The sequence below is a fragment of the Caretta caretta genome, chromosome 10 (assembly GCF_965140235.1).
Source record: "Caretta caretta isolate rCarCar2 chromosome 10, rCarCar1.hap1, whole genome shotgun sequence".
Classification (NCBI taxonomy): domain Eukaryota; kingdom Metazoa; phylum Chordata; order Testudines; family Cheloniidae; genus Caretta; species Caretta caretta.
In genome coordinates this window covers 3181379-3388411 of record NC_134215.1, presented here as the reverse complement: position 1 = coordinate 3388411, position 207033 = coordinate 3181379, and the positions used below count along the sequence as shown (strand labels likewise).

General features: G+C 47.0%; 8 protein-coding genes across 25 annotated transcripts; 4 read left to right on the top strand and 4 right to left on the bottom strand.

Moving 5' to 3' along the window:
• Positions 1–1708: 1708 nt before the first annotated feature.
• On the bottom strand, positions 1709–41771 carry LOC125643773 (hexosaminidase D). Of its 3 annotated transcripts, none has more exons than XM_048866930.2 (15): positions 41750–41771; positions 36283–36400; positions 20411–20507; positions 19348–19585; positions 18594–18703; positions 17253–17340; positions 15584–15748; positions 13961–14144; positions 13241–13312; positions 12374–12578; positions 11084–11166; positions 8883–8961; positions 6948–7049; positions 5681–5770; positions 1709–4363 (listed from the first exon to the last, which is right to left on the bottom strand). In XM_048866930.2, the coding sequence occupies exons 3-15, from the start codon at positions 20503–20505 to the stop codon at positions 4180–4182; spliced, it is 1695 nt and encodes a 564-aa protein (XP_048722887.2). In that variant the 5' UTR covers positions 20506–20507; positions 36283–36400; positions 41750–41771; the 3' UTR covers positions 1709–4179. The 3 variants fall into 3 exon arrangements, with proteins under 3 accessions (XP_048722887.2, XP_048722885.2, XP_048722886.2); XM_048866928.2 differs by lacking the exon at positions 41750–41771 and adding an exon at positions 37236–37388; XM_048866929.2 differs by lacking the exon at positions 41750–41771 and adding an exon at positions 36671–36958.
• On the top strand, positions 23114–34562 carry LOC142073470 (uncharacterized). Its single transcript, XM_075133310.1, has 3 exons — positions 23114–23846; positions 24235–24694; positions 34511–34562. Exons 1-3 carry the CDS (start codon positions 23267–23269, stop codon positions 34560–34562), a joined length of 1092 nt encoding a protein of 363 aa, XP_074989411.1. The 5' UTR covers positions 23114–23266.
• Positions 41772–43118: 1347 nt separating the features above from the next.
• On the top strand, positions 43119–55081 carry MLST8 (MTOR associated protein MLST8). Of its 2 annotated transcripts, XM_048867714.2 has the most exons (9): positions 43119–43244; positions 43523–43660; positions 45507–45558; positions 45956–46118; positions 47855–47930; positions 51365–51517; positions 51750–51874; positions 52409–52572; positions 53375–55081. In XM_048867714.2, the coding sequence occupies exons 2-9, from the start codon at positions 43532–43534 to the stop codon at positions 53491–53493; spliced, it is 981 nt and encodes a 326-aa protein (XP_048723671.1). In that variant the 5' UTR covers positions 43119–43244; positions 43523–43531; the 3' UTR covers positions 53494–55081. The 2 variants fall into 2 exon arrangements, with proteins under 2 accessions (XP_048723671.1, XP_074989471.1); XM_075133370.1 differs by lacking the exons at positions 43119–43244; positions 43523–43660 and adding an exon at positions 43912–44024 and having other exon boundaries at positions 45498–45558.
• On the bottom strand, positions 54854–63923 carry BRICD5 (BRICHOS domain containing 5). Its single transcript, XM_048867715.2, has 6 exons — positions 63129–63923; positions 61303–61434; positions 59056–59208; positions 57871–57978; positions 56187–56340; positions 54854–55387 (listed from the first exon to the last, which is right to left on the bottom strand). Exons 1-6 carry the CDS (start codon positions 63168–63170, stop codon positions 55293–55295), a joined length of 684 nt encoding a protein of 227 aa, XP_048723672.1. The 5' UTR covers positions 63171–63923; the 3' UTR covers positions 54854–55292.
• A 1513-nt stretch (positions 63924–65436) lies between these two features.
• On the bottom strand, positions 65437–70811 carry PGP (phosphoglycolate phosphatase). The gene is made up of 2 exons (XM_048867709.2): positions 70147–70811; positions 65437–67866 (listed from the first exon to the last, which is right to left on the bottom strand). The coding sequence occupies exons 1-2, from the start codon at positions 70760–70762 to the stop codon at positions 67541–67543; spliced, it is 942 nt and encodes a 313-aa protein (XP_048723666.2). The 5' UTR covers positions 70763–70811; the 3' UTR covers positions 65437–67540.
• Positions 70812–71324: 513 nt separating this feature from the next.
• Positions 71325–87078, top strand: E4F1 (E4F transcription factor 1). Of its 3 annotated transcripts, none has more exons than XM_048867703.2 (14): positions 71325–71496; positions 73330–73481; positions 73583–73679; positions 75143–75348; positions 75994–76114; positions 76473–76625; positions 77179–77342; positions 78791–79018; positions 79349–79451; positions 80450–80667; positions 81485–81683; positions 83618–83778; positions 84173–84235; positions 85748–87078. In XM_048867703.2, the coding sequence occupies exons 1-14, from the start codon at positions 71340–71342 to the stop codon at positions 86093–86095; spliced, it is 2370 nt and encodes a 789-aa protein (XP_048723660.1). In that variant the 5' UTR covers positions 71325–71339; the 3' UTR covers positions 86096–87078. The 3 variants fall into 3 exon arrangements, with proteins under 3 accessions (XP_048723660.1, XP_048723659.1, XP_048723663.1); XM_048867702.2 differs by having other exon boundaries at positions 73580–73679; XM_048867706.2 differs by lacking the exon at positions 71325–71496 and adding an exon at positions 71675–71933 and having other exon boundaries at positions 73580–73679.
• Positions 87079–89314: 2236 nt separating this feature from the next.
• On the bottom strand, positions 89315–100317 carry ZDHHC4 (zDHHC palmitoyltransferase 4). Of its 5 annotated transcripts, none has more exons than XM_075133369.1 (8): positions 100223–100317; positions 99170–99304; positions 98559–98689; positions 94984–95057; positions 93581–93759; positions 92360–92485; positions 91104–91348; positions 89315–89787 (listed from the first exon to the last, which is right to left on the bottom strand). In XM_075133369.1, the coding sequence occupies exons 3-8, from the start codon at positions 98679–98681 to the stop codon at positions 89503–89505; spliced, it is 1032 nt and encodes a 343-aa protein (XP_074989470.1). In that variant the 5' UTR covers positions 98682–98689; positions 99170–99304; positions 100223–100317; the 3' UTR covers positions 89315–89502. The 5 variants fall into 5 exon arrangements, with proteins under 5 accessions (XP_074989470.1, XP_048723668.1, XP_048723667.1 ...); XM_048867711.2 differs by lacking the exon at positions 100223–100317 and adding an exon at positions 99525–100155; XM_048867710.2 differs by lacking the exon at positions 100223–100317 and adding an exon at positions 99557–100155.
• GRID2IP (Grid2 interacting protein) lies at positions 95308–204364 on the top strand. 9 transcript variants are annotated; one of them, XM_048867698.2, is made up of 23 exons: positions 95308–96405; positions 117577–118169; positions 124001–124155; positions 165800–166054; positions 168453–168538; positions 168862–168931; positions 170895–170989; positions 173893–174076; positions 177226–177380; positions 179962–180069; positions 183715–183812; positions 184381–184498; positions 185535–185860; positions 186460–186873; positions 188330–188417; positions 190241–190318; positions 191590–191786; positions 193215–193370; positions 196888–196974; positions 198372–198501; positions 200520–200638; positions 201118–201282; positions 202111–204364. In XM_048867698.2, the coding sequence occupies exons 1-23, from the start codon at positions 96285–96287 to the stop codon at positions 202180–202182; spliced, it is 3870 nt and encodes a 1289-aa protein (XP_048723655.1). In that variant the 5' UTR covers positions 95308–96284; the 3' UTR covers positions 202183–204364. The 9 variants fall into 9 exon arrangements, with proteins under 9 accessions (XP_048723655.1, XP_048723652.1, XP_048723653.1 ...); XM_048867695.2 differs by having other exon boundaries at positions 190229–190318; XM_048867696.2 differs by having other exon boundaries at positions 183712–183812.
• Positions 204365–207033: the final 2669 nt, after the last annotated feature.

Here is a 207033-nt window from a genome sequence, read left to right as displayed (position 1 = left end):
CCCAGGCCTTTAAACAAGGGTACATCTACCTCTGGCCCTTCGACTAACCAGGGCTCAGGCTTCACGAGGAGGAGACCGAGCTAAACCCCACAGGCCGGCAGAGAGAGGCTGGGTCTCGTTTCCTATGCCCCGACGTGCCGCCAGCCAGGACAGCGAGCGCCGCAGGGAGCCTAGAGACGCCGATCGGCTGCTGTCCCCCCCTTTAAGTAGGGGCTTTTCTGCACCACCCCCCCCGGCCCCAAGATGAAACCCCTCCACCCATTTCCGCTGATGGTGTTTGCACACGGAGGGCTTTGCAAACAGCCTCGTGGCTCAGCAGTGGTGCCCACGCAGGCCCGGTGTCCCCGCCTGCAGGTCACACCTCCGCTCTGGGGCACCACAGGCATCCCCAGAGCAGCGCCGGAGGCTGGCCCAGGGCGGGCACCCTGCCAGGAGCACCCCCGGGTTACCACGGCGCGGGCAGGAGGCAGCTCCCGAGCAGCCAGGCCGTCAGGCTCCGAGGAGACGGCTCCCAAGCGCCCGGTCCAGCCAGGAGAGCAGTGGCTGCGTGTCGGCTCCGACGCTTCCCCCTGCCCTGCCGGGCGGCCGCACCGCAGCCTTTCCAAGCGCCCATTGCCCCGCGGGCGCTTGGCAGAGCAGCCCAAAGCGCCTTGCTGGCGTCCATGGAGAGAGAACGGCGCCACCTCCTGGCTGAAAAATCCCTCCAGCTCATCACACCCAAGAGTTGCAGCTTCGGGGGGGGGGGGGGGTCAGAAGCAGTGGGGCTGCAGCCACCCCCCCCCCCCCAGCTTCATGTTGTAACAAAACACCCAATAGATGGTTTCCGTCCGCAGGACCCCGGACCTGAGCTGCGTGAAGCACTTCAGCGGGGAACAGCTCCAGCTGTACATGGGCTGAGCAGGCAGCCTTGGGGGAGCATCCCCCGTTCACATTTAGAGGGGGCTCCTGAAAGCAATGAACAAATATGTGCTGGGTCAGAGACAGGCAAGGCCTAGGCCGGTGCCGGGCAAGTGTATCATAGTTCTAACACCCCTCAATCCTGGCCTGCAACTCCCCTGCTATCCCAGCCCTGGGCTCCCCCCACAGCTCTGCCAGTGCCCCTCAGTCCTGACCCACAGCCTCCTGCTTTCCCAGCCTCCCCGTAACTCTGCTGCTGACGCACCTTTCGCTGTTCCAGGATCCTTGTGCACAGCTCCCATCCATGACAGCAGCATCCAGGGACAGTCTGATCCTGGGCCTGGAGACTGCCACCCCTGGCCAACAGCATGGTAGTTTTCTGGTGGAACAGATCCGTATCCAGCCAGGGCTAAGTCTGTGTCTGTCGATGCTGCAATCAGAGGGGTGATTGCAGCACATGGGGGGGGGGGGGGGGGGAAGAGACACTAACTCAATTACAAATGGCTTAGGTGACTACCATAGCTGCAAAGCCTCAGCAGCACAAGGTCAAGCCCACCCGGGACCCTGTGTACCCACTCGGACAGCTAGGCTGAAGTCCACACTGTTGCGGTTTCCCACCCTTTCAGCCTGCAACCAAACTGGGATTTGAACCTAGGCTCTCCTGGGAGAAACGCCCATTTAGCACTAGTCCGCTGCGCTGCAGAACCCTGTCCTCAGCCCAGGGACTGTTCCCAGAAAGAAGGAAGAGGCCTGGGGGGGGGGCAGGAGAATCGGTAAGAGGGACTCTAGCCACAAGTGACCATTTGCTGCATTTCTTAGGAAAATACTTTATTGTGGAAGTCGGTATTACATGAGCTTTCTATACAGTATAAAAACAAATTAGGCTCAATATATTAAACCAAATAGATCCACTGGCAAACAGGTGTCCTCTCCATACAGTCATGCAGGCATCGGACCCAAGTTTCACTCACTGTATTACAGCAACATCAGCTAGTGCAGAGACAGTGGCAATGTGTGAGAAGCCTGGGTTATTGCACAGTGTCTGCCACGTTCCCTGGGGAAATGAAACACCCCACTGTACTACAGCCCACAGCGAGAACCTGCGAGGGACCCTAGCCCTGTGACTGGGAGGGCGGGATGCCATACATTGCACAATTCACTTTTGATTGTAACCGCATTGTTTGCGATAAGTTTAGATGTTTGGATCAGGGTCTCCCACCCTGGACTTTCCCTTTACTCCACAGATCAGAAGCCACCAGAGTCCCCCGCCCTCTCAAATGGAACCAATATGAATACAGCTGCTTGCAGAGATTGCTGCTACACCGAGTTACTACACAGTAATTAGGCCAAGATGTTGGTTCTTGCACCGGCATCAGTGAAGGGAGTTATCAGTCTGGGGAAGCGTCTGGATCCGGCGCTGATGAGGAACCAGCAGGGGGAGCTCACACACTGGGTTTTTGTCAGTCCCACCAATGCAGGGAGAACTCCCAGCTCCAGGGGGATTTAGTGCCCCCAGGCCAACCCCCAGCAGGTTCTGAGCTCTCCAATACTTGTTAGTGTCTCTAATTTGTGTTCCGCTGTAAGGCCCAGGGTCTGTCACCATCCCCAGTAGAAAGAAGGCTCCTGCTCTGGGGCATTTATTTGCCAAAACAAGACCCTCTCCCTGCAAACCCAGCAAGCCTGTCTGGCAGCATTGTCCCTGGAGGAGCCTCCCAAAGCAGGAATTGTTCAGCATTTGCCTAACCCTTCCCCAGACCGCAGTGGACAACACCACTCAACATTTCCCAGGCTCCTGCAGGGGGGAGCCTTGGTGCAGAAGAGCAGCGGCTCTCCCAAGGGACTCGCCCAGCCCGTGAAGATCCACATCTCCAGAAGGAAACAGATCGTGGGCATCAGATCTCAACGTTCAAAATAGATACCAGCAGCTAGGAGCCACTGCAGCTCAGGCAGGCTTACGGGAGGTAGTTTTGACCTCGCTCGTGCAGCTAAAACAGCTGAGAGGCCACAGCGGCATGGCTTCAATACAGGCTGGACACGCCGGTCCAGACTGCTGGCTACGTACTCACATTGCTAGCCCACCGCACTGCGGCTTTCCCGCTACTTTTAGCCACGCTAGCGAGATTAGCGCCTGAGTGCCCGTGACACCTGGGACTGCAGTGCCCACATAGGGTCAGGGTGCAGTGTTCAATGGCGCTCAGCATGACTCTGCACCCGCTGCAGGATGTTTTACCAGGGACGTGGCCAGCAGGAGCGAGGCCAGCTCCAAGACCTTTGGAAAGCCCCGCTCCAAACAGCCCGAAGCCTAAGCAAGTCGTCTTCAGATTCACTATTGCTACTGGGCCAGTGTGAGCACTAGACAGCGGCCCAGTCACCTCACTGGCACGGAGGGCACAGATACACCTATTTTCTGTGGGTCACCAATCTGCGACTAGTGCAAAGAGCACGAGACCTTGTGTGACCCCCCCGACAGCCTACACTCAGGGAACTGCTCTTCCCTGAGTGGCCAGAGTGTCGGCAGAGACCCAGCTCCCCCTAAGGAGAGGCTCCCTCTCATGACTTTGGGTCACCAGGAAGTAGATGGGGGTCTCCGTCCCCAATGAGCTGGTCACTGCCGGGAGAGCTTTCCCACGAAGGGCCAAACAGCTCCCATTGTTACGGCTTCACGGAGCGCCAGGCTGGGGACAGACCCACCCCTGGGCCCCTCGAAGAAGGTGGGCATGGCTTTCCTACCTGGTCCCACAAAGAAGGGGGATCCACGGAGCAGGTCTGCGCTGCCAGAGCCATGGGCTCCCGGACAAGCGTGAATGGGGGCTGAAAGGCAAGCCAGCCCCATCCCCCCTCTCCTGGGGGAGCCGCAGTGACAGCACGATCCTGGGCACGCAGGGAAAAGGGTACTGCTCTGAGGTTGGAGAACGCATCGCAGCCACAAGGCTCAGAGCGCAGATGGCCAGCGACTCGCGGGCGGGCGCTGCAGTGGCTCTGAGCAGGCAAGCCCAAGACATTAACAGCTGCCCAATCCCAGAGCCCCGCTCCCCAGGGCCTCGCTCATGCTTTTCAAGATTATTTTAGGGACTAGTGTGAAGAGGGGTTGGAACAGAGAAGTCCAGTGGCCACCTCTGCAGAGAGAGAGAGCCAGGAAACTAGACTGGCCTGGGGGTTGCTAATGGACTACGACAAGGGGAAATAAGCTCCGGCCAGAGTCACCACATTCCTGGCAGCTCAACTCCACTGTGCAGTGACATTGGGCTCCTCGCTGCAGCAAGCCAGCCTGGGCTCCTGCCCCTACAAGGCCTTGGGCTTGGCATTCAGGCGGATGATCTCCCTGTAGTCCCGGACAAACTCCCGCAGCCGGTCCATGTAGGGATTCACGTTTTCCTCCATCCACTCCTCCACCGTGTCGGGGAAGTAGATGCTTTCCAGCTGGGAGCGGAAGTTCTGGATGAAGTTCTCCCAGTCCTCATGGACCCTGGTGGCAGAAGGCGGCAGCGTGTCAGAGCCAGGAGCCTGCGGCATTTGCAGGGGTGCAGGCTGATTAACCACCATTGCCATAGGGCTCTGAGCGAGTCAGATGGGCACCATCGACCAGACAAACCCCACAGCATCACACCTGCTATCACCAGCCTAGCTCCTGCCACGGACAGATCTCCCCATGGACCTAGGATTTGCTCCACGCAGCGCTCCAGGTACAGGTGAAAGGCCCTGTTCTGTGAGCTCCTCCTGCACCCCCCCAGCCATGGGGGCAGAGTCCTTTCAACATAGCAGGGGGCAACTGCATTGCCATGGTGACCAGCGGGGGCTCCGGGTCAGGCCCAGGCCCCCACGCTCTTTTGGAAGTTGATGATGCCCCGTGAAGGCCCCCAAGACCCCTGGGTGGAAGGCCCTCCTCCCCCTCCCTGCTTTACAGAGGGGCAGCCGAGCCCAGGGAGGGGCAGGGGTTGGTCCAAAGTCACTTGGGAAGCTTAGGCCAGAGCCAAGCCTCAGGCCCTGGTCTCCCAGCTCCCGGCCCAGCCCTCCTCCTGTCATTTTAGAACTAACTGCCCGGTACATAACCGGCTCCCACCCCTCCGGCCCCAGGAAGGCAGGATTGGGCTTTATGGGAGTGTCCCCTGCTGGCACGCCATCGCCATGTCAAGAGACCCGGGGGCCCGGTGACCTCTTGCAGCTGGAAAGAGGCCACCAGTTCTCCGAGGAGAGCAGCAGGCCATTGCTGTGAGCACTGCACTAGGAACCCCAGCCCTGGGCCACACCCAGCGGCCAGGACTCCGCTCGAGTTAGGGCTGTCGCTTTGGATGCGACATCCCCAAAGGGGACAAGGGAAGCTGCCCCCTCCACCCCTCAGACAGGGAGAGGGGTTGGGTGGGGATCAAGGTTCAGGCTTGTGAGAGACCAGCCCCGGCTCTCAGCAACACGGGCAACTTGGTTTGGGCACTGCCTTTGCAGGGCACATGGTACTCCCTCCCTGCGTGCCCTCCCCAGGGCTGCGACAGGGCAGGCCCATACTGCCCCTCTCAGCCCCATGCCCATTCAGACAGGGCGGAGTTCAGATTCCTGCTCAGTGGGGACCTCGAGTGCAGAGGCCTCGCTCGTGGCGCAAGGCCTTCACCCCGCCTCGGAGAAGAGCCCCGGGAAGGCGAGCGCTTGCTTCTGTTCCCCTTCCCTGACGGGAAGCAGGGTGAAAGCCTGGCCAGGAGCCCATCATCGCACAGAGACTCCACCAGGCTCACACAGCGGTACGAGTCCCATCTACCCGCCCCCAAGAGTGGGCCAAGGGAGCCCCACGTACTTCAACACCTTGCTGCCGAAGTTCTCCAGGTTGCGCGGGTTACCGAACCGGTGCTTCCTGTGGTACGGGCTGAACCAGCCCTTGATGGCGCTGATGTGAGAGACAAACGGACCCCACCACAGAAACACCGGATTAGTTGTTTTGTAACTACGCCTCTCACTCTAGCAGGTCTCGCCAGCTAAAGCTAACCCTGGTGGGGGAGCCCCGTAACAAATCGCCAGAAAACTGGACTACAGGCAGGCCTGGCAGCAACATCTCTACTTGAGGGTTGTCCAACACTTTCCACTTGCTTATAACTTTGCCAAAAAGACTAGCTGTTTGGGCTGAAGTTTTCCAAGCCAGGCATCTGCCTCAGGCCGAGTTTTTATGTTAAAGTTTTAGCAAAAAGGGTTCAGCTGTTTGTAGTACGTGATTAGGGGAAAATACGTTAAGCCGGGTTATATATAAAAAAAGAAATCTGACCACCTTTTTCCTTGAGACGCTCCAGCACCCTCATGCTTTGGGGCAGGGATTTGAAATATGGCAGGGGTGTTGCCCTGGTGTCAGGGAGGTGCCTTTTGCCATTCCTGTGAAAAACTACCCAAATTTGGCCAAGTTATAAGCCTACGAGAAAATAAAATCTCTGTTTGCACGTGCTCAGTAGAGACTTGTTAAGAGTTGGGCAGCTAAATTCTCTAAAGCTTCCATGTGTACTGAGCATGCTCCATCCCCACACAGCTCCTGGTGCAATTGGACTGTGCATGCACTATCCCCATAGCGCACCTGAGCATGCCTCATCTTGAGGCTGCAGGGGCTTAGCAGGACTTTCCTTGAAACTGCTCCCCACAGCAGCTGAGGGAGGCTGTAGTGCTGGGCACAGGAACAGAGCAAGAAGCATGTCTCCCCCAAGCACTTAATGCACCTGCTGCTGGCACCCAGGAGGAATAAGGCTGACTTGAATGCAGAGGGGACCAGAGCTGGAGTGGGGCATGCAGTGGAAAGGGGAGATTAGGACAAGGGCCCTGAAGGGTGGAGGCTGGGCAGGGAAAGAGACTGAAATCAGCCAAGGAGCTAGGCAAGGAGCCTGGGAGGAGTCACTGATTCTGCACACCTCTGAACGAAAGCTAGACGTAGCAGAGACCAGAAAGGAGCTCCAGTAAACACCCCCTCCCCCTCACAACAACCCAGCCCTTTGGGTTCAGCACCCAGACTCCAGCACGCCTCGACATGAGCTGGGAGACTAGGGTAGGGTACAGAGCCCAGCTTCCAGCCCCATAGCACCCTTTACCTTTCTTCCTCCAGGACTTTCGCAGTGCTCTCTTTTAACTGGCCATTGATTTGCTCGACCATGCGATAGATTTCAGAGCCTGGAAATGCGCCATTCCCTTCACTAGGAGAAACACACAGCAGGAGCAGATGTGAGCCACGGGATAGTTCCTGATACCACCAAGGAAGCAGATCCCCAAATCCCCATTTGCTCTCAGAGCTGATACAGGGGACTTTCCATTTCATCCAATTGCTGGTTAATGCGACCAACCTTTCTGGAACCAAAGGACACCCAGCTTCCGACTTCACACTTGCTGGACACCCAAGAATTCATCCCCACCAAGCCTTTTTGGTTTGGGCCAATGGCAATAGAAAGTTGGAATTTAATTAATAAGGATGTGGACACGTTTCCAAGCAAGACAGGAAAGACGAGAGACCCCCAAAGACCACCCATGACTTCACCTAAGCTCTGTGTCAGACACAGCAGGTCCAGTTCTGTGCCAGGGACTCGGTCATTATGTAGAGACTAGGCTCAAATAGATGGGGAGAGACTAGATCACACTAAGAGGACAGCCCTGTGCATGGACTGATAGACGATAGGGATATTGGTTACACAGTTCTTACTGCAGATGTTTTAGGTACGTAAAACAAAGGTGCTTGCCATATTATGGAGATATTTCCTTTCTGGATGCTGTCTGAGTTACTCAGCTGCCCCCCGCCCATCACCACAGTGTCTGAGCACCTCAATATCGGATGTGTTTACTCACACAGCACCCCGTGAGGCAGGCAGGGCTGTTGTCCCCATGGCATAAATGGGAATGGCAGCACAGAGAGGCTAAGTGACTTGCCCAAGGTCACACAGGCGTCTATGGCAGAGCAGGGGAAAGAAGCAGAATCTCCCAAATCCCAGGCTACTTAACGACCGCACCCTCTGAATGCAAGAGAGTTCCTCCTGCCCCCGGCATTTTACCCGCTAGAGCATCACAAGTGGCATGCTGGACTGATCCAGTCCCGGATGAGAAGCCTTTTGCCATCAGCTGGAGTTGCAGTCACATCAGTGAAGGAAGGATCCTAAGAGCCAGACGACTCCTTGGAACTCAGAATTTGGGTGTTAGAACATCAGCACCAGGGCAAGACACTTGATTATCTTGCCGTTGAGGAGCCTTGAGAGACTCTAAACACAGGAGCTTGGATCCACCTCTCAGGAACATTTTGCCAGAGCTTTAGAGGGCTACAGAGGCTGCTAGAAATGAACTGAACCACTAGCCCGCTAGCCAGCAGCCACCACAAGACAAGCACTAAATTCAGGAGAGTAGCACTCTAGTGCAAGGAGGTGCTAACCGCAGGGTGCCTGGAGACCAGGTTCAAAGTGATGCCGGGACGCCTGCCCGCAGGACCGAGGCACCAAGCGGGTCACAGGAGAGGGGCAGGGGGAGATACATAGAGGCTGTTGGTGCATAGGCATGAGATGCCTGCACGCTAAGCGCCTGCTGCCGATGAGTCCAATGGGCATGGAACCTGGATGCTTCGGAGGAAGGGTCACCACTATGGAAGCAGCAGCTAAAACAGAGGATTGGTGGGTTAGACAGAGAAGAAAGGCCTAGTGGGTTAGGGCACTAGTTTGAGATGCAGGAGACCCACACTCCCCGTGACTCAGCTGGAGCGGATCACTTAGTCTCTCTGTGCAACCTGGCCCGTACAATGGGGATATGGCCCTGCCCTGCCTCAGGGGGGTCAGACAAATGTTACAGACACACACATAGGAGGTGCAGCAGGCTCCTGGGATGCGCTGGTAACACCCCACAAACAAGAGTTAACGGGAGGACTAGGGGACACAGCAGGCCAGCTGGGCTCCGTGACGGCTCAGCACAGCCCAGGATAAGCACTTGGAGCCACAGCTGACGGGCAGCAGCCCCGGGAACCAGCCAGCTGGAACACACTGGCCTGAGCAACGTACCACGTGCTCTTCTCTAGATGGATGTTCTGGAAGCCCAACACGTCCAGGATTTTCTTGTTAGTTGCTTCAGTAAATCCACCTGGGGGGGGGGGGGGGAAGATGACACACGGGTTAGCTGAAGGGGAGAGGACAGGCCAGGCCAGGCCAGAGCAGGCAGGAGAAGCCCTGAGAGGGAGTCTAAACTTTACCCAGATGGGGGCTGTACTGGCAGCTTGCTCGGAGCTCAAGGGGGGGGCACCTTCATCTTTAGGTCATGTCTGCACGTGGCGCTGGGGACATGGTCCCCATCTGAGGGGACACACCCGCGGTAGCACCCAGCCAGCCAGCGTGGCGAGGACCGTAGCGTAGCCATAGGAGCACAGGCAGCTGCGGGAGGAACCTGTCTGGAAGCCCTGGGTACGTGCTCGGGGTGGCCAGCCCCACTGACCGCCGCCCATGCTACCATGGGTCCACTAGGTGTGGCATGTGCCAGTTGAATGAGAGCTACATGGGCACATCGCCACAGGCTGGGAGCTGCCCACACACTAGGGAAATGGGAGGCACGTGGGAGGATGCACTGCGGCTGTCCCCTGTTATCAAGGGAAAAACAAAATACCCAGGAAAGCACTGTGAGCATCAAGCCACAAACAGGCTGAATGCACAGGACGGATATTGTATGTCCTATGGAGGAACACCAGCTACTAGCCAACCCCAGCGCCTGCCGGGCATACCGACTTCCAGCCCTAGGCGTCGGAGAGCCTTTGGAACACTAGACACTGCTAGCTTGTACAAGGGGCTGTGTCTGGGGAACCCCTTGGCCAAATGACCTCACGTTTCCCTCACCAGCCCTCTCCCTGTTCCTGATGCGGCACCGGGATTCTGGAAGCAGTCAGAGAATGCGTGGGGATGGTACAGCATTCTGAAACACCCGCTCTTGGACAGAAAGCTCCGCTCAGCCCGATCTGTATAACAGTGCGCATGTGCGTGCACACCCCCCCCACACACACACACCCCTGCCCCGTAGGAAGAACATCTTAATAGTGATCACTGAATAAAAATAGCATGAAGGACCAAAATGCCCCCAAAAAGCTCAATACTATTTTACAGGCAACCTTTACTCTCCTGGCTGTCAACATGCAGGTTCAAGGCCAAACCAGTTGCTTTTCCAGGACAAAATATTCACCCATCAGGGAAACAAACAGCACAACTGCATTGCTCAGCTAGTGAGCAACACTCCTGGAGGGAGCAGCGCTGCATGTATTTAGCAGGCAGGCTGGGTTGAGGCCACAGAAACAGAGTATCTTGCCAGAGAATTGCATAATTCTGGTATTCCTCTTCTCACCACAGGAACTCCAAGCTTGGTGGGCTAGGAGTTGTGACACTGTTGTTTTAATCCCAGCCTTCCCACTGATGCACTGGGTGCTCCTGGGCAAGTCACTAAGGGCTGGTCTACACACACTATTGGTACAGCTTTACCTACATCGGTTTGAAACCTGGATAGCTAAAGCTGCACAACCCCCTAGTGTGGACAGATTGAGTTACACTGGTATGAAGGGTGCACATACCCGTAGAGCTCATTCCTGTAAATTACGGGCGATAAGTGATTATATATATATATATGTATAAAAAGTGTATAGCTCCCTATAATGATAGGGGCCGAGTGATACCGCATTGATGCTGGTGGGTAGGACAGCTGCCTTTCATTCAGGATAAGCGTGAGAAGCTGCCAGAAAAGCACTGGGAACATGGTCCCAAGAGAGTGCTTTTAAAGCAGAGTGCTGGCTGGAAAGAGGCTGGGAGTGTGAGTAAAGACACTGCCTCCTGTTTGATTCCTCCTGTGTCCAGGGATGCAGAACTTTGTAAATCTTGCCGAGAAACACCTGACTCCTTCATCAATTTGGCTTCCTAACAAAAACAACCCACAAGACCTTGAACACTGGCTAACTGCTTGGGTCAAAAGGGGTAACTATAGATCTCATACACGTAGAGGAAACTGTTAAAAATTGGTCTAAACACAGTTTTTTGTACGAAGTCTTAGAGGAAGCCAGAGATTAAACTGCACAAGGGGTCAGTGGTAGACCCAGGAATAGAACCCAGGAGTCCTGACTCCTAGTCACCTGGTCTAATTGCTAGGCCATGCTGATTCTCACATTAGAGAGCTGAGGTAATTCAGGCTTGGTGACACCAGCCCGCACTGTATGCCCTGGCAGCGAGCCCCTCACCGTTCACTAGTGTCTGCAGACACATGGCCAGGGACGGGATCCCCACCGGCAGCAGCTCACACAGCACGGAGTAGTGGTCGTACCTGCGGGGAAAGGAGAGCAACAGCACGTGGTCACGCTGCAGAACCCCCTGCCCATCAGTGGCCTGCTATCAGGACAGCAGCAGCAGAATGGTATCCCCAGCCCATCACCCTCTGCCAGCTGTTGTACTGTCTCACCGCAGTCCCTTGGCATCGCACTGGGAGGCAGACGCACACACAGCCGCGGTGGACAGCCCCAGATCCTGCCACTGATGATCTGTAGGGTCCCTAAGCTGCCCTGAGCCCCAGCAGGAATCCCCAACTCCCACTGCCCTGAGGGACTTCTGCCAGCCCCGCAGCTATCCCTGCCTCTTTCTCGCCGGAGCTCCACACCAGCTTCTGCTTGTCCATGCTGCAGGCAGCCCCTTTGAGAGCCGTTCCAGCAGGCTGGTGCACTGGTGCTGCGGGGCATGGCCACGGGCCAGAAGAGGAACATTGTGCAACAGTTGGGGACTCCGCAGGGGACTTCTCCTGCTGCACAGCCTAGGATTCCAGGTGCATTTCTATCTAACCAGGGCAGGAGATTTGGTCAGGAAAAGCGGTAACAGCAGGAGAAGCAAAGGAAAGTGTGCGGGGGGCGGCAGTTAGCGAAGTATAGGGCTGGAGCTGAGATGGACCCGGGAGGTCCCCAGCTGCCTGTCAGGGCAGGGCTGCTCCCTATTAGAGTTCTCTCCAGTCCCCAGCATGGCAGCTTTCACCCTTCCCCTCAGGAAAAGGATCCGCAGGTGAAGGGATCCTCCCGCAGGCTCAGTCCGTTTTGCCCCATCTCTCTGGATGCCGTTGCCCCTAGTTACCTCCCCCTCTCCCCTGCCTTGTATCACCTGCTGTGACATGACCCCTCGCTTATTTCCAGACTGATGGATCCTCCCCTCAGCCACCCAGCCAAGCTGGACGATTTTGGTTTCACTCCCCCATAACCCCGCCCCCCAGCTCACTAATCCTGTCTGATGCTCTTCTCCGAGCTCCTGGCAGGTCATCGGGATCTTCCCACTCAAGGGTCGCCCCGGCTGAAGGCAGCGTTCCAGCTGCGGCCATGGCACAGCAAAGCGAGCAAAGCCTGGGACTGCTCTCGTCTCGCCCGCCATCCATCCCTCCCCCCCAGGGGAGAGGTCACGTTCTCTGCAAGCAGCGTGTTAGACTGGCGCTCGCTCAGAGGCGGAGGGACAGTCGTTCCCCCTGCCGCCCTCCGGTCCCTAGTGCAGGGCCTCACCTTTGCCACCCCGTGAGGGCAATTCCCTGGAACTTGATGAGTGGGAACTTGGACATGGCCTGGATCACCTTCAGCCAGCTCAGGTGGTTTTTCAGGTGGTAATTTAAAGGGGTCCAGGCCTGCGCGGGGCCGGTGGTGCCTTTGAAGGCACTCGCGAACCACACCGATTTGAAGCCACTGTCTGCGTACTTTGAAATAAACTTTCCTAAGAGAGATGGAGATACCATGATCAGCAAACAGCTGGAAAACATCTGCCAGTGCCAACAGGCTGAGCTTCAACACAGCACTCCCGAAGTGCTACCGCAGAGTGCCCCTGGAGAGCGCCAGCCCTGGGCCCCACACAGACCCACCAGCACCGCTGAGTGGCTGACAAGCAGAGGCAGAGACACACTGCTCCTGTTGCAAGCCATAGGCATGGGCCCACGCACCAGCCGGAGAACTAACACCATTACCCACCTATCCGTTCCTCTTGTCTGGGGCTGGCAACAGGATGCTGGCGGGTGGCTCAGAAGTTTATTAGGCTCCATCCTAGATCCTACGCTACCTTTAAGTAACCAGTTCAAATGTGACCCAGACTAGCAAAGAGTAAGAGGGTCACCAGCTGGCAGCCCCATGGCAGTGAAATGGGGGGACTCTGCCGACCTCCTAGGCACCAGGGGTCCACGGCACAAAAAAGTCACAGTCACAACCGGGACAAAGCAAAGGACATCAGCAGGGCAGGACACAAAGGAAACGTGATCCTGATTTCCATGGCGCCGTCCCCAGCTTACACCAGGGCTCAACTTGGCCTTTAACCTCCCAACATGCAATCTGGCAAGTCTCCCAAAGCAGCTCATGGATGAAACCGTCACAGGCTCTGCCCCTTACCTATCTGCTCAGTGTCAAAGTCTGGGGCGTAAAACCACAGCACTGGGGAGGCATGCTTCGGTATGCCAGACTCTGCAGGACAAAAAAAAAAAAAAAAACCCGGAGGGGAGAGAATGCAACAGCATCTCTGCCAATAGCTCCAGGGGAGGAGAGAGAAGGCTGGTGGGGAAACCCTCCCCACAACCGCATTCCACCAGCCCAGACCCCCCTTGCTCCCTACACGAAGAGTTGGGGTGACTGTGAGCAGGATACACAACTCCAAACTGCACAGATATAAGTGAGTCCAGAAGCATTCCACACTATGGGCAGGGACCAGGGGTGCTGGCGGGGGAGGGGGGGAGACCCCGCCCCTGAGAGAAGCAAGCGGGGGCACGGCCTTAGGCGAAGGGGCAGCCTGAAGGGCAGGGCCATGGTTCTGGCACCTGTGGCCCCCCCCACACTTTTTAGGGACCTTCCACCGCTCCTGGTGGAGACACCACCAAACCCCCAGGAGACACTCTAGTGTCCGTGCTACACTTTCTCCCCTGCCCCGCCCCATCCCAGACGACACTGGGGGAGGGGGGGGAAGGGGGCACTACAGGTACCCTCCAGGCAGCTGCATTGCCAGAGCAGTGTGAGGGTGCAACTGGGATGCTGCTCTGGAGAGACATACGCAAGGGTCACCCTAGGGAATCCCCTACAACTAACTGCTCCTGGAGAAGAGCACAAAGCCACCCTGACCTTGGATGGCTCCCATACTGATCTTCCTCAGCATGTCATCCCACATGAGGACTTGGAGTCCCTTGTACTGGTTCACGATGAAGTTCACGACCTCCTTGATGTGATTCAGGTACATCTTCCCCACATCTCCATTGTTGAGGCTGATCCAGTTCTTGGAATCCATCCCTTCCCCTAGATGAAAGACCTGGATTTACCGGAAGGGAAACTATTGTTAAGATCAGAAGCTTAATAGCCTCTATAAACAGGCACAGAGTGAAGAGTGTGCAAGGTTTACGTCCTTCCTAGAGGGATGCACCCAGGGAGCAATGATGGGAAACGGCACCCCTGCACCAGACCCCTCCCCAGTGCAGCCCCACAGTGATCAGGCCTCTCCTCAGTCCTAGTCAACAGCTACACGCAGCAACTAGGCAAAGCAATCAGACAAGACGGACCCAAGTGCCAGCAACATGCGGATGATACACACAACTATACCAGTGTCACCAAGCTGGCCCAGCGTGAGCAGCTGGTTGAGCCTGACTCCAGACAGACAGAGGTGATGACTGTGGCAGAGGCAAGCTCTCCGAAGAGCTTGCAGGCACAGTTCAGTCTCCTCTGTGTGAAGGATCACCCCCACATTGGAGCTCTCCCCCACAAGGCCAACGCTTGTCTGAGCAGCAGACAGACCTTTCTCAGGGCTGGTTCGAGACTGTTTAAACTAGCTCCCCAGGAGCGACGGTGCGCACCTCCAACTGGCCTTCGCTGATGTAAACACGGATGTAAACACGGATGTAAACATGTACATTTAAAAATAAAATAAATAAATAAAATTAACCCCCCCCCCCACCAGAACATCTAGACAGTCAAGAGTCAGTACAGCACAGCTTACATTAGCTCTTCACTGGGGCAACCCTGGATGGCAAAAGTACCAGCTGGGTTGGAACGCAGCTTGACTCTCCCCCACTAACCCAGAGTTCACACCCAGGCTGGGTCAACTCAGACCTTCACCCCTGCAGGGTGGGCAGACGAGTCATAGGCACTTTACTGCTCACGGGACCTTTGCAGGATACTTTGAAACACCAGGCCCCATCTGCTCTGCAGAGTCGTTAGAGAACCCAGGGGACACTGCGTAACATGCAAGAGTTTGTCCCCGTGTACTTTGGCCAAAAAGGTCACCTCCTCCCAACCCAGTGTCGGGCACCAAAGAGCTGCTACCCTGCACTCCACAGGGGGCTACATTTCACTGGTACTGTATGCAGAGTTGGAAATACTTTGGGGTCTGTAAACAGAAGCCAGATCGCTACAGGACCTGCAAGGAAGCCACTAAAAGCTGTGCTCGGTGTGCTGGAAGGCGGAGTAGCTCTGCAAGCCTCTTCTCCAGACGTTTTGTTCCTCTTCCCTTCCCTCTACCCAGAGGGGCTGTCGTAAGCTGTAGAGGACTTTGCACCTAGAATTGGGGACAGTCTACTGTGTCCCTCCTTAGACAGTAAGCTTGTCAAGGCAGGGGCAGCCATTGTGTTAGAACAGCAGGGTTCCAATCTACAGCTGGGGCTACTGCAATACAAATGACACACACCCCCCATAACTCCCTGAGCCGGCAGAGGGGAGAGCATGGGACGCCTTCCACAGGAACTCCCCAGCACTTACCTCGTCGGCTCCGATGTGGATCCAGCTCGAGTGCTTGTGTTTGTCCATCACCTGTGACAGGATGCTCTTCAGCAGGGACAGGGTGTCTGGGACGTGGGGGTTGAGGCTGTTGGGGAAGCGCTCGACTTCCCGCAGGTATCGGTACTTGTCGTGCTTCAGGATAAACTGTCACAAGGAAGCGTGTGAACCCAACGTAGCACCAAACCACACCGTACACAAACCAACCCCACTGGACCCCTGGCAGATGGTGCTGTGCTTTGGAAAGAGAGCAGTTTGACTGCAAGGGAAAGGAGTAACTGGGAGGCAAGTCACGGGTCTGCTTTAAAGGGGCTCTGTCCAGCTAGAGTCATGCTGCGCAATGGGGACACGTGGGCCAGTAAGAGGGGGACCCCCCGTCTACGTGCCCGGGGGGTTGATCAGCACGGTCTGTGGGAGGTGTACCTGCTCCCTGTGGAATGCCCCGGGCTGAGCGCACCAGTTCACAGGAGCCTCCACCAGGCTCACTGTCAAGACCTGTGCAAATATCAGTTGTTTACGAATGAGTGATGTGGCGGTGGAGCCAAGCTGGACCCATGGCTGGCATCCTTGCCAGCTCCCTCCTTGCCCCAGGGGGGCACAAGACAGAGAGGAAGCTGCCTCCTTGCCTTGGAGGAAAGCCAGCATACAGCTACCTCCCAGTTTGGGGGCAGAGACCAATGCCACCTTGTTGGGATGAGGAGACTGAGGTGGCAGGGTGAGGAGAGAGACTGAGACACCCTCAGGAGAAGCAGATTCCTCACTCAGCAACAGAGAGGGGAGTCAGACACTCGTGAGGGAAACCCAGCAGTCACAGAAACAGCCCCTGGCTCAGTGCCTAAGCTCAGCCAACGGGCATTGCATGGGAGACCGGACCACTCGGTGTCTCTCAGACCCTGGTCCTCACAGGAGGTCACTCTGGTGTGACGCTGGCTTGAGTGGCTCTGTTCTACAAGTGGGTTCCTAGCCCCACAGGTGGGCATGGTGCTTCAGACTTAGAATGACACCCGGTCCCTGCGGTCAGGGAGACGTTTGCCTGTTCAGAGCCCAAAAAAACCCAATCTATATCTAGCGCCCTTTAAATGCTTCCAATCAAGAAGGGCAATGGACTGTCACCCTGCCTCCCCCTGACAAAGGGAGAGTAACCACTAGTCTGCGAGCACCAAGAACTCGCCTGGCTCCCTGAAAGACGGAGGGCTGCAAACACCATAAACAAAACCCTGCACGAACAATCCCGAGGAGAGTGCCCTCCTAAGCAGGTCCCATCACAGGCCTTCCCCACCCTCATCTACTGCTGGAACAGGTCTACATCCAGAGCTAAGCCATTCAGGGTGTGCAGTAATTGTTAAAGCCACACAGTAACACCTGGGTGAGCCTGGTTTAAGCCAGAAAAGAACAGAGCTTTTCTGGGGAGAGCTCCAGGATGGGGCCATGTCTGTGCACCACCAGGCCTGCTTGATGGGGAGAGAAGAGAGAGATTCAGCTCTATGCAGTGTTTGGTACCAGCCATGTCGGCACCTGGATCCACCCCGCTTCTGGGAGGCGGTTGGAGCCATCTGGATGGCAGGACATGCCTTTCACCCTCCGGGCCAGGAGCAGCTGCTCTCAGCCCGCCCCTACGGAAGGGCCGACTCGCGCAGAGATCGACGCCTACCTCCACATGCCCAAAGGTCTGCACCAGGGGAACCACCTCCAGCTTATTGAGCGCCGCTAGCCGCTGGATCTTCTCGATGTCATCTTCGCTGCAGGGCGACAGGGACAATCGGCAGGTCAGAGGGCTTTGCGTTTTGCAGGTGCTGGTTGGCAAACTCAGGCCATTCGCAGGCTCCCAGACACGCCGACGCCCGAGTGTTAAATCTGGCTCAGGGCACTGGCGGTGTTAACGGCTGTGTGACAGACAGGAGGAGCCTGGTACTCCCTGTAGCAGAGCGACGACTCACCGCCGCGGCGCTTCCTGCTGGTCGTCTTGGGAATTAGCTCAGCTCCGGAGCGCTCTCTGCTGGCTAGTGTCTCTCCTGCCTCAGGCCCCGTGTCCCTCCCGGACCCCAGTGCCCCATGCCTTGGGATGCTGCCCCACCACCGTGCCCTGACGCTCTGGGTCTCCCCTCCCAGGGGAACCCCCAACCCTCTAAGCCCACCTTGCCTCAGTGGCTACTGCCAGTCAAGATCTAGCCCCCTTTCACTGGGGCAGACCGCACTGTCATGGCCACTCATCATTGACAAGGGGGTTGGACCAGTTGCCTCTGCCTATCCCCAGGCTGCACCGCTGTAGGCCCAGTACCTTCACCAAGGCCTGCAGCCTGAGTCCACCAGGCTGGAGATCCCAACTTCCTTTGCCCTTCCCCAGCACTGTTCTGCTCTGCTTCAGGTACCTTGCTCCCAGGCAGCCAGCCCTTCCCACTCCAGGGCTAGCGTGAGACTCCTTCAGCTCCTGGCCCCCAGCCCTCTTACCAGGGCCAGCTGTGGTCAGCCACTCCCTCAGCTGCTCCCACTCCTTTTATCCTAGCCGCAGCCCTCTCCAGGGCTGCTTGTAACCCGTTCTGCCAGAGCGGGCGGCTGCCCCACTACACCCCCACATTCAGAGCGCTGCACATTAGCGCAGGAAACCCATGCGCGTCCCCAGAGTGGCACAGTTACAGTGGTGCAGCTCAGAGTCACTCCCTGCTCATTGGCTCACTGCTTTTCCATGTGGAGAGACACTGGGAATGCAAATTGGGATCCAAACACGGACACTGTAAGAACAGACATGGAGGCTGCTCCAATGGCGGGCACAGCCAGAGGGCTCAGAACTGCGGCAGGCAGCGGGCTCTTATCGAGGGCTGTTCCAGCAGGGCCATGCCCAGACTTGCAGACCCTCCGGCATCGAGTGGGTCACGTTACTTTTGGATACCTAGCCAACACACACAGCCAAATGCTTCCTCCTTTGTCACCTCCAGCCCCCCCCCGCCATGTGGAAAAGCGCTGCGGTTCACTCGTGCCCATTGCAACACCTTACCTATAAGCGTATGAAGACTTGAGGGTTTCAAGCTCACCCTTAAAGGGAAACATGTCTTCGTACTCGACCAGGATTCCATTTGCACCAAGTTTGGAAAGAAGCGGAAACACCTGCAAGGAGAGCAAACGCTCAAGGCAATGAGCCAACCTGCTGGGGCTGGAGAGCATAGCGGCGGTCGGGGTGGGGGAAAAACGGAAAGCTTGCCAATCAGTCTCCTGGCCAGAGACCACAGGTCAGACTGAGCCTGGGTGTCTATGGGTGCAATTCCCCTGGCTTTCATTGAGCCAGGCTCAATAGCACCAGAAGAGCCCATGGCCTTGCCTGGCTAGAAACCCGCCTCAGCAGGGCTCCTTGCCAGGCTGCATGGGTTCCAGGCAAGCACAAGGGCAGCAAAAGGAGTCAGAGCTCCCGGGCTACCATAGGCGTGTCTCACTCTGAACTGCGGCCACGGGATTCTGTTACGTCCCTCTGAGGGGAGTGTGTGAGATCCCTGGCCAGTGGGCAACATCCCACACTCAGGCAGTTCCAAAGCCAGCTCCTCCTTTCCCTTCCCACCACGGAGCCGAGAGTGGCTCGCGCGACCAGGGCAGCAAGGTGCCCCGTGCTCTCTGCGAGCACTGGAAGCCAGTGGCTGAACTCTGGCGCCCCACAGGACCTGCTTGTAACAAGTGGGATGTCCACCTGCAGCCCAGCAGGACAGGGACAGGGCAGGAGAGAGGGGACAAGTGTCATCCCAGAACCCTCTGCTGCTCACCTGTTCCAAGTAGGAGACCTTGGGCGCAGCTCCTTTCAGGTCCAGGTGGACAAGCCTCATCTCTGTGGTGCTGAAGTCCTTGGAGAGCTGCTTTTTGGTGTCTTCCTTTGGACCCATTGTCTTCACCACCGAGATCTCTAAGGCCTGGTTGTGGGGGTTGGCCTCCTCCTTCTCCTCTCCAGCCTTTCCCCAGAAGTCATTGTCCTTGCTGATGTGCTTGTGCAGATCCGGGGTAACACTGCACGTGCAGAACATAGCCGCTGGAAACTTTCAGCGTCCTGACGCACCAGCTCCCTTGTGGGCAGTTTCAGCAGAGTGGCCCCAGGCACTGACTTCCCCTCCCAACCCCCGGGGGCTCTGCCAGGACAGAAGGTGTGGGGGAAAGCCCACCAGCATCTGCTCTGGAGACAGGCAGGGACATCAGCCTCCAGGGCTGTGAGCGCAGCTTCCACCTGCTCCTGGAGTCACACAGTTCCCCATGCCTAAGCCAAAGGGGGTGTGCCCTGCTCCAGCCCCACCTCCCCCAAGAACAGCTGCTGGCCCTGGAGGGTATCTGAGCTGAACAGTCCAACCCACTGCCCTGCGGCTGTGCCCTCCAGCGTGTGCTCTGCAGGAGAGTCCCACAGAGGCCACCTGGGAATGGGTCACAGTCTCCAGTGCCTGCTGTCGCCGGCAGACTGGGACGTTGGCTGGGGGCAGAGCGGGGAAGACGCAGCTCTCTGTCACTGGGACCCGCCTCCCCATCTACAGGTCTGTACGCTCTGGGGAGAGCTGGCCCAGGAATGGGAACCCAGGACACTCCAGCACCCAGCGAGAGAAGCCGGGGAGCAGCAGTAAGATCCCAGTCCCCACCGTTTGGTTACAAATCCAGAGGCGTGTGGCAGGCTCAGCTGGCCATGCCAGTGCAGCGCTCGAGAGAGACGGGGTGAGGGCATACCAATGCTAGCTCAGCTAAGGAGCTGCCTTGGGGCCGGACAGACAGAACTCAGCTCCAAGCACCAGGGGACTGGCCCCAGCACTCCCCGGGCTCCGTGGGCAGCCTGGCTGTGGACAAGCGTCTTACCTGTCTCGGAAGATAAATTTGATACCAGCTAAAGCCACAATCAAGAGCACGGTGAGGCGCAGGAGGTTCAGTTTCTGGTTCCGTGGGAAGGCCATGTCTGCAAGGCAAAGGGGGGCGGGAGGCGCTGCAGAACAGGATGTGGAGCAGGCAGCTGATAAACGCTGATAAAACCTCCACCTGCGGCCAGGACCTGCTTTTCACACCCGGGGAGGAGGCAGAGCTCAGGCCACGGAAGCCAACGCACAGCTGTGAAGTGGTGCTGCGAGCGAGCAGGACAGAAGCGTGTCCAGCCGAACAGACCCTAACCACCGACTCACGGCGTTACTCCAGGGGTGGGATGGAAGAGACACCCAGGTACACGCTATACGCACGAGAGAGACACCTTCACAAGGGACCCTGCTGGCTGGCCGGCTCCTACCTGGCAAGGCTACCTCAGCCGATGCACGGACATCCCAAGTGTGGTTCTGCTCCACCTGTGCAATGCAGAGGGAGGACGGCCTTATGGTTTGGGCACCAGCCTGGGGCTCAGGAGAGCTGGGTTCCATTCCCAGCTCGGGCGTGTCGGATCACCTCTCCGAGCCTCAGTTCCCACTCTGGAAACTGGGGAGAATAATCCCCCCCCATCTCTTGCGCTCAGGCCCATATGACATGAGCTGGGACCTGGGGAGTCACTTCATCCCTCCACACACCATTCCCCTGCTCATCTTTGTGGCTGTTGTCAGCAAACTCTCTGGAGCACGGACAGTCTCTCACCACGCAGCTGCAGAGCAGCCTGCACAACAGGGGGGGGGGGGGGGGGAGACGACTCCCGGTGCTATTGCAAGGCAAGAAAGACCAAGCCTTGCCCACAGGAGCTCACCAACTGCCGGCAAGACCCTCCCCAGCCTGCCCGGGGGTGGTGGTGGTGTTGGAGCTGGGTCGCCAGCTCCTTCAGGCAGGGACCTGGCTCTGTTCTGAGATAGCACCTGTGTCTTGGCTGCAGTACAAAGCAAACGTTTGAGGCCAACGTTCCTGGCTGTTACTCAGCAACGGCCCTGAGACACTGTGGAGGAGACGGGTCCCCCCCCCCGAGGGGCAGGCGAGGTCCAATACCATGCAGTCATTAAACTAGTGCTATTGGGGTGCAAATCAGAGTCCAGGCAAACAGAATGGTACCACCGCTGACCCGAGGGGTTGCAACCTAAATTAGGCAAGGACTTGACCGGAGTGACAAGTGGGTGGGGAAGCAGTGAGATAGCTGCAGATGCTGGGAGTTGAATACTGTTTGTTTTTTGGGTTTTTTTTGGGGGGGGGGGGGGGACTCAAGGCAATGTTTCCTACTGGGTAGAGCTCTGGCCTGCTGGATGGCCTTGGGCAAGTTATGTCCCGGCCCTGTGCCTCAATTTCCCTATCTGTACAGCGGGGATAAGGATTTTGGGAAGCAGGCTGAGGTCTGTGAAACAAGAGCTAGGTTATGCTCTTATAAGATCATTATTGGGATGGAGGGAGCAAAGCACCTGCTGCTGGGAGCAGATCAGAGCAGCAGTTTCATTTTGCACCCCTGCTGTCCCATGCCCGGAGCCGGCCAGCTCCACAGGACACACGAGGGACAGTCCACCAGGTTCTCTGGTGCTCCTGGGTTTAACCCAGACACACGGCATTGTTAGAGGAGCGCGTTAGTTAGCAGAAGATTTACTGCAAACCACAAGGCCGGGGTGGCCAACCTGGGGCTCCGGAGCCACACGCGGCTCTTCAGAAGTTAATCTGCGGCTCCTTGTCTAGGCCCCGACTCCGGGGCTGGGGCTACAGGCGCCAACTTTCCAATGTGCTGGGGGGTACTCACTGCTCAACCCCTGGCTCTGCCACAGACCCTTCCCCCACTCCACCCCTTCCCACCCCCTCCCCTGAGCCTGCCATGCCTTCGCTCCTCCCCCTCTCCCTCCCAGAGCCTCCTGCACGCCACGAAACAGCTGACTGGGAGGCATGGGGAGCTAATGGGGGGCTGCTGACGTATTACTGGGGCTCTTTGGCAACGTACATTGGTAAATTCTGGCTCCTTCTCAGGGTCGGGTTGGCCACCCTTGCACAAGGCGATGGATTTTACCTGGACAACACAGGTGGCAACTGGCAGGAAAAGCTGCGTCTGAGCTTGGGGGAGGCCAACAGCGCCAGGGCAGGTTTAAAAAGCAGCCATCCTGGCATAGGGAGCACATTTCATTGGATTAACCTGTCCAGGGACTGAGGGAGCCAGCGTGAGGGAGAACGTCCCTGCACCGGCGAAAGAGAGGCCAGTTAGAAAACACAAGCAAAGGTTCTCAGACACACGAGAAGCTTGAACAGTGCCAAACGAGGCTGGGACCGGAGACAGGGAGAGGTGTGCAGAGAAGTTTAGCTCCAGCCACAGAGGAGGAAACAGGAGGACCACAAAACAGAAGCAAAGAGCAGACCACCTGCCTTCACTGGCACATCGGTTATTTCAGACCCCTCGCCCCAGCTCAGATTTCCCCCTTTTACAAGCTAAGCCCTGGTCTACACTAGGACTTTAGATCGAATTTAGCAGCGTTAAATCGATTTAAACCTGCACCCGTCCACACAATGAAGCCCTTTATTTCGACTTAAAGGGCTCTTAAAATCGATTTCCTTACTCCACCCCTGACAAGTGGATTAGCGCTTAAATCGACCTTGCCGGCTCGAATTTGGGGTACTGTGGACACAATTCGATGGTATTGGCCTCCGGGAGCTATCCCAGAGTGCTCCATTCTGACCGCTCTGGACAGCGCTCTCAACTCAGATGCACTGGCCAGGTAGACAGGAAAAGAACCGCGAACTTTTGAATCTCATTTCCTGTTTGGCCAGCGTGGCAAGCTGCAGGTGACCATGCAGAGCTCATCAGCAGAGGTGACCATGATGGAGTCCCAGAATCGCAAAAGAGCTCCAGCATGGACTGAACGGGAGGTACGGGATCTGATCGCTGTTTGGGGAGAGGAATCCGTGCTATCAGAACTCCGTTCCAGTTTTCGAAATGCCAAAACCTTTCTGAAAATCTCCCAGGGCATGAAGGACAGAGGCCATAACAGGGACCCGAAGCAGTGCCGCGTGAAACTGAAGGAGCTGAGGCAAGCCTACCAGAAAACCAGAGAGGCGAACGGCCGCTCTGGGTCAGAGCCCCAAACATGCCGCTTCTATGATGAGCTGCATGCCATTTTAGGGGGTTCAGCCACCACTACCCCAGCCGTGTTGTTTGACTCCTTCAATGGAGATGGAGGCAATACAGAAGTAGGTTTTGGGGACGAAGAAGATGATGAGGAGGAGGTTGTAGATAGCTCACAGCAAGCAAGCGGAGAAACCGGTTTTCCCGACAGCCAGGAACTGTTTCTCACCCTAGACCTGGAGCCAGTACCCCCCGAACCCACCCAAGGCTGCCTCCTGGACTCAGCAGGCGGAGAAGGGACCTCTGGTGAGTGTACCTTTTAAAATGCTATACATGGTTTAAAAGCAAGCATGTGAAAGGATTACTTTGCCCTGGCATTTGCGGTTCTGCCTTTGCAAAAGGTTTCTGGGGAGGGCAGCCTTATTTCGTCCTTCATGGTAGGACACTTTACCACTCCAGGCCAGCAACACGTACTGGGGAATCACTGTAGAACAAAGCATTGCAGTGTATGTTTGCTGGCATTCAACCAAAATCCGTTCACGCGGTGGGAGGAGGCAAAATGCGACCTTGTAACGAAAGCACATGTGCTATGTATGTAATGTTAACTTTCAAGGTTTACCCTGAAAGAGTGTAGCCACTGTTTTATAAAATGTGTCTTTTTAAATACCGCTGTCCCTTTTTTTTTCTCCACCAGCTGCATGTGTTTCAATGATCACAGGATCTTCTCCTTCCCAGAGGCTAGTGAAGCTTAGAAAGAAAAAAAAACGCACTCGCGATGAAATGTTCTCCGAGCTCATGCTGTCCTCCCACACTGACAGAGCACAGACGAATGCGTGGAGGCAAATAATGTCAGAGTGCAGGAAAGCACAAAATGACCGGGAGGAGAGGTGGAGGGCTGAAGAGAGTAAGTGGCGGGCTGAAGAGAGTAAGTGGCGGGCTGAAGACAGGGCTGAAGCTCAAAGGTGGCGGCAGCGTGATGAGAGGAGGCAGGATTCAATGCTGAGGCTGCTGCAGGACCAAACCAGTATGCTCCAGTGTATGGTTGAGCTGCAGCAAAGGCAGCTGGAGCACAGACTGCCACTGCAGCCCCTCTGTAACCAACCGCCCTCCTCCCCAAGTTCCATAGCCTCCACACCCAGACGCCCAAGAACACGGTGGGGAGGCCTCCGGCCAACCAGCCACTCCCCCACAGAGGATTGCCCAAAAAAAAGAAGGCTGTCATTCAATAAATTTTAAAGTTGTAAACTTTTAAAGTGCTGTGCTTAAAGTGCTGTGTGGCATTTTCCTTCCCTCCTCCACCACCCCTCCTGGGATACCTTGGTAGTCATCCCCCTGTTTGTGTGATGAATGAATAACGAATGCATGACTGTGAAGCAGCAATGACTTTATTGGCTCTGCAAGCAATGATTAAAGGGAGGAGGGGAGGGTGGTTAGCTTACAGGGAAGTAGAGTGAACCAAGGGGCGGGGGGGTTCATCAAGGAGAAACAAACAGAACTTTTACACCGTAGCCTGGCCAGTCATGAAACTGTTTTTCAAAGCTTCTCTGATGCGTACCGCGCCCTCCTGTGCTCTTCTAACCGCCCTGGTGTCTGGCTGCGCGTAACCAGCAGCCAGGCGATTTGCCTCAACCTCCCACCCCGCCATAAACGTCTCCCCCTTACTCTCACAGATATTGTGGAGCACACAGCAAGCAGTAATAACAGTGGGAATATTGGTTTCGCTGAGGTCTAAGCGAGTCAATAAACTGCGCCAGCGCGCCTTTAAACGTCCAAATGCACATTCTACCACCATTCTGCACTTGCTCAGCCTGTAGTTGAACAGCTCCTGACCACTGTCCAGGCTGCCTGTGTACGGCTTCATGAGCCATGGCATTAAGGGGTAGGCTGGGTCCCCAAGGATACATATAGGCATTTCAACATCCCCAACAGTTATTTTCTGGTCTGGGAATAAAGTCCCTTCCTGCAGCTTTTGAAACAGACCAGAGTTCCTGAAGATGCGAGCATCATGCACCTTTCCCGGCCATCCCACGTTGATGTTGGTGAAACGTCCCTTGTGATCCACCAGAGCTTGCAGCACTATTGAAAAGTACCCCTTGCGGTTTATGTACTCGGCGGCTTGGTGCTCCGGTGCCAAGATAGGGATATGGGTTCCATCTATAGCCCCACCACAGTTAGGGAATCCCATTGCAGCAAAGCCATCCACTATGACCTGCACATTTCCCAGGGTCACTACCCTTGATATCAGCAGATCTTTGATTGCGTGGGCTACTTGCATCACAGCAGCCCCCACAGTAGATTTGCCCACTCCAAATTGATTCCCAACTGACCGGTAGCTGTCTGGCGTTGCAAGCTTCCACAGGGCTATCGCCACTCGCTTCTCAACTGTGAGGGCTGCTCTCATCTTGGTATTCATGCGCTTCAGGACAGGGGAAAGCAAGTCACAAAGTTCCATGAAAGTGCCCTTACGCATGCGAAAGTTTCGTAGCCACTGGGAATCGTCCCAGACCTGCAACACTATGCGGTCCCACCAGTCTGTGCTTGTTTCCCGAGCCCAGAATCGGCGTTCCACAGCATGAACCTGCCCCATTAGCACCATGATGCATGCATTGGCAGGGCCCATGCTTTCAGAGAAATCTGTGTCCATGTCCTGATCACTCACGGGACCGCGCTGACGTCGCCTCCTCGCCCGGTATCGCGTTGCCAGGTTCTGGTGCTGCATATACTGCTGAATAATGCGTGTGGTGGTTAATGTGCTCCTAATTGCCAAAGTGAGCTGAGCGGGCTCCATGCTTGCCGTGGTATGGCGTCCGCACAGAAAAAAGGCGCGGAACGATTGTCTGCCGTTGCTCTGACGGAGGGAGGGGCGACTGACGACACGGCTTACAGGGTTGGCTTCAGGGAGCTAAAATCAACAAAGGGGGTGCCTGTACATCAAGGAGTATTTCAGGCAGGACTGCACGGAGGGTTCCAATAAGAAATGGTGCACCTAAGTTATCGTTGTTATTGGAACAAGGAGGTTAGCCTGGCCTCTGATTGATACATGGCTAGATTTACCTCGCTGCACCTTCTCTGTGAGTGACTGCAGTGTGACCTAGAGGAATGAGTCCCCTAGACAGGGGAGGAGGCAAATGAGTACAAAACAAATCTGGTCTATTTCTTGTTTTGACCCACTCCATCTATCTTTTACATCTTTGGCTGGCAGCAGACGGTGCAGAAGGACTGCATGCCATCCACATCTCATGGCTGCTTGGCAGAAGATGGTACAGTACGCCTGCTAGCCATCCCCATCTCTTGCCTGCCTGGCAGAAGATGGTGCAATACGACTGCTAGCAATCCTCATCTCTTGCCTGCCTGGCAGAAGATGGTACAGTACGACTGCTAGCAGTCCGTATCGCCTGCCTGCTCACCATAAGATGGTTCAATAGGACTGACTGCAGGACTAAAGAGAATGACCTGGTCAAGTCACTCCAAATTTAGTCCCTGCGCCCATGTCTGCCCAGGCGCTCCCAGCCGACGCGGCCAGGAGCACCTCGGACACGATGAGGACGACTACCAGTCGTATTGCACCGTCTGCTGCCAGAAGGCAAGGGGTTGCTGCTACTGTGCAGCAAAGCCGTACCGCGTCTGCCAGCACCCAGGAGACATAGGGTGACGGTTACCTGAGCGGGCTCCATGCTTGCTGTGGTATGGCGTCTGCACAGGTAACTCAGGAAAAAAGGCGCGAAATGATTGTCTGCCCTTGCTTTCACGGAGGGAGGGAGGGAACGGGGGCCTGACGACACGTACCCAGAACCACCCGCGACAATGTTTTAGCCCCATCAGAGCGCTCCATTGTGACTGCTCTGGACAGCACTCTCAGATGCCCGATTGTTTGCCATTGCTCTGACGCTGGGAGGGGCGCTTACAGGGTTGGCTTCAGGGAGCTAAAATCAACAAAGGGGGTGGCTTTACATCAAGGAGTATTTCAGGCAGGACTTCACAGAGGGTTCCAATAAGAAATGGTGCACCTAAGTTATTGTCCTTATTGGAGCAAGAAGGTTAGCCTGGCCTCTGATTGATACATGGCTAGATTTACCTCGCTGCACCTTGACTGCAGTGTGATCTAGAAGAATGAGTCCCCTAGACAGGGGAGGGGGGGGAAGCAAATGAGTACAAAACAAATCTGGTCTATTTCTTGTTTTGACCCACTCCATCTATCTTTTACATCTTTGGCTGGCAGCAGACGGACTGCATGCCATCCACATCTCATGACTGCTCGGCAGAAGATGGTACAGCACGACTGCTAGCAGTCCGTATCGCCTGCCCGCTCACCATAAGACGGTTCAATAGGACTGACTGCAGGACTAAAGAGAATGACCTGGTCAAGTCACTCCAAATTTAGTCCCTGTGCCCATGTCTGCCCAGGCGCTCCTGATCGACCTCACAGAGGCGACCAGGAGCACCTCAGACATGACGATGACGGCTACCAGTCGTACTGTACCGTCTGCTGCCACAAGGCAAGGGGTTGCTGCTACTGTGTAGCAATGCCGTACCGCGTCTGCCAGCACCCAGGAGACATAGGGTGACGGTTACCTGAGCGGGCTCCATGCTTGCCATGGTATGGCGTCTGCACAGGTAACTCAGGAAAAAAGGCGCGAAATGATTGTCTGCCCTTGCTTTCACGGGGGGAGGGAGGGAACGGGAGGCTGACGATATGTACCCAGAACCACCCGCGACAATGTTTTAGCCCCATCAGGCATTGGGATCTCAACCCAGAATTCCAATGGGCAGCGGAGACTGCGGGAACTGTGGGATAGCTACCCACAGTGCAACGCTCCGGAAGTCGACGCTTGCCTCGGTACTGTGGAAGCGCTCCGCCGAGTTAATGCACTTAATGCACTTAGAGCATTTACTGTGGGGACACACACACTCGAATTTATAAAACCGATTTCTAAAAAACCGACTTCTATAAATTCGACCTTATTCCGTAGTGTAGACATACCCTAAGAGACCAACTGTGCAGTCCCGTACTCATGGAGCAGCCCTAACGATTTCACCCTGACCTATCGCCTGAGGAAAGCTTCACCGGATCAGGCCAGAAATAATCCCACTTGTGTTAATCTCTCCTTGTACAGGAGCTTGCTCATCATACGTGGCAGTGTTTCATAAATCCCTTATCCTGCCTTGCTTCCAGGCAGGCTGTGCTTTTCTGCTAGCCCCAGAAACAGACCAGACAGACGGCTTTTGCTCTCGTGGTGGCCCAGTGCGGCTCCGTGGCTACGTTTCTTTAGGCAGAGGGTGTGTCAATTCCTTCTGCTTTGTCAAAACCTCAGCTTGTCGCCAATATGCAATCAACCTTTGAGCAGGTACCGCGTGTATTGTGCCACTTCTAGGCGTAGCACCCAGAACTGGCTTTCTGAATTGCTGAAGCCAAGGGTTAGGCATTCTCTCTGCATAGCTGAGGTCATGCCCCGTACAAGGAAGGAGCACCTCTTCATTGCAGCTAGAAGCTGCTGTGGATTAGCACTGTGCAGACAGGGATTTGTAACACACGCTGAGAGAAATGGCTCTCCGCTCTAGGTCTGTGTGCGCGACACGATGGGGCACACAGCGTAAAACCCAGACGGGGATTCAGAGAAAACAGCCCCTCACGGTGTATTTCTTTCTAGGTGTGTGACAAGAGATGAGCTACAAGATGTACCAGGAACCTGCAGGATGCTCAGCTCAATAAACCCAAGTCTGTGGTGAAGCAATTAGGGCTGCTACACACAATGTGCCCAGCACGGACACACAACTGCACTGGGTTTCACACTGGGGGGCATGCTCCCCTAGGGAGCAATGAGGTTATCAGGGGGTGCAGGATGGAATGTGGGCTGGCCACCGTGCAGGGACGCCTCCCCCGAGCCCACCCTCAGATCAGAGTGCACCTGGCGTGGGCACCCAACACCCTGCCCTTCGCTGGAGAACCTGGACCCACTCCACCTAGGCCTACAGCCTAACAGGAAACACACCTCCCTGACTCAGCCTCTGCTTGGAGGATGTTTAAACAAGCTGGCCCAGCCCTGGAACTGAGTACACAGTCCTGGCATCACACCACTGAGCCACGCCAGCCATGCGCTGCTGGGGCCCTCCCAGCCTGCACCCCCAACACCGACTCCAGGGCCGTGTTCTAAAATACGCTCTGCAGCAACTAGGGCGGGCGAGCGCATTTGCACCTGCACATCCCCCAAATTAATACCACTGCCCGGACATGGGGCCAGATTCTCAAAGGTATTTAGGCTTCTACAGATGCAGCTAGCGCCCTACTGGGATTTTCAAAAATACCTACTTGCATCTTTAGGGGCCTAAATACCTTTGAGAATCTGGCCGATAGAGAACAGACAGGAGAGTGATCAGAAACACTTCCTTGGTTTAATCAAAAAGAAAAGGAGTACTTGTGGCACCTTAGAGACTAACCAATTTATTTGAAAGCTCATGCTCAAATAAATTGGTTAGTCTCTAAGGTGCCACAAGTACTCCTTTTCTTTTTGCGAATACAGACTAACACGGCTGTTCCTCTGAAACTTGGTTTAATCAGTCAGTTTAAAATGCAAAAGCAGTTTTCAAGAAGCCTTTTTCTTATGTATGCAGCACATTTAAGGAAGTTTCATTTAACTAATAAAGACTATTTCAAAATGCTGTTGTTTTATATTTGTAATTTAATTCTGGTTACCATCCTAAGGCATCTTAACATAAATCCCAAATAAAAACAAACACCCCAATCCAGTAAAATAATTATTTGTCATTTTCTAACACACTAAAAAAAACCAAAACAAAACACAGAAGTTAAAAATCTGAATAAGTGTACGCTGAGCTATAGAATAGCTTAAATAATTGTGTACAGACAGTGCTGTGGATTTCAACCTGGGGTCTGCCGATCCCTGAGGCTCCACAGACCCTGCCTAAGGTTTCTAAAGGGGTCTATGCCGCCATTTTTGAAATTTTCACCGCAAATGAAAAAAAAAAAAGAAAAAAAAAAAGAGGTTGAAAACCATTGAGTGTATCTGCCTAGTTAGCAAAAAGAACCACTTTTAGTGTAAAGACTATATTTGGTTGCAAGTCAATGTTTTAATTGTTATACCAATCACTAAGAATTAATTTTTCTTTAGGAATAACTAAAGTACAAATGCAAAACAAGATTAAATTCAATTATTTAAAAAAAAAATAAAAATCAAGGTTTCTGGCTCGCTCATTTCAGTCATGATTAAAGTCAGTGACTGAAATCATGACTGAAATTAGTGAGCCAGAAACAAGCCCCACAATAATCCCAAGATCCTTCTCAAAATTGTTCTCTTCAGTCTTGAAAATCCTCCTGGACTTGCCCCAATCCCACCCCACTCATGAAACAGCAGTCTCTCGGCTGCTCCTCATGTAACCTACTGCTCTTGGTAAGAGAGCCTTCTCCAGTCCAACTCCTGACCTTCTCTTCTTTTCTTCCTCATTTCTGTCTGGGTTCTTGTACAGCAGCCATTGCTACAGCATGCGAGCGCTTACCAAAATTCAGTATAACTGGATGTGCTCACTCCTTTTCTCCAGTCACAAGGAAACAGAAGTGAGCTGTAGCTCACAAAAGCTTATGCTCAAATAAATTGGTTAGTCTCTAAGGTGCCACAAGTCCTCCTTTTCTTTTTGCGAATACAGACTAACACGGCTGCTACTCTGAAACCAGGCTTCTCTTTGTTATTCATCTCTCTTTCCTCCTCTCCCTCTATGAGCTGTTCTTTAACTTAGGGCCTTACCTGCAGAGATGCAAATCACTTGCCTGCAACCCTCCTCAAAAAAAACAAAAACCAAAACCCCCCAAAGGGAGATGGACACTCAGCGTGGGGCCCTTAGAGCTATTTCACTCTAGAGCACTTGGAGATACAGGCTGCAGGAGCCACAGGAGAAACTGGAACTGGGTTGTGCTAGGTTACGTCAACAACAGTCTTGTCAATAAGGGAGGACACGGTAAAAGCCTTTGTAGCCATTATTGCCTCAGCTGCCCAAATCCCTTCCCTTCTCAGATCAGAGACGTGGCAAAGGAAACAGCCCAGCGGAGTGAAGAAAGAAATCTAGGTGACAAACGGCTGGGCTGGGTCTACAGTAGGATGGTTAGGAGCCGTGTGAAGTGGCTGTAGGGCCAACATAACTCATGTGTTTTTATCCCCACTACTTAATAGAACTTAGTAGTTCTAGTGCCTAGAAGCCCCGGAGGGGGGTCAGGGCCCCATTGTGCTAGGGGCTCTCCATTTACGGTGAGACAGTCCCTGCCCCAAAGAACTCAAAGATCCAACAGATCAGACAAACGGGGTGGGGGGGGAGGGAAATAGAACCACGGAGAGCGTCACGGGGCTGGGAACAAGCTGCTCAGTACATCAGGCCAAATCCTGCCATCCTCACACAGGCAAAGTTCCCGTTCAGCTCAGCAGGATGAAGGGCTGCAGGTCCGGTCACACACAGACCAACACTCAGAGGCGCTGAGCAACAGGAGCTATGGTTCCTCAGCACAGCACGATTAGCCTGCAGCTCATTCACCCCTCTAATGCCATCCGTCCTGATCCACGAGTGCCACCACACTGCTGGGCCTGGCACGGACACCGTCCTAGACAACATGCTCACCGCTTAGGCTTTTACACTGTGCTCGTCACCACAGTGCACAGGTGCCCATTAACAGCCTAGTCACTAGCCTCAAGCTGTCCTGAGACAAGAGATTTATTGGCAGATGCTCTCCAGTTCTTGGAACAGCGACTCTCTCTGGGCGGGAAGGGCAGTGATGCCAATGAACCCCGATGGGTACCACTTTCCTCTCATGCAGCCACCTGCTCTTGGGGATACTGTGCTTTCCTGCAGCACTAGCAAGGAGACAAGCAGCTAAGAGATAGGAAAGAGATTAGAGCACCCGGCTGGCTGAGGACATGGCTATTCCCCGGCGCCCCTGGAGAGTTACCGAGTTAATTGGCTGTTTGGGGAGCTAGTCAGCACAGCTACAGTCTGCAGAACCAAGAGAGCTCCATTGAGAGGAGGGGAGGCAGGTTGGAAGGAGGAGAGAGAGATTCTTCCTGGATTCAGAGTAACAGCCGTGTTAGTCTGTATTTGCAAAAAGAAAAGGAGTACTTGTGGCACCTTAGAGACTAACCAATTTATTTGAGCATAAGCTTTCGTGAGCTACCTGGAGCTTTCATGAGCTTCCTGGATTGATTCCCTGGCACAAGGGTGGAGCTTAATCCGTCTCCAGTACCTCTCAGCAGGAAGGTCTTTCACACTCTGTACAGACAGCCCGGATCAGGATTTCAGTGGAAACCACCCTGCAGAAGCCACCGAGAGAAGGCATTTGCCTTGGAAAGGTCCTGAGGTCTGTTAAGTGTTAACACTTCTGTTAGTCATCAAAGCAAGTGCTGTGCTAATGGCAACAGGAATAGTGATTGCTAGGTCCACATCCTGCAGTGGGAATAACGGGCCTGGGGCTAGATGTTGTGGCTGAGCTAAAAATATTGCCCTAAGAAAGTTAAAAAAGAAACCAAGGCTTCTTTGCTGAAGTCTGTCACCATTCCTATTCTGAGGAGCTTGTTTTGTCCTATTGCTGTTGCCACGTGATAATAGGGCTCAGCTGGTAGCGTTGGCCTAGACACACGGGAAGCACGTGTAATTCTGAAGGCTCACAGCATGGAAGATGGTTCTAGCCAGCGTGCAGCTCAGTTGCTTTATTTCTTAGAGAAGCAAAAACTTAAAAATCATCCAGCCTTCCATAGCTACTGACTGTACCTGCCGTTATTATAAGCACCTCTAAACAGGACTCACCGAAAGAAAGTGAAGAAAATATTGTTGTCGATTCTTGTCCACTTGTTCACGTTGTGCAGCTGGCAGCCCTGTGCCTATACGCAGGCCCCTGCTCTGCTGGCAGTGCATGCCCCTCCAAGTCCTGCCAGTGTTCACCAGGAACACTGGAAGTGAAAGTGAACAGGCAGCAAGCAGAAAACAGCAGCGTGCATAGAGACTCTGGGAAGAGGGATGGACCTCACTACGTTTGGTCAGGTTACCAATACAGACTAAAGCGGCTGCTACTCTGAAACTAAACATACTGGTGATTAAAACATAGCTTTAAGCATAAGTAGTTAACACATAGTTCAAGGGACCACTCAAGGTGAAGTGGCCCATTAACATCCCTCCAGTGAGATCTGAGGAAGAGCTCTGTGTAATCTCAAAATCTCGTCTCTCAGAGTAGCAGCCCTGTTAGTCTGTATTCGCAAAAGGAAAAGGAGTACTTGTGGCACCTTAGAGACTAGCTCACTTCATCGGAGCTGTAGCTCACGAAAGCTTATGCTCAAATAAATTGGTTAGTCTCTAAGGTGCCATAAGTCCTCCTTTTCTTTTTGTTTCTCAGACTTCACCAACAGAAGCTGGCCCAGTAAAAGATATCATCTCACCTATCTTGTCTCTCAGATACCAAGTACGTTAGCAGGAAGTCTAGGGCCCTGATCTAAACAGATGTAATTAGACACCAAGGCTCTTCATCTGATCAAGTCCTCAACCAGACATTAGGAATTTCTCCAGGGATCTCTGGTCACAGTGTTTTTCTGCAAGCTACGCAAACTCCCTTGTGAGAAGCCAGGTTGGTTACAATTAAAAAAAAGAAAAGCAAATACAAAGTTAAGTTAATTCCTCTCATAGCCATGCACCCACTGCTCTTATTTAATGTGTCTCTTATGGTGGTGCCAAGAGGCCCCAACCGAGATTGGGTCTCTGCTAGGCACTGATATACACATAGTGAGAGTCCCTTCCCCACACAGCTTACAGCAGAGACAAGATGAGGGTGGGAGGCGAAAGAAGCAGAGAAAGAGGAAGTGATTTACCCAGGGGACACAGCAGGTGAGTGGCAGAGGAGGGACTAGACCGTGCTGTGAAGCTCAGAACTAGCGCCCCATCCCCTAGAGGCCACCCTACCCCTCAAGCCTCTTCGTTTTCCTCCACAGTCAAGACGACTACCAGGAAGGATTCTTGTGCTGTGTAAAGAACGTGTGGTAATTCACGCTCAGACCACAAACAGAATCGTACCACATGAAACACATCAAGTGAAAATAAAAGAAATGCCCAAAAAACTAAAATGGGAAATGAACTAACATAGACAAGGTGCAGAGCATTCTGAAGCACTGAGAAACAGACTCCACCTGACTTCAGAAAGTCCATAAATACGTACCATACTAGTCGCACCGTCATGGGACCACCATGCCTCACCAGAATAACTATAAACATTTAGACAGGTGCTATCAGATCACTGAGATTTGGCTTTCATTTTATTTGGTTTTAAATTTTGTTTTTAATTTTACTGAAAAATAATTTGCTTGGATTTGAACTTTCATCTCCATCTGCAGCCATGCTATGGTAGATAGACAGTAGGGTAATGGGGCCATATAAGTACCTAAGTTAGTGCGAGCAATGGAGACTCTCAAAACAGATCATCTTGTTGGTTTTCATTTTGCTTTTCAGTCAGCTTGGACAGAGAGCTTAAATGGTAACACGCATCTTCACAACTGCACCCCAGTTCCCACACCAAGCACGAGGACAGAGAATCAGACCTTTAAAGTCCCCAGTACCTGGTCTGGATGCTTAACTTGAATTAAAAAGACAAGCGGTATGCATCCGATGAAGTGAGATGTAGCTCACAAAAGCTTATGAGCAAATAAATTGGTTAGTCTCTAAGGTGCCACAAGTCCTCCTGTTCTTTTTGCGAATACAGACTAACACGGCTGTTACTCTGAAACCAGAAATACTTCACCCATCTTTAGCACCTTCCAAATGTGACTGCAGAAGTGCTTTATATACATTAAAAGGGCACTGGCAACTTAAATGTGGCCCAGCATTTCAACAGCCTTCTCCGTCCAATAGAAACGTTTCCACAATTTTAAAACATTCCACTGAAAACTGCTATTTACAATCACTTGGCCACATGCAACTGAACCTGCTCAGCAGAAAGGAAACTGGGTTTTATTGTCCTAGCAGAGACACACAAAGAAGAAGCAATGAGCTTAAACAGCAACAAATGAATGTTTTTATTTTTCACTTTCAACTATCAAAAGTGTTATTAGTAACACAGGGAAAGAAATTCATTTCCAGCAGCAAGTCAGTCAATGTCCCCGTCTCTTTCACTAGGCATGAGAACACTAGGGATGCATTATGTTTATTAAAGGGACATGGTCTGCTCACAGAAGTACTTTTAGGAGAGTATTAGGCAGACTACTGAAGCCAAATCCTCAGAGTTCAAGAGCAAGCCCCAGGGCCTCTGAAGATAGAAGGTCAGACTAGCTTTAATGTTCCCCCTTCTCAAATTTGAGAGCTAAATTCTAAAACAGCCTAAAAAGTACACAGCACTTCCAGCCACTCCAGTTTTACACATTAATTTAAATGTTGTTCTTTGGAAACAATACGACAAAGCTGCAGGATAGAGTTGGCGAGAGTTTAAATGTAGAAAATTAATTACACCCAAGAAAATAATAAACTGAGCTTCTAATTTTGTTTTTGTGCAAGTGTCTAGGCATAGCAAGCTGTGCTCTGGATAGATACCATGGCTTTACACATAGCTAGATACATGGCTTGCTATCCAGCCGGGGGTAATTGTCTGAGATGGCAGTAAATGATGCATTAATCCTCCCTCCCCAATTCAAGCCCCCCCCGCGCTCTGCAAACAGAAAAGAGTTTGTTTTATAATTTCCTTTTGGGGAGCTGGGATTTATGTACAACGACCTACCTTTCTAGCTCAGATGAGAGGAACCCTGAAAAACACAGTGGAGTGGGACAAGGGCTGGCTGGATCATCGGTGTTCTGGCCCTGCCACCCAGGATTCGGTGTAGCCAGAGGAGGGTGCCCTGCACAGAAGAAAAGCAACAGGAGACAGATGGATTTGAAAATGCAGCTTCTCCAGAAAGCACTCTGGACTCAGAGAACGACCATTTTATTCTTGTGAATTCTGCTGCCTCATACAGCAGCACATCCATTTGAGAGGTCTGTCTGCAGTTCCATTTTAAATAAATTCTTCAGCCATTATTGGCATGTACAATTCTTCTCCCGCAAGTGTGAGAGTATGTGAAACCACACATCCCCACACCCACAGCCCCACAGAGTCCAATAAATGTCACCTTAGCAGAGGCAGACAGTAGTCCCATCCCTGCAATGAACTGCAATCTAGCCAAAGTGGTTTTGCACTCAGCTGGAAGCAGCCTCACAAGGTCAGGGTACACTGGCACCAGAATTGAGTTTAATAATTAAAAGACCTGACAGAGCTCCCTCCTGCCAGCTTGCACCTCCATAATTTGGCAATGGGGACGAACCCTCCGCCAGCAGAGGCGGACACCAGCAGCCCAGCCCTGGGAGGAGATCAGGCATGGGGGGATGCTAGGTGCCGGGTTTGATCAGTTATAGAATATTTTTGTGCTAGGTGCTCAGACGCCATGGTGATGGTGGCAGGATGACCCCCCAGTGCCCCACCCCTCTGCCCCCTAGCCCCATCTCCCCAGTAGCCCCTGCCCCATCTCCCCTCCAGGTCCTTGCCCAGTACCCCCCAGGGCCCCATCTCCCCAGTGCCCCATCCCTCTGCCCCCCATTGACCCATCTCCCCTCCGGGCCCTTGCCCCCTGCCCGGTACCCCCCCGGGCCCGCCAGGCGGTCGGCGCCGGGTCCTGCCCTCATGCAACCCGCCCCTACCGTGCTGGTGCAGGGGGGGCCCGGCCGGGGGGAGCTGCGGGCTCAGCGCCTGGCTAGAGCCGCAGCAAAGCCCCGCCCGGAGCTGGTGCAGGAAACGAGCGGGGCTCTCAGCCCAGGCTCCGGCATCAGCCTGCAGCGGAGCCTCCCCCGTGCCGGCTCAGCCCAGCCCCGCTCCGCTCTTAAAGGGGCACGGACCCAGCCCGGCTGCTGCGGGCAGCCCCGCAGATCGGCCCGGCATGCAGATGCAGGGGGTGGTGCCTATGGGGGTAGCGGGGTGCATGCAGGGGGTGGTGCCTAGGGGGCTAGCGGGGTGCATGCAGGGGGTGGTGCCTAGGGGGCTAGCGGGGTGCATGCAGGGGTGGTGCATACAGGGGTAGCGGGGTGCATGCAGGGGGTGGTGCCTAGGGGGGTAGCGGGGTGCATGCAGGGGGTGGTGCATGGGGGGTAGCGGGGTGCATGTAGGGGGTGGTGCATACAGGGCTAGCGGGGTGAATGCAGGGGGTGGTACATGGGGGGTAGCGGGGTGCATGCAGGGGGTGATGCATACAGGGGTAGCGGGGTGCATGCAGGGGGTGGTGCATACAGGGGTAGCGGGGTGCATGCAGGGGGTGGTTCCTAGGGGGGTAGCGGGGTGAATGCAGGGGGTGGTACATGGGGGGTAGCGGGGTGCATGCAGGGGATGGTGCCTAGGGGGGTAGCGGGGTGCATGCAGGGGGTGGTGCATACAGGGGTAGCGGGGTGCATGCAGGGGGTGGTGCCTAGGGGGGTAGTGGGGTGCATGCAGGGGATGGTGCATATAGAGGTATCAGGGGGCATGCAGGGGGGCACCCAGGAGCATCATAGGGTTGTGGGGCACCCGGGTACCTGCAGGGCACTGGAAATAGATGGGTATGGGGAGGGGATCAGGTGAATGCAGACAGGGTGGGTTACATGGGGTATCCATGAGGGTAGGTATATGGGAGTATCATGGTGCATGCCGGGGGGAGGGAATGGAGGAATTGGGGTGCATGCAGGGGGCTTTGGGGCACAAGTGCCTCCAGCACTGTGGCACACTGGTGCAGGTGGGGCGCTGCACGGCTCTGTTTAACGTGCCCAGCGCTGAGTTCCCTTTGCTGGTGCAGATCTTGGGTGGGGTGGGGGCAGCCATGTGTAGCCCATCACTAGCCTCCCCATCCCCCATGTGCTACACATGAGACCTGCTCATCTACCGCCTGACTGGCAAAGGCAGGGGTGGAGCTGGGCCTTGCAGGACTTTGTGCAACCTGACATGAGGAAGGACCCAGCCATCTCCCTCCCCAGGACCACCTTCTCCCCGCCCCAATCTGCCTGAGACCCCCTTTGGCACCCCTCATCCACCACCAGTTTGTGAAGCGCCATAGGCTCCGGTGTGGGAAGCTAGAGGAGGTGACGCTGACAAGCAAGGGCAGATGGGGAGCTCAGTCTCTGCCCCATCCCGATGGCCTGAGAGAGGGAGGCGGATGAGGAATTAGGGGTGGCTGGGTGTGAGTATTTGTGAGGGGACTGCCAAAGTGCAGGACTCTAAAGTCACCCTGTGCAAAGAAATGCAAGAGAGGGAGGGTAGGCGCATCAGTGAGCATGAGGAGCCAGGACTGCTGAGGGAGAGAGTCACCCATGGGCCATAACACAGGAGAGACAGCATAAACCTGCTATGGGCACCCTGGATTAGTGCTGACAGCACCTGCTGCTTTGCCATACAAATAAAGTTCCTGAAACGGAAATGGATGGTTAAATCGGGTCTGGCCAGCAGGATGGTGCACAAACGTTTTCCACCAGGAGACGTAAGTTCCAGTTCTAGTCTACCCCACAGGTGAAAATGCATTGGCGGAGTCCAGTCCTAGTTCCTACACACCACAAAACCACTGCAGTGCTCACCATGAACTGATCAACAAATCTCTTTTCTGGAGAGCAGAGGATGCGCAGGGCAGGGCTGAAGCGTATCAGCAGAGCTGTGTAAGGAAAGTTTACATAACAATTGCCACATGAACTTTCTCCCTAGCTGGTGCTATTAAACTCTCCCTTTTTTGAGCATTCTGTGATTCCAGTATGAATGAATATGTGCAATACTGCGAGCTGAGTGAATAATTCTTAACATACAACATATATGATGATGAATTAGCCTCCTTTTCTGTGCATGAAGTATCTGTGAGGAGTTCACAAGATCCTCAAACGAAAGAGACTTACTTTTCTTGTTTTTACTCTACGTGCAGATTGCTATGATTATTTTATTGTATACTATTTTTTGCTATTTGAGCTATGCTGGTTAGCTGCGACTAGTGAGATAATTTACATGCTGCTTTGCTTTGATAGGATGAGTGTGGAAGCAGTTCCAGCTAAGATATTTTATATAGCCCCCCCAGTAGCAAACCATCTCACAAGTTGAAGGTACTTACTCTTACAACCCCCTGTGGGGCACAGCAGTAACATAAAGCTCATTTTCCAGAGAGGGGAGTGATGCATAGGGAGACCAAGGCCCAGATCCTCAAACGTATTTAGATGCTTAACTCCCATTGAAATAAATGTGAAAGCTAAGTGACTTGCCCAAGGCCACACAGGACATCTGTGGCAGCAAAGGAAATTGAACTGAGGTTTCCTGAGTCCAAGGCTAGCAGCATGCCCTAACACTGAACCACCCTCCCTCTGTTCTAGCACAGATACTTGTGTGTGTGAATGTAAAATGACAGGTTTCAGAGTAGCAGCCGTGTTAGTCTGTATTCGCAAAAAGAAAAGGAGGACTTGTGGCACCTTAGAGACTAACAAATTTATCAGAGCATAAGCTTTCATGAATGCCTCCGATGAAGTGAGCTGTAGCTCACGAAAGCTTATGCTTAAATAAATTTGATAGTCTCTAAGGTGCCACAAGTCCTCCTTTTCTTTTTGTGAATGTAAAATGTAATTTCTACCAATCTTTGCACAAATGATTTTGAAATGTGCTTTCGACACACATTTGTGCTAGTAAAACTCAACCACGTGAGTATCTGCAGAAAGCAAATCCCAAAGGGCGTGAGCCTGGCCAGAATGAAATCATTAAAAATATTAAAGTGGACATGTGTTGGCACTATTAGCCCACCTCTCATAAACCCTCTGTGACCTTTGTGTTATTAACTAAATGTATTTTATCCAAATATAGTTTTAATTTTCAGTTAATGTTGTACTGCCTGTATCGTGGTTTTGTATAGACGGTTTAAACACTAAAGTCAACAAGAAACCTTCAATATTTTGTCACCCTCGAGATAAATTAATGTTTCCCTTGGGCTTTGCCCAAGTTGAAATATCTCCTCTCTGATTTAAAAGAAAAGAGCTGTTAATCATAACACTGCCTGCGCTATCAATTCTTTGCTCCCATTTAAAGCATGCTCTAAATTTCAGCAGTGCGTATATGCCAATGGAAAATAAAGAACTGGAGCAATACAAGGTTTATGGGGAACTCTCACCCTGGTGGATGAATGATGGTAGCACGCAGAGATTGAAAGCTCTCCCACAAACCTCCCTTTACTGTCTTCTTAGTGGAGAATATTAAAAGCACATCTGTGCAGTCAGCATCTGCCAAGGCATTGCAAGAAAAGCAGTTCGGGTTAATACATTTACGAGCCTGGATTCAAACCATCAAGGTAAATTAAGGGTTTTGATCAGAGAAGGTGTAAGGCATTATACAAGGGTGCGAGTGTTTAAGAGAGAGTTAAACAGGGGCTTTTATTTCAACACCTGCAGTGAAGGGGAAATGTTCTGCTACTACAAAAAGGAAATGGAACCAGCAGGGGAAAGGCCAAGTCTTCCTATAAATTATGCACCATCTCATGAACTTGCAGCTCGGCTTTGCATTGAACTAAGAAGTACTCACAAGCAAGAAGCGCTAAAAGCATTGCAGCTGCCAAGGGACACAAGAAAACAATAGCGTGGCAAGAAGGTTTAAGTCACAGGATTCATTCTCTTCACTTAATTTCTCCCTTGAAATCTTGGGGCTATGGAACACCCTGTAGTGGACTCCGCTGCAAGGTGTCCCCCACGATGGGAGTTGTGATGCACCAGTCCCCTCTAGGTGTCTGTCACCGTGCTTGGTCGTAGGCACCCCACGCACAAGGCTCACCAGACTCTCGATGAAAAGAAAAGGAGGACTAGTGGCACCTTAGAGACGAACCAATTTATTTGAGCATAAGCTTTCGTGAGCCACAGCTCACTTCATCAGATGCATCCTCAAATAAATTGGTTCGTCTCTAAGGTGCCACTAGTCCTCCTTTTCTTTTTGCGAATACAGACTAACACAGCTGCTACCCTCAGACCCTTGATGGGTCACTATTAACACTCACACATTTCAAATACACCAAATATTTCAATAGGGCTGCAAGAAATAACAGATGCAAATACCCTAGACACAAGGACTTAAACACTTGTACAACAGAATTACTTCCAACACTTCCTAATGCAACCCCTTGGGGGCTGCTCAGTAGGGGGTATAAAGGTTACAGCTCCCTGTAGCATTCCCCCATGCTTCATACCTGGGCTACTCCTTCCACTCTGTATCACCCTCCCAGAGCAATCAAGCCCTGGCCTCCAGGCCCGGCTATCCAGAGTCCACTTCTTCTGTCCATGGTCTCCTTGGAGCTCCTCTGCACAATGCTGTCCCATATGTCCTGTGTGCTGGCTGCTGCCCTGTATCCTGCTGCTATTGCTGATCCCTACCAGCCACTGGCTGCTTCCCTGCCTGACTCTCAGCTGTTGCCTGCTGCCCTTGTCCTTGCTCATTCACCACCAGCCTGGTCTCATCTGATGTCTGGAAAAACTCCCTTGTCCTGTTCTCTAGGCATTATGAAGCCCTCAGCTGAACTGACACCAGGGCCAGTTGGAGGGGAAGGTGAGCAGGGCCGTTGCTCTGAGCCCCATCTTCTGAGGGCTTCTGAGGGGTGCTGGGCCACTTCGGTTCTTTTTTTCTTTTCTTTCTTTCCTCTTCAAAAATATTTTTTGACCTGGCCAGCAGAATAGACAGGGCTGCTCCAGCGTGACCCAGTGCCCTTTGCTGGCTAGATCCTCTCCCTCCAGCTCTTTTGGGTTGAGGAAACAGCACCTAGAGTGAAGAGCCAGCAGGTGCAACGCACCCCTTTGCTTTGGGCCTTCAGCAGGAACGCAGAACTAGTGGTGATAACCTGGCTGTGCACCATTGCCCGCTGCTGGACTGAATCTGAACTATGCCACTCTCCTGCCTAGGGCCGGCGGTGGCAAAGGTGGCACGTGCCAATTCCCACAAATTTATCATAAGTCTTCAAATATCTGGACGTTTCTGAAAGCCCCAACTCCAGAAGGCAGGTGACTAGCCAAGAGACCACAGCCTCGCATGCGGACCATTCCTGTCTCCTTGTCCTCCCTGCCTGTCTCCGTCTCTTGTCTTACGCGTAGATTGGAAACGCTTTGGGGCAGGGACCGTCTTTTCGTTCCCTGTCTGACAGCACCTTGCACAGTTGGGACCTGGTGCAGGGCTGGGGCTCCGAGGTGCTCAGGGGATGCCGATAATTAGTATTAATAATAGCCCGCGCTTCCATTTAGGAAAGGGGCGTTTGCAGCCCCTCTGGGGGTGGAGAAAAGCTGGAGCATGGACCCCGAAAGGGGCACCCCCCTGAGCAGGGAGGAGCCCCGCCGGGGCCGCGCACTGAGCCTGAGTCTCTCTCTAGCGCCCCCTCTTGGGGACACGTGGGCCAGCTCACCTCCCCCCCCCGGCCCGTTGCCTCCCATGGTCTCGCCCCAGCTCCCTCACGTGGTACCGCCCCGTTGAGGCCTTGACAGGCAATTGCAGTCTGCGCATGCGCCCCCAAGGACTCGGGGACTGCCTGTGCGCGTGCGCACCGCGCCTCTTGCCCCTTCCCCGACGAGCGACGCTACTCTGCGCGTGCGCATTCCCTCCTGCGAGTGTGTGTGTGTGTGGGGGGCGTTGCTCGCTGTGCGCGTGCGCCGCGGCACGGCTTTCTTTCTCGAGCCTGGTCCTCCTGCCGGGCCTTGCAGGTAACGGGGCGCCCGCCCGGGGTTCGGCCCCTCCCCCGGCCTCCGCCCCACGCTGGGGGCCGCGGGCGCCCCGACGCGCCGGTGATGGGCACGCCGCGGCCGCAGTGCAGGGCAGCCCGCGCCGGGCCAGGGCAGGTGTCCCCAGACTGCGCCCCCGTGCGGCCGGGATGGGGCAGGCAGGGCCGGGGGGACCGGACCGGACCTCGGACCGGGCTGGGTCTCGGACCGGACGGGGGCGGCCTGGGTCTCACCGCCCTCTCTGCTCCGTCCCCGCACAGGTGTCGGCCATGAACGCGGCGCAGGGCACGGTGGGCAGCGACCCGGTGATCCTGGCGACGGCTGGCTACGACCACACGGTCCGGTTCTGGCAGGCGCACAGCGGCATTTGCACCCGGACCGTCCAGCACCAGGACTCTGTATCCTTCTCCCACGGAGGGTGCCCCCGGCCGGCCCGCCTTGGCCCGCGAGGTGGGGTTCCCTTCGCTAGCCTGGCACCCCGCAGCGCTGCGCCCGCCAGGCCTGAGCCCTGCTTCAGCCCTGAGGAGCAGGGACAAGGGTCACGGGACGCTTTCCTGGCAGCGCCTTGGCAAGACCCTCCCCGCTTCCCTCAGCAAACCTGTGTATGTCTCATCCCATCTCTTTAGAGCGCTCCTCCACCCGTGTGGCATGGGCTGACCCTGAAATGGTCCCCACATCAGACACGTGACCCAACCTTCCACCCCGGCTTCAGTCGGTCGTTGGACGCCCTTTAAAGCTGGGAAACCACCGATGGCCTTTCCAGTTAGTAAATGGCTTTGCTGTCTTCTATCTGTGTGTCTTTCTGCGCGCTCAGCACACATTCGCAGAGTGCTATCTGAAATGCTAGGGTGTGGCCATACCAGAGGCAGGCTTCGTGAGAGACACTTTCTAAAAGCGCAGTCGGATTTGGTGGGGGTGTGGTGGAACTCTTCCGTCCTCTGTCCACGACCCAGAAATTGCTACATGGGATGCCAAAATATGAGAGACGGTGGCTTGTCTAACACTGTTATGCTTCAGTTTGGTGGGGAGGGGATTCGGGGGGAACACAGATAATTTTTTCAAAAAGAAAAGGAGGACTTGTGGCACCTTAGAGACTAACCAATTTATTTGAGCATGAGCTTTCGTGAGCTACAGCTCACTTCATCAGATCTGATGAACATCTGATGAAGTGAGCTGTAGCTCACGAAAGCTCATGCTCAAATAAATTGGTTAGTCTCTAAGGTGCCACAAGTCCTCCTTTTCTTTTTGCGAATACAGACTAACACGGCTGTTCCTCTGAAACAGATAATTTTTTCTTATCTGTTTGCATACTTGCTTTATGAAAAGAAAAAAAAATTGTTCGCCCTACAGAATCTAGCCACCGTTCTCACCCTCATGACCAGGCAAAGTCAGTAAGCTAAAACTCCATGGTTCCTAGAATAGTGCAAATGCCTGATGGCATCATGCATTATGTCACTCCCCAGATGAGAAAGTAAGTAAACAAAACCCAACTTCAGTAGAAACAGCGAAGGGTAAATAAATAGTGTTTGACAAAGGGCAAAAATGAGGCAGGAAAAGCATGAATATATAACGTCTTGGGAAAAGGGCTTTGCAATCAATGAAGAGTAGCCTCCTGGATCCCACCGCCTATACAAATATATTTAATAAGCAGGAATTGGTCTGTGCCTGTAAGAAAACAGCCCCACTGATGCTCTCCATGTTTGGCCTCCCCTACAAATCTTTCTAACTCCTCAACACTGGGTACACTTTCTGACAGATTTTTGGGGCAAAAAGAAGAGCTAGTTTATTGGTTCTGTATTTGATCTCAACTGTCAACATTAAATGAAAATCCAGAATTTGAAAAGACAACGTGTCCAAAGTAGAACATAGTGGTCAAGGGTACTGTGCTGTTTTTAAACGGTGGAGCATGTTGAGCTTAAATCGAGTTGCACTAACATCTAACTATGCTATGTCCGAGGAGCTGACTTTTTTATGTCCCACTTTTTAAATAAACATGTTTGAAACAGAGTCAGTGTGAGACTAAAGGTCTAAACAGGAGAATTCTTTTGATTTGAAAATCTCCTGACACATCATAGTGTGTTAAAGTGCCCCTTTTCCAAAATGGATAATCCCTAAAGAAAGGCCTCCTGGTCAGAAAGTCTTTGTTAACCGTACTTTTCTAAGGGCAGTGTGAATTTGAGATGACCCTTTTTTTCTGCTTGAGAGCTAATTGTTCTCTTTGTTAACCTTAACCAGTGCTGCTAGCAAGTAAATGCTCTGGAGATCACCCCAGACCGCAGCATGATTGCTGCTGCAGGTGAGTCTTGCTGTTGGGCTTCTCCCCACCTTTTCTCATGCATGCAGAGTTGAAACTGTTCTACAACCTCTGATATAGGTGATCCCCACTACCCTTGTTGTAATTTAGCCCTAGTGCACATGATGCAATTTTAATTTCCAGTTGGCCACCAGCAATAGGCTCAGAATGCCAATTGTCATTTATTTCATGAGCATGTCTCACTATAATCCCTGTGAGAAGCGCTTCTGCAGTTTTTGAGTTGCAGACTGCTGAGGTGAGTGAAATGGTGAAATTTCCCTTTACCATGTTTTAGTGGCCCCAAAGCAAGGCGGTTGTGGAATAGGGCTTTGGCAGTTTTCTGACAGAAGCCAAACATGCAGAGTGTCTGACTATTAGCGTTCATATTTCTGTCGCCCAGGTTACCAGCACATTCGAATGTATGATCTGAACTCTAATAACCCCAACCCTGTCATTAATTATGATGGCGTCAGTAAGAACATCACTTCTGTTGGATTCCACGAAGATGGTCGTTGGATGTACACGGGAGGAGAAGACTGTATGGCTAGGATATGGGACCTGAGGTAACTGCTGATGCCAGCCCACCTCCCTGTGCTGGGCCACTTGGGACAAAACTCCTAAGAGAGTTGAGGTTTCCATAAATGTCCTTGGGCTTTGAGCTTATGAAATCTCCAAGGCTAAGCAAGGCTGACACTGGTCAGTACTTGGATGGGAGGTCTCCAAGGAAATGCCAGGTGCCACGTGAAGTTGCACTGGGGATTCAGGAGGTAGCAGTCTTTCCCCAGAATCGATATTGAACCAGTAATGATGCCATGGGGCTCCTGGGGGTGCCTTATTTGGAAGAGATGTAAAACCAAGGTCCTGGCCAGTTTTGATCATTAGAGATTCCAAAGTACCTTTAACAAGAGAGGACTGTTAACCCCAGTGTTCTGGGCTAATTCCAGTTTGAGTAACTGTGACAGTTCTTGGGGTGCCCAGATTGTGAATTACTCTGTTACCTTCTTCCCCAGTGTCAGGGAATCTTACCTGTGCCTGGGTTGGGATCAGCTCCCTCACACCACCAGCCTTTCAGTGACTTGAGCACTCTCCTCTGGGCTGTCTTGCAAGTTAACCATGAGTGTACCCCAGTCACTGAATTCCTTTGAATTGTTTTCTGTGCTCTCCAGCTCTTGACGCTCGCTACTCAAGAAATCCTAGATCCCCTGCCCCCAAAAAAGCAGTGTGTCCCAGTTTTACTTTAAACCTCTCCTCCTGTAAACTACACAGCACTTACATAAACCTACCTTTGTTTTACTGTAAGAAAGAATACAGATTTTAACTAGAAACAAGAGAGAGTGGTGGAAACAAATGGTTTACAAAAGAAAAGAAAAGCATAAAGTGTGAGCCTGGGTCTATACTTATGAATAGGTCCCTTTCCTAGCTAATAAAGTAGGCTTTGTCCCCTAAGTATAGTCTGTGGCAGAGCTAGTTGGCTTCACAAAGAACTAAGGTCCAATTTTTCATGAGAACATCCCTGTCCCCCAAGATGTCTCTTCAGTGAAAGGATACAGAGGACCTCCCCCTTCTCTGGGTTATACTGATATAGTCTTTTGTTTCTGTTCATAGTCAGGGAAAATCTCGTGTTATAATGTTCCTTTTTTACCTTCCAGAGGGTTTGATTGATTGCAGTTGTCTTTGATGTTTGTCCATTGAAAGGCTTGGTATTAGCAAGGTTAAGCAGTTGAGCCTTGCATTGCATCACCAGCTAAACGGCTGGGTGACAACTCGCTCCTGCCTGAATGTTCCATCCCTGATACCTGTTACCCCAGTGGCTACGTTTTGCTCCAAGTCCATTAAGCATATTTTCAATATTCTTCCTTAAACATTACCTATATATACATCTCACCGCGATTATGACTCTAGACAAGTTATGAGCTTTCGGTAGGTACCTTACATGTTACTATGGATAAATATCCTGTATGACATGTTTGGTGTAATAAGTTGGTTAGGTGAGAGTTGTTTACAAAGAATAGGGGACCTTTTGTCAAAGGGTCTCTGTGTCACAGTAATTACATTCTGTCTCCCTAAAATCCCTTCTGAAGTTTCAGTTGGAAATGGAATTCTTCACATCCTGCAATTGTGTAGTGGTGGTATGTGCTGTCAAACAGCTGCTCTGGGTAAACACCGCTGCAGTGTTAGGTGTAAACAACCCTAAGATCCAGAAGTAAGGTGACTTGTTCAAGGCCACAAGAAATGGAAGATCTTACTGTAAACTCTCATCTCATCTGACTTCCCTTGTTTGTGTTCATTTTGTTGCCAGATCACGTAACCTTCAGTGCCAACGCATTTTCCAAGTGAATGCTCCTATTAATTGTGTCTGCTTGCATCCCAACCAGGTAAACACAGTCTCTTTTGCACTTACCGGACTTATTCTTGATTGAGGAAGGTTTTACGGATGTTCTCGTTAAAAATCTGATGTGCTACATCATTTTATGTTGGCAGTTATTACAGCAAATGCTCTTGTATATGACAATATTTTCTCCTCTGTTTATAACGTTGAGGGCTTCCTGGCTGTGTGAGTCAGGTAATTAGTGTCAGCAAGATCTGAGTTCCCCAACTGTTGTAATTCATGTAATACCTTCCACTCTTTCTGTTGAAGGATAATAGAGTGCTTTACAAACCATGCAGCCTCCCAGCACCTGAGATAGAAACTGTGGCCTGGTCTATACTAGAAAATTAGATTGGTTTAACTATGGCAGTCAGAAGTGTGAACAATCCACACCCCTGAGTGGCATTAAGCTGACCTAAATCCCTGGGTAGATAGTGCTAGGTTGACAGAAGAATTTTTCCATAGACCTAGCTACCGTTTCTCTGTGGAGTACCTCCATGGATGAGAGAATCCCTCCTGTTGGTTCAGAGTAGCAGCTGTGTTAGTCTCTATTCACAAAAAGAAAAGGAGGACTTGTGGCACCTTAGAGATTAACAAATGTATTTGAGCATAAGCTTTCGTGAGCTACAGCCCGCTTCATCGGATGCATTCCCTGTTGGTGTAGGTAACGTCTGCCCTGAAGTGCTGCAGCGGCACAGCTGTGCCATTATAGCGTGTTTAGTGTAGGCAAGTCCTGAGGCACAGGAGTAAGGTGATTTGTTGAAGGCTACAAAGCAAATCAAAGGCAGAGACCGGATTAGAACCCACTAGTCTTGATTTTCAACCCCTGCTTTAACTACTAGATGCTGTGGTTGCTACAAAGGGTGGTCAGAGTCAAAGATATTATAATACTTTTGAGCCAGATAATGACCCGGCTCCACGAAGAGTGAATTTGTGCGAGTATGGTAGATGAGTTACTTCTATGATTGTCCAGTGCCTCTCTGAGCACTAGATGGCATTACTGGATAAGCATCATAGTGCGTGATTGTTACGTAAGCAATGCGGCCATTTGTTGCTGCAGATCCACTTGGTGTAGTGTGCACAGTGTCTATCTGTTAATTATGATCTCCTGCTGAACTGAGACACAGGCGCCCTGCTCCATGGAAATATTCTTCACTCTCTGTGTTGTGAAAGCAAAACCTCCCTTGTGCAGTAAATAAAAAAAGCGCTGGGAGCTTTTTCATTGTTTCATTCTTACTCAGATCGCCTATTGGATTCTTTCAAGGACATTGTGGTGGCTGATTTTGAATTTTAATCCTATTTTAAAATTACATATTTCTGCTAGCGGAGGCTTAAAACTTTTGATTTGCACATTAAACATGTTTTAAACTGTAGCTGTTATTGGGCTGATTTCCCCCTAAATTCTTCCTGCAATAAGACGAAAATGTGTGTGGGCTTCTTCTTAAAATTTTGCAGTTCGCTCGGCTGAGACAATGCAAATAGACCATTTGACTTCACTTCTATTTTGATAATCCACGTTAAATTAATTTCATATTTACAAGCTCAATGTTCCAATGTTTGAGTTGCAAACATTGCAATGAAAGGTTTATTTGTCTTGAAAAACAAACCATTGTCATTTTAGAGAGGAAAATCACAAACACTTCCATGGCCTCCTTATGTTTATGCCTCTGTATTCCACATGGAACATAGGGCCTTCATCGCTGTCTTCCTTTGTTGCTGGTCTCCTTCTTCAGTCTTAGCTTCTTCCCATGTCATTTTGATAGCTTTCAGTTCAGCTTCTGTTGTATGTTTTCCTGTTATCCTTGGTCCCTACCTTGTCGCCTCTTGCCCAAGGGCTCCAATCCAATGCCTGTCTTATGTTGTTCAGATATTTCTCCATGGATGTACAAGTAATCTCCATTTTTGTTCTGTATTTTCTTGTTCTGTTTCTGTTTCATCCTTCTCCAGAGTTCTTGGCTTGTAATTTTTTCTGCCCATCTGATATTGAGGATTTATCTAAGGCCACTAACTGTGAAAACTTGGGAGTTTAGATCTTAAGGAGATCTTAAGAAGTCTCCAAGTTTCAGCCCCATATAGTAAGATCAACTTTACAATGATGATGAAATATATAAGTTTAGTTTGGAGCGCAAGGTTTCAGTTTCTCCAGATGGGCTTTAGGTTTACAAAGGCATGTTTGGTTTTTGCTGTTCTAGCTTTAATGTCTTCATCTGCTCCACCTTTAATACTTACAATGCTGCCAAGATATGTGAAATATCAGACCTCTTCTGTGTCAGTCCCAGGACGTGTTATTGGTACTGTGTGTTGATTCTTAATGGTTTTAGATTTCTCTCTGTTGATTGTTCAGCTCTATTAATTGTGCATAAGCCTGAAAATGTTTGGCTTTGTAAAAGCTTAATTTTGCAAGAGCTGAATTTTGGATTAGATCAGTGATGACCTTCACCTAATTAATACTGTTCGTACAGTGACAGTGCTTGAAAATGGAAAGTTTTATATTAGTGTCCAATATTGTACACAATTTTTGCATTTGAAAACATGGCTAAGCAGAACACTACAGTGCTGTAAGAAGGACATTAGTTCAAGAGCAAATCAGAGTAAATAGCACAAAGAGAAGGCAATACTTATTCATATAGTGTCATCAACCTGTGTAACTCGCTGCTGTAGGACATCATTGACTCAGGGTCTGCAGCTAGATTGATTGATTTTATAGAGGCCTAAATAATGTAATGTCCTGTTCTAACATTTGGGGCAGTCAAATGTCATGGTTAAGGGTGGAAGCTGATCACTGCAGATATCCGGGAGAAATTATTGCACTGCCCCATTGGCTAATTACATTATGGATGGTGGCCATCTTTCTCAGAAGCAATAATTGTTGCTCGCTGTTGGACACATAATAGAGGGGATTAGATTGACCCGTGATCTGATCCAGCAGAACAAATCCTACAGTGACTTGTGACCCTGAGAAAAGCATTTAGGCCCACGATTTGCAAAGTCTTCACTAATTTTGAGTGCTTCAATTTTCGGTGCCCACTGGACCTCTAGAGTTTGATTTTTTAGAGGTGCTGAAGTGGACTTCAGCTAGAGTTGTAGGCGCTCAGTGCTTCTGAAAACCAGGCTCTCGTTGTCTGTAGGTGGGTGCAGAAAATTAATGGACGCTTGTGAAAATGTAGGCCTTAACCTTTCTGCCTCAGTTTCCCATCTGTATTATGAGGATAATATTTCTCTAGCTTGCAGCGAGGATTAACTAGTTAACGTTTGTACAGTGAGATGGAGATCCAAAGGATTGCCGTATTAATGAGTAAGTGAATAGAATAGGAAAGTCTAGACTTCTTAAACAAGAGTGGCAGCTGCATTTGATGCACTTTTCCTCGGGTGTGCCACACACAGATATTTACCCCAGTTGGTGTTTCTGAGCACTATGGAGAATTTGTTTGTTTCTTGCAGGCTGAGCTAATTGTAGGTGATCAGAGTGGTGCCATTCACATCTGGGACCTGAAAACAGACCACAATGAACAACTGATTCCAGAGCCTGAAGTTTCTGTCAATTCAGTTCATATTGACCCAGATGCCAGTTACATGGCAGCTGTCAATAGTTCGGTAGGTACAGCTGGAGAAAGGGAATACGAATTGTCACTGCTGCAGCGACACATTAGAAGTCGGCCTGCCTTTGCACATCAACACTTTGCTGCTGCTGCACGTGTGTCTGATGTGCAAAGTTCGCTGTATCGTGGAGCAGGAGGTGGTGAGTACTTGGGTATAAAGACCAAAAGGGGTGGTGCTCAAATCTCTCCTGATCTTTTGCAGCAATAATGTCTCTCTCTCTTCGTAGGGCAATTGTTATGTTTGGAATTTAACAGGTGGCATTGGAGAGGAGGTAACTCAGCTAATCCCCAAGACCAAAATTCCAGCACACAACCGCTATGCCCTTCAGTGCAAGTTCAGCCCTGATTCCACGTGAGTGACTTGCCAGCTTAGTTATTTACTGGTGGTTCAAACAAAAGTGTCCTTTCAAGTCAGATGCCAGGGGACTGGCTGTGCCCCCAGCTGTTGACATAATGCTGGCTCCGTAGCAGCATTCCAGCTGCACAAGAGAGAGAGAGGATCAGGAGGCAGCTCAGGTATCGGTTGGACCACTGTCACTTATTTCCCTGTTTTTGCTTAATGATCTCAGAAGTGCTCTGGGAAGCTTCAACCCTTTTTATGATTGTGAGAACCGGTGCTGCATTGACACCAGAGATCTGATTTACTGACCTCTCTGAGTGAAAGTCTCTCTCTCTCTCTACCCCATTTACCTTGCATTAAGGAGGGCAGATTGCGACCATTGTCCTCTAATACTGGGTTGGGGAAACAGCCTGTGAAGACTGCCAGCCGCAGCATGCTGTGTTTCATCAGTTTATTGCCATTCCAGAACCAGCTTAGTGAGTCATTTAGAAGCATAGCACCAAGTCGTAAACATGTACACGTCTCCCTCCCCTCTTTCCCTTCCAGGCTCTTAGCTACCTGTTCTGCAGACCAGACGTGTAAGATCTGGAGGACTTCAAACTTCTCTCTAATGACGGAGCTAAGCATTAAGAGTAACAACCCTGGAGAAACCTCCCGTGGCTGGATGTGGGACTGTGCGTTTTCTGGGGACTCTCAGTATATTGTCACTGGTAAGATATGCATCACTGGCCAGATATCCCAAAAATCCCTTGGAGGGAGGGAGGCCTGTATAGCATCACAGGATTTGTTGACCTCTCTAGCTCGAGGTGCTGCCAATTCACAATGCTTCAAAGACCGCAGACTTCCCCCATTCATGCCAAATGCATCTGGTACAAGGGAAAGGAGGATCCCTTCCTCTTCCCCCCCCACCTCCCGAAAGCATGTGATCCATCCCTCATACACTCTTCCACTATACCATATAGTTGACTAATTCTCTTAGCTATTTTTACCTGTTTGTTATTTAAACATAAAACCTATTGCATCTTGTTTTAATCAGACATAAGCCTCATGTTTGCTCTGGTGGTGGTGCTGTGTTGGTCCCAGGACATTAGAGAGACAAGGTGGGTGAGGCAATATCTGTTACTGGACCGACTTCTGTTGGTGAAAGAGACAAGCTTTCTAGCTTATACAGAGCTCCTCTTCAAGTCTGGACCTGACCTCCTTTAGACCTGAAGAAGAGCTCTGTGTAAGCTTGAAAGCATCTCTCTCCCCAACAGAAGTTGGTCCATTAAAGGATACTACCTCCCCCACCTTGTCTCTTTAATATAAGCCCAATGTGTGTTGTGTTTTTCCATGTGGTAAGGAGGTAGCCTGAAATGCGTATGACCATTTTAGTATTTTCAAAGCACTCCCTGTGACTATTCCATGCTGTATGGAGCACTGCAGTACATATCCCCGAGGATGTTTGCAAGAAAAAACAGGCACAAGTGTGAAATTTCCTTATGGTCAATATCTCTTCACTTCCCCTTTCAGCCTCCTCGGATAACTTGGCCAGGCTTTGGTGTGTGGAGACTGGTGAGATCAAGAGGGAATACAGTGGCCACCAGAAAGCAGTCGTCTGCCTCGCTTTCAATGATAGCGTGTTGGGATAACGTGCACGTGTTGGAGAGAAGGGACCTCTGCTCATTCAGTTGTCTTCTCGTGACAAGTATCCTAGTGAGAGTATGTGTAACATACATTTGTAACCAACCCCCCTTTCTGATAGGAGACGGCTGAATCTTCAGCAGAAACAGCCTTCAACCGGAATGAGAACAGCCTTCAGTTTTAAGCAAAGCAAAACTGAAGTAATCTTAAATTGAGAGGGGTCCTGGGTGGCTCAGGTGGGTGGGAGTGGGACACAGCACCTTTCACCTCCACTTTGCCCATTCACATCCAGCTCCGGTAGTTAGCAGCTGGAAGTGGTTCTGTGCAGATGGGTGTTCAGGGCCTGTGTGAAATAGGCTGATGTGCACAGTCCAAATCCTAGTGGATGCACAGCCAAACCCACAAACATCCATCACATTTGGCACTACGTGGTGGTCTTGTTCAATTTCAGCAGCAAGGCAAAGGACAGAATGGGCCCTGGAGACTGAATTCCTCTTACTGCTATAGAGCATCCCTGCAGCTCAGGGTTGAGGCAGGTTGTGAGGGAAGCTGGTCCTGCAATGCCTTTGAGGACAGAGAGAGGCCTTCACTCTCCAGGGCTGTTGGTCAGTCAGCAGCATGACATCTCCCATTACTGTTTCAAAATGAAATGGAAGCAGCTGGAGATTGCCCTTGTGACACTGTATCGTGTTCAAGTCAAAGAGGACCAGTAAACATCATCTGGCAGCTTGTACTTCATTTTTACATCATAGTTGGGGGAGGGAGGCACTGTCTTGAATGGAGACTTCTGCAGTATAGAATAAGCCCTCCTGCTGTTGGGGTTGCATGCAAATTGTCTATTCGTTGTAGCAGTGCTACCCCTGATGGATGTCTGCTCTTAAAGGGTCCTTCCCTCAGATAGGTGGTTTGGAACTTGCCGTGGAGTGACTAGAGCAGGGTTAGAGGAGAGAGTGAGAAGAAATAAAGGAGCTTTGGGTAGGCACTGCTCTGTAAGCGCCTGATCGTTTAATGCACCAAGTACCCTGACTAATGGACTTAGCCTTGGGTGCCCGGTTTTTTGTTAGAATAAAACATTGTGTGTAACGTTTCCTTAGAGTAAAAGGACACTGCCCCTTTTCCTCACCCCAGCACTTCTCCCTGGGAACAGACCAGAACCGTAATTGAATAGAGTGCCCAGCCCCTTTCAGTGCAGGGAAGGTGGAGACAGTGCAGCTCAAGCGAGCCCCTGCACGGCCTCTGCAGCACGACGGTGCAGCGAAAGCCTTTGGAAGTTCCTCTACGCGGAGGGGAAGAAGCCAGCAGCCTCTCTCGGGCGGAAGCTGGAATGAATCATTTTGAAAAGGTAGCAGAGGAGCAACAACCACTTCCTCATTTTGGAGTCACTTTATTAAATCAATTGCACAGACCTAGCAGGGGAATTTTAGACAATCAGTTTTAACTGATCAACAAAAATTTTTTTTTCTTTGTTGAACACTAGTACATGCAGCCCCGAGCCTAGCCTGTCCCCTCCCTATGTGATGTAATTACTCTACATGCGTGTCTACAGGTCCCAGCCCAGGCATAGGGTTGTAAATAAAATGTGTATATATATTGCAACATGCTTTTGGAAATAGTCCTGTTTAATTTGATCCCTTCTATCACTTTCCCAACCTCTCGAATTGCATCATGAAATCAGGGTTGGAGCCTTTCATATGGAAGTTATCTGAATAACCTTAGACATTAGCTTATTTAAGTCAGAGGCTTTTCAGGATTTAAATTCAAGTACAAAGAGAAGTAGCAGGGGGAGTCAGTCCCCTTGAAGCAGGGCTTAATCAGGAAGGTAATAAAAGCAGACAGACAAGCAAATGTTGCTTGGAAAACAGATGTCAATGCATAGGTAAATGAGCCGCTTCTTCCCAGGGCCTGCAAAAAAAATGAGATAAAATGCACAGAAAGAGCATGGCCTGTTGCAAATCCTTCACATGTAGGAATGCTGCCCCTCTGGAGAATGAAACATGGGAAACCTGTGGTAAGAGTCTTCCCAGCTCTCTGTCCTTGAAGAGCTCAGTTAAAACAGAACAAGCTCTTCAGTGGATCACTTTCGGAGGGGGGAGAGGAGATGGTGAATATTTAGCTGCCAAAGCCATTGAGGTGGGGCAGTGGCTCCCTGAGATGGTCATTATTGATTTTTATTCCACTCTTCTACCTGGGGCATGTGGAGTGGCTCAAGCCAGGGGAAATAGGATGCAGCCTTTCCTCACTAATTCAATACCAAGCCAGCTTGATGTGGCTGGAAGTTGTTAGCATCTAACAGCCATGCAGTGACTAGTGAAATGAGTCGTTTGATCTTAGGACAGTGCTTTGTCCATGTTACAGAAGCCATCGCTGCTGGCCCCACTGTTAAAAGTCTGAGCAAAGTTGCCAATATCAAATGGTCCTGGAGACTGAGCTCAGCAGAGTTAATGCTCATTATCACGCTAGGATGGGGAAGTTTGCATTAGCACAGCTCCATGTCTGTCTGGGGAGGCGGAGACCACTTCATGTGCCTGGACTGTCAAGCCAGCAGCAGTGATAACCTGCACTCATGTCACTTACAGCATCTCTTGTCTCCACATATGACATATCTGAACCCCCCTTTGCCCATTATTTCTCCAGGTCCATGATCCTCACTTCAGAAGCAATGACTGCTCCCCTCCTTTGAAGGGTAGTTCCTCTAACTTACCATCCCCTTTCCTGACCCAGTAGATGGAAGTCTGCTCACACAGGGTTTGGATAGCTTCCCCCAGGCTTCCGGCATTTGCTTGTCTCCCCGGCAAGATCCCCAGGAACTCTCTGTAGTACTTGGTTTGATTATTCTGAAGCAGCAGCTGATTGATCTGAAAGGAATATCACAGTATGGCTTATCACAGGAAAGAAAGTGTCCCCAAGGGACTTCTTGTCTCTGGTTTCATTTCACAGACTCTCTAAGAGCAATCCCTAACCTAGTGGCAAGAACAGGGACCCCTCTATGGAATCTCCCCTCTCACAGGAACTTTCCTTGTGGCTAGGAAGGACAGGATGAGCGATGGGTGGAACCCTTCTGAGGGGGGTAGGAGGGCTAGTCCTCCTCTCAGGACACTACTTCACGGGAGAGGAGCTTGGATGCAGGTCTCCCATGTTGACTCTGAGGCCTCCTGTGGGAAAAAGTCACTTTAACAGCAAAGACCACATGAGAATGTCCCTTTGCCCTTCCACCCAAGGATCTGCCAGTGCCTCACAGACAATAATTAAGTCTCTTACTATCCCTACTTACAGGTGGGGAACCTGACACACACAGGTGTGAATCTCTCCTTCACCAGAGTATCCAGATAAGACCTTGAGGTCCCACACTGAGTGACTGGCAGAGACAGGACTAAAACCAAGACAGACTTGCTGTTTTCCTGCTGTGACCACCAGAGGTGCTGCCTCTGGGGCTGTCATTCTTTCTTTAGTTTCATTTAACAACCCTGCAGAGGCCTCGAACCCAGAACACTGCTTCCGCTGAAGGGTTCTCTTTCCTGGGTGCATTTTGTTGACATTCTCAGGGGTCTCTCATTCCTCTGTTAGTTTATTCTAAATGGTCCTTATCCAGCAAGGGAGTGGGGTGAGGAAAGTAAAGGATGAGTCTGCATTAAGCAGCCCTCATTATCAAGGCAGTAAGGAAATCCAGCACAGCCTGGCCCAGAGCTTGGCATCCCTTTTCTGACATTCAAAAAATAGGGCCCTCTGTCTTCTTGAAATAGAAGCTGGCTTTCCCCTCTATTAAATCCATTAACATTTTGTTCAGAGGGTTGTTATACATCATTACTCAAAACTTATTTCCACTGTTGATTTGCTAACAAAACCACCTTTGTGTCTTCTTCCCCAGAATTATTATTAGCAGGTAACAGAATCTGCCAAGCCAGTACAGTGCGACTGGGGTTTGTTAAAGTCCAGTTATTCACATCCCATGGCACACCACTGTCTTGCCCTTCCATCCCCCTTCTTATGTTTTGTACAAAAAATATTAAATCACTATAAACCCGGTCAGCCATTTCCTCCCAGTGTCATTTGAACTGTTCTGTCACAATCCAACCTGGCTACTGGTGCAAGGCAGAATCGAGTGGCACTATTCTCCGAAGGAAAATAGCTCTCTGCTCTCATCTTAGAAGTACAAATAATACAAAATGAGGAAATACCAAAAAGTTCCTTTACAGCTGGAAGAGCTGGTGGTTCTGTTTAGCTTCACTTGCATCACCTTGGTTCAATGTATAAAAACGTTCACTAGGAAAACAAATCCACCCAGCAACGGGGATTTAACAAGATTCTAGAGAGCCTTTGGGAAGCTGGTGTCCGTTCCTCCCCCAGCGGTTCAGCTGCCCCTGTGCAGAAATCATGTAACTGCTCACCCTGTGCTCAGACAGATTGAAAGATATCTGCACGTTCTCAAGATCCCAATCATCCATCTTCCGCAGGTAACACGCATTTTGATCTGCGAGTTTATAGCAGACATAGCCCTGTGCAAAACATAACACAGAACAGCGTATGTTTCATTGACACAGCATGTGTGTATGCAGTGCTTATCTAAGCTAACACTTAATAGAAAGTCTTCCCTTGGTCCTGCATTGTTTTTCAAAGCAGCAGCCAGAGTGGCTGCCTTTCGACAGGAATGAGCATAGCCCTGGAAATGGGGTGGGGGAGATTTATTAGCCGCTGACTGTGGATCAGCGGTGGGAATTTGCAGTGGTATATACAACAGTAGTTCTCCAACTGTGGTCCAAGGAGCAGTTGGAAGCTGCCTGTAGAGAGCTAGCTGGTGACAGTGTGCAAGCTGTTCTCATTTCACCTGCTAAATTGCATTAGAAGAAAGGAAAGTACTAAATGGGCTTTGATACTTTTGCAAGCAAGTAATTCCTGCAGTTGCCATAGGGGTGCTATGTGATCACAGTTGGGAAGGGAGGTGGGACTGGGCAATGATGAACAGGAAAGGAGGTGGGGTCCCTGGGATTGTGAATGGGAATCTGCGTAGGTTGGCATTAGAACTCATGAGTTCCAAAGTCCTGGTCCCCTACTCAGACCGCTTTGTCTCCATCATTCAAGGATCTGTTGCAGAGTCCTTTCCCTGTTGCATGGTCAGTGATGCGGGGAAGATAGGGGATAAAATGGGGTCATTAAAATGACATTGGACAGCTCCCCATCTTGGACAGAGTCTCGCATTTAATGGCTTTCCAGTATAGCACAGCAGCCATCTCCAAAGCCACCTCAGCTCTAGGATTTGTGTAAAAGCAGTTGATGTGCAGGGAGGAACAGCGCATCCCAGAGTCAGTGCTCTAAACGGTATGTATTCCTGCCTCAGGCTGCCTGGACGAAGGGCCAACACGTGCCTCCCTGAAGCTTCTGAAAAGGATCATTAGAAAAAAACAGCTGATCACTACCACCCCCTTATCTGCACCTAGCTCTCAAACCAACGACGATCAGGCACGAATTAGTTGAAACTTTTCTCCGAGACATTTACTCTTATAATTGCAAAGTCACCCATTTCACTCAAAGAGATGGTAACACCAAGCAAAGCCCTCCTGCTCTGTTGCACTCACATTCTTGCTGTCGAACAAGACCACCGTTGTGTGGTTACTTGGCGAAGTTACATGATAAGTAACAGTATTCTTGGACTTGTCAACAAAGGCCGACTGATTCGTCTGGGAGCCCTGGTGATTCTGAAACGTTAGCCGTACAATCTGCAAAACAGGCTGAGCACACACACACACACACACAATGAGAGCAGAGGCTGCGCTCCCAGCCCCAAGGAGTGACGGGTTGGGATTGTGGCTACAGAGCCTGTGGGGGGGGGGGGGGATCAGCCGGCCCAAGGGAGGCACCTTTTCCTCTCTAATCGTTCTCAGCCACTTGGCTTCAGGGAACGTGCATGTGCTTTTCACTCGTTATGAGAATAACCTCCCAGGACCTTCGCTTCCGCACGTTCTTAGTCTGAGCTATTTAACAATGAACAGAGCCAAATGCAGACTCTGTCAGAGCAAGCAGATTCCAGAGGGCAGATTCAAACCGAGGGCATGTGAGCAGGAGCACGTGCTGGGCGCTATCTGGGGTGGGCGAGAGCTGGTCTCCGGCAGGGGCCCCCAACCATGCAGCTGGAGGCAAACATGGAGCCAGCGTGGGAGTGCTGAGCAGAGGCCAGGCCAGCTCCATGACAGCCAATGCAGGGGATAGTTACAGCAGGGCTGCTCCCGGCACCCATGCAGACATTCGCCCTAATAGAGGGCAGCGTATTCGCTGGCAGAGAGGAAGCGCTGGATCCCAGCGAGGCTCCCAAGGAGCTCCGTCAAATGGAGGATGCCGAAGGGAGGAGCCTCACTGCTCACCTGTTCCCCGCCAGCACTGCTCGCTGTGTGGGCGCACCGACCCTCTACGGCTACCCTAGTGGCAGGAGGTTATAATCACACATGTAATCTGTTTGCTTAGAAGAGAACAGCACCTGCCTTTACTAACAAACGGGATATTCAGACTCCTTTGATTTAGCCGTCCCCTGCAGATGAGTTCTCCCCAAGATGTAAATAGCCCACCAGGCTGCGTGCATCATTCCTTGAAACACCCTCCTCCCCCCCACTTGGGCACTACTGTGATACTGTGGCTTCTCAAATGCATTTATTGAGGGCTGCTGTTGGCAGGTCACCTTAAAAGGGACAATGGGGCAGATTAATCCCTGATCTCATCTTACTGACTGCAGCAGAGTTACATGAGGGGCAAGGGCAGAGTAGGCAAACCAGGGCCCTCGGAACAAGGACATGCTTCAGCCCCCCACCTCCTCCCAGAGAAGCAGGGGCCATGGCACGGGACCCTTTTTTCCTTCCCAGGAGTAACAACAAGAGCGCTGCTCTCTCCCAGAGTGGGGCAGCAGGCACTCCCTATTACTTAAACCCTTTAGCTGGGGTGCATTTGCTTGGGTGGGTGGGGCTGTTGCCCTCCTCCTGTCACACAAGGGCACCTTAGCTGGGAAGGCCTCCAGAGCAAAGGGTCTTGGAGTTAACACCTCCATGAGCTAAGTGGTGCAGTTCATACCTCAGAGTTATTGTTTCAGGCTCTCTGCAGACTCAAGCACAGACGACTTGGGACAGTCATGCTTGGATCATGTTTTCAACACTTATTAGTAAGCATATAGGGCTTGAAATGTACTTTAAAAAAAAACCAAAGAAAGAAAAGAACAAAAAGAAAACAGATTCTGATGTAGTCACATGAATCCAAAAGATGGGCTCTTGGCACAGGCCTATGGCACCGGTTCCTTAATCTGGTCCTGACCAGGGGGAATTGGCCACGCTTGTTTTTATTTGATTTCTTAACTAGGAGCAAAGATCAATATTTTTCTTTTTTTACCCTTGACCATTTGGCTGTCAGATTCTTGACAAGAAAGAAAAATTGTATTCCCCTCCATCCAGACTCTCCCTGGAATTACAGAGAGTGATGTTGTTATTGCTGAGAGGCAGCATTTATTATGAGAGATTAAAATATCAGGAACAGTTAAGAAAAATTGGATGTCTGCTCTCAGCAAGGTAAAAGGCATCCTTTGGACAAAATTCTGACCCATGTAATCCTACTGACTCCAAGGGTAATTGAGGGCAGAATTTGACAACATGAGGTCAAGCAACTGGCAAAACTTTCTGGATATTTATAAGTAGCTGTGTATTTGATCTACTGTAAAAAGAGGAAGAAAAAATTTGTGGAAGGTTTCCTCTGTGCTCCCCCTTCCCCTGCCCGCAAGATCAATTTCAAGATATTCCAATAGGAAATTGAACTATGTATATGGAACCATAAATGAATTAATTCCTTACCTTGGTAGTCCTACGGGTAAAGCTGAAAATTACCACCACACTGATGCCAACAATGGCGAAAAACAAGATTACAGACAAGATGACCCAAAGTATTCTGGAAGGAGTTTTGGATTCTGCCAGAGGTCTTCTCTCCTAGGAGCCAAGACACAGATCAATAAATAAGAAAGCAAATGGAGTTAAACATTTATTCGTTTAAATTGCAGAAGTAAATTATTGCTCATGAAAGGTGCTGGATGGGCAGCCCTGTGGATTAAAGGCAAAGTGTAAGGGCTTGTCTATATGGGAGAAACTGGCCAGCAGAACTTCCAAAGCAGAGTAATGATACTGGAACAGAGTCACTTTTATTCTGGAATAGAGCGTGTCTACACGAGACATTATACAAACATAGCCATAGTGGTATAATCATACCACTATAGTTCTGTCAGTAATTTCCCCATGTAGATAGGAAGCCCTTAAAATGTTTGTACAGTTACTTGAACCAACCAGGCTTCCTGGGTGGAAAAGCTGCTACCTTACTTTTTACCATGGGGAAGATTTAGAAGAAAGATATTTTAGTATTAAATGCCATTATCTTGTTTTGAAATAGAAAAAAAAATCTTTTTTTAAAATTCCCTGTACACTGCAACGATGGTCCATTGCCCCTCTTTTACAAAAGATAATTGCTTATATCTTATTTTCCTGTGACAGTTTTTACTTAAAGCAAAAAAACTTAAAGTCAGATGGGTTTCAGAGTAGCAGCCGTGTTAGTCTGTATTCGCAAAAAGAAAAGGAGGACTTGTGGCACCTTAGAGACTAAGTCAGATGGGTATTTGTAATGTTTCCACAGTACGTTTTGATACACAGAGCATTTTCATTACTACATGGAAAAGGTTCAGTTTCACTTTTATGTTTGTGTTTGAAACATTTTTGTAGTAATTTCATAACAGATTGTAAACAAAGCATGTTACACCAAGAAAATACAATAGCAAAATGCAGATTTAACAACAAAATAACCTGTTTCTTGGGCTCTGAAGCACAGGGATAAATCAAATAATTTCAGGCAAGTAGATGTTAGAATCAAATAGTAAATGAACTTCTAAAAGTTCATCAAGTTGTTAGAATTTATATTTTTAAACACATACTTTACAGTTGTTGATCTACTGTATATTCTAGAAAAATGCATTAAATATTAAATCACCCACTGGATGTAACAGATAAAAAAATGAAAGATACTTACATTCAAAAGCCTGTTTGTTTGAATATAAATTTGCACAAGACTTATCAATATGAGATTTTCAATTGCAAGTGAAATTCCCCTGGATTGCAGGGGCAGATTTACACAGACACATGGACAAGGGAACCCTTGTATAATGAAGGTCTAATGAAGTCCTATCTTTCACAGAGCTCTTTCCTCTGTGAAAGGTCCTCTGTAACTCTGCAAATTCCCATTGACTTGCAATATGCACTTTATGATGGATTGGTATCACTTCCATTTGATTTCACTACAAACATGTCCCTGGATGCTAGTTCATCTTACGTGTATTCCATGCTACGTACATAGGGGCATCTGCAACATATCAGCAGATGATATGATTCCAACAGGTTTACAGGAGCAAAGATTTTAGTCCAACTAGTTGAGTCAGTGATAGGCACTTTGGAAATGCTGAGCCCTCACAAATATCACGTCAATCTGTGTGAGTTGCAGGGGCTCAGCACCTTGGAAAGTCTGGTAACTCCCATTCCAACAACCTGTGAAAATACAGAACTAAGGGCTTGGTGGAGGCAGCTGGTACTGGGGTCCTTGGTCGGGGTGCTGCAGGCTGTGCCCCGACAGAAGGGATACTTACTGCAGGGGTGGCGTTGGCAGCACTGCTCCTTTCTTCCTCCATCCTCCCAATCTAGCGGCAGCCCTTGCTCCTGCGCCTCCTGCTAACGTACAGCTTGTGCATGATCAGAACCCTCTGAATGCAGCTGGAAATGAAGGATGTGTCCATCACAGCCAAATAAAGTCCCTACCCCAGCCTCTCAGCTCAGAGAAACCCACGTGGAGGCTGAAACTTTAGATCTAGGACATGGGGGCAAAACAGATACTGTGGAGAGATACTGTCACTGGTGTAAAGATGCTCTTCCTGCCTCCCCTTGTGAGTCAGCTGAAGGTATTCAGTTGGAACACAATCACGGGCTTTGTGCAGGGCCTTCTGTGTTATCCAGCCACACTTATGGCAGATGCCAAGTCTCATTTATTAGGAAAAATTGAAAATGAATAGGGGGGAGCAGCCGTTTGCCCTTGTTATCTAATTACTTTTACATTTCAAAGTGAATGTAATGCTGGTCAGATAGCTCTGGGAGGCTGAAGTCAAACTGTTTTATCTCTAGGACCGATCAGAGTGAATTGATTTAAATAAAAGCTATTTTAATCATCAGTTTTAATCATGTTTTGTGTTTGTATTTTTTAGTTATTTTCCTTAGGAAAGGTTGATTCCCATTGGTTGGTAATCCTTGAAACAAGTTGATCTGCAACTAAATATAGCCTGTACACTAAACTGGTGCTTCTTTTTGTTAACTAGGAGAATACAATAGATCTAAGATATTATAAACTTAATGTACATTTATTCAGATTCTTAATTTTAACGTTTAAGAAGTTAGATTATGAATTCCTTTCTTTCTCGTGGTTTGTATGAATATTCAAATTCAATTTAAAATGGACAAAACAGCATTTTTTAAAAAAAATGAATAAAACTACTTCAAGTGTGCCGGATACATAAGAAAAATGTTTATCAAAACATTGTTTAATAAATGAGTTAAGAGCAAAAGAAGTATCTGTAATCAGTGAATTGAAATGATGGTTTCTGTCATCACATCCTTCAAGATTTTAGATCTCATCCTCTTATATCTAGTTTTTTCCCCATAGATTGGAAGAGAACTGGTTGTCAGTTTTATAGGTTGACTGATACCAGGTACCCTGTGTATTCCTGTAGGGTTAGCTAGAGCTCAGAAATGTGGCCACATCAAGCCCAACCTCTATTATAATAAATGCTATGGGCTTCATCATGGCCCTATAGAGGACCCTCTTTAAAGCAGATCTTATACAAGTAAGACTTTTGTAAGTCCTACAACCACCAGTTTACCCAGAGGAGATCTAGAAGAGTAATGAAGCAGTTTCCTAATACTAACAACCCTGAGCAGGCTGTCTTGAAGAATTTTCATAACAAGCTTGGGATAAAGCTAAATCTTACTGCAGGAGCAAGCCCAAAATGGCTGGTCATTGGTTTTTCATTCCTTTTGAAGCACCTGGCCTGCCCTCCACATTGCCTCTCAACTGTGCAGAGGACCAAAGAGGGCTCCACCCTTGTTATCTGGAACCCACTGGTTTATATTAGAAAGATATAAAAAGGGAAACTGACAGTGGAGAAAGTTGTGCTTCTTCTCATTCTATTGTTACTTCTGTAGGACTTGAAAATTCAGGGAAGACAGTGTGAAGTTAACGTATTAGAAATCAACCATACAGTGCTCATGACACAATTAGGAAAGCATGCCTACGTTCTGCTAGGGCCAGAGGGTTACCCTGCCACTTTTCTCATTCCTTTCAAGTTGTAAAAGTAGTACAAGGAAATAACTCTTCAGCACATGCTGGCATTGTGAAATACTGCGGCACAACATGTTCCTTAAAGGAAGTAGCTTCAGCTCCGATGAAGAATGCGTCACTGCCTACTCTATTTAACCACACTGGTTAGTTCTGCAAGAGTAACTCCTGACCAGCATTTTAACGTTCACTCTACCCTTCTTCCAAACAAGTTCACACCACATATATGCTCTCAGAGACAGAAAAGTGAAATCTTTCACAAACTATTCTAATTTATCTGAACAAAAAGGGGCAGGAATCTGCTTAGCCATGCTGAGTAAGATATTTTGTTTGAAAATGCAAGAATGTGAAAATGCTATCCAGGTCATAGGCTTCCGCAACTCACTCATTGCTGGATCTAGGTATTGAAAATGGAGAATAAGATATTGAGTGAATATTAGTTCTAAAAATTAGAGTTAGCAATATAATAGCATGTGTATTTCACCCGTTTAGATGTAATAGTTACAACAACATGAAATATTGCATGTAAACACAGAACAGACCACAGAAACAATGAGAAAAGCCAGAGGAAAAACAGGTTTGTAAGTTTAATGTAAATTCAAGTATAGGACTAACAACTCCAACAAAATTTATATGGAGATTCTTTAAGCATAATAAATGCTTTCACCAATACAATTCCACAATACTTACGGAAAGACCGAATGAATAGAGGTAATGGTACCATTGTATAGGTGTAGTTCTCAACAGGGATTATGTGCAGCTGTTATATGGTTTAATACCACACTGATATTTACTCCTTTACTTAATATATTTTCCTGAATCTCTATAGAATTTGATAAGCACAAGTATAGAAAATAAATCAAGGAACATATTGTATCTGAAGTCTTCCTTAACAGCAATAAACCCACTATGTCCAATTCTACATTAACTAGTGTCAAGAACAAATTCTACATGACACATAGGCATTTCAGCTAGAAGCCTTTTAAGGCTTACAGAGGACACATAATACAGGGTAGAGATATGACTCATGCCTCTTAAACACTTCCAGAGTTACAGATGAATGCGGACATCAACTTATAACTAACCTTTTGTAAGAGTTTTTTCAGCTCATATCCTGGTAACACTGAAAGATATTATGAACTGCACAATTATTGCTGTATGAACAAGATGATACATTTACATTTCAAGTGTTTAAGTACGAGGAAATGGCACTAATATACACTGCCAGACTAGTTCAAACTGAACAATGAGAGAGAAATTAACACATGCTCTCCTTCAGTTGCCAATAGAACTTCTGTGGAATAACGGAACACGCAATTTGCATATCTGATTACTTGAGTTATTTTTTTAAACACACAAGCTTAAAATATTCATTGTGGCTGTTAGTGCAGCAAGAACAAAAGCTATCTGGAGGCCTATTTTAAAGTTGCGAAGCAAAATAACCTGAGCATTCATTCTTACCTAGGCAAGTAGCTGGTGTCAGGCCCTCACACCAGCTCTGCAAGGAAGGTATTAAAATCAGAAATGTAAAGGAAGCCCTGTGCTGTTCCAGTACTTACTCACTATTCCACCCACAATAAGCCTAGGGAGGAAGAAAGATTTATCATGTGTACTACCCAGATTCTTCAAAGGAGGAGCAGATTTAGAGTTTGCCGCTGAAGTCCAGGCAAACGTTTGTTTTGCTATTGAGGGACTAGGGAGTTCTAAGGATGATCAGAATGGACTTTTTTTTAAATATCCGTTGATATAATTCTTTCTTGCAAATGGTATTAATGTAGGACAGTTCTCTGTGATTACACTTACTGCATTATCTCATTAAGATGCAAGTGCCTTTAAACATTAATCCTTAATAAAGAGTGAAGAAAATTCCTCAATATCCTTCCTTTTGGGAAACAAGATACATTCTCAATATATTATGTTTAATGTATACTTTAAATACATTTCTGATATATATTTTAGTGTCAATCAGGGTAATTACTTTATATACCACACATACTTTACATATACATCCAATATTTGGACAAATACAACATAGAGAAGATACCATTAATATCCTTTGCACGTAGAACCAGTCTAGTTTGCATCACAACTGCAATTTATACGATCAAATACAGGACAGATATTTGAACAGCTCTCCCTTCAAGTTACACCTGCAACAGGATGCATGTCTAGAACAGGACCTGAGTAAGCATCAAGAACCCAGCATGGGACCAAATTCTAACTGAAGCAGCCTGTGCAAGCATAGGAGAAGAGAGCCATTGGACAGCTATATACCCAAAGAGTTAATTCCCTGAATAATCAAGTCTGAGCTATGGTTTGTCCATCAAAACATACTGCAAGGTTGGTTTGTTTTTTTAAATCTATTCTATTTTCCTTAACCCAGTCCAGAAAAACAATACCCTGACACCTAATATTGCAAACATTTGGATGTACTTGTCGACTTTAAAAAACACAAGACTGGGTGACACTATAATGCCCTCTTCATTTCAAAGTGCATTTTGAAAATAAGATTTGTAAACAAAATTATCGTAGGACTCAAATTGAAGGTTAAAAGCTAACAGTTTGCAATTGCAAGTGGTGTCACACTGTGTGTGTTAAAGTAATCAGAGGTGATATTAACTACTGCCCTTCACTAACATGGGTACCGTTTCAGGAGTTGGAGAGATTTTTGCTATTTTAATCCTCAAGTGCAGGAAGAAGGTCAGCTATGCTATCAACATAGTAATCAGGAACCAGGCTTTTCCTGGAAGGGCAGTCACTCTCCTGGTGACCTTTTACTTCTTCCAGAGTAGTGACTCCAGTGAGAGTCAAGAGGGTGGTGAGGCCGCAGTTATTGCCCATAAGGATGTCTGTGTCCAGTCGATCTCCCACCATGATGGTACGAGCAGGTTCGATCTTGAACTCACTAGAGACACAGTCGAAAATGTATCGGCTGGGCTTGCCTATGATGAATGCCTCACGTTCTGCTGCCATCTCCACTGCTTTCACAAGACAGCCAGTCCCTGAAGGCAGAAGAGAAAAGCTAAGTGAAATATAGGCAAGGACTTGTGCTACCCAGATGAGTCAGTGCTGCACTGCATGGTATTTCAGAAGTGTAACCCCACAGTATTAAAGACCTAATAATGGGCAAGAGGCAGCTTGCCTGGTGCAGATTAAGGCAGAGTGGGAAGTCCAATCCCTTCCTCTCATTTTGTAAAATACTGTAATTCGCAATAACTAAGAGAGGGTTGCTGAGCTACCCTGCCAGCAAAGCCATGCAGAGTGATTGCTGCCATATAGACCTCACTGCTGTGCCTGCATTCCACCAGATTCCCAGTCGGTTGCAAAGGGTGGGGTGCTTGCATATTACTGCAACAGAAGAGGGTTTAGAGTACAGGTTTTTCTAGAAAATCCAGTTCTGTGACTGAACAGGTAAAATGGGGGCCAAAGGCAGTGTTCCCTCAAATTTTTTACATCCATGTGCGGAATGAATTTTGGTATGTGCACCAATATGGAAGTGATGTGTGACACATCACCTTCATACTGGTGCACATAATAAAATTCACGTGGGAGGGGTGGGGGGCGAGGGGCTCGGAGTGCGGGAGGCTGGGGCAGGGGTGCGGGTGTGTGTGTGAGGGCTCTGACTGGGGTTGCGGGCTCTGGGGTGGGGCCGGGGATGAGGGGTTCAGGGTGCAGGCTGCCCTGGGGCTGTGGTGGGGAGAGAGGACTCCCCTCACCCCTCTCTCGCCACGGCAGGCCCGTGCTGGGAGCTTAGAGGGAACTTAGGCCACAGCTCAGCCATAGTCAAACCCCTCAAGCTTCTCACAATCCAGAGTACTCCAGATTTAGACTGCCATTGGGAAGTTTCTACCTGTATGTTCAACCATAGAGATCAGCCTGCTAGGGACCACTGGCCCCAACAAATCCAGGCTCCACTAGGGAACAGGGCAGCCCTGAAGCATGGCGCCAGGAGACAGCATGGTCCCCAACCACCCAGCATCAGAGTGCTGGTTTCTACACAGCTGTGGTCAGTGGACTGTACCCAGGAAAGACACCTGTCTCCAAAACTTATAGTGGGACCCAGAGGCCCATATACAAGCAGCATAGGTGCCCCCCCATATTCTCTAACAAAATACAGTAGAGGAGACTCAAATGAAGGATAAAGTCATAAAAGCTGTAGGTACTGCCATCACATTCATACCTCTTGCAACAAAGAGAGAAGGGTTAAGAAACTAAATAAGAAGCTACAGGATGCTAATAAAGGATGCATGCTGTTCAGGAAAGCACTTTTCATTCACTATAACTTAGGGATGGGCAGGAGAGCAAAGGAGCTGATGCCAGGGCAAAGGGACAGTTAAAGTAGTGGCCACAAAGGGTTCTCCGAGGGAAGAACATGGAGAATAACTGAATGGCCCTTTCCTCATTCCAGCGTTGGAGTGAAGTAGGCTGGATGTGCCATGGAGCTGTGTGACAGTTCTGCGCGTCAGCACATGACCTGGTCGAGGGGGTTATGGATGGAGCACAGAACCGTAACAGATGTGACATCAGATACCACCACACTGCCTGCCCAAGGGGGCTGCGGACAGGGCACGGAGCCGCGTGACAGCCGCGACCCAAGGGGGCAAGCCCGTCGCCTGCCCAAGGGGGCTGCGGACAGGGCACGGAGCCGTGTGACAGCTGCGACCCAAGGGGGCAAGCCCATCGCCTGCCCAAGGGGGCTGCGGATGGGGCACGGAGCCGCGTGACAGCCGCGACCCAAGGGGGCAAGCCCGTCGCCTGCCCAAGGGGGCTGCGGACAGGGCACGGAGCCGTGTGACAGCTGCGACCCAAGGGGGCAAGCCCATCGCCTGCCCAAGGGGGCTGCGGATGGGGCACGGAGCCGCGTGACAGCCGCGACCCAAGGGGGCAAGCCCGTCGCCTGCCCAAGGGGGCTGCGGACGGGGCACGGAGCCGCGTGACAGCCGCGACCCACGGTGCCAGGGCACCAGCCGGCTGCGGGGGCTGCGGAGGGGGCGCGGGCAGCCGCGACCCCACAGACCAGCGCGCTGCCCGGCCGAGGGGGCTGCCGACGTGGCGCTCGGCCCCGAAGGGGACTCGCTTTTGGCGATATTTCCAGCCCCCCCCCCCGTAAGGCGGAAACGCGCACGCAAAAGCCAGCGGTGCCCCGCAGGGCGGGGTCTCGGGAGGGCAGCGGCGGCAGGCCGAGGCCAGGGCCGGGCCGCCCCGGGGAGCGGCCCCATCGCGGCCCGCCCCACCCCCCGCCCGCCGCCTCAGGGGGAGCGGGGCAGGGTCCGGCCACGCACCGGGGATGGCGGCGCCGCCCTCCAGCGGCAGGCGGTGGTCGCGGTTGGTGCCCAGCAGCAGGCAGCCGGGGCCGCCCCGCTGCAGGTAGCGCAGCGCCTGGCACAGCTTGGCGTAGCAGAAGTGCTCGTCGAAGCCCACCAGCACGGCGCGCACGGCCGGGTCCAGCGGCGCGCGGGCCCAGTCGGCCGGGCCCGGGCCGGGCAGGCCGGCGGGGCCGGGCCCCAGGTGCGGGACGCCGGCGGCCCGCAGCTCGGCGCCGAGGGCGGGGCCGCCCAGCACGTAGGCGGCGGCGCCGGGCGGCAGGGCCTGGCGGAGGTAGCGGGCGGCGCAGTGGGCCGAGCCGAAGACCTGGCGGGGCTCGGCCGGCGGGAAGCCCAGGCGCCGCAGCTTCTCGGCGTAGGCGTCCCGCGTGCGGCTGCTGTTGTTGGTCACGTAGCAGAGGCGCTTGCCCCGGGCCTGCAGGCGGCTCAGCGCGGCCGGCGCGCCCGCCACCGCCGCGTCGCCCCGCCACAGCACGCCGTCGCAGTCGAACAGCAGCGTGTCGGCCGCGCCCAGCACCTCGCGGGCCGCGCCCGGCTCCAGCCGCAGGCACCGGCGCGCCGAGCCCTGCGCCATGGTGCGACCGAAGGGCCCGCTCCGCTCCGCCGGCCGCCTGCGCCTGCGCGCTCGCTCGCTCGCTCGGCGCGGGAGCCCGCCCAGGCGGCGGGCAGGTGGGCGGCCGCCCCGCCCCGCGCCCCAAATGGGGGAAGGGAGCCCCGCCCACGCCGTTGCTCGTTGGGGGAAGCGGGCGCGGAGCCCCGCCCACTCTGTGGCCCAGTGGGTGACGGATGCATAGCCTTGGGGCCGTCGGGCGGGGACCCTCAGCCCCGCCCCTACCATCTCATTGGGCAACCGGTTTTGGCGCACACCCTCCTCTCAGCTCATTGGCTAAGCGAGCCGGGAGCCCCGCCCCCAAGGAGCATCTGGCGGTAACTGGTCACCTGAGAGCTCAGGTTCGTGAAGGGCACGGAAGGTCAGGGGTCAGGGTGGGATCATAGGCGTGGTTGTCAGAGTGAGGCCCCTGCGCGGGGGCTCCTCGGTGCCCCACCCACTGCCGGCCGCGCCCCTGCTCCGCCCCCCCCGCCGCATGCGGCCCGTTGTTATGACGACACGGCCGTAAAGCCGCCATCTTGGTGGTGCGGCGCGTTGCGACATGGAGGCCGTGATGGCAACGAGCGCAGGGCCGGCGGGGCTTACGGCAGCCGCGGCCGGGGAGCAGGAGGGGGCGGCGGCGGCTGCCTCCAGCCCGGCCCCGGCGCCCGCCGGCCCCGCCACCGTCCTCAGCCTCCCGGCGCCCTTCAGCGAGGAAGGTAACGGGCCTGGGGCGGGCCCGCTCCCCCGGCCGGGGCCTGAGCGGAGCGCGGCCTGCTGAGGGGGGGGGGCCCGCCGGGAGCAGCGGGGGGCTCCCGCCGGGCCCCTCAGCGGGGCTGGGCCCCCAGAGCGCTCCTGGCCCGCCCCGGCCTCTCGCCTCCCCGCGCGTCCCGCCCGCCCGCCCCGTGCTCCTGCCGCCGGGTCAGGCGAGCGGGGAGCCGCGAGGGACCGCCGTCTGCGGAGGAGCCCGGGTTGTGCCGGTTCGCCGGCGCCGGAGAGGGCGGCGAGGGGCCCCGGCAGCAGGCGGGCAAGCGGAGCGCGTTGCGGATGGAGGCACAGCCGTGCCCGGGAAAGGGGAGCGCGGCGGAGGCCGAATTCACCGTATCCCCCCAGGGGAGGGACTGGGGGTCACCAGCGCGGAGGCGGCCTTTGCCCGGTGGGCAGCGCGGCCAAAAAAAGGCAAACGGTGTTACGCGGCATAAGGCCTGGGATGGGGACTAAGCCAAAGACCAGTGGAATAGCTTTCCCCGCTGCGGCGCTGGCGTCTCCTGGGGACCATCGCCTGCAGTGCTGGTCGCCCATCTCCAAGAGGATGTTGCAGAATTAGAGGGGATGCAGGGAAGGGTGATGGAAATGATTAGGCGCCTGGGGAAACTCATTGGCAGAGCGTGGGGAAAAAATTTGGGGTAATTTCCCTTAGAAAGGAGATAAGAGGAGACCTGATGAAATGAGAAATGTTCTAGTGGGGCAGATCGGGAGCTTCAGTTCTCCCTGTCATACAACACAACAAGAGAATAGTCCATTAAATTTTTAAAAAATAGCTAATTCAAAACTGAAAAAGGAAGTATCTTTCAGGAAATGCATATTCATTGCAACAGGAAATTGTTGAGGCCAAGAATTTAGCAAGATCCAAAAAAAGGACTGGACATTTGTATGAATGACAGTATCCAGAGTTATGTGAGTTAATGCTAACAACAAATTTGGAAGGGATATTAAACCTCATGCTTCACCGTGTAAACTAATCTCTTAACTAGTAGAAATCCAGTTGAGACCTAATGTGGGGTGGGGGGGGTTCTTACACCTTCCTCTGAAGGATCTGATGCTGGCCACAGTTGGGGATGAGATACTGAAGTAGATGGATCTCAGGTCTGATCCAGTATGGCTGTTGTTATGTTCCTAGAAAGCAGCTCTCTAGACACTAGAAGTCCTCTTCCAAAGGCTGTCTCTTTTTGGTTTTATTTCCTGATTAAGGCTTCCTATCCCTTTCCAGGTTTCTTAGGCAGATAGTGAGGGTTAGTGCTGATTGAGGGAGATGCTGTAATGGGCTATGTAGTAAGGCAGCTTTGTAAATTTTCACTCTCTTGGGATGAGTAACCCCACTTTTTTGGGGGGGGGGGCAAGGAACATGTCACTAGATTTCTTTTTTAATATCCTCTGCTCTGTTCTGTGTGTTGGTAAATGTTCATGATCCTTTTGCAAGACTGCACAAAGTGTTTATGTAACTTGGCTTCAAAAACTTGGAGCCCCTTATCTTGTTGCTGTGACCTGTCCAGCCCGTGTCCCTGTGATGCATAAATGCCATAGTGTTGCCCTGTAAGCAAATTAACATCACAAACCTCTACAGACCCCGAAAGAAAATACTGCTGTAGGAGCAAAAATGTATTTAATGGGGTAGAAATAGTCCTAATTCTTACACGCTCCAATTCCAACTTTCTCTCTTCATATTGTGGGAGATTTAGTAGACTGGATGGCAAAGGGCTGTTGTCATACAGTCTTAAACATCGTATACGTTAACTTCCAAATCTAATAATTTCTTACATATTAAATTGCAGATGAAGATGATGTTCACAAGTGTGGTCGTTGCCATTCTGAGTTCACCTCTTTGGAAGAATTTGTACAACACAAATTACAAAAGATCTGTCAGCGAACTCAAGAAGCCATTACTGCCCCATCAACAAGTCTTCCTAGCCAAGAAGTACAGAAGGTGACAGCCATGTCTCAAAATAATTAGAACAATAATCTATCATAAGTGAACGTAAGATGTGATTTTAACTTTTCTTACTAAAACGTTATCTGTTACAGCAGGTTGTTCCTTCTGTTGAGGAGTCCATAACTGTTGCTCATATAGTTGTTGAAGCATCTTCAATAGCAGAAGAAATCAGTAATGCATCTTCTATAGTAGGTAAGTTGCAAGGTTTTTATGTAACAGATGTTACTTTAGTAATCTGTTATCATTTAGTCTATTGCCTTACTCTAAAGGTTAGTCCGATGGAGTTGCATTGTAAATTTGAGTGGTGCCCTCACCAGGTCTGTAAGAATTTGATTTCATAGTCAATACTGTATACTGCCAGAGTTGATTTAGCTTCACTCCATTGTGTATATGGGGAGAAACCGATTTTAGGTGCTTTTTTAAGCAATGAAAACATATACTAGTTTTCAGTTAATGGCTTCTTTTGCAAATTCCAGTTTTTAGGGAGTTATAACTTTAATACACACATCTTCTGGTCTGAAAATTGCTGTGCCACTTCCTAAGAAAGTTTTGTGGATAGGAGTTCTCTGTTACATCACAAGGGTGACCTTGACTGTTTTAGAAATAACTTGGATCTTCTGGAGTGAATTCTAAACTGGAGGCAAAAATTGTAATTAAATAAACTTTTGTGTATGTAGGTCCTTGTGTGGCAATGTTAACTCTGCAACTGAAGATGGTTTCTCAATAGAATTTTAGATTTTTAGTTCAAGTGAAGTCACATTAAATTATTAATCAATGCCCATAATAATTAGTAATGGAAATATTTTCTCTTCTTAAAATAAAGACATTAAGGTTTCTGAAACCTTACATCCATTATTCATTTCTGCATGTATTCATTTTAGTAAATTGATAGGTCCTCTAGAAGAAACGTAATTACAGAATACTTTTTTCTGTTGAAGCTGTACACAGTTAGAAAGTTTGACTCTTTCCCTGTCAGTTTTCCATTTGGTCCATAATCACTGCATCCCTGTCTAATGCAGTTTGGCAGAAGTACAACTTTTTGTTTTAGTGTCTCCGCAGTGCAGTTGATTTTGGCTTGCACCGTATTGCCTATTTTCTGTACAAAATAAATCCATGCTGCAGACCACTTAGTTACAGGTCCCTTCCAACTCAAATGATTGTGGCATTTACTCTCTAAGGTTATGTGAGATGACATCCCTGTCATAGTTCTGATTAAAAAAGGCCTTGTTGACTAGTCTGGTGGTTGAGACAATGTGTTAAACTGTCACATAGGAATCTGTGTGCGGCTCCTGAGCTTTGGGGTTGGTAGAACTAAGGAGGTAGCATACTAAATCTCTGCAGCTACCACGATGAATGGAAATCCTGCAAGGCACCTTTCCAACTCTAACTTAAGTAAAATACACAATAAATATACTCAGATTTAAAACTCCACTTCAAAGAACATCCATCCTGAGCTCTAACACCTTTTAGAATGACTTTGAAAACGCAATAAAGAGTTCCATAATCAGTCAATATTGACTCTGGCATATACCATTCGTGTGTAGTCACCTGCTTCTCTTTTCTTTCCACTACTTGATATCCTAAAAGATTGAATCCATTGAGTCACGTGAACCTGTTATGTAAAGAACGTAGCTGTCTTCATATCATTTTCCCAGGTAGTGGGCACATCAAAGAAGTCATTGTCACAGGAGAACATGTTTTTGAAAACCCAAATGGCCAGATTGATGGTGAGATCACTGAAGGGCAGGGCAGCCCCGATGACCTGGAACAAGATGGCTCCACAGAGCTGATCAGGGTTAAGCTGCTGGTTAATAAAGAAGGTCGATATGTGTGTGAGTTATGCCACAAGACGTTTAAAACAGTAAGTTATGGAGCTGGTAGCTTTACAGTCTACTTTTGTAATGTTCATATGCTCAAATCTTTTAGGACAGTTGTGCATCATGATCTCTTCAGACTTGATAGAGAACTCATTTCCTACTACATAATCTTATTTGGAGATTGACCTCCTTTCAAAACTAGTGCCAGTCAGTCAAATTTGACATTCATGATAAAGCTTTAATTACTGTCTACAAAGGAATTGCCATACTAGATCACACAGTGGACCATTATCTTTGTCTACTACACTGTCTCTGATAGTGGCCAGTGAGGAAAGTGTGAAACCTCTATAATGGACAATCATGGAATAATCTGCAGGTGAAGCTGCTTCTTAACTGTAGTAATTGGCTTAAGCCCTGAAGCAGGAAGGCTTATATAACTGATGTAGTTTTGCATTAGGCTGCATTCCAACATGTCCATTATCTTCACTTGTAAATTTAATGATACAAGCACTTCTTTAATCCTGGTAATGGCTGGAACTTTGTGTTTTTTCTCAACATTCTAGCAGTTCTGCAGTTGCATTTTTTATTAGTAGTGTGAGTGTTCTTGAATGTCTTTGATTTGTTCAAATGTAAAACAACTAATAAAGGAGCATTGCTACCCATTTTTTTAAAATCAACTCATTTTCTAGGCCAGTATCCTTAAAGCTCATATGATCACTCATAGTAGCAGGAAGGACTATGAATGTAAATTATGTGGAACATCATTTAGGACAAAGGGGTCTCTCATTCGACACCACCGGCGTCACACAGGTAAGATACTGTCTGTTTTAGTATAGTGGTTCCTAATTGTTGGACTGGGCTGTACTTGGCTCCTCCATCTTGCCTTAAATGATGAGCTGAAATACTCCACTGTTTTCCACCTTGCATTGAGCTGAGTGCAGTCTAAATCCCATGGTGTTGGGGCTACTCAGAAGCCCAGTTTTAAAAACTCTTGCCATTGCAGATAGTGCATGTAATTGGATGGAAGGTAGTGGGCACAGGCAACTACACTTGCCCCAAAAGGTTGGGAAATGCTGTATTAGACGTATGTTTGATCAAGTGAAAATTCTTGGATGGAGTTAATAAAATTTATTTGGTAATGATTCATGCTTTCTCTTACTTTGTCAAGATGAGCGACCTTACAAATGCAAGAAGTGTGGGAAAAGCTTCAGGGAATCAGGAGCTTTGACACGGCATCTGAAATCTTTGACACCTTGCACTGAAAAAATCCGTTTCAACGTGAGCAAAGAAATAGTTGTTAGCAAAGATGACCTGCCAACAGGTCAGTGAAATAGCAAATGCATGTCCTGCATCAAACAAAGTGTAGGTCACGTGACATTCCTGGCATTCAAATAACATTATTTTCCTTCATTTTTTTTTTTTATATTTTGTGTGCACGTTGGGGACGGGGGTGGGCAGGCAATCTGGCTCCCATTTTTTTAGAAAGAAACAACTACCTCTGGACAGGTAGCGAACCTATCAATCCAGAGTGCACATGGACAGAGTCGTACCATGGATGAATAAATACGGATCATAGATTGGAAGATTTATTTGAGAATCTGGCACTAAGACCATTATAATCACAAAATTGACATGGAAATCCGTGTTGAAATGTATCCATCTGCAAAATGCTGTATTTCATTGTATGGAACAATGCTTGAAAAGGATTATACAGGGTAAATGCAAAAAAGCAGTCCTTCAGCCAGAGGTTAATATTTCTAGATACACTGAGTAAGATACACTGAAGTAGAATTAGGTCAAGTGGCTGTAAATAGGGTTTAGCTTCACACTCAGAATTAGAGTGGTTGTTTAATCCTGTGCTTCTTTTCTTGAAGAATCCTGTAGTTCAAACACAGAGACGGTTTCACCTATAGCAAGTGAATCCATTGAGACTCCTGTGATTCACCTATTAACAGATGCAAAAGGCAATGTCCTTCATGAAGTCCATGTCCAAATGCAGGAGCTTCCTGTTGTTGATGCAAAATCCTTGGATCAAGAGGTGAGTGTTTGTTTTTGTTGGATACCCTTCGCATATTTTATGCAAAGAAGCAGAATTGCTATTCCTTGGCCAGGGCTTTTGAGTTGGAAGGTAGCATTACTCACATAAATTCACCTTCCCATCAGTTCCAAGGACACACTCAAAAGGAGAGGAATCTAAAGAGGACTTACTCAGGAAGGTCCGCACAGGGCTTGTATAGGCTAATTTTAATTCTGTTACGTTCAGTAGCTTCCTTTCCTGTAGAACTTCAGTTCCAACACTAGATGGCAAATATTCTGAACTCCTTTGAAAATAATGACATAGCTCATGCTGCTGACTGGTTCTTTATAGCAGTGGTCTCCAACTTTTTGGATCATGCACCTCCCCAGGGCCAGCTCTAGGGATGTGCAAAAAAAAAAAAAAAGCCCCCGCCAGTGTGCCGCCGAAGACAGAGCGGGGAGAGCCGAGCTGCTGCCGTGCCAGCAGCGCTCCTTCGGTGGTGCTCCTCCTGCCGCGCACCCCACTTTGGAGACCACTGCTTTATAGGACCTGAGAGTGGTAGGGCATCTGGTTGTCAATATAACCTCTTGCTTGGGGAGAAACAAAAGTCTGTGGTGCTACTAATGTCTTATTTACTAACATCTTAACTGATGTGAATATGAAACTTAAAAGAAGCTAATAAGCCAGGTGTAAATAAGGGTAAGGATGCTTTTCCTGCTCATGCTGTGAAACTGATCTCAAAAGCATATAGGAAAGGGGTCGGCAGCCTTTCAGAAGTGGTGCCAAGTCTTCATTTATTCACTCTAATTTAAGGTTTTGCGTGCCAGTAATACATTTTTAATGTTTTTAGAAGGTCTCCTTCTATAAGTCTTTAATATACAACTAAACTATTGTTGTATTTAAAGTATATAAGGTTTTGAAAATGTTTAAGAAGCTTCATTTAAAATTAAATTAAAATGCAGAGCCCCCTGGACTGGCGGCCAGGACCCGGGCAGTGTGAGTGCCATTGAAAATCAGCTCGCCGTAGGTTGCTTACCCCCGATATAGGAAAACAGCCTGCATGTTAAGAGAAAAAAAAATGGCTGTGTAGGTTACCTGAAAAGACCATACTAGAGCATCTGGTCGTGGAGTTTACAGTCTCTATTATAAAATCAAAAAAGTGATCTGTCATGTATCTGTATGGGATCAGTGATGTCTGGTATACTACTTGGGTGACCTAAAATGGCCATATTTTATGGCCACTCCCTGAGGTTAGACTCCAAGTGAAAGGCTGGAAAGTATCCTTTCAACTGGAGTTTCTCAAGCTCTCGGACTTCTCCAAAGCAGACACATCTCTTTTGCTTTCTGGTATCTGAGATCACAGAACCGGTCACCCTGGTGACAAGCACTGGAATACCCAGAGTTCTTTTGTCTAAAAGGCTGACTTCACATCTGCTGTTCTTATCATCTGAGTATTTTATTTTCTTTAGCCATCAAATCCTGAGGAACTACCATGTGAATGGGAAGTGAACAATGAGAACTTGCTGAGGCAGGCCATGAGGAATTCTGGGATTGTGATAGAAAAAGTTACTGTGGAGGAGATGCAAAAATCAGATGAACCTGGTGTGGCTGCTACAGAAGAACTAGAAAATGAAGAGATGGAAGCAGAAGAAGAGCAGTGTGGGGAACAGTGTGTTGAAGTAGAGCAAGTAGAGACTGTATGTTTGCATCATGTGCTTTTATCAATTAGCTTGTTTTCTTTTTCTACAGGAAATACATGTGATTCCTAACAGCCCATGTGAGCACCTTAGGCATTAGCTTCATTGTATCTACACTTTTAATATTTATGCACTATGTATCAGCATAGTGACCAGCAGAGTGTAATATTTTTTGTGCGTTAGAACTTGCAGTGTTAGCACCATCTGCTTCTTTGATAACTTGATTTTTCTTTAAATCAAAGGGCATTTAGCTTAGAATTTCGATTAGGAATATTGATTCCACATAATGTATGGAAAAGGCACTTATATTATGATATTTAATTTCAATAGACCGATACAGAAACAAACGGATACAAAAGTTATGTTTGCCCTCACTGTAGTGAAGTCTTCAGTGGGTCTGTTTCCCTTGAAATACACATCAAAGGACATCTAGGTAAGCCTACTGCAAATGCTGTTCTCTCAAATGTACATATCTGAACGGTTTGTATAGCATTTGTTGTGCAAACTTTATCCCACAACTGCATGCAGACTCAATTAGCGTTTAAAACACTAATGGAGAAATGGAGGTCAGAACAATTGAGAAGAGACTTCCCCTGAGATCTGAAAGTGATGTAAAGTCTAGGTTAAAAAATGCAAAAGCAGCTCCATATTTCAGGAGGTGCAGAGGTGACGGCTCTTCCACACAAACTTCCCCCCACTAGCGTAAGGAACATGAGAGCTGGATTCTAGATGAACAGGGAAAAGATTGACGAGAGACCAGATCTGTGAGTGGCTGGAACAGCTCCTTGACTTGCTTTAAAAGCAAACAAGTACAATTTTTGAGCTGTATCCTGTAATGAATAGGCAGCTACTAGAATTAAGAGAATGGAGAAGACCCCATATTTATTATCCATTGTTAATGCTTATGGAAAAATCATTCCCCCTCTTGCCCACTGCACTCCAAGGCGGGTACAAGAATGGCCTTCTGCAGAAAGTCTTTCATTGTAGCCACATAAAAGGTACGGCACAGTTAGCAGCAGGACAAATGTTCCCGCTACATGCATGCACATTGCCTTGCTGTGGAGGGAGCGCTATTAAAATGCAGGGACAGATGGACTTCAGTCTTCTTGGCTCTGATACTGCTGACGAGTGCGAACTGGGTGATCTCTGATGTGGGCAAAAATACTGGGAACTGGTTTGAGACCAGATCTGCTTCATGTAAGACACAAAATAGTCATTAGATAGTACCAACGGAACCATTATCAACCTGATCTTGATTTGAACCAGGGCTCTGAAGGGGAGAAGCACCCCATCATCTTACATTAACTCCCCTGTGCCATCTAGTCCTTCTGGTCAGACATGCTATAACCACGTTATTACTTTGGTGCAGTAACGATTTCAGAATTCCCTTGTGCTGCTGTTGCTTGTGGTCTAAGGTGCGTCTCCCTTTAGGTTACAAAGTGTTTAAATGCGAGGAGTGTGGTAAGGAGTTCATGAAAGGCTACCTGTTGAAAAAGCACCAAGAAGTGCATGTCAATGAGCGGCGCTTCCGTTGTGGTGAGTGTGGCAAGCTCTACAAGACCATCGCGCATGTGAAGGGACACAAGAGGGTGCACTCAGATGAGCGGCCATATTCCTGTCCAAAGTGTGGCAAGAGATACAAAACAAAGGTAGGTGCCTCTTTCCAAAACACTCTTGTCTGCAGATCTTTGCTCCCCAAAGTCATGCTCTGTGGAAAGTTAACAGGCTTTGTCTAACAGAGAACTGAAACGCTTTAAAAAAAGTTTTAAATTGTTTTGAGATCCAAGAATGAGGGACTTAAAGTGAGGGGTAAGAATCAAACAAGTTTTGGAGAAAATTCCCTCCTGTTCTGGATGGACAGCCTGTGCTGCAGGGGATTGGTACGGCAAATAGCAGATTTGTTAGAAAAAAAAGACTTGCTATGTGAACTGACTTTTTTTCTTTGCCAGTTAAGAGTTAGTTAAGATTAGTTAAGAGATCAGTTGCTATGTACAAGCATAAGTTAATCACCTCTGGGGAATGAAGTTTGCCTTCAGAAACAGTACGATGCAGTTACCTCTGAAGTGCTAGGTATAGGCTGCGGTTAGCACACTGGACCAATGTCAGCCTCCTTATAGACATTCTGTAATTGACTCCTAATGCAGTGGAGGGAATGCAGTTTTTGTCTGTTTTATTTTAGTTAGCGATCTTGAGCTGTTCCAGGAGAACTAAAGGATCCTGGACTCTACTATTAGATACAATGGCCTTGCAGTTCATCTCTCAGTAGAGAAATAGTGGGAGCTGTTTCCTCATTCAAGAATAATGTGTGTCGTACCTGTGGCAGAGGCATATTCCTGCCTTGGCAGAGAGGAAAACCTCAAAGGGGTGTCTGTTCCAAAGTCAGAACTAGAATACTCCTTGTAAGAGGCTGTTTAAGTGGTTTGTTCCTATCAGTCATTCTTCCATCGTATCCACTTTATGCTGCAGAATGCCCAGCAGGTTCATTTCCGCACTCACTTGGAAGAGAAGCCCTACACTTGCCAGTTCTGCAACCGGGGCTTTCGGGAGAAGGGCTCGTTGGTTCGTCACATCCGTCACCACACAGGCGAAAAGCCATACAAATGTTACAAGTGTGGACGTGGGTTCGCAGAGCATGGTACTCTTAACAGGCACTTAAAAACCAAAGGTGAGATAGGGAGTCATCTGTCTATGGTGGGATTCTCTTGTGGCTTGATTTGGGCCACCTGCCCTGCTATGGCTGAATCTTAGTGATCATTTTGTATGACTCCATGTAACAGTAAACCTCTCTGATTAATGTGACGACAAGGCCTGCTCAAGTCACACTAAGCTAATTCAGTGGCTGATAGACCAGTCTTGTTTGAATGGGCTCTAGCTACCTTTCCTATAAGCTGTTGATTGTTTACCTGCTGTTGAGTGGCATCAAAAGGTGCAACATTTATTCTTTAAACTACTAAATAAAGCCCTTCTACATTCACCCTTCCACCCAAAAGCAACCCTGATCAGTAAGAGAACTGGTTTATGGGTAACAACTGGTCCATTCATCTAGTACAACAGTAACTAAAAGTGGAAATCAGTGAAATCAAATTCATTGTGTTAAGTCTGACAGAGGCAAAAACACTGAGCTATCTGTGTTTCAAACTCTAGCTTCCATGATCCGTAAATGCAGCATTTGAAAGGGGAGAGATCCTCTCTTCCGCACAGCTTCCACTCTGAATCTCACAATATGGATTTGGCTATTTTATCCTGTAATTATTACATTCTCCAAGGCTTCAGGTGAGGCCAGAAGAAACAGGTGTCTTCATAAACTAATGCAAGTTCACCTGTCTCCCAACATCAAAGGGATTAAAACACAATAGAAGTGCCAGGTGCCAACAGCTGCTTACATTTTGTGTTCTGCAAAATTAAACGTGAAATCTACCTCTACATTTTGTTTTTGGTTTCTTGACAAGTGAAATTGCCCATTATCTTACTACCTTTTTCTGTGAAATGCCATAAAGGGGTGTGCTGTGTCTAGTTGAAGCTGCTATGGTCTGCTGGGCAAATAATAATATTCAGAACACTTGCAAATATTTACGTGGTTGACTGGATCAGCACCCATTGAGTCACACTACTTGTTCTTCTTATATATACTAAATATGTTCTAAAATCACGTTGGCATATAATGCTTCTAGAGAATAGTTACAGCTTTGCTAGGAACATAAATATGCTGAATTGTATACTGGTACAAGGGCCTGGCTGCTTATGAGGGATATCAAGGAATCTTGGGATCTATTCTCAGGGGTGAAAGTAACATTAAGCATTTACATGTACAGGGGCCCAGCTAGGGGGTCAGCCTCCCCCAGCCAGCCCATCCACACTGTCTGGCCCATGCTGCCCAGGACTCCGGTGGCGATTTAAAGGGCCCAGGGTTCTGGCCTCCGCTTGTGGTAGCAGCAGCAGCTGGGAGCCCCAGGCCTGTTTCAGTGGCCAGCCCTGGGGCAGCTGCCCCTTCCCCCTGTTGGCAGTGACCTGGGAGGGGGTAAATGGGGCAACTACACAGTGCTGCCATGGCAAAGTACCCTCCTTAGACATCACTGTCTCTTTCCCCCACTCCCCATCGGGGGCCCTGCCTGCAGGGTCCCTAGGGGCAGGGCTGCAGATTTGGAGGGGGAAATGGACAAAAGGGGCAGCAACGTTAAAATGCTGCCACAGCAGCACTTTATAGTCGGCTGCGTACAGGCCAGCATCAGCGGCCACTTCTTACCAGCGCCCTGTACCGCCTGCTTTTGCCCCCTCTGTTCTTATTGGGCAAGACTTTTGAAGTCCAATCTGATTTAAGCACTCAAACTCTTGTATGGTCCTAGTAATTCCATTGTATTAGTTGTTGAGGCTGGATTCTAGTTTCCAAGGTAGCATGTCTTTGGAGCCTAAAATTTGGGCCAGAATGTTTGGTGGGGGTAGGGAGAAAGACTACATAACTGCTGCTAGCTTCCACCTAGCAGTAGCCCATAAAATGTGTCATTAGGTGGGACCTAGCATTTGATTTTGGGTGTGAAAATCCTGTTTCTCTTGTTTCATAGTAGACTAACATTCTCTTGACATTCCTGAAATATCATTCAGGTGGCTGCCTTCTTGCATTGAAAGAGGTTGAAGAAGTGATGGTTTCTGAGGAAAGTCAATCAGCTGACAACTTAGCGGCAACAGTTATTTCTGAAGATCCTCATACTGTTCTAGTAGAATTTTCTTCAGTGGTGGCAGATACTCAGGAATACATCATTGAGGTAATAAGCCACTATCCCAGGCTGCTAGTAACAAGTGGATAAGGAAGGGCAGATAGGAAGAAGGGCTTGTGTTCCACTGAAACCATGCTGTAACTAAATGCCTGCACAGTTCTGTGCATTGCTCACCTGTAATGCAATAAATAGGGGAGAAGAGTCCATCAGTCCACAGGGTGCTATGGCGAAAGGATGCTGTGCCTCTAAGAGGGGCGCACCCTGCATCACTTCTGAGAAACTTGTGTTAATAAGGCCTGGAGGGAACTACATACAGCTGCCTCCTTGAGAAAGACAGGTCATAGCAGCAGAGGGAGAACAGGAAGAATGTTGAGAAGGATCCCACATTCCAGTTGCAAAGTTATAGCATTCTTTAGCAATCTTTTGCTTTGTCTCTTTCCAGACTGCTACTGAAGAAATGGAGACCAGTGAAGCTACTGAAATAATAGAGGGAACAAGACACGAGGTAGGCTGCCAATTATGATGCTCCTTTCGGATCTTGTTGTCCATTACCCACTGTTAAGATGAACATACAGTGCCTGAAAGCCACACTAAGTATACTAAAACCCAGCTAGCTCCCCCCCCCCCCAAATATGTAGTTTTGCAGACTGGGCTTTATAGCCAGTGTACATACTGAATAAGTGAGGACTTCACATTAACACCATAAGATCTTTGTGAAACTTACTGTTCTCTTAATTTCACCAAGTGTACTAAAACCAAAAAAATCATAGTTGGAATGAAGGAGTTTAATTTGATTCAATTCTGGTTGGAATTATCAATATTTCTTAACTCTGCGGTTGAGTTAGCATTTGAATTGGAATCTAAAATGATGGTTCAGTAACCAGTTCAGCTACGTTTCCTGTAGGTTAATGTCTCACACTCATGCTTGCACTAACTCCTAGCAAAAGAATACAATGAAGTATTTTTCACTGTAGAAAAATTTACAAGTTATTTGCATTCACTAGTACAACATCCTCCAGACCTCTGTCAGTCATAATTGACTGTTAAGGTGACAGAAGCTGGGAATGAGTGACAGGGAATGGATTACTTGATTCCCTGTTCTGTTCATTCCCTTTGGGGCACCTGGCATTGGCCACTGTTGGAAGTCAGGATACTGGGCTAGATGGATCTTTGGTCTGACCCAGTGTGGCCGCTCTTATGTCATGTACAAAGTGAATTTCAGGCCAGAAAACATCCTTTCTATGCTGACTTGCATAGGAGGGACAAGCACTCAGCAGGAGGCGATCGAGGTGTTCTGGAAGTTGTAGTAGTTTCCCCTGATTAGTCCTATCAATACCTGAAACCTTCTCTCCCATTCTCCTCTTCCAGTGGCTTCCTTGGAAGTGTAGTGTCTCTGCCCCCCCGGGTTGGAGCAGAGAGACATACCCTTCCTCAGCACTCCCAAAAGACTACAGAGATGTCCCTTAGCATTGGATTACTCAACCTGTTTGGAACAAGTTACCAGTTCAGGGGTTTTTTGGATTCAGTTCATTCAAAAAAAAACCTCTCTGAACCAGTGTTCAGGTTTGGTTCAACTTCCTGGTTGGAACTGCAAAGCTAAAGTGAGGCTGGCTAGTCTCTTGCTGGACACATTGTAACAAATTATGGTTCATCTTTAAGTTCTTACACTGAGGCCATCACTCTGGTATTTGAGAACCTGGATGTGTGACATCCCTCATGCTAGTTTTAAACAGTTTTTTAAAAAAACTTGTCTTGACTTCATTATACAAACTGTTTCTTCCTCAAATACCAGCTGTTCTCTAGTGAGATGAGATGTAAAGTATTCCAGCTATCTCACTCTCACTAAGATGCCATACCTTCAATAAACATTTGAATTCATCTGAACCTATTTAATTGTTTGTATTACCTCACTAAAAAGCTACCAGGCTGCAGTTAGTTGTAGCTGGGCAGCAGTAAGCACAATACACTGAATAAGAGGAATTGTCTGGATTATTAATAAACTTTTTTCTTAACTTAGGTTGACAGTCACATTATGAAGGTTGTGCAGCAAATAGTAAATCAAGCAAACTCTGGCCACCAGATCATTGTGCAGAACGTTACAGTGGCAGAAAACTCTGAAGTAACTACTGACACTGCAGACACTATCACCATAGCAACACCAGAAAGTCTTACAGAGCAGGTTGCCATGACACTGGCTTCGGCTATTGGAGAAGGAGCTGTGCTGACAACAGAGGGTAGCATTGAGACAGAAGAAGCAACTGTGACAATGGTTGCATCAGAGGATATTGAAATAATGGAGCACGTAGGAGAGTTTGTGATAGCCTCCCAGGAAGGAGAGGTGGAAGTTCAGACAGTGATTGTCTAGGGGCTAACATCTAGTGAATGGCAGACCTTAGAGCAGTGGTGGACATCTGGTAGGCCGCGAGACAGTTTGTTTACATTGACTGTCCGCAGACATAGCCACCCGCAGCTCCCAGTGGCTGCGATTCACCAATCCCAGCCAATGGGTGCTGCAGGAAGCAGCAGCGTGTCCCTGCGGCTTCCCACAGCTCCCATTGGCCAGGAACAGCAAACCACTGACAGTAATGTAAACAAACTGTTTCACGGCCTGCCAGTGGATTACCCTGACAGGTTGCAGGTTGCCCACCACTGCCTTAGTCAAGTGTTTTTTCACCAGGGCAGGCACCAGGCTCAATCAGCACTAAAGCTTGCTGTTCCAGGTGCTTGGGGAGCAGGAGAGAAACTCTTCTTAAAATATATAAGGCAACACTTTATAAACTGCAAGTGGTATAAACTAGGACATTATACATTTTCCTGTTTTAAAATGGAAATGCCAGTACCATAAAGACCTCTGCCTAGCTTTAAGGTGCAATAAGTGACTGATAGTCTTAATTCACACACCTAATTTTTTGTACAGCTGCCTCCAATAAAGGAATATCCTTTGCAAAGCATTTACCTCAGACCATTGGACAGTAGTGTTCTGGTATTTAAGTCGCAACTTAAATGGAAGATATGTCTTGCTCTGAGAGAATCAGATTAATAAATAACTGAAGAGTTTCTGGGCAAATTTACCACTGATGAAAGGCCATGGTTTCATGCCTTCCAACCACACTACTTTAATTCTCATAAGGCATAGTAATATAGGTTTATCTCACAGATAATAGCCTTTTATAGAGAGATCTGACAGAATGCATCATATCCTTGCAATGCTCCATAAGTGGCTACTCAAAGTTAACTTTTTCATGTATGAAGCCATACTGTACATGATTCTTTTTTAACTGTATACAGATTTTTACTTGCAGAGTGTAAATAGAATACATTTTTTAAAAAATAAAATATTTAAAGTTCTTTATGGTTTTAGTATTTCTCCTCTAGTGCATTGATCACTAGAACCACCATGAAGAATCTCTGAAAGGAGAAGGGGACATTCTTCTCCCTTCCCCCCCAAAAGTGTACAACTTTAAAAAATCCTCACTGAGGGTGATTTGTACTTGTCTTCAACTTAGTGCCTGAAGTCTGTGTGGCACAATCCCTCATGGGCTGTGAGGCTTCAAACAGAACTAGGGCTTCAGAAGGCCACCTCCTGTTTTATTCATTCCTCCTCACAAGCATTAGCTTAACATTCTGGCCCCTACAGCCCAGATCCATGATGGTATTTAGACTCCTAACTTCCATTGAAACCACTGTGTTTGGGTCAACAACTGCATTGGAGTTGACTTTGTAGAGCTGGGCCTGGATTCCTTTGTATAACCCTAGCACAGTTAAGGGCAGTGCAATCTTCCCCCTACCACTAAGCACCAATTCTGACCAACTGTAATTTGACCTATTATGGCTCCAGGGATAAAAAAGGAAAAACTGGGTTAATGTACCTCACCCCTGTCATCTTCACTGCCACACATGGTGAGCTTGGGATGAAGACAAGTGATTCAGGAATAATTAAATATAAGCCCATCCACTCAGCTTACATCATGTATCAACTCTGCCAGAATTCAGGTTTAAGTTTTACAACACAAATCCCATACTGATTGTGGGACTCTGCAATAGTAAGGGTGGCTACGCAACCACAATTTCAAAGACTCAGAAGATTTAAAAAAAAAAAGCATGCACTTTTCTATAAGAAAGTCCTACCTTTACATATGCAAAGCAACCATACCTAAATTTTATCTCCACAGTTTTCAAAAGTGACTAGTAATTTTCAATGTGCAACTTAAGATACCTATAATTGGGTTTGATTTGCAGAGGATGGAAACTCAGCAGTTTCTGAAAATCAGGGCATAGTGTCAAACTGAGGCACTGAAACATCAAGTCTCAGCCTGTGTCACCTCCTACGTACACATGCGCTTCCATTGCAAAGAGCATTGAAGGGAAGATCCAAAATAGCACTGTTTCCTGGATGAAATGATGCATCTTTGTTTTTTCCATAAAGCAGTAGCTTAAAAAAAATAGGTAGTTTCACTCTATATGTTTACAGGCAGATTACATAGCCAGCATTTATACTTTTTCATTCATGCAAATGTAACTTTTTCCTGACAAGAAGAGATTAATAGTTTTCACAAGACTGTTTTAGCAAGCATACTCTTCATCATGAGGTAAGGCTCTGTCACCCATTTAGTATTTCTTTTGCTGTGGCACCTAGGAGCCCTAGTTATGAGTTAGGTACCTCGTACATGCACAAAGATGGCCCCCCCACTCTAAAGAACTTCCATGATAAGCCAGCACGCCTCTTAGGAAAATTTATCAATGTTACAGGGACACGTTCTACTTTCTACAAATTACAGATCCATCACAAGTACAGCCAGGGAAACATTTGGCTTAGTAAGCCAAAGGAGACCATTCTCACAGCTTCTTATTGCTTCTAAAACCCACACTGGTGATGTGTAAAGAGAATTAATTTCCAGTTCATTAAATCAAATGAAATTAAATAATTGTCATGGATAGCATCTAAGCAAATACAGAATACAATAATTTCTTAGCCCTCTCAAAGATGAGGTAGAAACAGTAGTAGTGCGATCCCAGCCTAAATTTCTGCTCTCAACAATTACATAATGCAGCCCTACAAAAGCCACTGCCTTCCCAGAGAAGCAAGACCTAGATAATATGTAAATCCAAAAAGAGCTGTACAGTGTGGTGTAATATTGGATACGTTTGCATAGGTGTGATGAAGCCAAACAGTAAGATTTAAGACTAGGAGAGTCATGATCTGTTCACCTTAAGATTCCTTAAGAAGCCATTTCAAGGTCTTATACATTCATTTGAAAAAACACTTCCATGCAGTTCCTCAAAGACTTCATTTTCATAGTTACAACAAAAACATTAGATATCAGATGTGGACGTTCCTGCTGAATACGCTTACTATACTTAGTCCTTAACACACATGGAAGTTGGTCAGCCAATTCAAGTACAGTATATTTGCTTTAATACTGTCACCCAAATAATGTACTGATAGAAGACCTTTTAAGAAATTTTGAGCTACGACATCCAAAGAAGCTATTTTCTAAAGAGGCCTACAAGCCACGGCCTTAGTCCCCACTGTTAATAACTACCACATTCATTCTAGAAGTTTGGCAAACACCACAGACAATGATCAGCTTTATAAAAATATATTTTACAATCGAGTCATTTAGGAAAATAACTCTTTAGCTACAGCACTTAATGAAAAGCACAGTATCATTTCAAGAGTCCTTGGTGCTGGCAAAAAGCTCTTCTTGGAGTTAAATCCTTCAGGAAAAGTTTAAAAAGTAAATATAGATTAAAAAATACGTAACTATTTCCTCATGTTTTTTTCTTTTTTTCTGAACTTGTAGGAGGTTTAAAGATTTCCTTTAAATTGACCCAAACTCCTTGAGAATAAACATTTCTGTAAACAATATGCCTGTCATGGGGCTGCAACGCCTTACAGCAAGAACATTCATATCTTCTAGATTTATACCATTCATTGGATGTTTGGTTAGTCAGGACCAGATACAGAGTGAAACAGCAATATGCCCCCAGCACCAGAGAGAGGACAATAACAAAACCAAGCATGAAGACAATTCTAGGAAACGTCAGGAACAGGTGCTGCAAAGACAGATAAAATAGTAACTTATTTTAAAGTCATAGTGTATAAAGTCCCATTTTAAAACATTTTGATTTCACTCTATTAACTACAGTATAACCAGCTCAGAGATGGTGAATCCCATATGAAGCCTTTAGTAATTCAAAGATTTTCAAGAACTTATTTTCCTCACAGAATATGTTTATGAAAGGACACTCAAGCTTCTGAATTTGCAGACTGAACACAAGACTGTGTGGGTGACCTGCACCATAAAGATAAAAAATACCGATATAGAAGAACTTAATGGTGACACCTGGTTCACTTTTGAATTTATTGGATTTTGGTGATTTATGGTCACAGCTTTAGTATTAGTTAAAAGAAAAGAAGTACTTGTGGCACCTTAGAGACTAACAAATTTATTTAAGCATAAGCTTTCGTGAGCTACAGCTCACTTCATCGGATGCATTCAGTGTTAGTTAAGACATTTTCCAGATTAAAATCCCACATAGAGCGGTTGTGAAGATACTACACAAAGATGAATTAATATATCTGAATTCTAGGGTGATGGGTTCCATTTTAGACAGAGAAATTAACTTGGGATTTGAGAGTTGGCTGACAGAGCTGTTGGCTGGCTCAGGGCATGGAAGATAGAGATGGATTGCTCCCTATCACTCAGCCATGCTTAAGCAGGCTCCAAAGGTGAGTCTTCCTTTCTCAGCCAGAAGTATGGTGACATTAACAGAGTATGAACATCGCAGTAGTTGGTGGTGTCAAATGAAAAGAAAATGCCAGGGTAAGGTTTCCAGAGCGAGGCACGAGACCCACCAGAAAAAAATTATAGAGACTCAAAAACTCACCTAAAAAAAACCTCACCTTTGTTTAAGTGTGAGCAAAAATACTGGTCAGGACGTGTGTGCGCGCGCACACCCAGAGATCTTAAACCAAGACCTCTCTGGGCCGATAAAAGTTAAACATCTCTTGCAAAGGACATCTCAAAACAGTAAAGAAGGTTGTGAACTACTTTAAAACATGTTAGTAGTGTATACTGTAACTGATGTTTATAAGGTTATTTCTAGAGAGATCAAAAATTTATATTGGATATAACTGGTTTGGAAACTGAAGAAATTGCCGTTCTAAAATATTTTTAAGTTCCTTGGAAATGATTATGCCTCTAATTAGAACAGAAAAGTGGGTTCACTATAATGGCTAGCTCCCCCCACAAAACAACAGAACTGCTGGACCTACTGCAAGATTCTTAAGAGATGAGACTTAAACAACCCCTTTTTTCAGGCTACAAACCCAGAAGTAGGTTAAAACTCAGACATTACAGTGAGCTTACCTGAATAAGAAAGAGAATCTCAACTGCATGCTCTTGTCCCTGATCATCAATGTAACTTCCAAGCATCATATTTGATAGCAGCACTACCTTGGTTAGAAATGCTGCTGTTATGATTGCAAGGTTTGCAGCCATGGCAGTCAGAGTGAAGAGGTAAACAAGAAAATATCTTATATTGAAGGCACCAATGCAGTTGTTGACCCAAACACAGTGGTGATCAAAACGATGTACACAGTTGTTACATACACCTGATCAAAAATTAAACACAAGACAACACAATTATTTGGGTTTTAAATGACCAATGAGATTTTTTATGGAGCTTAGTTTATTTTTTTCCACTAAGGAAATACAGAAACATGGACCAGGATTTGCCATTAAGATATGAGAATAGCCATGTGCGTGCCTGATGACATTTGATTAGTAGAAGAGTGCACAGGAGCATACAGTGTGGTTTGTAGGAATATATCCAGACTTCTGATTCCTTCTTAAGGAATCTTTTATGGCCAGAAGACTCATAGGAGAGGAGCCAAGGAACATTTGTCAAAGACCTTTGTTACCATTAATGGTAAATGAAATGTTTCATCCTCTTTTCGTTTGTTACCACTGTGTATGGATTTTCAGGGTTAAGCAAATAAGATAGTTTCAGATTACAAAATCAGCAAGAGAAACATAATTTTTAAATATTAACAGGGATTAAAACAAAACAGTTCCTCTTTTACTTGCCAGCCAAGGCTGGAGCCCAGGGATCTAGGTTTCTCCTGTTAGTGCTACCTAAAGCATCATTTGGAAGGTAGAGGGTACAGTTCTCTGCTTCATTTAAAGTGATAGGGATATCAAATAGAGCAAGAGAAACACAGAATCCTGAGCTTGGGCCTGGGCAGGTAAAAGCTTTTAATTTCACCTCAGATGCTCAACAGCTTTTCCATATCAGGATCCAACTTGACTAGCCAGTTTCCTTTGTATGAAGTAAAATACGAAAGCTAGGCCAAAAGGTTGCTTTGCAATTTATTCCCTGAAACTAACCAAGATATGGTCTCCAGGATAATATTCTCAGTAGAGTAGTTTAAAGGCAGCATAATATGTTGCTAATAAATTTGGTTTGACATCTCCCTGAAAATGAGCAATAATGTAATAATTTTGCAATAATTAAACTGGATAACTAAGTTAAATGCAGGTGAATTGCAATTATCAGCAGCAAATGAATCTGGTGTAAATTGTTTTTTAATATCCTTGACAAGCATAAGGATAAAGACTCTTACTGCAGTGTTTAGATCTGGCTGGCTTTTCCACGTTGCACGTAGGACACAGGGTGCTTTTCTGAAACATTACTCCATCATATCCATAAGCCTTTAGAAAGGACTCCTGATTTGATTGTGTTATTGTACCTATAAGAGAAACAACACTACAGCAGCAAATTTCTCAATCAAGAAGTGCTGAATATTTAACACTGTGTGAGGCTGCTCCTGCACTTTGAATTTGTCTGCGTTGTCCGAATCATAAAGGGGACGACAGTCTTACGAAGACTGTAGTGAGTGGAAATAGTAGTACAGAAGCCCATTTTTGGTGTTGCACCATCTTTCCAGAGAGAAATATATTCACAGAATACTGAAGTTTCTAACCTGACAAACCCCCAAAAACAGGAAAATCAAAGCAAACGTTATAAAATTTGCTCACCAATGAAGTAACAGCGATGATGACTTTAGAGCTCTGGAAAGCAAATGAATGCCCTACAAATACATCATCTTCCCTGGCTTTTTATCTCCAAAGCCTGATCAGTAAATATGTTCCTGGTTTTCAAAACTCTTCCAGGACTTTTTCTTCACTCTACCACTCTGTGACTTTGTATGCACCTCTTCCCGGCTCACTCACTCCTCTAACCAAGCCAATCTATACAAACAGCAGCAACTAACAATATAGCAGTGACTGGCAGATCGAGTACTCAAACAGAAAAGTGAGATGATTTGAGGAAGGTTGCCAAGTAAATTAGTGAGTGACAGAGCCATGAATAAAAACCCAGTCTTCTGTTGGGACTCCCGACTCCTTTGATTTAACCACAATATCTGCTTGTTATACAGAAATACACTGTGTGGTGAACATGAATATTCCTGGCGTTGGAGAGTGTTACTAAAATACACCAAAAGCAATTAGCCCACTTTCTTCCTTATTAAGAGCTAATTATAGCAAAGTGTTATTTAAAAAAAATAATGCACAGCTGTTTTTTTCAGGGCAAGTGCAGAGAGTACATTTCAAACTGTTCATCACTTATTTCAGCACTTCTTATTTGGAGCATTAAAGAAATGGGGTTTGTTGGGGCCACTTCTTATCTACCATCCAATGGAACGAATTATCAATCAGGCATGACACACAGAGCATTTCTGGGCAATTACACGATACCTTGGGTGGTGGGAGAAAGCACCAGGTCAAAAGCGAAATGACAATTGCCCAAGAAAGGCAACAATTCAAAACAAATATGAACTTACCAGGGTTGGTCACAGAGCACAGAATGAAGAACCCCATATTCACAGCCAACAACAAATACGGCAGCAGAAGGTAATGAATACTGAACTCTAGCTGTTGGCAGTAGCCAAATACTTCCCAAGTGTATTCACCATAAACTGCCACTTGTAAGGCTAAATGCAGGACAACGAACAGGCAACTTCTGTAATGAAAAGGGAAAAAGACAGCTTAATTCACAATCAGTGCTCTAAATACAAGATAAGCATCATTCAGAGGTGACATTTCAGCAGCAAAGGCTCTCTCATACTCAGGAAGAGCTGCTATCGGGCTCATGGTCAAACTAACTTCTCTAACTGGGATTCCCTATTGATAGCACGCAGTCTAGCCAACTGCTGTCTTGCCTTTCTTTCTTTTTTTAAATAAAAAAACCCCACCACAATAACACAGCTTTACCTAAAAATAAGGAGAAATCTCAAGGCTGGAGTTCCCAAAATTTATGATAATTCCAATATTTTTATGTCTTTGAGGGGGTGCTCTAAGTAAATCTCACCAAAATAGACCCCCATGGGCACAAAAGTGTGCCACAGGAACAGGCTGATTCTTAGACAACACTTTGGTGCTGACAGAGATTCACCTTGATCCCATGAACTGCTTTGAAAGCACTGAACAAACAAAATATTAAAGTAAAATTGACCAATTTGGCAGCCATAAGAGAAAGAAAGCAGCACTATGAACAAAAGAGCAGCATACTGGACAGTTAATGATAGCAAACACTAATTCACACCTAAAATCATACTGTATATCCCATTAGGTGGGCCATTTAAACTGAGTCAGTGTGCCATCTCCCTGGCATTTAGATACTCAGATACATCTTGCTGAATCTGTGCCCCAAAATCAGTGCACCCATGAAGTGGGGGAATTACTATGGATTAAGGGAAAGATGTGCCTATCAATTAAATTTCGCTGTTCAAGAGTAATTTGGATGAATACCTGTATTATCAGTTTTATAGCCTTAGCAATATGTGGGTTACTATAGCCTGAATTCTCAACGACAGAAAAGCTCTATTCTATGTTCTTATACCACCTTTACCACCATAGTTTCTGAGCACCTGCCAGTAATACATTAAGTGACGTGACTAACATCTATCCATGTGGTTCACTCTTTCAGAACTATGGAGCTATGCTATGTAAAATTTGCTTAAATACTTTTGGATATCCATTCTCTCAACAGCAAGCAAAGGAGAGAGAGAACAGCACAGCTAACTTTAAAGAGAATTTGTAGTCCCAGACAAACATCCTTGGCCAAGAGGGAAACACCTCTAAGAGCAATCTCTCACAGCTTTGTTGGCACCAGTGGGAGGCTGCCACCAATAATGATCAGAAACAGTTCAGGAAAAGGATGTCAAAGAAAAAAGAAGTATGGTACCGTGTGTGGAAGAGCCTGTGAAGCACCCTCTGTGCTGCTCTTTGAAGCCATGTTGGGATTACAAATGAAGATACCTGGAGCAAATGAAGATACCAATCTGAATTGCACATCACTTTTCCCTCTTTGTGGTGAAAAATTCAAACAAAAATGATATTTCTATAGCACCTTCCATCTGAGGATTTCAAAGTACATTACAAACATTAGTCCACTAAAGTCTCCTAATTCCTCTGAGGTGGATACTGTTATATCCACTTTACCGGGGGGGAGGGGGGGGGGGAGAGGAGAGAACTGATGCACAGAGGGCCAGTTTTTTAAAGGTATTTAGGCACCTAAAGATGGTGATGGGGTGTTCAGAAGCATCTAACTAAGTTGTTTTTTCACCCCAGATCTTACCAATTCTGGGAAATTTTAAAGATCAGCTGTTTGAGTTATTTGTGATTTAAAAAAACCTTAAAAGGTGTTCTGTTTTGTTTAAAAGGAAAGAGCACCTTTAGGCTGAGAATAAGCATGGAAAGTTTTAGCCCAAAATAAGAACTTTCATAGAGTTGAGTGAATGAAACCAAAGGGTTATAACGAAAGTCAAGAAGCGACCAGGAAAGGTGTGATGCTGAGAATATACAGATTGATAGCTTCATGTTTTTCTAATTGTCAATTCAAAAACAGCCATAAACAATTAAGGAAAAAACCTGTCTGTTCTCATTCAGTGACACGCTGAGCACACTCAGTGCTGTGCAGTCTCTGTCTGCCAGGGAGAAGATGATTTATCTCTATAGCAACACACCTCTCCACCAATGGTGCAAAAAGCGCAGCAGCAAAGCAAAATTGCAATATGTGGGGGGAAAAAATTGCACTAAGGCCTTTTATCTTAGATGTGACAAGATCACAAGCCAGACGAGTCAGGCAGGTTTGGGAGGGTTGGTAAGTATTCCACTTTTAACAAGTCTGCCTCATACTACAAGATAGTTCATGGAAAATTTTTAAAAAACAGGAGGCTATATGCTGCTGTTAGAGAGGCATTAGAAAATAGATATAAAAACAACCCTCTTATGCAACTTTCAGAATCTGACTTTAAATTAACTGTATGAAAATATGTTTACTATCCTCTAACTATCATTGCATCCAAGAGAAGACAGAAGTAAACACCCCATTTCCCCCCTTATGTAAAAATTAAGGTGGCATAAGAAGCTTGTGTGTTTCAGAGGGCTCCCCCCGCACACCACTGAAGTAAACAGCATTCAAACCAAAGCAAAAAGGCTCTTAAAAATGTTGCCTTTCGGTGTTATGGAAGCAAGATGATATGAATGTGGAAAGAACTGCATACAGACGCCAACCATTTTGCTCCAATGAATACTGGCAGCATGAAAAAAAGAACAGTGGGATGGACGCTGACCTGCCAGAGAGCTAGAAACAGCTATGGTGTGTGTAAGTAAGTCATTTTATATTGTTCAAAATCTACATCTGAGGTGCTTAAAATAATGCAACCAGTCACACCTTCAACAAACCGGTGGGTTTATGCATTTTGGACTACAGTCAGAAACCAACCAATTTTTTTAAAGATACAGTTTATACATAAAAACCCCTTTAAAGTTACCCTGCAATTGTTTAAGTTTGATATTTTAACATTTTATTTCTTTGGTGAAATGTGAGTACTTCTTTTACATCACAAATGGTATTTGTAATATTTAGTTTGTTGCATAAACAGCACTGCGATACACATTTTAAGTAACGAAGAAATACAATCAACAATTTGCCCAGCTCCCTTTACTGGCAAAGTACAATAATAAAAGTCAAAAACTGTTCATAATCATGTAACTAATGTTAAATGTATCTAGTTACTTCACTGACTTTTCGGATTTTTCATTCTCCTTTCCCTGCTTATAGTACTGGGCTATTTCTTTTCATTTAGACAGATTTGAGAGGAATATTTTTTTTATTCTTGTTCTGATTTATTTGCAACACTCATGATTTTTTTAAATCCCCTTTTAAAGAAAAATGCCTCATATAGCTAAAGGTCTTCATTCTCCTTATTCGTTAGCATATTCTAGCAAATAACATTGCATACATAATACCGAGTAGCATTTCTGAAGTATTTTTTTTATTAAAATTGCAGTTGTGTATGACCCATTTGCTATATTCTCTCAACTAAAACAGCCCTTCAATTATTTTCATGTGAACTACAAATATTGTAAATGTATGACAAGTCAGGTTTCTTGCTGTGTGTGTGTGTTTTTTTTTTTTTTTTAAGAATTATTTTGCAGTGCTATTGACCAAGTGTAATTTTTATATTACAGAACAGCAAGTTCTGTTCTTACCCCATACAATGGTTATTCCATTGTATGGGGTAAGAACAAAGCAACAACATTGGTTTCAACTACATTTTGTGGTGGGTTCAGAACCCTGGAAACCTTTCATTTATCTACTGAGCAGGTTCAGCACAGTTGCTGTAACACAAGCCTCCCAGTCAGTGTGCCTCACCCTGAAGCAGAGGAACCCCAAGACAAAGAGAGGGGGGAATTCAGTCTCCATGGCCCACTCAGATTTCAGTGTGTCTGCTGAGACTGATTCCAGTTCACAGATGGCATGTAGAGTGACCTCATTTCAGATAGGTCATTTAGACTTTTTGTCACCACCAGCTGGGCTACTAGCTTTGTGCATCACTGTGTGCAGGATGACTGACAGATGAAAGACACTGTATCTCATTCCTGATCCCGGCTTGCATCTAATTAGAGGGGTACGGCATACGGCATAATGGAAATGTCCATAGTAGGTCTCAAAACCATTGAATTGCTACCAAAATTCCTTGAAAAAAATCAACATACCAAGGAATACAGACGTGGTTATATGGAATAGGCTCTATCCCAGTGCCCCCCCACTCTCTTCATGCAGAAGACAGCTGGAGGATCCACTAGCAGGCAATTTTCCCTTGTTCTTCCCCCACATCTCCAGCCTCTTTCTGCCCCCGCCCCCAGGACTCTGCCACCTATCAGTGGGCCTCCTTACATCATCATTGCTCAAGAAAACCACACCAGTTCTGCTAAGAGCGGGCCCACAACCAGCAGAGGATGGGCCAGGATCGCCCCCCGAACAAATAAGGAGCAGGCTCTTTTCTGTTTTCAGAGCATTATGGGATATACATAGGTGTTGCAAGAAACATGCTTAAATCCATACAAATTATGACCCTTTTCAGAAATTTAAGTTTCAGAGTAGCAGCCGTGTTAGTCTGTATTCGCAAAAAGAAAAGGAGTACTTGTGGCACCTTAGAGAGTAACAAATTTATTTGAGCACAAACTTTCATGAGCTACAGCTCACTTCACTGGATGCATTCACTGAAAGCATCCGATGAAATGAGCTGTAGCTCACAAAAGCTTATGCTCAAATAAATTTGTTAGTCTCTAAGGTTCTAAGGTGCCACAAGTACTCCTTTTCTTTTTGAGAAATTTAAGTGTGGTGCCTAACACAGCCAGCCAGTCAGAGAGACAAAGCTGAAAACCGGAGGCTCAGTTTGTACCCATACTCAAAACTGGGGAGACATGACCATAACATGACATGAATATGACCAATGTTAGACTCCTTACCTGAGTTATGCAACTGAGGCCTCTTGCAGGAAAACTCTGTTTCCTTCCTGAATAGATGCAGACTAGAACAACACTAGCCAGAACTAACAGCAGATAAATTATGAAGAGAGCCAAAAAGTCCATCCTGAGTCCTGCAACAAAAAAAAGCAGCTTATTGGCGCTGCCTATTGCTGAGTGTACCTAGCCTCTATGCGCTGGTATCTAGGATTAGAAATGCTGCACAATATTTATCAAAACATTTATAAATAGTAACCAATTCTGATGGAAAGAAGTCCTGGAAATCTCCACAAATACTCTGGCAAGGCACAGACTGGGGCAAAGAATCTAGTTCAAAACATTACTTACGTATTTCTATAGAGCTCCAATAGTGTGCATGAAGCATTTTAGAAGCGTATACAGCCAAAACAGGAGCCATAACTGGCTTCAGCCCCTTTAGGGCAGTAATCCGTTTGTATTTACACCCAGCCCAGCATAACAGGGCTCAATGCAGACTGGGGCCAACGGATGCTACTGTAATAAACGTGGGGAAACTCAGAACCCTGAAGTCTAGACAAATGCATTGATTTTCATCTTTGGTTTAAAATGTACTCATCTGCATTTATCACTCTTACCTTGTGTTCTGTTTATTTGTTGTATCCACCTGTTGTCGCTTGTCTTTTACTTGGGACTGTAAGTTATTGGGGGCTGGAACATCTTTTTGTTATGTGTTTATATAACGCCTAGCACAATGGAGCCCCGACTGGGATCTATGGGTGATATCACCATGTAAGTAACAGTACTAATCTGTCATTTGAAAAAAAATCTACAGATATTCTAGATTTAAAAAACAAACAAACAACATTTCGGGTCCCTTTTAATACAAGGAAGGGAAAGGAAGAGTTGCACCAAGCTCTGTTTAAAGCCTGATGACACCTGCAGTTTTGCATGGCACTGACAAGCCATCACTTCTACTTGCTTAAGCCTTACGGAGGTTTGTTGGACTTGCGGTCGGCTCCTACCCTGCTAGGCCCTTTCGCGGCTCCTCAAACGCCGGCCGGCCGGAGGGACCACGCTACCGAACGCCAGCCACGGCGACACAGCCCCCCCGGAAAGGCTTTCCTGCCCCAGGGCCCGCGCCTGGAAACCGCTGCACGCCGGAGGGTCGGATCAGGCCACTGGGAGCAATGGGACACTCCCGGGCCGGGCCTCCCCACGCGCGTCCGGGCGGTTCCCGTAGACAGCTCCCCCTCCCGCCGCTCGTACCCCGGCCCTCCTCCTGAGGCGAGCCCGCACCCCGGGCCCCCTCTTGCCGCGGCCCGAGAGCGGCACTGCGGGGCTGGGCTTAACCCCGTCGCCAGCGAGATAAGCGAACAGCCCCGGGCTCGGCGGGCTCGGGCTCGGCAGCCTGGCGGACCCGCGCTGACCGTGTCGGGACTGGCAGGGCGGGAAGCGACTCGCCCAGGGTCACACAGGGGCCCGCGGGGCTCCCGGCCGGAGCGAGCCCAGGGGGCTCAGCCCCTGAGCCGGGTCCCAGCCCCTCAGACTCAGCCCGGCTCTGAGGGAGGCCTCCGGCGCGAGGACCCCCCCCCGCCAGCGCCGCGCCGCGCCGCGCCCTCCAGGTCTGGCTAATCGAGCGCCGAGTAGCCGGCTGCTCAGGAATCGTTTAGTCACGGAGGGGTCGTTGCCTAGTAACCGGGAGGCTCCGAGCCCCGCCCCTCGCTGGGAAGATTCTTGGGGAGGCAGAGCCCGGGTCACACGACTTCTAAGGATCCCGCCATGACTGACCGTTACGGGACCGGAAGTTCCGGTTTCTAAGCCGTTATGCAACCGGAAGTTCTGTCAGCCCAACCGGAAGAGCGTTGTCTGCTGAACCAAGACCATTGGAGCAGTGGCTCCCTCCAACCAAGTTTAATTTGTCCCGGTCTGTCCAAATGGCCCGGGAAGTGCGGTGTTGTCCTGGCATGTGGTGCGAGGACAGTTCACTAGCCTCACACTGGCCTGTGGGATGATGTGGTGAGGCTGATGTGATGCCCAGTGTATGATGTCACAACCCGCTCTGCCACTGCCTGGTGCTGGCACAATCCTCACATCACCACCCGCGGGGCGAGGCTGTTGCCAAGGCTGCATGATGATGCCACAGTCTTCAAATCGCGACCACTGCATCAACAGGCCACACCCTAGCAGAAGGAAGCTGTTTTGTTAGGATTCTGCAAGGTGCCATGTCAGCATAAGAAGGACACCGGCATAGGGGCTGGAACTAGGGGTGCTGCCACACCCCCTGGCTTTAAGTAGTAATAAACCCAAATACATGGTTTCCGCCATCAGCACCCCCACTGTAAAAATTGTTTCAGGACCCCTGGACACAGAAATGAGTCATCATTCAGGGATGGTGTAGCAACACATCTGAAATGCAGGAGGCCCTAACTGTCTCATAGGCTGGATGCAGGAGACTAAGCCCTGTGAAACTTGGGACTGGCCCACAAATTTCAATCTGAATGGAAAAATTGGACAGAGACTGCATCCAGTGGGATGGAAGTGACTTCTTCTGAGTAGAGACCAAGACTGTTATCTCAAGGTTATCTCAAGTTAGGTTATCTCAAGTGCTTATATACAAATGCACAAAGCCTTGGAAACAAGCAGGGAGAACTGGAGGTCCTGGTGATGTCAAGGAATTATGACGTGATTGGAATAACAGAGACTTGGTGGGATAACTCACATGACTGGAGTACTGTCGTAGATGGTTATAAACTGTTCAGGAAGGACAGGCAGGGCAGAAAAGGTGGGGGAGTAGCACTGTATGTAAGGGAGCAGTATGACTGCTCAGAGCTCCGGTACGAAACTGCAGAAAAACCTGAGTGTCTCTGGATTAAGTTTAGAAGTGTAAGCAACAAGAGTGATGTAGTGGTGCGAGTCTGCTATAGACCACCAGACCAGTGGGATGAGGTGGATGAGGCTTTCTTCCGGCAACTCGTGGAAGCTACTAGATCGCATGCCCTGGTTCTCATGGGTGACTTTAATTTTCCTGACATCTGCTGGGAGAGCAATACAGCGGTGCATAGACAATCCAGGAAGTTTTTGGAAAATGTAGGGGACAATTTCCTGGTGCAAGTGCTAGAGGAGCCAACTAGGGGGGAGCTTTTCTTGACCTGCTGCTCACAAACTGGGAAGAATTAGTTGGGGAAGCAAAAGTGGATGGGAATCTGGGAGGCAGTGACCATGAGTTGGTTGAGTTCAGGATCCTGACACAGGGAAGAAAGGTAAGCAGCAGGATACGGACCCTGGACTTCAGGAAAGCAGACTTCGACTCCCTCAGGGAACGGATGGGTAGGATCCCCTGGGGGACTAACATGAAGGGGAAAGGAGTCCAGGAGAGCTGACTGTGTTTCAAGGAATCCCTGTTGAGGTTACAGGGACAAACCATCCCGATGTGTCGAAAGAATAGTAAATATGGCAGGCGACCAGCTTGGCTTAACGGTGAAATCCTAGTGGATCTTAAACATAAAAAAGAAGCTTACAAGAAGTGGAAGGTTGGACATATGACCAGGGAAGAGTATAAAAATAGTGCTTGGGCATGTAGGAATGAAATCAGGAGGGCCAAATCGCACCTGGAGCTGCAGCTAGCAAGAGATGTCAAGAGTAACAAGAAGGGTTTCTTCAGGTATGTTGGCAACAAGAAGAAAGCCAAGGCAAGTGTGGGCCCCTTACTGAATGAGGGAGGCAACCTAGTGACAGAGGATGTGGAAAAAGCTAATGTACTCAATGCTTTTTTTGCCTCTGTCTTCACTAACAAGGTCGGCTCCCAGACTGCTGCGCTGGGCATCACAAAATGGGGAAGAGATGGCCAGCCCTCTGTGGAGATAGAGGTGGTTAGGGACTATTTAGAAAAGCTGGCCGTGCACAAGTCCATGGGGCCGGACGAGTTGCATCCGAGAGTGCTGAAGGAATTGGCGGCTGTGATTGCAGAGCCATTGGCCATTATCTTTGAAAACTCGTGGCGAACGGGGGAAGTCCCGGATGACTGGAAAAAGGCTAATGTAGTGCCAATCTTTAAAAAAGGGAAGAAGGAGGATTCTGGGAACTACAGGCCAGTCAGCCTCACCTCAGTCCCTGGAAAAATCATGGAGCAGGTCCTCAAAGAATCAATCCTGAAGCACTTTCATGAGAGGAAAGTGATCAGGAACAGTCAGCATGGATTCACCAAGGGAAGGTCATGCCTGACTAATCTAATCGCCTTTTATGATGAGATTACTGGTTCTGTGGATGAAGGGAAAGCAGTGGATGTGTTGTTTCTTGACTTTAGCAAAGCTTTTGACACGGTCTCCCACAGTATTCTTGTCAGCAAGTTAAAGAAGTATGGGCTGGATGAATGCACTATAAGGTGGGTAGAAAGTTGGCTAGATTGTTGGGCTCAACGGGTAGTGATCAATGGCTCCATGTCTAGTTGGCAGCCGGTGTCAAGTGGAGTGCCCCAGGGGTCGGTCCTGGGGCCGGTTTTGTTCAATATCTTCATAAATGATCTGGAGGATGGTGTGGATTGCACTCTCAGCAAATTTGCGGATGATAATAAACTAGGAGGAGTGGTAGATATGCTGGAGGGCAGGGATAGGATACAGAGGGCCCTAGACAAATTGGAGGATTGGGCCAAAAGAAATCTGATGAGGTTCAATAAGGATAAGTGCAGGGTCCTGCACTTAGGACGGAAGAACCCAATGCACAGCTACAGACTAGGGACCGAATGGCTAGGCAGCAGTTCTGCGGAAAAGGACCTAGGGTGACAGTGGACGAGAAGCAGGATATGAGTCAGCAGTGTGCCCTTGTTGCCAAGAAGGCCAATGGCATTTTGGGATGTATAAGTAGGGGCATAGCGAGCAGATCGAGGGACGTGATCGTCCCTCTCTATTCAACATTGGTGAGGCCTCATCTGGAGTACTGTGTCCAGTTTTGGGCCCCACACTACAAGAAGGATGTGGATAAATTGGAGAGAGTCCAGCGAAGGGCAACAAAAATGATTAGGGGTCTGGAACACATGACTTATGAGGAGAGGCTGAGGGAACTGGGATTGTTTAGTCTGCAGAAGAGAAGAATGAGGGGGGATTTGATAGCTGCTTTCAACTACCTGAGAGGTGGTTCCAGAGAGGATGGTTCTAGACTATTCTCAGTGGTAGAAGAGGACAGGACAAGGAATAATGGTCTCAAGTTGCAGTGAGGGAGGTTTAGGTTGGATATTAGGAAAAAATTTTTCACTAGGAGGGTGGTGAAACACTGGAATGCGTTACCTAGGGAGGTGGTAGAATCTCCTTCCTTAGAAGTTTTTAAGGTCAGGCTTGACAAAGCCCTGGCTGGGATGATTTAATTGGGGATTGGTCCTGCTCTGAGCAGGGGGTTGGACTAGATGACCTCCTGAGGTCCCTTCCAACCCTGATATTCTATGACTGTCATGTGTTTAAGGATTAAAGACAGTTATTCTCATTTTCTAAGCACCTTGCCAACTAATTATAAACAAAATAACGTAATAGCAATAAAACAGCAATAAATTGGCAGCCAACGATAACAACAAGAAGAATGATCAAAGAGGAGGTACAATCTGGGAAATTAAAAATACTTGTATTTATTGATGGAAAAAAAAAAAAGAACAAATGATCCAGTCTGACCAAAAAACCTTGGTCTGAGGCATGCATCTGTTTCATCTCCACACCCCTGGAATACCTATTCAACACCGCACTGTGAAATAATGGCATCCAGGACATGTTACTTCTTCAGGTCTGAAGAAGAGCACTGTGTAAACTCAAAAGCTTGTTTCTCTCATCAACAGAAGTTGGTCCCATAAAAGATATTACCTCACAGAACTTGTCTCTCTAATATCCTGGGACCAACACTGTTACAATAATAGGGCATGTTACTTATAGTCCAGTGGCACTGGAAATTGTACAGAAGCTCTGCAAAATGGTAGGTTAATAATCCAGTCAGTGAACTGGTTGGTAATGATGCTGTGATTTATAACCTAATAATGTTCCTTTACACCTTCAAAGTCCAGAACTGAGCTCTTTTTGGTTGCAATTTATTACCAGTGCAATGGCAAAGCCCAAATCTTTTCCCCAAGTCAACCTCCCTGCTGTTGGAAGCCCTCCCCAATTCCCACTGTTTGTGCACAGATCATGAGAACTAGACAATAAGAGCTGCCATACTGGGTCAGACCAGTGGTCCAATTAGCCCAGCATCCTGTCTCTGACAGTGAGTACGGCTTCCAGGAAGTGTACAGAATATGGCAATTATGGAGTGATCCACCCGTGCCTTTCCCTCCAAGTACTGCCTATGTGATTGCCAGAAAACATTCTGAGAGTCCTAGATATGCACTTCCTATGTGATCCACTTCCCGGCTTGCAGAAACCCTCACACATCACACACCTGGTGTAGGCTTCCTCCTTCATCTACCTACCCACCTACCTGCCAGAAACCCTCCCAGATCCCCCTACACTTGTCTCCCAACTGTTGAAAAGCCTCTCTGATCTATCTCAAAGTCTGTGCTTTCTATTCTACCTACTTCCCCTCAGCCAGAAACTTACCCTGACTCTCTGGATGTGTACTGTCTTTCTGACCCACTTCTCTGCTCCTGGTTTCAATCCCCAGATGGGCAGAGTGGCAGCCAGGAGTACATGTGTGGGGAAGAGTTTCCTGAAAGGGGAATGAGGGTTTCTTGTCATGGGAGGAGGGAAGATCAACAGTTGGGGTAGATGAGTCAAGGATCTTTTGAGGTAGGGGAAGAGGGAGGGATGAAGAATCCCCCAGTGTAGTTTAGCACTAAGGTTTAATGAGAGGGAAGTAGACAAATATAAGAAGGGTGCAGCAGCCAGCCACATATAACAAGAATCATGAGACAGGGTTATGAGAGGCTGCAAAGATTACAGCTGTTTGTTGTAATCTGATAAGCCTCTAGCACTGGGACTCTCCTAACAACCCCCTTTCAGGTGACTCATGCTGGTTTTGGAGCCAGGGCACCCTGACCCCTAACTAACTGCTTAATATTGACTCCGTTTGTGTTATTTCTTTTTATGGAACGTAATGAGAATGGCTGCTGAGAGGTTAAACCAAGACAAGGCCAGAAAGGGACTGGAACTGCCCTTGTCCAGCTGACCTGGTCAGTACAGAGAGTTCAGCTCCCAACACATACCTGTGTTTTTTCCTCCTTTGAACTAAGAATCTGAGATAATTAAGTTTTAATTCCAGGCCTTTAAGGAGTCATTGGTCCCCTGGAGAGAAAGCAGAATCCAGGCTAGTGCAGAATGAAGTTTAATGTTGGAGGAAAGCCTTATTTTTTAAAGGAAAAATGCCTCTCTATAGTTTGTTCTTAGATTCCAGTTTATTCCCCAGGCTATACAGGGATTCAGCTGTATTATGCAGAGCTAGCCCATGGGTGCAGCTCTACAAGGGGTAGGGACCACTGGGACAGGAAGGTTAGTTAATAAGACAGGTGGTACCATGGATTCAAAATGTAGCAATTACAAAACCAAACCACCAGGGAAATGGCTCCAGATTGAGAAACAAAGTGGCCATCAGTTCAGGGAGTATTGTGATCAGGACTTGTGGGGTTGGGGTGATGTTGTTGGAAGTAGTAGCAGGGCCATTCATTCAGACTTACTTCCACATCTGTGGCCCTGAACAGTAGAAAGAGGATAAAACCAATAGAAAGGGAGGATAAAGCCAAGAAAATCCCCTAAATCCCAAAGCTCTATTTAGGATTCTTATTAATGATCCAATGCAGCTCATTGTAATAGGAGTTGTGTGTAAATTAGGGTGGTCGATTTGTCATAGTTAACTCACGCGATTAACTAAAAAAAACCCCACAATTTAAAAAATTAATTGCAATTAATCGCCATTTTAATTGCACTTGTAAACAATAGAATACCAATTGAAATTTATTAACTGTTCTTGATGTTTTTCTACATTTTAAATACTGTATATTGATTTAAATTACAATACAGAATACAAAATGTACAGTGCTCATTTTATATTATTATTTTAATTACAAATATTTGCACTGTAAAAATGATAAAAGAAATAGTGTTTTTCAATTCACCTTATACAAGTACCCTAATGCAATCTGTCCTGAAAGTGCAATTTACAAATGTAAATATTTTTGTTACACAACTGCACTCAAAAACATAACAATGTAAAACTTTAGAGCCCACAAGTCCACTGAGTCCTGCTTCTTATTCAGCCAACCGCTAAGACAAACAAGTTTGTTTCCATTTACAGGAGACAATGCTGCCCGCTTCTTATTTACAATGTCACCTGAAAGTGAAAACAGGCATTCGCATGGCACTTTTGTAGTCGGCATTGCAAGGTATTTACATGCCAGTTATGCTAAACATTCATATGCCCCTTCATGCTTCGGCCACCATTCCAGAGGACATGCTTCCATGCTGATGATGCTCATTTAAAAAAACAATGTGTTAATTAAATTAGTGACTGAACTCCTTGAGGGAGAATTGTATGTCTCCTGCTCTGTTTTATCCACTTTCTGCTGTATATTTCATGTTATAGCAATCTCCGGTTATGATCCAGTACATGTTGCTCATTTTAAGAACACTTTCACTGCAGATTTGACAAAACACAAAGAAGATACCAATGGGAGATTTCTAAAGATAGCTACCGCTCTCGAACCAAGGTTTAAGAATCTGAAGTGCCTTCCAAAATCTGAGAGGGATGAGGTGTGGAGCATGCTTTCAAAAGTCTTAAAAGAGCAACACTCAGATGCAGAAACTACAGAACCCAAACCACCAAAAAAGAAAATCAATCTTCTGCAGGTAGCATCTGACTCAGATGATGAAAATGAGTGTATGTCAGTCCGCACTGGTTTGGATTGTTATCAAGCAGAACCCTTCTGATCACTGTGTACTGCTAGATGGATCGAGAAAGCTGAGGTCACCTGGAAATGCCAAGACCCAAGAGGAAAGATTGTGTGTAACACAGATATATGGTATATGCTATTCTTTGTGTTTGTTTAAAAAGCAGCATAGAAATTCATCTGATTTGCTGCCTCCTCTTCCCTGTAGCTTTCTTAGGAGAAACATTTTTTTAAGCAAATAACCCTTTGGCTACTGCAGGAGCTGTGAGATATATCTCCACTGGCTGCACAGTGCCTCTGCAGTCACCAAAGTGTTGTCTCTGCTGTACACCCATGGAGTTAAAACAGGAATTAATTTAATTCACTGTTTAAGGGAAGTAGCATCTTCCCATGCAGATACATTGGTGGTTGCTTCCTAAATTCTCCCCTGGAATTTACATCTATCTAAGGTTTAAACTGGTTAAAGCTTTAAGAGCCTGAGAATTTTCTTCTTGTTCCAAGCATGGTGACAGTGTTAGCTGAAACTGCTCCTGTGACTGCCCGGCACACTTTGTACTCCTGTTCTCCAGAAAGCTCTTTAGGTTGGCTTGCTAATGAATGGCCTATTAGGTTACTGTACTCAGATAGAATTTGCCATAGAAACTCAGGTAGTTGTCACCAGCATGTAACTGATCCAAAAGCTTTGAAGCTGGTAATTTTCCTTATTCCAATCGGCTACTGGCTAGACCCTGTGAAAAAGAGGTAAGCCTTGCATGGGCTGCTTTCATACTGAGAGTAAAATAATTTTTTTTGTCAGGGAGAATAGTTTCAGAAAGCCAGAAGGTAATTTTTTAGGGCAATGGAAAGCAGTTCACTGGTAAATTCCTGACAAAGAAAGTGCCAAAGTAAAATTGGAGGAGACAGAAAATGCAGCAAAAATATTAGTTGTAGGGCAACACCTACCCCAAAGTGTAACCCAAAGGTCAGGTGTGGTGTCCTATAGGCTACAATGCAGCCCACAGTCATTCTGTTCCTGTTATCGTAGAGTGAGGAGAAAGCTAAGGAACCGCAGGTTCTTACTGCTGGTGGATACAACCAACCAGCAAGTTTTGTGCATTGATTCAAGTGCAAGAAGATGTTCCGTGTGTGTATTTCTTTGATGTTATATGTATGTACAATTTAGGCCTGGCCCTCTCTCCCCTGGAGAGTTATTAATGGGACCCTTGGTAGGGCATGGTTTGGGAGCCCTGGTTTAAGTCTAATTTAGGTTGTAAAATCCTGGGGGCAGGGACTGTAATTTTATTTCTCTGCAAAGTGCCATGCACAGCTATAGAGCTGGCTAAATAAATAGGAATAATTGTAGGAATACGACAGAGCTACCAAAGGCTGCAAGCTGGCACAGATGCAGCAGCTTGATATTATTTTTGGGAGTGACCTTTCAAACTCTCAGATAAAAAATCACCTACTAAATATAATAATATTAGGATGAGTTTGAATCTGAAGTAGGTAAAGATAATTTAATCCACAGGCTGTGCCAAGCAGTCATCACATACGAGGCTGCGTTTCATCCAGCAGTCTGGATGATGGTCTGTTAGGAAACAAAATGAATCTTTTTTCTAATCCAGAGTTTTAGCCTTTAGCTCAGAGATCCCTGGCTATTACTAATTCCTGTGGAAGCTCTGTTTGCAGACCAAAGGCTGGAGCTCAGTGTCAAGCCTGTGTCTGGTGCTTTAAATTACCCAATTACATTGAAAATTTATTGGCAAAGGAGACAAAGTTTTTTTGACTTGCTAAAAAAGAAAATCCATCACAATTATTGACCTTCATTCATACTGAGTGGGTTTAATAGCTAAAGAAAATCTCTCCTGGAATTCCTATTTTTATTTCTGTGTCACCACCAGAGGGCAGTGAATACACCAGCTAGTGCTCCAAGTCAAGATTGTTTTGTTTCAGCTGGTAAAAAAAGAATTTTCTGTTAGTTATGGACTTTTTTAAAAGAGGGTCCCACAAATCGAAGAAGTTTTCCTTTTCAAATCCCAGTGCATCTTGGCCTTTTCTCTCTATTCTGCAGGTATCTGGACATGGTAAGATTATTTGGTTTTGTTGTTTACACAAGACCTATCACCAGATGCTATGTTCTTCATAGTCTTAATATGGCCAATGATAAGCTATAAGGGTTTCCTAGCTCTTCCCTAATCAATAACACCCGTGCCATATTAATTAGACATGTTGCCGGTGCCTGACAAACATTGGGATGTCTCTGATCAAAGTGATGCAGAAGTGGGAGCAGTTCTGTACTAGAAATTTTACCTTTATTCTGGCTATTGTGTGTTTTTGGTGCTGATGAAAGTGCGGAGCTAGACGAGCTAAGCATACGGAGGAGAGATGCTGTGCAAACTCCCGCTCACAGCTCTGCCAGTGCATCACAGTCCTGATTTGGACCATCCCCTGCTACTTCAGCCGGTTCCCCCTCCAGCTCTGCCAGTGAACTTCAGTTCCAACCTGCAGCCCCCATTGCTAATCCAGTCATGAGTCCTCACAACTCTGCAAACTAAGCTCCAGCCAGAGCTGCAGCGCCCATGACTATTGGCTGTTTGGTCAAGAATTCCCTTTGAGTGCTACCCAGGCACCGCAATTCTGCTTTATGGCACCTTATTTTATTCTAGTCCTGGGTTCCTCAGTTTCCATCCGTTTCTGCCAGGACCCTGGTCTGCAGCACACTCTGCTATTTTAGCCTCAGGTTTCTTCTGAGCAGAGACTGGCAGTTCAGCTGAACTGTGCTAAATAGTGTACTTTGTGATGTGAGCAAATGCCAATCTGGAACTAGGCTGAGACCCCCCTCCCCGGCAACTCATCACATCCGTGACCTTCCCAGAGCTCAGCATTTCTGTCGTGACCCAGATCCCTTATCAGCTTCCTCCATTCCCTGATCAAGAGAAGTTAAATTTGCACCTGGGAATATGGCAGCCCGTGTAGGAATCAGCAGCAAACTGGGTGGGATTATGGAAGGGGAGAGTAAGGAGCACAATAGAAACACACAGACAGCACTGCTAGCGGAGAGCAGGAATGTACATTGGCCAGTTAGCAGAGTGAGAAGTCAGTCATCAGCCTTTGATGTTAAATGCTGCCTTGTCCTGTTCTAGACATCCTGCAGCAGTGAAAATATTTAATGTAGAAAGAAGAGTGTAGTCAGGAAGTAAACACACACAGACTCCTCCAGGAGATAAAGCTGCTGTTTTCTGCCGATTTTCTGTGCCTGGCCAGAGACTGAAGCTGCATTAAAATGGATTAGGGGCACATATGCAGTGTTGTTGTTGCCATGGCGGTCCCAGGATATTAGAGAGACAAAGTGAGTGAGGTAATATCTTTCATTGGACCAACTTCTGTTGGTGAGAGAGACCAGCTTTTGAGCTTACGCAGAGCTCTTCTTCAGTTCTGGGAAATGTACACAGTGTCCCAGGTAAATATAAGGTAGCACATATCACAGAAACCAGGAAAGGCATCACCACAGAATCAACAGGAACTCCAGCCATTAGCTAGAAATAAGGGAGACATCTCAGACGGGGCAAGATGATTGGCATGAAGTATAGCACATGGAATGCCCAGAGGCGCTGGTCCTGAGGTGACACACTATGACGCTGCCTATGGGGGGTGCGGGGGCTATCTGAGTGGGCTGCTGCACAGCTGGAGCTTTCAATGGCCACAAGCTATCGAGAATTTCATCTCAAGACGTGCACACAACTGGTGAAGAGGAGGCAGATGTGTGGGAATCTTGCATCTTCCTCTGAGACATATGGTGCTGGCCACTGTTGGAGACAGGATAGTGGACTAGATGGATCTTGGGTCTGATCTAGTCCGGCAGTCCCCGTGTTCACTAAATTATGTGTGGAATTGTTCATTATTTCATTTGGAGAAATTTTAGGCCCCTGTGTGTAGACAGCTCTGCTCAAAAATGAGTTGTTTTGTGGTTTAATAACAGGGCCTCAAGCCCTTTTGCTCATTCCCAGCTTTTGGCAAACAGAGGCTAGGGACACCATCCCTGCCCCTCCTGGCTAGTAGCCATTGATGGAGCTATCCTCCATTAATTTATCTGGTTCTTTTTTGAACTCTGTTATAGTCTAGACCTTCACAACATCCTCTGGCAAAGAGTTCCACAGGTTAACTGTGTGTTGTGTGAAGAAATACTTCCTTTTGTTTGTTTTAAACTTGCTGCCTATTAATTTCATTTGGTGGCCCCCTAGTTCTTGTGTTATGAGAAGGAATAAATAACACTTCCTTATTTACTTTCTCCACATCAGAATTAGTAGGGAAATTTTTACTCTTAGGTATTTGCATGCACAATTTTGCATGCACAATATTTGCAGGAGCAAAAAAGTCAAGTATTCTGTTCAAGCTGCATTTGTGTGTTCAAAGTGAGTAGTCAGACATCTAACTACCTGACTTAGGTACACAAGTATAACTTGCATGCACACAGCATTTTGCATATGCAAAATGTTCCATGTGAAAATTGTGCAGGCATAAATTTGGGCCTGTAATGTTGTGTGTGCAGTCTGTGTCTGTGCACCTACATGATTCAGGGAAGACAGGGTTTGCTGGGAATTCTGTGAGAGAACCTGAGCTTTCTGGGTCTCTAGTCCCATTTCCAGATTTGAGAGGTTCAGACACTTCCCACATAAACATCTCTTTGGGCTGCTTTTTTTGTTCAAATTTCCAGTGTTCATGCTTCACAGCCCATCGCTATTTCTGTTTCCATTTGGTTTTGCATTTGTGTAGATGGGGGCAAAAGTGACAGTAAAAGCACACACGTTTATATTGGGTCAGATTTAGCTCTGATGCAACTCTGCTGAGGTCCACTGTGTTATACCAGGGAAGTGTTCGGTTCCTTGTGCATATGATGGATAAACAGATTTGTTGTAAAAGTAATTATTGCTGTGGAATCAAGAAAGAGAAGGTGAGAGGGGACAGATGCTTATGAATGTTACAGCAGCAACACATTTATGGCCATGAACAGATACTATTAGAGATGGAAAAGACCTATAGAGCATCACAGCCATACCAGAGCAAGTCAGGAGTGTTGCCTATGGTGTCCTCTCCAAGGCTCTATCCAGTCAAGTTTCAAGTTTCACAAGTAATGGGGTTCTCACCAGTTCTCTTGGGACTATTCCATGCCCTTCTGGATGTCACCATTGGGCAGTTTCTCCTGATATTCAGCCCACGTTGGCACATAAAACAGAAGAAAGTCATGCTGTGTAGTTCCTAATGGGATATAATATCCCTCCCCCAGATTTCTACCGCAGACCCCAGCTCCTGCTGGTGCCACAGCAGGAGGCATAATACCTTAAACCCTTTTAGCTTGCTGAGCCCAGGGATCCTGACATGCTGAGGAAGCAAAAGAGAAAATCAGAAGACAGCAGTTTAATATTCAGTCCATGTTATCACACATTTCCCTGCCTTTCTGGCCCACTCTTTCCAACTCTCTCAGCCATTCTCAGCTAGGAGAATGGCCACTGGTTTCTTTGCATGGGGGCCAAGTATGAATAGGAAGTAGGAAACACAGTTCTGATCACACTCTTCAGCCGAGATCTCGGCAGTCAGCCGAGTGACGTGTTTGTCTCTGTGCCAAATGCATATCGGTGCATTCCCACCCAGCACAATATCCCTGATTTTCTCCCCAACGCAGCTGGTTGCAGGACCAGGCCAGGCCAGCGCTTCTGGCCATTCTCTAGCTCTGTATTTCTGCTGCTCTGACATCCCATAGTTGTCTATTTTGATTTGCTTGTGTGGGTAGTAGATTTCCCAGCTTGGGCCCTAATCCATTTTAACTCCTTTCAAATTCTAATTCCACTTATAGGTCTCAGTCTCAGGTCAGCGTGAGACAAGCCATTACTAACACTGTAATCAGTCTGCAGTTCTCTTTGGAGTGACAGTAAGATTAAACAGAGTAAGAAAAATACGCATGAAGCTAACACACAGCATCTTGAGGGGAACTTCTTCTGTTCCAAGGAGACTGGAAGGTCATTTTAGTGGCAGTCTGTTGTGCTAGTGAGTTGGGAAAAATGAAACCTTGCTAGAATGAATCTGTGTTTATATTACTGATCTCAACACTTTCACCATTAAGGTGCCTTACATAAGTGTTTTGCCAGTTCAATCACTATTGTGGGCCTTAAGGAAAAAAGAAGTGTATAGGCTATTCTTCCCCAGTGAAGTGCACCTTGAATGCTGGATTGTGGATATAGCAGCTGATCAGACCTCGCTGTCTGAAGGAGTAAAAAGAATTTGTGTGGATCACTGATATATGCTTTTGAAAGAAACGGATGAGAAGGAAGACAGTCCTGAAACCTCAGGGGGACAAACATGCCCTTTGTGAGAGCCTGGCTGGCCTGCCTCCGAGGGCCACAGATTTCTGTAAGTCTTTTCTCATATCACAGATTCATAGAAGTTAGAGCTGGAAAAGACATACTGTAGGTGGTCACCTGGTCCATCTCCCTTTAGCCAAAGCAGCATTGTTCCCTTGTACATAATCACCAGTGTTTTGCCTAGTCTCATTTCAAATGTCCAGCCTGAAGGACAACTGTTTGTCTGTCTGTCTCCCTGCTTATTGGCCCTTGTCTGGGGTCTCCAAACTTCCCTTGGGGAGCTCACTCCACAACCTAATAGCTCTCCTGATATTCAGCCTAAATTTTCCTTCGCTTAGTTTCACCCCATTAATCCCAGGCTTGTTCCACCCTAAACACTTACGCTCTCTCCTGGACATTTTCATCTGTCCGATGTTCACAAACAATTGTTTTTGTCTCCTTTAGTTATTGCTTGTTGTTTAGTTCTTTTAATATTCCTTTGTAAGACAGTCCTCCCAATTCCCTTTACAGCACAGCTTTAAGCAGCTATTTGAAGTAGCAGATCCAGACCGTGATTGTTAATATAGGTTTCTATAGTAATGAATCTCTCTCTCTCCCCCACTATCCTTTTCCCCTGTGAACAAGCTGCTTCATCCCTTCGAAGAGAAGGAGGTAAGAGATATTTGTCTTTCACCTACTTGGATTTTAATAGAATATTAAAATCTTTCAATCTCTTGCTGAATTCCAAATGATAAAAATGTAAGGAGCTCTTCTCAGGACTTAAATGAAAAGAGAAAACATAATTTTGTCACTAAAATTGGAGTTAGAAGAGTCAAGTGGCAGAAGACAGCCACTTTGGGTGATAAATCAAGATTCTATTTACACACCAACCCTGTCCCGGCTATTCTTAGTGAAAGGGCTGGCACAGATGAAGGGCAACTCAAAATAATAGGGAAAAATAAGAAGGGGAAGATTTTCAAAGATACAAAGGAGAGTGAGGCACACAGTTCCCTTAACTTCCAGTAGGAATTGGGCACTGAGTACATAAATGGGCACAGGAATTCTCTGTGGTTCTCTGCTGACAGTCCCTTGGTGTAATCAATCTCAAGATGGGAGTCAGGTATTTGGAATACTCTCCTATCACTAGGTATGAAGATTGAGAGATGCTGGAGACTGATTTTCTTTTTTTAGTTTGTATGAGCGGTTGTTATTGGAGCTTGTTTGAAACTGGTCCATAGTACTGGTTTAAAAACACTTGGGTTTTGTTACTTTGCTTTTTTGTAATCTTGAGTAGAGTCGAGGCTTTTGGAGTTGAACAGTGCAAAAATAAAAATGCATTCATTATGATAATTGATTAAAGATTATTATTACTAACAAGCCTCCATAAATTGTATGTAGTGCAGTTGTAGCTGTAACGGTCCCAGGATATTAGAGAGACAAAGTGGGTGACGTAATATCTTTTATTGGACCAACTTCTGTTGTCACTTTCACCAACAGAAGTTGGTCCAATAAAATATATTACGTCACCCACCTTGTTTCTCTAAGCCTCCATAAACTAATTTATCCAGTCATTTCAGGCAAAATGCTTTTTATTTCCTTTGCAATATTTTGATTGCAAGGGCCCTGTCTCTATTAGCTTTTCAGTAATGCTGAATGCATGTTAAATAATGTGTAATAAATAAATCTGAGAGTAAACAGCATCTTCATAGAGAGGCTGGATCAAAGGAGAGCGAGTGAGTCTGCATGCAAATTATTTAGCGAGTATCAAAGGACAGTTAATGGGTGTACCTGCAAATTATTTACTGAATCCGGTGTAGCTGAGAAGGAGCTTGGAGGCTGTTGCTCTGGAGTGTTTAAAGAAGCCTTGGTGATCACATGTTCCAGTTTCCCCTTAAATGTGTGCTTCTTCCATTAATGGCTGATGAGCCTGACACTTCTTTTGTGGTTTAATCTTCCTCATTAAGTCAATGGGAGTTTTGCCATTTTTCAGGCTCTCTGTAGTGGCTCATGACCTTGAGTGCCTGCCTCAGGGCAGACTGTCAAAGAGAGGGCAGACACCCCAAACTGGTGGTATGTTCTATAATTAGATTTCACCAAACCAGTAACACATTTCAACTCTTGGGTCACTCTAACAATCTCATCATGGAGTCACAGTCCCCTTAGACTCTCCAGTCTGTCTTGCCACCCAGGCAAGCTGGATGTAGTGATAAATGGTCACTTAAACCAAAAATCACAAAATGTTCAGATTGCTTCCAGTCCCAAGAGACCAGTCACTTACCCAAGATCAGCTGGTACCGTAGATCTTACACCAAAGACAACACCTGTAGCCAATCCTGTAATAAACTATCTAAAGTTTTATTAACTAGGGAAAAGAAAGGAGAGAGTTGTTTACAGGTTCATAGAAACAAACATATACACACAAATGAGTTGGAATCTAAATCCTGAGAGTGACACTTGTAATAATTGGTGAATTCAAGATTCTTTCAGGGCGGACCCAGGCATAGCCCTGGGGGATCTCTGTCTTCAGTTTGGTGTCTCTGGCCTGTGAGAGTTCAAAAAGCAAAGAGATGAAAGACTTCCCTTGTCTTTGTTTTGTTTCCTACACTCAGCCTCCAAGTCCATAGGAAGAGCTTCCTTGCATGTAGCATTCCCAAGGTGCGATTGGGCCATTCACCAATTATTTGTATTGCAATGTTCCTTGATGCCTCATCTGATTTCGATAGTTCTTCTGGACGGGCTGGGAGAAACACCTGTCCCATCTGAGTTCACCAGTTTAGCGCAAACATTTTCAAAGTTTCAGAGTAGCAGCTGTGTTAGTCTGTATTCGCAAAAAGAAAAGGAGGACTTGTGGCACCTTAGAGACTAACAAATTTATTTGAGCATAAGCTTTTGTGAGCTACAGCTCACTTCATCGGATGTATTCAATGAGCTGTAGCTCACGAAAGCTTATGCTCAAATAAATTTGTTAGTCTCTAAGGTGCCACAAGTACTCCTTTTCTATTTTCAGAGTTGTAAAGCAAAACTTACATATATTTCCTTGTAGCATGGAATACAAACATTACAAATAAGAAAAATGCATGCAGCAATATACAAGCATTCTATAGACTCTAAACACTAACTACATTCTTATAAGACTAATACCTATGTTGAGCAACACATAAGTGAATTGGTCTGGTCTCCAGTTATGAGTTTGTCAGTTCTTAGCTGATGCCTGCAGCCTGAGCAAGAGCTGGCACCTGGCCTGCTAGCATCACACCATTGATTTCAGTGGACGCAGAATCAGATCCTTTGTTCTTACTCATGAATCAGGCCTTTCATACATCCTCTTCTTAAATTCTGGGTTTACCCTTCATTATACTGAAAGTGGGTCGGTACCACATAAAGGTTGTTGCAGCTTACCTGGTCTTGGCCAGACTGGTGCGAGTGCAATGTTACCTCCCCCATGTGAAGCCCATGAGTGCTCATCCCAGCAGGATCTAGAGGATCTGGCAAATTCTAATACAGATATTTTTGCAGTCATTGTGTAATGAGAAATATTTGTTATAGTAACCCATTTTGACTAATTTGTGTGACTTGGTTTTTAGGGTGACATTACCAGGAATATGAAATGATGGTTTCACTACGCGGGTAAAAGACAGTTAATTTGCTTCAAAGGAAACAAAAGGACTAGACCAGAAGGATAAGGAGCAGTTTTTAGAGAGGGATAAAAAGGATCTTCTCCCCACCCTATCATGAGCATTTCCTTTCCAAAGGAATGAGAACACAGAGCAGACTAGAATTCCCACCAGACGGCATCCTATATAAATAACAGCAGCTAGACCTAATGTTCTGACTGTATGGGAAACAATTTCACAACTTTTTTTCTTCCCTTCCTCTCCAGTTACAACCATGGAGGCTACCAATCAGGGGTGGCCTGAAGAGTTTGGGTTTAAGATAAGTGGAAATGGTCCTTGCTACATCCTTGCAGTAGAAGAGGGCAGCAGCGCTTATTTAGCTGGTCTTCAGCCAGGAGACCAGATCCTGGAGATAGAAGGCCAGCATGTTTCTGCCATGAACTGCGAGACTCTCATCAACCTGGCGAGGCAGTGTGAGAATGTGCCTCCCAGCATTGGAGTGGTCTCACGCATTCAGCAGATGGATATCAATCCTGGCCCGGATGGAAAGTTTGGTTTCAGCCTGATGTGTAACAGTGGCAACCCACTGCAAGTGGAGAGGGTAGCCCCAGACTCGCCTGCTTCTGAGTGTGGAATCAAACTGGGAGACTATGTGCTGGAAGTCAATGGGATTCCAGTGAAGCTTTATGAAGCAGCAGCTGCCATGATTAAATCCTGCCAAGGGAAGGCTCTGAGACTGGGGCTGCTGCGGCTTGGGCGAGTGCAGAGATGGACCAGCAGCAGTGTACGGGGATTCGTCCAAAGTGCTGACACCATCCACCAAGAGAGAAAACAGAAGGCTCAGGAATTCAACAAGAAGGTAAAGCCAAGAGTGCAGGGCCAGATGGCAGTCTGGCAGGGCACTGTGAGTCTGGCTAAAACTGGGGAAGAGGAGGAGGCTGTGGTAAAAATGGCCAGATCCATGTGTTCATAGTTGATAGTGATTAGAGCACTTAGTGGATTGCTTCACTCAAGGAAGGGGTGCACAAAGAGTCAACACACAAAGTATTATTCATGAATGAGCTCTACTAACAGATGTCCAGTAATATCTTTGCAGATTTGGATAATATAGATCCATGTTTTCCCTTTTTCTTATGTACTGGGGTCACTGATGTTTGAGTTGAGTGAAACTGGGACACTTCTGGTCTCAGGAATTCAAATCCCCTGGCGTTTTACCATGAGCACTGGGTTTGTTCACAAAAAGCAAAGACCAAAAGGCCATATCCTCAGCCGGTGTAAATCAAGGTAGCTCCACTCAAGTCATTGAGTTTTATGTGATTTCCATATAAATCTGTCAGTCATCCCAGGTGTGCTCAAATATTGGAGGCCAGATGTGATTTGGGTCAGGGGCTGTGGGTGGTGACTATTTCCTGGTCGAGGCAGGAGCCTATATATTAATGCATAAACAAGGAGGACTTGCCTGGTGTCTTGGCCATTTCCTGTTATTTCCCTTCCACCATGTAAGTCACAGGAAACCTGTAGAGCTGTCTTTCTCTTGCCACTTTTCGCTGAATGCAGATTCTTGGAAGCCCAGCTATACCTTAGGCTCTCTAAGGTGCCACAAGTACTCCTTTAGTTTTTCTGGTGTGTATAGTATTTTCAGTGCCAGGTAGAGTGTTGGGGGCTGACTTTGGGCTGAGCACTTCCATCTCCCATTGACTTCAGTTTGAGATGTGGGTTCTCTGAACATCTGAAAATCAGGGATGTGCCTCTCAGATCTAGCTGGAAACAAGAATGTTCCCATGCACGGATTCTGTCTGTGCAGTGGAAGGGTTCACAGGGGCAAGTTTTGGCGACATTCTCTTTCACTGTTACCAAAAATGTCTTCTAAAGGAGAAGGGGGATGGTTTTGTGGGAGGAGCCTGATTTGTCAAGATGGTTTTGTGGTTAAAACATAGGCTTAGGAGTCAGGAGACTTGGGGCCAGATTTTGTTCTCATTTATAACTGTGTAAATTAGTGTGACCCTACATTTGGATAAAACTTGGGTTAACGAGAGTGGAATCAGGACTTCTGGGTTCTATTTGCAGCTCTGCCATTGACCAAAGGGATGGTGACCATGGGCAAATCACTTCCCTGTTCTGTGCCTCAGTTTCCCCATCATTTTACAGATGAGGATTGTGAGAATGAATTTATGTTTGCAAAGGGTGTTGAGATCTTTGGGTGGAAGGCTAAAGAGAAGAGCCAAGTATTATTAATTTTTCGCCATTAAAGCATAATTATTGTCAAGCGATTATCTGTAAGGCCAGATATCCTTCTCTTCAGTATCTAAATATTTATTTAGAGTTTTATCATATCAGCCTTTAAAAAATGTAGCTCTTATTTTGCAGCAAAGTAAAAAAAATCAAAGTAATTACAGCTTCATTGTGTTTCTGATGGTTACCCGGCGGGTAATTTGCCAAACTCATCACCTCTTGCTAATTATAAATTTGATCATGGTTGTTTCTTTAATCTTCCTACTTTCCATTTCAAAGTATCCTTTTAAAATACTGTTCTGAAATAACCGGGTTGTGTTTGTTGATCCCAAGCTGATAAACACCAAGATATTAGTAAAGAGATGTGTCAGTATCAGCAGAATCTCGCTCTTCAGTCAGGCTTTAAATTAAGGGCTTTTAATTTATGATTCCAAAGGCAGTCCCACTGCATGTTAGACAGATACCTCCTGATTACTGAGGATTAACAAATGAATGAAGGTGTTGGTCTGTTTTACACTGTCAAGTGCAATTGGATTAAACCACAGTAAATATTTCTTGGATGATTGTCATTAAAATTTAGGAAGCAAGCACATTAATGATTTTGGAAAGGCTCTTCCCCATGCAATGTGTGCCTCTAAGGTCAATGGGACCATTCATGGAAGTGGAGCTGGATTTAGCCATGTAGGTGTGGTTGCTGCATCTCTATGTAACTTTAATCAATCTGCACTGCTTGCAAGCAGTAACCCCTCCACACACTTTGTTTCTGTACCAGCTCATCTAGCCTCTTGTTCCCCAGAGTGTTTGAGTGGAAATGAGTTTGTAGAGCTTTGTGGGTTGCTGGTTTCAGGAACAGGAGTGTAATGGCTCAGATGTTTTAAGTAGCCTAATTTTCAACAAGCTGCAGAAAATAATAAAACCCAATAGAGTGCTTCCCTCCATCCTTTATCGGTAAATGCTGCTTCAGTTAGAGCTGCTGGTGGTAGAATTGGGTAGAATAAGCCAAAAAGCCAGGGGGGATGCTTGGGAAGCTCATCTGCATGTCGTTACCCAGAATGAACTAGTAGCTCACCTCTGTTTCACAACATCACTGGGGTCCAGGCTCTGGTCACGTGCTAAACGGTTTAAGGGTGCTTGTGGAGCACTGGGTTCTGGGCTCGGTGCTCTGTGAGCCCAAGGTGCAGAAGGCTTTTCCTGCACTGAGTGCTAGATCATTATCTGATTTGATTTCCTGGGCTAACAGCACTCATGGAGAGGGCTGGGTGACTCAAGGGGCAGTATTTGTATTATTGTCATGGCTGGCTATGCTGCGGGCATGAACCCAAACCCTCACTGACCTATCCCTGACCTGGGGGCTCGAAATCTGCATCCAAACATTTCCAGTGTCTGAGTCACTGATCCAGGATCTCTGTGTTATTGGACTTAATGTTCCGGTCTGGCCCACTCCAAGGGGAGCTACAGAAGTTGATGGGAAGAATGGACCCAGAGATGGGGTTCTGGCCTCCTTGCTGCTTGTTCTTTTTCTGAATGGTGAGGTGGGGTAGGGCGGGGCTTTGTCAGGACATAATAATAATACTTAGGCTTTCAGTTACAGGTCACCCTCTCCTGTTGTTATTCACTGAGCACCCAGGTGTGTGCCAGGCACCATACAGACAATCATAGCAATGAAAAAGACAGTCCCTGTCATAAAAAGAAAAGGAGTACTTGTGGCACCTTAGAGACTAACCAATTTATTTGAGCATAAGCTTTTGAGCATAAGCTACAGCTCACTTCATCGGATGCATACTGTGGAAAGTTTAGAAGATCTTATTATATACACACAAAGCATGAAAAAAATACCTCCTCCTACCCCACTCTCCTGCTGGTAATAGCTTATCTAAAGTGATCACTCTCCTTACAATGTGTATGATAATCAAGTTGGGCCATTTCCAGCACAAATCCAGGTTATCATACACATTGTAAGGAGAGTGATCACTTTAGATAAGCTATTACCAGCAGGAGAGTGGGGTGGGAGGAGGTATTTTTTTCATGCTTTGTGTGTATATAATAAGATCTTCTAAACTTTCCACAGTATGCATCCGATGACGTGAGCTGTAGCTCATGAAAGCTTATGCTCAAATAAATTGGTTAGTCTCTAAGGTGCCACAAGTCCTCCTTTTCTTTTTGCGAATACAGACTAACACGGCTGTTACTCTGAAATCAGTCCCTGTCATGAAGAATTTACAATGTAAACTGAGCCCAATGATCGGTGGCTTCTGAGTAATGAATGAGATGGCTAGTCCCAGTCCCCTTCCCAGTGGTAGATGATACTGTTTGCACCATTAGGCCCCCTTGTTGGCAGAGAGAGGTCAAGGACTGAATGGATCATGGAGACTGAACATCTCTTATCCCTAGTTGTAGCCACCCTTCAGGTCATATTTATGTGCCTCAGTAAGGCAAAGGAAGGGAAACTTGTCCTGCCACTGCCCATCCTGTGTTTGCTCTGTGCATAAACACAGGGAGTTCCCTCCTATGACTCTCAAGTCAACGGTGCTACTTTACACCCAGTTGACCATGGCCCAAAGGACCACTCGAGAGCTAAGAATTGCCGGGACGTAGAGATGCCCTGCCAATCTCTTTTCCCGAGTCATGTCCCTGCGTGGGGAGGGGAGGAGAGGAGAGGGGAAAGTAGCTGGAGGGTGTGGTATAGGAGATGCTTTGGTAGCTGTGCTCCACCCCAAGGATTCTTGTAAGCAGGTGAATCTTTAACTCATTAGATCGCTGGGTTTATGGCTGCGGCAGCCAGAGGGCACCCAGGATTCTGGCCCAGAATTTTCATTATATGACCAGGTTTTATAATTTCTTTTGGGCTAAATCCTGAAGTCCTGACTCAGAAAAAACTTTAACAGGAGGACCTCAGGATCTGGCCCACTGAAAATACCAGGTTCATTGTAAACACTGCACTGGCACTTGAGAGTAAGGCGCATGTGAGTCTGCATGCTGTGTAACTGCTGTTTTTACTGCTCCAGATTTAATAACCTTGAAATGTCTGCTGCTTACTGGGAATTTCAGTAGTGGTCACGTGATGGCTTTTTCAAATTGGCAGGTACCTTGTGGTTTGCGATGTAGGTTAGAATCACTGGTGAGAAGTGACTTTGGAGAACTTCAAAGTGGAACAAGGACCAGGAGGCAACAGCTCCTTTTCCTTTTCTTATGTAAAGGTCTCTGTCACCAGCCAGCATGTGGCACTTCTCAGATGGGTTTTATTTTCTGCTCATTTTAGATATTTTTCTGGAGTGGAGAGAACCCAATCTAAGGAAAGGTGTGGTCCCTTTGTTACTCAGGAGCAAAGAGTGAATGAGTTCTTTGGCTACTAGTTCCAACCTGTATTTGTAAGTGTAACGGGGTGGCAGGAGCTGATGAAGGGCTTTCCTAGCAGTGCCCTGCCCAAGTAAGTCAGATGCCTGCATCATTTGGGGGTCACTGCTTGGCCCACAAAATGCTTCACCAACGGAAAAGCAAGCAAAAGAGGAGCAGGGGCAGGGGTGGGATCTCAGACAGTTTTCTGCTTGCTTGGCATTTATTGTATCTGGAGAACACTTGCCTAGAATGCAGACTCTCCAAAGTCATAAATTCCAGGGTGAGCAGACCAAAGCCGGCTTACACAGCAGGTTCCAATCTTTTAGGGTAACTGGAGTAACAGAGTAACTAGACTAAGACCTTGAGCACAGCTGTACCTGCCAGTACCTATTTATGCCTCCCATTCATTTATATGTCAGAGATGGGATCTTTCAGGGTCATGACCCCTTGCCAGGGTCCGCTATGGTAAGAGTATGTGTAACTGAGTGATTGAAGACTAGCATCAAGGCTTTTCATTAAGGCAGAGAAAGGGAGCTTAGAATCTCAGTCACAAAAGCCTGAGGTACTAGCAGTGGTACACATCCCAGTGGTTGGGAACCATGAGATAACGTGGCCCCTTCCCACTTTCTGCACCAACGCAAGAGTTTCTCTAAGGTTAATTTCCTATTTTTCTGCAGCATTTCAAAAAATTAATAGCAAGAAAATGTCATTCTGTGTAATCAAGTGGTAATTAAAGGGTTAGGATAGAATCGGAACTATTCAACTGTGTCATGCCCTACACTGCAAATGAAGGTTATTTTTGGGCTCATGTGTGGGGTTCTGTGCTTTTGAAGTAGGAGAATTTCTAATCCTGCTGTTGCTGTAAAGTTCTCACTGACCGTTGCATGTGATGAAGGACAGCAGTGAAGTCCTTGGGAGTCCTGAGTTTGTGTCACTAGCATCTAACACGATCATTTGATGATAAAGGGTGGGTTTGTTTGTTTTTTAAGTAAATTGTTTCCTCTCTTTTGTGTTGGTCCAGGTATTACAAATATGTACATGTTTCTGATGGTTTTATTTCCATTGAGTTTCATGTCAGTTTCTACCTCTATTAATGCCTATCTTGCTCCCACGCCCACACAGGTTGACGAAATTCTCGGAGATCAGCCAGAGGTAAAAGAGAAAGTTTTCACCATCTTGAAACAGTATGCAGCAGAGAGGAAGGTGGAATACTTGGCTTACACCCTTTCCATGATTCTCACTAAAGAATCCCATCAACTTCTCATTGACAATATCAGGTACAAAGTGATCAGTAACTATCATGTTGTCATGCAGGTAATTAATACATGGGGTGTCTAGGTGGTGGAGGCAAATACGGATGAAGGGCACTGGGCTCTAATTATAGAGACAGTTCCAATCCTTCATTGCAATCAGCAGCACCAAGAATCTTTCACTTTCTTGATTTGGGAAGTGTAAGACTTGCACAGTGACTTTCAGCTGAGACTATATTGTTTTGGCTCCTACCAAGGGAAGCAGACTCCTGACTGAGACCAGATCAGCTTTGCCAGGAGACGCTAACTTGCAGCTGAGACTAACTCAACACAGTACAAGGACAGATTGTCAAAACCTGACATTTACACATTGTTCTCCATGGGACCTGGTCGGTGGTGAGTTCAGTAGAAAATCTAGCACCTTATGACGAGCGTTTGTGTCCCTACTACTTGGTAGAACATTAGACCTACTCCAGCATGTATGACTATGTCATCCTTTGCTGGAGCCCCACGGAGCTATGACTACAGGTAACTGACAGTGTCCTGGAGCTCAAGTGAGGGGGCTTGTAAATTAGAGCAGAAGGGCCTGAATTCTTTCCAGTGTGAAGTTCATAAGGCCACAGATTAGCCATCAGGACACTATCATTTGACCCACTTGCAACAATCACTGCTTACAGATCCACAGGCTCTCAGTTCGAGTCCCAGCTACAGTATTTTGCAGGACATGTTTACATGGCAAGTGCATTCACTAGGTAGAGGAGTCAGCTGGTTAGAGATATGTGCCCTAGCACGTGTCATGCATAACCCTGCTTGCAGAGGTGACGTTCACTGTGGCTAGCGTTGGTTGAGGGATGAAATCTCCCATTGTCAAGTTCACAAAAATATTCTGGTTTGTTGCCTTCCTTGGTGAGTCATTCCATCTACTAACAGCATTTTAACTGGATCCCTTTTTTTTGGACATCATTTGAAACAGAAACTAAATTAGCTACAGAATGTCTGGAAATTAACCAAGGAAGATGATGGAAAATAAACCAAAATCCACAATTAGAAAACTGGAGATAAATTAGGGTTCAGTCAGGGGGGTGATGGATTGACGAGCAGGAGAGGCAGACTTCTGCGTGGGGAGGCCGGGGGCCGGAGGGTGAATCAGAATGAGGGGGAGCAGGCAAGGCTTCAACTCTGCCAGATTGGCTGGCAGATTTTTACCTTATACCTGTCTGCTGCCACTGCAGAGTACTGTGTCTGAGCTGCAGCTGCCTCCTGTGCCCCGGGATGGGATGTTGCCATTTCTTTGGGTCACACTTGCAAACATGCATGGACGCCAAGTGTCTGGGAAACATAGATTAGTAGTTGTGTTGATTCAAGTGAGCCACTTTCCAAAGCACCAAATTTATGACAATCTTTTATGTAAAGAGGAGAAAACTCCCTCAGTAGCCTTGGTTGTAGAGCAACTGCGAAGTGACTATATAATTCTAGAATAAATAGAACATTAGAAATGGAAGAAGGGTCACGTCCCATTCAGGATTGCTCTCTACAGTCTACTTCTGTGCTTTGTCCAGTTGTCTAGATGCCCCAAGTGTTTCCACATCCCTTGGGATGGTAAATGAGAGGAGAATGAGGACTGTAGACTCTCCTCATGCCATTATGGCCGAGACCTACTGGCTTCATTCTCCCCTGCCTTCCACTTTTTGTTGTCATTTACACCTGTGCAAAGCAGGTGTAAAATGCTGCCCTGTCTGAATGGCAGTTGGGAACCCGGCCTTGCATGGTTAGCGCTGTTCATTTCTCCTCATAAATCAGCCTCTCCAGTCCTTTATCACTATGGTTCTCTTCTCTGAATTCCTTCCAGTCTGTTCTGATCCCCAGAACGAACAGCACTATTTTAATTAATCTGTGGCACATACCCATTGTCTCCCATGAACAAACAGGGACTGATCCTGCTCCCTTTGAAGACAGTGGTAAAATTCCCAAAGTCGGGGATCTTTTGCCTGACTTTAGACTTCTGAAAGTGGCTGGCTTTCCATTTCCCAGTCAACACACTGCAAGCCTTAGTCCATCCGTCAGCCCTAGTGTCAGCTTTCTGTGGAGCTGAGTGAAGCCTGCAATTACAGCACTGACCTGCCGTGTGCCTTCCCAACACTAGCTGCCTGTCATGAGAAAACAGGGGGCCACAGGCTCTACAAGGTCTTGTCAGGATAATTTGTCTTTCAAAACTTGATGGAAAAATATTGTTATTATGAGAAGGAAAAAAGCAGCTCAAATCTCCAGCTCCAGTGACGTTTCCAGACAATAAGGCTTCCCTTCCCCTTACCCTGAGTGTGAACTCCTAGTGGTGGGGGAAGTGGACAGGGAGGTGGGAAATCAGAAGGATACAAGCAGGCTCTGTGCTTGGTAATTTTCTTTTAATATCACACAGTGTTGAATTAGTGGCAAATTCATTATTTCCTGTTTCCCATGGGACATTTCCTCTCAGCTTTTACACCAAGCACAGCTGAAACAGCTAATGAGGGCGCATTGAAAGGCTGGCAGATCACTTGGCTCTGAGCTATTTACAGGCTGTGTCACTACCTCCAGTCAAGAAAAAGGTTTGCTTGGCTTTAAATATTGCTCCGTCTCTGAGCCTCTGGATGAGACTATCTTTGGCAATGCTATTTGCTCTGCTTTCTGCTTCCTTGCATGCCTTTGTGTGTGTATGGGGTAGAGTTTGAAGTGTCTTGGGAATGTGAAGGTTGTGTGTGTGTGTGTGTGTATGCCAAGGGACAGGTGTATATTTGTGTGTGTGCAAAGGAGGTGGGTGTGTATTGCACCTCAAGGGGGCTGCACGTCCATGTATATGTGCTGTACCTGAATCTCTCCCCACCTGCCAGTAGATACACTAGATCACAGCAATTGGTTTTTCTGGGCTTGGCACTTACAGCACAGCTTGAATCCCTACATAAAGGTAGTACAGGAAAATTACTGCCCTTGAAGCTCCTTTTCTCACCGATTGGCAGAAAGAGTGGCCTGTACCACCACTCCAAAAGGAGCCCGAAAAACATCAGTAAGAGTGGCTAAGCTGTGGGGAGATCAGTGTGTCTGCGAACAGCACTTGGAACATAGATGTTAGATTTTCCTATGCAGAAAGAACTTTTGTGCCTGTCTCTTTAAGTGTAAAGAGTGAGGACCTGATTCTCATTTACAAAAAAGCCACTTTACACCAGTCTGCCAGTGTAACATAGCCTTAAAATAGGCATAAATGACATTTACAGTCACTGCCAGAGCGGTGTAAAAGGGCCTGAGTCGTAAATGAGCATTGGGCACCGCGTACGGGCATAATGTCACAGAGATCTTGCTTTCCTTCAGTCACTCATTATATTCAAAAAAGGGAGTTTCATGCTCTTTGGCCAGGTTGATAGGATGGACAAAGCACCCCAGCACACGGTGCTCTTAAACTCTCCATCGACATGCAAAGGGGTGCACACCCTGACCTTACCTGGGTCTGCCCAGGGGCTATCCAAGAGATTTGTGGATTTGCAGAATTGAGCCAGATCTGGGAACTTCACTATGTGATGCCTGGTGTAACCCCATCAACAGTGGTCACTCTGGCTGGTTCCATGGTCCTCAATAGACTATGATTGTTTAATGCTGATGATGGCATGGGTGTGCATACGCCATGCACAGAAGCCTTGACTTTGAGCTCAGTTACACATTGATTTCAGTGGAAATACCCTGCTGTAAGTGAGATCCGGGTTGGCCCCACAGTCTGTATAGCAGGTGCTGCACGTTCTTTTTATGGCCAGGCAGTGCCAGGTCTATTTTGCAGTGGGATGCTGTCTGCATGCAGGACACATGATGGGGATTATGGTCTGTCGTAGATGATGTTCATTAGGGAATCAGACCTCCATCTGGCTCCACTCTGGGCCCGGCTTTCCAATTCCTGTTTAATCAGTTGAATTGTAAGATATTATGGTTACCATAACAACTGTCCTTCATGCACAGGGTCTTAGAAACTTTTGCAAAGGGAACTGCAACTCAAAGAGAGTGATGGGAACTCGCAGCCCATCTTGCCTGCCTTCTTCATGCAGCATCACACCATGTTTCAAATGAAAGTATTGTCCCCTTACCATGTGCATTTACTGCATGTAGCTTCCTTTAGGAGAAAGAAAAAGTGAATCATTAATCAGGTGATGGCCACCTTTGAAACATGACTGAGAGATTGGCTCAGCCTCCTGGTACCCATCCATGCTTGCCACCTTTCAACCATCTGGAGCTCCTGGTGTGTGTGGAACTTCTGATTCTCTCTGACCTAGTGGCAATCAGAGTGGGAATGCTGCTGAGAGGCGCCAGGGGGCTTCACTTCCACTCTGATTGCCAGTAGGTCAAGCAGACCTTGGCGAGAATGGGCATCTGTGCTGAGAAGGGGTGGGCCAGATGTAGCTGATGTCAGTTCTCAGGCAGTGCCTCCCTTGCTGCGTGAAGACCAACCAAACATATGTCCCATGTAATTATTCTAGATAATGGATTTTGTCACCTTTAGCTAAATTAACTCTGCTTTTCCAATTAACTCTTGTTCCTTGGGGAATCTCTCTGGGTGCTTAGCCACTGTGATCCTGGGTGATCTGGGGGCTAATGCACAGTCTAGGTTTGCAGGAGATTAGGGGTCTGCTCCTGGCTCTGCTATTAACCTTTGTGTGACCTTGGGACGGGTTGTTTCACCTCTGTGTCTTGTTTCCCGATCTGTGAAACACACTAACCCACCTTATGGTTCGTTCAATACTTGATGTAAAACTGTGAGATCCTTGGCTGGAAGACACTATAGAAGATCTTAATATTGTTATTGGTCAGCCCACTCTCTCACACAGGAAGATGTACATACAAGGCTGAGCTGGCACACTTAAGGAATTTACAGGCAGAAAATTATCTTCTCTCTGGAGGCAGATGGTGGGGAAACTTCCAGCTATGTTCATTTCTTTCTAGGTTCGTGTAATGCTCCTCAGTGAAGGGAGTAAACAGATTCCAGTGACCGGTTTCAGAGTAGCAGCCGTGTTAGTCTGTATTTGCAAAAAGAAAAGGAGGACTTGTGGCACCTTAGAGACTAACCAATTTATTTGAGCATAAGCTTTCGTGAGCTACAGCTCACTTCATCGGATGCATTCAGTGGACTAACTCCAGTGAGTTGGACATGAAGCTGGGAGTGCTGGCTTCTATTCTTAGCTCTGCTGCTGTGTGACTTTGGGCAGATTGAAAAGGAGTACTTGTGGCACCTTAGAGACTAACCAATTTATTTGAGCGTAAGCTGTAGCTCACGAAAGCTTATGCTCAAATAAATTGGTTAGTCTCTAAGGTGCCATAAGTACTCCTTTTCTTTTTGTGAGTACAGACTAACATGGCTGTTACTCTGAAACCTGGGCAAATTGGACTCATTTCACCTTTTTGTCTCTTAGCTAAGTCATTTGGGAAATGAAGACCATGATTTTTACCTCCTTTGTGAGGGGCTTGAGACCTAGGGATGGAATTGGAAAAGGTTCAAAAAAGGGCAACAAAAATGATTAGGGGTATGGAACAACTTCCGTATGAGGAGAGATTAATAAGACTGGGACTTTTAAGCTTGGAAAAGAGATGACTAAGGTGGGATATGATTGAGGTCTATAAAATCATGGCTGCTGTGGAGAAAGTAAATAAGGAAGTGTTATTTACTCCTTCTCATAACACAAGAACTAGGGGGTCACCAAATGAAACTAATAGGCAGCAAGTTTAAAACAGAAGGAAGTATTTCTTTACACAATGCACAGTCAACCTGTGGAACTCCTTGCCAGAGCATGTTGTGAAGGCCAAAACTATAACAGGGTTCAAAAAAGAACTAGATAAATTCATGGAGGATAGCTCCATCAATGGATATTAGCCAGGATGGGAAGGGATGGTGTCCCTAGCCTCTGTTTGCCAGAAGCTGGGAATGAGCAACAGGGAATGGATCACTTGATGATTCCCTGTTCTTTTCATTCCCTCTGGGGCACATGGCATTGGCCACTGTCAGAAGACAGGATACTGGGCTAGATGAACATTGGTCTGACCCAGTATGGCTGTTCTTATGTTATGTAAAAATCACTATCAAGATTATGAATGTTCTGATTAGATTTTTATGGAAGCATAGATACAATTTCAGTTGTTTATATTTGTATGGGACTGAATGTACAGACAGCTGGGGCAGAGACAGGTGAACCAGTGTGGATAGAACAAAAACCGCAGCTGGACCTTCACTCAAACTCAAATCCATCCTGAACTTCAAAACAAAACAAAAAACCTTATAGAAAGGACATTATTCTCTAAGAAATTCTCTTTGGTATTCACATCATTTCTATAGACCCTATTCCATTACTATGGAACTGTATTGTCTTCAATCCTACGAAATTATATAGGATTTTTCCATACAGGGGATTCAAATGAGCACCTGAACTTTCAGATGCTTATTCCTTCTGGACCTCTAAGCCCATGGAGCATTGCCTGTTGCTTGTTTTCCTTACTGTTCATTTTATTCCCTAATGCACATCATGTTGTGTCAGAGTCTGAAGTCAAAGTAGTAATCATCTATTACTCTCCTGATGGTAATGCATGAATTTCTGAAGCACAATCAGAGCTGTCACTCCCCAGCATCTGATTCCCCAAAAGGGCAAAGCCATCAAGGCAGCTTCAAATTTTGTTTCCTGTGATTTGGAAAATAACTGATTTTTAAAAAAACCCTTAATCACTCCCTGTGCCCTGGTGTGAAAGGTTAGGGCTGGGGTAGGAGGGCTCGGTGTCCTGGGCAGCTAATCTCGGTTTCATGTGAATGAAATACTTAGCTCAGGGAAAAGATTTACCATCTAATCTAATGAAATGAGTTTGAGAGAAAACATTGCTGTAGAAACCGAGGTTCCTGTTTGCCAGCTGCATTGCTGGAAGCATGAGCCAGGCTGTATGTCTTGCCTTGTGTACAATATGAGCTGCCTATGCTGGATTTTTTTCAGTTTTTCAGTTTGCTGTATATGTCTAACACCAGGGATTGGATTTTGCATTGTGCAGTGATGCTTTTGCATCACTAGGGTGGTATGAAGGGGCCAGAACATTGCTCTGAATTCCTCTGATGGGGAGGAACCCCCTGTTGGTGGAAACCTGCACCAGCCCCCTTACACTCTGGTGTGGGGAGCTCTTAGCCTTGTCAGTGCAGAATTATGGAGCTGGTTCAAATTCCTTAATGCCCCTTCCCCTGGCCCAGCTCAGACATAGGGGGGAACTGAGCCCCAGAATTCTCTTAGCATGATCTCTTGTGCTTTCTCCAGCTCTACAGATGTACGTAAGTATAGTAATAGTGACATAGGAGTTGCCATTCCAGATCAGACCTGTGGTCCATCTAGGCCAGGTAGATAGTGACCAGTATGAGCTGCTTCAGAGAAAGGGGCCAGGGAGCCCTTACTGGGCAATTATGGAATAACCTGCCCTGGGTATGTTCCCTCCTAACCCCCAGAACTTTGTGGTTGGCTCATGCCCTCAAGCATGAGAGTTTATTTCCCTAATAAATGGGGAATATAAATGTCTAATTCTATTATGTGCTTGGCTTCACTGATATCTTGTGGCAGTGAGTCCCACAGGTCAATTACATGTTCTGTAAAAAGCATTTCCTTTGCTCAGTTTTGGTTTCATTAAATGTCACCTTATGAGAAAACGGTAAATAGAAGCAACCCCTTTATCTTCTCTATAACAGTTAGTTAGTATGCCTCTAATGTGTTCCTTCTTATTTGTCTCCTCTCTTAAAATGTTACACAGTCTCAGACCATTCACTTTCTCTTCATGAGGAAGTTTCTCCAACTTCTCATTGAGCATCTCTGAGCCCCCTCTAGTTCTGTGTTTTCTTTTTTGAGGCAGGGTGACATGAACTAAATAGAGTATTCCAGGTAGAGATCATTCAGTCAGATAAAAGTATTAGAAGATTTTCAGCATTAGTCTCCATCTCATTGTTTCACTAGCCTAACATTTAGTTTGCTTTTTTGACTGTTGCTGCTGATTGAGCAGAGCTTTTCCATGAGCTATCCAGAATGAAAGATGATGAGATGCCCTGATTTGCTGCAGACTTACTGGATGTTGTATATAGTTTTTGGTTATTCCTACACAGCTTGAGATGGATTTATTCCATCAGGTATCCTTCTACCTTTTCCACTAGGGATGGGTTTAAGTCAAGTCCTTGGATCCAGGTTGTTGTACCAGATCCATCATCATGGTATCTGCACACCACCAATAAATGCATTAAGTGACATGACTAGCATTTGTCACGTGTGCTCCCTTCCTTTCTCTTTCCTCTTCTTAAGGGGAAAAATGCATATGGCTTTTTTGTTTTTGGCTGTGTGCTATTAGCACAGGCAGGTGGAACAAGTGCACCTGGGACTTGGAATCAAAGATAGTGAAGTTTGAGGTAGTTTTTAGTTTCTGGGGGAGTTCATTTCAAAGTCTTGGACCAGTCTCTGAAAAATTCAGTCTGCTGCACAAGAGAGCTTTACCCTTGCAGTTGATGGTTCCTTTAGGGATGTAAAATATTGTTTAAAAAGTTAACTGTTTAACCAATTAAAATTATATTGTTTAAACATGGCAAAGAATCCTGTCGCACCTTATAGACTAACAGACGTATTGGAGCATAAGCTTTCTTGGGTGAATACCCACTTAGTTGGATGCATGCCGATCCAGATCCAGACTAACACAGCTACCCCTCTGATTGTTTAAACAGTTAACTGATTAAAGGGAGAGGGGCTGGGGCTGCTCTGTCCAGTCCGAAGCTCGGACTGGGGTCGGATTTGACCAGCTGAGTGGTGTGGCTGGGGCTGGGGTCGGTTGGCTGGCTGGCCAGTCGGCCCAGGGCTGCTGGGGTTGCCGGGCTGGCCATCCGGCCGGCCGAAGGTTGCTGGGGTCAGCCGGCCCAGGGGTTAACGGTTAAGGCGGGTTAACCAGTAAGACTAATGTTAACCGGTTAATATCTTACATCCCTAGGTTCCACTGGGCCAGATGAGCAGACCTGTCAGCCAGGGTCCTTATCCTGGAACTTTAGATGATCTTTTAGGTATTTTTGACCCAGACCATTGAATGCCTTGAAGATAAGGGCTGAGACCCTGAATTTGCTGTAGAGCGTAAGAGACAGATAGCACAGGTCAGGGTACGTTTCCTTTGCAGCAGAGGTGGAATAAGGTCTAATGGATAGAGCAGGTGTCAGGGAGTCATTACTCCTGAGTTCTTTTTCAGACTCTGCTCCTGCACATGTCACTTAACTGCTTTGTGCTTCAATTTATTCTTCTGTAAGTTTGGGGTAATATAATATCTACATTTCAGGAGGGCTGGGAGGCTTTGAAAGGCATATTTGTTAAGCATCTGGAGGTTTTCTGAGGAAAAATATTGCTATTAATATATTAGAAATGTGTGTGGACCTACAGCATACCTGGGCAGAGTGCACACAGGCTGTAATTCACATGGGTCTGTACTGTATTCCGCACATTCCGGTGAATGGCAATCAGTGCAAATTGGATAAGGGTTTCTGGATGCTACTAATTGAATCATATGTTCTTTAACTCTGAGCTATTGTATCGGGGCAGCAGGGTCCTTAGACTAGCATATGGAATCCCCTCTCAGTCTTGCTAGACTAACGTATGGAAATCTACTCAGCACAGCAGACTTGTGAAGTCTCCAAGGATTTCAAGCCAAGCAGAAGGAAATGGTGAAAGGAGCTGTCTCCTGCTTTAATTTAGTTTCCTAGCTGTTTAAAAAAACCCAATACAAATACCCAGCCTCTCTCCTTCCCCCTCTGAAATCAGCCTGAGGACATGCCATGAGGGCACATGCAGCCTGAAGGCTGAGTAGCATGGAGGTCCTGGAGTGACTGTCTGGGATGGGAGGGGGCTGTAATGGTTTGTGCTGAGGGCTGGTGGGTAACGTACATTTGCTTGACTCTCACCCCTGCCTGAGGATTCCTCTTGCTTTCATACCCCAATGTACTTTGATTTGCTCCTCCCTCTTGTTCCATCTCCCTTTGTGTTGATGCTGTCTGGAATTCTGCCCACCCTTTTGTGTTGTGTTAGTCATCAAGGTGCTGTGCACTCTCCACCCCAGTGGAGCAGAGGGTGCTCAGTGCCTCTTTCCAGAGGATCAGAGTTCAGGGGGGAGGAGGTGAGATTTAGTTTTTCCACCTTGTTGGTGCCAACCCCCAGAGAAGCTGGGCAGCAGCAGCAAACCAGAGACCTGATGATGCACCAGCAAACCATCCACCAGAGCACCAGGAACAGCAGTTCTCAAGTCTGTGAACTGTAACTCTCTTGGCCACCTGTGGATTGTGACCCTAGAGTAAAGGAGTTGGGGACAATACAGAGACAGAAGTGAGATCTGGGAATAGAAGGAGCTGCTTCTAGGGGGGGCGCTTTTCTTGACCTGCTGCTCACAAACCAGGTAGAATTAGTGGGGGAAGCAAAAGTGGATGGGAATCTGGGAGGCAGTGATCATGAGTTGGTTGAGTTCAGGATCCTGACGCAAGGAAGAAAGGTAAGCAGCAGGATACGGGACCCTGGACTTCAGGAAAGCAGACTTCGACTCCCTCAGGGAACGGATGGCCAGGATCCCCTGGGGGACGAACATGAAGGGGAAAGGAGTCCAGGAGAGCTGGCTGTATTTCAAGGAATCCCTGTTGAGGTTACAGGAACAAACCATCCCGATGAGTCGAAAGAATAGTAAATATGGCAGGCGACCAGCTTGGCTTAATGGTGAAATCCTAGCGGATCTTAAACATAAAAAAGAAGCTTACAAGAAGTGGAAGGTTGGACATATGACCAGGGAAGAGTATAAAAATATTGCTCGGGCATGTAGGAATGATATCAGGAGGGCCAAATAGCACCTGGAGCTGCAGTAGCAAGAGATGTCAAGAGTAACAAGAAGGGTTTCTTCAGGTATGTTGGCAACAAGAAGAAAGCCAAGGCAAGTGTGGGCCCCTTACTGAATGAGGGAGGCAACCTAGTGACAGAGGATGTGGAAAAAGCTAATGTACTCAATGCTTTTTTTGCCTCTGTCTTCACTAACAAGGTCGGCTCCCAGACTGCTGCGCTGGGCACCACAAAATGGGGAAGAGATGGCCAGCCCACTGTGGAGATAGAGGTGGTTAGGGACTATTTAGAAAAGCTGGACGTGCACAAGTCCATGGGGCCGGATGAGTTGCATCCGAGAGTGCTGAAGGAATTGGCGGCTGTGATTGCAGAGCCATTGGCCATTATCTTTGAAAACTCGTGGCGAACGGGGGAAGTCCCGGATGACTGGAAAAAGGCTAATGTAGTGCCAATCTTTAAAAAAGGGAAGAAGGAGGATCCTGGGAACTACAGGCCAGTCAGCCTCACCTCAGTCCCTGGAAAAATCATGGAGCAGGTCCTCAAAGAATCAATCCTGAAGCACTTGCATGAGAGGAAAGTGATCAGGAACAGCCAGCATGGATTCACCAAGGGAAGGTCATGCCTGACTAATCTAATCGCCTTTTATGATGAGATTACTGGTTCTGTGGATGAAGGGAAAGCAGTGGATGTATTGTTTCTTGACTTTAGCAAAGCTTTTGACACGGTCTCCCACAGTATTCTTGTCAGCAAGTTAAGGAAGTATGGGCTGGATGAATGCACTATAAGGTGGGTAGAAAGCTGGCTAGATTGTCGGGCTCAACAGGTAGTGATCAATGGCTCCATGTCTAGTTGGCAGCCGGTGTGGAGTGCTCCAGGGGTTGGTCCTGGGGCCGGTTTTGTTCAATATCTTCATAAATGATCTGGAGGATGGTGTGGATTGCACTCTCAGCAAGTTTGCAGAGGACACTAAACTGGGAGGAGTGGTAGATACGCTGGAGGGCAGGGATAGGATACAGAAGGACCTAGACAAATTGGAGGATTGGGCCAAAAGAAATCTGATGAGGTTCAATAAGGATAAGTGCAGGGTCCTGCACTTAGGACGGAAGAAACCAATGCACCGCTACAGACTAGGGACCGAATGGCTAGGCAGCAGTTCTGCGGAAAAGGACCTAGGGGTGACAGTGGATGAGAAGCTGGATATGAGTCAACAGCGTGCCCTTGTTGCCAGGAAGGCCAATGGCATTTTGGGATGTATAAGTAGGGGCATAGTGAGCAGATTGAGGGACGTGATCGTTCCCATCTATTCGACATTGGTGAGGCCTCATCTGGAGTACTGTGTCCAGTTTTGGGCCCCACACTACAAGAAGGATGTGGATAAATTGGAGAGAGTCCAGCGAAGGGCAACAAAAATGATTAGGGGTCTAGAACACATGACTTATGAGGAGAGGCTGAGGGAGCTGGGATTGTTTAGTCTGCAGAAGAGAAGAATGAGGGGGGATTTGATAGCTGCTTTCAACTACCTGAAAGGGGGTTCCAAAGAGGATGGCTCTAGACTGTTCTCAATGGTAGCAGATGACAGAACGAGGAGTAATGGTCTCAAGCTGCAGTGGGGGAGGTTTAGATTGGATATTAGGAAAAACTTTTTCACTAAGAGGGTGGTGAAACACTGGAATGCGTTACCTAGCGAGGTGGTAGAATCTCCTTCCTCAGAGGTTTTTAAGGTCAGGCTTGACAAAGCCCTGGCTGGGATGATTTAACTGGGAATTGGTCCTGCTTCGAGCAGGGGGTTGGACTAGATGACCTTCTGGGGTCCCTTCCAACCCTGATATTCTATGATCCTATGCTTTACAAAGCAAGCAGATAAGTTCCCTTTAATTCAAAGCCTCCAGACCTGGAGACTAAGAGAACTAAGTATAATTAATGGTTACGATTTTTTTGTGGTCGAGGAGCTGTGCAGTAAGCGTGGCCTTGGTTTAATATTTGATTGAGCATTTAGTCCTAACACTTCCCTGCAGTCTGCAGCTGTCAAGATCACCTCTTGGCTGGAGAGCCAGCTGGGCCCCCAAGGAGGATGTTTGGCTCTGGGGAACTCTTCTAATCCAGTCAAGCTCACAGCTGTCTGTGCAGAGCACTTGGTGTAAAAACCCCTGAGGAATGCTCCAGTTTCCTGAGAGGAATGACTCAGTGCTATGTGGACTGAAACAATGTGTCCTGGTGGGGGGTTCAGTAGCTTTGGGCCTGTTGTTACCAGGTGCCGAGCACCCTGCGCTCCCTTTGGCTTTAGTGGGACTTGAGTGCATTCAGCATCTTGCAGCGTTGGGCACTATGGACCAGATTTTCAAAGCTATTTAGGCATCTAAGATGTAAGTAGGCGCCTGGGGGAGTTTCAAAAACATCTACCCAGGCTTTGAATTCCAGCCCTGAGAGTCTATATTGTCTCCCAGCATGCCAACACATTTACTCTTTGGGATCCTTCATACACTAGGGGCATTGTCCCAAATCAAGTGACTTAAGATGCAAATGCCTGGTCTTAAAGAAGACAGAAGTCATTGGCTGTAGTGATCTAAAGACACACTTCAGTATGAATGATACAGCAGTATACAGTCTATCAACCTGAGTGAGGTCAGCCAGTCAGATAATTTCTCAGTGTTTGGAGTCACTGGTGTGCTGAAGATGTATGTTGACCTGAGAGCACATTTAACCCCTTGTTTTCAGTTCTGTGGGCAGGGATGCAGGGGCAGAGTTAGAGATGTTTGAGTGACCTTAACTATGTATTTACACATTTCCATTTTTTAACTAGAAATTTCCCAGCTAATCTTTTTTTTAAGAGAAAGCAAGCCTTCCCAAAGTTCTTTACCTCTTCAAAAACAAAACCCACCCACAGGCATGCACACACACATGGAGGAAGGCTGAGGCTTTTTTTAAGCATCAATTTTTCTGCAGCTATGCCTTTTGTGATTAAACATACTGTCTTGTTTGAAAGTTCATGGACAATGACCCTTTGAAGACACGGTCCTCAGCATTCACCTGAAACACCAGGGTTCTAAGGGAGCCATATTCTGAGGTGTTCACACTGCTTTTGCTTGATTCTTACAGCAGCAAGACTCCCTGTGACACCATCACCTTATCTCCCAGCTCCAGACACTTCAGTCTCCCTCCTCTCACACAAGCCAGTTCTAGTGCATCTAAGTGATGGAGACTCCTGCTAAGTTGTAGAGTCATTCCATACTCCTGCCCCTGTATAAACAAGAAGTTCAACATCACCAAGTCTTTTCAACTCTTCAGCCTCAGCTCAAAGTTCCCCACGTCCTTGTAGCCCTCCTTCATCTGGATTCCCTAATCACCCTCATATCAGAGCTTCACAAGTCCACTGGATCCCTTCCTTCACATCTCAGCTCCCCAGTTCCCTCTGAATAGAGGGTTCTGCTTCTCTCACTCCAGACCCTGAGTCTCTCTGGAGATTCTTTCCCCCAGGCTTCCCTGGTCTCCCATCAGCCCTTTCTGGCTGTTTCCTAGGCTGACTCCCTACCCACTGCAGAGAGCATCGTAGTATTTCCTGGATTTATTATAAAAGAACCCTTCTACTCCCTACAGATCTCTCCTGCTAAGCTCAGAGCTTGCCCAATTATCAGCTGACCCTGTTCAGTCATGTGACCTCTCCTTGACTGTCTGCAGTTATTGCTAGCAACTGAGGCTGTTCCTAAGCAGACAGGTTAATCCCTTCCCTGCCAGTCAAGTCCCTGTCACATTCCCACTTAAGTGAATGGTGGTTTTGCCTGAGTATAAGCTACGTAAGGAGTTTGGTGCAGTACTGAGAACAGTGTGACTTAAATTTTTTTTATGAGGTTCAGATGAAGCTAAGGGTTTCCACAATGACAGCAGCTCACCTGTGCAGAGCTTATTCAGAGACTCACTACATGGTGTTTGCAGCCAATGAATTGAATGTGACCCTCATAAACTGAGCTAAATTGAGCAAAGTCAGCAAATGCCCTTTGTAAGGGGACTGGATGACTCAGAATAGATGAAATGAGATGGAACCTGTTACCTGTTTGCTGTCAATTTGAATTCAGCTCAGGTTGCTGAAATTTGTTCCCAACTAATGGTCGCTTACAATATGTGCTAACTACTCATGCTAAAAAATCTGTTCCATCTTGCATTTTGCTATGAGGCTGGGAGTACCTGGCTGAAGAAGAGCTCGGTGTGGCTCCAAAGCTTGTCATGCACACCAACAGAAGCTGGTTCAATAAAAGATATTACCTCCCCTACCTTGTCTCTCTTACCAACTGATGTTGTTTAGTGGCTGAAATGAATTGATGGTTTCTATCCAGTAGAAAGATGTCCACATAATAAAAAGCCTGTCACCACAAATGGGATTAATTGGCTTCCTTGCTGGTAGTCTCAGAAGAAAGACCAAGCACTAAATGGGCCCTGGAGCCTCAGTTCCTTTTGGGAGGTGGCCTGTCAGATCAGGGTGCAGTAGAGTTGGGGAGGCTTGTTGCTGTTCTGTACCTGTGCTGGAGATTAAACCAAGGAACTCAGTCTTCTGGTAATTTTTCACCCGCATTGAAACCTTTCCCCAGCATCTCTGTTTAATTTCCTTTACATTTTATGTAGTGACTCAGTCATTCATGGTCAGCATGCCATGGGTTTACAAATGCTGAATTTCTACATAAGAAGAGGAGCCTGAGCCTTTGACTTCTTTTGGTGGCTGTATATTCAGCCACTCAATGTGAGTGCTGAATTCTCTCTTATAAGGTGTGCAAGACAGGAAATCATTAGCACCATATGACATCAAAAGCCAGTAAAGTCCTCTGCAAGTCCGCTTCCTGCCCAAGTGACTCCTAGACCCAGATACTGTAGTAATATGGGCCACAAAAATTCCTAGATATAGGAGGTACAGATGGACACTGACTTCTGGCCCATTTCTAAACCAGTGTGGTACTTTGTATCTGAAGTCTTGGGGCGTCCAGGGACTCACTGTGCATCCAGGAGTAGAAGATAAAGCAGAATGGAGACGTGTGCATGAGAGTATTCTTGTTTTTATCGCTGGAATCCAATGGTTTCACAATAAAATATATACAGTCCTTCTGCATGTTAATTCTCTGGTGAATTATTTTAATTGTAGATTTCAGCACAAGTTCAGTGATTTTTTTCATAGAGAAATGGTGAGATTAGGAGTCTTATAATTGGGTCCCCCAGCAAACCCCTCTGTGGTCTGCCCTTTGGACAGTGAAGCTCTGTCTGTGCCCCCCATGCAGGATGTGCATTTACTTGTCATCTCTCAGCCCACAGCTTACTGTGCACTGTCCCCTTCCCTGGATCACAGCATCACAAGTGCATTCTTTCTCTGGTTAAAGCACACCTCTGAATATGATGCAGATTTTTTCATGCTGGCATGTATTGTGTGCAGAGTAATGCAGCTTATAAATCCCCAGTTTAGCTGCTAACCCTAGCTGTAGCCTGATTGGATTTTTCCTTTTTGCACTAGCTGGATTTAATTTGGGGATGCTGCTATTGCTGTTGGGTCTCCTCCTTTAATGATTCTTCCATATGCCTCCCTGTCTCCCCCCTTAATGATTTAACATATTTCCTGCCAGGTGTGTTTTTGGCATACCTCAAGAAGCCAGAGATTTAGCACACAATCAAGTCCCCCTTCTGGAGAAACACTCCCCCTCCCTCCGTGCTAGGGTTGATTTTTTTTTTCCAATGGATTTCAGCCCATTTATCCAGAATTAAGCTCCTGCAGATTTTAATTTGCTGACATTTTCATCCGTTTCATTGTGGATAGCAGGGATAATGCATGTGCTGTGCCAATTCCTCACTGCACTCAGTCCCCTTGCCCATATGGTTGGTGTACATAGTAAAGTGCACAATTTTAGTTCTGCTCAGATATGATGAAATACAGCAGCGAGAAGGAAAGATGAGCTGCCTTGGGTAAGTAACAAATGAGATCTTTCCTGGGGGAGTCAGGGGGCGGAACTGGAATGATTTTTAACAACTTAATTCCGTAATCTAATGATAACACCGGACACTGCAAAAACTCAGCTGGCTAAAGTTAATTAATGCTAAACATCCTCCCTGTACAAGGGTTTCCGTCAGAGGTGACTTGTTGGGTCAGTGGGACTCAGCCAAGTAGAGGGAGATAGGGAAACTTTTTCCTCTATTCCTCAGGCACTTGGTCTTTTCAAACAGTGACTCCAGACAATGGAACTCTCTTGTTAGTTGGGAAATGCCTCCGGGTTGAACTTGGGTATGGGTGTGCGGAGGCGGGGGTGTCACACATTTAAGTTAGAAAGTGACTGTGTTGTGATTTTGGTTCATTTGGGGCCAGCTGGGATCCCAACAGTGTGTGAGCCTCTGGGTTCTTCTTTCATTTCACAACTGTTTTTATTACATGGAGGAGTTGCAGTATCAGCAGGGAAGTGTCAGGCTGCAGCACATCTCTTCCTGATACTTCCTAATGCTGTCTCAGAATGACTGAGTGTCTTTTCCCAGATACTTTAAAGGGACACAACTTAAAAAACAGATTTCTTTCTTAAGTTACTAACAGCATTTTAGTGCCTTAAAAATCCAGTGAACTTGTCGCTCTTTCTGCTCTTTGTTAACATTTTGCATTTCTCTTGGCTTGGACAGTGAACATCCGTGAAGTCACAGTCACTTTTTGTTATTGTCTGTTTCGCTTTTAGGTGCCCAGTACAGTAGTGTTTGGGTATAAAAACAACCATTTTCATTCCAGTTGTTAAGTTGTGGAAATGTTTAACTCTATCACAATCAGCTTGACTGACATTAATTGACTCTTTCTGTTGATCTTCAGTGTTATAAAAGCTTGTTTTTACAAACTGTAAATGTCCCTTTAACTTGGGGCTTGAATAGCTGAATGTGTGTAGCGCAGGGTATGTTCAGATTCTAATCTTCCTGTCTATTCCACTGACCTCAGAACATATTTGTTCATAAGTTGATAACTCTAAGGATGTTATGCAGTTTATTATACATTTTTGTATAATCTTTTCTTCAGGCTGTATTTTAGCATTCAGCGGTACAGTGTATTACTGGTACTTTCTTTATTGTAAATTATTTGTCTGCTTTTTAAGCAACCTACGTTTGTTGGGAGAAAACCAAACAGTGTATTCCATGAACAACCCCCCTTCCATGGTGATGGGAGTATGAGTGATTTTTTTTTTTATCACAAAAAGAAAAGGAGTACTAGTGGCATCTTAGAGACTAACCAATTTATTTGAGCATAAGCTTTCGTGAGCTGCAGCTCACTTCATCGGATGCATGAAGCTCACGAAACCTTATGCTCAAATAAATTGGTTAGTCTCTAAGGTGCCACAAGTACTCCTTTTTTTTTTTTTGTGAATACAGACTAACACGGCTGCTACTCTGAAACCCTTTTTATCACAGTCATTTTAGATTTCTGACAAAGGTAAAACCTCTGCCCATCAGGGATTCTTCTATTACTGAAGAGATTCCACTAAGTTCATTTTAATAATGGTTCAGACACAATCTATTTTTCTTGGCTTGTTTTTCACAGCAATAAAATTGCTTGGAATGTCACAGTATTAAACTTCTCCAGCCATCTGTGACACTGACTGGATAAGAAATTTAATTTTAGCCAGAGGGATTTATATATTTTAGTTTGTGCCATTTTCCCCACTCCCGCCACCCAAAGATCTGCTCCTCTGAGATACGATGGATATTTTCTCTGTTTTTATGTGGAAATACTGCTAGTAAGAGAGAGAGAGAGAGACAGTATCCCCGTTGGATTTGCTTTATTTTGTCTTGCTGATTTTGTACAGAATTTAGAACTTCAAACCAAAGAATGCTCTCATCTTGTCTAAAAATCCATGCAGATCCTCTGTGAAATTCTGTGCAAAGCAGGAGAGATAAAGGAGGAAAAGCAGCTTCTTGCTTATTTCCCTTTAAAAACTCACTAATCTTCTCGTCAGACATATGTTAAGTGACCAAAAAAGGAATTAGGGCAGCAGAAAAGGTATCTGCAACTGGATAGCAAGAATCAAAATGACTGGGAGTGAGGCTCCTTTTACATTGGGGAAAGGTCAAATAGGTCATGACCAGTATGACCCAGTGTAAACTCTCCTGTGAAGATACTGCTCTTTGTTTTGACATAGTCCTTTCTCATGGTGTCAGCAGGTTATATTTTTTTAAATGATTTGTAACTTTTATGTCAGAAAGTAATTGTTCGATTCAAAAATGTTTTTAGCTTTCTGTAAATGAAACAGTTGTGGGAAGCTGAATTAGTTCTTATTTCCAGATCATGGAATTTAAAAAACAGACTAGACCCTGAATAGAGCAACATGACTGGACATGCTTGGAAGAAGCTGTTGCTGATACACAGCAACCCTTTAGAGTTAGAAATGCATTTACATGTATTTACTTCCTTGGAGGGATGGTATATTTTCACAAAACCCAGAGCCCCCTTTCTACCATACTGAAATGTCACTTCTAAAAGCAGAAGTAAGGAGCCCACGTCACCTCTCACTTCCAGCAGTTTTACATCACTAACTCTCCACTAACTTCCAGAGGCAGACTCCAGTTTTCATTGGTATATGTGAGAAAAGGATCAGGCCCACTCTTTTCAGTTTTAGTATGGGGTGGAGGGATAACTGCTACCTGCCTGTCCATGGGAGTGCAGGCTGCTCTACCCTTCAGGGGGAAGGACATGTAGGCAGGGTTAAGCAGTCTGCAGAGTAGTAGCCTAGTAGCGTCTTCACTGAAGTGCTGCAGCCACACAGCTGCACCAGTACCCAGGGCTCACTGAGGACTGCTTTGGCCCCTCGTGTAATTTAAAGCAACCTGAGGGCAGCTTTAATTTATGTTGGCAGAAACAATTCTTTAGGGTCTGTTATCATAGAATCATAGAATATCAGGGTTGGAAGGGACCTCAGGAGGTCATCTAGTCCAACCCCTTCCTCAAAGCAGGACCAATCCCCAACTAAATCATCCCAGCCAGGGCTTGGTCAAGCCTGACCTTAAAAACTTCAAAGGAAGGAGATTCCAGTTATGGGACTGCAGCATGGTTTGGCCACACTTTTGCCAACCGTCTGCCTGCTCCCCATCTCTCTATCAAGCCAGCTATCCTGGCTTTACAGCAGGAGAATCCCCAGCTACCTTGGCAGGGCTGTTTCATGCTGGCTGAGGCTGAGGATTGTCAGAACCCTAGCTCTATCTCCCCTTATACTTTAGGGAAGTTTGGATTCTAATAGGACCCATGTCTAAAATAAGTAAAAAGAATTCAGATTGTGGACTTTGGGCTCTCCTATGAAGTCCTTCTGGGTATGGAGGCATGATGGAGGATGAGAGAGGACTCATGGCCTTATTCCATGTCAACCTTGTCTCTGGTGTAGTGCTTTACACCAATGCAAAGGGGATGCAAGGCACTACTATTCAGATTGGGTGTGTTTTACCCCCACTTGGCACTGGTGTAAATGAATGCACAAGGTGCAGGGCAATGGAGAATAAGGCCCTTGGAGTTTGGATCCCGATCCCGATCCTTTGCTCTCTCAGCGCACGGGGGCGCCGTAGATGGCACACAGTAGGAGTCCGAACAGAAGGAGCTGCAGATGGTAATGGGGAAGGTGCTGGGCAAAGTGATGTGTGGGAGCTGACTACAAACACTCAGTTTCACCAGCTAAGCAGCACCTGCCTGCAGGAACCAATCAGCCTGCTAGAACATGCTGATCTGTTATGAGGGAAACAAGTCAGCCTGCTCTCCTAACTTTCTGATCTACAGATAAGTCGAACCAGTTCATCTCCAGTGTAACATCCCCTTCACAGAGACCAGGTTTGCTAGCATCTGCCTCATAAGATACCTTTGAGCCTTGCTTGTACTCTTTCCCGGATGGAGTAATTTCTCACTGTGGTATATGTATTTCATTGAGTGGGAGGGCCTCCATGCAGTATTCAGAATACTACAGAGTGCTGCTGGCTACTGTCAGAATTCTGAGGTGCAGCCTATGGAGGTGTTTGGTCCCAGTCTGCCCGCTCTGTCATGAGCGGAGGGGTTCTTGTTTGGTTCCAGATGAAGGGTGTGACAGCACAGGGCCTAGAATAGGGTGACCAGACAGCAGATGTGAAAAATCGGGACAGGGAATGGGGGGTAATAGGAGCCTATATAAAAAAAGACCCAAAAATTGGGACTGTCCCTATAAAATCAGGACATCTGGTCACCCTAGCCTAGAAAGAGGCAGTATGAAGTAGGGGAATCAAAAGAAGGTAGAGTGTCTGCAGAAATAACCCCCTCTCCCACAAAAGTCTAGACTGATTGATTGGAGAGAGGCAGGCTGCAGCTGCTGTTGGCAGAGCCTGCACTCATGGGAAAGGTAGGAATTGTTCTAACTGCACCACTGCAAAATAACTCTGAGAAAATGGCTCTAGAAGTTAGGCTGAAGCCTGGATGTGCGATCTGGCCATCTGCTTTGCAGTGTGGGAATAAGTTTTGCTTTGGAGTAGGCTATCAAGTAAGTCATCACCACAGGCCCTGTGGGCTGGTCCACTACCTGTGTATGTGGCACTTTTCTGTGCAGAGAGGGGCAAGATGTCCCTAGGGTTTAGCCTGTAGGCTGTGTGTGGTACTTGGCAGAGGAGGGGGACATGGTCATTGGGCCTCTGGAGGTGAGCCTGGAGCATGGGGGTAAGTTGATGCTTGGTTCAAAGGGATTAGGTCACAGCTTATGAATGGTGCTTGGCATTGTTATTTGCTAAACTGCTTAGAATAGATGATGCAACACAAACTTTCCTGTTTGTTTTGCCTCTAAATGAGGAGTCCCTCTGTCTCAGGTATGTCTCTGAAGCAGGATTGTCAGAATTACCCTTCACAGTAGGACAAAGCCACTTGATCAGAATGTATTAAACTACCTGAGCAGAAGGTGACGTCAGTTTCAGTAGCTGAAAGGGATGTTACAAGCCAATGTACTTCTCTGCTGATTCCTCCCAGACTCTGGAGCTCATGTAGTGACAAGTGAGAGCGCCCCAGGGACCAGACTCCCATCTATTAATAGGGAAGGTCACCCATTAATGAACACAAAGTGTTACAGTGGCTCCAGGGAAGCTCTCACTGGCCTTTTGTTCTGGGAGATGGTGTCAGAGTGGCAATCAATAGTTATCTGAACAGAGGATGGCAGGGTGTGTGAGTGCAGAGGGGATTAATATGGTATCTTCCTGCTGTTAGAGAAACATTCTGCTATGCAGGGGATCTAAACTCAGGGTTAGAGCGGTGGTCCTGGGTCAGCTGGTGTCAGGAATGCAGCAGAAACAGCACCGTCGGTACCTGGGAGAGAGGGAAGGAGGTATCACCTACTCCCCCTGGTTTTGATGCTCAAAGCAAAATATATGGACTCTGAACTGAATCACATCCAGCCCTCACCAGTTGGTGGGAGAGCCATTACCACCCAACAAGTGTGATTCTCCTCTACACTGTACCTTGTATAGCCGTGTACACCTGTGTGAAGTGAGAGGAGGGCTAAGAGGAAGAATAGGGGGAAGGAATCCCAGATGAGTCCCTTTTCCTGAAAAATATGAAGATATTGGACTTCTTCTTTTGTTTAAACAATGCCCCATTATGATGCCTCCTTCAAAGCATTGAGCTAATTATCTGGATCAATAAAAACATGCTACATCAGCTATATTGGCTATACAAATGATTCTGCTTATCTTGGTTTAGTACCCTATGACATAACAGACTTCACTTGACTCTTTTTTCTAGCATTTAACAAGAAATCTGGAGCCCGTGTCTCTGCTCTCTTACACTGGAGCAGCACAAAGCACCTGGGAGAGTAGCAGAGTATCAGGGTCTGTGATTTCATTTCCACCTGTGCAACGTGAGTGTAAAACTCAGCCATGTTGGTACGGCAGCACTGTGCATTCGCTTTGCACTGGTGGGAATTACTAGGTAAGGTGCAAGGCAGTGGAGAAATCAGGCTGCTGTTGTATTATAAAAATACACTGTGACACAGCACTTTGCAATACTGTGTATATTATGCTGCTAACTAGAGATGTTTAGAGACTTCTCCTTCCCTAATTTCCTCCTTTCATTTTAACTGATAAAGTATTTCACCATTTTCCCTCTTCCTAAAAAAATATTGTGAGTTGCTGATACAAAAAGGCAGCCAGAGGTGACTGTGCTTTGGGGATCTCTCAAGATAAAGGGTGTTATAGAGAGGACTTTGGATTATGTTGGATAACCAGCTGAACATGTGCTCCCAGTGTGATGCTGTGGCTAAGAGGGGTAATACAATTCTTGACTATATAAACCGGGGAATATTCAGTAGGAGTAAGGAGGTGGTGTTGCCTCTGTCTATAGGATTAGTGAGACTCTGACAGTTCTAGTATCCACATTTCAAAAAGGAAGTGAAAAACTGGAAAGGATTCAGAAAAGAGCTATAAAAATGACTCAGGGTCTTGAAGACATGACTTACAGTGAGAGACTTAAGAAGCTCAATCTCATCTTGTCAAAGAGAAGTTTAACAGGTGACTTGATCCCAATCTGTAAGTATCTACCTGGGGAGAAGATTTCTGATAGCAGAGGGCTCTTTAACTTAGCAGACAAAGGCATAAGGAGCTCCAGTGATTGGAAGTTGAAACTAGACAAATTGAGACTGGAATAAAGTGCAGTTTTTTAACACTGATGGTAATTAGCCATTGGAACAATTTACTAATGGATGTGGTGGGTTCTCCATTGCTTGGAGTCTCTAACTCAGGACTAGATACCTCTTTCTCAAAAAAACGCTCAAGGTTTTAACTCAACCAGAAGTTATGGACTTTATACAGGAATTACAGTGTGAAATTCTATGGGCTGTTATGCAGGACTGGAGATTAGACTAGATGATTTTAACAGTCCCTTCAGACCTTACAAATCTAAGGATATTCTGGTTCTCCTGAAATCCTTATCCAGTTTGCGTTCAGTCTTTATGCAGTCAAAGCTCCAACTGACGACTTTGGACAAAGGTTTGTATGAGTAAAGATGGGAAGGTCTGGTTCAGAACGTCAGAATTTGACCCATTGTTCTCTGTTTTGATTTGCTTAGCTCCTCTTGCTTTACAAACAGTTATCACATAATGCCCAAGTCAGCATCTGTTCTCAGGTGGAAAAGTGCCTTCATTTCTCTTTAATGATAATTATGGCCACGTCTGCAAAACATCTGTGACTAAACGAATAATTGAGCTTTAAACTACAGGGGATAATAGTCTAGTGCACATAAAAATGCATTGTGTGAAAATTACAGTTCTGCGCTTGCTGCAGAAGCTGAAGTAGTAATTTCCATTTGCAAATCCTTCTTGCTAAAGCTTGTTTTGTAGAAGCTTTTATGTTCCTGGGTTGTTGTTGTTGATGACCTGATTCCAAGACACGGACTGTAAACACATGCACATGTATTGCAGGTTTTCCATCTCTTCTATTCTCCGGGATATGCAGGATCTTTACATGTTTTCACTATCTCTCTGAGCATACTTACAAAGAACATCCCCTGCCCCAACTACTTTAAGGCTTGGGGTATTTATCATGAGAGTATCCACTGAAGTGCTGCAGTGGAGGCGTGGTAGCGGTGGAACTTTGTTTTAATTCTCTTTAATAGTGTTCAGTTGCAAATAACAGTTCCCATTAACCTCTTTAAACCTCTAGGGTACCTTGTGATACAGCCTCTGCTTTTAGGGGGATGGTGTGATATCATATGCAGAATCTGCATTTTGGAGAAGTGGTAGACACCACCACATCATAATACTAAGTCAAACCTTGACAATGTCATGCAGTGGCACAGAAAATATATTTAGCTACATCAAGTGCTTGGCGGCAGAATGCTTATGTCAGGAAGAGACACGGTTCTGTGAAAAGTCAAGTGGGACAACCCTAATATACGGATTTGCGCATTAATTGGGCTATTTGTGAGTTGAGAATGAACAACTTTAAGTGAGTACTGAAGGTAAAATGTGGCCCCAAATGTAGGTTTAGTAAAAAAGCTTTACAGACTAATACGAATTTTAGAAAGAATTTCTTTTTTAATCCCAGTGGAAACAGGTTTTCGTTTTTTAAACCATTAATTGTGCCCTGAAACATTTGCAGCTTACACATTGCAGCACTGGGCTACTGCATAAGAACCTGAAAGTGAAATTGGCTAGAATCCAAAAGTGAATATGAGTGACTGACAAATTAAAAAACTGGCATAAGTTGTGAAAAGTAAATTGGATTTTAGAAAATTAATTCAGTTTAATAACCTAGGCTCTTGCTGTATTTGTAACAGGAAAGGATGTTTGCACAATAAGAATAAGTAATTTATTTTTTTTACCTGGCAGTGTATGTTTAAGGCTGAAGTGTTTTTTCCAGGCTGGTAGCCCTATTGGAGGAATTTATATAGTACAACTCAGATGTAATCCAAATACAGTTCAGTGCTTTAATCCATTCTGAGGTGTGTTTCTCTGCACAACTGACAGGCTCAGGGTCAAGTTGTTGTGGTGATAAATCAAACATTTTTCATTTTTTATTCCCTTGATAGCTACCTGAAGATAATTTCTTAGATTGGCAGCTCTGCGCCCTCTTTATAATAAACGAGATACTTTGCTGTGTAGAAAGACAACATTATTAAAATCAGGGATTTTTTTTATATAGCTCTAAAGATTGGACTTCCCAACATGGCAGAAATGACTTGGAGGGCTGCTTTGCATAATACAGCTTTTATATCTTGGGGCTGCAGTTGGACTTTCTAAAATTATGTTCTCTTTACTGAATAAATAATGTACACTGCAGCATAAATTTACATGGCACTTTACAACTCTGGATTAAGGTACTGAAGAGTGTGCAGTATAAAAGCTAAATCACCTCCCTTTTCTGAGCTGAATCATCTCAAGGGGCCTCCACTGCCTAACATCCTGGGTTGTCATCTACCCTTGTGCAAAATGACAGTAAAAATGCACTGTGCATTGTTTTTGCTCATGTGCCAATGACAACACAAGGTGAAAGGTCATGGAGAATCAACCCATTGATTTAGTATAAGCCAGGTTGGGCCTGCTTTTGACACAAATGAGAATACTGCCATGAGCAAGGCAAACAGGATTTCTCCTAAATTAGATGAGACAAACGTAGGACAGTGACCAGCAGTCAGATATGGAAGGGTGTGGGGACTATTAATCATGAGAAGAACAATGGGAAGATTCTTGGAGTAATTGGGTTTGAGGAGAGAGAGGATACCTGGCAGGGGAAGATGTGAAGACTGTTCCAGTTTTGGGGACAGCATGGTAGAGAGAGGGCATGAAGCTGAGAGTGAGAGGAGGAGATAAAGGACTCAATCCTGCAAGAGTAGAGCACCTCCTTCCTGCCAGGGCATGAGGTTGTGGCTGCTCCTGGGATATGGCCAAAGAGCGCAAGCAGGTAGAAAGGCTGGGAAGAGGAGGGAAGGGGAGAATGCTGAAGCCGTCCTTCCTGCTGGTGTTGGTGTTGCTGCATACTCTTGGGTAATGGTGTAAGGAACGAGACTGAGCATTGCACTCGGCTCTGAATCACATTGGTCTCAAGTGGGCTTTTTTCAAAATGTAACAGTGATGAAATTGTACTGAGGCACGAGGGTGAATGGACAGAAACATAGATAGGCTCCTGCTGTGTGCTTGAGACACCAAAAGAAAGGCAGTTGCTTCTTTGGCACCATTTCTCATTCTGAAATAGAGTTGGTGTGATCCTTCAGTGCTATTTTGAAGCAGGAGCGTAAGGGGAGGAAATGTTATCGTGACTGAGAGGCAGAGAAGAAAATAAGCTGGAAGGAGTATAAATTGGTGATAGACCCTACATCAGTGCAGCACCAGCTCCTGAAGAATCAGGGTTGGGAATAAAGCCGTCTGCTGGAACAGATTTGAAACCATAGCCTTCCAGGCAAAAGAGGGCTCTGAACTGAGCCACAGGAGTAAAAGCTCACCGAAGGATAGGTCTGAAAACAGCTAAGCAATCCAGAGTCTCTGGTTGCTGTTTTCCTTTAAGGCTTTTCACCCATTATAATGGCATGTAATTTAAACAGAAACACTTTAGAAGTCAACTAATTAGCACTATCAGAGGCATCCCTCTGGAGTTCAAGAAAGATTGGTGCCCTCCTTTCTTTGCAGTAATGCTACAAGATAGTTTCCAGCTGGAACTACAGAGACAGTGTCTGCAGTTTTAGAGAAGGCAGGAGGCTTCCTTGCCTGGGTGTGGGGAGGCAGGGGACGGTCAAAAACGTCTCTTGAGCCACTGGGCAAAATAAAAAGCAAAACAGACCTTAAAAGCAGAATTGATGAACAAGGAAGACCTTATTATGTGGTAAACCCCCAACTCTGGGACAGAGAGTGCAAGAAGCTAGACAAGAGGAAAGCGTGAAAGGGGAGACAGGAGAGGCTTATCCCAGGTACAGTTCATGGGCAAATGGTCCATCTGGATACATATCCCTCAGCACTGAGGGAGGTGTAAAGTAACAGCAGGTGCACTGGCTGGTGTGTGGTTTGCATTTGTTTGGATCTGACTGTGTCCTGGGTGTGATCCTAGTCTGACTGTCATCTGCCTGAGGATCTGAAGAATCTTCCTTTTGTTCCTATCACACGCTTACCAATGGGAAAGGACCGGAATTTCTCTCGACATTTTCGGTATGTCTTACTGATCTCTCTCTCTCCATTTATAATGCATGATGTTAGATTTAATGAGGATGTCTCATAATCTTTGGCAGAGCAGACTAATGGGTCCCACCCCCACAAACAGCGTGAGGCTGATTTTACTAGTGCCTTCTGTTGTTGCCGTTTTATTAAACTATATTCTTTAAACATATGCTCTTGTGTATCATGTTGTGAAGCAGAGAGGTGAGAGTCCCTCTTGATATAGCTCTGGGCTGATTGTAATGGGAATATTGTTGTGCATTATCAGAGAGATACGGAGAAATTGGAGGGAGTTAAAAGAAAAAACAATAATAAAAAATTCAGGGGGCTGGAGGGATTGGAGAAAGATTCAAAGAGCTGAATGCATCTGGTTTGGTTAAGCCAAGTACACAACAGAAATCTGGGGCGTGTAATTGCTGAAGATGAGGAGGAATTATTTAGAATGACACATAATATAGGCATAACGGGATGAAACTAGGAAAGGGAAAAATTAGGCTGAATATCAGGGGGAAACATCCCAACGGTGAGATGTATCGGGCTGTGGAGCAGTTTCCCCAAGGGAAAGGATGGAAAGCTCCATTGTTTTGGATTCTTAGAACTAGACTGGTCGGAACTCTAGGAATGAAAATACTGACAAGCACCATCTTGCACTGTTAGGAAGCTGGACTGGATAATCTCATAGGGTTTTTTCCATCCCTAACCTCTCTGATTGAATCCTTATCTCCAGTGGAGGCGCCGTTCTTCGCTATAGAGTCAGCACTAATTGACTTGGAGCTCTGAACAAGCTTCAGGCTTCTCTGTTTGCTAACTGTGGTCAGTACTTGTTCCCAGTCTTTCATCTGAACCATACTGGAGGTCAGGACTGTGGAGTCTAAACTGCACTGAAAGTCTGCAGTTCAGAAACCATACCTGACACAGAAATCACAGCAGACTGGTTCTGGTTCATACATCATTAGTGCACACCTGTTTCTGGAAACCTCCAAAAAAAAAAAAGTGTCTTTTTCAAGGTGCTGCACTGGGTAAGGGAATAGTGGGAAGGAAGGAAATGTCTTGTCCCTGAAATACAATTGGAGCAATGGAATTTTCCTATATTAAGAGAGAGAAATCACTACAGCCTGTTTTGTGAGTTTTTAAAAGAGTGAGTGTGATACATTCACTGCAAATCCTTTGCTCATATTAATTAAACAAGGAGAAACAAGTGGTCCTTAGGTACTATGGTGACAGGGGTTTATAAAGATCCAGATTAGATAAAAACGACAATTACTTTTAAAATAACACCTCCTTGTTACATGTGTGTTTGGCTCTGAAGCTGGGAACATGCATCCCACAGGTACACAGTACACATCTATAGCAGAGTGAGCTTTGTAAGAGGAGTCTGGGCGGACACAACCCTCTAAAGCCTTGTCTATCCTGAGAAATGTAACTGAGTTAGAACATGTTAACTAACATTTTTTAAATCGCACAATATGAAACGCAATTTTATCCTTCGTATGGACCAGTATGATGTTTAAAAGTGTTTATCACACACTTACCTAACCAGTTTTAAACCTGGCTGTCCTTGTTCACACCAAGGGAAAACTCATGTAATGTCAGTCTGGTTAAAACGTGTTAATTACCACGTGTTCTGACGATGTATATCCCACAAGGCCAAAGAGCTACGCTCTACGCTCAGGCACAGTGGCAGGACCCCAGCTCTGGGAGATACCTTACTGAAGAAGATGAGATGCGTCTAACCCTGACCATGTTCATATCTAGGTGCAACGTAAAGCCTTCTTCCAGTAACAGCAGCTTCCCTGGCCCAACCAACAATCAGGGAGATAGCTGGGGAGGCAGCGGAAGGCAAGAAGGAAAGCGAAAAGCCAAAACTACTCCCAGGCTTGCACAGGGAACAAAGGGAGAATATTGCCACTTAGGGCATGCTCAGTGCTGTGCTTAATTGTGGTACACAGCATAGTTACCACGGTGATGGGCACCTTACAGAAACCCAGGATAGATTGAAGAGTGAGCAAACTCGGGTGCCTGGATGCCCCCTGCTGACTCTTTTTTTTTCATCCCATTGACCTGCACATATTGTGGTGGTTGCCACAGAGCAGCTGCACATCATCGGACTGGCCTTTCATGCTAGATTTACACAGCTGTACTCCAGCTTTGGGGGCGGGGGGTGTGAGTGAAGGGAGGGTTAGTTTCAAGCCCTTATATATTTTGGACTCTAAATACAAACATGGAAGCTATTACCTTCATCTTTGTATAATCAGTCAGCAGTTTCCAGAGCAGAGTATACAGTCAGCCTAGGGCGCTCGGGTCCTGAACCCTGGGCTCCCCTATCACTAGGTCATCTGCCCGGTTTGTGTTAAGAAAATGCAGAACATTTGGAGAGCCTGTATCAGTGAGCCACCCTGTTAGCAGCTGCTGGAGCCTTGTCTAAAGCTGCTGGCTAAATACTGTTGACACATGGGGTCAGGTGTAGCTCTTTAGACTTCACCCTGAATGTATGGGAGGTGGTAGTAGCCCTCGGGAAGAGGGGGTTAGGCTCTGGTTCCCACCAGAGTGGAAGGAAGTGTAACAGATTTTAGGCCTGAGGAAAGGAGCCCTAGAGGCTGCCAATCTGGGGTCAGGGAGTGTCATTTTGGAATTACTTTTTTTGTCAATGAAACCAGAACCAGGGCAAGGGTTTTCAACTCAAAAGTAAATGTGAAGAGCTGTTCAGGAGATGGATAGGGACGATACCAGCACCAGGGCTTGAGATTCCTATGAGCAGAATGGAATGGTATTTTATGTCATATAAAGATAATGCAGTGCAGGGCTTGGAGCAATGTTTCTGTATCACCAAAGTACTGCAGTAAGTTGATGCAATCTGGGGACATCTCTGCAGTTAAACCATTTGCTAGTCCTCACTGACGTTGTTCCACCATCCCATTTCAGACCTCAGAGCAGAACCTTAATGGGAGACATAAGCTGTCGCATCAATTTATTTTGCTACCGGAATGACTGCATTCTGCAGCACACAATGCATAGCCAGCTAGAGCATACCCAAGAAAGAGGCGATAACTAATAAGCATGATGACTAGTTGTGGAAGTTTGAAGTGATGACTCAGTGCAGATGAAAGCTAAATTGTTGAGCTGTCCTTTCAGATTTATGCCTGCTTAAGGTGAAATGCACGGAATGAGTTAAACATTTCTAACAATGAGTTAAACATTTCTGTGAAGAATGTTCCTTTAGCCAGCCTGCAGGGATACAGAGCATGGAAATACCTTATAATTAATCATTTATAAAATATTTTCTTCCTCCGTGAAATGCTCTTGATACCTCTTGATTCCCCACTAGCATCCCAGAAGTGCATCATTCTGCAACAATGAAAATACTCTGGGTTACAAAGAGACCACTGGCATCTGTGATGTTGCTTTTTGGGAGAAGTTTAGTGAAGCAGGAAGCAGCCTGAGGATTTTACAGAGGACAAAAAGATTTAAACAGACATATTTATGTGCTGAATGCCCAAATCAAGGTTCAATGGATGGGGAAAAGGGGGACTGCATGCCTCCCCAGGATTGGGTTAGTGGGAGGAGAGGGTGCTGAATGCCACCTTAGATTTGGTTAAAGGGGATGGAGTTGTGTTGAGTGCTCTGATGCCTGGCTAGTGGGATCATTCAGCATAGAAACCTGGACTCAACTCAGTTTTCATTGTTGCTTTAATTTGCGTTGGTCCTGATCTGAGAGTTGGCAGGGACAGAAACATTGCACATATACACTGGGTGATTTGAATGTTTTTCCAGTGCTCCCAGGTGTTGGCAGGGGCCTTCCAAGGTACCATCCTCTGCATTCCCATAGAATCACACTGATTAGCAATGGTGAAAGGCCTGTGGCTCCTAGTTCGGTGGGGCAGACGTCAGTTTAGTACCTTGAGACTTTTGTGCCATGCACTCTGGGCTCCTCCTTCCCAATATAATGCAGAGTCTCTGAGGCAGGTCCTTTGTGTCACCACCACTTGCCTAAGCAGATTTGCATTTGTCATTTCTACGTGTGCAGCACAGAGGGGTGTCTTTATTTACAATAGAGCCTGATTCTCCCCAGCCTGGCATCTTGCGTCACAAATTACTTCTGTGCAAAATGGGTGTATCCAGTGGTGAGTGAGCAGGGAATTCTCATTTGGTAGCATTTTTATAGCAGCTGCACAGGGCTAAGGGCAGCACAAGGTATAAGCCTCTGGGGAGTCAGGGCCCAAAAGCCATGGAAGCTGTCTCAGCATCTGGTGCAAGAGCAAGTTATGGTGCTGTCCTGTCACAGGTCCCTGGGAGGACCTTTGATATATGGAAGTGCTCTCTCGCGCTCTGTAATAAGATAAAGAACAAAGATTTAGAGAGCACATTCATCTGGGCTGGAGGTCCCCACAGAGATGACGGAACTCTCCTGCTGTGCCCCTGTCCCATTATGCATCGGGCATCATGGGATTCTTTGGGGACTGTCTCTGCTTCAGTTTTACTAAAGCCCTGTATAGCCAGAGGCTCAGGACATGAAGTGAGGCTAAAGAAGTGAATGTTTTATTTCCAGTCAATGCAGACCTTGTGTGTAATGAGAACAGGAGTACTTGTGGCACTTAGAGACTAACAAATTTATTAGAGTATAAGCTTTCGTAACAGAACACCACTAGCTGTCACCTTCAGCCCCCAACTAAAACCTCTCCAGCACATCATCAAAGATTTACAACCTATCCTGAAAAATGATCCCTCACTCTCACAGATCTTGGGAGACAGACCAGTCCTCACTGACAGACAGCCCCCCAACCTGAAGCAAATACTCTCCACCAACTCCAGCACACAACAAAAACACTAACCCAGGAACCTATCCTTGCAACAAAGCCCGATGCCAACTCTGTCCACATATTTATTCAAGTGACACCATCATAGGACCTAATCACATTAGCCACGCCATAAGGGGCTCGTTCACCTGCACATCTACCAATGTGATATATGCCATCATGTGCCAGTAATGCCCCTCTGCCATGTACATTGGCCAAACCAGACAGTCTCTACGCAAAAGAATAAATGGACACAAATCTGACATCAGGAATCATAACATTCAAAAACCGGTAGGAGAACACTTCAATCGCTCTGGCCACTCAGTAAAAGATTTAAGGGTGGCAATTTTTTAATTGAAAAGCTTCAAAAACAGACTCCAAGTAAATGGTATCTAGTTTGCATATTAATTCAAGCTGAGCTTGAATTAATATGCAAACTAGTTTCAGAGGAACAGCCGTGTTAGTCTGTATTCGCAAAAAGAAAAGGAGTACTTGTGGCACCTTAGAGACTAACCAATTTATTTGAGCATGAGCTTTCGTGAGCCACAGCTCACTTCATCAGATGTGTACCGTGGAAACTGCAGCAGACTTTATATACACACAGAGAATATGAAACAATACCTCCTCCCACCCCACTGTCCTGCTGGTAATAGCTTATCTAAAGTGATCAGCAGGTGGGCCATTTCCAGCACTTGGGTTTAAATAGAGACTGGGAGTGGCTGGGTCATTACACATTTAATCTATTTCCCTAAAGTTAAGTATCCTCACACCTTCTTGTCAACTGTCTAAATGGGCCATCTTGATTATCACTACAGAAGTTTTTTTCTCCTGCTGATAATAGCTCATCTTAACTAATTAGCCTCTCACAGTTTGTATGGCGACTTCCAACTTATCTGTATGTATATATATTTCTTCTTACTATATGTTCCATTCTATGCATCCGATGAAGTGGGCTGTAGCTCACAAAAGCTTATGTTCTAATAAATTTGTTAATCTCTAAGGTGCCACAAGTACTCCTGTTCTTTTTGCGGATACAGACTAACACTGCTGCTACTCTGAAACCTGTGTATAATGAATTACCAAGCCAATCTAGGGACCCGTTTTAAGGAGTGGCTCTGAGCAGGCACAAGACACTCCACTTGTGACTTTTTTAGGACATTACAATGCCCTCTAATGGCAACCATAAAAGCCTGCTCCCTGCTGAATTGCACAACTTCTGTGAGACTCAGGCAGAATCAAGCCCAGAGCTAATCTGTGGGGAGCTGCTGTCCCTTTGCTGGGCTTTCCAATAAACTTCACAGATATACTCTGCTTTGATGTTGCAGGGTGTTTGTGGTATAAGATGGAGTTTTTACTCAGCCACCCCAAATGTGAGTCTTGAGGCAGTTACTCGTTGTAATTTACGATCCAGTCACTGGCGTTTTGCTAAGCTAGTGCATTATTGCTAACAAGGAGATTTAGTGCTCAAATGCTTCTTTAATTCAGTGGCCTAGCAACATGGATGCAAAAGGAGAGCTGCATGGTATAACATATTGTAAGCAAGTGCACTTTTGGTGCAAGAGTGACTATGACTGTGCCAGCTGCACGGCCCATTGGGGGTGTTCCCAGACCAAAGAATCTGGGGAGCAACACTGGGCTTGGGCTTTGATCCAAAATATTGAAAAGGCTCATATTTAGAGATTAATCAGCTGGCATCTGATCTGTTCAGCACGCAGACAGATTTGATACCACCTGCTCCCTTTTGAGAATTACTAAGGGTTCAGATCACATAACCTTCAGAAACACCATTGCATTTTCCAAAATATAAGCTCTAGATGGGCAGAGAACAGTGTCTTCAACGCCAATAAATAGTGGGAGCTAAAGGGAGTCCTGGCACATTTTGCGCACACAGTGGATTTTGCTTTAGCTGGGGCACAGTCATCCCCGTGGCCAAATAATCCCACCTCAGTTAATTACATTCAGCAGGCTGAGGAACTCCTTTTGCATTTGGATCCAGTATTCACTTTGTGCCCTGCACCGTTGTGTAGTGTTACCGATCATTGCTAAACAGGTTTCAGAGTAGCAACCGTGTTAGTCTGTATTCGCAAATAGAAAAGGAGGACTTGTGGCACCTTAGAGACTAACCAATTTATTTGAGCATAAGCTTTCGTGAGCTTGCATCCGATGAAGTGAGCTATAGCTCACGAAAGCTTATGCTTAAATAAATTGGTTAGTCTCTAAGGTGCCACAAGTCCTCCTTTTCCATTGCTAAACAGTTACATCCCCCAGATGCATTCCAGTGGTGAGTGATATGATTCTTGTGTAGACTATATAGTTACGAATGAAAGGCGCCCTGTGAGTAATTATAATTTAATGGTTTGTAAAGTGCTCTGAAGATGAAAAACACTTCATATGGTTTTAGAGAGACTATTATACCAGTTTTTTACCCTTCATTCTCGCTAACAACTCCTAATTCTTTAACACTGAATAAGTTAGCAGTGCAACACTTAGAATATCTTGTGATCATGTTTACAATACTAGCTGTAGTTTCCCTCTGTTGTGGTTTTCATTTAAAGAGTGTGGGTCAGCTCTCATCTGGTGTGAATTGGAATAGCCACACTGGCTTTGCCAGTTTACACCAATTGAGGTTCTGGCCCTCAAATTTGAACAGCAAAAAAAAAAAGGGGGGTGGTTACTTTGCATGCAGAGTCCAGCGTTTACCCTTGTGGGGAAACAAAGCACAATGTAGTGGTTAGGGACAGGACTGGGAGTTCTGTTCCTAATTCTGAGATCCGTTTGCTATCTGCACCTCAGCTTCCTCATCTGAGAAATAGGGATGGTGCTGTCCTACTCCCCAGGAGGGTTGCAGTTAGTGCCAGGTGAGCTATATGTTGTCACCTTTTGAAAAAGGAATGTAATCCTCTCTTCTGTGTCACTGGGGTGGGTGGGGGGATGTGCTGATTTCCCAGCCCACAAAACACAGCAGTCAGGCAGCCTGCAGTCAGTTGTGGTCCCTTCTTCCCAGGGCCACCTTTATAAGAGCTTAGAGAGAATCCAAACAGAGCGAAACTGGCAATAGCAAAACAAAGACAGCAACTACATCCACTACTCCCCACATGCAGACCTGTAAGCAGCGCTCCAGTCGTGCTATCCAGCCTCCTAGGCAGCCCTTCCCTGCTCCCGCTAGACTGCTGCAGTAACCCTTGAGGGTCTGGGCTAGGCAGTGTCCTTGTATCGTGTCACAGCCACTTATTCACAAACACACTGATTTTTAAGAATGTGTTAATTCTTTTTTTTTAAGCAATCACCAAATTTAACATGAACATATTTCAGTCTCAGGGGTGCTTGTAAGCAGTTTGTTGCTACTTATTATTAATGTAGGAACACTAGTTTTGAGTTCTGCTTTTCACTGGAGAGGGAGTTAAAGCCATCATTGTACTTGGTAGATGTGGGATTTAAAGCCCTCCCTCCTTCCACTACCCTGAATTCATCCATTTTTTTTCCCCAAATCCCTTTTGATGAGTTGCCTAAATAAAGGGGGACAACACTCCTGGGAGCTTGATGCCTTTGACAAGTGCGGCTGCAAATGCTAAACATTCCTGCTGCAGCAGAGACACTCATTATTTTCTAAGCACAGTCAGGGATTGTTTTTCTTTTAAATATTTTAAAATAAATGTTAATGCTGGCAGAAGGGGCCAGATTGTTGCTTGGGATTTCGCTGCTTCTCCACAGAATGGGCATTGCACAGGCAACAGGAGTGTAACAGGAATTGGTGTTCACCACCAATGTGTGTTAAATTTGACCTGGAGGAACCACTCGATGGGTTAGAGAGTAATTTAGTCCTCATGGCCTAAACAGTCCCAGGGCTCTAGATTACCATCTAATGCCATTTGTAATGGGAGTTTAAGTGAATGGATGGCTGCATCCTCAGAACTGGCCTGACACCCACAAACTCATTTCACAGAAGGCACCAAACAGCAATCAGATGGTAATGACTTTTGGTCACCACTGTCCTGGGCTGATTACTTGATTCTACATCCCACCTCTGAACTATCCATTCAGTCCCTCTCTTGATGTTCAGTCATTATTCCATCAGCTTCTTCTCTGCTTGATTTGTGTTCACTAATAGATGGCTGTCAGACAGCGAGCCAGATTCAACACCTGGATAAGAGGCCACAACTCCACTAACGTAATGGAGCTGGGTCTTGTGAAACCAGCACTGAGTTTGGCGCAATAATTCTGCTTATAATTCAGCAAAAACTTGATGTGTATCATTTGTGATCTTTAACACAAATTTGTGATTTGGAAGCTGTAAACCATGGGTCCCTAGCTCGCCGTAGATATTAGAAATTTTTTTTTATGCACTGAGTTCATTTTGATTACCAGAAGACAACACGGCTGCAAAGTAATAAACTATTGACTCTAGCCAGAATGTATTGGGTAGTGAACAAGAACAACTGTGGAAGAATAGACTGACAATAAGACACCCTATGGAGGTATATTCAGTTATAAGGATGGTTACTATAGAAACGCTAAAGGATTCCAGTTTCCCAATAATCCCCTAACTAGTGCAAACCAAATGGGTGGGACTGGGGTGAATTGGGATGTCATTAAGTCACTATTCCAGTCAGTAAGTGGAAATGAAAATTTGCTCCACATGCTGAAGCCTGAAGCTTTATCCAGGAAAATGGGGCCTCTGACTATCTGATGTGCATGCCATCCATGGTACTGCCAGTGTGGCTGCCTGCATGTAATTGAAGTAAGAACTTGGCCCAAAATTAATAATAAAGAGCCAATTACTGGCAAAAAAAAAAGCTCAGAAACTGAATGGAGACCAGTCTTCTATGTGAACTAGTCTATACTGGAAAGCTAAGGCTCCGGGGGAGTCAGCCAGACAGTCATTGTTAACGGTGGGAGCCTGCTCCTCCTCCTTGTACACTTTGGAGAGTTTACTGATCTCCTAGTGGGAACATGCTAATCAGTTCCATGGGAATCATTGATTCACCTTGAATAAACTGCGAGAGAAGGGACGACACAAGAGACGTGCAGAGGCAGAAGAAATTTTCTCATATACTCAAAACCTGAATGAATCTTTTTTTTCCGTGGATAATTCTGTGTATGCTGGTAGATCCTGGTATTTTCCAGCTTGCCAGACAAATGAAGACGGAGAGCATGTATAATATTTATCAGACAGAGATATGGTCTTCAAGGGGTTCAGTTGGCACTGAATAAGGTGACCAGACAGCAAATGTGAAAAATGGGGAGGGGGGTAGGGGGTAATAGGAGCCTATATAACAAAAAAACCCAAAAATCGGGGACTGCCCCTATAAAATCGGGACATCTGGTCACCCTAGCACTGAACCTAATGTAACAAAGAGAACAAGGTTGGTCTCTGTTGTGCACAAATCTTTTAGCCGAAGCCTCTCTCAGGAAATTGGTTTCAGCCAAAATGACCCCAGCAGTAGAGCTCTCTGTACTGTATGCTGTACTCTGCTTATCAGATACTGGGCTGAGGTTGCATGAGGTGAAAGTCAAAGCAAAGTTTAGATCTGGATCTATACCAATGACTGATGTTGACTAGGAAGCCAAAGTTCCCTATGGAAAGACAAAGGGAAGACTAGAAGGGGAAAACTCAAGTCAGGATACAGGGAAGAGCCATGGGGTCCAGATCCCCTACTCAGAGCAGTGAGGCAGTGAGCAGCAGGTGGCATGGTGCACAGCTGATTGCTGCTAGCGAAGGTCACAAGCAGGAAGAGATGCACGCTGATTCCACGGTCCCCCACCTCCTTCAGCTCCTCAGGTCACATCCCCCAATGGAAAGGGACAGGGGGAGCACTGCCTGGGAATACATGACTCTGATTCAACCAGGAAGCATGGCACAAACCGCGGTCAGGCCAGGGGAAGCGGATCTTTGTTGGGGCGGGGGGCAGAGGTGAAAGTAAGCCGTTACGCCCTGGTACGGTGTACCGGTAAGAGCCGGTGCGCAGTACCAGGACTGGCTTTCTGAGAGGGCAATTTAAAGCCCTGGGGTAGCGGCGGCGGGGCTGCAGCGGGGATTTAAAGGGCCCCGGAGCTCCAGCCGCTGCTACCCCCCCCACCCCTCCGGGGCCCTTTAAATCCCAGCCTGAGCCCTGCTGCCCGAGCCCTGGGGTAGCGGCGGCGGGGCTCTGGCGGGGATTTAAAGGGTCCCGGAGCTCCAGCCACTGCTACTGCCCTGGGGCCCTTTAAATCCCGGCCTGAGCCCTGCTGCCCAAGCCCCAGGGTAGTGGCGGCAGGGCTCTGGCAGGGATTTAAAGGGCCCCGGAGCAGTAGCGGTGGCTGGAGCTCTGGGGCCCTTTAAATCCTGGCCTGAGCCCTGCTGCCCGAGCCCTGGGGTAGCAGCGGCGGGGCTCCAGAGGGGATTTAAAGGGCTGGGGCGGTAGCGGTGGCTGGAGCCCCAAGCCCTTTAAATCCCTGCCTGAGCCCTGCTGCCCGAGCCCTGGGGTGGGGGTGGGGGGCTATGGCAGGGATTTAAAGAGCCCCGAAGCTCCAGCCACCCCTACTGTCCCAGCCCTTTAAATCCCCACCGGAGCCCTGCTGCCAAAGCCCTGGGGTAGTGACGGTGGGGCTCTGGCGGGCATTTAAAGGGCCAGGGCGGTAGCGGTGGCTGGAGCCTCGGGGCCTTTTAAGTCCCTGATGGAGCCTGGCTACCACTACCCCGGGGTTCAGGCAGCAGGGCTCTGGCGGGGATTTAAAGGGCCCCGGAGCTCCAGCCCCCGCTACCCTTCCGGGGCCCTTTAAATCCCCGCCTAAGCCCTGCTGCCAAAGCCCTAGGGTAATGGCGGCGGGGCTCCGGAGGGGATTTAAAGGGCCGGGACAGTAGCGGCGGCTGGAGCCCCAAGCCCTTTAAATCCCCGCCTGAGCCCTGCTGCCCGAGCCCTGGGGTAGGGGTGGGGGGGCTCTGGTGGGGATTTAAAGAGCCCCGGAGCTCCAGCCACCCCTACTGCCCCGGCCCTTTAAATCCCGACCGGAGCCCTGCTGCCAAAGCCCTGGAGTAGCGGCGGTGGGGCTCCAGCGGGCGTTTAAAGGCCCGGGGTGGTAGTGGCGGCTGGAGCCCCGGGGCCCTTTAAATCTCTGATGGAGCCCAGCCACCACTACCCCAGGGCTCGGGCAGCAGGGCTCAGGCGGGGATTTAAAGGGCTCTGGGCTCTGGCAGCTGCTACCACAGCGGAGCCCCAGGCCCTTTAAAGCTCTGCCAGAGCCCTGGGATAGTGGTGGCAGCCGGGAGCCTCCAGGGCTCCTCAGTGATTTAAAGGGCCCAGGGCTCCGCTGCGATAGCTGGAGCCCTGAGCCCTTTAAATCGCCCCCAAGCCCCAGGGCTCCCAGTCGCCTCTGCAGCTGGTAGCTCGGGGGTGATTTAAAGGGCCCCGGGCTCCCAGTCGCCACTACCGCAGCTGGAGCCCTGGCCCTTTAAATCTTGATTTAAAGGGCCTGGGGATATAAGGCCCTGCCTCTTCTGGTTAAGGCCACGCCTCTTCCGGTTGAGGCCACACCCCCTGTCCTCTAACTTACTTTCACCCCTGGCGGGGGGAGAAGTGGTGCGCACATGCTAACATTTGTATTGACTCTGGCTCAGTACACTTTTAATCCACCCTTAGAAGAAAGGTTTCTTTGGCTGCTCTGTAACATACTGCTACGAAGCCCCCTGCCTGCCTATGCAGAAGGAATTCAAATGTCCCCTGTGCTGTGAACACAGGTACCCAAAAGGAAACAAACATCCTCAAATGTAAAGAGATTGAACTTTCCAACCACAGAACTTAGAAAGGCACTGCTAGAGGGGTGACTTAGAGGCCTAAGCCATTTCTGTCCTTGTCCTGCCAAAGGAGAGCAATTGGGTTCCATACAGTTTACTGCATGTGGGTCTTTTATAGGAGACCCGAAAATCCAATACCTTGTCTCTTTTGTGCAGATACTAAAGTTCCTGGAGGCACTTTTCAGAAGTGTCAGTTTGCTCTGATTTCTGCCACCAAAATTTCTCCTCCTCCCAGCAGTGTTGTGCTGATTGCTTCCCTCCAGCCCAGAGGTGGCTGCATTTTAATGGTGCTGTATGTATATAGCTTGGGTAGTGCTTTGGGATTCCTTAGGATTCAGTATGCTGGAGAGAGAGAAATTGTTATAGAAAATCACTTTGCATTTTCTATATATCAAATGCTGCTGCTAATATGATAGACATGGTATGAGTTTAAAAGCTCCCTGTTTAGCATCTCTCTCCTTTCTGCCTTTCAGTTCTTGGTAATCTCTTTCTTCCTATCTAATCTTATTATACTGGCACCCATCACCCTAATATCAGAGCATCTTCCAAGAATAAGAAAGACAACAATATCTTTCTCTTCCACCCCCATAGCCAAGAGATAAGCTCAAATACAGAGGAGTTGGAGTGTTGGTGTGTGTTAAGATACTATTGCAGGAAAGTTGGGTGAGGGGAGATGGATATCCAAATTCTGCGAGGCAGATTGTCCCAATAAAAAAACAGTAAATGTCTGGAGGTGGTAGCTTGGCGTCCTCAATGTGCAGGGACGTTAGTGTGGGGGTGTTTATACACCTGAATATCAGTAATATAGAGCATGCCTGGAGGAAGGCAGATGATTTCATCCTGCTTTTGCTGTCAGAACATAGTTCCTATGAATTACCATCAGGCTGATCAACTTTAAAAATCCTTTTTGCTACGACACACGCTGTAGAACCGTGATACTTCATATACACAGCAAATACCATAGCGGTTCCAGATGCTGAAGGGAAAAAAATCAATGGAGTGTTGAACTACCAGAACCCATGGAAACAGAGCCTGTTGGTCGGCAACAGAATAGACACTGCAGGGACAAGACTCTTCCTCCCTCATTCCCGGCTGTTTGGGAAGTTACCTGGCATGGGGCAAGTGTTTAACTTGGGATTCGAGTTGAACCTTGTCATTACCAGAAGAGAGGGACTGGTAGCTGAAGGAGATTCAGAGACTGGGCATATGGTGGGGGGGCAATAGAGTCGTTTAAATCCATCTCTGCTGGAAGAAATCCCTCTCGTTTTCACGGCCGTTGCTCCCAAATTACAGCCGCTCTATAGAGGGTGGCATTAGAGCCTTTTCAGGATTGACTGGAGCTGTAAGGAGTTGTGGGGAGGACTTTGCAACAGAATCCTACAAAAATATCCAGCAGGTGATTTAGCCAAAGATGTGATAATCGTGCCCACTGGGTGTGGTCCGGTATTCTTGCATGAGTTGCTGTTTGGAAGGCTGATGGATTTATGGTGCAGTGGGGTTTAGTGCTGCAGGAGGCCACTTTGAACTTTTCCGCAGGTGACGCTGAGCCCAGAGCCCTGCCACCACAACTGGGACGCTGCTGGCTTTGTTCCTCTTCTGATTTGCCTCCTCTGTCATGTTTGCCAGGATCTTCATCCCCAAGAAACACCGGCAGCGCTTTGATGAAGTGGTGTCCCAGAGCCTGATCAGCAAACTCTGCCGGTCAAAGAGCGAGCAGCACACCAACCGGCTGAGGCGCAGCCGCAGCGAAGACCACCAGGAGCGGCTGCTAGTGTCGACCAGGGCAAGCTCGGTGCCTCGGAGCCACGAGGAAGCCAGCAAGGGTTTGCGGAAGACAACTTCTTTGATCACCAGCAGTGTGGGATCAGGGGCTGCCCGCAGGTAACGTCCTTCCTTTAATCTTCAAATGCAAAGCTGGTTGATCTTTAGTATAACAAAGCTTGGTTATTGTGAAGAAGCAGGTGCACTGTAATGGGGAAAAGGGAAGAGATTAAAAACATGACTTCGGTGGCTCATAGCAAGTGAATTTAGAATAGAAATGAGACTGAATTGTGGCCTTTTTGTAACCATTTCCCCTTTGAACTCTGAGAAAGTTTGGGCTCCACGTCACAGTACCCATCTCCTGGTAGATCCTTTCATTTCAGTTGGTTTTCTAAAGTTGTTTCAATGAATTCTTTCTGGGAAAGAGGGCGTGCTCTGCTAGGGGTTGTGGAATTCCTTCCTGCATGGCCCAGGTCTGATGCGATGTAGGTCCCCATTGTAGGCTGCATGCACAATGTTCAGTTTCTCAGAGCATATGCTGGATTGTATGATTGCTGGGAACTCCTCAGCACCATCTATGGGAGGCCACTAGAAGCTGTAGCAGAAATTGGGGGAAGGGATGAGAGGTGTGAAACACCCATTTCCATGGCCCCTATGTGGCTAGACCTTAGAATGCTTGGAGGCCTCAAGGAGCCTGTTTGAACCATTCCCCAGTGACTAGCAGGATATGTGTTCCCTTCCCTTCCCCCCTGATCTCATTTCATACTTCACAAAAGAATGTGCTGGCTTCTTTTTTTCATTGTCATCTCAGCTGGTGAATCCTCCTACGGGACTGACTGTAAAGCCATCATGAGATGCTTAAATTGCTTACATGCCTACCAGAATCTTACTGATGGGCACAAGCACAGAACAAATCCTTCTGCAGGCAGGATTCCCCACGAGTTGGGACCAGGCCGTTCCCTCCCCAGGTGTAGAGGAGCCTCCCGCACTTCTCTCGTAGTCCAGAGTCTCCCCTCTTGAGTTACTTTGACTCCCCTCCTTATCTACGTCAGAGTGACTGGACCTCCCCCTGGTTGAGAAGGGCTGGATGTGGCTCTCTCCAGAACTTATGAATGCTATGCCTAAAGTGTCCAGAAGTGTCTACAGATTGACCCAAGCTACTGTCTCTCTGGGTCCCAGCACGTCACCACCATGGCACTCCCAGTTTCTGCCAGGCCAGAGCGACATATTGAGTTCAAATCTCAGGCTTGTGCTAACTGTAATTAGATGTGCCATAGTAACACCAGAATGTTGGGCCAGTTCAGACCATTCAGCATTTTCAATAAAAAACTCTCATCTTAATACAAAAGCATGAAAAGCCCCATCCTGTCCTGCCCATGGGAGCCACGGGATTAGGATTGCCTAATTACAAAGAGAATGTTGCAAGCAGGGTGGAATGAGGGTGGTCCCTTGGTACCTCCCAACGGGGGTTATAACACAGATTCTCCCTTGCTCTTGCATCCTTGTTGTATTTCACAGAATCAGCAAACTAAATTCTGCCCCGATTTACACCAGGTACACCTTTATGGAAGTCAGGGCGGAGTTTGGTGCACAGAAGCCAGAGATGGAACTAATCAAAACTCCATGCAGTCCCTCTCCCTGCCAGCACAGGATCAGTCCTTATAACAAGCTTTCCACAGCTGTATCCAGTCTAGTTTTAAGTGGCCCAAGTGAGAGGGCTTCCATCATTTCCCTGACACAATTCCACAGTCTAACAAACCTCCTGAGGGGAAGATTTTTTTTTTTATGCTCACCCCAAATTTTCCTTACTCATTTAGTCTTAGTATCACCTCAAGTAATTCTTCCCCCCTATCGTTTGCATCTTTAGGTAACCATGTCTGTGTGTCTTCATGTTAAGAATATAGTATTTCTGCTAAACTGCACCATTATACATTTGTTAATTAACGACTTAGAAAGGAAATTTCCAAAGGAGAGCAGGAGTGGGTATTCTGACTCTCCTTCCAAGACCTGAGCAGCTCTTGCTGCTGCTGGCATCCCTTCCTCTCTCCTCAGTCCCCCATCTGCTCTGTGCCAAAAGCTCTCATGTTAATGCACGCTAAGCTTTAGCTTCCAGAAAGTTTCATTTGGAACTTTCTTAAAATTTGGCAGAAAACATGTCAGGCTTAGTATTCTTGTTCTGTATTTCATTGTAATGATTTTAATAGATTATAATAAGTTTAGGCTTTAACATTGGTTGGCAATTTTAAATAGGTTTATGTTTAAAAAATAAACCTGCATTTAATTTAAACCAAAAACTCTGATTTAAATTTAAAAAATCTAATTTAAATTTTAAAAAAATCTGAATTTTTTTATTTAAAAAAAATCATCAATTTGTATCCACCTTAAGTAGAGGGCGCCCAATTCAGTGCTAGTGAAATCCAGTGTGAAAAAGGTCCAAAACGTGCCATGATGGAGGAAGGGAATATGAAACAGGAACCAAAAGCTTTTTAGGTTTTGATTTTTGATTTTCCACCTGCAGAACTGTTCGAGTTTACAAAGGCAGCAAAAGCTTTGGCTTCACGTTACGTGGACATGCCCCCGTGTGGATTGAGTCCATTCTGCCTGGTAAGGAAACCTGACATTACCTGAGCTTTACACCCAAGATCTAGTCTGAATGGCTGCCAGAAACATTATTTGTTTTTATTACTTTAGCGTAAACTCTCGGCCCTTTGATGCTGTCAAGCTGCTTTGCCCCAGAGTATCTTTATGAATTGGACCTTTTCTAGTGAAGTCATTCTTCCAATAGACTAACTTCCCTCTAAGCAGAGGTCCCCTGTAACTGTAACCATATCCACAATCTGCATGTTACTTTGTCAGCAGCCTTAATGCATCCCACACTAAAAGACCAGTACAGCTAAGTGACCTATTTAATTTCCTCCTGTATTTAGGCAGCCCAGCTGAGAAGGCTGCTCTCAAAGCTGGAGACCGAATCTTATTTCTCAATGGACTGGATATGAGGTGAGATGCTGGCTGTTAAAACTGTATCTTCAAAATGGCTTAAATGATGCTGCTTAATAGGCAGCAAGTTTAAAACAAACATAAGGAAGTACTTCTTCACACAATGCACAGTCAACCTGTGGGACTAATTGCTGGGGGATGTTGTAAAGGCCAAAAGCATAAATGGATTAAAAAAAGATAAGTTCATGGAGGATGGGTCCATCAGTGGCTATTAGCCAAGATAGTCATGGATGCAACCCCATGCTTAGAGTGTCCCTAAACCTCTGACTGCCAGAAGCTGGGACTGGATGGCAGGGGATGGCTCACTCAATAAGTACTGTGTTCTGTTCTTTCCCTCTGAAGCGTCTGGTACTGGCCACTGTTGGAAGACAGGATACTGGGCTAGATGGACCATTGGTCTGACCCAGTGTGGCCATTTTTTTATGAGAACCCAGGATAGTGTGAAATAGCCAAGCACAGCTGTCTTCATGAACATGAGAGGTGTGCAAGTTTGTGAGGAAGGATATGGTAGGTATGTGCACTAAGTGGCTACTTATGTAAGGTCTGAGGTGCTTTTGTGCAAGGGGTGTGTGTGTGTGTGTAACATATATATGCAGGCATAGATGTCTCTGCAGTGATCCTGGTCTCATGCAAATGTTTTATTTTAATATTATCATTTCTGTAAGATTAGTATTCCAGACTCTTGTCTTCCATTCCCTTCGTTTATTTACAGTTCATTCTGCCAATAGCCATGCATAATGCGTGAAATAATATAAACAATACAGCTCTTAAAAGTAACAATCCTGGAACCTCTGACTCGAATCAGTGTCAATTCAGTTCCATGTGTTACATAGTGTGGAAGGGGCAAGGTACAAACCAATCCATGGATCATCCCTGGAACAGGATCCTGAGCATAAAACTACACAGACAGTAGTATTTCCATCCAGAACTACTTTTCTCCACCTACTATTTGCACTACCAAGGATTATAAAAAACAAAGCAGTCCAACCCCACCAAATCTTGGCTCGCTCTGTGTCCCATTATACAATGACAGTAGCATTTATTCTAGGGCTAAATCTTACTGAACAATAAGCAGAAGTGAAGTGCTAGAACAGTCTGCATGGTAAAAGAGTGATTAATATTTAAAGGTTAAACATCTAATGCCACTTTGGCTGGTTCCTGAGTTCTCGGTTTTCAGCTGATTCAGCAAACTTTTGGCTGAAGCAGCATCCCCAGAAAACAGCTGAGACTATTTGTAGATTACCCTCTGATCCTGCATTTTGGCAAACAGTGTCTCAGGTCTGCTTGTACTTTATCCAAAAATGGCAATACCATCAGCAGGAAAAACGTGTTTCGTCCTCACTTTGGATCTTCTCTTTATGTAGCAAGAGAAGTGGGAGACAAGGCTCTGTGAAAGTGTATCATGTTAGATGGAAAGATCAGTTAAGGAGTGTGTCAGCATGAGCTGCAGAAGTGCCTTCATCATTAGCCACAACAGACTCCTTGACTCCCTCCATATACATGCTCTGTAGTTATTCCATGCTGCAGGCATGGCCAAGAACGTCCCATAAATGTTCTACAATGAGATCCACTGCTAGATTCTGTTCTGCATGGGATAGATGTAACCATGAGCAGAATTTGCTCCTACATCTCTAATGCAGAGCTGCAGCCCAGGAAGACTACAGCTAGAGTACCATACTCAGTCTGAGCAGCATGCTGAATTTATAGTCCCAGTCTTAAAGATGAAGGCAGCTGTGGTCTTCTCCATTTTATACCAAGGGGTGCAGCTGTCAAACACCTGCCATTGTGCCCTGGTTTGGGTGTCCCCCCCAAACTTGTTATGTTCCTGTTAGATGAGTCCTACTTTTCTTGTCAACCCTTTCCATCCTTAGGAGACTTCAGAGATGCCCATGTCACGAATGGTGGGTGCAGTGCAGACTCTGAAAGTGTTATTTATCTGGGTTCTCTTTGTCTGGCTCTGCAGGAATTGCTCCCATGATAAGGTGGTGTCCATGCTGCAGGGCAGTGGGGCCATGCCTACCCTGGTTGTGGAAGAAGGGATGATCCATTTTCCAGTTGGTAAGATTATTAAAGAGAAATGCACAACAGGTAGACAGAACGGAAAACCTGGAATTCACTTGTGAATTTGCCGTGTCAGTGCATGGTGGGGCTGGGGGTGGGGTGGGGATGACTATCCTTCAAACCACTAAACCTGGTGAAGGAATCTGCCAGGTTTCTCCTATGCTCCCCAACAAATTTCACATGTTGGCTTCAGCCTGACACTGCTCCTGAGTTAGCCGGAGAGTCACTGGACAGTGATGAAAGGTAGTTCCTCCCGCGACAGCTGAGCATTTTTCCTCTGCAGTCAGAGTTGCTGCTGCCAGTCTTGAGGGAGCAAGCTTGGTCTTAGACACACACTGCTATCCAAGGGATCACCATACTGCTGTTAGTTTCCTGTGCTGGCCCTTTAGAATGACCTGCATTCAAAGCCTGTGCTGTGTATATGACTAAATGAACACACCAGTGCATATGTTGCTGAATATGTAATTTTGTACCTCTTATTTAATGTAACTCTGCTGTGTTCAGAATAATTTATCCTGTGTAACTTGTGGTGAGAATGTCAGAGTCATCAGAACATATGGGGCAAACTCTAGTGTTTCACCAGAGCAACTCCATTGACTTCAGTGCAGCGGAGAGGAGAGCTTGGCCCACAATGTATAGGTGACTGAAGCTATGTCCACACTGCACTGTGGCCTATGGGAAGGTGGGTGGGGGGAGCATGTGTAATTACAGAGTGCACCAAAGCGCTACGCTCTAACTGCCCTGTGTGGCTGCTGCGGGTGTGAACTAAAAGGTGCGTTACCATAGTCCTCTTTCAAACAGGAGTGCAGTAACATGAACTAGATACATTTCAGTTCATGCCAGCAGCGTGCACTTGGGCCAGTTAGAGCACAGCACTGTGGTGCCTACAGTTCACGCTCCCATCATCTGTACTTTGGTGCAGTGTAGACAAGCCCTAAGTCATTTCCTAAGCCCAGGGCAGGCTTGGTCAGTATTTTGTTGGAATGCTGCCAAGGAACACCTAGCCTCAGGAAATACTATTGGGATTCCATGAATGGCGCTGTTCCCTTTCCCTCACTACTGAAACCATTCCAGAGCCAAGTGTTAGGGGCTTGGTGCTGCTGAAAGTGCTGTCTTTTGGATGAGAAGGAAAACTGGAATCCTGGCTACTTAATAATGAATAATAATAAATAATAATAATTAATACCTATTTCTTACATAGCACTTTGCATCAGTAGATCCCAATGCACTTTACAGTCTTTATTGGATTTATTCTCTCAGCACCCCGGTCAGGGAGGGCAGTGCTATTATCACAGATTGGGAACTGAGGCACAAAGAGGCTAAGTGACTTGTCCAAGGTCACACAGAAAGTTAGTGGCAGAGCAGGGAATTGAACCTGGGACACCTAGGCTGGTGCACCAACCACTGGACAATCCTTCCTCGCAAAAAAAAAAAAAGTATCTGGTTTTTAGGTCTGGTGCCTTGCCAAATGCCTACTTGGGTAATTCCATTTTGTAGCCCTAAATTCCCTCTCTAGGTTCTGTTGGATACAGTTTTCTTTATTTCCTGTCTCAGACGGTTGTGCAGTATTGCAGTGCGCTGCTAAACAGCTGCTGTGTTCCACTCCAGAGGTGGCTGCACTTCAGTGGTAGGAGCAGTACAGCGTGACTGTGGCAAAGTAATTTGACCTCTTTGTGCCTCAGTGTACCCAAATATAACATTTGAGTAATATTGCACTCAAAGAGGGTGTTGCGAGGGCTAAGTACATTCATGTCTGTAAAGTGCTTTGAGATTCTCAGCAGAAGGTTCTATAGAAAAAGAAAGTATATGATTTTGTGTATATTTGCTATTCTTAAAAAGAATCCTTCACTTTAGAAATTATGACTCATGAGAGGACGTAAACCATATCCAAAAGAGCAGAGAAAGGTCTGAAAGTCTCTTTTTGTACTGATTAAATGTCAGGACTATTGAAACAATAGAAGCTCCATGATAGTTTATTCTGTTTATATGGGGTTCAGCACATTTGAGAATGGCAAGGTTAATGATAAGCAGTGGTTCAGCCAGGGTATCTTCTTCTGACGAGCTAAAGTACCCTCTTCACCACATTGCTTTTCAGTGGCTGTAGTGTTTTTGTAAATTTAGTCTGTTAGGTCTGTTTTATTCTGAGACAAAGCTGCACATATGCTCCCTCACACATTCCTTTTAATATTGGTCTTGGTGGGTTTCCACTCATAATTCACACTCTACGCTACCTCGCTGGTCTGGCCTTATCAGAGTCCTTCCTACTGATAAGAACAGGATGCAGAGTCCAGGATGCCCGGGCAATCGAAGCTGCAGGTATACAGGGATCAGAGACACAAAGATTGAACCAGTTCTTGAGGTCTGTTCAGGCAAGACTTGCATTGAAGCTAATGGGAGTTTTGCCTGAGTATATGTAAAAGTGGAACAGTTAATAAAATGAGGGCAGAAGGTTTTGAGGATTGTCAGGTATAGCTATAAGGCTATGCACGTTAGGTTTTTTTTCTAGGTTTGTTTTAAAGGCTAGAGACCCTTTGGCCTTGATAGTTTGATAGTTTGTTTCTTCTCCAAGGGAAGAAATTCCTTGAAGTTACAGGGATAGGTGTTCGCAAAAAGAAAAGGAGTACTTCTTTTTGCGGATACAGACTAACACAGCTGCTACTCTGAAACCAGGGATAGGTGTTGGTGGACTTGAGTCCTTCTTGTCTTTTCACAGCAGACTTCGCTGCAATCATTCCCAGCTCTTTAAATCACTTCTCCTCTTCATGCTGGAGTTCAGATTCCCCCAGAGGTATTATGGCTGAAACTGGATTCAGGTGCCTAAACCTGATGCTAAGATTCTGTGTTGCCTCCTGTTCTTTATCCATTTAATAATCTCTTTCCTTTGTGCCCATGTGCTGCAGATTCTGAGTCTGCTGACTCCCCAAACCCCTCCTCAGCCCTCACCTCCCTGCAGTGGGTGGCAGAGATACTTCCTTCTAGCATCAAGATCCAAGGAAGGACCTTCAATCAGCAGCTGGAACGTCTGTTGACACCACCCGAGCGCTACATCATCTGCAAATCACTAGAAAGCTTCTTCCAGCATCGGTAACTTGTTAAATGCTGTACTCCTTTAGTTGGTTGTGTTGGTGTCCCTGATTAGAATCTGCTTCTTGGATCAAAGCACTGAGTCTTGGTATTGATGGCAGATGACAGAACAAGGAGAAATGGTCTCAAGTTGCAGTGGGGGAGGTCTAGGTTGGATATTAGGAAAAACTATTTCACTAGCAAGGGGGTGAAGCACTGGAATGGGTTACCTAGGGAGGTGGTGGAATCTCCTTCCTTAGAGGTTTTTAAGGCCCCGCTTGACAAAGCCCTGGCTGGGATGATTTAGTTGGGCTTGGTCCTGCTTTGAGCAGAGGGTTGGACTAGATGATCTCCTGAGGTCTCTTCCAATCCTAATCCTCTATGATTCTATGATTGGAACAGACATCAGCTTTATTGACCATATCAGCATTACCTAGATACCTGCACTGTACTGATTATGGGGATTAAGGACTTGATCCTGTAAGATGCTGAGCACCCTCAATGCCCACTGACTTCACTTAGAGTTGAAGTCACTCAGCACTTTGCAGGATCAAGCCCAAAACTTTGTTCTTTCCCGTTATGCCTGGTCCCAGAGTAAACCTGGGATGGATTTGTTGAGTTGTTATAAGGCTTTGAAGGGATCTTTCCAGAACAGTGTAAAGGATTCAACTGAGATTTCCTTACTTTCTTGGCTATGTTCCCCAACTATCTGCGGGGCCCTGTATCACAGTGACTGTTGCTCTGGATGAGGAGATGTGGCCATTGCTCCCCTACTGAGATACTCAGGGCTGCTGTTTAAGGGTGCTGGAAGGCAACATGAGGTGCAGTTTCTCTTCTCCCACAAGTGATGAGCATCCACTAGGGTACCGATCTGTATTCCATACCTACCCTGTACATATCCATCAGAGAAAGCATTGAGGTAACAGGGTGGAAAGCCCCATCTGGCCAGATGCCCAACCCACTGAGGGGTCAGGGAATCATCCAAACTTACTACCTTTTGAGATTCACCCCTAATTCACCCATTCACCCTTATTCCAACATAAAAATTACCTTGTTCTTTTCATGCAGCTAGGGGTCTCTGGCTGCCTGGACAGACCCTGAGCCAACAGCATGTCCTGTTCTGACAGTCAGCCCCTTTTGTTTAGTTTTCATTGCATTTTATTCCTCTCTTATTGCTCCTTTCAGCATTTTGGCAAATGTGTTCCCTTGGCCTTAGCACAAGAATGCCTCCCGCTGGCAAACTTTTCTTCCTGTAATTGAACACATCCTCTTTGCCCTGCTGCAGGCCTTGAAACTGATCTTATGGAGGCATTGAGAGCTTCAATAACGCACTTGTTTTCTACCCTTGACCCTTACCCTTTTTCAGACAATGCTGATAAAGCCATCATCAGGCCTGACATTTGGATATTAGGAGTGATAATGTCCCCAGAAGGGCTGCTGAGGACCACCTTTCTTAGAGCCCTGGCATTCATTGGGAAAAGCAGCCTGGCTCCCCTCTCCCTTCCACTGGATATTAGTTACTATGGCAAGTTTACAGGTGTAAATGCCAGTGGTCAGATCCAGAGCTCCTACCCGGAGTTAGTCAGGCAAACTCCTGCTGACTTCACTGGGATCTTTGCCTGAGTAAGGACTGAGTAGAAATGGAGTAGGGAGCGGATTGGCCCATTGATTTCACTAGGAGTTTCAAGGGAAGCTTCAGAATTTAGCTCCATGGAAGATGAGGGACTGTCTGTGGTGGTATAAGCTACTAAATAAAAATGCACCAATAACAAGTACTGTTCATAGCACTTCTCCTTCATTTCTTCTTCACCTTCAGGCCGCAATGCTGCACACACTAAAATCAATGGGAGCATTACCATCACCATCAGTTTTCACAGTTTTCAATCCAGGTTTTCTCACCCCCCCCACCCCACACACACACAAACTCACTCTCCTGCTGGTAATAGCTCATCCAAACTGACCACTCTCCTTACAATGTGTATGATAATCAAGGTGGGCCATTTCCAGCATAAATCCAAGTTTAACCAGAACGTCTGGGGGGGGAGGGGGTAGGCTACCTATTTCCCCTTAAAAAGAAAAGGAGTACTTGTGGCACCTTAGAGACTAACCAATTTATTTGAGCATGAGCTTTCGTGAGCCACAGCTCACTTCATCAGATGTTTACCGTGGAAACTGCAGCAGACTTTATATACACACAGAAATCATGAAACAATACCTCCTCCCACCCCACTGTCCTGCTGGTAATAGCTTATTATTAAAAGCTATTACCAGCAGGACAGTGGGGTGGGAGGAGGTATTGTTTCATGATTTCTGTGTGTATATAAAGTCTGCTGCAGTTTCCACGGTAAACATCTGATGAAGTGAGCTGTGGCTCACGAAAGCTCATGCTCAAATAAATTGGTTAGTCTCTAAGGTGCCACAAGTACTCCTTTTCTTTTTGCGAATACAGACTAACACGACTGTTCCTCTGAAACCTATTTCCCCTTGTTTTTTCCTACCCCCCTCCCCTCAGACGTTCTGGTTAAACTTGGATTTATGCTGGAAATGGCCCACCTTCATTATCATGCACATTGTAAGGAGAGTGGTCACTTTGGATAAGCTATTACCAGCAGGAGAGTGAGTTTGTGTGTGGGTTTTTGGAGGGGGGATGGGGGGGGGTGAGAAAACCTGGATTTGTGCTGGAAATGGCCCAACTTGATTATCATACACATTGTAAGGAGAGTGATCACTTTAGATAAGCTATTACCAGCAGGAGAGTGGGGTGGGGGGAGGTATTGTTTCATGGTCTCTGTGTATATAATGTCTTCTGCAGTTTCCACAGTATGCATCCGATGAAGTGAGCTGTAGCTCACGAAAGCTTATGCTCAAATAAATTGGTTAGTCTCTAAGGTGCCACAAGTACTCCTTTTCTTTTTACATTTCCCAGAATTCTCTTGCTTTAAAGAGACAAGTACCGGTGCCATGCCAAATGGGCTGGCAGTGCCTGCTTATAAAGGGCCCAGTACAATTACACAGACAAATAAGAGACAAGCCCCTGGCTACAGGAGCTAAAATCTAAAACCTAAAATATAGGACAGAAAGTGATGAAACAAAAAGGGAGTTTTCATGGGAAGGAATACTGCAGCAAAAGTAGGTGATCATTGTCTTGCCTTCTCTTTTCACCTGTGCAGGAACATCGATACTCTTATAGTGGATGTGTACCCTGTGCTGGACACACCAGTCAAGCAGATCATTTGGCAGTTTATCTACCAGCTATTGACATATGAAGAGCAGGAGCACTGCCAGCAAAAGATTGCCAGGTTCCTTGGTTACAAGTTGGTGGCAGGTGAGAGGAAAGCTCCTGTACTCTGACATGTGCACGCTGTGTCTCTTGACGTCCTTGGGGATCAGGACTTGTTGCATGTTATCACATTGTCAAGAGCTGCCTAAGATTAGTGGAGGTTAGGTTAAATATCTTGTGTTGTGCTAGGGCTAGAAAAAAGTGGTGAATTTCATTAGAAAGGGTGGCTTGCCATCCTTTCTTGAATGGGACAGAGCTCTGGGGCCTGATTCTCCCCTGCCTTGCACCTTGTATAGTCACTCACACCTGTGAAGACTGGGTGTAAAATTCTACTTGATCAGAATGGCAGTGTTGTACATCCGCTTTGCACAGGTGTAAATGACTATCCATGGTATAAGACAGTGCAGAATCAGGACCCTCAGTTTCTAGCCCTGATCATTCATGAGATATTGATCTTTAAACTTGGGAGTAGTCCGGGACTGAAGGCTGCTCTTCCTGCACCTTGGACCAGTGTAACTTTGGAAGAAAACTTCACATTTTGGAGGAAAAAAAGAAAAATATTTTTGTGATAGGTTGTCTTAAAAAATGGTGGCTCTTTGAAGGCTGCTCAGAAGCGTAGCATGATAGAAGTCCCAGGAGTAGATGGATGGTTTAGTGGGCAGAATGCATCTGAGACAGTCAGAGGTAAATAATGGATGCAGTTTCTTCCCTGACGTCACCAACATGTGGCATAAAGAAATGTCTACAATTAGGGTTCAGTTAAAATTAAGGACCATCAAAAGATAACACAAAGAAAGTGAGAAACATGCTTGATTCCAGCCTCTGCCTAGGAGGCTCCTGCCTAGGAGGTTTTGTTCTGTCCCAGAGATTTAGGGTGGCATTAGCAAATCACATTGCATCCTGCAGTGAAGGAGTCTGCACCTACCTTTTCTTCCTTGTCACTAGCTGTCGTTGCTGTGGCAACATACAAACCAACTGTGGTGTGCTGTGGATTATGGGCTTCACAATCAGACAGCAAAAAGGCAGAGGGTAAATTTGAATGAAAGGTTTTAATCTTTGTATCTAGATTTGTTAATTACTTTGACATTCCTGTGTTTTAAACCGTTTACATTTAGCTGATAAGTTTATTTTAAACCCATCATGGCTAAAACTGCAGGAAAGAGTTTTCAGTTTGAAGAAGGGGAGGACTTGTTGAGGCACCCTTTTTCTTTCTTTCTTTTTTATTTTTTACACACCATCTGTTTACGAAGGAAAAGTCATTTGTGTAGGAGCAACCAGCTCTTGCAGTGTGGGCACACATGTTCTGAATTGTGCATGGAAAAATGCTTGTGTATTTGCTCACCTAATTTGCACGTACAATTAACATGACTGTGTTCGTGCATTCAGAATAAGTGGGCAAACATGCATATTGTTACATGAGCATTCCAAGCAGTGAGGCCCTGACATTCAAAATGAAGACTTTAAATGATATTATTAACGTCAGAATAATGTCAGGAGACAGATCAGAAGTCTTGATTTCAGTTGCCTGTTTTCACTTAGTTTAACACTGGTAGAGAATGGGTCATGCTTTCCTATTCTATGAATGCAGTTTTCAAACATAAGCATTTAAGTTGCGCAAGTAAAATGTGCTACAGACATGTAATTGAGCCCACTATACATGTATGTGTTCTTTTTCATGCACAGATATGTATTTTACAGGTGATGCTATTTGAAAGTTAGCCCTTTCCCCGTGTATATGGTTAGATTAGATATGTATCTACTTCAGGTCATTTGATGTGAGCTTGGGTTACTGAATGGATTAATAATATTGTTTGGCACATACACATCACTTTTCATCTTCAAAGCACTTTACAGATAGTAATTTAAGAATGCCCTACACGGAGTCAGCATTACTAGCCCTATTCTACAGATGAGGGAGGTGAAGCACAGGGTGTTGAAGTGACTTACCCAAGGCCACACAGTTTCAGAGGCAGAATTGAAACCAGGACTTCCTGGTATTCAGACCTTACAAGTAGGAATCGATGGATGTGCTCCCTTCCATAAAAGGTCAGTCTGTGCTCATGTGACTTTCCATGTACTCTAGTACAGTGTGTGCATACCCATGTTTGGGAACATGAAGGCCAAACCGCCCCAGATTTAGGGTAGCTCTTCATTTGATCTAGTTCCAAACCAAATGGTCGTCTTCACTGTAGTAATGTTTCATGGATGTCTGTCTGAGTGCCTACCTGCCAGGCACTGAACACCATAACCTCTAGGTTCTGGTATAATGCTAAGATTATTTTACCCAACACCAGCATCAACACTGTGGTTTTGGAGATTTCTTCTTATAGCTTGCACTGCAGTATAGACTGCTTTGCATGCCAGGAGCCCATCCTTAGAGGGCGGAGAAAGAGAAGGTTGACTCTTTCCCTCCGGAGTCATTCCTGATGAGCCATATATGCTGGGATCCTGTCTCCATGTGGGGGTGGGATTTCAGGCTCACAGAACTTTGTGGTCAACAGCAGCTGCAAATATGAATGTCCCTGGGGTTGTCCCTCTGTAATTAATAGGAAGATGGTAGGTGAGGAGCACTGGGAGCCAGTGCATCTTGCAAAGACAGACCGTAACTTATAAAGGCTCTTTACAGCTGCAGCAGAGCCAGGGGCAGAGGAACGGCACCGGACTTCAGTTCGAGGGGCTTCAGTATGTCGGGGAAGCATTCGAACGCGAGGCCCTGAGGAAGGGGGGACAGGAGGTAGGTAATTCATTGCTCTGTTAAGATTCCCTTTGGAGAGCTCTTGTGGCTGTTTCCCATTTATCCTGGGCCCAGAGGACACAGACCCAAGATGCAGGATTTCTAGCTGTTCCAGCTCAGTCCTTGATTTGACACTGGTCTAAATAGCAGCACTAGGTACAATCTAGCAGAGAGTCAGGCTCACAGTCCGTGGCAGCAAATCCACTTTTGTTCAGACAAGGAACAAAGTATTTAACATCAGAAAGTCCTAATGGAAAAGCTGCCTGGGTGGAGGCTGTAAGTTGTTTGTTCAGGGTCCCTAACGTTGTTCAGAGGGGCAGCCAGGGAGAATTACAGTGGGCCGCCAGGCCAGTGGATTAGCAATAATCATCTAAACAGCCCCTGCACTGAGGCTCTTCCAGGGATAAGCCTTTCTGCAGCATTAAAGGATGAGGCTCACTTCTGTCTGTCTGGATCCGTAGTTCTTTCTGGATCTCATCATTGCTTGTCCAGACCTCCCAAGGCTCACACCTAAAATGGTGTTTGGAAAGTCCCCAGGACCACAAACGCTGGTTCTGAAGGAGTCCTGGCTTGTTAACCTGTCCAGCCACTCTCAGTGCATGAATTGCACTGGGGGATTGATATAGCCTTCCTTCTCTCCTCAGCAAACACCTCATTCCTCCTCCCATGATAAGGCAGAGCCTCCTTACCTTCCTTCAGGGCCTCCTTCCAGCATCCTGAAACCCCTGCAGCTCTCCCTAGGAGAGCATCACACTGCTGCTGGCTCCATCCTTCTACCTCAGTTCTCTGCCAGATCCCGCTTGATAGTTTGGATATGCAGTCACAGCCAGTTCACCTCCCTTTAGCAGCTGGCACCCAGTGCAGAATAGAATTCTAACTGTGGCGCTTTCTCACTCATTGGTTTCTCAGCACCATGCGACTCACCATAACCAGCCATGTTCCTCTGACGTAACAGCCTCAGGTGCCTCTAACCTGGAGGATAATGGGGCTTTTAAAAATGGGAACCTAAGTCCTCATGTGAACTTGTCACCATTAACAGGGACTGTAGTGTTACTGAGCTATCAAAGGAGGATGCTATCAGAGCCGCCAGTTAGAAGAACTTTCTACTGGGAGAATCCAGTAACCTGCTGCTGAGGGGGATTTCTTGTGACTGACATTAACGCATGGAATGCAAGACAACTGCATTAGCCAGAGGGAAGCCTCACATTCCAGACAGATATTTGGCATCTGTTAGGTTAGGAATATTGTCCTCAGCTGCCCTTTTGAAAAAACAAAGCAGGAGGAAAGCGTGACCTGTTGTCCTAATAATATTTGGAATGAACTGGTCCCAAACTGAAAGGAGAGTGTTGGGAATAGACAATACCCAGCAGATTTCCAGCTGTCTTTATTGCACAAACCACATGTTTAAAAAGGTTTTCGAGGTCAAGGTGACAAAGAATCTAAACTGGAAGATAGTATCAGCCTGTCTGCTATTTACTGCTAGTGAGGAGTGGCAAAAGTGCCAGAGATTCAGATGAACACCCAAAAACAGGGGCTTCTTTGAATGTAACCCAAGCTACCCGCACCTGCTGGATTTGCAGGGTGCCTGGTGAATTTCTGCCTGTTGAGCTGCAAATCCTAAATTCCTTCTCTAGATTTTACTCAGGCCTTGCTCAGGTGTTTTACCTATTGATTTCAGCGGGTCAAAGCCTAAAGGCCTTACTCAGCATTTACTCAGACAAGCTTCATTGAAGGCAGTGGGCACTTCGCCTGAGGACTGAGTGAGGACCCCAGGATTCCAGTCCCCAAGAAGGGGAGCAAAGGTGGCATTATGCATAAACTATAGTGACCCTGTAGGGGCCATCCGGCTGGCCCAGGATCATTGGAGTACAAGGTGTTCCAGCCATGTCCCCTCCTGCCCCAACACACACCTGGAGTGCTGGCTCTACTACATCTGGGTGTCCTTTTATAGCACAAGGGCATGAGATGGGATGGGGATCTGTCCCTCGGCTGTATTTTAACCCCTCCATGTCCAGCAGGAAGTAAGAAGCCCCTGGAACTCCTCTGACCATGAGCAATAATGCTGCAGGGTGGGACGGTCTGACAGTGTTTGAACTCAGTTAGAGTTTTTTGTTAAACTGATTTGCTCAGCTTTAAGTTGCAGCCCATCTCTCCCTTATGGCCGATCTGGTTCTTTGGCCTGAGGTTAATGGTTTGATTGGCCGCCGTGGCCACTTCTCCTGAGAGCAGGCTCAGACTCCCAGTTCTATTTAGAAATGCGGGTGAGTGACTGCCAGGGAGGAAATGCTTTTTAATCCCCATCTTTTTCCAAATGTTAAAGAGCCTATGGAGAGATTTACATTCCTTTCAGCCCAGATATTTTTATCTCCAAATCTAGGGCCAAATTCAGCCCTGGTATAAGCAGGCACATCTCCCGAGAAAGCCATGGTGTGCCACCCACTCACACCAGGTCTGACTTTGACCCGTTTGCTCTGAATGGACAAAGTCCAGCTATTAATGGCAACTTCAGAAAAAACACTCTGACACATTTGGCACAGAGGAAAATGAGTTTAGGAATATGCCTGCTAGCCTGTTGCTAGTGGAGTGGCTGTCCTAGGAAAGCTGTTCTATCTGCATAGTCCCCCTTGTAACCCTGTGAGTCCCAACGCTTACCTCGTCTCACCCTCACTGTTTGTGCTCCTGCTTTTATTCTGGTGACAGCTCAGAATCTGTGGCACGTGCTTTTCATTTGCAGTGATTCTGGATTCATCTGTTATCCAGCACATGACAACTAGGGTGAAGTGTCTTAATGAAACAATATCCAGGGATTTATTAAAAAAGGAGAAAACCTTTGGTGTTGCAGTAACAAGATACCTTGACAGCACCATGATGGATACATTAGAAATACCTAATGACAAACTGGGTAATGTTCCTTCCTCCCAACATTGTACTAGAGACCGTGCAACTGGTGCTGAAAATTTGTGCAACACCAGTAAAGTGCATCATGGATTATAGTGTAATAATAATGCTAAGCACCTTTTAAACAGTGAGAAATTACATGAACCCTCACACCAACCCACCAGCAAGGTAGGCAGGTGAACACTAAATATCCTCATTTTATAAACACAGAGAGGCAAAGTGTCTTGCCCCCAAGCATAAGTCTAGCTGTTGAAATGCAGTTAGCACTCTGGTGTTCCTTGCTGCCAGGCTTGTATTCCAATCACTAGACCACAGCTAATTCCTTGTGTGATGTCTGGTGTCTCCATGCTAAGTGTCATAATTAAAATATTTTTGCACATTTGCGTGTTCTACACAAATATTTTCCCGAGTGAGCGACCCTGTCCTACAGTGTAGATGCCAATTTAAATGAAGCTTTTAACAAATTACCCACAGTGCAGCAGGAAATATGTCATTTTCTTCATCATTCATTCAGGGTTTGGGGACTGTACAGTCCATAAAGTCTGAACTATCCTTGTTCCGCATCCAAAGATTCCGCTGAAGGGAGTGAGATATTTGGGTCCACAGGGAAGATGAGATCAGGCCCTTAGTCTCATGTGAGTGGATGTTCCCTTTTCTCTGAGTAGTGAGAGGTGGGCAGGTGCAGCAGTGAAATCAAAGGATGCTCATACAAGGGACATCACTGGCAGTTCTTTCCTTTCCCAGCAGGTCACAGTGACACTGGGGAAGTATCAAGTCGACTGACGCCTGGAGAGAGGCAAGCGGGTGACGGCACATCCCTTCCAGAGACTCCCAACCCCAAAATGGTTTGAACCTTGGCTATCTATGTGTGCAGCTGTTTGGGTGGGTTTTCTGTGAGGAAGGTGGTGGCTGGGAGAGAGGAGCTTTCCTGGGCAGCGTCTTGCTCAATGAATATGTAACATTTTGACTTCACAGGACAGCAGAACAGTTTGACTTTATTTTAGGTTCACATCAGAAGGTAGATAAACAAGGGAAGGGTGCTAAGGGAGCTGCATGCAAATGTTTCATCTTGGTATCTGCTTCCCATGCCAGACACAATCCCTTCAGCATCTCATCAGAGTGGCTCTCTAAACAAATTACCCTGGCAGTCAGTTGCTTTAACAGTACGGGCATCTTTCAAAGCCTTGGTACAATCTAATCAGGGAGCGTGAACTGTGTGAGATTCAGAAAAGAGGGAATCATCTTCCTTTAGTGCCAAATGCTCCTTAAAAAAGGGTGATTTTTTAATGCAATCAATAATAGAGAGCAATTGGGATCAGGGATGGGACACAGAGCCTTCCTCCTTTACGTCACTCGTTTTCAGACACTTCCAGAGTTGGACATTTATGGTTGTTTTTCCCCTTTTGCTTTCAGATGTCGGCTGTCTATGCAGAGTTAGAAAATCGCCTGATCAGCAGCTTTGCAGGAAAGATGGCTAATGCCACCACACACAGAGATTCACCCCCTGTCCCAGACCAGGCAAACGCTGCAGGTAGAGGCTTTCTTTCTCCTGGTTTTGGGATGGAGGCAGTTCATTTGCTCTAGCTGGTATGATGACCTGCAACATGCAGGTTTGGTGCTAGTTATGAAGTCCCAGGATTGTGTTACATTTCTCTTTGCACCTGGGATCAAGTCACTTGAGGTCTCATGACAGATTACTGCATGGGCTCCAGGAGGGTGAAGTCATCACAGGTTTATTGCAGGCAGTCATCCTCTTTTGGGGAGAAAGTGGGTGAAGGGCCTGTTGATTCCCTGGTCATACTCTGACCTTAAGCAGGGCTTGGGCAGGACAACAAACACAATCTCCCAGGTCCAAAAGAAAAACATGTTAGTTGTGTGAAGTGTAACCGTCCCTACCTACCCCCAGGGAGACTCTCTCCAGAGACCGCTAGATGCTAGATCCTGGCCCCAGCCACACTTCCTTTCAGGTAGTCTATAAACATCCCCTGGCTGCATCCACTCCTTCTTTCAAGGAGCTAGCGTAAGACGTCCCCTCTCTCTGCTGGTCAGCCACTACTGAGCTGGGCTTTCCGCCTTTTAACCTTCCCTCCAGGCTTGACAGCTCTCGCAGGTGTATTGGGGCAGGGCTTATGGAACCCAGAACCCTAATTAACCCCTTCTTGGTCAGTGTGGGGTCTGTGCACCACATCACCGCAACTTTTTATACGAAGGAAGGCAATGGTGCAGCCTATGAGTCTAAGGGGGCCCACAGAATTCTAGAATGTGACCTTCCTCTTCAGTGGGGAGGATTGGGGAGTTGCCATGCTCTGGTTTGATCCAAGAAGTTTCTGCTCAGATCAGGATAGATGATAGATACTGGCAACTATCATCTCTCCAGTCTGCACCTTTATATCAAGGTTGCTGTATTGTACACAGACATTGGAGCTCCAAACAGTTTGCTCTAGTGACCCGTGGCTGGGTGAAGTCTAGGCATCCGTGTTAGACCACAGGAAATGTTCATAGCCCTGCTTTTAAACGAGATGTAGGCTTGGAGGAGTCTACTCTGCAGCACTGTTTGTTTCCTGCAGGTGTTCGAAAGTCGGGGATGACGATCTCCTGGCAGAGTGATCCTTTGCCTTCCCAGCAGTGCTATTACCACCCACACAGCAGCATCCCCTCCCCCAGCAGCACAGAGTCCAACCCCTACGTCAGCCTAGACAGCAGCCCTGCCCCTTCACCCAAGCACATGGACTACACACTCAGCCCACTGTCTCGACGGAAGAAACTCTTCACCTTCTCCAGGCCCCCCCGCAGCCGGGACACAGATCGCTTCCTGGACGCCTTGAGTGAGGAGCTGGGACACAGGGTCACCATCGTGGATGACTTCCTCACACCTGAGAATGACTACGAGGAGGTGAGCAAGGGGAGCTGGACAGGGCTGCACTCAGGGCTCTCCTGGGCTCCCTCAGGTTGGGTTCCCTGTTTGGATGAGGTACAGTCGCATCAGACTCAGATAGCAGGAGGGAGAAGCTTGGTGGCTATATCTCGGGGAGGCTCCTGCAGAAGTAGCTGGATGGGGTCAATGAAGGAGACTTCTGAGCTGTACAGCAACACTGCGATCCTAGGGCCGAGAGCTCTCCCAGGGCCTGACTGCACTGTAGAGGTAACTTCAAGTTATCTACACTTACATTACTGTAGATGTAATGTACATCCAGTCAGCCTAGCTTGAGTGAGAGTGGCCCCACTGAGGCTGCTGAATGCACACGGGCGCTGCACTCCTCCCGTGAGGCACTAAGATCATGCTTCTTTGCACGGCAGGAAGATGTGAATTCTTTCCCAGTGAATTGTGTCCTAGGTGCTAGCCTGTGTCCACACTACAGAGTGGTCATGTTAATGGCTGACGAGTTGTGCTAACTCGAGCTATAGCCTGTACCCTTGTGGGCTTTTGTGCCCAGTGGCTGGGAGTAGAAGCTTTTCTCATGGTGTAGTTATATTCTCTTTTTCCTAAATCAGATGAGTTTCCATGATGACCAGGGCAGCTATGTCACCAATGATATGAGCAGTGCCAGCGAGTACATCAGCAGCAGCGATGAAGGGAGCTCTTTGACCTACTCCACCCTATCCGATCACATCCCCCCTCCCCCACTCAGTCCGCCCCCGCCCCCACCGCAGTTCCATGATCCAAGACCAGTCACTTTGAGCTCAGAGGCCACCAGAAATATCTCCTCCCCACTCTCCAAAACCCTAGGGAGTCACTCACACCCAGTTCCTCCCCCTCCTCCTCCCCCACCTCCCCCACCAGTGCCATGTGCACCCCCCCTGCTGCAGCGGGGCCTCGTACATCGCAGGAGTGAATCCAGCCACATGAGCGTCAAAAGGCTGCGGTGGGAGCAAGTGGAGAACTCGGAAGGCACCATCTGGGGGCAGGTACAGTATGGAACCCAGCAACTGGAATGACAGCACTCAGGCTCAGGATGACATTGGGTCCATTAGTCACACTGATGTCTACATCAGCAAAGTTAACAATCCAAGTAATCAAATCTCAGGCTCCAAGGCATACACTATAGGGGTCAGGAAAGAAGATTTCCTCATGTGCAGCAGCATTTCCAGTTGGCCAGGTGCATTCTGTGGGGGTGTTCTTCCCTTCCCCTGGAATATCAGGGGTTGGCCACTCCTTAGGCAAGAAACTGAAACAGGTGGACTCACTTATCTATCCCAAGGTGTCAGTTCTTATTCTGCTGTATTATGTGGTGCCTCTCACTTAATTTCATCCTTGCTTTGTTTGGATCAGAACCCAAAGAACCACATAAGGGTCAGGTGTGATTATTAGTGGAAAACGTATCAAATAAGATCTGCCCCAGCTGCACGCTGCAGAATATTCCTTTATATCCATATGGCTTGGTCAGTGTGGGCAGGAGCTGTCATCAATCACCAGCCGGAGGAAATTGCATTTTTATCGACAGGGGTGGGCTAAAAGTTGTGAACATGCTGGAAAGCAGAAGAATGCCAGCCAGGTTGCCAGCCAGCACAGGGATGGGTGCATTACAACTGGAGAGATGAATGAGAGGCTAGAACCAGAAGTGTTCATTAGACGGTGTTGTAGACTATGATTCGCCCCCTAGTGGTGACACAGAACTCAGCTGTTTATCTCAGGTAAAATGATAGGATTTGACTTGATTGAGGTGAATGTTAGTTGCTGTGAATTGATTTGGAAAAAGCTGAGCCCTGTGAGATTTAAATTCCAAGCTGTGTACTTTCTTCCCTAAACAGCGTTAGAAAACTTAGAAATGAACAGCGGGGCAGTCTTTCATGCAGGTCTCTAATTCACCAAGTGATTTTAGTCTGTGAATTAACTTGGAGTACTCTGCCTGTAAATTTGATTCTCACTCCCCTTTTGGGGGGCCTGGGAATGAAGTATTTCTGCTCAGTGATTTTTTTGAATGCAAAAGGCCCTTGAGGTTTGTGTAATTCCCATCGTATGCATTAGTGAAGTAATATCTGCCCAAGAAACATGCTGAAAAGTTATTATTTTTTTAAATTTAAATGTCATACAGCCTGCTAAATTAACTCCAGTGGGACTGTCTTCTGAACAGAGAATGATCCTGTGGGGTGTAGTCAGACTCCGATATTAAAAAATACCTCTGCTCCAGGACATTGTTAGAGAGAAATTCATGACCACATAGACTCCAGTGTCTGCAATGGCTTTGTAGTGGGCAAACCCCAGTTATAAGGAAAATGCCACAAAAATGCACCTGTCTCTACATATTCTGGGGCTGCATAGTTTAGGGCTTTTGGGGTGGGAACGCAGCACAGAATGGGGACGTGCAGCATGGAGATCTCCTCCTGGGACAGGGTCTTACTGTCTATATTCCTCCTCCTGCAGCTTGGAGAAGACTCAGATTATGACAAACTGAGTGATATGGTCAAATACCTCGACCTGGAGCTTCATTTTGGAACTCAAAAGCCTGCAAGTAAGTAAACCACTTATGAACAGCCATGCTGCCACTAGAACCTAGAGCTGATGCAGAACAGACATAGGGAACACTTTCTGGTGAAAGAACTAAGTAATCAGTAATATAATGTCTATTTCCAGGGACACTGTCAACACAGAAGTAATATATAATGGTCTACCAATAATTCTTCCACACGATACTAAATAACAACTCAGATTATTAAAGTGGAGATTATTTTAAAATCTCCCTTAATATTCTTCAGTGATGCTGTTTGTTTATTTTCAACCAAAATCGGGCTGTGAAACTCAAATGGATAGTTTCACTTTCTATGTTCAGTTTCACTACTTGTTCTCATGCAGCTGTATCTCGGCTTCCCACACTACATGGGAAAGCTGACATGCAAAAACTTCTTTTCCTTATCATTAAGAGCCTGGTTTTCAAATACCAGCAGCTTGAACCTGCACCAAAAACACATGCATAACTTTGTATCTAAATAGTGTACACAGTTACTACAGTTCTCTGCATATTAGGATATTGGCACATGCAAATGGCCAATCGGGCATCTAATTGGCGAACTGCATGCACAAATACTTGATTTGTGCTCACAGTACTGGTATCTGAGTTTGCAAATTATGTGCAGAATTGCAGCTTTGGGCATCTGCCTTGCTGAGAACCAGGCCCTGAAAAAGTCATGAAAGCATAATAAGATTTGGGAACCCCCTTCTCCTTTTATATGTTTCAAATGTAAAATATTTTTTACACAAATCTAAATGTTGGCCCTAGGCCTAGTGGACAGAGTCTCATTAAATCATGGCTTTGCTGTAGACACAGCGTATATGCCCCACTGAGGTTAGCTGGCACCCCAGTTATGTGACACAGGTCAAGTCTGTGGGTGCAAATCACACACTGAGGGTCAGAAGCTAACGGCACTGAATGGACTAGAAAGTACTCCAGGTGGAGCTCTAAGCATGAACTCGGGAGTCCTGGTCTGTCTTCCTAGCAGAGCAACCTTTAATGAATGAAGATCAGTTCCATAGCTGAAAGAGAGTGTGTATGTGTGTGGGGGAAGGTCAGGTCTGTCTCTTGGGGGACATGGGGGTGTGATAACCCGTCTGTCTCCTGGGGGAAGGTGGATGGGTGGCTTCCGATTGCTCTCCTGGGTGTGGGAGGAAGTAATGACTAAGCATTAGAAAGGCAGAGTCTGTGACTCACTTGAATTGAGAAGAATAAAACCTGAGTGGGATTTCTGTGGTCAGATAATAAATCTGACAGTGGTTTTGGAGGGTCATTCGGGGGTGCTAGTCTGGGAGGCTTTTTGGCAGGGTGAGGTGGTACTAACTCACCCAGGTAACAGAGTAGCAGCCGTGTTAGGCTGTATTCGCAAAGAGAAAAGGAATACTTGTGGCACCTTAGAGACTAACAAATTTATTTGAGCATAAGCTTTCGTGAGCTACAGCTCACTTCATCGGGTGCATTCAGTGGAAAATGCATCCAATGAAGTGAGCTGTAGCTCACGAAAGCTTATGCTCAAATAAATTTGTTAGTCTCTAAGGTGCCACAAGTACTCCTCTTCTTGTCACCCAGGTAAGTTTCTGGAGCAATCTGGGATTTTTCTGTGTATCTCACCTCTTGTTTTACCTTTTTCAGCTCAGCATGAGTCTTCCATTGAGGAGATCTTTGAATTACAGAATTCAAGGATTCCCGGAGCCATTCCTGTGCCCAAAGCATCATGTCTCCTCACTTTCATTCATTATCTCACTGTTTTCAGCCCAGTTTCCTCTGTGCTGGAGTCAGCTGAGCCTGTCCTTACATCTGATTAAATCTTTCAGTTTCTCTTCCAGAGCCAACTCTATTGCCTGAATCCTTTAAAAAGAAAGATGTGGTTGAAATTTTGTCTCACAAAAAGGCCTACAACACATGTAAGTAAATGTCAGAGTGGAAGCAAAACCCTAAACAGGTCCTGAGATGGAACGGCAGTACCTGGCAGTATAGAGAACTGGAAAGGTAAAAAGAGAGCAAAGATAAATAGGTACATCCCAGCTAGCCTGGGTGCAGTGGTCAGTACAGGACAATAGAGGCCACTGCAATACAGTGCCTTTTGTAGGCTAGCAGAGAGAGTCAGCCCTAAGCTAATGAAAGGAAGGCTTGAAGGAGAACTATAAAGATGGGATGTGACTCACGGGCTTGGAGTGGGGTGGATAGAGCTCCGGATAATGGGGCAGCCCCAGGAAAGAGCCTTTTCTTCCCACATTGTGGAGAGTGGCGGGCAGGGAGGAGATGCAAGGCAGAGGACACTGCAGAACATGGCCAGAAGCACCTGAGGGCAGCACACTCTGCTGATCTTTACAACTGCTCCAGTAAGGATCAGTGTGCCTTGCCCCAGCGCCTGTCTCTGGATGAAGCACCAGCAGGCACATAGATGGGGGGTGAGGTCCTGATGGTGATCCCAGACAACTTGGCCACTCCCCCTGGAATCCAAGGAATGCAAGTGGACACGTTAGCCTGGTCCTGCTGCCTAGCATTCAGTAGAGTGACAGGTCACCATTCTGCCAGGCTCCTGCATGGGAATGCTGTGAGGTGCAGAGGAGAAAGAGGCTTCATGTGTCCTCCACCCCCTGTGCACCGCATAGAACAAGGCAGAATGTTACCGTTAGGTATTTGACTTTATCATGCACCTGAATCCCATTAATCCTAGGGGAGCTCCATGGAGAGACTAGACCCTGACATGCTTCTGCTCTGTCACCCAGGCTAATGCCCTGCATTGCTTCCACTCGGATATATGTAAATGAGCCATATTCCAAACACACTTTGGATAAAGGGGGCTGGGAAAGGGAATGGAGTCTTCTACCTCTGGATTGCATCTTCCAATCCAGCCCAGCTGGGTAGTGACTGAAAGTTCTTACCATCTGATGGTGGTTTGGTGGCTCGGGTGAAAAGATATAACTGTCCCGGCCCAGTTCCTGTTGGACAGGTGTCTACATCACAAAAACAGCTCCTCAGGTGGCCCTCTTGCCAACAGTCTCAGCAGAGAGGCCAAGAGGCTGCCCTCCTGCCCCTATGGAGCTTCTCTTTGGGGTGTCCACCCGGCAGCTTTTCCCTAACACTAAAACTCATATAGACTGTAACCAGCCTTTGGAGTCTGCTTCCTCCCTGTGCCCCAGCTGATGCCCTTCCTCCTCCTCCTCCCCAGCCATCCTGATAGCCCACCTCAAGCTCTCACACATCGAGCTGCGCCAGATTCTCATGACAATGGAGAGCGACCGCCTGGAGTCCTCTCACATCAAGCAGCTCCTGCTGTATGCGCCCGATGCGGAGGAGGTCCAGCAGTACCAGAACTATCAGGACAATCCCAGCAAGCTGAGTGAGCCAGACCAGTTTGTCCTGCAGGTAGCTGCCATGTGGTTGGGCATGGGGGAGGCATGGGGTCATTGGGTCACTGCAGGGTCATTGGGATGGTCCTGCTGAAACTCCAGCCAGTGTAAATGGAAGCAGTTCAGCCAGCTATAGGAGAATAATTGCGCGTTGTGTCATAGACTAACCTGCATCAAATCAAACAGCTACAGGTGTTATCAGGTATAAATTGTGTAGCACCAACAGTGTGCTGGGCCTTTTACACTCATGGGTGGAGACAAGGTCTCTGCACAATAGAGCCTACAGCCTAAACCCACATTATGCAGACCCGGGGAGGGAGGTGGAGCACCTGGGAGTCCACGTGGTTGAGCAGGGAGGATTAGCTTACATCTCGGCACCTCTGGGATTATTAACTAGACTTGGTTTTATTTGTAGATTTTTCTCAGGTCTAATTTGCCAGTGTTTTTTTGAGATAAGACTCAGGGCTCATAGGCCTCTTGGCAGGAGGGTGTTTAAAAAAACTGGTTTAATGAGGGGAGGGTGGAAGTGAGTCAGGGAGGAAGTTCCAGAATCCAGGGTTGCATTTCCTCTAGTGTAATGGTTAGTAGGTTTCACAGAGCTGGCTCCTTTTTTAAAGGAAATAATGCAATGTTCTGACCAGTTTTCAACTTTACAGCCCAGGAACACAATGCAGAGAGGAAAGGATTATCAGAATTCTGTGATCTGCTTGTTAGTATTGGATCACAGCACTATTGGGGTGGGGGGCTGGTGTGTGTTCAGTGGAATAGCCAGATCTGCTCTTGAGTTTTGGTTTAGCTGATGACATATAAGTATGTGGCCAGGCCTTGTGAACTGCCCTGCATTCAGGTACCAAAGTAAAGCATATCGACCTCTGGGTCTGCGATTTGCGTCTCCCAAATCTCCCTTGCCATGTGGTTACCACTCTATAAATGGATGGGAATTGTGACAAATCAGTGTTACCAAACAGCTGAGCTTGAGCTTTGATTGTGCGATTTTTGCCCAGCTGTGAGTTTCTTCCTAGTGACAAGAAAAGGAGTACTTGTGGCACCTTAGAGACTAACCAATTTATTTGAGCATAAGCTTTCGTGAGCTACAGCTCAAGCTTATGCTCATATAAATTGGTTAGTCTCTAAGGTGCCACAAGTACTCCTTTTCTTTTTGCGAATACAGAATAACACGGCTGTTACTCTGATTCCTAGTGACAGACTCTCTGGTGGATACTGGCATTAAACCCAGTCTGTGGCAGTGAGTTGAAAGCGATTGCTGATAAAAACATCAGTAGCTACCCACAGTTGCCACCCAGTGATACCTGAGAGAGGGCAGGCAAGCGCTGCTTCACAGTAGAGGGAAATTCTGCATTAAGGGGAACACTGCATGTTAAGTGGGAGGGGAGGAAGTTAATCAACAGTGACCCCAGTAATTTGTTGTTCCCTTTTTTCTCAGATGTTATCAGTACCAGAATATAAAACCCGGCTACGCAGCCTTTACTGTAAGACCACCCTGCAGGAGAAGGCAGAGGAGATCAAAGCCAGCTATGAGTGTATTTGCAAGGCATCCCTGGAGCTGAAAAGCAGCAAGAAACTGGCTAAGATCTTAGAGGTCAGAGAACAAACCTCATTACCAGTAATAGCCACTGGGAGGCATCCAGGGTCCGCCACCCAGCGAAGCGCGCACAGTGTGCCAGCCTGTTGAGGGCTCCCTCTAGCCCATCAGCATCCTTGGATCAGTGGTGGTGTTGCATTAGCCTGCTGGGGCATCACAATTCTCAGGAGAAACTGAAAGACAGATGGAAACAGTACACTCTCTAAGGCCTTCCCCTTGCCACAGTAGGTAAGGCAGCGGTGGTAGCTACTGAGCTCTCCAGGAGTTCCTCTAAGGTAGGACCACCTTCATGTTTTTTAAGGCCCACTCTGCCAGAAGAGGGACATTCTATTCTGCTCTGATTCCCAGAGCGGGGAGCTGCCAGTGGGTTGTTTCCTTCTCCCATGGTCTCACTGCTGAGGAGATAGGTCTGACCCATGAGTTGCAGAGCTTGCACGGACCGTGAAAGAGCAAAGCCCCAAGCAGCAGCAGACTTAGTTTTGCTAGTATTAATGCTGGCCCTTCTAGAAGGAGAAATGCAGAGGAGTTATGGGGAGCAGGTCAATTTCTTTTTAAGCTTCATTGAACTCATGCAATTATTTCTTTTCACTCTTTTTCTCCATTCTGTGCCCTGGAGATGGAAGGCCACATATTGCATCCATGTGTAGGGGCCTCATGGGTTCTACAGCAGCATTTTGGGCTCCAGACGGTCCCAACGCTGCCCTCCTCTGGAATGCATGTATGGTGTAAGGATGGGGAGAGTGTTAATGCATATGCTGATCCAGTCCAGGTTATTGGTTTATTCCATCAAGGACCAACCCTGGGCTCGGGGTAGAATTGACAGCTGGCTGCATGTTAACACTGCAGCAGAATGGTTGGCTGTATGTGGGCTTACAGAGCCTAAGAGATTCTCCTTTAGCTCAAGTGGCCAGAGCCTGGGCTTCTGGAGCAGGAGGATGTGAGCTGTACCTAGCAGTCGCTATGAACATCTGAGGGGCTGTGGTGTGCAGCACAGTGACAATTGTGAAGTCCTAGCTAGCCAAAAATTTTTTGCCATATGGAAAAAATCCTTCTTCCCTTGCTGTCCAGCTTGGTCCTGGACTGCAGCGGCCTATCCCTGCCTTCCTGACTGATCCACTGAGTGTGGGGCTTGTAGATTTGCCCCTTGCTATCAGTTTCATGCTTTAGAAGAAACTAGTAAAACAAACAGAACACAATGTGACAAAGGACATTTCCAAATGAATGTTTAATGTCTTAATGACCTTTTTGCAGCAACCCAGATCACACCTAGTTAGCAGTCTGGAGCCAGTAGCTGGTTACAGATTAACTTGTATATATGAGAAATTCACATAGCTCCAGCGGTGGTCTCCAGCTCTCATGACAAGGGGATCCCCCACTTTCCTTTAGCTCCTCCGTCTTCTTGTCATGACAGGTCTTGGGGCCTCTCCTTGAATCATCTTCCAGTGATTGTGACTGGCCTTTTCTAATGAAAGGCATTGAGAGCACTTTATTGAAGGCTCAGCCCTGGGGGTCCTAGCCTATTTCCAAAACTGCACAGCCCCACTGTGAAGGAACGGTCAGAGGGACAGAAAGGAAGGGAAAGGATGGCTCTGTGGAGTGAATTCTTTACATGTGACCCTTTCACTAAAGACCTCCATGTGCGGCAAAGAGCATGGGCACTTTGCTATTGAATCAACAGGAGAGCTCCCGATACAACAGGCTTACAGATCCCAGGGCAGGGCCTACATACTCAAAACGTAAGCACATTGATCCTGAAAGGGAGACTGCTGCAGAATATAAAGGAGATTCTGTTTACTATCTCGAGTTGCAAGCCAAAGTAAATCTATCACGCACACATGCCTGCACAAAGTTAGGGGTCAAATACAGCATACAAATCATCATTAACTATCATGCAAGAAGCTGCCTCATGGCCAGTGCGATGCGATGGATCAGGACATAAGTTCCCATTTGAATTTAAGGCAGGATTGCAGATCCTTCAGGACAATCCTCTGTCTGTAACTCCCACTGTGCTCTCTGACTGCACAAGCCCCCTCCAAGTCAGTAACCAAACGTGTAAATAACAGACCCCCAAATGACTTTGAAAGTCTCCGGAGTTCCTGTATATTCACATGGGAACTGCATTCTTTGCCTTGGTCTCTAGACCATCAGACTGGAGCACCTGCTGGGAACTGCAGAGGCAGCTTTTGCTGAGAGAGACACTGTTTGCTCTTACAGACCTAATAAAGCAGCAGTGGGTATTCCCACAAACTGCATGGAGAATTCATTTTTAATAAACATGATAACGTGCTTGAAGCAGCCACTGTAGTTCGTGGTATGTTCCAGTTTCCATTCTACCTCCCTACCTTCCTCCCTTCCCAGTTACTCAGAACTTTCTTTCCCTGTTGTTTTTTAGGCTACCATTTTCCATGCTTTGTTTCAGCCCACTGCTGACACAGCCTCGGAATTAGTTCAGCTGAGTTATGTATGTGGGTGGAAAAATGACCCTTTTGCCGTATGTCCTGATTCATAGAATCAGAGAAATATCTGGCTGGAAGTGACCTTGAGAGATCATCTAGTCCATTCCTGCTGCGCTGAGGCAGGACTAAACTATCCCTGACAGGTGTTTGTCTAGCCTGTTCTTAAAAACCTCCAATGACAGGGATTCCACGACCTCCCTAGGCACCCTGTTCTAGTGCTTAACTATCCTTAGGGTTAGAAAGTTTTTCCTAATATCCAGCCTGACATGGAGAACAATTGATCACCATCTTCTGTATCATCATCTTTTACATACCTGAAGACCGTTCGATTGAAATAATTGCACAGTCATTACTCAGAGATAGCTAATGCTGAAGATGGCCAACGTGGTATGTTTTGTAGCCCTCATTAGGGAAGAAAAAGAACTGGAGTTGGAAGAGTTTCCAGAGCTGACTGAGAGCATTGATGGTGCTGAGCCTGCTATGTTGTGCATCCTACACTTGTCTTCGAAAGGAGTGGCACACATTCCTCGCAGCACCTCCTGCCAGACAGAGCCAGGGAAATAGAGAGCTCTGGCCACACCCCACCTAACTGACCAATCCCCATGGGGCTGGGATGCTGCTAGCCTGTTGGTAGCCCCGGGGCGTAGAGTTCAAGGGAGTGCTCTGCCTGGACTGTGCCTGGCTCCTGTGCAGGTGAGCCAGGGTGAAGAAGAGACTGACTGTGCATTCACAAAAGAGCAGGCAGAATTTTGCCCTGAACATTTATTCGTCCGTATAATGCATTGTAATGAATCACTGCAGTTTCCCTTCATAGCATTCCAAGCGTGCACATTATGTCCTGATCTGGCACACAAATAAGCTTGTTTTCTCAGCTTATTCCACAGGGGTGCTCTCTATCCATGATCCAGGTGCTACACCAAAACTAGCTTCCCTGCTGAGTTCCTGATGTGTCCACTCCAGCCCAGCCTGAGACACAGTGGGAAGGGAAGGACGGGAGGGAGGGAGAGTAACAGCTCAGGGTTCGGTGACTGATCACTCATGGGAGGTTCTCTTTGCAGTTTGTGCTGGCAATGGGGAACTATCTGAATAACGGGCAACCCAAGACCAATAAAACGACAGGCTTTAAAATCAACTTCCTCACTGAGGTAAGGCGAATGGGAACAATCCTCATTGCACATGCTGTTCTCATGCTGATGAATTCTGGGAGCTCAGGTAGGGACCAGGGTAGTGGATGTATTTCCAAAGACAGCTCTTGAGTGCAGTGGCCATTTCAGGGCCCCTTGAAGGGAGCATGTTAGTGGCAGGGTGGGGGTACCAAGGCAGGGGTTATAAAGCATGGCTGGGCCAGTGGTGACACAGTGTGCTTCCCTGTGGGGGTCTCAGACTCACACTCGGTTCCTAGGTTGGCAGGAGCTAATAATGGTGCTGTGGTGGCACCATGGACATCTCCAGGGAGAAGGCCTGCTATTCTGTATAGGTTCTTATACTGCAGCCATTGCTGTAGTATCTGAGTGCCTGTCTGTGCCCTCATGCAGCTCAGGTGTGCTGGTGATGTAGGGGGCATAAAGAGAAAATGCTTTGGGGTGGAGGTAGACTCACAGGGCCCCCAAACTAGGTTCCCTGTAAGCTGCACAGCACCCTACTTAGCACCACGGAGGCCGCTCAGGGAACCTGCTTGGGGATCTGCCAGGGGACAGGTACCCCTCCCCTGGCCTGAACCTATCCTGGCTCCCAGCTATGCCAGGCGGCCCCCCTGCCCCAAGTATGCCACGACCCGGACCTGCTGGGGCCGGTGGAGGGGGCGCCTATCCTACGGCCCCAGCTTCAGAGCTGCTGCAGCGGGGAGAGGTGCCTCTCCCCCTGCAGCCCAGGTGCTGCTGCAGGGACAGAGAGCCGGGGGGAGTCCTCTCTCCCCGCCATAGCCCCAGAGCACCCTCCTGCACCGCAAACCCCTCCTGCCTGCCCCCACCCCAGAGCCCTCCCCCCCACCCCTGCACCCCACCCTCTGCCCCAGCCCTGAGCCCCTCATCCCTGGCCCCAGCCCTGAGCCCACACCTCCAGCCGGAGCCCTCACACCCCTGCACCCCAACCCTCTGCCCCAGCCCTGAGCCCCCTGCCACATTCTGAACCCCTCGGCCCTACCCCAACCACATGAATTTTGTTAGGTGTACCTATATGAAGATGATGTGTCACACCTCACCTCCATATTGGTGCACTTAACAAAATTCATTCTGCACATGGGTGGGAAAAATTAGAGGGAACATTGCCCCAACATGGGGAAAGGTTTCATCTAGTTTCTCCATTTCACTAATCTGGATTTAATATACTGTGTAAACATTAAACACCACATTTAAACATTAATCCATAACGTGCCGTTGCTGCTGGTGGGAGCTCCTGGGGACGTGAGTGCAGAGTGATCCCAGCAGAGGCGCGTGAGTGTTTCTGCCAGTATTTTGGAAACTGCACATGGAGGCTGAATGGTCAGTGAAAAACCCACTCTCACGTGTGTAGGAATCTCCTTACCTGTTTTGCTTTGTTCTAGCTGAACACAACCAAGACCGTTGATGGGAAATCCACTTTCCTGCACATTCTTGCCAAATCACTTAGCCAACATTTCCCAGAACTTTTGGGTTTTGCCAAGGACCTTCCTACAGTTCCGCTCGCTGCCAAAGGTAAATAAACAAGGAGCATCCTCAGGGTCACCTGTCTTGATATAGGGCCAATGAAGGATTCCCCTGCCTCTGGCCTCTCTGCGCCCCCCTCTTGGTTCTATGCCACCATTAGGCATAGCATATGAACTGCAGTAGTTTGACACACATAGAGACAGGGAAAGTAGTCTGGATAAATGAGAACTAGCGATGGGCTGGAACCATAAAGCACGGATGTATCTGGATCTGGAGTTTTAGTTTGGACCTATCTTTAAAGGGAACCTTTCTTGTGTCTTGAAAACATTTGGTTCCCATTTTAATATTAGTTACTCTTTATACTGTGCTTCGGCCCGTCCATGTCCTGGTGAGCAATGGAGGAGAAATACCATAGGGAAGGTTCTGTCCCTGGTGTTTCTGGCCCCGTGGGAAGCAGGAAGTATTGGAGATCTCAGAAGGGAGCCTGCTCTTGTGAGATTTCCAGCCTCAGGAGGCTCAGAGTTCAGATGCCTTGGGGGAAGTGTTCCAGTTCTTGGGTGTGTGTTTGAACTCAGCCCAGAGTCTGCCCATTGGGCAGCGCAGCAATCGCTAGACCCCAAAGGAGACGTTGCCTACAGTGGTAGTTGGTCTGACCTTGTATCTTCTTTGGTTTTGCTGATCTTAAGCCAGACCCATTAGTGCTGACCTGGCCTAATGTACTTCATTGTAACACCAAAGTGCCTTGGACAGTGTTCTTACCTCAGGATTGTTCTTGTGTGTTAGTTACCCTGCTGTGAAAAACATACCTTTTTAGCAGCAAAGATGAGGCCCCAGTTGTTATATTGAATATTCACAGACATCAGCTGGGTTGGTTCATTCTCATGGCACATCAGCATCACGCTGTCAGGACCAGATGTCTGAAAGACTCTGGTGCAGAAGTACTGAGCTCACAAGCACCTCAAACACAGGCCTGTTGTGGGTCATATCACAGCCATGCTGGGGACCTGACAGCCACACGTGATCTGCAGGCCCCATTCTCCTGAGTGTGCAGGTGTGACAAAGGTGGCTGTGATGATTACAGATCCCAGCGTTTTGATTGTTTAGAATAATGTTTCTGTGCTGTGTGCCTTAGCGACACACACGGCCACCCCAGGCCCTGCTCCAAGGAGTTCACATTTTAACTGCAGACATCAGGTGTTGCTGAGATATAATTGAAAGGTCTCCTGGTCCTTTGGCTTGTCATGCACGTGTGTCAGTGGTGGCCCAACATACAGCATGGACATGCTGAATATCATACATGGGGCCTAAGTCTCTTCTCTCTCCCTGATATTTGGAAGTAACTCAGTCAAAGTCAGTGGAGTTGCACTTGCATAAAACTGGTGTAGTGTAAGAGACAGGAGATTCAGGGCCCTAGATTTTAATTTTCTCCTCTTAGCCTGTTTGCACCTGTTATATTCCTGCCCAGTGCTCTCACTTGACCTAGCTTTTCTTAAAATAATTGTCTTCCTTTATTACTAGTTTTTTCTCCCCAGCTCCTGCTCCCCCGCCACCACTTAACAGTCAATATCCTTCCTTCCATCCATTCATTTTGTGGTTAAACTCACTAAATTCCCTTCCCACATCAAAGTACTTATTTATCCATAACTACCTTTCCTTCTCTGCCAGTGAATCCCCCAGGCCTCTTGCACTTGGCAAGACCCAGTTTCTCTCCAGTGTTCTCTGCATGTCTCCTTCTGACAATCATGAATTCTTTCTGGGAGAATGGGTAGCTCACTCAGGTAGAGGTCAGTAAGAATGTCTCTGTTCCCTCCTGGAGGTCTGGCTTCACCCAGAATGCAATGCAGCTTGGTCACTCAGGTCAAGAGGGAGCAGCATATGCTGAGACATATACCTCCACAAGAAGAACCTTTGCATTAAAGATGAGGGCAGCTGTAGACCACATTGTAAAGCCCCTTGGTGTGCTTTTGACCCATGGATCTTACTTTCGCTGCTTTTGGTTTAGTAGCAGCCAGCACTGACTCAGAACTATCTTCATGACCTTGTTTTAAACTCTCCTCCTTATTCAGTGAATCAGAGAACATTAACAGCTGATCTCAACGACCTTCACACCACCATCAGTGAAATAGAGACTGCCTGCCACAGCATGCCAGCTGCTGAAGAGGACAAATTTGCTATTGTGATGAATGTATCCTTCCATAAAAGGGGAAAATCACAAACATCACTATCTGCCTTCTTTATCCCTGTGTTTGTTAAGCATTCCGGCCATCTAGTAAGGAGGCACCATTTGGTGAAGAGCATGGTATGGAACTCCACCCTTATGACCCAGAGGTGAGAGGGCTCCCAATGGAGCCACACTGAGGCTGCCGGTGCTCATGCCTTTGCAGAGTTATCATGGGGGAAGCCACTCACCTGTGGGCAGAAGGCTCTTGGTGTTGTCTCTCCCTGTGTTGTAGGAGATGGATGCAGAGACATTGCCTGTGCAAAACAAACTCCCTTTTTTGTGTGGGTTTCTTTTTAACTAGTATCTCAGCCCACAGTTGCTGTGCTCACGTTGCAGGGGACCCTTTGTTGGGCTGTAGATGAAAACCCACCCCTTTATAAGCAACATCTGTTCAAGATCTTGCCACAGTATGGTGTAGTTTTCCCTTAAACCACTCCTCTCAGTCTTTCCTGGAGAGCGCCCATCCCACGAGGCAATCTCTGGATGACCTGCAGCATAAGGCCATGGAGGAATTCGGCAAAGTGCTGTCCTTTTTTGGGGAAGACTCCAAAGAGACCACATCTGAATCTTTTTTTGGCATTTTTGCTGAGTTCATGAGCAAGTTTGAGGTGAGCTGCATTGCTGTAGAGCCAGCAGATGTGGGTGGGGTCTCACCGTAAAGGCCCGGGATGGGTTTTGCTGCATCACCTGCTACTGGGGCTTAGTTTAGCTTTAGCTCAATATTTGGCTCTGAATGTGAGTAAAATCCAAATCTTTAAAGAAAAGCAAATCAGGAATTGGCTGGCTCAGGAGACTCGGATGATACTTCAGAGCCTTTCAGCTCTAGGTCACCATGCTGAATATTGACCAGATGGAAAGTGAAACAATTGCTGTTACCACCTGATGGGCTGTTGTGAAGGACACTGATCATGGGCTTGAATCTAAGCATAGGGGCAGCGAGTTCCACAACAGACTTGGCATTAGTTGGCACCCCTTGCCAATGGGCCCAGCAGAAGGCTAAGGATGGAAAGGGTGCAGAGACAGAGGTATCCTTGCAGACAGTCCTCCCGGGACAGCCCTGAAGCACTCCCGCAGGGCACTGTCACAGGAAACCTGCCTTTGCACAGCGCATGCTGTACTAGTTCTGTGGAAGAAGAGAGGACTTCAGTCTCGGAGGCTCAGTGCAGTCCCCTGCACCTGTACTAAACTTGCTGTAGAAGAGGAAAGTTGGGTATAGGCCTGATCCTCTCTCTACTTGGCACTGTCCCTGCAACCAGAGTTACTGCCCTCAGCCACTCATGCTCACCACTCGTTGACTTGGGTAGAATTTGCATGGAGCAGTTTGAGGGCAGAGCTCAGTCCTGCGTGTTTCTGCGAGTCTGAAGCAGTCTTATTGTCCATGAAGAGCTGGCTTTGCCTGATGACACGTCTCGTTTTGTTTCCTTCTCTCCATGCAGAGGGCGCTCAGTGACGTGCAGGCCTGCGAAAGCCAGCGCAGTCCCAGGATGACCTCGCCCCTTGCCTGGTGATGGGCTTGTGACATTTGGTGCAACACTTTATTGCCAACAAAGTGCGATGGGTTCCTATTGGTTGTAAATATGCTGCTGTCATGTTAGCACCAATCAGAACCATGGACCAAGGCAAAGGGGCTTGTTTAATGGTAATCTGGACACTGTAGGCAAAACTTCTGTGAAAAGGCACCATGGATGGGTCCTGGGATGGACGTAGGGGTGGGGCAGGGTTACAGAGTTAAGACAAACACTGTGTTAGTCCTAACTACAGGATCTTACTTTTAGTGCCCTAGATTTCCAGTGTATTGTTGAATCAGGTTTGCAGACACACCTGCTTATGTTTTTCAGAATCTGTACATGTCGGCAATAGTAAACCTTGGGATCCCTGCCCAGGACTCTGTTGTGGGCGCACAAAGCGTTTTCTTCTTCCCATGTAACAGGGGCTCAGCACTCTCCCACTGTGGGACACAGGCACTGCTCTGCAGGAGTCAGAGGGAGAGCAGGGCCAGGGCCTGCCCCCTACACAGTGAGCAAGAGCTGGTCGGGCACAGAAGCAAGCACATGGCATACCCCTTGAAAGGGTGATGGACCTGCCACTGGAGCATGCGCTCCAGGGAGCCTTGGGAGGAACCGCTGATGAGTCAAGCTGAATTCCTCCTCAGAGTCCCTGCCATGCTGCAGTCAGAACTCCCACTGACCCCTCACTGGTTGAGTCAGGGCGCTTCAGGGTTTCGCTCAGAATCTTTAATCCTGGACTCTTGCAGGGAAAGGTCAGTGACGATGTCAGGAAATTACCTCCCAGAATTGTGCATGGTGTATCCACTTTGTCCCCAAACATGGATCCAATATGGTTCCATCCGGTTGCTTTATACAATGGGACAATCCTGAAATTCCTTCCTGGCTGTGTCATATTTGCTTAGGTGTGTGGCAATGACTGATGGGTCTGGACAGTTCACTAGAAAATTAACATCTTCCTCACCAGATCTATATGGACTTGCCAGGAGACATAGTTCACTGAGCATCTTGAAGCCTCCATAGAAAGTATAAAACCCTTGGCAGTCTAAAAGTCTAGCAATCCGTGGGATTCCTTCAAGCAGCTAAAGCCCTGCAGTGTAGCTTCTGAGGCTAGCCAGAGAGCTTAGCAGGAAACCAAGTATGTGCTGTACCTTTCAATCATTTACTGAGGGCCTGTAGTTCTGTGGTAACATCTGACATAATGGAGGAGTCAATCAATCCTTCATGCCAAGTGTATTCTGTGAACTGCAGAACTGTACGCACCATGCTTCATTGTTCTGGCAGCCTCTGATTATTCTGTAGGTAAATTTAATTATATCTGAGATGTCCTTCTGGGATTAATGCTCTACTAGACTTCTGTGGTCTGCGCATGTGCCTCCAGGTGATAAAGCTTGCTAAGATCCTTACAGCAAGAAGCATCAGTGCGTTCACATTGTCGGGCATTATTTTGTGCAAAAAGCAGTCATTGCCTTTCAACTCTGATGTGCTCTAACATCCTGCTCCTTGAAACACTCCAGCAACATCTGGAGCTTAGGTAACATTTCTCATCCAAATGCTTCTCCTCACTTGATGCCAGAGCAAGAGGTCCTATCACAGCCTGTGCGGAGAGTAGAGAATCACCAACTGGTGCATTATTTACAGGAGACCTTATGTGCATCAAATCCTTTGTTTTCAGTACTTTTTAAAACTCCCTGCTGTAGAAAGTGATGTATGTTTCCACAAGTGTTTTCAGTTTTTACAGCTTTAAGTGCCAAGTAGCTTCTAGCATTGTATTATCAGATGCCCAAGCATTGCATTATCAGATCTGTGTTTTTTCTTCTTGATTTATGATAGGACAATGCATATTTGTCTCCCTTCGGTGTTTCAGATGCTGCATACCGTGTATAGCTGATTTTTTTTAAAGCACATGTTATGTATTTAAACCCTTTGAGGTTATTTTGAAACTGTCATTAATGAAAATGCTGTACATAGACTTTGCTACCTGTTGTAACTTGACAAAATAGCTAAAACTCCAGTCGCTTTGTTTCCAGATAGTATTTTTATGTGAAAATTTTCAGAGAACCAGAACTTCTGAGATATGGTTATATTATTTGATAACAGGACTATGTGTATAGTCACAATTCAGTCTCTACCCAAAACCTGTGTGCTGTCCCCCAAAATAAAGCTACTGCCTTCTGCCTTCCAACTGCATTTGAGTCCATTATAGGTAAAAACTATAACACGCCCTGGTTTTCCACAATAGCCTTATAAAGAGGGTGCATGTCTGTGATTGGCAGCTTTTATAACTGCACATCTTAAGACTGAATATTTTATATGGCCCTTCTTATTACCTTGAGACATCATTGCCCCAGTTAGGGAGGTTTAACTTGCTTAACCATCTCAATAGCAGCGGTAGAACAGAAGGGATCATTGCATAATTATCTCTGCAGGAGGCTTCCTGCGAATCAGTACTCAGAGTAGGGTGGGGAGTGAGGTGGGAGTGTTTTGGTTTAAAATAGTGCTGCCATTTTGTATTGCTCAACGGTCAATATTTAAGTGTGAGCATGAGCCAGAGAATTGCAGTCCTCTCAAAGGCAATTGGAGCAGGTTGAGCTCATGTTCCCAGGGGATTACTCTCCTGTGGTAGTTGCTGCATTTGCATTAACAGGAAATAAACCATGTGATTGATTTCCCATTGCGGCGGCTGGTAGGCGCTGTGGCTTCTTGCTCTTTGCATATGTGCAATGTTTTAATCTGACAATGAGGCCTCAGCATAGGCCTAAAGTGTAGACTGAGTTTGAAAGAGTTTTACAAAATGCCACAGATAAAATCCATTCACAGGGCAAGCCCTCAGTGCCACTTACATGGCAAATAAATGTACCTCCTTCCTATCTCTCTGAGCCCTTCACAGCTGTTAACTGAACAGACTGGCTTCTCCAGAACCCGGGTCGGCCAGCTGGACAGGTGTCTCAGCCTGCCTCACGCACACCTCAGGCATTCCAGCAGGCGATTGCCAGGCAGCGGTCCTTTCTGGAAGAGCCCACCCACCACAGTTAAATACTGAGGAGCACTTTCAAACATGCCCTTAATTAATGAGAACACGTGCAGCTGAGATGAGCTACTGAGTGGCATTGACTATGCTGACCTAAAGCCACCACTGCAGCTATTATCTGACACAGGCTGAAATTCGTTCTTATACCTCAGCATAACTTAAGTCATGCGCTCTTGAGATCAGTTGATTCTTTGGCGGTGACCTCGAACACTCTAGAAAAAGAAGTATGAGTTGAGAGCTGCCCCTGCAGCCCTGCGCTGTTAATCATTAACAGTTTGTGCCTGGACTGCTTTGCAACCGAAATAGGACGACGTGGCTGAGGCACAAAGCAGCCAGTCTCCTGATCAGTGTCACACACCTTGTTGTGGGCCTGGCTTCACCCCTGCCTGGCTCAGCTCTAGGATGTTGTCTCCCTCTTGCACCAAGAACAGAATCATCCCCCGCTAAGCTGAGGTTTGATTTCAGACCTTGGCACGTGTTAGGTTTTCTCTGTTTCCTGCAGCAAAAGAGGAAATTTTAGGAAAAAAATGAATAGCCTCAGTGGAATCACAGCAGAGAGAAGTCTGATTCCGTCGAGACCCAGTGGACAGAGCAGCTGGGATAAAATGACACCTGACCAGCATCTGGGCTCCAAACTGGACCAAACCGGAACCTTCCCTCTAGCTACCTTTTACAGGGATTCAGAGTCCCTGCACTTCCTGGGGTCCCATGCACTGAGACAGGGGCTCAGATACCATGACGGTGGGTGCTGTGAAGGAAATTGAAGAGAAATCCCCTAGGACATGACTGTTCTCAAGGCATTTTCTGGCCCAGCTTCAACCCGGAAGGGCTGAAAATCGGACTCGGTTCAGCTGTGTAGGTGCAAGGGTCTGGAAGCTGGCAGAAGGATCTGGCTGCTGACATCTGAACTTTTTGAGGGTCAGCCTGTCCCTGGTTACAGACGCAATTCTATCAACTCACAGATACTGGATCCCAGGATATCCAATTAAAATATTGCTAACTATGAGTCAGGCCCCTCAAAATCCTGTGGCGGGGGCGAGGAAATCATAAGCTTACATGAAAAATGTGGGGTTCTTTTTCTTTGTCTTCCAGTTTCTGAGCCTTTGGGATTCACCCTAGTCACATTTCCAAGCCTTCCTTCACAACCGGGAGGGTGAGGCCTGACCTTTGCATAAAAATGAAAGCTGAGATTCTCCTGCTGTCTCTTGGGTCCAGCTGAGGGGCTTTAAGAGAAAGATCCAATACGGCAAGACTTGCAGTGGCATCACCAGAGTTGGCAACACTGGTTCAATTAGCTAGGCAATGAGCAAGTGAAACAAACAGATGAGATGGGTTCCCTAGAGTCCTGTGAAGCTTCATCAGATCTGTCCCTGGGGAACGTGCTTTCCCACCCTTAAAGGCCATGCTGTGGGAAGCAGCTGGGATCCCAGCAGCTCTCATCCTTCAGGCGATTGAGGTCACCACAACATCAAAGTGGAACAGAGACCGTGACAGCTAAAAGGCCTGTAAAACATAACCTAAGAGAATGGAACACTTTAAAATCCTGACTTCAACCCACAGCCTCAGGAAGTGGATCCTGCCTGGGCTAAGTACGTGAATGGGTTAATGCCAGCACTGGTAGCAGGGGGATATTTCTGAATCAGACATGTTCTCTGACATCATGTAGTGCCATGGGACGTTCTGGCTGAGAAGGGCATACACAGCAATGCTTGGGGCCAACAATGGTATCTATTTCAGATGGTCATATCCCTCTGCTGCTGCAGCATCTCAGTGCTTTGGAGAGTTCAGGTCCCTCTTTAACGTTTTTAATCCATGTATTATTT

What these genes read in the sequence shown, in the direction of transcription:
- LOC125643773 (XM_048866930.2), bottom strand. Translation starts at nt 20,505, where the DNA reads ATGGCCTTCCCACGGAACCAGAAACTGAACCTCCTGCGCCTCACCGTG. An exon ending in TCCACATCGGAGCCGACGAG is followed by an intron (nt 14,145 to 15,583) that starts GTAAGTGCTGGG and finishes CGGTAAATCCAG; the next exon opens with GTCTTTCATCTAGGGGAAGG. An exon ending in TCTGCAGACACTAGTGAACG is followed by an intron (nt 8,962 to 11,083) that starts GTGAGGGGCTCG and finishes CCCCCCCCCCAG; the next exon opens with GTGGATTTACTGAAGCAACT.
- LOC142073470 (XM_075133310.1), top strand. Translation starts at nt 23,267, where the DNA reads ATGCAGAGCTCATCAGCAGAGGTGACCATGATGGAGTCCCAGAATCGC. An exon ending in AGGCGGAGAAGGGACCTCTG is followed by an intron (nt 23,847 to 24,234) that starts GTGAGTGTACCT and finishes TTTCTCCACCAG; the next exon opens with CTGCATGTGTTTCAATGATC. An exon ending in CCCAGACGCCCAAGAACACG is followed by an intron (nt 24,695 to 34,510) that starts GTGGGGAGGCCT and finishes TTTCCTCCACAG; the next exon opens with TCAAGACGACTACCAGGAAG.
- MLST8 (XM_048867714.2), top strand. Translation starts at nt 43,532, where the DNA reads ATGAACGCGGCGCAGGGCACGGTGGGCAGCGACCCGGTGATCCTGGCG. An exon ending in CAGCATGATTGCTGCTGCAG is followed by an intron (nt 45,559 to 45,955) that starts GTGAGTCTTGCT and finishes TCTGTCGCCCAG; the next exon opens with GTTACCAGCACATTCGAATG. An exon ending in TCTGCTTGCATCCCAACCAG is followed by an intron (nt 47,931 to 51,364) that starts GTAAACACAGTC and finishes TGTTTCTTGCAG; the next exon opens with GCTGAGCTAATTGTAGGTGA.
- BRICD5 (XM_048867715.2), bottom strand. Translation starts at nt 63,170, where the DNA reads ATGGAGGAAGAAAGGAGCAGTGCTGCCAACGCCACCCCTGCA. An exon ending in TTACCCGTAGGACTACCAAG is followed by an intron (nt 59,209 to 61,302) that starts GTAAGGAATTAA and finishes GTGTGTGCTCAG; the next exon opens with CCTGTTTTGCAGATTGTACG. An exon ending in TCTTGTTCGACAGCAAGAAT is followed by an intron (nt 57,979 to 59,055) that starts GTGAGTGCAACA and finishes TGTTTTGCACAG; the next exon opens with GGCTATGTCTGCTATAAACT.
- PGP (XM_048867709.2), bottom strand. Translation starts at nt 70,762, where the DNA reads ATGGCGCAGGGCTCGGCGCGCCGGTGCCTGCGGCTGGAGCCGGGCGCG. An exon ending in GGGCGGCGCCGCCATCCCCG is followed by an intron (nt 67,867 to 70,146) that starts GTGCGTGGCCGG and finishes TTCTGCCTTCAG; the next exon opens with GGACTGGCTGTCTTGTGAAA.
- E4F1 (XM_048867702.2), top strand. Translation starts at nt 71,340, where the DNA reads ATGGAGGCCGTGATGGCAACGAGCGCAGGGCCGGCGGGGCTTACGGCA. An exon ending in ACACATCAAAGGACATCTAG is followed by an intron (nt 79,452 to 80,449) that starts GTAAGCCTACTG and finishes GTCTCCCTTTAG; the next exon opens with GTTACAAAGTGTTTAAATGC. An exon ending in TAGAGGGAACAAGACACGAG is followed by an intron (nt 84,236 to 85,747) that starts GTAGGCTGCCAA and finishes TTCTTAACTTAG; the next exon opens with GTTGACAGTCACATTATGAA.
- GRID2IP (XM_048867694.2), top strand. Translation starts at nt 96,285, where the DNA reads ATGTGGAAAGAACTGCATACAGACGCCAACCATTTTGCTCCAATGAAT. An exon ending in CTCAGGAATTCAACAAGAAG is followed by an intron (nt 118,170 to 124,000) that starts GTAAAGCCAAGA and finishes ACGCCCACACAG; the next exon opens with GTTGACGAAATTCTCGGAGA. An exon ending in GATTGAGTCCATTCTGCCTG is followed by an intron (nt 168,539 to 168,861) that starts GTAAGGAAACCT and finishes TCCTGTATTTAG; the next exon opens with GCAGCCCAGCTGAGAAGGCT.
- ZDHHC4 (XM_075133369.1), bottom strand. Translation starts at nt 98,681, where the DNA reads ATGGACTTTTTGGCTCTCTTCATAATTTATCTGCTGTTAGTTCTGGCT. An exon ending in AGCCAGATCTAAACACTGCA is followed by an intron (nt 91,349 to 92,359) that starts GTAAGAGTCTTT and finishes ATTTTTGATCAG; the next exon opens with GTGTATGTAACAACTGTGTA. An exon ending in AGATTCTCTTTCTTATTCAG is followed by an intron (nt 89,788 to 91,103) that starts GTAAGCTCACTG and finishes CTGTCTTTGCAG; the next exon opens with CACCTGTTCCTGACGTTTCC.